The following is a 217984-nucleotide window of genomic DNA, read 5'->3' as shown; positions in this document are numbered from 1 at the left end:
CCGAACTAACCTGGTTACCTGAGAGGCCCAAGTCTAAAATGCTATTTTAAATTGTGTCATTAGACAATAATGAATTATAATTATTCAATCTGTCTAACCTAACCTCATTACAGTGTCCACTAGGAATAATTATTTCAAAATATCTCTTGCTCTTCAGAACCTAAGGGCACAATTTTTGAGTCTTCCTGAGTTTAGCTCGAATCACTTCCCTAAATTCTGAGGAACTGCTCTGGCTCCCGGCACAAATTGAACCCACCAAAGAACTAATCTTATCTGCAGCAAAGAAACACAGATGGCTACTGCTGCATTAATCCATCTGCCCGACCCCAGCAAACACCATCATGCCATAGCCCATGGCTGTGTCATTTACATTCCTTTCCATCCCAAAGGCTTCTCAAGGTGAGAAAAATCACACCTTTCAAGCCAGGGCAACACTATTGTCACCAAGCAAATATGCCAAAAATCAGGTACTTTCCTAGCCTGTGTAACCCCTTCCTGAGGAAGTGGAAGTGTCATTATTTGCAATTTACAGTTTTCTGTATGGTTTGGAGAAACACTCTTCTCCCTGAAGCCAAACCTCTAGCATACAAAGCTTTTCTAAAACAATGATTCATATGTGGCATAATACTTCATTTGCACAAAGTGGTGCATTGGCTATATTTCTTTCAACATCTTGTCTGTTTTGTGGAGATCAGAATGTACTTAATAAGAAATGTGATGCCAGATAAATAAACTACATAAAGTTCTGGCAATAACGTTAGCATAACTGCAGGAGATGATCAAATTACTGTTAAAAGGGTAACTACAGACTCAGCAATATTTCAGATTCTTTTCACAAGCGTAACGTACACTTCCAACGAAAACGTGTTCTGTGACTTCTGTCCATCAGGTCTTGACTTGCCTAAGTCTTTTTAATAGTGTCCATTAGTCGGTCCAGAGCTGACCTTTATCCTTTCAAGGGTGTTTAACGCCTTCATGAGAAGATTTAGAGAGCTGCCATCCAAAAGGAGCTGAAGTAGAAGGTGCCCTCCTCCATCTTTCATATTCAAAAGCATGGTCAGGTGAGAAAGGACTTATTTTTTTTAATAAGATAAGCGAAGATGCTATAAACAGCTTCTAATGATTGATAGAAATCAGAAATAGAAGCAAGAGTCAACTGGAAGACAGCCTCTCCATGAGGCGTGGGCTAACACTCAGCTCTCCTGCCTGAGGTGTGCTGTGGTTGACCAGTTGCCTCACCAGATAAAGGAGTTACGGGAGGAGGTTAGTAGGCGGCGTAGCATCCGAGAGGATGAGCGGGAGATTGACAGGGCGTTCTCGGAGACTGTTCAGCTCCAGGAGTCCCCACCCTCCACTGCAGCGGAGTTGTGGGAGGGCTCTGTACCGTGTGTAAAGGTGCATCATAACGCTGTTGAAGAGGGCTGGAAGCTGGTGACCTCTCATAGAAGGAGAAAGGCTCTTGCTCCTCCTCAAGACTTACCCTTGAAGAACAAGTTTAGCACCCTCCAAGCTGAGGAGGAGCTGGGCATGGCTCCAAGGGAGGCAACTGGCCTGTCAGACCCTGTGCTGTGCAGAAACGTGTATAAGTATCTGAAGGGGGGGGTGTCAAGAGGATGAGGCCAATCTCTTCTCCGTGGTGCCCAGCGACAGGACAAGAGGCAACGGGCACAAACTGAACCACAGGCAGTTCCATCTGAACCTGAGAAAAAACTTCTTTACTGTGAGGGTGACAGAGCACTGGCACAGGTTGCCCAGAGAGGTAGTGGAGTCTCCTTCCCTGGAGATATTCAAAACCCATCTGGATGTGATCCTGGGCAATATGCTCTAAAGGTCCCTGCTTGAGCAGGGAGGTTGTACTAGATGATCTCCAGAGGTCCCTTCCAACGTAAACCATTCTGTGATTCTGTGATTCTGTGATTTTTTTCTCTCCATTCTTCCAAATCGTGCTAAACTTAACTGGAGTTAGTCTACCAAGTTCTTGTATTGTTTAAGTGTGGGAAAAAGTCTTCCACACCTAAAAATCTTTAAAAGCTTCCAGAATACCACGTCTTCAGGTTAGGAAAGCTCTTTTGCATTGTTCTGATCTAAAATCATGACTGGTACAAAATAGGTATAAACAGCAGTCCTATTTCCTGTAAAGCTACTTAGTCTTGTGGAGACAATTCAGAATTGAATACCTCTCCTGGGATTATCAAGCATAAAATAATTTCATCTGCACAGATAAATATATTGTGACGCATTTTCTAATTAGCCAAAAGAGCACAGCAAGACAAGATTAAGTAAACCAGTAGACATAAAAGCAAGATATAACTTCTCATTTGAGTGAAGTGTTGAGGTACTAAACAAAATGAATGAGGAAAGAGACATTTGTAAAAATTGCACATGGTTTGTATGCATGGTTTCTGTTTTGTAAAGAAGCTGTTGTTATAGCACAAGTCACGATATTTCACTCCCTGGCATTCCAGCCAGCACCATTTGGTAGTTAAGTCTGTTATCTCAAAATTACAGTGATTTTCAACCTACACCATGAATGAATAATATAGGCCTAAACCACATCACCAATTTACAACAATATAAAACTGATAAACACAAAACTTTTCTGTTTGAGCTTTAACTAAAGTGGTCCAGAAGCTTTAGTCTGCCATTTGAAAGGTGAACTCTCATTCAAAACACAGGAGGCAAAGATTATAGGTCTGTTAATAGGGGAAATAGGGGAATAGGCTCCCTTTCGAAGACAAGCTAGCTTCTTTTAAAGAAGCTGTTTTCAGACACTCATTTAGGAAACCTTTTATTGGTATTCTGGATGCTCCTTGAGTAATTCTCCTCAGTGGTTTCCTCAAAGAACAAAGAAAAGGGTTCATGGATACTATTTTGGACACATAAATACCCTTACAGCATGTTATCAATAGCCTAGCACCTTCATTTCAATCAATGGGGAATGTAGGAGAGGGATAAAGATTGTACTAGTTTTTCAAAGGGGGGCATAGATCTGCTTTTGTTTCAGGGTTTTTTGGTTTGTTGGGTTTTGTTTGCTTGTTTGTTTGTTTTTGCAAGTTTTAGTACTGCACTGAACATCATAAAATTCTAACCTCTTCCGGTAGCACATTAAACAATTTGTTATCTCAGTTTCTCCACAGGGGGAAAATGCAAACTCATGCATTTTAAGGCATGGTCACTTCCTCCCTACTATTTTTGGTACCATAGATTTTTCATTCCTCCCTCAAGTTAGACCTGTGATAGCCTCAGTACCATAGACGCCTGTTTACAACGGTTTGTGCTAAGAAATTACCTATTTGTTGTTTTCAGAACAAGCAGTAATTTTATAGCATTTAATAAATCAAAGATTCGTGGTGGTCCTCTTAAAGGCAACTTTTGTCTCTGTGGGCATACATCATGTACAAAACTAATGGTTTAATATATTTTAAATTTACTGACTAAGCCTAAGTCAAATGATAAAATACAGTTTAAAAAAATATCAAAACACACTAGGTATACAGAAGTTATTTCTGCCCTGTTGTGACACAAAACAAAAAAAGTACATTTAATTAGAAGCAATTGCGTGTGAAACGTTTTACAGCCGCACAGCACTGCCATAGCCAGGACAATTTGCAAGGGTGAGCTCTGACAGTGCTGTACTGCCACCCTCTGTCCTTCCAAGCTTTCCTAAACATCCGCAATTAATGTTGGGATAATATTAACTTCTCTTCACTCTGAAAACCTACAAAGGTTGCAGCCTACATCATACAAGCAGCTGATGAGTTATCAGAGCATAAAAGAGAGCTTGTTTTGCTTCCCAAGCCTATTAAGACTTGCACAGCCTCCAGTGGTAGCCATAACCATGGGCTTACTCATGGGACAATTTGGGAAGCCCCAGGGGTAAGAGGTTTTGGCTGAGGGGGAGAGCCGCAGTGAAGCAGGTCTGTGCATACCTGCAGCTGCGCTTAGCGCATCGAGAAAGGAAGAAAATCTGAAGCTGACCCCACTTTCACAAGGATCACAAGGACTACTTTTGCTCTAATTATTTTTAGTTTTTAGGGTCTACCTTAGTAGTCCACATTTACTCTACGATAGTTTTTAGAAACAAATAAAGTTAAGCATTGTTACATAGGTACATTTCCATATTTCAGAAAATACACAGTGTGTTTCTTCAGAGGCAAACAGTTTAAATGTTTGAATGTTTGAAACAGTTGATGGCAAGTGCTTTCCTTTGCAGAGGGAAAGATCACTCTTTTGCAAGGCCTGTCAGGGTAAAGGGTGGCTCAGCATCTTCTCTTCCACACTGAGGAGCACTGACCGGCACAGGAAGTTTTCTGTGAAGTTGAAAACTAGAATTATTTCATCCACAGAGTCCTTTTCCAGACTGGCTTTCTGTAAGCATTTCAGCTGAATATTTGTCCCTTTATAAGACATGGAAGATCAGTTAATGTAGCCAGAAAACTAAAAGTCCACACTGACCCACAGCCATCAAGTCAGAGGGGTAATATCTTAGCAATCAACTGGAAAGCAGTGTTTAGTGAACCATCTTCAAAATTACTGGCCAGCTTGTGCCTTTCTCTAGTCCTTAAATTCAATGCCAAGTAACTGTTCCAGGCCCACATATAGATAAGTTACATCAAGAAATTAAGAGTTATGACAGAGAGACTAGATTAATGAGCTCTGAGCAGTAATTATGTCGAATACACACCATTCTACCTAGCTATGTAACAACAAGTAAAATAGCCATGTGTCTGGTGGCGTCGGAAACCTGAACAGAACACGGACAACCCCAAAACGTCTTCAGTCTGTTAGTCTCAGCTTTCCATAACAACTGTCAATATTGTTTCTGAATGCTTCTGTCTGCTGTGAAAGGAGAGTATAAACCAGAATGTGGAGCTGAAAACAAGGATAAATGCCAGTAAGACCTTCTGTTCTGTGTGCTTTTCCCATGGGAAAGAAAAAATACGGACCGTAATCTGCTAAAATGAGCTGGAGTCTGGAGAAAGCTGAGTATTTCTCAGGAGAGTGCCAAGCATTAACAGTATTCCACTGTACAGCAGCAAGCTTACATTGAAAGGATTTCACACTGTGCTAGCAACACACCAGCACATTGTTAAGCTTAGAATTAGGCACACTAGAAACACCCTTGTGAAGGTCTACAAACTAAAGAGGAAAAAAAAACTCTAGTTTTTCAGGGTGAGTCAAAGTCATTCCAGAGCATGTAGATATTTCTGGAAGATGGCTTCTAACCACTCTGCCCACCCTTTTCTGCTGCTTTTGTTCATTTTTAGATTGTCTCCCCCCCAGCACTATTTTGCCTTACGATGTTTGAAAGTCGTAAGTGCCCTTTTGCACTCATTAAGCTCTCAGCAGAAAGTTGCTGTAAGTACATAATAAGTCAGGGTGTCAAAGTGTCTGGCAAGAAAAGAAAGCACAGCATGAGTGCAAGGAAAACATGAAGGTATGTATCAGCCCCTCCTTCCCAGGGCAGGGGAGAGTTCATAAATTGGCCAGGGGTCACTACACAATTGCTAATGCCAAACCCCCTTTAGCCTGCTAAGCTCTGTTTGGGAGGGCAGGGGAAGGGAAGGACAGAGAAAAGCCAACAGTCCTCTATTTTATAGTTACAGCTCCCAGACATGCCAAGCAGAGGAATAAAAACACTGTCATCTTAAATTTAGGAGGGTCACTTCTGCTGCTGCTTGTGGCTTAATCATAAGCCGTAAGGGCCACAGCAGAGGAGTAGACTGCTCTATACATGCATGCACACACCAACATACACAGGGAAGGGAAACAGCTCCTAAAGAAAGGCGCTCTACCCGTACAGCCACTTCTGAGGGTAAAGGGACACTGCAGAAACTATAATGTATGTGACTCTACTAGGAGACTATGAAAACGTAGTCCTTAGAAACCCGCATGAAACGCAAGTAATGAATGTATTCACATGAGTTCCCACTGGAACATAGAATTTACTGCAGAAAATAATCAACAATTTTACTTACATCAGTGACAGACTTTTTCCTAGAGGAAAGAAACACCCCTGGGTAAAAATAACCTCTATTCATTGATCCCAAGAAGAGAAACATTGCTTTTATCTTCCTGTTGCTCAACAGAAATGGCAAAACAGCTTTTACAAGACAAGAACTTTCTGGCCTTCTGCCTAGTTCTGACCTACAACTTGCTCCTTCATTTTCCTCCTTGTAAACATATTCCTTTTCAAAATCAAACCAAAAAGTATATCACCGGCATGTAGATAGCCTCTTGACCTTACAGTCCTTCCCCTCTAGCTCTCAGTAGAAGCATGCTCGAGGCTTCACTATTTTCAAAAAGGTCTTATTAGAGAGTGAACCAAAAGAAATACTACCCTATTCATCTCCTGCATGCATCCACTGCCTCAACTTCATTTTCCTGTCACACTCAGTACCTAATTTTCTCCAGCTCAACTTTCACCCTTTTCAGCACCAAAATCCCTCCTGAAATTCCAGGTGTCATCTTTCTTTGTAAACTTTGTATTGTTATACTTTAGTTCATTTCACCTTGTCTCAATTTTTTATACAGTTACATCCTTATTCACAAAAAAAACCCAAAAATCAAAAAATCAAAAATCATAAACCTGTTGCTTCCCTGACAGTCTACATTCTCTTACCTGTAGGACTGATTGGGTTGTGATAGTTGAGTACATTGCTCCCGGCAATTCAAAGATCTGTCCTCAATCTCCTTCTGTCTTCCATAAAGAGCCAAAAAATATATTTATACATACACATGCAAACTTATCTGTACTTTTAGCTTCTGCAACAGCTATAGCAATAAGCCCTCTGTCTCCATCATATGCTATGTGAAAGAGTACCAGCTCCTCTGCTCTGAAGCTACTATCTGAGTTTTATGGAGTTCCCTTTACTCCTGAAGATGACAGATGCGCACATGAGTTGCTAACAGTCCACTACAGCAGATATACATACAACCCACATAAACAAAAAAGGATGTTACTCTCTCTAACAAACTTTGACATGAGATCTCTTTGATTACCTACAAGGCCAATTAAGCAATCAAGTTGCTTTAATACAGTAACATCACTGTTTCCCTTCCTCCTTTCCAATCTGCCATCCCATACTTTGCCATCGTTTGGAAGGAATCTGTCGGTGGCTGTAGTTTCTAAGTACATTTTCATAGCTTCAATTTTCTCCGAGCAGTCAGTGCTAGCCAGCAGAGGAGACGACAGCCAGACAGCCGTCTGTTAGTACTAAAGCACTGTCTAATGCACCTGCTATCAGAGGTAATTTTACGGAGAAGCCTGGAGATAATTTTTCAATTTGCTGTCTAGTGAATCAATTGCAGCTTAGTAATCAAGACAATGGCTGTAAAATGCCATGCGTGGAGGGTATAAGTGGAGTGATGGTTTCATGCTGCAAATCTGAATCAGAGTGGAGTAATTGCATTTCCCCTTAAGCCTATGGAAACCCAGACGGACCTCTGAATTTAAATGGGTAGAAGCAAATTACAGCTGCCGGTACTCTTAAAGATGCTTCTTACTTCTGATGAAACAAGCAGGGAAATTGGTGTAGGCAGACTTCAGTAAAAACCATGAGCTACGGAAAAGCATAGCTGAGATTATACCCTTGTTATAAAAGGACTGAGGGAAAATTTAGAACGGATGCAAATTGGCCAGCAGCCCCAGTTCGCAGACATAAATGCTGCTCTTCACTTAAAGGGTCTCTAATTGAAATAGTGGCATCCTAAAGGCAGCTATGGCACAGTCACGTCAGTAAGTCTCATGTGAATAGTTTCAAGAGAGAGTTCTGGATGGATTTTTGTTCTAATCTTTAATATGTGTTTGCTTGAGAGGGAGGAAAAAAAAAGAAGAAATATAACACAAAAAGAAATAAAGGCAAGGCACGTGATACTATCACCTTAGAGTGAACAAAGGATTCTTTTTTTTTTTTTTTTTTTTGCAAAGTCCTATGGGACAGGTATTTCAGTTCTCAGCAGAGGAAATATTTCCTGTTTCTTGCTCTGGTTGCCAAGAAATAGGCTTTCCTCTAAGATCCCTAAGATTGCCAAACTCCCAGCAGACACATTTTCAAGATCCCAAAGTTTGGCTGATCATTTTCATATCAAATGAAGCCAAAAGAAGGTTTCAATTTCAGGCAAAATTAGAAGGAAGTTTCCATAAACTGCACTTCTAGAGATGGGGAGATCCTCCTGTAGGCCATTATTTTTAATTCATGACCATTTACTTTTTTAAATTTATATCAAAAAAACAAAAAGGTGGAGGATGTCAGGGCAATCGCTGTAGAAATAATATATTTTGCTGTCTTTATTTTGAATTACACTATTTAGATAGGAAATCACACATTTTTCTAGAGACGAGATGAAAAAAAAAAGATGAAAAAGCAATAGAAAACCACTTAAATTCAGTACCAATTTCCATACTAACCTCAGAGCACTACTGTTTGGAAATAGTTCCCCTAGTGAGAATAACTTCTACCAGAGGAAAGACTATGTCACAACAGCAGAATGACATAATTTTCCATTATTTACATAAGTATGTTGTCCAGACTTAGGTAAAGCAACTCCCCAGTGAAAAGGGAACGGTGCCAAGCAGGGACTGGTGGGAGAAAAGGGAATGGCAGTACTCTAACAGGCTACACCATGACCATATGTTCAAAAGGTTTTACTTAAAGGAATCTTAAACTCTCAGCAGTTGCGAAAATACATGAACAGGAACAGCAGCAGAAACAGGCTAGATTGTAGCCTACCTAGAAGCTGGCATCAGTGTATTTTGTATAAGAACCCAAGAGAGATGGTCTCTATCTCAAACAAGTTATAGTTTGCATGGGAAAGACAGAAAGGAAGCAATATTACATTTATTTTTCAGATGCAGAACTGAAATTCTAACCAAAAAGTGTTTTATTTGTGTAATTTGTCCGTGGTAACATAGAAAGGCTGCAACCAAGTAAATAATTCCCAGACCAGTGCTCAACCCACAAGTGTATTCCTTTTAGCCTCTTACACTGAAGGATATTTAAATATTTTTCTTTTATGTTGCTGAAAAGAAGGTGAAGAACTACCTGGAATTTCTTGTGGGATAATGCAAAAATTAGCAAGCCAGGGTAGATTTATGTAATACTATAGTTATACATGACTTATTTTGCCCATGAGCATTTGCAAAAAAGAAACCAGATGTTTCATAGCCTTGGACAGATGCACCATTCTTAGAGGCAATAATTTAAATTTATTGTCAGAACAAGCGTACTTGCACTTTAGCCTGGTAATTTATCTGTCTGAGAAAACAGCTTTCGTATATAAAGCACTACCTACTTTGTTAACAAACACTTAATAAAATTGATGCTGCAGGCTGTTAATGTTTGGTTCATGAACAGGCAAGGCTGAGAAAGATGGTTTGCAAATTTTTAAAAATGCTGGTTTTATTAGCCAATTGATTTTTAGAACGGTTTTTAAAATTAGGTCTCTAATCTAACAAATGAATTAACAACACTCGATCTAAAGCCACAGCAAAAGTAGGTTGCCTATCAGGCTCCTGGAGCTGTCTTAGTAGATGTTCGCTCATAACAGTCTAAACATTTCAGGTAGATAAATCTGAAAGAAGCTGTGCATCCAATTTAAACATTTTCTTGGCTTTGTTAATCATTTGTAAATAAGCGTACAGGCCAGGCATCCATCTTCAAAACTGTTTGAATATGTCCCATACCTAAACCTATAACTGTGGCAGACCTCCAGCTTTGTTAAATAATGCTGCCAGCTATGCTAAACATCTTAATGTGAGGTTGGCCAGTATTTCCTGAGTTTAATTTTTTTATTTCATAAAAAGGCATAAGTTAATTTTGTCACACAGCTTTAGCTGTTACAGGATTTAGAGACATTCAAGGAAGTTATCCTGTAGTTTTCACCAGGGTCAAAGTGCTTTCCTCATAAAGTCAGTAGCTTTAGCCAACTCCACAGCACTTCTCTATCTTTAGAGGCAGGAATCACACCTGTAGACCGACTCCCAGATAAGAGACTGGAAATTAAAAGAGCACTTAGACTGCAAACTATTTATGATGAAAGGTTTTTGCAAATTAAGAGGCTTTCCAAGCCCACAAAGGTTATTTCCTGAGTCTCCCAAGACCTCCATTTTCTCGCAGTCACCATCTGCTCCACATGTCCCACTACAGGAACTTGTGTGAGGAAATATGCATGGCAAGCTCAAGCTAGGACTAATAAGTAGCACCTAAAATACCCAGAGCATGATAAGAAACGGCACGATTGTGTGGGAAAGCAATCTGGGCCCACGCATGAGAATTCACAAGTTGGGCCTGGTCTCCCAATATTGCAGTATTTGCTCTCCGGTCAAGCCTAGCTTGTATTTACTCATGTACAGTTCTGAAGACCTGGGTTCGGACCTTGTGTCTGCAGCAGAGATATAAACCTTAGTCTCTCGCATCTCAGGGGATGTCTCTCTATTGCTCCAGCACTGGTTTCTCTCAGTTTCTCCCCTAAAATTCAGCCATATGGACTGAGCCATGTAGCTTCCTCTATTGTCCAATGCTATTGTCCATATAGCTATTGTCCATGTCTTTTGACATGACAAAATAAGAGAGGGTGTCACTCACTGAAGTTATTCATACAAGCCCATAAATCGAGGACAGGTAAACATCTTATGTGCAAATTCACATTGTCTAGGAATTTTCTCTGGCAGGTTTCCTGTACCATTGGGGTACCAATGGGCTCTAACCATTGCTAAATTCTCTGCAATGAATCCCAATTGCCTCTTGCCATGTTCCGAGAGACACAAGCCAGCCTCCTCTTCAAGAAAAAGTCTACAGCTATGAGTTGCAGGTGGAATTAAGTACCCGCTTATCTTTGGCACTTCCTGATGCTTTGCTTATCCAACTCAAATGGTGTCCAACAATCCCTTTCTTAAGCATCTAACTATCATGTATTATCTGGAAGCCCAGGAACTCACCTCTCGGTTGAATATTCCTTCCCCCCTCCCGCCCCCAAGAGGTCACTAATATATTGTGACAGCAGCTTCTGAATACATTGGATTATCTAAGACAAATCCTACCAGTCTTTTAGCATAGCTCTGACAAGCTATAGTTTGCCAAGAGTTTGTTTTTATTCCTGGAAACTATTAAAACTAGGCTAGTTCAAAAATCAAGCTGGAACATCATATACAGAAAGTTCCGTTTAAAATTTATCCATCTGGAGCACAGGTGATGATCTGTACAGTACCCATACAGTGCTTCTAGACTTTTAGGTTGGTGACATTTTAGCCAGGAGGACTAATTCACACTTCATTGGAAAACGTGCTTCACTTGTGCCACGTTGTAAAGAAAAATCAAAATAAAATATTTCCTCTCTAGGAGGTCAGGAAGTACCATTGCATGTTTACTTTGGAGTTTAAACAGCACTTCAAGCTATTGTGCACTTAAAACAGCTGTTGAGATTGTTTTCCATTTTGCCTGATCCAGGCAAGAACCTCTAGAATAAGAATTTTCAAGTACTTAGCAACTTTCATGCAGCAGATTAATGGCCTTCACATTGAAGATCCAGCGCTCTTCTTTGCCAAGGCCCTTTTAGGCAATGACTTGGACCGTAAGGGCTCCAGTAGGCTATCTGGCTACTGTAGAGGGATTTCCAGGGTTTATTAAAAAGAAGACTATCTCCATCAAAGATAGAACAGCAGGAACACGTTTAACTCCTTTGTAAAGATTTGATTTTAATGCAAAAAAGATAATAAAAAATGGTGTCAAAGCACTCATAAAGATATAGACCCTAGCCAGAGAGATCTCAAAATAGAAAGATAGACTGATAAGAAAGGCACAAATTCTATGAATTTTTTGTAGCATTTTTTTTTAAAGAGATGGGAATTGAAGACTAAGCAGTCATTCAGAACTGCCCTCCTCACCCTCAAAACAATCATACGAAGAGGGCAAGAGCTTTGATCAAAATACAGCAATGAATAAGTTGGGCAAGTTCCTGGAGAGCTGCACCCACAAAACTTCCTTCAGCTGATGTCAAAGTTGTAATGATTATTTAGAAGGTAAAGTGGGAGGCAGGAGTGATGAAAAACCCCAGCAAACACCACAGCAGCTTTGTACATGAAATACTCAAGGAGGGTGTACAGAGGGAACAAAGCAAGGAAGCTTTTTCCTTCTATACTTATATTCTATGTATAAACATTGTTTTCCTTGGAGTAGTTGATGTCCGGAAAGCAGCAGCCATCAACCAATATTTCTCAACAGATAAGACCTACCTCCTTGCAGCCTTAACACAGAAGTGGGATTTGCCATTACAAATGGCATTCACAAGGTACTTTCTTATACAAATAATTCATGGGTCTCTATCCAGTTTTCTGCCCTAAGTCAAATCATAGAATGTTGAACTTTTAAACAGATTAATATGAACTTGGTTTAAGCACCCAGTAATTTCAGCCTTATCTTACCCCTCAAGGCAGTTTGTTAGGGTTAGATCCCCAAGTCTGAATAAATTACAAATCCCTGTTTCTCACCTTCCACACAAAAATCCTAATCACCAGTGTAGGGGCATGAGCATAAAGACACAGTCTAATTCCTATTCAAGTCATGTCAATGTATAATAAAGGGAAATTAAGATTAACTGAGCCAGAATAAGAGCGCAAAACAGTATGACTCTGCATTGACTGCAAGCTACAGATACAGTTTTTTGGGGATAAGGATTCATTTTCTTCATTTTCTCCACAAATCGTTTAATTTCAATACAGAACAATCCTCAAAACAAGGACCAGGGTCTGGAGCATCACCTTGCAGGTGAGTGATCTCATGACCCTGTACATTAGCCAACAGTTGAAGGAGTTACTTACTGCAGTCAGCTTGTCTCCTATTTTCTTGAAGAATGCTCTGTCCAGAGAGGATGACTACTTCTACACGAAAAATTAAATCATATCAGAGCCTGTTCTCTCACCCTGATACCAACCGCCACACACCAGCCACATACATAACATTAAACCTCTTCCCTTCTAGAATAGTTTTGCCACATTCAAACTGCCTGTCGGGAATGGAGTCTGGCCTGTGCTAACTCTTGAGCATGCTCAAGATTTATCTGGGAGAGCACTTCTTGATCTGCACAAGGAGTCAGAGACCATACTAATAATTTAACCCTATTGCCAGTCAGGTCCTAGTGCCCAGGCACTGCTCTATTTAATGGTAAAGACACAATTTAGGAATCACTTTCACTCACTTCACTATTGCTCAGATATAAAGTGGCACTGAGCAGTTCAGCTCCTTCTCCAATGTGACACACAGGTGCACACTCCTGAGCTGCTAGAAGACTAAATTTTAGAAACATGGTCACTACATGTTAGGTATTTCTACTGTTGAGTAACAACCCAAGAAACATTTTAAATGTTCCTTTTTGAACCATTTTTTGTATTTGTGTCCCTCTTTGGAGTGATAGGAGACACGCCCTTGGTTTGGCTGCTGACATCGACATAATTACTTAGATTCTCCAGGGAGCTCTTGATGCTTTTTTGTTTTGCTAGGTAGCTACTGAGATCCTACTGGATATAAGCAAAAAGTTACACTAAAACATCGTATATGAATTTTGTTGTTGGGAAACCAGCAAGGAGGACAGGACAAGCACTGAAAAGAGTATTTCCTCTTCTCCACCCAAATTCTGAAAGCCCCAAACTCAGTGAAAGCTTGCCAGAGGGAATTCAGAAGCATTTGTCAGGCTTAGAGACTACCTCAGGTGGCTCTCTCTTAACCTCGATATTCTTTGCCGTTTTGCGTCACTCCTCGTAACTGGGCTTCAACCTTAAAAGGCAAGTGTTACATAATAGATCACATCATCAGAAGACGTATTTGGTGGAATTCACCCTCAAACTAGGCATTTAATACATACACTTTCAACGGCAAATATTCCTTGGCCCAGACTTTTCTACCTGTAAGGACACAGCTAACTGAGGAACATAGGAACAAACTGCTGTATCAACATCCCGTAGAGATCATGAACTTTGCAGTAGTGATATAAACTGATTGCATGTGCTAGCAGCCATCATAAATTCTTCCTAACACCAGTAAGGACACATTTGGGGCTTCTATTGTGGTTTTCTTTGACTATAAGCTCCCCAAAAAACTAGGAAAGCAACCATAGAAAGTCCATTTTATCTTTAAAACGCTTACCTCAGAGAGACATTTTCAATTTTCTCAGGCTCCCCCCCCAAGATTAACTATCATAAATTTCACCACTAGTATTTCAGACAGAATAGTCTGATTTTGATGAAGATATAGACAGTTCTTTAAAAGTCAAGGGGCAGACAGGCTAGAAGTTACTTTGGCCTTAATCAAGAAGGTAGTAGAGCATCTTTATAAAACAAAGCAGGAGACATCCATGTCTTTATAAGCTATTTAGGCACTCCTGCCTCCTGAAGTATACCCTCTCTGCAAGGTGTCGGCTTGTTGCAGTCACTTCCCTATCGATCCGTCTGCCACATCTCTGGAAAGGTCAAGTAGGACGAGAGCCCTTTCCAGTGCTCTTTCAAAGCACTTTATTACCTTGCAGAAAGGGCGAAAGCTCTCAGGTGACAGGCGAACTAATTCAGTCTTTTCAGCTGTGCTGAACTGTGACATTTGTAATTTATTCTGAAAGGAAAATAAATATAATTTAATGCTATTGAATACATCACCACATTCCTTACCAAAATTACGTATTACACTGTTTTATTTAGATGGCACTTCAAACACCAGTGTCAGATTAACACTTTGTACATACTTGTATTCTGTGCTTTCCTCTTTCAAAGATGGCTCCCGTACTACCACCTACAAACAGCATATGTATTTTAAAAAAAACAGAAAACAAAAAACTTACAGCGTTTCACAGCAGTGGCTACAAACTTTTAAGTAGAGCTATTTTAAATTATTATTTTATGACTACTGTTACTGCAGTATTTTCCATAACCAAGGTTTTTTGGTTTCTACCCATGAGACTGCTCCTTCAAAAACAGCACAGTCCCTCATTTCAGTCAGCCGTGATACAGACATAGTTTATTTTATATCAAAATAAGAATTCTTTGTGTGTTGAGAAAGTGAATAGAGATTTTTCTTCGGGAAAAGCAAAGGTTTTCTTTGCAATCAAGAGATGCAAACAAGATCATAAGTACTGCAGAGCGTTTTCGTTAAGTTTAGAGAAATTTTCAATGCAGTGAACATTTAGGATGACTTTTGATAGATGCTCAGAGCTTAGACTAAATGAAAACAAACAGACAATTTTTTTGTCCTGTTCAAAAACCCACCATCCTAAGACTTAAAAGACATGTAGGAAAGTACTCAGATGAGATTTGCTTTGAAGGTCCAGCAGGGTGAGCCAACTGTTGTTGGTGAAGGCCTGATAGAGTGAACCAAAGTTGTGCCTTTGCTTTTCTTAAATGCAGAAACACACACACAACAGGCCTCATCTCATTAGCAGGATGGGACTCTTTTGATGACTTTAACTGGACAAGGCTGACTCAATAATTAAAACAGATTTTCTATTTCAGATGCAATCTATCCTTCAGATAAAGTGATCCTTGTAGGCAGACTTGCGTGCCGTCTGTCAAAACCAGCAACCGGCGCAAATTTTCAGCTGAAGGTTGATCCAAATAAAGAGCAAAATTTTCCTTATGCTAAGGCAGAATATAATCATTTGCCTTGCAACTCCTCATGGCAGAAAGGCATGACAACTGTATGGACTCTGGTGTAGACAGTTCCTGATTTTAAGCCTTTTTGCTACTGAATACCTTTTTACTTCTTCCAGGGGATCAAGATGTCTTAGATCCTTTGGAGAACTAACAACCCTTTAATACTAATGGCATTTAAGAATGGGAGAGATTTACTTCAGCTTCTCAGCAAACTTCTCTGCTTATATTCCTAGAGAGCGAAGGTCCTTTCCAGGCCTTGTGTTCCAAAGCCATCAACTCTTGTCCTCTGCTCTCTTAGAGTGCCATATCAAATTATCTGTTTTAACAGCAGATCAAGCGCCAGCTGAGGCCTAAATATATTATTAGCCCCACTACTCCTGCTGAGCAGTTATTTCATAACTTTGCTGCTGTGGTAGTTTGTAATTTTCTCCAGTGTGTACGAGCCTTATACCCCAACTGCTTTGGGCCTAACATCTTCCTTTATCTTAAACAAACTTTCTTCCGTCATGATGTTTGCTACCTTGATGCACTTAAAATCATTAAATATTACCTTTCAATCTCAGTCTTCCTAAGCTAAACAAGTCTTCTCAAGGAAAAAAGGTCTCCATTCCTCCATTTCCAAATGGATTTATTCTCATCTTTCCTGATATGTTGGACTACTAAACAAACAGGACTATACGTTATTCCAGATGATGTCTCGCTGCAGGCCTGTATAGCGGTGTTCATATTTTCCCTTGACTAGAAGTGACTATCAGTCATTGTAGAACTGTATCTGCCTTTCCCATGGCTGTTTCGCATTGGTGGCATGGTCATGTGGCAACCAGCTAATATGCCCTCAGTTGACTAGTTTATTCATCAATAATGCTTGTTGTCCCCCGGTGCTTATATAACATTTTGCAAAATACAAAATTGTTTCACTGCTATAACCAGTTTTACTTCTTCCTGGAGTATACATTAATCCTGGTACACATCATCAGTATTTCCCAAATTTTCTCAGCGTGTTCCAACTGAAATAAGTAAAAATATTACAAGAGTACCAAAAATCTATGCTTTCAAAAATGTACTAAAAACCTCCTTTCAACTCCAAATTTTGCCTTTGAACAGAACCTCTCACAGAATCATAGAATAATTTAGTTCAAAGGGGATCTTTGGAGATCACTTGATCCCACCTCTTACTCAAAGCAGGACGCAAGATCACATTGCTCAGGCTCATTCCAAGTGGAGCTCTCAGTGTCTTCAGGCAAGGAATTTCCATAGTGTTTCTGGACAGTTTGATCCATGGTGTCCCTGATCACCACAAAAAAAAATCTTTTCAGAACTTCTAACTAGAATTTCCCTTGTTGCAATATGCGCCCTTTACTTTTTGGTCTACCACTGTGTACCTCTGCAAGGAGTCTAGCTCCACCTTAACCTCACCTTTCAGTAGTTGCCTATTTTTCTATTAATTCCTGTCTCTTAGGTAATAAGTTACTCTATTGCACTATATCAACTGCTTTACTGAGCTGAATAAAAAACTCGTGTTAGTCTGACACAATCTACCATTAGTAAACACACATATGACATTTTATCTCATTTTCCACTGGTTTGCAAGTCTCTACATAGTCTCATTTTCAAAGCTGATTGTCAAAACTTCCATATTTTGAGGGTCAAATAGGCCTGTAGCCATCTAGATCACATTTTCTTTGTTTAGTAGCATATTTGCTATTTCCCATTATTTTAGGATAGCATCTGAGCTTTTCGTTTCAAGCTCATCTGAGGAACTTCCAAGTCAAAACATTCTCATCAAAAATTTTGATTTTAGCCTCATGTTTAACTGCATTACTTTACTAAAAGCTATGGCAAACTGTTCCCTTTGTTTAGGTGCCATACTAACACTGCCTCTAATTGCTAGTCCATCTCTAATACCTAGCTGTCACTGCATCATTTCCTCGTTCTTTTCATTTACTATTCCTTCAAAGGAAAATAGCTACAGCAATTTTTGGCCAACTCTCAGTCCACTTACTATTAGTTATTTACAGCTTACTGTAAATACCTTTTCACCTAGCTCAGCCCTGCCACTTCCTTTTACCAAGTAGGTCTCATAACTATTGTTGAAGATAAAATACTTTCAAATACCTTCAGCTGCAAAGCCTCCATCTTAACATCAATGCACAGCTCCCAAGTAATGTGCAAATTACCACTAAACCAGCAAAAAATACACTGATAAATTAATTTACCTTCTAGAAGATAGAATTCCTTCTTCAGTAAGAACAGGCTTCATCTAGACATCCTTATTTACTGCTTTCTTCTCCTCAGTAATAGCCAGCTGTTTGCTTTTCTAAAGCTTTTTCCTTAGCTGGCCCTGTCCCGTTTACCCTCAGCAGTTATACCCTCTGAGCTATAATCAAAAGTAGGTAGTCTGATAATGTCAGCTCCAAGGTTTTTAGTTTATTCATAGCACACAGCTCCCAAAAGGGCACTAAATTGCAATCAAACCTGCCATCGTACAATAAACGAGCAAATTGTCTTCACCCGGGGTAACAAAGATTGCTCTTTTCTTACCCAGTACAAGCCTCAGACAAATTCCCTGGCTTAACACTGTTTGGCTGCCAGCTTTCCTAGCCCCTGTTTGCTGGAAAAGGCAGTGAGTGCCAGGATGATAGTAAGAGGAGAGGCCTTGCAAGAGAGCTGCATGGTGACGGTGAGCCACTGCCACTACGGGAAAGGCGGCCTTGGGAGTGTCCTTGCTCCCTGGGCTGGTCATCAGCTCTCCCAGAGATGTAGCTCTGGGAAAGCCCTTCCCTCCAAATTTGGTGTCCACCTCCCTTCCAAAGGAAAACAAGGCAATGAATGATCAAACAAGCCCAACCTGCTCTGAGGTGCGCGCAGCCAGCAGGAGCTGGGGCTGCCAAGAAGCAGCTGGGGTGCTGTCAAAGCCTCGGCTAGCTGAGGGGAACATGGGAAGGTGCAGGACCTCACATGCACCACTGCCAGACATCACAGTGCGGGAAGGTGACGCGTGTTGCAGAGAGAGCAGTGACAGGTGGCTGGGCCTTGCAGGTGGCTACGCAGGAGTACCAGACTTCACAGATAACTGCGGGGGAGTATTGCAGACCTTTCAGGCAGTATGATCTTGCAAGGCCTACACTGTCAGGATTGTTATTATTGTATTACCATAAAAGCCTAAGATCACTTAGGCAATCAGAAACACCAAATGTGGGTACAGATGTAGCTAAACTTGGACTAATGTGGAAAAGTAATTTGGGTAGGCTGCTTTTACTGAGGAAGGCTGGGGTGGAGAAAGAGGTGTACAAGGGTGGTGAAAAGGGAAAGGGGGTAAATAGGGTGGGCAAATCATGTGCCTGGTGCTGTTTGAGGGTGCCTGTCGGGCAACCCTGCTCTTGGTCGCTGCAGCTGGAGCAGGACAGTTAAGCAAACCGCTTGTTCTGACCATACCATGAGGTAGGGCTTGCTCCCACAGTCAGGAGGGCAGGTGAGTGCTTTCCCACTGATGGGTGAAAGCACACCCATCACTGTTTCTCGGATTCACAGTGAGTTTGGTGCTTCCAAAAGATGTTGGACTTACTGAGCACTCGCTGAGTCTTACATTGTGTGTGTAAGACAATTGCACAGTGCATGCACAGTAGGCACACTGGGCTCTGGGAATATTAGGCTGGGTGAGCACACACTATAGAGTTGCATGCATGGGAAAAGTTTACAGATATCCCATGACATAGCCAGAGCTGCTGTTCCAAAGAGCTGCCAGATCTCAAGAAATCCTCAGCTACATGGGACTTGGATACACTTTCTAGAAATGTCCAAGGAAACAAATGTGGTGGATGTATGTCAGACCACACCCCTCCCTGCAGAAAACATGAGATCATTCACATAAAATTGTGACATTTTCTGTCTCTTGCTTTTTTAATTCCCCTTGCTCCCCAGCTCTATGACAATTTTGATGCTCCACCCAAAAGTTTCTACCATAACTTGTGTTACAGGACTTTTCATTTCTCCTTAAGCTCCAATAGTCTCTAATGCTCCTCCTAGCTCTTACTCCTGTTTACACAGGCTTACAACTTTGTTGTCAGACCTCTTAGTTTTAACACTTGCCGCTACCTTTCCTTCCTAATATTGTAAGTTAGACAACACTTAAGGAGTTTTCTCTTCCTCTCCCCTCCTCCTTCCTTTTCCCTGGTCAAGAGAAGGACCTAGGCATCCAAGCTGAAAATGAGCCAGGAATGTGCCATTGTGGCAAAGATGGCCAACAGTATCCTGGGCTGCACTGGGAAGAGCACTGCCTGGAGGTCAAGGCAGGTGATTCTTCCCCTTGGCTCAGTCCTGGTGAGGCCAAACCCAGAGTACTGTTTCTAGTACTGGGCTCCCCTGTACAAGAGAGACACGGACCTGTTGGAGCGAGTCGAGCAAAAAGCCACAAAGATTATTAAGGCACTAGAGCATCTGTCATAGGAGAAAAGGCTGAGAGAGCTGGGACTGTTCAGCCTGGGGAAGGAAAGGCTCGGGGGAGGAATCGTATCTATATGTACAAATACCTAATGGGACAGTATAAAGAAGACAGACCAAGACTCTTCTCAGTGGTGCCCAGTGACAGGTCAAGAGGCAACAGGCACAAACTGAAACACAGGAAATTCCCTTTAAACACAAATAAATGCTTTTTTACTGTAAGGGTGGCTCACCACTGGAACAGGTTGCCCAGAGAGACTGTGGAGACTCCATCCTTGGATATATTCAAAACCACAACTAGATACAGTCCCGGGAAACCTGTTCTAGCTGACCCTGCTTGAGCAGGGAGGTTGAACTAAATGATCTCCAGATGTCCCTTCCAACTGCAGCCATTCTGCAACTGATTCCGTGAAGTGTAGTAGTGTTAAAGGAGTGGCAGCAAACTCATCTACTTCACAAATAAGTGAGCTGATAAGATCTTTTACTCCCTTCCCAAAAGAAAAGCAAGTGGGGTCAAGTGGAAGCTCAGAGAGTGCCTCCCTCTAGGCCAGCCTGAGAATCTCAGGAGGAAGAGCTTCCAGTGCCAGCATGAGCCCTGTGTCAGCTCTGGGCAAAATCCTGTCACCTATCACTTGCAAAAAGTCACTTAAGCTTGCAATGCAGAAGTCTACCAAACCTGAAGTTTTTTTCTAGAGACTGTCTGTTCTAAATTGCAAGTGATGGCAGATAAATTCAGATGGGCTTTAGTTTTAAGCTGCTGTTAAACTTTCAGACTGTAATGCCTAGACCTGCAACACATTCTCATGGAATCCTGGCAGATGACTTGTGTCTTTTTAATTGATGTTAATGTGTTGGACAGAAAGACTATTTTCCTCAAAGTTTTTTTCCTGTATGAAAGAGAAGTCATTGAGCTTTTCTTAAGGGAAGGATTTTTCCTCAGTCAGAATTAGAGAATATGGCCAAAACCTGAACCTGAGATCTAAGTGAAGCTCAATTTCCAAAACTCATACACTAAGCTTATGGCTGATGTAATAAATTGAACCAAGTCACAGATTAAATCTTTCTGATGTATCAGAAAGCTCACAACTCATATTTTGTAGTACAGGAGCAGCTAAAACAAGGTCACCTTTAGTCATTAAGAAGTGTAACACAGAACATAAGCTACTTCTTTCTGTTTTTCTTTTATTGACAGGTTGTTGCAGGGCGCGCTGAAGTGTACCCGTAGTTTAAGAAACAAACAAACTAGAGTTTGTTTCAGTATTTGGTTATATTCTTTACTAATATGTTATGATGAAGATAATTTGTACCATCTTTTTTTTAAGATACAAATTGAATGCATTACAATAAAATTATTTTAATTTGCTAATGCAGTTTTAGAGAAGACAATGTTATAACTACAGTCATTAGCCAAATCACATAATAATACATAATAAGAGCTTTTAAAGGACAGCAAGCCAAAAAGTCTCATAATATTTTACAAACAGTAATCAACTAAACCTTGTAATACATTTGTCACCCAGATATTATTGTCCTTCTAATGTGAACACCTAGAATTCAACTTGCTTAAGGTTCCACAGTAGAAAAACTAAAAATAGAGTTCCCTGATTCCTTGATGCTGAACAGGAAGCCTGTGCACTTTTGCATATCTGAGGATTGTAAAGTCTCCCCATGAACAGGAAGGAGAGAAAATAAATTCTAACGAGATTATGTCCATTTCCCTAGCAAATAGAAACACTCCCAGATTCTCTGCAACGCCTTTTGACAAATACTAAACCCTAGAGACAATCTCTTGACACTGGATTGACAACGGCTAACAATTTTTGACCTCGAACCTAGCACTGAAACAGTGTCTTACTATGTAAACTTCAGGACTGCTATGCTAAGCATTCTCCGGAAAAGATGAGCTGGAAAAATTTAAGCACTCTTGTGACATCTATGCACCATCTGCCTGAATGACAATCTCCATTTGTCAGAAGAAATTATGACATTGTTTTTGTGTGACTTGCAAAAACAAGCTGGCATTTCACATAGCAATTAAACTATAATCATTTGATGCATTTCATGCTGATCAATGTTATATTGTATTTTTATTATACTTGTTGATACTTTAAGTACTCCAAATTGGGCAAAAGAGCATAAGCTATAATACGCAGAAAACAAACTGCTATTTGAATCACCATGTATGTTTCTCAGTGTGAGGGAAGTGTTTATGAAACATGCAAAATATAGGGCTGTCTATCGCCTCTGTTTCCACATATCTGTGCTGCTCCACTGGCCTCGGTGAAGAAATAGTGATTTACAGTCCTCGAGGGTCAGATTTACAATACATTTTTATTTGACTATGGTTTGCAGAGATCTGAAAATCACAAGAGATTTTCATATTAGATCATTTCAGGTACAGAGATTATTAGCTTGTAAATGTGCTGCATTAGAGTAGTTAGTGCTACTGCCTGTGAAGCAGCTCTTGCAATTCCTATTCTAGAGCACAAGAGAGACTTTTAAACATTGTGGAAACTAATATTCTGCTTTCTTTTGCACATAGTCATAAATAATTTCTTTCCATAGCACCTCAGTAAAGTTGTTTGACTAAATCTATTTGGAAAAAAAAAAGTATCTAGCCATAGCTAGAAAAAGTTCTTATCACAACAGTGTAACTATTTATATTCACTTCCCTTGAGGCCTTCTCATTCTTTTATTATTTACATATTTCTGTATATATTTACAGGATATGTCAATAACTACGGTATGAATTTCTCCCCTACTGTTTTATATGAATTATCTATACACTGGTAAAAATACATAAAAATTATAAACTGTATAGTTTTGCAAATTTTCCCAAAGATCCTTTTATGCATCTACATTTTTTTCTGAACATTTTCAGAAATGCCATTCATCCAGAATGATGGCAGCACCGTAGAAGTAAATCTTAGTAAAATTGCTTAGAGAAAACAGCTGTTATTCTGTTCTATGCCAGACTGATACATGCAGATTTTAATGCCTTCTTGATGTGTGCTAGGATCCACTGTATACCTCAATGAGAAAATCCACTACAGTAGTACTGGAAGAGGTAATTTACATCTCAGGCTGTTCTTCTACTTCCTTTTAGTGATGAAACAAGGAGATAGTCCAGTTTGGAAAATGAGGTGTTAACTCCCACTCCCAGACCACTCAAGCTGTGCATAAAGGTTGGGAAGTTTATGAAAAGTTAATGTTAAGTTTATGTTAAGTTTAACTTATGAAAAGTTTATTTAAAGAAGGTGGTTTGTGTCATGAGTATTTATACACTGGGAACGGAACAAACTGACCAAAAAGTTGACTGAACACATGACAGATAAGGTTTCCTGTCTGGATTTCCAATGGACTTTACGCAGAATAATGTTATGGAGCACTTTTGGGTCCTCCATTCTGCTAGAATAAGAACTTGGTATTCAGGATAAAATGATATTCATTAAAGCCAGCATGTCATGTTACTTGTCTGAGATTTGAATGTCCTTGAAGATACTAGGATGAAAGGATCACGCTCATAAACTGAGATTAATTTGCAAGTTGTGGTTTCAACTGCAGATGGCAGCAAACCCCCATATATATTTGTGAACTCACCCAGGCAATCTTTGACCCATATAAAAAGAAGAAAGAGCACACTTTGCCGTATTAGAAACACACCAAACTACACTAAAAAATGATGTTTGTCAAATTAGAGAGAGAGAGTCCATAGAAACACGCAGGATAGATTTTTTAGAAACATCCAAATGCCAGCGGATGATGAGAGATGACAGCTCCCCCAGTATAAGTGTCAATCACTTGCAGAAAAAGTCTCAGAAAAAATGACAGTGAGCGCTGCGTGTAAACTCTGCCTGCCTGCTGTCAGGCCCTCTAGCAGTCCCTGCAGTTCTGCAGTTAGCAGCAGGAGGAAGTAAGTTCAGGAAACAGGACACTTACATGTCCTTGCCTAATAAATTAATTCAAAATAATCAGGGGGCACCCACTAAGGACATTATTAGTGAGACAGCTAACAGTAAAAATGGACCCAGTAAAATTTCCAGCCAGAAGTTGTCCTGAGCTCCTACACGCTGACAAATGCCAAATGCAAAGGAAGGCTCAGTGAAAGGGGAAGTATGGAAACTAGAAGAGCAAAAATTAGAAAAGGTGATCCACATCTGCCTTCACAGAGGAAATAGATGATGTAACAGTGCATGAACCCTAGTAAGGCATGGGTTTATAATGAAAATGCTGAATCAGGGATGTGCTACAAGTAGCACTGGCAGGATTCTGAAAACAGGGAGGGAGGATGATGATCTGCATGAATCTGTGCCCAGTAGGTTAGTAGCTACATTAGTGTAAAGGTAAATTTGAAGAAAAGATCCACTGTAAGTAGAGCCTAAATGGTGCTTTTCTAGACTGTCTTTTAAGGAAGCCTGAAATTGTTTACTGGCCTTGGGCTATGGTGACAAGCTGGTCTCCTTGGTTAAACATCTGGCTTTTTATTCCTGTATTTTTCCGAAACAACTTACAGTAGCAAAAATCTGACATCTGACTGAAACAAGAAGCTTTTAGGCAATGGAGTTGTAGACAGTGAGCAGATCAGGTCTCATATTTTAACCTACATGAGGAGAAATTAGGGCTCATTTTTCTTATTCTATCCCCTAATTCCCTTCAGGCAGTAGGACTGCTTATAGCTCTGTGCACACCCAGTGTTCAGTGCAGCTATGCCTGGGGCTAGAGCGTGGTGAAGAGCAAGTCATAATTTTGTAAGCATATAGGCCAACAAAAGTAGAAGCCAGCAGCCAGTGTCTTAATAATTGAGGGAGAAAGAGGAAGGGAGAGAACGAAAGCAAACTCAAGATTGCGTAAAACAATATTTGCTGAAGTCAAAGTGCAGAAAAGCAGTATTTCCTTCACTGTAGAGGCTCAGAGCGTGGTTAGATAAAACAAGACCTTCTTCGCTGTTACAGATACCTATGAACCTGCAGCTATCTACTTCTGATAATAGTTTGTCTCTGAAAAGATAATAGTAGAAAATACGTAACAACCTTTGAATGGGAACAGAAAACACTATTAAGATTTTCAAAAAGTCAGCTATCACATAGGAATGAAGCCCTTGAGTGCAAGTGTAAGTATTTGCATGTCCCAGATCTAAAATAAATTTGCAAGGCAACACCTCAGCACCCTTGACATGCAGAATGCCTTGAAATCTAGGATTCTTCCTTCAGTGTAGTCTCATCGCTCCTACGAGATAGCTGTAGACGTGATAGAGAAGAGGTAATATTGTATGTGCGTTAATAATGACACATCGCTTTGCAGCTTAGAGATGTTCTGTTTTACGTTCACCTAAGTGCCTTCCTACAGAGAAAAACAAAAGAGCTGGTGCAAAACATTTACATACTAATCACAAGAAGAGAGCTAGAAATTAAATCATGCACATAGACTGTTTAATTTACCATCATTCCTCAACCTCCATTTGCAATATGTCTATTAGCTCCCAAAAAAGACCATTAGACCATAGTGGAAGTGAAGTTAGATATTGATGTCTAGTTATGTTTCTAGAATGAAATTGCAAAAAATGAGTAAAAAACTGCTACTATCCATATGAAATTTGGCCTTTAGGGAATTAAGAACTGTATGTTCTCACTGCCTTTTATCTGTACCTATAAGAACAACAACAAAAACAACAACAAAAATAATAACTTTTGCATATCCTACATTATCATTAGCATCTATGCACTCCAAATTTAAAGAAAGTTCTGCCTTCCTTTGGACGGGAAAAAAATCTCAACTCCATTTTTTTCTCACCTGAAACATTATTTAAATCCATCATCTAGGAAACAGGCCCATGGGCTGATTCTTGGCACTTCTGCATCATGTCACTGTAGGTCCCTCAGCAGCAATACACTCCAATATGTGTAAGAAGACAACGGTCAAAAAAACATTGAAATCAATGCCAAAACTTCCGCTGAATTTATTGGAGTCAGGATTTCATACTAAATCTGCAACCCAACAACTCTCTAATGGTTGGTGTGATAGCTTACACTTTTTTCTTCCCAAAATGAAAGGAAAATATGCTTGTAGAAACTCAGGAGGACTCAGGAGTTGCTGCCTCCTAAAGAAGTTTTCTGCTTTTAATCTACTTCTCATTGGTATCTTGCCACTGTGAGAGCAGTGTACCCAGCTCCTGGTGAGGATAGAGCCCAGCAGGAACCGAGACCCTTGATCTCTCTGATGAGGCTGTGAGTCAGGGCTCTCCCAACAGCAAATATAACATTTCAGCACTGCTTCTGTAACAGGAAGCCAGAGTAGCCATGTCTATTGGAAATGATTATTGGATTTAGCATTATTTTCACTAGGAGTGATGTGAAGAGCAGTTCAGGAGTTTCTTTTGGAAATATCAGGGCCCTGAGTGTGCTAACAGGCCCTACTGACCCTGATCAGCCTTCTCTGGCCCTCCCCCCACCCCCACACACGTCTCCATGGGCCCAAGACCCCATTTCAGCTCAGCCCGGGGCCATCAGCCCAGTGATGCCGTAGTGGTGGTGGTCTACAGCCATGCATCCTCGGTGGACCTCACTCTGTGCTCTAGGCAGCTGATCTCCTGTGTTGACCCCGCAGCTGGATGTTGTAGCTTATCCCCAGCCCTGTCCCTGGCCGCTTCTCCTTTTGCTCTTGCCGAGAGCCCCTGGCCCTGGTTCATCACTTGCTGCATCCAGGGCTGTTGATGGACCCTGTTACCTGCCCCAGCTCTGACCGCAGCCACACCCTGTGGGATGGCCCCCGTCAGTGAGGGCACAGCTGGTGCTGGAGTCCCCCTCAGCTCCTGGCGCATCCTCCCTTAGGGAGCAGCTGGCTTTTGCTACCCCCTGATAGGAAAAAAAAAAAAGCAGGAAAACTGTTCATATTTGATCATGAAGAGCTAGTAATGCTGCTTCCTTGTGACCTCCATGAGGAAAGGGAAGGAGAGCATACCCCCAGCCTTGGAGTGGCAAGAATGGTACAGGAAAGATTTCTAGCAAACACAAACAAGGAGGTCTGCATCCTCATTGGCATCTTCGTACATAACCCAGTCTTCATTTGTCGCTGTTTGATAACTGGCACATTCCAGGCAAAACCGAATCTGCATCCTGAGTAATATAAAGCCTCATCGAGGAAAACCTGATTTTATTTGTAATTGTATGTGTAGATTTGTACAACTTGATTGAACTAAGAAAAAGGGACAAACGAATGGAGCTGTTTATACTCACTGGATGGTACAGTGAGACTATAACTTCTTCAGGATCATTAACATTACTATCTCTACATTGAACTTGCACTATCTTATTTTACAGCCTTTATGATACTGCAAGACACAAGCTTGAGCTTATTCAGTAATGCCTAAGGCTCTTTCAGGAAAGAAAAGCACATATTATATCTATTGTCAGACTTTCACAATGAATGCTGGTAAATCTTCAGACATGTCGCTTTCCTACAATATATCCTGGCCATAAGTTTTTATCTTTACTTCTCTTCCCATGGTATGTGCGTTAGCAGCAATGACCTTTTCCACATCTCTAAATATCACCTTCAAACTGCTAAGGGCCAGTGCATAAAACAATGTGGCTTCCTGGATGTAAGACTCTTCCAGAGTGTATTTATTAGGTTGATGTGCTTTGCATTTTCAAAAGGAAATCTAAAATGTATTCTGCTTAGAATGCCTTTCCCTAAACTGAATTAGGTAAGCCAATATTAATACAAAGAATAATGCAACCCAAATGCACGTCAGAATGTTCCCTGGGAAAACTAAACAAAACCCGAATAAAGTATGTAGTAAAACTGAGCAGCGCTGATGCAAGGATTTTGCTGCCCTAGGCAGATAAAAATTGCTGTCCTCTCTCCTTATCAGTACTTGCTCTCTTTCAAATTTTTCCACCCTGCCCTGTGCAGCTGTTACCTCTTTGAGCTCTGACAGATGTCCTCTGGCAAATCTTGCAGAGAGATTTAAATCCTCAGATGCCTGTGCTGTCCCTGCGCCAGTGCTACTGCTACTGGAACAGCAGTGCTAGAAGGGAACGGGTGTCTGTCTCTACTGCCCTGACCCACACTCTAACTTACTAGCGCAAACCAAAGCAGTGACCACCCTAGCTAACTGGACTTAACATAAAAGGAAACAACTATGCCTCAAAAATAATAATATACCCGAAATACTGTTAAAAACTACAATCTTGTCTTCACTGGGTCAGTCCTTGCCTCTTTTGTCTTTCTGTGATCTCATTTACTGTCATCCCAGACATGACCATTAAAGAGTGCCAAGCCTAGAACTGATGAAAGAAAAAACTTAATGACACAAGTATGACACATACAAATGTCAGATCTATGTCACATGTTTGTCACATGTAACCAGATTCTGGATGTACAAAATAGGTCTCCAGTTACAGTTGTACAGATTCAAAATAGAATGACTTTTTTTTTTTAATTGCCTCAGACTTCTGGAAAAAGTTCCTCGAAAAAACCCAGCTGGTTCCTTCTGAAGCCTTCAGAGCCTTCATCAGGCAGAAACTCCTCATTACAGCACAAATTCATGGGTATCACAAAGGTATTACTGGCTCTGAAGAGCAACAGAAGGGCTGCTCATGCCTTCCCCAGGCAACACGCAGGGCTTTGAAAAGATCACTTTAGATATTCTCATGCTTGTAATTTCAGTATTATTTTATATTCCACATACCTAGCTTAGTCAAATGTAGATTTTATTTTACAGTATTCTCTGTAAAAATGAAACTAATGTTTTTTATTATTGCTACCACATTTGCAATTTTTTCAGAGTAATTCTATGGAAATTATTTATAAATATGAATTTATAAATAAAATAGCCTTAAGGAAAGCTGAATCTTAGCATTTGTGAGACGAAATACAAAGAATATGTTTTATCTTAAGATTCAGTATACCTTAAATGCTTTTTCAGTAAAATGCATAACTCTTGAATATACGCATACACATATCACATTTCGGCATTATTTTATACCAGAAATACACATAAAAGGGAAAAATTTTCCCTTTCCTTTTCTTTCCATTTTGTGCTTATTTACTGTTTATTTATTGTATAAGTAATTTATTTATGTATGTTTAGCATAAGCATGTTTATGCATATCTGTTGGCAGTTTTTAAAAGGAGGCTTTACAGTACCAGGAAAGCCACACTGCTTACAAGACAGATTTTCAGAAAAATCTGGCTTGCTTTCTGACTTATTTAAAGCTGTCAGCATTTGTGTATGTACAAGACTGCATCTAGTTTTTGCCTATAGATAGTGAGTCAGAAATATAGTTAGGCCTGCAGTCCACGAGCAAGGTACACAGGTCACAGAGCAGTTTTCTTCCCATAACAACACAACCTCTCCTTTTCCTGTCACATTGCTCAGTGGCTGACAGAATTAGTCTCACAAATTGGTATGATGGAGCTTGGAAAGGCAGAAGCAAGCTGTGTGAATGTTAACTCATAAACAATCAATCCTCTTTCCGCCTACTCATTTCAGGAGGGAGCAGAGGGAACCTGTTTCTCTTAGGTTATCTCTCAAGCACAGTGGATACATGTCAGAGGCCCCCGAGCACCGCCCTTGGGAAGAGGGAGAACCCAGCAGGAGGAGCAGAGCAATTCACACATTGCAGAGCCTTTGTGTCTGCTGCTTTCGCTTCGTTTTCACTCCTTCATTCAACGCAGAAGATCTTTAGTTTACTAAATCGCTTTCCACCGCTCCGAAGACACAGTTCTTTGGCAGCTTAAGCCAACCTAAACCGGGGCTCCCTCCTACACCTCCCAGTGTGCTGCAGTCCAGTTTTCTTCCAGTGCTAGGACTGGTGGCTGTGTGACTAGGCAGGGAGCTGGTTCAGAAGCTGGCACAGTTAAAAGCTAACTTACTTAACAAAAGATAGTAATTAGTTTTTGGCTGATCCCTGCACCAGCTTCCTATGCAATTTCCAGCCACGTGAGTGCCTGTAGGCAGAAGAGACAGGAACAAGCAGCCAGGAAAGAGAAAGCAGGATCACCACAGCTTGGCCTAGGTGAGTTTTGGCTGCCACAGCAGTTATAATTCCATGCTAATTAGAGCCAACATAAGTCAGCTGCTGCCATTCTGCCCACAGCTGTGCATTGTTCTCTCTTACTGTGTGCCAGGGTGTTCATATTGACCTTCTGGTAAGTCAGTCTGCAGGGAGAAAGCTAAACTAGAAAAAAAAAAAATCGTACAGTGCTCTCTGCCAGTTTTACTGCTCAGACTGGCTCACCATGGAGTAAGACAAAACCCCTTGCCAACACAAAAGAAAAGTGAGAACATGCAGCTGAAGGAAGGAAGGAAGGGGTTGCCATGGGATCATAATAGCACCAGGCTATTAAGGCTGACTTAAGTCACTGTGGAATTGCATACCAGGCTGCTGTTGAATGAGCACTTTAAACCATCAGAAATTAGCACTGTTACCATAAGCTACCATCCAGCCCCTGCCCTGTGCTGGCACAGCTACTCGTGCTGCCCTCCAGTGTGTCAGATCAGAGAACTGATCCAGGTTAAAAAAGCTGTCTTTTAGTTGCATTAGTTTCCAGTTGGATCAGTTCTCTGATCAGGCTTGCAAATTCCAAGAAAAACTATTTTGTACTCAAGATTAAGAGCAGCAGTTTTGAAGAGGATGTGCTGTATTTTTCACAAATGAGTGCAAATTCAACATTGAGCTGTGGACCTTTCCGTACCTCTCTAATTTTGCCATGTGTCTATAAATAGATGTTTTCTGGAAATGTGTACATTCTGAACGGTTTCCACAGCAAAAAGTTTGCGCTTTTGTGACTGAAGATGATAACAGCACTGGCTACAAAAGTAGTATCTTACTGTCATGTGCGAGGAAGATTCTTAAAAGATTGTTCAATATCCATTTCCTGTAATTTAACAAAAAAAATCATTTGTGCTCCCACATCGCAATGCAATATTTCAATATATGACTACATGAGATCTATCAAATAATACAAATAATACAATGCAAGTGCATATTTGCCATAACTGTAAGCACATTTGTGGCACCTTATACTGATTATTTAATCCTTTATATTTACACTAATTTCACTGTGTTAATACTCACTACATTTCTTACTACTTAGGTTATGACTGAGCTTATCTTAATTTCATTCCTCAGGAATGTGTTTAAATAATATTAACATCCTCTGTGTACCACATATTTATTTTGTCTTAGCAATACAACCATCCTTAGGTAAGAAAGCAGGAGGTTAGGCAGTGAACTGTGAAACTAACTTGCACAAATAGGTGACCTACATTTGCCAGCAAATGCTCATTGCTCTTCTTTCTCTACAGTTAATTTTAACATATTCTGTACTTTCTTTTTGCATGCCTGTCATGAACACTGTGTGGGATACACTCATACCTAGTACTACAAAATATTATACATTCTGTCTAAGACATGAGAAAAAATACGCAATATTACTAAATGGAATGTGAATAAACCAAAAGGTGCATGATTGTACACACTGACAATAGGATGTGCTTTTCTTGACATTTGCGTATGTACATAGGCATCCTCATATTTACTGAGGCAAGGAATTTTCTGAGGGAACTTTTTTTCCTGTTGCTGAGGGCAGCTCTGCAAAGGAGCTCTGTAAACTTCAAACTTTTATGCATGAACTCAGGATGGCTAGAGCATACGTGGGGCCTGCAGGAACTGAAGTCATCTCAACACACTTGAAAGATGAGCACAGTGTCGGGCACACCTGATGAGTATGACCACAAACACCTCTCAAGCAAGCCACAAGCTGGGTCTCAGGCAGTTCTGTGGATGAACAGGAGGCAGAGCATACTTTATCTTCAGCCACTTCAGAGACCGCTCTTTCTGCAGGATATATAGAAGAATACAGAACTTCACTTCACTTTGATATAGATAGATATATGCTTCTACAAATATAAAATTTTACTTTGAAGAGCTGTCTTTCAGATCCTCACATTTCCAATATACTTTGTAAAAGTTGCTAGGTGCTTCCTAAAGTCCTCTGAAAATTCTTCCAAGTCTCATATCTCCTATGATTTGTGGCTATATGTTTGCCCACAGTTTCACCAAGCATCTGAACTCCAAACATATGACTAACAACTCTTTTTTTAAGCTGTATGCTCTATTAGGTTTGAATAAGGAGTTAAACTGCATAAGCAACATGTAATTTGTGACGCCTCTTAGTGTTACCAAATGCAGATGAATGTTCTGTTTAACACAAGAAGACATTCATTAGAACTATTCCATGTCATATCTTACTTTGCAATTTGGGGACTGCATCTGTACGGGTTGATGGGCTTTTAAACATTCAATTTTAAAAAGTTGCAACATTTTTATTCTAGGAGAAGTATATTTTTTCCATTTTTCATTTTAAAATCAGTAATGTTGTCTTTTCCTAAAATTATTATCAAATGTCTTCCAAACTGGCCTCAGAAGAGAGTTTACTAGAAAACTGTAACTGATTGATATCGGACAACCTGAATGTACAGAATATGCAAATTGAGTTACTGGATGTTAGCTATCACATGCAGACTGATTCAGCAAAACATAATAGAGGCGTCCGCAGTAAAACATTAGTTCAGAATTCATTAGAAGAATTATTTAACGTATGCGGCCCCCAGCTTATATGAATTGGAAGTTCGGTAAAAAGACAGGGAATATAGTTAACCCAGATATTTCATCTTGAAATTGAAAGATCTTGGTTAAGATTATTGCATAGAATCTTAAATTCATACTTCTTTCCAGGGGTCTGTGATTAACATATTGGTATAAGGAAGAATATGTTCAAAATTAACTTATTTAAAATCAATTAGAGACGCCATTATAGACAATTTAGTGGTTTGGCCTCCCTCAGAGAAACATAGTTTTTAAAAAAATAATTAAAATATTTAAATTACATAATTTATCCGTTTAAATGACTTTCAAAGGATGAATTACACAATTAAACATATTTTCACAAGAAAGTAAGTATAGTTCAAGCTGTTTCGAACATTGCAAGGCTAGAACTTCAAAATGAAGTTTCTATATTTATGTCAATATAATCATTTCCAAAGCATAGCATGCACTCTTTAGAGTAAAAAAATCCTCTCACTTAAATCATTTGATAATAAATTAATGTGCTAAAAATGTGCTTTGTTCCTCAGCTAAACTGTTAATATCATAGTTGGTAGTTTTTACTTCAACAGTAGGTTGTAAAAAAGACGAATGTGTTCTACCTTTAATGTTACCCAAAAAATCAGGCTGTGTTTACATAACTGTAGAGTGAAAGCATTTTCTTTAGTTCATACGCAATCTTTTAAAAAAATCATTATTCAATACATTTTTCATGATCTTAATGCTTTTCAATATCTCGTTTTCTCACATAATTGATTGATATAGTTACCGTATTTTACTGCCAGTATTATATATACAGATATGTCACTTTGACCAAAAAGGAACAGAAGCAGATTTCAATTGTCTTCATTCCACAATTGTAACCTATGGAGCATATACTACACTTTATAAATCCATCGTTCATTCCCATCTCGACTGTTGTATGTACTTCCAGGATCTCTTTCTCAAAAAGTGTATTGTAGGACTGAAAAAGGTTCAGAGAAGGTCAACAAAGATATTAAAAGTACAGAACAACTGAACAACCAATTAAGCTTGGACTTTTCAGGAAAAGAGAAGATACATGCCTGACAGAAGTTTACAAAATCATGAGACGCATGGAGAAGCATGGATCGTCTCTACCTTTTGCATTACAAGAACAGGGGATCAGATGAAGCTGGAGAGCCCAGATTCAAAAAATGGGATTCTTGCCATGGCAGGAAGAGAGATAGGTAGGACAGTAATCTATGCTTTCCCTGTGTTATATATCATAATCATAACTCAGTTCTGGTCATAATGCTTATAGCAATGATTGTGATTTATGTCCACTTGACATAGTTTCAATTATTCATAAACTCAGACAATTACCGAAATATTACTGAATAGTGTGACTGAAGCTTTCTATTTATTTTTTGTTCAGGAAAAAGGTATGCACAGATAGCATAAGCCACTGCCTCTTTTCTCCAATAACATGTCAGAAATCAAGTCGAACTACTTATCCATTATTGTCTTCCCTATATATATCAGATGTACAATCATGGGAAGGCGCAAATTATGTGCGTCAGTGGAAAAGGAAATTATTTTCTATAGGAAAGAATAGCTGTAAGTGGGTAGATGCATAGCTAGAGCCATGACTGAACAAATTAATTTGTAGTGTGGTGGAGCGGTGAGCAATCGAAAAGCAAATTTGGGAAGCCTCCAATTGTCTGTGCTAAAATTGTGTGGGCTGCCTCAAACTGAGGAGAGAAATAGTCTTCAATTCATAAAAAAATCTCTTTGTATCTCTTCATTTCGTTTCTCTATTTGGCTACTTCTTTCAGATTTAAGACGGACCTGGCAGTGATGAGGTCCGACGTGAACTATTTCTAGAAACAGCACGTGTTGGAAAAGATGCATAATCACAGTCAGAATAAGCAAGCCATGACCAGTGAGGGGCTTCCTTTCAGCCTGTTCAGCCATCCCACTAAGAAGCGTTACGTGTATCGTACAGGGCGTTCTCCCTTGGCTTACAATGTCCGAACTCCAATCACGGCTGTCTGTTGGGGAGGGCGGGGAAGAGGCTCAATTTCTGATAAATATAGATGTATCAAAGTATTCCAGCAATCCCTGAATACTTCTCAGGTCTCCACAAAGGCCTTGAGTATATACTAATAACAAACTATAACCAAAAGGTACTGTCTCTAACGCAAATAAAGATGATACATTTTCCATAGAGAGCCAGTGAAAGACCCATCACTCTGAAGGCCATCCAGAAAGGACGAAACACAGGCAGCAACACGAAGGAATCCTCGAATTGGACCCGACTACCTTACCCGGGGAGGGAAAGCTCTCCCATTACTTTCATCAAGTTTTAATAACACTCAGGGAGACAGACTCCCCCACCAGCCGTGCCTGTCATGGCTCGGCTCCGGCGCGCCCGCCCGCTCTCCGGGACGAAGCTGCGCTCTTGGCGAAGGGCGACACCACCCGCCCGGCCGTTGCCCGCCAACGGCTCCGCCCGGGCCGCACAGGGGCGCCCCGCGGCGCGAGCTGGGGCGTGACCCGTCAGCGCCGCCCGGCGCCCCCCGCGCAGGCGCCCCCGCGCGCCCTGAGCCGCGGAGGAGAAGCTGACGCGCATGCTCAGCGGGGTGTAAGGGGGGGGCACAAAGGGAGCGTAGCAACCGGGGGGGGTGACCCTAGCAACGGGCCTGGCCAGGCCGAGGCAGGCTGGTCCGGCGGCGGGGAAGGTGGCGGGCGAGGAAATGGTAGCAGCCTGGCGGGTCGTGGCCCGGCGCTGCCTTAGGGCTGGCTCTGTCGCCTGCACTTTGGGTGTCCGGGACACAGCTGTGGGGGTTGTGTTATCCGGGTGCTGGTTTGAGAGAGGACCGGAGTTAGGCAGCGGTGCTATTGTGGGAGCTTGGTGTGTAGCTGAGGCAACAGGCTCTGAGGCCTGCTTACTCCCCTTGCGTTAGGAAAGCTTCTCCGTCTTTGGGAAGGTAGAGAAGTACTGTTTGAACCCTTTTGAAGAGAGGGTTGCATTAGAAAAGGATCCAGAGTAAGTGAACAGCATGGAGAACGTGAAAGCGGACAAGAAAGGGGTACTTAAAACTGTTTTAAAGTTATACTTTGTGCATTGAGACTATGATTTGAATCAGATTTGATGATAATGTGAATTTCATGTAATCAAAGCCAATAAGATTCACCTCCAGAGAGGTGTTTTGGAAGGTAATTTTTCATTTCACCAGAGTCAGGTGAAATGAGCTGTGCCTAGAGTGAAGGGTGGCAGTGTTCGTTAGAACCTTGACTCCTGTGCAGAAGCTTTTTGTTGTTAGCCTGTAAGAAGCGTGCTGGAGAGGGCACTAAGTCTTTGCCCTGATGATAGAAAGTTTCACTGAAAGTTTCATTGTAACTAAGAGTGAGAGCTGTTATTTAGCTTTCCTCATCACAAACATGTTACGAACATCTGGGCATTGTGTGCTCAAGTGTTGACCACCTTCAAAATAAGGACTGCAATCCAAAGTGTGGCTTCATAAAGGAAGCCACCATAAGGAACAAAGACGGGTTAGATTTGCTCATTATCACCACTGCTGTAGATATATGCTTCGTATTAGGCTGATTTCTAAACTAATGACTTCAGGTATGATGCAGAACTGCAGTTCTTGCAGGATGTAATAAAAATGTTTGTAGATGAAGTCAGCCCCATGTGCCAGGATGCCATGGTTTCTTCTAAAGAGAGTAAAAATTGGTGTTATTGAGTGTCAGGTGCAAAGAATTCACTATGGCTAAAAACTCATTCCATTTGCTTTCTTTTGGTCAAATTTAAGCACAGCCTTGCTGGTTTTCCATATGTGAGTTGATCTTATACAATTACTGTCCTTAGACCAGTCATACAGCTTTTGTGGTGAAGGAAGATGGACCCGAGGATTTTCTGCAACTTTGTGGTACATCTTTCTATCTGTTCACCCAAAAATAACACAAGAGTACAGACTGAACAGAACTAGAGCAGTGACTGATCTTCCTGGGGCTCTCCCAGGTAGTCTTTGTTGTGAAATGCCAACCGTATTCTGCTCGTCTCCAATCTTAGTGGACTACATATTAACATTTAACCAGCCTGAAATGGGCATGAAACTTCCTAAAATAATTCCGTCTATTGTCTGTCAAGGAAAGAAATAATTCATTCATCATGGCCCAACAATGTTCACTGAGACAGAGCAAAGACAGCCCCAGGTTACTGAAGTGACCTAGTTTCATCCTATACGTTCACTACTGAGCAGTATTAAAAATTATCTGACAAGTCAAAGAAAGACTGGAATTTGAAAGTGGTAAATAGAAAGATTTACAGTAGAAAAAGCCAGCCACATGACACAGGTTTAAAAAATTAAATTATTGTAGTATACTACCTTGAGAAAACTGGTGTAGTTCTTGTCACTGCAAATGTTTGCAGTGAACAGTTCATTGATAAATAATAGTTCCTTGACAGCCCGAAATGAATTACCTCTTGCTTGTATGGGAATCAGGAATGTGACGCTAACATGGTGCCTCAACCAATGTTATTAGAGAGATCCCAGCTAGTTTGTGTCAATATTTCTATTGTAAGCTTCTGTTGCCAAAAATGTACCAAAAAAAACCCAGAGAAAGTTTACTTTGAGCTGAAACTATTTGTATAGTGTATCACCAAGATGTTTAATAAATTTTAAAAACACAACTTGTGATATCATTTGGGGCAACCTGAAAATTATCTTTTCCTCAGGATTCTGTCTATAATGGTAACACTACTGTCCTTGTGGCTTTGAGCTAGAGATGTGCTTGGTCTGCACAAGATACTAACCTTAGTTGGCTTGCTTCATGGCTGTATAGAGGTGAGCTTCCAGACAGAAGCTCTTTTAGTTTTGCCCTATTCTATTCTGTTGCCGAGACAGAGTACAGCAAGTGACTTTCCCAGTTCTTCTGTTGTAATGGATTGTTTAAAAGGATATTTTTGGAATGAGAAAGGTTGTATACTAAAAACCTTCATTTAAAGACCTGGTTTAATCTCATAGATTCTGAGCTTTCTAGCTAATGCCATCAAGGGCTATGAGGCAAGATCTCTACGGAAAGAGATGTATTCTGCTTTCATGTTACAAGTACAAAAAGAAAGGAGTTACACTTCTCTTTTTGTTTATGGGGATCTATTGCTGTTCTTGGATGTTGATTTACTCAGTAGGTCTTTTGTAATGGATTTAAAGAGGTCCAGCTGTTATCTTAGTAGGATAATGTCAGAATGAGAGAAGAAATGATTCCTCTTGAATAAGGCACAATATGTGCCTTCTCTTTAGTATTTTATTTCTTTAGTTCAATCTCCACTGATGGCAAGTGATTTATCTGCTGTTCTGGAGACAATTTTTTACTAGGGAAAGTTAGGCTTTCTGGCTCCTCTGTTGATACTGGTCACTTCGTGACCTGTTTCTTCATCATTTGAAATATGAGCCGAGCATTTATATTCTTTATTCCAACTTTCTTGACTCTCATTTAAATTTATTACTTATATCAATAAGAGATGAGAGAGAAAATAATGCATAAGAAAGAAGTAGGACAGCCTCTGTGTAATGATTTGCAGGTTAGTTCTTTACCGTCTTAGACACACTTCATGATTTTGATGGTTTGGTAGACAGTCCAGTTCATTGGGACTGCTGATGTGAGGCTGAGCCGAATGGAAGAACTTTAACATAAACATTTTCTACTTAGAAATATTATTCTTGTTATTATTCTTGAAACACTTCTCAAACCTAACTTTAATTTTTCTTTTTTAAATGACTTTCACAAGATTTTATCTTAGCTACAAAAGCTTCATCAGAACTCTCATAAAGAAATTCAAGACTGGAACAAAAATGGAAATCGGAATCTTGCATTACGTGGAGTTTCCATCTTCAGTGTAGTTCCATATAGAGTTTGGCAATTGTTCTTTTCATGCTTACTTTGGTAGCAGGCTACTAACTGGTGCATTATCACGTATTTCTCCTGCTTTCCCTAGCCCTCCTCAAGTTCATGCATAATTTTTACTTGCTGACTTCTCTCTCTTTTTTTCTTTTTTTTTTTTTCCTGGAGAACCTAAGGGACTCTCACAGGAGTTCATGTGCAAATGGTATGAATTAACTATTAATCTGTCATCTGTCACATTGATTCCTGTATTTCTCTTATTTTGATTATATTTTGTGCCTCCTAATTCTCCATCTCTTTATAGTCCCTGATTTTGATTCATTATTTGGTGAGTATCAGTTTCGGTTTGCACCTTTCCTTACAGTGAAGGAGTCTGATAGGGGGACAGTTCAGTACAGGGACCTATTGTAGCCAGATCATTTGCTTGCTCGCACAAGACACTGATATTATTATCTCGTGGATGGTTGTTATTTTAGTTGGCCTTGTAGTATTTTGACCACCAATATTTCTTCCACTGACTTAGCAGCAGGAGTAAAGCTCAGAAGGATAACTGGAGAGTAAGAAGATCTGATTTGTGTTAGTCCAAGCGGCACTGGAAGGTGGAGGTTATTTTTTGCTTTGAATAAACTAAACTCTCAGAAGTTATACTAGGGTCTGTTTACTAGTAGATTGTGTAGTGACTTCTTGAGTGGCTAATTACATGAAAAGCTGCAACAGTGTTACAGGTGTTAGAGGATGGTTGCTGTCATGGTTTGGCAAGTTGAGCAGAGGTAAGTATCTGAGGGCAGTAATGCATACTGGTAATAGGGTAATTCTTAACTGTCACTGCATGATGTGCAGTGCATGTGCTACCTTATTTTATATGCCAATGCACAGGCACCTCAGACTTTCATAATAAGTGTGTGAGCCTATTTTCACAATAAAGAAAAAAGATTGTTTCGTACCTAGAGACCATTTCTCAAAATGTGTTGTAGAATGAAAGGGTCATTTTGGTAAATGAAAAGTAGTTGGGATAGTACTGCCTCTGTTTGCTGCTATTTACTTTAGTGGTGTCTGAGTACCACTCCATTTATCGATACAGTGATGTTGCCCATCACGCAACATTCATCGACTTTCCAAGTCCTTTCGTTTCTAAGATTTTTTTTAAATTGTTGTTGTGTTCCATATACCCATTTCATAGCATTTCTGCTGCCCTGGTCAGACTTCACCTTGCTATCATCCTACACATCTGGAAGGAAAACACTTCTGTATTTATATAAAATCTTTTAAGCTACTCTTAAAGTTACAGATCTGTGCCTGAGGAGCAACCCTTTCATCTTCCCACCTCCCACACAGATGGCCGCAGCATGAAAGGAAAAGAACTCCCCATAAATTTTGATTCATTGAAAGAAATCCATCTCTTTCCCTCTGCTTTCCTGCTCCTCTTGCTCCACAAACTCTGTCAGTGGAATTACCTCTTAAGTTGAGAGAAGAAAAGACACAGAAAAGTATCAATATATTTAGGCTTTAGATAGTTGTATTTTGTTAAATTATTGTTTTAAGAATATCATCTCTTGTTTCAGACATTGTCCTTTGCTAGGAAAATGGAATGTTTAGCACTTAGTAGGATGACTCATGTCATAAGAGATGTGTTTAAAGGTTGCAGGATAAATACCATCTATACAGCTGGTTCAGCTAATAACTACTTGCCAAAAGTGGGGTCCAACTGGTTCTGACAAAAGCAAGGAACCAGAGGGAGGGATACATGTTAGATAACACTTAAAAAAAAAAAAAACAATATTCCATAAGTAGTGCAAGCTAGAGCCTGTTGCTAATGCTTTCTTTTGAAGCCAGTCAGAATGGATTTGCCACTGCATTGTTGGAGCTTGTTCAGCCTGGAGGAGGGAAGGCATAGAGGGGATCTAATAGCAGCCTTCTGATACTGGAGGAGATTATTAAGAAGATGGAGCCAGGCTCTTGGTAGTGGAGCATGGCAGAAGGATGAGAGACAATGACACAAACTGAAAAAGAGAGGCTCATACTGGATATAAGAAAGAACTTTCTGCCCATGAGGACAGCGAGGCAGTGGAGCAAGCTGCCCAGAGACATTGCGCAGGCTCCATCCTTAAGGCTTTACTGAGCAAGGTCCGGAAAAGATCCAAGCAGCTTTGTCTGACCTCACAGCTGACTGCTTTGGGCAGGAGGTTGGGCTAGAGACCCCCGAGGTCCCTTCTAACCTCAATTATTCTATAAATACTTAAAGTTACAGACCTGTCTGGATGTGGTTACTTGGTATAGCAGAAACATACTTGAAGTAAATTGTCTTTTGGTTTAATAAAGGAATTTGTAGCTGACTTGCTGATGTGATGTGATCTATTGATTCAATGTCTAATATTAAGATTTCACAAGACATTGTGAGCTATTAGAAGAGCAGAATTCCCTTCAGCCAAAAAGGAGTTTGCTCTAATACCTGACCTTCCATGTGAAATCCAAACTTCATTTTCTTTGCCAGTGGTATGAGGAAGTAAAATCCATGAAGCAAGTCTTGCATATAATAATATGTGAAATTGCTTTGTCACTTAGACATGATTATTACCTTAACAAAAGAGTTATGGAAGAATATCTTAACCGATTTTAATATAACTTAGACATATATCAATTATTTTTATGAATGATCTATAATCCTGCTTTTTAGCAGTTATTTTACCGAGAAAGTATAATTTCTTAGTGATTCAGAATATAACTTTGAATGTCTATCTATCTGGTCTATTAATTTTAAGTTTGAATTTGTAGTACTTGTGTGAAATATTTCAATTGTCAAGTGGACACTAAAGAAGAAAAGTTGCAGAGGAGAAAAATAGCTTTCAAAGAAAATAGCGCTTAGAGAAATGTTTTTAAAAGAAAATGATGGAAAAGTGTTTGGTTACCACTGTGAAAAAATATTTTAAATACAGGTGTATCCTCTACAAGAACAAAAAAGGAAGAATGACAGTCTGCAGTACAGAGGCATTGCTCATACCTGAAGTGTTCAGAAAGTATACAAATCTCAGAGAGAATGAAAGGACCCAAGGAAAGAGAGAAATGCAGCTTCATTATGTAATAGTGAGGTAATGCTTGGTGAATAAATAATGTAAAATTATTACAGTGATTTCTCACTTGTTAAAATGTCAAACCTTGATTAAATTACTATTATGTAATTAGTCTCCTAGATCTGTTTTTCTTCCAGACACTTGTCTCAGGATCATAACATGAAACTGATAGCAGAAGGAACTTCTAGCAGTGATGTAAAAATAGTTTGCTCTAGATGATAAAGACTGTTGAACTGAAGATCTGAAATTTTCTTTAACAGACAAGGATGTTCAGACCTACCAGCTACTCTGGTTTCCTGCAGAATAAAAAATAACCTTGCTACCCTTACTCTAAAGTAGCTCTACACTATTAGAACTACTTATTCTTTGTGTTATGGGTAAGTTAGAAGGAATTTCGCAGTGCAGTTGTACCTTAGCTCTGCATCTAAAACAATGCTGATAGATTATTTGTTCTTTCTCTAGTTAGAATTGATCTTTTGGCTAGATTTGGGTCCTTGGATTTTCGGACTGGTATCTGGTGAAGCTGGCTTCACTGGTGAAGCCAGCTTCACCACTGTGCTCACGGAGGGGGAATAAAATGCAGAAGCTGCAGGAATTGAGACAGAAGTTAGTAGTAGTATTTTTCAATCACGTTAAACCCATTCCATTTTTTATACTTTGTTTTTCTCAAAAACGAAAATAATTGGAGCTGCAGAAATAATCATCTCTCCTGAGTAAACATGCATCATTTTTGCAAATGGCTTTCTCCTCTCTTTTGTCAAAATGGCTTGACATTAGAACATGTTTTCAACAGTACATTACATAAACTATTTAAAGTAATTTTTTATAAATGGAATTTTAAAATTACTCGATGTTTGCGGTAACATTCATTTCTTTAGCATGGATGTTTTATCTGATACAGAGAAAGATGTAAGTGTGCTAGACAGCACATTGCATGAATTCTAAGATAAATATAAATTCATTTTTACGCATATATGTACAAGTGCAAATACAGGATTATCTGTAAACCTTATTATTAAAAAAGAAATAAATTAAATTCAGCTCCTAACTGAAGGTGTTGATAGCCCATCGATGGTGTAATAACAGTTTTGCTAACTTTTTTCCAGCCATCATACTTCATAAGACAAGCAGCTGAAAAATAAGTATCGTAATACTCTCTGTTGTAGTATAAGTTCATTGATCCATTTCCTAGATGCTTGATCTGACATGGCTAAGCAAACTCTCTCTGTTGCAATTTGAAATTAGAACTTTCTTTCTTCTAGGGGAAGTTGAGTGTGGGAGCAAATGCCATGATGTTATCCCATTGAAATGGAATGTTCTGTTTCCATCACTAAAGGGGTGCAACTGTACGTTGTGTAACTTGGACTTTGTTAGCTATTGTGTCACTCTTTGAATTACACCAAAATATTTACAAACGACCAACAAGATATACCCAGTTTAAATGCTTATTTATAGACTGACTGAAGTAATTGAGGACTAAGAATGAAAATAGGTAGTGGTACAGTTTTGCTTCATTTTTCATATTTGAAAAGGAAAATGAATGGAAGGTAACTTGCAAAGCAAAGACAGAAAAGTGTGTAATAATTTTGTAAGGCAGACTGATAACTCTGAAAGAACTGTTCTGTGATGAAAATTGGGTTTGAATGGTGGATACCATTTCTGAATAATAAAGGTGTATACCTTTATCCCTGAATGATGAGAGTGGAGCAGCTGAATTATATATTATTTGTAAATAAATATTAATTTCTTGCATGAAGAATTAAAATACTCTCTTAATTAAGACATCTGTGTACGTGTCTTCCAGTAGTTTTCATACTCTGTGTCTACTGAATGATGATGAACTCTGTGTATTTTTTCTCCAAATATGAATTACATCCTTTACTAGACTTAGATGGTCCAGGACACTTCCAGTTTCCAAAGACAGAGTAAGGGTTATGCCACAGTCTTTTTTTAGTGCAAGAATTTGATTTGGGAATATAGGTATCTGATTCCAGTGCATGTCAAGTAGGTTATAATACAAACTAGAAATCTATGTTTACCTGTTTACTTACACTGTGTAGTTAGGAGCATAATATAAACTATTATTTTATTGAAGTGGGCCTATAGAAAAAATTGTCATGAGCCTGGGCAATCAAGAGTTAGTATTGTTCCCCCAGAGACTACATGTGGCCCTGAAGGTCTTCAGTAACACTAGGATAGAACTGACATTTATATCTTAGAAGCAAAGTGTCCTTCCCTCCCCCCGCCCCCCCATTTCTGCAGGAGTTGATCTGAGCCTATTTTCATTATAACTCCTGCCCTGGCAAATTTGACATCTCTCCTGAGTACGCATAGTATGACAGCTACATAGAGTAGAATCAGTCCCTTACTTTTCAACATCTACTCAGCCTTGCTCTCTATTTTGGGTGGATGACAAATTGAGAGTTACTTACTTCCGGGATAGACCCATTTGTGCTGCAGCAGAAGCCCTGACTGAGCAAAAAAGCTTCTAAAAAGCAAATGTTTTTGCCCTGGATTAAACCAAATGTTAGAGCTTTAAGAGCTCTTTCTAAGGGTTGGTATGATTTATAATATTAAACATGTGAAGCTACCATACATCTTCCTTTTCCCATGTAATCTCCCAGGATTCTATGTAGTATTCTATGTACTTCATTAAAGAAGTAAGTGTACTCTAGTATCAGAAAACTGGCTTCTTTAGTATATGAAAATGGAGCTTTCCACAGACATGGAGTTTATTTGTCATAGGACATCTTTAAAATAGTTAGGTGGCTCTATTTCAGTTAGTGAATGAAAGGTCCTCCTCAGTTACTATTGCAAAGGCACCATATTTTCGACTTTAAAATGTAAAGGGTCCTTACTATGAGCAGAAATCTGGCACGTGAAATTACACAGACTAACTTCCTGAAGCACTTTAAAAGAGCAAGGAGTTTTAAATATGAACTGGGCTGTTATAAACTTTAGAATTCCTGATTCTAAAGTACTTCTGAAATACTGAATTATTTTCCTCAAAGTTTGGTTTGAATATTAAGTTTGAAGGACATTTCTTTTTTTCTTTCTTTAAGCCCCCTGATTATAAATTTGGAAGTAATAATGCATAATTATGCATAATAGCTTTCTATTTTTTATTGTGTTTTTTGGATTTTCAGTCTCAAACAGTTCAACTGGTTCCAATAAGCTTGGCAAGAAAAAAAAAAGATCACCTTTAAACTAAGACTGATCCCTGTGAAAGTCACACTTGAAGGATATTAGAAAAAGCCATGGATAACTAAACTGTGGAGTAATAACGTCGATACAAAAAAAAAAAAAAAAGTTGATAAAATGGATCTCTTCTGTTTAATAAAAGCAGCTGGGAAGAAGGTTCCTCGGTACTAAGAGAATGAATTGCTTTTGCTTTCCCTGACTAATTTCCGTTATAAAATTCTCTGAATGTGATAGTAGGCTTTAAAAAGTACAGATATTAAAATACGTAGTAGAGGTGAATTTCTACAGTTGTCCGGTAGTATAAGTGGCAAGATTTTTGTTGGGTTAAAGATGAACTCAAAGAGATTACTTGAATTTTGAAAGTTAAATGCATAATCGCTGGACTGATGGTCTAATTGGCAGCCTTACCCAAACTGGGTGAAGCCTTGGAGTGAATCCTTTGTCTTGCCCTTTATGTTTCTTATTTTGAAGACTCCACATCCCTTTATCAAAATCTTTGATTTTACAAATTCTTTTTGCAGTAATTCTTGATACCCAAATATTAGGTTGTATTATTTTCCTTGATAAGTGTAGTACATATTCTATTTAGTTTTATCTAATTCTGATCTTACCAACCAGGAAACTTTAAATGTTCGAAACATAGAGATTCATGTGAAAATTGATAGTCTATTGAGAGCAACTAGCTCAGTATACAAAGAGTGGTAATAATCATTCCAAAATCATTCTCTTCATATGTAAACAAGCAAATAAACTAGATTTTACTATAGTAATTACAGGTAGTTATAAGTAAGAAGTAAAGGAAAATGAACACTGATGTAAAAATGACGATCAATTAAATGTAGTGTTTACAATCTTGCCTCAGTCTTCATACTTTTCAAAAGATGTTCGGGAGTTTTGTATGCTATGTGTTGAAAACCAGCTGTTTTTCAATTTACTTTGTCTAAAACATCTGTTACTAAGTTTTATAAGCAATAATTTATAAATCTTAGGGCTATTCTGGTCATAGTAATCATCTGCACCATTCCTCTCAGTTGCAAGACCATTTTTCAACAGGTTTGTCTGAATAACAAACTTTTTCCATAGAACTTAGTTAAAAGTACTCACATTTCTGTATTTATAAACTAGTTTGATCATGCACCAAACTGGATTCTTAGTCCTTAATAAAATTATATGTATGATATACTGAGACACAAGTTGGTACTGATTTGGGGAATAATGTATTTTGATTTTCAAGGGCTGGTCTTTCTCAGTCAATCTGTTACCTTTGTCCGGAACCAGACTTGTATAACACTAATTCTGATCCCCTCCAAATCTGTAGGTATTGCTGTAGTGAACTGGGCTCGTGTCAAGTCTCTGGCAGGAGCGTGTCTGGTTCAGCATGGAAAGGGCTAGAGAGGCTAAGAACCTACCACTGCAGCATCCTGCTGAGTGCAGGTTGTGTTGCAACTTCTTTGAGCTAAGCATAACGCCCTCAGACCTGATGCACTTTAATCCAGATAGCTGATCACTGTCAAGCTGTAGCCTTGACTATTCAAGCCAAATCTGGATGTCTGGCAAGCATGTCTTAAATACATAATCTCTGTTGATAGTAACAATATATTATGAGTGTGGTCACCAGAACTTAAAGTTATAGCAAGTTAGCCTGTTCAGGGCAAATAAAACTTTGGTCTCTGTGTCACTTCCCCCCCACCCCCCACCCCCAACATATTTTTAGTTACTGTATCAATTTTAACAGATTACATTATGTAAAAATGTAAGAAGTACAAGGGATGCCCATTGATTCTGTCAGGATAATTGAAGATATAAACTCAAAGTGCTCTTCTTAATCCCCCTTTACCACAGTTTTAATGAAACATTTGTATAAAAATGAACTTTCAGTCATCAACCTGCATATGCAAATTCGTCTTAAATACTGTAGTTTCCAATACATTTAACTTCAGAAGAATCTTAATCTGTTTGAAGGTAATCATTTTCAAAACCAAACAAAAACTTTACAAAAGCCATTTTTATTTGAATATTGACCCTTGTACAAAGCTTTTGGGGCCCTGACATAATTTTAGCAAAACCAGAAATCTACTGCTCTTAAATTTTCTGTAAAGACACCAGTCTGTCTATCTTCCTTCTTGAAGTATAAATCAAAATCCTTTCTAGTTTCCAAATCTATATGTTCAAATCCCCCTAAAATTTATAGGTAAGATACTGTGAGTTGAACTAATACATGTCAGGGAGGAGACCTGTGATAGTTACATGGACCAGAAAATCCAGAATCAATATGAGAGAATAATTATCTGCATGCGAAATAAAACCCTTCAAGCAACCAATGTCTTCATTTCCAATACCATCATAGCGAGGAATGTAGCTTGCAAATGCTGTCTATGTTGCTTTGTAGAACAGCCCTGAGGGCATGACCAAAGCTACACCAGCCATCTGTTTAAACTACTTTCCTGCTGGAGCATTTTTGTTGCTGATTCTAAGTGATTACCCTGGTACTGAGGGAAAAGGAAACCCTGAGCAGTCCTGGTGTTTATTGTGCTTTTACCTGCATGGTAGATGACATGTGCTACTCCATGCAGCTTTCAGCTATCCCATCTGACCTTGCAGTGATGACCTCAACGACAAAAATCCCTACATTTCATCCATTGTGCCTGTTGCAAGAGTGGATAGATTTTACAGGCATCCTGAAGTCAGAATGAGTACATACGTGGGACAATATGAATACCAGCTTAGAAAACAGTAAATTAAATTATCTCCCAGCTTAATTCTATTCCACTGCTCCTATAATGAACAGATATATATGATGTTAGATGCTGGAGCAGCAACAATTAAAGTGGATGCTGCTGCTTGCAGCTGCTTTTCTCTTCTGATGATCTTTCTCTTCTGTTGATCTTTTTCCTGAAGACTCAGATAGATGTGATAAATACCAGCTGGCAATAACTATACCAGAACTAACCAAACAACAGCATCCAGCTAGATTTTTCCAGGAAGATCAATGTTGGAAGTGTTTTACTCAATCATTGGTGCTTAGTACTGTTTATCGTGAATTAATGTTCTGAATAATATCTTTATCAGTCACAATTATTTTTGTATTTTAGCCTATAAAGCTGCATTTCTTCCAAAAAGAAAGCAGTTAGGTCCATTATGTTTATGTACACACAAATTCAGCATTTTTAAGTAATGTCAAGGTTCAGCTAAGCAAGTTACATTAGATTACATAGTAATAAAAGGAAAAAATAATCTTTACCAGTTGCTACTAAAAGGTCATGGCAGATTTCCTTTACATTGTCTCCTGTCCCAGTATATATGTATATTTTTTAACATTTACATTAAAATTGATCCTCTAACCCACCCACACCCCTGAGCGCTCCCTTGCATATAATTTTGTCCTTAGAGGAAGATTAAGAAACCACATTACAGAAGTCAGTAAGGTTACTCAGTGCTTCCCTGCAAGAAACTAAGAATATGGCAAAGCTCACTGTTCCTTTCACTAGGAAAATGCTTTCATCCCAATGAAGAAAAATATGAATGTATTAATTAACTGAAATATTTTTTTTGGGCTCCAAACTGTCTACTTACTGAGTTATTGTAGGGAGGGGAAGCATAAAAATGTAAAAGATCAGAAGTCAATGATAAAGACGTTAAATTCAAATGTTACTTAATACATCAGTTTTTGTCCTACCTGCCATTTTCCTCATGATTAACAACAAAAACACTTTCTAATATCCTTGGATAAAAGTGTCCTAGGCAGCTGATTAAATTTACATTCCAGTGTGGAAAGCAAGACTGGATCTCCCCTCTGCAGTAGAAAAGTCAATGTTATTAGAGTAAATTTAGCATATATTGATAAAATTGTGTTTTCCTGTGTGGAAACATGTCTACAACTTGAGTTTGAACAGAGAAATAAAATGAGTTTTCTTTGCATCCCTAAATTTACCTGTAGCATAAATCTAGAAAGATTGATTTGAAACATTAAGATCAGGATTTAGTCTGCCATTTTTCAGAGAGTGGAAGTCAGGGCTCTCATATCCTTCATACTTATACTTGCAACCATAGCGAGGCAGTTTTGGCTCCTGGTTTGTCCTTTACAGATGTGAAAGTAAATACACTCCTCTTTATATCATTATCTACAGCTAACAAAACAAGCCCGTATTACTTGTACACTTTCAGAAATAAATTATTTTGTATGATTTCTTATACAGAAAGAAATCTATGATCTCAGCACCATAGATTAACCTCAGCCTCAGCAATGAGGTCTTTATGTTAAAGTAGGACATCATGGGCTTATTCCGATATTCTATCAGGTTTGTTTGGACCAGAAAATTAAAGTAGGAATGAAAGAAACCTTTGAGCTTTGGTGTTATTTTGAGTGTTTTATGTTGTTCTTTTAAACAGTAAAGTATTATTTTATGAAAATAATTAAAATTGTACATAAACTTAAGCTATGTATGTAATGAATAGTTAGCTTAGCATTCAGGTAGAAATAAATAGAAATCTCTTTTTTTTAAGTCTCCATATTTTAGGTATTTATTACTACATGCTTGCATAATTTACACATACAATGATAAAGAAAATGAGAATTGTGATATAAACACCTTTGTCCATACACATGTGCACAGAATTTGAAAACTCACTGTTTTGAGTTGTGGCTGCTAGCTAACAAATTAAACAGCAGAAACCTGCAAATACCACTAGGTCAAATTTCTTGTTAACTGTCCTTTCAGTAAAAGCTGCTGACTTTCTGATGTCTTCGGAGTTGTCAAAAGACATTATCACAAAGCAAGCTTAGTTTTTGTAACACTTTTTGTCTATGAAGAATCGGAGAGGGAGCTTTATGCCTACGGCTTAAAAATAAGGCATGTAGTGATTGCAAACATTTATCTTATTCAAAGCTGTATTGAGATAAATAAAGGTTTTGTACACATGGAAAAAATATGCAATCCACAGTATTCCCAGCAGATTGAATGTAAATGAAATTCTTTCCCAGTCCTGCATACCTCAATATTAATATTCTATTATTTTAGAAAACATATACACATACCTAAGAACATGAAGCATGCAGATGCAGTTAAATAGATATGTGGTAGAACACAAAAAGCACAGGTATATTTTCACATAGCCAGAGTTGTTGATTTTACATTAGAAAAACTATAACTATAAAGTTGTAACACACATGCCAGTATGTTTACATAGCACATACATGAAAATGCAATCTTAAAGCATATTTTTTACGAACAGTATTTTCAGTTTTATAAAAATCTTCTGTATACATGAACTAAGAGCGTTCCTACACAGAGTCTGTACTGACTTATGGACACTGGATAGATACAAATTATATGTCACTTACATAAGCCAGTGGTAAATGGAGACGCTCAGGATTTCATTGCTGAGCTTTTGCAGCAGTGGTATGCATTAATAGAGCCCAACCTCACTGCACTGCTCTTTGCATCCTTCAGCAAACCCAGAGCACTGTCTCCACATTTGCTTTTGCACGATCTCAGCCCAAACCCTGGAAGACCTCTGGATCCACACCCCTACTATACTGATGTTCTCATGAAATCCTATCAAGGAAATAAGCGTTAGGGCCCTGGCTGTTTGGCTGCATAAAGCCTCTTTTCAGCAGTAACCTTAAAGAAAAGAGCGTCTATGCTACAAGCGTAAAGCGTGCACCTGACTGAAGAAGAGGTTCTTAGCGGTCAACATCTGAGTTCTAAGGGCATAACATGTATAAGGAGATATTTGAAAACAATTAAAGTATCAAAACTGCTATGAAAAGACACACAAAATATAAATTAAGTTTATTAAATAATCTTTTTGAATTTAAAAGGGCCTAGACAGAAGTTACTATTCAGCAACTCAAATATCAGATAAAGACAAAAATTAAACTTATCTGACTGTTTCGTCCTAGCAGAAATAAGTAATTTCAAAATGGGTCAAAACAATGATTTTGGGCCAATGTGAATCACAACAAATGTATAAACTTCTCAGAGGAAACTGAAAAATGAAACACAGTAAAGCTTACTGTTTCAGAAAAGATCTTGATCATTCCAAACCACTCTACTTTATTTGAAAAATAAATCTATCCAAAGTGTTTCAAATGTGTAGATAAAATTAAAATGATAATAGTTTCTGTAACTTTTGAGACTTCTAAGAGTTTCATAAGCTATCATAAATTAAGACAGCCATTCCCTAATACCACAGGCATGATTAGGTACACCAAGAAAAAGTGTCCTTTTGCAGGAATTAAAGAGCATGCCTACAGTCACAAAGTAAGTCAGACACAGCCATTAACTGAAACCAAGTCTTCAGAATAACAGTGTAGTCTGTGATCAGTTTGATCTTCTTCTGTGTGAAGTTTGATCTTCTTAGACATAACAAATCACAGCCACCTCTGCCACTGACTTCTTTTTTAATTTAATAAAACTAAATTAACAGTATGTGCTATTCTTGGATGTCATCTATGGACACAGATTTGATACAGATGCTCCTAATATTCTTCCTTCCCGTTATGTTTCATCTGTATGAATCACTGCCTGCGTAGATACCATCTGTCCTTTGTTCTCTGTTGCCAGAATGGGCCACTTCAGAAAGAAAAAAAGGAAATCAGTGTCAGAATTTCCTGAACAACACACATTCTCAGCCTATGGCAACACAGCTAGTTAAATATTGGAATGCAATCACTTTTTAGACTCCCCTCTATTCAAAATAGTTTGGGTTTATTAAGCCTTTTAATGTAAGACTCCTTTTCCAGAACTCCTATATTTTTCTGGCTCTTTTTGAATACCTTTTCAGTGTGTTGACACAGGGGAATTGCAGACCCTGCAACTTGATGCAAGTATTTCAACTGTTCTCTCACAAGCACTCTATACAACAGTAGCAGCATCTAACTGTATCTTCCAGTTAGGGTCCTGTTTATACATCAAAGAATCCCATCTGCCTCATGACCTCAGGTTTGCTCTGGGAGTTCCGTGTTGGGTTGGTTATTTATGACAATATTTTCAGAAACATTTATTTCTAGAAGGCCAATATATAAGCATGAATTTCTATTGGCAAGTGAGACATTGCTTTGTAAAATGGATCCATTCCTATCATTTACTATTCCAATTTCTGTCATTTTCAAATTCTAAGTGTTTTTTCTCCCTACCCTTGTTGAGAACAAAAGGTTTAGCTATGTATTTTTGTAGTTTACCTCTTTGATATTTCTGTCTGCCTACAAAGAATCCAGACAAAAAAAGGGGTTTTTAGAGCAGGAAAAAAATAAAGCAGTAACAAAGATAAACATCCACAACAGAGAATATCAAGGACTCTTGAAAGATCAGTGCAGAGGCTCTTAATCAGGAAATCATATATATGTCCAACCACATTAATATATATATTCTCAAAAGGCCAGAGCCTAGCAAAGAGACATTAAATTGTTAGAGGATGGATGCTCTCCAGAGTTGCACAGGATGGCAACAGAAAAAGAGAGCAGTCTAATCCAAGCTAGACGATGTACTAAATTAGGCTGTGAATTTCTTCTGGCAGGGACTATTGCTCTGTATTCACCCAGTCAGACCATGATATAACTATGGTTTGCAGAGGCTTATGTCTGCAGTCACAGAAATGACTGACCAGCTCCAGTGGATGCCTTCCCCTTTCACTCTGCTGGGTCACTCCATGGCCTGTGAGAACTATGTTGCTCTTTCCCCTAAAACCTGAAGAAGAAATTGCGCAGTCAAGGGCTTACCTAATTTAGTAACAAATATCTTAAGATACTTCTCCCCACCAAATACTGTTGTGAGAAAATGATAATTATTCCATCGCAGACCAGTACTTATCCAGGGGCCACCAAGGCTAGATCTACTTATGCACAGCAGGCTGCAGTATCACTGGAGCCCTCCCAGTGAGGAGAGAGGCTCTAGCCTAGCGCCCAGCTGACACCCGCTGCTTTTCCAGCGCTCTCCGCGAGGAAAGGTGCAGGCGGCTAGGGTGCGCGCCCCAAGCCTTGCCACGGCGGGGCGACCCTGCCTCAGGCCGGTCTCCCCTTCCCCTCACTGCGCCCGCCCCAGGCTGCGCGGACCCCCCCCCCCCCCGAGAAGGGACTCTCTCAGCCGTGCCCGAGGGATGTGCGCGGGAGGCCGGGGGCGGGCGGATGAAAAGTGAGCGGTCCGCTAACGGTCCGCTAACGGTCGCCCCCGAGCGGCGGGGGGGGGGGGGGGGGGCAGGGAAGGCACCGCGCGCACCTGCCGCGGGGGGGAAGGGGGCAGCGCGCGCGCAGCTCGTAGAGCGAAGCGGGAGTGGGGAGTGAGGGGAAAGCAGCGCGCGCGCGCGCGCGCCCCCGCTGCCCAGGGCAAGGGGAAGCGAGGTCTCTCGAGCCGCCGGGCGGGCGGGCGCGCGCGCGCGCGCAGAGGCTCCCGCGCGCGGCCCCGGCTGCTCCGAACGCGGGGAGGCTGCGGGCGGGGCTGGCGAGTGACGTCGGCCGCCCGGCGTAAACAGTCCGGCGAGAGCCTGGTAACGGTGGCGCGCGCCGCCAACGGCCGTCGGGCCCTCCGCGTGGGCGCCGCCCGCTCCCGCCTCCACTTCGGCTGCCCCAGGGCGGCGACGCGCTCGCCGGCCGGCCGCCTCGCTCCCCTGCTCGGTGTCGGGAGGGCGGAGAGAGGCCGGCGCCGCGGGGTTGATGCCGCAGCCCGGCGCGGCCCCCCGCCCGCGCGGCTGTTGGGGAGGGCGGCGGTAGACAGCGCCGGCGGGCCGGCCGCGCAGGCGGGGGGAGCCGCCGTGGGCAGCGGTTCGCGGCCGGGGTGCCCGCTGCTCGGCTTCCCCGTGGGGCGGCTGGCGGCGGAGCTAGAGCGGCGGGGGCCGGGCGGTGAAGATGGCGACCCCGGGGATGAGCTGGCAGCAGCAGCAACAGCAGCAGAGCTACGGCGGCAGCAGCTCCGCGCCCGGCGCGGGAAAATTCGCCTCGGCCTCTGCCCAGGCGGGACTCGGCGCCGAGCACAGCCCGGACCTGCATTTCAAAATGAGCAAGAAGATTGCCCAGCTCACGAAGGTAAGAGAGCGTCCTCCCCGCTCTGCTTCTCCGGCCTCAGGCGAGGTTGGAGGCTGGCCAGATCCTCCCTTCTTTTTCCCTTCTCGTTTGGTTGTCCTCCGCGTGAAAGAGAGAGACGCTTTTTTTCGTTTCTCCTCTTCACTTAGGCAAAACGAGTCTCGCTTAAGAAGGGTTGTCTCTGCGGTTTGATTTTTTTTTTTTAATCCAGGAGGACGTGTGCCCTTTAGCGGGCGAAGTCTGGCAGGTTTATACCCTAAAGGCCGCGTCTGGAATGGCTTCTTTGCCCCGTTTCGCAGAGCTACCCTCAGTCCCCCCGGGGGAATCACAGTGCATCTTTTATCAATCGTGTAGTAAAAAAAGCTCAGACATACTGAAAACGTGAAAACCTGGTGTACGAAGAGAGAGATGGAATGTTCGCAGGAAGTGCTGTAGTATCACTTTCTAGTTAGGGAAGTTATGCCCGGAATCAGTATTGAATGGGCAGGAATCTGGATACGTGGGAGATAGGCAATCAAGCCTATTGAAAAGGGACTATTGATTGGCTATTTATTTTAGGGAAAGTGTAGTTTTTCTTCTATAATAAGAAGTAGTTCTTCTATAATAAGTGTAGTTTTTCTTCTTTTCTTTAATAAGTAATTTTTGGAGTTTTTTTAAACAGAGAAATTCAAGTGATGCTTCCTTTTGCTGAAGAGGGGCTTATTTAAGGTGCTTGGTAATGTCTTAAATGCTTAGATGTTGAGGGTGAAGTGCAAGAATACCTGTGGCCTTGTCATGCTGATTTAAGAGTTCTCATGATGTGTTTCCAGTAGAGAAAATATATTGACTCTTTGTTAAAGACTGGGATGAAATTACAATGTATTTTGAAAGTATATCATCGAGGCTAGTAGGCCCCATGTTTCAGACTTGATAGTAGCTATTGGAATAACTAAAAAAATGCTTTGGTGCTGTAATCTTTCTTGTAGGGTGAACAAGCCATATGCGAATGGTTTTGTTTAGGAATGAAGGACAGATAACGTTTGTTAAAGAGAAAATGGAAAGAATTTCTGTCAAGGATTACATAGCTAAAACATTTTAAAGGTAATTTAAAAGCCCTAAGGGAGGAGCTGCTGGCCTTCTTCAGATGTATGCTAAAATGGATGAAGGTGACATTTCATTAGAAGTAAGAATGAAGAGAATGAAAGCTGGTGGCAGTCTCACGTTGGAGACATAGTTCATATTTATACACAACTGAAGCAGAGTTGATCAGTTAAATAACAGTATTTATCACAGAACACATTATGTTACCTCTGTTCGAAAACTGATGACTTCAGCAAAAGGAGAGGTATTTCTGTCTTGTTTTGAATTCTGAGTCTGATATCTTCATAGTCAGCTTCAGCTGAATTGAAATTTCATAAGGGGAAAATAAAGTGATTCTTCTGCTGGTTTAACTGCGGTTTAACTTCATATGCATGCAAATTGTAGATTAAAGTTTTAAAGATATTGCTACAGATTTGTGGTTCCTAAATGGTGCAGACAGCACATGTATTTCAGTTTTACCTTAGGGCCTAGTAGATATGCAAGGTAATACTGTCAAAGAATAATTATTGCTTCTGTTCCTTTGATGTATTTCCCTTTCTTTCTCCAGAATCTTTACTCAGTAGTTCATTAAATAGTAGTTGACCTCAGAAACAGTGCTCCATTTGCGTTGTGGAATCATATGTGTTTACCCTTGAGTTCCACATCATTGGATGTGCATCCTGTGTTTTTTGAGTTACTGTATATCGGATATCTTCAGGTGGATATGGGTTAAATATTGATTTAGATGCATAGTGTTGGAATTTTTTGAACTTTTGTATGGAAAGATATGAAAAGAGTTAAAGTAAATTCTGTGTTTTTCATACGTTATTTTATGCTTCATGATACTATTCTGAAATTCTGAAAAGTTACATGCATGTCTGTTCTGCCAAGGATTTCAGAACATTTTGCAAATAAAAGCTATGAGTTGTCTTCAGGCTGTGCATTTAAAATAACTGTAAGGTAGTTGTGATTGTACTAGGATTTTACACATAAATTAGACTTTTGCAGGACTGGAATCTTGCATTTGTTTCCCAGTGACTTGTAGGTTCTGGTAATATTTTACCTTGTGTGTGTTTTCTGATTTCTTTGCTCAAGCATCAAGTTTTAGGCAGAAAGCTTGGGAATTTAACTGAGCTTTGTGGTAAACAAAAGTTCTAGAGTGAAGAACAGTGCTTTTTAGAATAGAAACAGGATATATAATAAAAAATACTTCTCTTGCATCTATTGCAAACATTAATTTTATCTTAATTGTTATCTCTAATATCTTATTCTATTACATTGACTTCATTGACATAGAGGTGCAAATCTTGATATTTTTGTAGTTACAATTTTTGAGAGATGATTCAATATATAGAGAGAAAAAAGGAAACATGATATTTAGTTTCTTAGTAAGAGTTAACTTTCAAAGATGAACTAAGTAACTTCTATCACATCTAATTTGAATGACTGAGTCAAAAACACAATAGAATATTCCTGTGAACATATTTGCCCCAGATCCTGCTGACCTGGGTTTGCTGACTGTTCTACTAACTTTCATGTGTAGAATTCCTCTTGAACAATCTAGGAACTTCTTACTATGAGCGTACTTCTCAAACTGTGTAATGTCCTTTATATAAAACACTTCTCTCAAACCCTTTTGTCTTCCACCTTTTCTCTAAGGCTGTCTCATTAAGTTGAAGTTAGGTGCTTTACTGAGATCAAAACAAACCCTCCAATATAGTATACCAAAAAGAAAAATAACTATACGTGGGGCACTGCCAAAGGGACACACATAGTAAGTTATTCAGAAAGCTTATGTCTTCTAACAAAGAAGTGCAACTCAGTAGTTTGTTTTTTTTTTTCTTGTATGGTTTGTATCACAACATGAATAGCAGCAGAAGAAAATGTTTTCCTCACAGGAGATGCAGGTAACTCATGGAGTAAATGTAAATTCCAAAATTAGGATTCCTTTATCATGTTTTCAAGTTACTTCAGGAGAATGTGATTCAGTCAAAGCAATACAGGAACACAAGGGAAAAGGAGATGTTCCTTCAGTCAGGCTTGATCAGTAATTCAGAGTAAGGCAAAATAATAGGAGAGTGCCATTTCACTAAGCACAATATTTCAGAAGTGCTTAACTGTAGTTTATTTTTTTGTTACCTTGAAAAAATATGACTGACTTGATATAACTTTAAAATACTTAATTCACAGGGGCAGTATGGCAAGTCAGTAGTTAGAAATGCAGCTTTAAAAACTAAGATGATGCTCCATGTCATGTTTAAAGACTGCAGTAAATTGTAGCTGAAGCAATTTCAGGTCTTCCTCTTTAGTGTAAGCTCCTTATTTTTAGGCATTTCAAAAGATCTGCGTACCAGTTTGGGGATAAAGTAGCATCTGACATCAAGATTAAAGCCAGCAAAAAATAAACTGTGGTTATGAGATTGCATATATATGTTTGTATTACTGCATGCTGCAGTGCTAATGCAGTTTTGAATTATGCCTGCTGCAGGTGAAAATATGCATATATATTTCATTAAGGCAATTGGAATGGAAAACAAAAGCAGGTTGCTACTGTGCTTTTATTTGTAAGGGAGAATGGGATTTGCTTTTACAGTTGCCAGAAGAGTACAAGTATAAATTGTTTTTTTTTGATATACCCTCTTTACGCTATAGTCTACAGCTTGAGCATTTGCAATTGTGTGTCTTGAAGTCTGTTGTGCAGGCTTTGTGACATCAACCTAGATCTTTGACTTTTGTGGAATAAACACATGATCCACACTAGGATTGTACTCTGAGAACTTTCAGCATTGCTTTGGCTGCAGGATACTAATTGCGGAAATGCTACATTATCTGGAAGCAAAGTCTGTAAGGGCTATAGGGTAGATACGTGCTCTAAAGTGATAAATTCTATTAGATTGATGTATTATGTAAGCAGGGGGAAAATCCTCTGTAAAACTCTGGTGATGTTTTGCCCTGGTACTGTGCTTAGTGTTTTCCTTTCTGTCTTCCTGGCTTTGAGAGAAGTTCTTGGAAAACAACCTTTAATGTAGTAATTAGCACAGTGAGCTGCCTTTGCGATGTAGAGAGTAAATTTATTTCAAAAAATAAATAGCAAGTTTGATAATCTTTATGCTTGCTGCTCCTATTGTGTGGACTTTTTTGCTGGGCTGGTTAAAGCTATCACAGAATGCAGTTAGGGAAAGTAAGATCTTCAGGGTTTAATTTATGTTAATGATTCTTAACAAAACGTTATGTTTCCAGTTCAACTTTGTCAGTTTTTGTTTGGAAGTGTTCTGCCTCCAAAATGACTCACCTATCTGCAGAAGGTCCATTTTGGATTATAGGTGGACTTTAAAGAAGAGCCCTTAAAAAGAGGGAAGAAATGGAAATCTAAAGAACCATTAGAAGTGTTTCGACATAAGTTATCATCCTGTGGTATTTGATACTATTAACAGTTTTGGAAACACGTTTTTTTTTTTTTTTTTTTTTTTTTAAAGGAACCTTCTGTGATTACCCTAATGTGTAACATTGGCAGTAGGCCAGTATTACACTTCTGGGATCGCATGCAAAGGATTGAAACTTCACAGACTGTGTGATTGGAGTGCATATTGGAATGTCAACATTTCTACATATGTTTGTGATTGGTGAGATAGGAATAAGTGCTGTTTTGTAATTACATCAAAAATAGCAGTTTTGCAGAACTAGAAGACCTGAAAATACAGTATTACACTTTTTAAAAAAGAACTTTTTTAGAGACATTTAATTGTGATTTGATGTTAGTTATTCCAAAGATAGGTGAAGTAAGTCCTCTAAGAAGAGAGACACTGAAGGTAGGAATTGAAAATTTTGCAGAGAAGATGTTTCTGAAGCAGACCTCTTTAAGTTATTTCTTTTCAGTCATGCTGGTATGTTCTTTTTACCTTCCCTTTCTGACCATCTCCACAAGGTTTCGAGTTGTTTGCTGTGTGTGCTCTTACAGATTTCTTTCTTGCAACTGCTGAGTTTGATGCCGCTGAATGTGCCACCACTGTATAAAAGAGCTATAGCTCATATAGCTTGAACCTTGCATGTACGTAAGATCTCACTGAGTTCGTATTTACTGCATATACACAGAAGCAGTTCCAAAATACTTCCCTGTGTGCCAATGAATTAATTCAACAATAATAATATAATAACTATATAAGAATAAAAACTTAAGTAATTTTTAAAAGGACAAATTTATGGACTCTAATTGCTGTAGCGATAGGTAATTAGGATGTTCTCAGAGATCTTAAATTCTTTGTATTTGGGACTTACTGGATACCAGAAGAATCTCCATGGCTGAGTACCTGCTTTGATGTGTGATAACAGAAATTTTGATTCTGTCCTTTCATGTATGGAAAGGTCATGAAGGAGGTTAAACGATGTGCTTAAAGAACAAATTTGCAGCCTACTTAAAATTAATATCTACTGTTAGGATAGGTTTAAAAACGAGCACTAAGAGCAAATGATGGGCAGAGGGAAGTTTACCTTAAATGGGAGTTTCTTCCAGAAGATAGTTCTTCCATAGTCTTTTCTTGTATATAAGAATGTAAACTTTTATATTTAACTAATATAAGAGTTTTGATGCAAAAAGATAGTTTTGAATACATTCTTTAATGTTATTTTTTTATGTTGCTTATATCCTCTCAAAATGTGTCTTAGAAATTCTCAAATATATTTTGTGAATTCACAGTGAGCTTTTGCTCAGAGAGGTTTTAGAGAGAATTTGGGTCAGACTAAGTCCTTATTCTGTAGCAGTTAAGCTTAGAAAGGGATAGTCACTAAAAAAGGAGCTTTCTGTAGCCATGATGGTATAATGACAAAGGTAGGGTAAAGATGGAATGTCTTTGGTATAGTTTAAAAAATAAGTCAAGCTTGTGGGCTCACAAAGCCTTCTTCAGGCTTTAAATAAAAGTAGCAATTACTAGCTTTATCTAAGTAGTTGCTAGCTGAAGTACTTAGAATTGCTTTAAAGCAGCTGTTGCTTCTAATTTAGACCTGAAGAAGGGCTTTCTTGCCTTCTGTATTATATAAAACAAAAATTATAGGATTCTAAGTTCTGGACTGAATGTGCTTGCGCTTCTTTCACTGATTCTTAGCGTGAACGATGGAATTCATATCATCTGCCAGCAGATGAGACAGTGGAGACAGTGCAATGCAAAAGTTTTCATACTGGTGACAAGATCTATGCACAGAGTACAGATCTGGTCACCTTCCAAAAAGCTTAAATGCTATCGATCTCTGAAACAAGAGATAAGGGATGGAAACATATTTGACAGTCCTGATGTAAAGTCTGATAGCTCTTATTTAATGTTAGTTAGGAAGCTGAAAAGAAATTAATTGTTCCGATACTTTGAAGACCTCAGGACTATGTATCCCTGAAATGCTTCTTCTGCGCTTTATCATTGCGTACCTGTCTTGTAAGACTAGGTATACAGACCTGCTATGGGTGTGTTTCAGAGCTCAGTGTTGAACTAGCTCAGTGACTTTACAGCCTTTTGCAACCAGTTGTCAAGAAGGAAGAGGGAAGTAGGACAAGAATTAGAGGGGAGAAAAATAAGGCTTCAAATGAAGTTCCTTTCCTCTCTACCTTCATAATCTTAATGGTTGACCACTGAGTGAGTTCTTCTGAAATCACTGACACCTTGATATTCTAAGGATGCTCTTATATCTGCGTAACTGAACATGTGATGTTGCTGAAACACTGTCTGATCATACATTCGCATAACCTAGCAGTCTGCAATGCTTCTTTAATATATTTGGGCATTTATTAGCTTCTCCAGGACAGTAACATGTGAAAACAAAGCCATGAAAAAGAATAACCAAAATGAAGAGACAAGTAAGTTTAGGAACAGGATGAATAATATACTTTACTGGATCCTTATCTATAAGGCTATATATAAGGATAAGTCCTCATGAACTTATCTCGTTTATTGGCAAAAAGTTAGACAATGTAGAATTACAAGATGAAAAATGGTTAGATGTTACAGCTCTCGTGTACTTCAGCTGTTACGTCTAATAAATCAGTATCTTAAAGATATTTTAAAAAAACTGATAGACTAGTTATTTTAGGGTTTATAGTTTTAAAAAAAAAAATAGTGAAGTTTAAAATCTGCCAAGCTTTAGCTGCTTTTAACATATGATGACAGAAATCCTATGAACAAATTAAGAAATACCTGAAGTTTAGTTTGATCTCTTTAGAGTTTCTAGATAAGTAATGCATTATAAAGGAAGGCTTTTGCTATTATTGTCTGTTCTAGATAAAAATCAAGGAAGTTCCAGGTCACGGTGAAGAATGTAATGTTGAAACACTTTGCTCCAAATGCGAATGTTTTATATCTAAAAGAATCTCCTATTTATTTTTGACAAACAAAATTAATGAGAAAACTCTATGTAATTGCATAAGGTATTTATATATTCATCTGTTTGAACACCTATAAATTGTCACGGACAAAGAACTTTGCAAAGTTACGTCTTACAGAAATGCGTAGGCAGAAGTTGGTCTCTTTTTGCATTTTTGTGTCGCACCATGAAAGTGTAAAGAAGTTGCTTCAAAATGATGAATCTTTCATTCTCGCTTTATACCACTTCTTTAAAAAAAGTCAGATTGCAATTTAACCTTAGTCAAGGTGGTTCTGTACTTTCTTCAAACATTATAGCCATGGTTACTGAATATAGTCTTATAAGGCGTTGTTCATATTCAAATAATTCTGTGTTGTCATGCAACCTTAGTGGTGCCACATATGTTGATTTTTGTAAATGTCATAAAATACAACCCAGATATGTCCTGCATCTAATACATGCATAGCAACATTATTTACTCTGAGCCATTATATTGGAAACAGTAGCTTTCAGCCTTAAGTGACTTCTACTCATAAAAACTCTTTCAGTATCTCATTCTCCACACTGAGGATTTGGCTTTAATTGCAATAGCCAATACGGTACCGTTGCCATACCAATAGCCAATCAGTGATACCGTTGCTCCCCTCCTTCCCTGTGAAGCTACATTGAAAACTTTGCTTCCTATTAACTACGTGGCGGGGGAAGTAGACCTTACCTCGCTAACCATTTCTTATTGTTTGCGGACTTGCTACTGAATAAATCCAGCAAATCTCTACATAATGGTACGAAAGCATAAACAGATGTGTATGTTTCTTGGCCGATTCAAGTTTGGCAGTAGTAAGCCAGGTTTCTGTTTATTTTTCTAATAACTGATGTCACAACAATAACCGAAGGCATTACATTCCAAAAATAACTAGAAGAAACAAAAAACAGCCCAACACAAAAGCTGTTCACCATCTTGTCCTACTTAATGCACGTTACCCTGATTCTGTTCCCTTAGTCAAGCTTTTTTAACTGAACATAGAACGCTATGAGGAAGAGCAACCTTTTGTTACGGTTGTCACTTGATTAGGCTCAAAATGTTATCCTTTAGATGTAGGTATGGCTGAAAAGTTCATGCAGTCCTGCTTGTTAAAGATGCTCTTAAATGAAAGTTTACCTTTTTAACTAAAATAAGTATGATGTGGCTATGAGAAATATTCAGTTTATTCTTTTCATTTTTATGATACTAAAAACTTTTAGAAAAATGCTGGAAAAATAACTTTGTAGAGGGTTAAACCATAATGTGTTTAGAAAACAGGTGTGCTGTAATCCAGAGATTTTAATTGAACAATGTTTTTGCTCACAATGTGACTGAAAGCTCTTAACTTTTATCAAAGGGTATGTCTGGCAGTGCCTTCTCAGATATGGTATTTTGCAGTATGAATGTTGATATGTTGGAATAGATTGTACAAAAATGTATTTCAGTAATCTCCCAGGAGTGTCCTTGACATCTTAAAACTTCGCAAATGGAAAAGCTGATAAATTAGTTCTGTAATGAAGATTAAGGAAGAAGAATTCAAACATCTATTTATTTCTTTACTTTGTGTAATAAGAAATGTAGGTTTCACATTTTTAAAAATACAACTGATTTGTGTTGGGTAGGTAGTAAGCCATATAGAATATATCTACAAGGTAAAAATATAAAAATAAACAGAAATATACCTTGAAATTCTACTTCTGTCTTTCTCTCCAGCATTAACCTGTATTTTCAACAAATTAATGTAAATTACTTAAATCATTTACATCACTTATATTTTTAAAAAATTTTGAGCCACTGAGTGGTAAAACTTTATTTGACGTTTGTGAATGATCTTTTTGGTTAAATTGCTCTTTAGCTCTCCCATGTTGTATCTGATACTAGAGCACAGGAATGTAATGGATCTACAAGTTAATGCTATAAATAGCAGTCAGTTTTTAAAAGCATATGGCTGTTTGGTTTATGCTGTGTTAAAAGTTTTTTATTTTTAAGTGCAAGAATACTGTAATTCTAAAAGAGACTGAATTTGACAGGATGATCTGTTTACTTGTTCTTCAAACTAATCTTAGAACACTTTTTTGGCTATTCACTCTACTCCCAGGATTCTTGCCTTTATTAATTTATTTTCATGCTCTGCTTCATACCTTGTCATGTGTGCCCTTGCAATCTACAGTGCAGACAACCATTCATTATGTTGTGTACTGGTACATTCTGCCTTATCTGCGAATATTTAATACATAAGATTACTTTTTTTTCCACTTGTGTTTGGGCAGGCATTGGTATTCTTTATATCCTTGCACGTTCTATACAAGCAAAAAGCCTGAAGCAAATTTTTCTTCTATTAATTTGCTTTATTTTCAGTAGCTGTGAGTTGATACTCCAGGAAAAACTACATTTCAAAGCCCAGATTGTTTTTTTTTTTTTTGGGGGGGGGGGGAGGGGGAGAGGAAGGGATGTCTGGGTGTGCATTAAAGTTTTTTCTCTTATGGCAACTTTAAACTTCTTATTTTTCTTATGTAATTACTGACTGTTTCAGAAAACTGTCAGTATAGCAAAGTTGGAGACAGAGGGAAAAGATGCATTAAATAAGGTAACGTACAGCCTTTCACTGGAGAAACTGAAAAAGTTAAAAGCTGATCATAAGCTAGGTGTAGCTTTTTGTGTGTGCCTACATCACATTTTGGTAAATATGGTCACTTAAATTTACTAAATGCGGTGCCATGTATAGATATATTACTTATTCTTGAGCTTCTTTTGTTCTCACTGCTGATTCTTATAAAAAAAGGGAAGCATTTGTTTAAGGGTTTAGAAAGAGGTAGAGAGAACTTCTAGAAGACTTAAGAACTGGAATTTCTTTTGATGCTATGCCTGTTGCTAGTGTTGAAACTATGTTTTTTTTTTTTTTTCTCGCTATGTACATTTGAGTGTATGTTTATTTTTGTGTTTTCTCCCTGAGAGGCTTGGATAACGAGTAAGGAACACCATGTTGCTGTCCATGGTGCTGAACATAACGCAGCAGCGAGGTTCTACCTTCATTGGTACTGATGTCAAAGGCAAATCTTTTTTTTTTTTTCCCTTTTCTTTTCTTTTTATTTTCTTTAACATCCTGTTATGTAAAGCAAGATCTCTTTAGGGGCCCAACTTCTTCCTACTTATTATCAACTGAATTGCCCAAACCTTTTATGTAGTCATTGTGGCAAGCTACGACGTTAATTGCATTGAGCTCTATGAAGATATGTGCAGAGAATTATTTATCTGAAAATAAGTGCTGTGACAGTGGCTTCCCAAAAGACTGACAAAAAGACAGCAAGAAATGAAAATATAAGCAACCTCTGCTATTTTTCAGGAAGTTATTTCAGTTAGCAAATTAAGTAATGTTAGTAGATATTTTAATGAGGAGTGGCACTGACAGAACTTTAGAAGAGAGATTCAAGTTTGATTTCCTAAAGATGACTTAGGGTATATACAATATACAACATACCAATTTCCTTGAGGATTGATGCTTGGTTTAAGTCTGCCCTGGAAGAGTTGCATTCTTGCCTTTTAAGGTTTTTAACGACTTGGAAACAGAGTTTTCTTGTCATCAGATTTATTAGAGGTATGTATGCTATTTGTATGTATGCTGAATGTTGCCCTAAGTACCTTAGAATTCAGAAGCCCCTATAGTTCTCAGAAGGAAAGGAAATATTGTCTCTAGAAGATGTACTACTGAAAACAGTTATTTTGATGGTTAATCATAAACAGTGAAACAGGTCTGTAAGATAAATGTTTTCCAACCTATTTTCTCCAGTTAGATGTTACTGCTTTTTATTTTGGGAAACTTTGAACTTTATAATATCATTCTACTGAGAGCAAATTCATTAGTTTGTGTATGGAACAATTCTTGTGGAGTGAAGATCTCTGCTACGGTTTTTGTGTATGTGTTTCTTTTTTTGCAAAGGGCACTGTTTTCCTTGCAGTGATCTTAAGGTCACATCATATAGCAAATTTGTTAAGTATACTCTAGATAGATGAGAAGAGGATAAATGAGTGAGATTTTTTTGGTTGGTTAGTTGATTGGTTTTTTTCTTCCTTACCAGGAGGCAGACTGAGGAATTTGTACATCTGTCACTAAATCTTTTTTATTGCACTATGCTTCCCAAGATTTAACTGTCCTAGCAAATTACCTAAAGCTTATTGTGCCACAGATTCGTAATGGTTGCTTCTGACATAGTCTGATTGGTAGGTCTTAACATTCCAGAGCTGAAAAGGAGTTTTGATCAGGCGTTAGTGGCAATACTGCCACACCTTAGTCAGCATGAGGGCACAGAATTGCAGATGCCAGTGTATGTTAACCTGGTCTGTAACAGGAGGAAGCAGCTGATTTACGTTTCACACAGAATGGTACTTAAGCTAATCCTGTCCGTTAGAGGGTTAGGGAAAAGCTATTTCTGTGGGTCTGTTTTCATCATAATGGAATTTAAGGGATCTGTCCTTTTTAATAGACTCTTACTTCTCTGCTGTGAAAATAAGCATGCTTATCATCGCTTAATTAGTTTGACTTTTTAATTCAAGTCATTAATTTATTGCTTGACAGCTCAGGGGGGTTAACTCATAGCCAGTCTTTCTTGTGCTGTTATGTTTGCCTTTATACATGGTGGCTTACCTGCTATCTGAAAGTCCCAGCAGGCTGTAGCAGATGTTGAAACGGAAGAATTTCCTGGCATATATACCTTCACCTCAGTTTATACCTTCCTAATGCTTCTTTATAGAGAAAACTACATTACCTTTAAACAGTAACCATGTAGTACAGTAGCTTGAATAGTTTATTTTTAGTTTTTTTTTTTTTTTTGTCTGTTCTTAGGTAACTGGGCAAGGGAGGAAGCTGAAGATGCTATGCAGGTTCCACTTCTCTACATTTTATATGTAGAATATAGGCTGGATATGGCTTAGAGGGCTGTGGCGTTGGCAGCTCATTTTGCATCCTGCCTTTTGAAGTATAGTTTAGTAGTATCAGATGTGAATCTTTGGTGTAAAGGAGCTCAAGATATTCATAAGGCAGCTTTTTGTATGGCTTTTTTTTGCAGGTGTTCACAAAGCATTGGTATTTTAGTTTTCCTTTTTCACATGGCCTGAGAAACACCGAAGATCAGGTTTCTTTAGCTTATTTTGGTTCTTGATTTTGTTTTTGTTTCTTTTCTGGATTGGAGTAGAAAGTAGCACTTAATTTCTGGTAACTGCAATGGGATTTATGTTTACTTATGTATGTTGCTAATCAGTCCATTAATTGCTGTTTTTTTGCTTCTTTTTCAAATGTCTATCATAAATTGGTCTTTTTTTTAATGATATACTGCTATCACTAGTGATCCATTTCAAAGACAGTTTAATGAATTCTTTATTATCTGTAAAAGGAGATATTTCCAAAATGTAAATAGCTCAGTTAGTGTACAATGAGATCGATCATATTTAATGTTACTTATCATAAACACTTTCATTGAAGATAAATTGTTGTTTGGAAGCTGTATTGTACCTAATCTCTCTGATCCTTAAACTATGGGTGGAAAGCAATTGAAGCCTTAGAAATAGAGTAGACTAGATTTAGGGTGAGTTTAACAAAAAAAGGATAGGTATCAACATTTTTTCTCTTTGTTAGAACTTAGACTTGACTTGGTAAGGGAAGAGTACTGTACTAATTGCTGGAGGTTCCTGTGTTACAGGTATTTAAAAGAATTCTATAATATAAAACTAAAAAAAAAATGCATTAAAGCATTTTGCTAGCTGAATTTAAAATTGAGCTTTGAACAAATGTAAAAGTATATTCAGTAAAGACATTGTCTCTTGATAAATGTGTTACTCTGCAAAGTCCTGTACCCTTCTGTACTGTTTCTTAGCAAGTTAAGACATCATTTATAATTTTACAGAATAAAACTGATGTATTGGAAGCCACATTGTACATAAAGTACTTTTTGAAATTGACTGAGAATGATTTGTGTTCTATGATTATCTTCTTTGTAAATGGCTTACTCAGATCATTTTAAAATTTTCCCTTAACTAACAATGTGTTTTGCAACATGCTACCTGTTTAGAGCATTTTTGTTTCCTTTTTGTATAGAAATGGAGATTTTTACAGCAGGAGTCAAAAACAGGCAAACAAACCCTCTTGAGAGACTGAGTATATGTAAGCTGACATTTGCGTGATACGGACCTATAACTACCTTAAGGCAGAAGGCCTTAAGCTAATTACTTAATATGAAGTTGCACACAAGTACTCAGTAAAACAAACAAACACCAAAAAGAACTTGCAAGTGCACTTGTATGGGATTTTTAATCTCTATTTTAATTAGTTCCTTGATTTAAGATTTTCACTATTTTTTTCCAACTGCTGCATATTCAAAAAATTTTTTTTAATTTATGCTGAAGAAAGAAGACTTCCTGTTTTTTTTCCTTGATCATCTCTCCTCATCACATTAGCTATCAGATATTTTCTTTGCTTTTTAGGATAGCTCTTGACGCCCAAAACTTGAGGCCTTGATGAATAGCCTTATTTGGCTGACTGTTATTTGTCAGGTATGAGGATTTGTTGTTGGAGGGGAAAAATCGTGACCAGATTTACCCGCTTACCTTTGTATGATCGATTACCAGTACAAGAGGAGTTAATGTCTCCTGTTTAATGTGGAATAACGTAAGTATTTTCTTAGAGGCGAGTCCAGCAAATCGTTACAACTGAAGTACTCTTAAAAATAAATACATATGGTATTTCAGCTGAGAAAAAAGCAATAGTAGAAGCCTTTATTACAATTGTATAGGGCAGCATTTTAAAAACACTTGCTAGTGTGTAGCTCTGCAGAAGACAATATCACTGATGGAATTCAGACCCAACTGAATAACCCTAATAAGAAATACAGATGCTGGGCTGGTAACTCAGTGTTCAAGTGGAGGAGCAACACAGACTTTCATTTACTGTGTTTAACAGGGGAAAAGGAAAAAAGGCTTTAGGGCAAAGCAACAAAATTGAATGTTGTTACAAGGAAACCAGAGTTTTATATAGTTGAGGGGTACTATGTTTTTCCTGTTCAAGTGTGTAGTGTTTTTTTTTTTTTAATTGAATGCTTCAGACAACCTATAGTAGGAAAAACTGCGCAAACTAAATACTTAATAGATATTCTTTAGGTAGACTAGAAACTAGGAAAAAATGTGTATTCAGCATGGGTTTTTTTGTTTGGTTGGTTTTTTTCAGAGGTTGGGTGGGATGAGAGGGAATTGCTTCCAGGAAGTTTAAAATTAGACATTTGCTGTCTTTGCTCTTTGTCATGTGCCACTGTGTTCTCTGTAGATGTATGCTAGATAAATAGGCAATGAAGTAGAATTGAAAAGTGGCTGAGCTGTCAGATCAGAGGGTTATGATCAGCAGCACAAAGTCAATCCGCAGGCCAGTCACTAGTGTTACAGCGCAGGAGTTAATATCGGGGCCAGTCTCATCAGTAATGACCAGAGGGTGGGACAGAGTGCGCCCTCAGCAGGTTTGCAGGCAATACAAAACTGGGAGGAGTGGCTGATACACCAGAGCATTGTGCTGCCATTCAGAGGGACCTGGACAGGCTGGAGAAACGGGCGGAGAGGAACCTCTTGAAGTTCAACAAAGGCAAGTGCAGGGTCCTGCACCTGGGGAGGAATAACCCCATGCACCAGGACAGGCTGAGAGGTGCCCTGCTGGAGAGAAGCTCTGCGGAGAAGGCCCTGGATGTCCTGGTAGACTTGAGCCAGCAGTGTGCCCTTGCAGCAAAGACGACCAACAGTATCCTGGGGTGCATTGGGGAGAGTGTTGCCAGCAGGTGGAGGGAGGTGATCCTGCCCCTCTGCTCAGCCCTGGGGAGGCCTCACCTGGAGTGCTGTGTCCAGTTCTGGGCTCCCCAGTCCAAGAGACATGGACTTACTGGAGCGAAGGGCCGTAGAGATGGTTGAGGGACTGGAGCATTTCTCATAGGAGGTGAGCCTGAGAGAGCTGGGCCTGTTCCGCCTGAAGAAGAGAAGGCTCAGGGGAGAGAATGGTGTCAATGCCTATAAATATCGGAAATATTGGAAGGGAGAGCACTTCTGTGTCCTTTGTCACCAGAGCCCCTAAACATACATATGTAACGTGCCTTTTTAAAGAGGGAATTCTTCAGATTTAGCAATAACTTGGTTTTCCCATTGAAAGCTCTTTGCAGAGTTGTCTCTTGGTTACAATTTTAAAAAAATTCACATAAAAATGCCGCAGGCTGCATTCTGGAAAGTTTTCCTGAAATATTCTTTGAAGCTGCATTTAATGTCTTTTTAGTAACAGTGCATGTAAAGGAATGAAATGTTACAGTGTAATCGGCAGTCTACTCCATATACCTGTTAGAAATGCATTTGTAAGCATGCACTCAGTAGTTATGGATTACTTTTCTGACATATTATTTTAAATAACTTTGGAGAGTTTTCCCATGCTGTTTTTGTAAGGTACTAAGCAGCAGAAACTTGTCTAGTAAAAACAGGCTTTTTCTGGATTTGAAACTGGTTGATTTTATTTTTTATGTCTTAATTGACCTATTAGCAGTCAATTATTAGCGGTCAATAAATTTAAAATGCATAGATATAACAGGCTTCCCCTTGTTTGATCAACAGACAGGACACAAAGGGAAAAAAATGAATCCAATATCCATTGTAACAAAGAGTGTGGCTCTTCACTATAGTATATGATAGAGTTGTCTTTTAGCACTATATGAAATTAATTTGGAACTTTGGAAGACTTTTTTGATGTTCTTCTGTCAGTGATGTCGATGCAAACAAAATTTTAAATCCCACTGTATCTGTGAGGTGTGAATTTTCTCTAGAAAGGCCACGTTATTGTTTTCCAGTATATCTGTCTATCTACTTGCGTCTGGTAACTCAACGTTTATTTACTAGACCCGTCAATAGAAAGGGCAAGTTAGGCTTGTTGGTTTGTCTGTTCCTAGTCATTAATAGGTGCCGCATCAGCAGTTCCTTGCTTGCCCTGTAGTTTTTTCGTAGTTCATTTAATTAGGTGTGCAGCACTAATGAAATCTTGGGGTATCTCTAGAGGCTCTAGTGTTTCAAACTAGTGGACACCACACCAGTATTCACTGACATCAGCTGTCACACTGGGAACTTTGTGCTCTGATGTGGGTGTCTACATGCTGAGTCTAAAAGCTAAGGTTTACTGGAGACATAAGATTGATGTTTGGGTAGGAAATGTAATAGTGGTTGTTCTCATAGGTGTCAGTCCTGTTTTCATGTAAGTTTAAAGAGAATGAACCTCATGGATTTTTGGAGATAATTTCTGTGATATAAAATATATTTGGCACCTAATAATAGTATTAACCTGAATTATGCATTTTTAATCAGAAAGACATTCTGTCATCACAAAATTGCTAGCAGGAGCAGATGACTCAACTACGGCCAACCATGCAAGAGTATAACATCTGGTTGGGAGTCAAAAATTTTTCTTAGCCAAGTAGTGAAACAAAAGGCTTTCAGCTGAAAACAGTGTTGCACAGTGACTGTTTGTATTCCATGTGTCACAGGACACCAAACCTTATGCAGCAACAGACTTTTTTATTAACGCATACAATATAACTAAACATTCCAACACTCAATTATTGGCATTAAGAAAGTCATTATTTTTGTTACTTTTTTATTCTGTTGTAGTTTTTCAGAGCCAGACACTTGGCATTCAAGTAGATTCTTATTAATAATCTTATTTTTAATATTGTTATTACTGTTTTTTGTTGTTTTATTATTATCTTACCATTATGTGTAATGAGTATTAAGACCTTTAGCTGACAATCTCATGGTATTATTTTTGGAGAGACTATTATTGTCTCTACCTCTGGACTAATATGCTCACTGCAAATCTAATAAAGCACAATTTACTATTCTTTCTGTCATCTGATAGAACTGTAGTATGTATAATAGATTTAGAGAAGAGTCGGAGAACATGAATTGCTGAGATGAACAGTTTATGCTTGTTTGTAATATGTATTTGTACTGAAAAAGCTACTGCTATTTTAAAAGTTAAACAAGTATGCTTCAGAAATGGCTCATCCTCTGTTTGAAAAATGGAGAGTGCAAGGTGTATTTTATCTGTGCATCTCCAACTTTTGCAAACTTGCTGCCTTTGAATTTTCAGAAACTTATTTTACAAAGTCTGAAACTTTTAAAGGTATTAGTTTGCTCCAAAGTGTTTCAGTTTCTGCTCTCATTTGATGGAAATGCTGTTAGGTTGTATATGCTTCAGTTAGTACAGATTTTTCCTATGTTCATGTGCTAATCAAATTCCTATAGAAAAAAATCTGATCAAGCTATTCTGTCATTTAAAAAAATATTGAGATTTACAATATCTAATAATTTGACAGTGCTGAAATTAAGGCTACTGAGAAACTGTAATTCAGACTTCTCTTCTTTGTATACATTATGATACAGTCTTCAGTTGCATGCGTTTTATTTTACTATTGTAACATTTTTCCAAAAGATACCGCTGTCCTTCAATCAGGGAATGAATGGTGCCTATTGAATATATAGATGTTCAAGGTATTTTGTATGGATTAAGTGCATGATGAGGTTAAGATGTTATCTTCTGAATTTGGTGTTAAATATAGGCTTAACTTTCATTTGGGTTTTTCTGTGGTGATCCCATTGCCAAATCGTAATACCCTTGAAAATACTGTTATGTTTGCTGCAGATTATAATGCTGCATAACCAGAGACTGGAACACTGTATAAAGTGAGGAGGAACATTATGACACTTCTGTGCACAATAACAGGAGGCAAAAGTTCTAAATGTAAGACAACTTTGTTAAATTTGCAAGGGCCTTCAGGCAGGCACCTCAGCATTTTTTTAGTACTTTGTTTTCAGACCAGAGATCTTATTAATGTTAGCTGCAATTCTTTGTTGCTATTCTATGCATGCCTGATTGTGACTGTCTTGAGTATGGTACTGAGAAAATGAGGAATATAACAGCTAATGGGGAAACAGTCCTAGTCCTGTATCAGGACATGAAGAAAATACAGTATTCTATGGTAGCTTTATACTGTACTATAAGATCTGTAAGATCTTATACTGTACTGATCTGTAAGATCTTATACTGTACTGAACTGTAAGATCACCTATTTCGCCTTGAGCCTTCTAACTTTAGTGACGGATAAGGGAGAAATCAAGTGTCATAGGCCTGCTAAGGACATAGAGCCCAAATAAGAGTTCTGCTTTGTGCTGCAGGAATCTGAGGTCCTGTGGAGTAGTGGTGTCCTGTGGAGAAGACTGTTCTGTTCTGTGCAAGAAGGGATGAAGCATTGTGCAGAGAAATGAGGCATTTGCCAAGTTTTGAGCACTCTGCGTAACAAATATAACTCATATTTTCAGTTGTAACAGACTGATCGAGAAACCAGTTACTATTTGTCCATTTACAATGATACTAACATGTATATTCCTAATTAGATTATTAAACTGTATTATGAGAATGTTTGTATTAAATTATTTTGCATAATTTTCCTTGCATCTACCCCTTTTCTACTGTGTTATGTTCATGCTTTCAACATACCTCTGGGTCCTAAGGCCAACAGTTTCAGTTGTGCTAAAGAAAGGGGAGGGGCTATGGGACATAAGGGTCCTGAAGTTTTCAGTGGGAGGGATATGATGTTGATGACTGGGGTTTCTTTCTTCTTCGTATTGGATCTATTTCAAATTATTTTTACACGTTTTCTAACAAAACCTTCTTGCTTGTTCTCTCTTCGGTGATTCCCAGCTAAAGTTGACTAACTGTACCAATTGGGAGAGTTACTCAGTAGCCTCCCATGGCCCCAATTAATGTAAAGGGCTAATCTTTATCACTAAGTGGCTACATAGAGACTTTTATTGTGTATACTATTCACAGACCTAAGCTAGAACAAGTTAGGTAAAAGTCACCTGACCACTGGACTGTTGTTATATCGACTAGCACAGGCTAAAATCCGCTTAGGTCAAGACAGGTTATGAAACTGTGCCAATACAGTGTATTGACAGGTCAATACAATGCCTGTAGCTATTTACTAGTAATGGCAAAATCACTTACCGAGCTACTTAGTTGCCATCACATTCAAGTACTGACAAATAATTGTGACTGCAGGTCACTGGATAGTAGGAAGTCACCTTGCATGTATCAAGAAAGTGCCAGCTTCAGGAGCTGATGTGTTTTGAGACTGAATTCAGTTCTTGATTTTTCTAGTAACACTGAACATGTTTCTGGGTGACTTGAGTTGTTTTGAGATGGGTGAACTGTGAGTAGAAAATGAAAGCTGCCTTCCAGAATTGAGGTTGTCCTGAGGCTGGTCTCCTTTGCCTTATTGCTTTTGTGGGTGCATAGTTCTTCTCCTGTAAGGCAGGTCTGGTGCCTGGATCTCTGTAATTCTGTGCTTGAGATCTCGTGTCTACACTGTTTCTGAAAAGCTCTAGAAAAACAGGATGCCTGAAAGCAGATATGATTGTCTTGGCCTTCCTGGGGAAACTTTTTTGTTTCTGCCTCAGACTCTAGACCTACTTTTACAAGATTCAGATCAGCATCTGAACATGAACCTTAGTGGCCTGTATTTTGTAGATTAGATTCTATTTGGCTTTCAAATTAAAATATACCTGCTTCTCTTTAGTAAGAGTTCTTAAAATTGGTAGCAGAAGTACATATGTTAACAGAATTTACAGAGCCAAGTAGGACAGTGTTTTCTAGGAATATATGGCCAGGTTCCTTCTGTCCTGTATTATTTCCGTAATCTCAAGTATAGAGACATCTCTGCCACTCATTGAATGTTGGCTATTAGTTTTATTCCACTGTCTCCACTGTTAGAGGACGCTTGTCTTCCCAACCTTGAGATTGCTTGGGGACATGGTTAAGGTTTTTCCTGTGTTACAGGTCCTGTTCTCTAATGGGATGTTTAGAGTCTAAGGCAATATGACTGCCATTTCATCTCAAGGAGTATGATGTCATTGGTGTCTGTCATCTCTGTTGAAAAAGAGTGAAAAAAGTGAAAAAGATTCAAGGCCTTGTAAGACTGATCCACGTCACACAGTTATCCTCCAGGTCCTCCAAATTCCCTTTTAACATAGGATTGCGTTTAACCCTAAATTCAAAAATTTCACATCAAGTATACTCTGTCTTTTCTTTAGACTAAGCTAGTAGGAGGAAAATAATAACTGGAAATACAGTAGAGAATTCTAGAGGGCAGTTTGTTGTATCAGATAGTAGACTGTATCAGGACCCGCTATCAATGCGTAAGATGTAGCAAAGAGGTACTCTATGGGATCTTGGGCAAGTGATGGTGGCAATCTTGAAGAGCGCCCTAACTCCAGCTTTCAGTAGAGTAATGATCTAGAGCTGTGGTGTGGCTTTTGCAAATACCACACCATTGCAGAGGCTTCCCTGTGTTTGCAACGCTTGACAGAGCAGGCGTCCAGTCATTATGCACCTAAGATACTATTCCAGGTAATGTGTGCTGATTGAGGAGTACTTGTATGATGTCACCGGTAGTGGAAGTACAATAGTGTAAAGACAATAACTAGAAGTTGAAAAAAAAATCACTGCTATTAATAGAAGTTCTTCAAAGTATATGTGCTTAGCAACAATTTCATAAACCTGTTTCCTTCTACCTGTCTAGGATTTTACAAAGAGGCAGATTTTTCCAGTTGAAAAGAAATAATGTAGTCAGGTTCATTCTGCCCTGTGCACCTCAAGTCTGTGGTGATGATGCAGGTCCAAGGTCAAGCCAGGAACAGAAGTCAGCAAGTCAGCAATCAGTCAGCTCTGCAGCTGATAACCAGAGCCAGGCATAGACCGTAGTGATGAGACCGGTCTGAGGTCAAGCCAGGGAGTCAGTCTGTGGAGCAGGGTCTGGATCAGCAGGGCCTGTGACTAGACATAAGCATGGCTGTGATGCCAGTGTAGCTCAGGTGGGACCAAGTGCTGGAGTCTCAGTTTAAAAGCAGCTGGGAAGGGAAGGGAGGGAGCCACCCTGACTGAGGCCTTCCTGCAGGGCTGCCTGGCAGCCTCTTCCCAATGTCCTCAGTGGGAAGGGAGCAGCCTGCAACTGCTCTGCCTCCAAGTTGATTGTGAGCCCCAGCAGCCAAATCTCCAGGAGGGGAGATGCTCTTGGGACCCTTACGCATCTGGTTTTGAGTGTGTGTGCGCATATAGTACCCATTTGCTATGACTGCTTACACAAACAATATAACTTGACCTTCCAGTTTTGGATACATTCTGCTTCCTTTTTTCTTTGTTTATTTCCTTTCCTCCTCTTCTCATCTCTTACAAAACTTAATTTAGAAAGAGTAGAAGGGGACAGTTGATCAGCATTACGGAATCTGTTAACCATAGCATACCTGGTTATGGAATGGGTATCTCAAAGACCAAATACAAAGTAGTTTTTCCTATAGTGTTTCTGAAAGATGGGGCTGGAGCATTCTGCTGTGTGTTATGACGAATGTGCTGGGGTACCTGAAAATCGTACAGACCAGAAAAGAAACGGGGAGTAGAGATCTTATTTCTGTTTTTCTTTCTGTAATGGTTTATCATCTAGCCTCTCTAACCAAAATTAAGGTCTTTGCATGCAAAACACTGCATGTATATTTAAAAAAAAATAAAAAATAAAAATCTCAGTTCTCCATAGCCTTGTGCTATGAACAAAGTAGGCAGACATTGAACACCATGTAACAGAGGAACTAACCCTTTGGATACAATGTCTGAGACTTTTTTCCCTCTTTCCTTAAATAAGGTGTACGTATGTTAGAAAAAAATTTATTGAATAATGTTAATGTAACAAATTTTTTGAAAGTCATTTCCCTACCATATGAGGAAGAGTGAGGCTGTTTATTTTTTCTTTTTGCATTTGATACATTTCAGAACTCTTTTGATTTCTTTTTCTTTTTTTTTTAAAGTTTTGGGTTTTTTTGGGGGGGGGATTGCACTGATGATGGAATGGTGAGTATTTGTGATTTCAAAAAGTAATGTTCAGAATATAATGTCTGGACTCATGAAACCCAGAAAACAAAGCTTATTATATTACAAGGACAAAATCTTAGATGTACTTTTTCACTTCTGAAGACTCTGTTTTGAACTCTTGAACTGTAGACGCCTTCTCTAGTCCGGAAGGTAGAAGCTCTGTGCTTGGTGCTGGGAGAGCTATATTGAGCCAAATATTTTCTGGCCGTCTGACTAAATTGAGACAATCCTTCTCTGTTACCATGTTGAATATCAGTTGAGGACTGGTGCAGGTTCTGTCCTCACAGAAAACAAGGGTAGCTTTTTTCCCAGAATTCTCTGACTCTTCCTTGTCTTCTCCTTTGGATGATTTTAGTTCATTTTGAAGATATACAAAATATACTAATCAGAAGACTATTTTTTTTTCCTTCAGATGTATTTTGTAGCTGTGCTGGCTGTAGTATATCTGAGAAGTGTGTGGATTTGCTGGCATTCTCAGAGCACAAAATACTATATTAAACATTTAACCACTTACTGCAGCATGAATAGTTTCTTCACTGAGATAGGTACATGCACACATTTTTATCTATATATCAGTGAGAATACTTAATAATTAAAAAACAAAAGTGCAACCTACCTACCACATTCTGGTGTAATTAGAAAATCCCATAGGGTATGTCTGGTTAATTGTTGGGTAGCTTTACTGGTTTCACAGCCTTCTTGAGCTGCTTAGCTCCCTGCAGCTCTTCACATTGTTGGCTGGCCTACCAGCTACCTTCCTGTTTGGCTGACTTTCTAGCTGGAAAATTGGCAGACTTCTGTAACTAGGGACTTGAGATCTTAGGAGATCCATATACACAGACTGTCTACCAGATAAGCTATTGAAAAACTAGATTGTATCTGGGCAAACAGCAGGCTATAGACCAGGGCAACCACTGTTGGTAAGTGTTTCTAAAATGAAATATTTAAGAATAATTAGACTTTGGAAAGGAGGAATTCAAGATCTGGACTTTGTTCCAATTAGATTTCATGTCCAGCTGTAATATATACTCTATTTTATTCTCTGAAAGAAAAATTTTGTTCAGAATTCTTTTTAGTTTTTTTTAAATCTTTTGAACAGATATCAATTCTGAAAAAAAAAAACAAAGCAGAAATAATTGAATATGCTTTTCTTTTTCCAGTGGTATTAGCAACACTAGCAATTTTTATTTGCAGCAATTTATTGCATGTAAATGCAATACTTTCATTAGCAAAATTATAGGTTAAAAAGTACCATTCTACAAACTGTTTAAAAGCTATTGTAATGATTAATGCAGAATTTGTGCAGTCACATTCATAAGAATATATGGTGTCATATTTACATCATAAAAACATGTTAAATTGTCAAAGTAACTTTCAGAATGCCTATTTTTTTATTTAGCAGAAAACTAGAATGCCTTTAGTTAATTAACATTGTTTCGTATTTGTAGGTAATATATGCTTTGAACACTAAAAATGATGAGCATGAAGCTGCCATCCAAGCCCTTAAGGATGCTCATGAAGAAGAAATTCAACAAATTCTTGCAGAAACGAGAGAGAAGATCTTGCAGTATAAAAGTAAAGTAGCGGAAGAAATGGATCTTAAGAGAAAGATCCAGGTTTTAGAAGAGTCGCTGGAAGATCATAAAAAGATGAAACATCAGGCCTTGACAGAATTTGAAGCTTATAAGGATAGAGTTGAAGACATGCAGCTTTGTGCAGAAGCTCAGCATGTCCAACGTGTAGTGACCATGTCAAGAGAAGTAGAAGAGATTAGAAAGAAATTTGAGGAAAGACTACGAAGTTTCATACAGTTGCAAGTGCAGTATGAGAAGGATAAGCGTTCAGCTCTGGAAGACTTGAGAGCTGCACATAGACTTGAGATTCAGGAGCTTCTGAAGACTCAGCAGAGTCAGAATGCTACGTTAAGTAAGGGGCAAGAAAAGCTAGAGGAACTGCATAGACTGGAGCTGGAAGATTTAAACAGTAAAGTTGAAGAGTTAAGACTAGAAAGAAAAAAACTCATTGAGGACTATGAAAGCAAACTCAGCAAAGCTCAATCCTTTTATGAACATGAACTTGATTCTTTGAAAAGATCTCAGCTTTTTACAGCTGAAAGTCTGCATGCTTGCAAAGAAAAAGAAGTGGAGCTAAGAAAAGAATTTCAAAACCAGGAAAGTATTTTACGGAAGAATCTGGGAAAGCTTAAAACTGAATTGCAAATGGTCCAAGATGAAGCTGCAAGTCTACGGGAAAAATGCCAAAAACTTCAGATAGCTCTTGGTACAGCCGAAAACAACGTACAGGTGAGACTGATGATAAGTTATTCCCAAGACTCACTGTGATTTTTTTCTTTACCTTCAAAGGCTAGCTTTCTGCAAGGCTGATAGCCTAAAGTGATTTCAACATGCGAACTTTAATCTTCTGTCACTCCTACTTGGTTATCATCCACTTTTTAGTTACTTAGTTGGGCAATTCTTTGGTATGCCCAGACTGGATTCACGTGTCTTTGTATTCCATTAGAATCTAGAAGGTGCTAGTCAAGGTTTTGATCCCCTTGCTCAGGGGAGGTCTCCTTCCGTTCAGCTGAATATGAATGGAACTTGGTTGTTCCAGTCATACTACCCAATCTATAGTCAATAGAATATTCAAACCTATGTCACCAACGAGGTAACGGACAAAAAGTCCTGAGCAATGCCTTTGCATCAGGTGTCCGCATAAATTCATCTCAAAAAAGAAAAAAGATTCATGGGGAATGAGGTTGTTGGTGATTGGTACCATTTGAGATGTTATGCTCGTAAACTCAAGCAGTTGATAGAAAGTTGAGAAGCCACTTATCTAAACTGTACAGTTTATTGCAGAAATCTGTACGTGACAGGAATGTCACACAAGTGAAAATCTAAACACTTTTTTTTAAATGTTTGCCTGGCTTACCAGGCCAGTTATTGCCATCCTGTTGCGGCAGTTTTGTTTGTAGAGGTCATTAGGGGCTGCTTTGCTCATACATGCTGGATATTATTAGGAAAAGTAAATTTATGGGAGGCAAAAAAAAAAAAAAGGAGACAACCTTGTCAATATTTTAACCTTTTTTTAATACAAATTTTAAATTAAGGTTTCACAAGCAGTAACTGAGACTCTTTTCATTTTCATTGTTATGTTCAGGGTTGTTCGTAATGCTGAAGTTTCAAAGTCCTGTCCTGTCCTTAAAGAAGGATAGGACATCCCAGAAATGCAAAAACTGGATTCCCGCCCTGCCCCACCCACTTGACCAAAAAAATAGTACTGGATATGCTGGGCCTGAGGGAAATTCTGTGAAATACTGCTTTCCTTTTGGTAGCTTTGTTGAGGACTCAAGATCAGTTATTTCCGTGGAGGAGCTTAAGTATCTTTTCTTTTGCACTTGTAATAGCTCTCAAATGACAAAGCCAGAAGTACCATAATTATGATAGCTATAGAAATTTTTGAAATATCCAGTGTTTTATTGCATATTGCTGAGGTGGACCATCATCTTATCTTGTTTACAGTCTGATTCCAGCCCACCTTCTGGACTATCCTGTGTTCTTCTTGTACCTAGGTTACAGGCTATAGGGAAAGAAGACAGCCTTCTTTATGTATCAGATTTTGAATTCAGAAGCCCTTCTCCCAGTTTTCAAAGGGACCTTCCCCAACTCCATTTCCAGCTCTAATTGATTAAATAAGCAGAGCTCTTGCCTTTCAGTTGACTACATTGAGGAGGTAGGTTTCTGGGATGCTGTGGGGAAAAAGAGGAAACCCACCATATCTCAAACATTCATGCAGTAAAGGAGAGAGCTCCTTTTGGCTCTAAAAAAGAAGAAAAGCCTAGTATAGTATTCACAACAGATTATAAAGTCAGGTCCTATTCTGATCATCAGGGACAGGATGATGAAAGAGGTACTATCACCACTCTTGGTGCTCATGTTATGTTACACTTCCTTTTCAGTGTTTTCCTCAGTTCTTTTTTTCTTCTTCCCCCTCCCTCTTAGTTTCTGGAAGGACCATTTGCTCTTTCTGTAACTTGAATGATGAGAGATCTAGTTTTCCTTTTAAAAGAGAACACACGTTCCCTTTCTCTTCCTGGATGACTGGGAATACACTATCATTACATTACCACAGAGCTCCTATTGTGAATCAGTGCAGGTGACTTAAATTAAATTTTTAATATGTTTTTAACTAATTGCCTAGCTCTCATTTTATATATCTCCATGTGAAGCCTGATTGTAGTAAACACAGCTGCAGTTAAGGACAGTGAAAACCACTGTGAACATATAATATGTTTTTCAATGTATGGAATTCTGAGAAATCAGATCCTAAGTTTCTCAAATTATTCCTCAAAGTCTATGAACTGTGTTACATTTTTTTCATGTTACCTTCATATACCTTTTTATATATTGTCGCGCTTATTCACACTCTTCATGAATGCATCTTTATCATGCTATATATCCAGTATGTTGTAATGTTTCAGCAATGCTTTTGGAAAAATACGATATAGAAAATGAATATCATGGTGATGATATGAAGTTTCAGGGTCTCTTCTGTACATTTTAACTTAAAGCTTGTTTAAATTTAAACATAATTCTGTAAAATGTTAATGTGCATTATATTATGCTTCCTTAGGTTCTTCAAAAACAACTAGATGATGTGAAGGAGGAGGAGATGTCATTGTTAAGCAAACACAAAGAAGTGGAAAGTGAGCTAGCAGCTGCTAGGGAACGCTTACAGCAGCAGGCCACTGATCTTGTTCTCAAAGCCAGTATGTATGTCAGTAACTTAATCTGAAAATGAGCTGCATCTATTAATTCACAAAATTACTGGTATCTCCTTTTGCTGTTAACTTTGTGCATATTTAGAGTGCCTGAGAAGTGTTTAGTACTGTGCATAGAAGTTTCTGACAAGCTTTTTAACTCTTTTGATATTGCGTGCATGTAAGATTCTTTTGTGTGCTTATTTGTACTAGTGTTCTGCTTCAGATGCCCTGTGCTGCATATCGTGTTCTCAGTCCTGGAAATTTCATTCCTTAACTCTACTTAAATATGCAGTATGCTTCTACCCTACTCTGTTTATTCTCTACGTTATCATTATTTAGGTTGAAACATATGCTTCCTGTTCCTCTGTCCTTTTTCAGTTGCCTTTTAGCTTGAAGGAAGAGCTTTGTTTCTCTGCTTAGAATGCAAGTTTTTTTCTTTACTCTTACTTTCAAAATACTTTCAGCTTATCGGTTAGTAAATTGTTACGGTTTTCTTTATAGCTCTTTTCCTGACATCTCTATGCTTTTTGGCATGTGGAAAAGCATAGGAAATGATATAAAAATTGCTTGTAGACATGCATTTTTTTACTGACTTAGTGAGGTTCTTTTTTTTTTTAACCTCATTGGTCTTGTCTGTATAGTAAACTAAGCAGTGGTAGGACTTGGGCTATAGTAGTAGAACTCAGTAAACTATACTGTAGGTAGAACTGTAGACTATAAATAGTCCTTTGGTCCTGTTCAGCTAGACCTATCACAGAAATAGCTGATTATTTTCCAGAAAAAAGCACAAGCTGGGGACTCTTCCCAAAAGTCAGTTTGGATGAGGTCGCCTTTCTTTGAAGGCTGGAATGTTGCCAGATTGTTCCAGTTGGCCTTAGGGTCAGAAAACACTCCCTGGCATTAACTTGCTAATATTAATGTAGTTTACTGTCGTATATGGCAGCCCTCAAACTCTGTATGTGAATGTGGCCTGTCTCAAGGCTTTATTTCTGTCCCTCAAAAAATGAAGCAGTCCCTACAGATGAACTGAGTGTGTCTGCTGCCTCGAAGAACTTCATGCTTAGGAAGGGTGGAATATATGAGCTGACTAAGATAAGGATTAGAAATAGTCTATGCTGTGTGTATGGATATAGAGGGTGAGCTAGGATCCAAGACTGCAAGTCCTACTGGATGCGAATAGCTAAAAGGAATGTGCTTCCTGTAAAGACAGCTCATCAGGGATCTCAGGTATTAATCTGACCTTCCACTAAACCAACATCTGAGTTACTCATCATACAATTTTCAGCTGAGAGCCTCTGAAAAACCTGTGCTCATCCACTCCTTCACCTGTTTCTTTTCCTAGGGAGAAAATTGGGAATATATCAGCACCCAGCCCCATATTTAGGGGAAACAAACTTAAGTATCCAGTCCATTTTTCAGTATTATTAATGGCATGAAGTCAACCAAACTATCAGTCCAGCCCTGGTCTCCTCTGGCACTAAGCTCTATAGCTTTAGCAGAAATTCACTGTGTCCACACTGTTGGCTGAGCTCAGTGGCACTGTCAATGGTACATCTTTGCTTTGCTTTGCATCATTGTGCAGCAAGAGCCAAGAGCCTTGTTTTTAGTAGTGCCACGAAGCCATTATCATGTGAGATAATCAGTTACCTGCCTGTTCGTAAGCTGCTTCTGACGTCAGCTCACACCTGGGAGTCAAAAAACCTGCCCTAGAGAAGTTTGATTCTCATAGTTAACAGTCATAGAAAAAAATTACTGGAAGTTTCAAACATCGCATGCCATGCAATGCGGTAAAGAACACTCTACTATGCCTCTTATGGAAAGCTAATGTATTCCTCTTGCATTCATCCTGAGATTTCAAACTTAAGAGTTTGCTCTTTCTTGCCAAGACAAAAGCTTTAAATTAGTGTGTATCTGTGTTTACAATAAAATACACGTGTGCATACTTCCTGAGGAACTTGAAATTCTTGTATGGTTATTCTTGTTCTATACTAAAATCTGAACTTGCAAACATGTTTTTTATAAATGGCTGAGGTCTTCAGAAGTGGTCGTTTTTGAAATGTTAAGGAAGTTAGACCTATCACTTATCTAAGTTTTATCTCTTCAGTTTTTAATTTTCTCAAAGACAACAATAAAATGATTCTTTGTATTGAGCCCTGAAAAATTCAATTAGAGGTGCACTGTTTATGAAAATAAACACTAACTTTGAAATATTTTTAATGGCAAAACTCAAAACCTGTTCTGCCAGTTACATCCACCCATGATTTTTCTTATAGACTTCCATAATAAGAATTAGGTGATACCCAGCCAAATGCACTTTTCTATGAAAAGCTAATTTGTGATGAAATCTCATCTAGAAATCGTTATTTCCTCTGTGAAGCTGTTGATGATGTGCATCTGACTAGTTTGGGGGGCTTTCTAAAGGATCCGCTAATTTCCTGATTTTTCTATAACGAAGACAGAAGCCATGGGAAATGCATCCCCTTGTGTTTTCCTTTATCGCCTAGGTATAGTGGATGGACTCCATGGCTTTGGACCTGAGCGTCAAAATGGTGTCTTCTGTATCACTTCTGGAGTACTGACTGTGTTTGTTTCCTGTTAAAGTTCTCAAGTATGAGTGTCTGTCTTACTCCCATTTTTTCCAGAGCTGCTTTAATTGCTCTTTTCAGGACTGTTGCACTGGATGTGCTGGTGACACAGCTCTGTTTGAACTTTCCTCATAGCAGTCCTTGTGGAAATATTTTTGTATATCCCGCTATCCTTCACATCAAAATATCCACAGACAACAAAGGCTATGAAGGTTTCCTCTTGGACTCTTTCTTTGTTTTAACTATAGGTAGAAATGAATCAGGAACTACAGTAGTTCTGTCTTGTAAGAAACACTGACACCAAGTTCACTTCCTTAGCAAGTCTCTAAATTTAAAAGAAAAGTCCTTTTATTAAAACTCATATCATCTGTCACTTTGAAGTTTGCAGGCTGTAATAAAACAGAAATAAAAAGGTAATTCCCAGAAGCTGTGACTACAACAATAAACTTGCTCTGAATGAGTAATACTGATTCAGAGAAATCTCTTTAATTCTTATCTGACTACTCTCTCTGTTAAGGATCTCTGTACAATCCTTGAAAGTCTGTTTAACCACCACTTCATTTTTTAATATGTTAATTTGTAAAAGGCGTGTTTCAAAGACGCATATAATCAAAGGTCATACAATTTATGAAAGGGCCAGTGAGATTGTTCTGTTAAAAGAACCCATTCCAATGTGGAATGCCAGCTGAGCTAAGGCCTAGGCCGTGTCTTTCAGTCAAACCAATCTAACAGCCTTTGTATCCTCTTTTCCAAAGTAGGCTTCTATGCCTTCTTAAACCTTTCCCAAAATAGCAGAAGTGTCACTGTGCTAGTCAGTGCACTACCTACTGCCCTAGTAGGATTCTTTTCCAGAATTCATATATCAATTAAGCAAAACAGGACAAAAATTTCAGAAGTCGTGAGCCTTTTTTACATTGGAGATGATAACAGTGAAGGACATGTTACATTGTCTGGATTGGTAGATTTTTATATAAAGATACTACAGGCAAGCCTATGTCCTGGAAGGATTTATAACGTACTTTACTACAGAGAGAATGATTTCTTTTGTAACTTTTGGTCATAGCCTCATAGCAGAACAGACAAACAAATGTAATCCAATAACAGTTTTGTGGAGCTTCAGCTCTTACACCTAGCATGCTAGTTAAATTCCTAGTTTGATAAAACACATCTTTACCCTGTTAAGATTCAGTGTTCTACTTTCTGTTGCACATCTTATCCTGTGATAAAAATGCACAGTAGCTATCCAAAAAGCTTCAAAAATATTATTTTAGCAGGGATGAGTTCTTCAAAATAGACTATGCTGTTCCTGTTCTTGGCTATCTCTGCTTTCTCTTGGAGACCAATTTGCAACTGCGAGCAAGAAAAATTAAAAAAAAAAAAAAAAAAAAAGAAACTAAAGGAGCCTCAGCACCAAGCCCTCTACTATTTCTGAATGTTTTGCAGTAAAATTGAAGAAGGGGGAAGTAGAGGGGGTAAGCATTCCAGTGAGGATGATGAAGATCCATACGTAAGTTTCTGGGGACTTCTGGAAATATAGCTTTAGCAAAGTATTAATGTGTACTTTGTTTCACATCACTTCAATTATGAGAGACTAATGCTGTGAGGTTTTAAAGAGTTATGTTGTTTTTAGGTCACATTGGAATGCTTCAGGCTACTCAAATGACTCAAGAAGTTACAATCAGAGATTTGGAATCAGAAAAGTCTAGACTGAAAGAAAAACTATCCCAACTGGAAGAGGAAAGAAATTTACTGCAAAGCAAAACACAGAGCCTGGATGAGCGACAAAGGCAGCAGATTTTGGCATTGGAGAAGGTTAAACAACTTACTGGCTTTAAATGAGTAAAAACAGAAGATGTAGATTTCTAAGTAGATATTTGATTTTTTTTTTTTTTAAATCTGAATTGACTGGACTAGGAACAGTGGTAGTATATTCTGAATGTACCTCATGTAGCATCATAGAATGACTAATGTAGCCTGTGTATGGCAGGTCTGATGTTATCTGTTTTAACTAAAGTGAAGGCAGAGAGAAGACAGGTTAGGTGTTGTTCAAACTATTTGAGGCATCCTTCAAACAATTTCATTTAAATTATGACATTGTGCTTAGATGCCTAGTATCTGAAGTGTCTCAGTAAGAAGAAAAGTGAAATGGTCAAAAAAATGAAAAAGCAATATTGTGAAAACACACAACATATTTGAAAATGAGGAACTTAAATTTTTTGTAGACTTGGTAACTGTTGGCTATTTCCACAGAGAAAATAGAGCAAAAGATTGATTTTAATAATAGATGTAATATCTAATGCACGAATATACTACTTTTCTGATTGTTAAATGATTTAGTCAGATAAATTGGGCAACACTAAGCATATATTTTATATGAGGGTTAATATTTGTAGACATGTATTATCAGTAAACTTTCTGTATTTTTTCCTCTTACTGGAGTGGAGTTTGAGTCTTTTACCCTTTGTTAGAAAAAATTTGGATCTGAGATAAAAGGTTAGAAAAATTATTTTACCTGTTACTTATAGAAAGTAAATGAAGCAAGGGAGACGCAACGAGAGTATTATGAGAAGGAGCTGGTAAAATTGCAGGCGAGACTGGAAGGAGAGGCTGCACAGTTAAAGGAGGCTCATTCTAAGACCTTAGAAGAATTGGCGTGGAAACACCATACTGCAATAGAGGCTGCTCACACTAGTGCTAACAAGGATAAGAAAAAACTGCAGATGGTAGGTGTTTGTTTTTTTTTTTCCCCCCTGAATAATAGAATATATTCCAGAAAGAAAATGTTATAATTTGAACCTTGTACTGGATAGTTTTTGTTGCATAGCAAGTTTCATTTGGACCTATCGGCAACTCTGCTGAGCCTTCGTGAAGGAACTGTAAGATACACCCTGCTTGAATTCAGTAATGGCTGAGGAAAAAAAGAATGTTTGCACTCTTACTTGCCTGCAAATAAGTGAGACAGAGGAGATTCTCAAACTCAATACCACTTTCTTTGCATTGAAGACTACTACTTTTGAGCTTAGTAGGTGTATTTTACCAATCTTTGTGACCCATATTCAGAATGGTGATTTTATTGCTCAAAGTCTCAGTTCTTCTGAGGGAGCTGAAAGATTGTTACTCTAATATTTATCTAAAATTTTCATAAATGCTTCAGATGTACAGAAAGGTAGTATTTTAGTACTAGACTTTATGCATACTCAGGAGGAGGTAACTGCTGTACATAACTTGTATTGTAAAACTATGCAACTGTGTGTCAGCTATAAATTTACCTTTAAGTGGAATCTTGATACCAGTAGGCTTTCTTGTTTCATGAAGTTGACCTTTTCTTTGTTGGGATAAATGAGAAGACCAATTTTGGAATGTTATTTCCTATTCTGATTGTATATATATTATACACAAATTCTGCTGCATACAGTAGATACAGGGTAAGTACTAATTGTTTAATTTATGCTTTTATTATGCTCCTCTGGTGGATGTCCCCTTGAAAATATTAAGAAATTATTGATATAATAATATTAAGAAATGTTAAAATATAAATATAAAAATATTAAGAAATATTGAACAATATTAAGAAATGTACTCATAGCCAGTGATACACATCTTAGACTGATTTTTTTAATTTTTATTTTACTTTTATTTTATTTTATTTTGCTTTTTATTTAGAATAAATCCCAAACAGTTTTTAATGTCTTTCAGGAGTAAAAATAGCTCTTAGAGAAAACAATGGAAAAATTAGATTTTTTTGTGTGTGTGTGACTTTTAATGTACTTGCTATAATAACAGTGTCTCTTTAAGGGTTTCTGGGAATATTTTTCTTTCAACTCTCAGCCATTATGTTCTTTGGCTAAAATGGGCAATTATTTTCACAAGTAGCAGTCTGTTCTCTCTCTCTTTTTCAACTTTTGTTTTGCTAAATTAAGCTACTTTGCCAGCTATAGTATCCTTTCTTTCCTGAGTACCACATGCTCCCCACCTACTCCCAACTTGATCTGCAATTAGCCATTTCAGAGGTTTTTTTCATATCTCTCTCTGTTCTAGTAAATTGTGAATATCTCTGAACTTGCTCTGGCGTTGCAAAAAGTCTTACTTCTGGAACTGAGCATGTAGTACTTTACCCAATTTTTACAGAAAATGATACATACTTGAATTTAGATGAAACATGTATGAGATATACATGTATGAGATATACTTCAACTTTCTACCTGAAAGTTCCAAACCATTTCAGAACAATAATGTTATATTTTGCAAACAAAATATTTCATATGTGAACTTTTATATTATATACTTTATTTTTCTTTCTCCTTAGAAGAATTAAGCTAAATTTCAGTGAAATCAACACAAGTTTGCAAAACTTTTAAACTTTCTGTGGAATTACCTTTTCTTACAGAAGTGGTCTGTTGAGGTTTTAACCTCCATTTGTTCAGCTCTTCCTATAAAATCCCTTATGGTACCCAGTAGGTGAAGAATACTGATCTATGTACGCTCTTTTTAGTGATAATGTTCTGTTGATTCATTTAAGCTTCTTGATCCTATCTTTTCTTTCAATTGAGTGCATGTGCATTACTTGTTCAATAGAGCAGTGCTAGTGAGGAAGTGACTTTCCTCTCTTACTCAAAAAGACATGCATGCACTTAGCATAAGGTCTTAGCTCCTAGGAAGGAGATAAAGTTCAGTTTTGTTCTAACAAAAGAATTTATTGCAAACTCTAGGCACATTTTTCTTCCTAGACTTTGTAATTCTAGAACTACTTTGTCTCATGAATTATTTCTATTATTGTTATGCCGTGGTTGATTTATTATCTGCTGCAATCTCAGAAAAAATTCTTGCTAATGCAGGTGACAGGAGAAAAACAATAAAAAGAGCCAGCCCCACCGCTCCCCACGAAACAAACGAACAAAAAAACCAAACCTATCATACTACCCAGCACTGTCTGCACAGACCTTAGAATCTTAAAAAATGCTTCTTCAAAGTCACTGGAACCTGGATCAAGACTATGTTTTACTAATGGGATTGTGTAAATCCTGTGTAACTGGAGCCTTTTATGGTTATCAATAAACAAACACTTTATCATCCATGATATTTTGTGGTGACAGTAAATTTATCATTGTAATTATTAAAGACCAAGTAAATGCATAGTGCTTAGAGAAAACCCAGACATTTCTCTAGGTAGAAAAGCATTATATTTAGGCAACTTCCACCTTTGAGCTTTTTACTTTGATGCATGGCTGTTTTTTACTTTACTTCTTGAGCTTTCATAAAAGTAACATCAAGTTACTATAGTAACTTGATTCATATTTTAAAAATCAAATGCATGAGCAGAAGAGGAAAGAAAAGCATGGCAATTGTTCATAACTTTACTTTGTCGTTTTTGGACCGATGCCTACATGTTCTCATTCCTAGTCTTTACTTTTTTACAAAAGAAGACTTGTCCATTTCTGTTCAACATCACACAGAATCACAGAATGGTTGAGGTTGGAAGGGACCTCTGGAGATCATCTAGTCCAACCTCCCTCCTCAAGCAGGGTCCTCTAGAGCATATTGCCCAGGATCACGTCCAGATGGGTTTTGAATATCTCCAGGGAAGGAGACTCCACCACCTCTCTGGGCAACTGTGCCAGTGTTCTGTCACCTTCACAGCAAAGGAGTTTTTCCTCAGGTTCAGATGGAACTTCCTGTGTTTCAGTTTGTGCCCGTTGCCTCTTGTCCTGTTGCTGGGCACCACGGAGAAGAGGCTGGCCTCATCCTCTCGACACCCCCCCCCTTCAGATACTTGTACACATTGACGAGATCCCCCCTCAGGTCTTCTCTTCTCCAGGCTGAACAGGCCCAGCTCTCGCAGCCTTTCTTCAGAGGAGAGATGCTCCAGCCCTCTAATCATCTTGGTAGCCCTCCGCTGGACTCCCTCCAGGAGTGCCATGGAGCAGTCTTGGACTGGGGAGCCCAGAACTGGACACAGTACTCCAAGTGAGGCCTCCCCAGGGCTGAGGAGAGGGGCAGGATCACCTCCCTCCACCTGCTGGCCACACTCTGCCTAACGCAACCCAGGAGACCCTTGGCCTTCTTGGCCACAAGGGCACACTGCTGGCTCATGGTCACCTTGTTGTCCACCAGCACTACCAGGCCCTTCTCCGCAGAGCTGCTTTCCAGCAGGTCAGCCCCCAGCCTGTCCTGCTGCACGGGTTTCTTCCTCCCCAGGTGCAGGACCCTGCACTTGCCTTTGTTGAACTTCAGGAGGTTCCTCTCCGCCCACCTCTCCAGCCTGTCCAGGTCCCTCTGAATGGCAGCACAGCCTTCCGGTGTCTCAGCCACTCCCCCCATTTTCGTATCATCAGCAATCTTGCTGAGGGTGCACTCTGTCCCTTCCTCCAGGTCATGGATGAATACATTGAACAAGACTGGACCCAGGACTGACCCCTGGGGGACACCACTAGCCACAGGCCTCCAACTTGACTCTGTGCCATTCACCACAACCCTCTGAGCTCGGCCATCCAGCCAGTTCTCAATCCACCTCACTGTCCACTCGTCTAGCCCACACTTCCTGAGCTTACCTAGGAGGATGTGATGGGAGACAGTGTCCAAAGCCTTGCTGAAGTCCAGGTAGACAACATCCACTGCTCTGCCCTCATCTACCCAGCCAGCCATTCTGTCATAGAAGGCTATCAGGTTGGTCAAGCATGATTTCCCTTTGGTGAATCCATGCTGACTACTCCTGATCACCTTCTTGTCCTCCACATGCTTAGTGAGGACCTCCAGGAGGAGCTGTTCCATCACCTTTCCCGGGATTCAGGTGAGGCTGACAGGCCTGTAGTTTCCTGGCTCCTCCTCCTTGCCCTTTGGAAGACTGGTGTGACACTGGCTTTCTTCCAGTCCTCAGGCACCTCTCCTGATCTCCAGGACCTTCCCAAGGTGATGGAGAGTGGCCTAGCGATAACATCCGCCAGCTCCCTCAGCACTCGTGGGTGCATCCCATCGGGGCCCATGGATTTATGGATGTCAAGTTTGGACAAAAGATCTCTAACCCGATCCTCCTCAACCAAGGGAGGGTTTTCCTTTCTCCAGCCTTCCTCTCTTGTCCCCAGGGTCTGGAATTCCTGAGGACTGGCCTTAGCAGTGAAGACTGAATGCAGCAAAGAAGGCATTCAGTAACTCTGCGTTGTCCATATCCTTTGTTACCAGGGCACCCGCCCCATTCAGCAGCGGGCCCACGTTTTCCCTAGTCTTCCTTTTGCTCTTGATGTATTTGAAGAAGGCCTTCTTGTTGTCCTTGACATCCCTTGCCAGATTTAATTCCAACTGGGCCTTAGCCTTCCTTGTCGCATCCCTGCACACTCTGACAACGTCCCTGTATTCCTCCCGAGCGGCCTGTCCCCTTTTCCACATTCTGTGTACTTCCTTCTTCTGCTGGAGTTTTGCCAGGAGTTCCTTGCTCATCCAGGCAGGTCTCCTGCCCGCTTTGCTGGACTTCTTACTCAGAGGGATGCACTGTCTTGAGCCTGGAGGAGGTGATGCTTGAATATTAACCAGCTTTCTTGGACCCCTCTTCCTTCTAGGGCCCTACCCCATGAGATTCCCCTAAGTAGGTCCCTCAAGAGGCCAAAGTCAGCTCTTCTGAAGTCCAGGGTTGCGAACCTACTTATTGCCCTGCTCCCTCCTCGTAGGATCCTGAACTCCACCATCTCACGGTCACTGCAGCCAAGGCTGCCCCCCAACCTTCACATCTCCAACTAGACCTTCTTTGTTTGTTAGTACAAGGTCTAGCATTGCACCCCTCCTCGTTGGCGTCTCCACCACCTGAGTCAAGAAATTATCATCAATCCTCTGCAGGAACCTCCTCAACTGTTTGTGCCTAGCTGTGCTGAGAACCAGGACCTGTGATCGTGAGGCTACTTCCAGCTGTCTGTAGAAGGCCTCCTCGATGACTTCCTCCTGGTCAGGTGGCCTGTAGTAAACCCCCACAACAGTGTCACCCATGTTAGCCTGCCCTTTAATCCTTACCCATAGGCTCTCAACTTGCTCTTCATCCACCCCTAGGTAGAGCTCCATACATTCCAGTTGCTCCCTCACATAAAGAGCAACTCTACCACCTCACCTTCCTGGCCTGTCTTTCCTAAAAAGCACATAGCCATCCATGACAGCATTCCAGTTATGCCAGTTATCCCACTATGTCTCTGTCACTGCAATGAGATCACGGCCCTGCGACCGCACACAGATCTCTAGCTCTTCCTGCTTATTCCCCATGCTGCACACATTGGTGTACAGGCATTTCAGAGAGCCAGTCAAGCGTGCAAGCTTCCCAGGAGAGGTGGAAGAGGAATTAGTTATGGGTTCAGTAAACAAATATTTATCTGTAGAAAAATTAGTTTTTAACTGTATTTTAACTAGTTTTCCACTTTTTTCTTAAGAAAGGGTACAGGAATTGTTCATAATGTAATTGTTCATGTATAAGTAATTCTCTCTGCTACTCCAAGCAGTACTGATTAGTATAAATTAATCCTAAAATATGGAGAAATCAAATGGATAGATGAAAATTCTTATTTTTGTGGTCTTGAGCACTAGCTTCAACTTTTGGAATCTTATTAGTGAATCGTACAGTGAGTGCTGATAAAATATCTGAAATGAGTTAGAGAGCAAGAGAATAACTGCATTAACTACTAAAACTACCCTCACTCTGAGGAATTTCCATTTGAAGAAAAAGTCAAATGCAGAAGAAGCACAATGTCCCTCATATTTAAAGAAATCATTCAGTGGTGAATATTTTGATATGTCATGAAGTTCTGAAGTAACATGCTCTTTTTTAGGCCAACAAAAATCTGTTGCTTATTTGTAATGTCTTTTTACTGCCTGAAAGTGAGACTGTTTCCAAGTTGAAGTAGTTTGTGTTTAAAGTAGATTGAACGTGGAGGTTATACATACGTGTTAATATGATCTTGATCGTAACTGGCAGAAATCTGCTAATGTAAATTATTGACATAAGATGTAATTTTTAAGACATGAATATTAAGTGGATACAAAGGAGTAAAAAGAGGGATAAAGGCATTATGAAGGTATTATCAAAAATGATGGTTCAGATTAAAATTAAAACTATTCATTGTTGTGCATTTAGACCAATCCAATATACTTTTAATTCAAGTATTTGGGTATTACAGGAGTAACAACATTGGAATGCTAACAGATACAGTAAAACTTTGAGGCTACAGGGACAAGGCATTTTCCTTTTTACAGATGTTGTTTAATTATGGTTCTTGTTAGAGTCATGATTAGTATAGAATACTGTAGAAGACGGAGAATTTTTTCCCTGTTATGTGTCTCTCAAGTGGACTTACTCTATGTTACATTTGTATTTGGGATATACAGCAGAGGAAACTGCAATTCTGTGGACTCCAGTTCTATGCACCTGCAAAGCTTGGAATCTATCAGAAAGATCTAAGCAAGCTGAATATGTTACAACATAACCAAGAAGGCTGTAGAAGAGGCGATCACATTTGTGATACAGGGGAATTATCCATACTCCTTTGGGTTTGACGTGGGCTTGATTTCAGTCCTACTTGCCGTTACATGAGTGCTGAAAAGAAAATTTTAAGCTTAGTTTCCCAAACTGTCGTTGGGTACCAGTAGTGGTATATTTATTAAAGGTGTAAGTGGAAGTTCCCTGAACAGCTCATTATGTGGCAGGCACCCAGCAGGAGCCTGTTAAAGCTGCTACTGGTCCTGGTACTCAGACAAACTAAATTTGGGAACCCTTGTCGAAGTTCACTGAAGTTAGGAGAGTCTTTCCGGGAGCCACTGAGCCTTAGATCAGACCCTTAATACTAACCACTAGAGATGTAACGGAAGGAAATGTCCATGACAAGCTTAGCCATAGATAGTTGAACTTTGAAGTAAAGAGATTTTTCTTGTTATATAGTTCTGTTAAAGTATTTTTGCTATAGACACTGATGGCTTAGAGGGAGTAATTTACTAAGTGCCATTGTTGCCCTCTGTAATTAAGTTGTAGTGATTTTCAATACATAGTTATTATAGTCTTTCTTTTTGCCTGAGGAAAACATTTGATGGTTTTCAGGTGGATTAATGTAGCAAATGTTTGCAGCAGTGATGTTCTTATCAATTTACTTAGCTAATTGTGTTCTAGCTACCTTACAATTTTTTTTTTTAAGTGAGACATTAAAAGTAATTTAGAGAATAAAACAAAGGGGATCTTAAAATATTTGTTCTCAGGTCATTAAGTAAGTTGAAATAGGAGACATCTCTTTTAATGTGAGATAAGTGAAATTTGATTCTAGTAAGGGAAGATAACAGTTACTGAGTTCTGGATTCTGCCATTTTCTAATAATCAGTGTAGTCTGTTTCTTCTGTCACCCCCAGGACATGTTGTGGTGTTCGGGTAATTCAGGAAACAGGCTGCATCAAATGCCAAGAAGAGTTGAACCTAATATGAGGAAGAAGCATGGTACAAGGAGCTATAGGACAGAGGACATGAGAATTTATTGGAACTGGAAGACTAGGAAAGGCATCTGGGGTTTGGGAATCTTTGGAAAGACTGGGACATGTAAGAGAATTCTAAAGGATGAGAACCAGTCTCTGTGAAGAAATGGCTTTAATAGCTCTTAGCTTCAATTTTTCCATCTATAAAAATGAACTGTAAAAGTGGCATTAGTTCATAGGAGTATTATGGAAGTAGAACCGCTAATAATTTTTCATTACTGCGCAGCTGTACTGACAGTATCATAAAATTACCAATTATTCAGCTATCAGAATAGGGTTTGAATGACACCAGTGAAATTTTCTGTACTGCAGAGTTCACAGTGAGAGCAAGTAGTAATTGAGCAAGTGTTACTTAATGAGCACCGTTTGTGCCATGTGCTGAATGATCTGGGCCCGGTGAAAAAAGCATGCACTTGCTGAATTATGTTGTATGACAACGTATTATACAAATTGTAACCCTCTGTCTTTGGTCACCTTGTGGAAGCAACTTCTGCCATGCACGAAAAGATTGTGCAGGCAGGATATATGCAACTTAAAATATATATTACCTGTTGCACGCAGTGATAGAGAGCTGGAACTACTGAGCTACTATGCTTAACGTGCTTACCATTCCCAGTGAAACACCTGAGGAGTCTTTGCTGGCCAGGCAGTTGTTAATCAGATGGGGAAGCGTTAGCCTCCATCCCTTCTTGGCTGGTTTTCAGTGACACTTGAGTTTTGCTGTCCTATGGTTCCCGTTTTTCCTCTTGAATTCTTGAGCTGTTAACTCTCCCTGTCTCAGCAATCTTACCGATGTCTGCAGCTATACCTGTTGCATCTTGCATGGCTCTAGTCTACATGCTTTCTCATAGCCATTTCTGAGTCATTACTGATTTCTCAGAAATCTGAGCCAAGGACTACAGAGATGCACTGAATCAAAGCTAGGCCTTGTGTGACAGCTGAATTTCTAGGAGGGAGTTAATAAAGGAGCCTGTAGCTGCATAGAAGCTTATAAGTCTTTCATTTCCTAGCTTTGGAGCATGATACCTGCAACCTTAATTTTCTTAAAGGTGACTTTGTGGTATAACACATTTTAGGGTATATTCCACTAAAATATGTAGTAATGCTCTTAATTTTTCCATATATTTAATGTTAAGTATTTATGTAAAATTAAATTGCTCAAGTAAAAATGCTTTATATTCTGAGTATTAACAAAGTGAAACTGAGGCATAAATTTATGGTGTTCTTAAAAAAAAAAAAAAAAAAAAATCCAGCAAAGATGTATATGACGCAGACTTATGTAAGAGAAATATAATTTACCCAATAGAATTGTTTTCAGAATTTGGTTAATATTACTCCACAGAAATTGGATGAAAAGAGGTGTTATCTGATTCTTTCATCATAGCTGAACTTACAGATAGAATCCAAAGAAAGCAACAGTCTATGCAAAATATGTAAGCTTTACAATATGCAGGTTGTGATGTAGTTGTTGTTATTTCCCCCCTCCCCTTCATATTAACAGCATAAAATCCATATAGAGCGTTGGGAAAACATTTTAAGTTCTACTATTTTCTTTGGGGATTATGGCAAAATGTAGATTGATAAAGGCTGAAAGAGATGCATATTATCATTGCAGTTCTTTAAGAATTGAAGACTTTTCAGTTTGAGTTAACAGAATTCAGGAATATGAAAGTAGATATAGTTTTAATGGTTTTGCTAATTCAGTGCAAATTGAAGCTAGTAGTAGAAAAAAGTCCTATATGTCTTTATTTTGTGATTAATCAAGGATGTTAGATAACAAAATAAACTGAAAAACTAAGACCAGTGTAACATGGAGTAATTGTTATTATTATACGCTTTAAGGAAAGGACCTTTCTTTCTTGAAGTTAGGAATGTTAGTTATGTCAAAAAGAAGAATGTGTGGTACACCTGTACTATGCAATGACCTTAAGGCAGGTGTTTGATGTTTCTTCCATTCTTCTTATTTCTGAAGGAGTTGGAGCAGCAGTTTGAGAAGGAAAAACTACACCTGGAGGAGGATAAGAGTCAGCTTCGACAGCAGCTGGAAAACCTGCGGGAAGAGCTAACAACCAAACTGACTTCGGCCAATCAAGAGGCAAAAATTAACTTAATCATATCAACTAACAGTTTTGTGCCTTAGACTACATTTAGTCAATAGTGTTCTCATACTTGATTCATGTTTAGAGTCCAATACTAGGTTAGGCTTATACTATTCAGCCTGTCCGTAGCTCTTTATGTCCATTTAGAGTGAAATATCCTTCAAATACGAGAAGTTACTGGACTGCTTCTGAGCAGTGATTTTGCCTCTTAGAAAAATAATGAAGCAAAAGAGATTTAAGTAAAGAAGAATCTCTGTAAACAGTCTTGCTTATTTTAACTCTGCTTATCTTCATATTAAGTACTTGGATCTACACACAAAATATTTTGAGAGGCAGTTGGAGAAAAATTAACCTGTATTTTAAACACATATTTGTTCATTATTAATGTATTATAAATCCTGGTTAGCTTCCTTACGTGCAGATGGTCTTCAAGTGTTTCCAGTGAAAGATGATGTGTAATCCTTATTGTAATAAGAGCAAAATTATTTGCCATGGATCAGTATATTTATATATGCAGTCTGTGTTAATTCTGTTCTGTCTCAGTATAGTTTTATTTTTGAGTACGTAATTTGACAAGTTGATGAGTTCAATCTTTTGCTTGGCTGTAATGGACTTATTTTTAAACTAGTCTCAGCAAAATGACTAATGAATGAATATCCTAGAAGCATACTGTTGATATCAAAAGCAGTAACAAGAATAATGCAGCTTGAGGGTATCACTCATTTTTCAGGGCGGTTTTTTGAGTTTTTCATTTTTCAAGTAGGAATTCTCATTCAGGCAATAGTACTTTGTAGGGAATTACTAGCTGTAGTTCCATATAGTGCAGAGGAGCACTGAAAAGTGCTTAGGACTTAATCTTTCTCTGAGATACGCTTAACATAACAAAGGTAACGACGTAGACCTCTGCAGAAACTTCATTTCCTATTTGCTGTGATTTTTGGTACCTTCCCCTTGCTGTTTCCCCTCACCTTGTTATTCTGTTTTTCCAGCCTATGTACTTAAGCAGTTTTTACTTTCCTGTGGTTGGTGAACATGTTCAATCTCTAATATTATTATTATTTGAGAGATGGGGAGCTGAAGCACAAACAGGCAGAGATAAGTACATTGTTACGTAGCAGTTACGAAAATGATCACGTTGTGCTCTACAGATATTTGAGCTTTAAATGGGCTAGTTCACAGGCAGGTAGCAATGTGAAGACAAAGAAGAATGTATGCTAGGACAAGTTAATTTATCTGAACACAGGTATCTGAGCTATGTGAATATTTTTGGCAGGTTAAGAGTTTATGCATTTCAAAATGGTGGTTCTTATGATTTTAATTTGCATACAGCATGCTTCCAATGAAATTACAGGTAATTCAGAACTTTTACATAACCTCGTTCCTTGCAAAATGTTTCAAATATAGGTTGGATTTTTTTTTTGTAAAAATGCTTTAATCTGAGTCTTTATGTCTAAATGTATAATATTACAGAATTTCATTTTCTATCCCTTAATGATCATGGATTAGAAAAGGAGAAGAGGCTGTGCAATGAAAAGAAATAGTTTAGGATGGAATTAGAAATCCCTAGAAGAAAATGAAACCACAGTGGTGTTTTTGGCTGCCATTAGTAGTAAATATGTAAATAATTTTTTGTTGCTGTTGTTGTTGCATGTTGTAGGTGTGTCGTCTACAAGACCTAGTAAGAAAAAGCGAGCAAGGCCTTGGTACTGCAGAAGGACATATTTCCAGTCTTCAAGAAGCTCAGGAAATACTCCAAAAAGAGTTAGAATTAACTAGAGCAAGACTGCGAGAAACCACAGATTCGTTGTATAACGTTGAGGTAACCATAATGTTGGAGAATAAATTATGCAAACTACTGTCATAGTGATTTTTTGGTCTTGTTTTTAAAATGGCAAGAAGTGTTCTAATATACCTCTTATAAAGGGAGTTTCCTGTGGCTTCGCTAAAAGAGATGTTTTTTCCCTTTTCATTTTCAAGTAGAGGTCAAAAACCTGAAAAACCTTTTTTTAAGAGAACATATCTATTGTTAAATGATTATAGCTACAAACACATCTCTCTGGTCAATAGAAACTTTAGCTGCCACAGTATGTTCCTACAAAGTATATCCAGAATCACGTTTTTCAGAAGCTTGAGTTACAAGTTTAATGAGAATGCAGAAAGGATCTATGTTTCATGTCTTTGTGCAGAACAAATGTCCTAGAGCTGATTAGCTCTAGAATTCTCTGAAACCTTTATTTATTATTTATTTATTTATTTATTTATTTATATGTAGGCCTAACATCATACCATCTTTTCCTCAAATAATGGCCACGATCATTTTGGGCCCAAATTTAGAATTTTAGGTGATCCTTGAAAACAGTTTAAAGGTATATGATATACTTTGAAAAATGGCAGACTTTCATCCGGAAAGTTAGAACACTTTACACAATTGAAACAATTAATTTGTCTAAGCAAAGATACATATTGCCATTTTAAATACGTTACCTCTATTGAATGGCCTCCAGCTTTTGTTCTAGAAAGGTGCAGGTCCTGTTGTTTGTCAGCCCTGTGTGGTATCTTGGACGTATGAGATATGTTTAGGCATAAATATGAATTTTTCCCCATGCTTAATGTGGAAATTTAACTATGCTACTTAATATGCTACTTAATAATCATAAATTAGTTCCCCTTTCATTTGCAGTAAGAGAACAGGGAAAAATGTAATTTATTTAGTAGAATTTAAACTGTAGTATGTTGTATATATTTTCCTATGATTTAGGCACAAAGTATATACAAGGTATAAAGCTTCTATACACACAAGACGAGTCTCAGAACTGATTATTTAAAATACATCAACTTCTAAAAACGGTTTTGTTGTGAAGTGGGGAAATTTGGCATTCTGAACTCTAGAGTACTGTGGCTGCCTTCACCTACACCATACCACAGTAAAATCCTGTCAGAATGGGATATAGTATTTCATTGTATTCTTTTATTTCTATTAAATTTTTGAAAAGAAAAGCAATGACAGGAATGTAAAGTTCTGGAGCTGTCAGTTAACTTACCAATAGCTCATCAACTTTAATACTAAGTATAACCTTTCCTTTTTTTTTTTCCCCCTCAATAAACAATGCACATTTATAGGATCACATCAAATATTTGAAGTAGAGCAGCAATTATTCAAGAAAAATATCCCTAAAGTTGTTGTTGGGTTGGTATTTTCTTAATAAAATTACCTTAAAGCAGGATATTAGTATTCTTTTTTTTTTCCCAGTTTTTTTCAACAGTGATAGTAGGGTGTGCACCCTGTTATAGTTTATAGCTTCCCCTGTATTTTTTATAATTTCTCTAAACTTCCATGTGAAATGCTGGATTCCTCTCTTTTCAAATATTGTAACATCTAAATATTCATATAGAGTGGATTACTGGCAATGGCACTTATCTTAGCAGATTTTAAAATATATGTGGAAAAAAAAGCCTACAAAGACCCTTTCACTTGAAAAGCTCTAATTAAATTTAGATTCTGGTCATGTTTCTTTTTCATGAATAAAGCAAGCACTGCTGAAATATTCATGTAAGTATGAATTTTATATCGTATCTAGTACTATTTTGATATTGTAAAATTTTAACAGAAATTGATATATGAATTCTGCAGGTTTTTTTTCTCTGTTCAGACCAAAACTATGTTTCTTCGAAGCTTGTACAGTCAAGAAATTGACAGTAGATATATCAATTTTATACCTAGTCGAATAGGTCAAGCTTTGAATTTCAAGCACTGAATATTCACAGGTTAAAAAAAATAAATTCGGAAGAACTCTTGACAGGACAAGACACTGAACAACCTGCTCTAAATCTGAAGTTAGTCCTGTGTTGAACAGGTCTTCAAGATCTCTAGAGGTTCTTTCCAACCTAAATTATGTTGTGATTCAATGTAACGGTATTTGCAATGATAACTTCCAAAGTTACTTACTGTAAACGTGCTTTTTATAGGAATGCAGTTATGTTCTGGTAAGCAAGAAATATCAGCAGAAGTAAAGGCGCTAGCAGGTGTAATTATGAATTACACAGTGAAAAGTTATAGTTCAAGGCTTGTAAGTCAACTGTAACTGACATTTTATTATAAATGCGTTCATTTGAGGTTTGAAATTCTTTTTTGCTGCTGATCAGTCTCTATTGTGAAGTTTGTATTTGCAGGGAGAACTAGATCAGGAGAGACAGCAGCATGAGGCAATGATTGCTGCCATGAGAGAGGAGGAAAAGTTCAAAGTTGACAGAATGGCCCGTGACTTGGAAATAAAATGGACAGAAAATCTTCGGCAAGTGTTAATTTTTGTCTCTTATTCTTTCAATAAGAAAGAAAACGTACACAAATGTTATAGCAAGTGAAACATAAAACAAAGATTTTTGTTACTATCTAAGCTTTTCAAACTGCTGCTCACTTTTTCTTATGTATTTTTCACTTCTTATACGAGGTCAAGGTATTAAATATACAAGTTTAGATTATGTATACTTCTATATACAAGATATTTTAATTATTCGACCTTTAATTTTAGACAGGAATGTAATAAGCTTCGTGAAGAGCTGAGGCTTCAGCATGAAGAGGATAAAAAGGCAGCCATGACTCAGCTCTTGCAGCTGAAAGAACGTGAAAAAAATGCAGCCAGGGACGGATGGCAAAAAAAGGTTGAAGACCTTTTAGATCAGGTAACTGTGATGCCTCTTTGCGGATTGAAAGGCTGTTACAATTTAGCTGTTGGTGTTTTATTACTTATTAACTACATGGAATTCATTGTGACACTTGTCTTTACAATGAAATGGGTGAACGTGATACTTCTTGAGCCTAATCCCTACTAAATTTTAGAGTAATATGGTGTGAACTCTTTTATTTGGTTGTTTTGGGGGCAGTTGGGTGTGGGAGGAGTTAACAGTCTTATCTCTTCACTATAAGATTTTTTGATTCTCTATTTGCTTACATGCTTGATTACAAATGTTTACCAATGCTAGTTGTTTGGTGATGACCCTTATCTTTACAAAAAACGGTACAAAGCACGGAAAAGTCAGAACATTCCTTAGTTTCTACAATACATATACTATACCTGTGTCCTTTTTTGAGTAATTTCATACATTATTTTGGGATAGTTTTTGATAAATATTGAGTTCTTAATTGCAATTGGTATTCTTAACAGTACCAGGTAGATACAGTAATATAGTAGTACTATAATAATATTCACAGAAATTATTGGGTTTATACTTTTTCCAAACCGTAAGTGCTGTAGCACTGGTTTTGTTGACTACAGCTTGAAAGGATAGCTGAATATGAACAAATACATTTTAAAATAAGAAATGGATTTTGCAACTCATTAAATAACTAATTTCAATGTATGATTGTGGCATAGCTTAAAACTTGCTGTCTGCTTTGAGAATTTAAATAACTAAACATGTACTTGAAGTATGTTCCCATAAGAAACTTTAATTCTGTATTTTGCTGCCAAGGAGATTTAAGCTTGTAAAATTCTGTAACTTAGTCTCATAAAATCTGGAGGCTTTCAAAGTTCTTGGTCTGTTACTTTTTTATGATGTGAATGTAATAAAAGACTTGGACTTGTTCAGTTATTTTTTTAAGTTTCATTTACTGCCTTTACCCAAGCTTCATCTACTCTCTTTACTTCCATCTATAGATAGCATTTTCTCTAGTAAAGTTCGATTTGAAAGTGATACGACAACAAAAATGTTAATCTTTATGTAGTTTTAATGTACTTGTAGAATACTTTGCTTATCTCTTCCTTTTGAAACTTCCACAGTAGAACTAATCTATGATTTCAGAATGGAAAATTAGTATGATGCAAATGACCAAGTTTTTGTCTACGTATGAGTGAAGTTTTAGAATCAAAGAACTCAGGAAGCTAACAGTCGTGGGGAGAACTTACTGGAGAATTTGTGGGCATATAAAATAGTTTGCATATGCAAAATGGCTGTGGTTTTTTTTTTTCTTTGTTTCTTCTACTATACCAAACAGTTGTACCATTTCATAACAGCGTATGGATTCAGAGGACTGATAAACTAAACAAAAAGTTTTTTTTCCCATTTTGCTCTACCTGTTGCTTCTCCATTACCAGTGTTTGTATTGGATAGTTGTTTCATAATGATTAAAAAGTTGGGGGGAGTGTTAAGATTTCCCTCTTAAGAATCTACATTTTATCAAATTGTACTTCTTAGATTACACTTGGATGAGAAAGAACTCCAGACCCTAAGATGAAAGGTGGATAACTTAACTCTTAGAAAATTAGTTTTGTAATAAGTTTCTCCTGATGGCAGTACACAAAGGGTAACTTCTAAGAGCTGTGCTGAAGTGATTCATAGACTTGCATAGTTTGGAAGACACCTCAGCAATTCATCTAGTTCAACCTCCTGCTCAAAGTAGAGTTGACACCAAGATCAAACCAGATTGCTTCGGGCTTTGTCCAGTCAGGTCTTGATAGCATCAAAGGACAGAGATTCCACAGCATCTCTGAGTAATTTGTCCTGGTGCTTAATTATCCTCATGGTGGTTTTTTTTTTTTTTTTCCTCCTTATATTCAGTTAGAACCTCCTCTGTTTTGGTTTATGACTGTTGTCTTTCATTGTCCCATTGTGCACTGCTGTAAAGAATCTGGGTCTGTCTTCATGGTAACCTCCTAATAGGTAGAGCAACTGCCGAGTCAAGGGAGCTAACTGCGTTCCTCCGTGGCTACGTAAGCTTCTGTTGATACAGGCCAGTATGCTGCTGGCATTTATTGCTTCTGGAGCAAACTGTTGTCTCATGTTTAGCCCTGCTGTGAACCAGGAATGCAAGGCTCTTTTCTGTAGAGCTTCTACCCAGCCATTACAAACCCTAGTCTGTACTAGTGCTGGGGATTAGTCCATCCCAGTTGCAGGACTTTGCATTTGTCATTGTTGAATTTTGAAAGGTTCCTGTTGGCCCATTCTCCTAACCTACATAGGTCCCTGTGCATGATAGCCCTGTCCTTAAATGTATTGTCTGCTTCACCTCTCCCTACCCCAATTTAATGTCATCCACTAAATCAATGAGGGTACATTTGGTTTCCTTCTTCCGATCATTGATAATGGTATTGAAAAGGATAGATCCTGGTATAGACCCCTTAGGAGCTCTGCTTGTAATGGACCCTCAGGTAGAGCGTGAACCATTAGCTACTACCGTTTGAGCCTGATATTCCAGCCAGGTTTCACCCATCTGGTAGTCCACCCATCTAAATCATAATGTCTCAGCTTGGATACAAGGATGTTAAAAGCCTTGCTAAAGTCAAGGTGGGCTTCATCCAGTTCTCTCCCCTTTTCCAGGGGAGAAATCTTGTCGTTTCACTAGAGAAGAAAATTGGAGGTAGTATTTTCATTACTGAGCAAAGTGGGAGATTTTTGGTATGAGTGTTTCATAAAACAAAGATGACTTGACTTACAGACTTCTGATGCATTGATCTGGAATGATGATATTCCGAGTGAAAACTGCATTGGACCTGCTTTGACACTTACGGAGCTAATCTAGTAAGGCTGGCTGTGCTTGGCAATCTGTAAATGTGTAGTAAAGCTCCCTGCCCCAAAGAGTTCACAGTTTAGTTTAAACAGGCTGGAGATAGAGACAAAAATAAGATTCTTCTACTGTTATATTATTTTTTTAAAAGTATTTAGCTGTGGGAAAAATCCACAAATCCACGTTTTCAGTCTCAGTCCATTGCAAGGATGTCTGTTCATCTCTGTCTCCATCTAACTACACTTAAGTAGACTAGCCCAAGGTACTGTAGTAGGATTAAAAAGATACGAATTTCTTACATCCAGCCCCAGTGTTCATTAGTGGGAAGATGCATTTAAAACACATTTGAGAGGCAGGAAGTCTATATAAGAATTAGGAAGAGAGCAGAGATCTAACACATCTTTCTGCAGTTCAGATGTTTACGCTGGAAGCATTGTTCTGGTCTATACCGATAGTACCATACAGTGATTTGTCAGAATTACATAAGAGCATTTGCGTTTCTGCAATTTCATCTATAAACTCTTAACTTGACAGAAAATGTTGTCTACATGCTGCTTTATCTGGAGAAGATATCTGGAACTAGACCCTTTTGTTATATAAATTCTGTTCAGAAATGAACTGATCATCAGTATGTTGCAGTATAAGTATTAGATCCAGAAGGATCTAATGAGTGTGAATTATTTGAATAAACAAATATCATAAGAAATTATCGCTAGAGAAAAAGATGATGAAACATATTGGAATAATGTAACTTAAAGGACTTGAGCATGATTTTTGGCAGATTGAAAAGGTCCATGTCCAGTGCAAAATAGTGAAAATGATACACTTCATTATCATAATTAGCTTCTTTTTAATATGGAAAATATTATTCTGCTTTGTAGGTTGATCATATACTTTCACTCTTACTGATGTGTTATATTCCAATAAGTGTTAATGCATCTCTTGATTGGGAAAAAAAAATCAATTTACAGAGAAGTATAACTGACTTAAAGTATAGGAATTGTTATGTAAGCAGAGAGTTTAAATAAAGTTGGCATAGATAAGTAGAGAGGAGTAAAGTGAGACAATATAGTTATTTAGACTGAAGAAAAGTATAGTATAGTGTATTCCCGTTTGGTATCCTGCTGATTAGTACCACTGGGGATGGGGGAGAAGACTTCTAATTCCAATTAATTTATAGCCATGAAGTATTTTAAGATTTGTGCGTGTATGTGTTATGCTATATGATAAATTTTTACCTTCTCTGTGTTGTTGCACTTTTGGTAAATGGCATTTAGCTCTGATGTAAAGCAAGACGGTATTTTTCTTTCACCATTAATATTAAGTGGTTCCTCATACAATGCAGGTAGTATTATTATAATTATAATACATATTATTATTATAACAATATGTTGTGAGTAAAATAATTTCTGTGAGAAAAAGTGCTGTTTGGCTGACCAAGTGCTTAAACACATTTTTGCCAGTTTTAAAGCATCCTTTACCATGTACAGTTAATATGGTTGGTAGGTTAAGGGATCAGTATCTAGAGAGGAAGTCTTAGAAAGTGCTTTTCCTCTTGTAAATTTTACAAAATATCAATCCATATGAAAGTTTCTTCATGAAATATGCAGAGAATTCAGTTGCGTTAGCTTCTTGCTCTTTTTGTTTTAGCTATGGGAATGCACTTTTAACATTTTTCTTAAATATATCTTACTGCCGAGAAAGCTTCAGCCATGAGCAAAATAGAAAGAATTTTCTTTTTTAAAATATGATCCGTTCTCTGTTCTCCTTATTTGTGTAGTGCAGACTTCACCTTTGAGGAGAGCTTAAATGCATGGGTTAAGACATGCATCTTATCTATCCTCTCTTCTCATAAATATTTCTTTCCGTAAAATTTCAGGTGCTGTGATTGCTCATGAGTTTTCTCAATTTGAGCAAATGTTGGTGTCTTCCTTACTTATCAAACACATATTGCAGTAAAATGAAATAAATGGTTTTGTCAGCTTTTTTCCTTTACCTACCATTATATTACTAAGTAGTAGTGTGACGTTCTTCTTTTTGATTTTGTCAATTTTTCCCACACTGTAAGTACCATCTTGCATTAATGGAAATACTAGAAGTATTGCAGTGAGAATGGACAAAAGTGTACAGTATACACTTTGGTTTGGTAGTCTTTTTTGTTTTTCCTCCTCCAAAGGTCCTTTCCTATTTTGAAAAAGACGGTAGAAGAGTCCTGTTCAAAGGGTTTGGTTCTATAATGGAGTCTTCTTTTTAAAACAGCTTGAAAGTGGATATAAGAACCTTTGTTTTATATCAAAATTTAAATATTTCCTTTTGATCTAGATTATTCAAATGTGTGGTTTCCAGAAGATTTGACTTATTCATATAGCCTTAAAAATAAATGAGAAGTAATTAGTAGATAGATCTTCATTTCTTTAGAGATCATTTCTTTGGGATTCAGATAATTAATGCAATTCAGATCTAAGAAGTGAAACATTAGAGATTGAATTGGGAGGAGGATTTGAGGATGGCAGGGATCAACAAAAGCAATTCTAGAGTCACTGGCCTCCCTTGAATCTCACAGAACTTTGTTTGGTTCAAAAGTGTTACAAGATGGATAAAACCAGCTAACAGATGCTAATTTTAAGGAAATGCTGAGGAGGAATTTTTAATTCCTCTAAAATCTGCCAAGTGTTGTCTTCCACTTTATTGTGACTTAAAACATCTGTCTCCCAGCTCTAGCAAACAAGTTCTGTTCTACATGGTTTTAGAGCCTAGGTTTCCATGCTTAGCTAGTTTGAAATGCTGTATGCATATTCTGGAGGCAGCATACCTTTCCTTCCTGGTACTCTTTTCTTTACGGAGTAGGACCCAAGGTTTCTTATTTTCTTCCCCATTGCTGCAACCCAGGTCACCAGTGAACTTTCTCTTTGTGTCACGTGCAGTTTACCTTGTCCTCCTCTCCTATCCTGACTTGCAATTGCAAGTCCTGGCCACTGACTATACTCTTGCTGATCAAGTGGAGTACTGTGGAAAAGTCGTGAAGCTACAATGCATGTCTGAAAATGACTGTTGATCAGTCTTCCACCTGAGGTGCATCTGGCAGTTAACGGTCATTATTTGACTGTATGGAGGTGCTTAACACAGGACTGACCTGCCATCTGCACAAGCAGAGTCAGGCTATACTGCTTTCTCAGCCCAAGGATTAGCGACGTGTTCCACGGGTGGGTAACTCTTGGTTTAGAAGATTTGCTGCTGCATGGATGCTGGAAGTTTCTACAAGAGAAGACCTGCATATGTTCTATATCCCATTCCCAAAGGAAGGGAAAGCTTTTAGCATGCCATCATTTTACTCTATTTCCTTTCACTTGATCTTCCCATGAACACAGTAAAGGCTTTTCTAGTCAGAATCAGATAAAATATAAACTGCAAGTAACCTGCTTCTCCATGCTAGTTCCTTGTTTGGAGATTCTTCTATTCAAAAAATACTGGTAAGTGTAATATGACATCTAGTGGATGGTAAGTGCCTCCCTACAGGGATATAGGGCAAGATGTAAAAAGCACTTACAAATCTGAAACACTTATTTCTTTTTTATTCTTTTGGATTTATGTTATAAAGGAGAGAGCAAACAGAGCACCTGGGCAAGGAGTTAAAAACAAGGCTGTATGCAACTTTTTCCATATTTAGACATCTGTTCTTTTTCCAAAGGGACAGCACTTTCTACAGCTCTTGGGAACTTCTCAGAAGTGACTGCAACTCTTAATATTGTGGTCTCAATGGGACTATGCTGCAACACCTTAGGGACTTGCTGAGAACCAGAGGAGCTTTGGCAGTTTCTTCTTAGGACCTGTGATCCAGTGTCTTAAGCATCCTGCCACTCACTACTGATTTAGAGGGAGCCTAGTAAGTGCTAGTCAGTGTTCTCATATTCCGAATGGGAAACCTGTATTTTCAGTAGGTCAAGAACTATTGCGCATGAGTGCACAAATAATCATGTAATCCAGAGCCAAAGGCCAGATGAGACCATTTGATCAGATTTCAGAATACTGAGTCATTTTTGGATGCAGGGATAGACACTTTTTTTGCAAAATAGTCTAGTCATATAGAGAACTCACACAGGAAGTAGGAAACTGGAGTTTGAGTCCTCTGTTCTCAGGGGTGTCGCAACCCAGTAATGAGCTGGAGCACCTTTCCATTTTTCTAACAGAATCTGCACTGTTGTATGTAGGAAAAAAAAGGTACAGGAATTGCAAGGCTAGAGAAAGGATAAATAAGAAAAATCTTAATGACAAGGAGTCTGAGAAAATAAGAGTGGAGAGTCATGGGTTCTGATGCAACAGGTTGCTAGTACTCTTGGGTCCAGGTGATGTGGGTCAGTCTTGTCAATAGCTGTCCCCTGACTTTCACAGCTAAACTTGGTTAAGTATGTAAGCAGAATTTAGGCAACCGAAATCTCACTCTTCAGCTAATAAAATGGAGTACAACAAAGGTATTGAGTACCTTCTTTTTCAGTCAGGCAAAATTTCCATGACTTCATTGACGTCGTAGCTCTATAGGAGTCGTACTACCAGGAACCCCTCTATTAGTTCAGCAGCAGCCTTCAGAGGAACATCTGTTGAGAGTGTATCCCCTTGTCTCATGGTTGACTCGACTTCTCACTCTAGGAGCTTCTTGACTGCTTCATGATGCATGAGTCAGAAGATAACTTAGTTTGATGTTTGGAGTTCAGTTTACCCTTCCAAAACTGGTAAATGGAAATCTAAACCAAACCCAACAGTAGTGCTATTATTTATTAACAATAAACATAACATAAACAATGAACAAAATTCTCAATTTTTATAATTTATTTTAAAAATAGAATAGAACTTTGGGTGTGCGATAACAAGATAATTCAATGGAGAAAGTTTCATATTAGTTTCTGTTCTTCTTAGTGATAAAGTTAAAAACATGGGACTTGCCATCAAATCAGACTTCTATTCCATCTAGCAGAGTATCTTATCCAAAATAGTCTTTAGCACCACGTGTATCAGCTTTTACTGCAATGAACAAAAATGGGGTAATCTCCCACTCATGCAAGTTTTCCTTGCATTCTTAATATTTAGGGATTGCCCTATGCCCTGAGGTAAGTATTTTTTACATTACTTACAAAATCTGTTTTTCCTCCATCATCAGCTATTATAACTTAAGATAAGTAGTGGTTAGGAGACCATCAGCAAGGCTTTTGACACTGTCTCCCATCACATCCTCCTAGGTAAGCTCAGGAAGTGTGGGTTAGATGAGTGGACGGTGAGGTGGCTTGAGAACTGGCTGGATGGCAGAGTTCAGAGGGTTGTGGTCATGGTGCAGAGTCTACTTGGAGGCCTGTAGCTAGTGGTGTCCCCCGGGGTCAGTCCTGGGTCCAGTCTTGTTCAATGTATTCATCCATGACCTGGAGGAAGAGACAGAGTGCACCCTCAGCAAATTTGCTGATGATACGAAAATGGGGGGAGTGGCTGACACACCGGAAGGCTGTGCTGCCATTCAGAGGGACCTGGACAGGCTGGAGAGGTGGGCGGAGAGGAACCTCCTGAAGTTCAACAAAGGCAAGTGCGGGGTCCTGCACCTGGGGAGGAAGAAACCCGTGCAGCAGGACAGGCTGGGGGCTGACCTGCTGGAAAGCAGCTCTGCGGAGAAGGGCCTGGTAGTGCTGGTGGACAACAAGGTGACCATGAGCCAGCAGTGTGCCCTTGTGGCCAAGAAGGCCAAGGGTCTCCTGGGTTGTGTTAGGCAGAGCGTGGCCAGCAGGTGGAGGGAGGTGATCCTGCCCCTCTCCTCAGCCCTGGGGAGGCCTCACCTGGAGTGCTGTGTGCAGTTCTGGGCTCCCCAGTCCAAGACTGCTCCATGGCACTCCTGGAGGGAGTCCAGCGGAGGGCTACCAAGATGATGAGGGGAGTGGAGCATCTCTCCTCTGAAGAAAGGCTGCGAGAGCTGGGCCTGTTCAGCCTGGAGAAGAGAAGACCTGAGGGGGGATCTCATCAATGTGTACAAGTATCTGAAGGGGGGGGATGTCGAGAGGACGAGGCCAGTCTCTTCTCCGTGGTGCCCAGCGACAGGACAAGAGGCAACGGGCACAAACTGAAACACAGGCAGTTCCATCTGAACCTGAGAAAAAAATTCTTGATTGTGAGGGTGACAGAGCACTGGCACAGTTGCCCAGAGAGGTGGTGGAGTCTCCTTCCCTGGAGATATTCAAAACCTGCCTGGATGTGATCCTGGGCAATATGCTCTAAAGGTCCCTGCTTGAGGAGGGAGGTTGGACTAGATGATCTCCAGAGGTCCCTTCCAACCTCAACCATTCTATGATCCTAACTTTCTGTAGTAAAATTCTCTTAAAAATTTTTAAGGTATTTGGCTTCATCACCTAAATTGTGGAACTCATTGTAGGTTTTCTGGCTTGAATGTGACTCTGTAGCATCACTGATTATCTCCTTTTTGTTTTATGATACAGGAAGAAAAGCTTTCAAATTGCTTTCTTTTAAGCTATGTGTTATTTTTATACTTTCCTCATGCTGCCCTAATTGTTGCCTAAAATAATCTCAGTTTTATTTCTTGTTAGTTAATGTGTTCTTCTGCTTCTGTTATCTTTATCTGAGTCTCCTCAGATCTTCAGTAATTTTGTAAGGAAACACCAAGCATTTACTGTGTACAGTGCTCCTTATCAAAGAAATTAATTTATGCTGTCCATGTTACCATCCATTCTGTTCAGTAGGTTTCTTAGCATTTTTGCTTACTTTTTTAACCACAACTTCATATTAAAATTGTTTGAGCTTCCTACAATGACATCTACATTTATAAAGTATGGAGCTGGGTATGTTTTTCCCTCCTCCTTCCCTTCCATGGTCAATGTGTTTCTGAGCTTGAACCTCAATTTTGTCCTCAACTCTTCCACACAAAGTCATCCTGTATTTCCTCCGTGTTCTAGGATGTGTTAGGCAAGATCCTTGTATAATGCTTAAAATACTGAAAGCATTGTGACGAGTAAGTAAAAAGAAATGAAGCCATAGTACCATTCCAAAAACTTAAAATTATCACTAGATTCTAATGATCATCTCTATTCAAAACTTTTTCCCTTGACCATTGAACCTGCAGTTTGTCAGATTAATAGCAAGTAATCCAAAGTTTAACAGGAAAGAATAGGGCAAAATACCTCAGCCATTTTGCTCAGGAGTTGGCTAGAATCTTGTAATTAGAAATGAGAAGAGCTAGATCTTTTTAAGGCAACAGGATAATTATTGCTTTGAGATAGCGTGGACACAGCACCCTCACTCAGACTTGCTACAAAGAACGGAAAGAAGTCAGGACCAATTATATGTCAGAGGTATGTATAAATTTTAGAGTGCTCCATGTATACTCTGATTTTCCTCAGCAGAAGGCGGTCAGGCTTTGACAGAGAAGAAAGAGAAATGGAAGGGGCTCTAAATGCTGCTTTTTCTTATCAGTCAGTCAGGACCACCTTTGGTGCAGCTCTTCCATTCCTAGTATGTCACAAGCCTCAAGCAAATACAAAACATTGTAGTAGGAAACAGCTGCTTTCCAAATGTCTGCATAGTCATCAGCTGTGTAAGCACCAGGCAGAGAGAGTGCATCTGCTGACAAATCAGTCTTTCTCTTCAAACCAAAGAAATATCTTGAGGGTGGTTTTCTTTGTTTGCTTTTTTATTATTATTTTCAGCTGGGCAAAATGGACTTATGCCAAAAGTCCCTTCAATTTCTTCAGTAAGCATCTCAAACTGTTCTGTTTTACTAACATCTGATGGATGCACATAGGTTTTCCCCTTCAGAAAGGTTTGCAGCATCTTACTGGAGTTCCCTCTTAAAAAAAGGTGAGGGCTGTGTAGTAATAAAGATCTGCTCTTGATACAACAGATTGCTCCTCCCCACCTAGGATCTCAGGGCTTAGCACAAGAATCTCTGCTGCTGGCAGTGTTTTGAAAACTCAGTAAGCTGTATACCAAAGTCAGATATTGAAACAATATGACATTAAAATATCTGTGGGAAGCACAGTGAGAGAGTCATGTAACTGATCTTTGAATGATGTGAAGATTTATGCTGAATTTTAGTGTCAAGCCTCTTTAACGTTATTGAAGGTAACTTTTAGCCGAGAGAGAATAAATTGATAGAACTATCCATGCATCCAGTAACCTAACATCTTGCAGGAAACAACGCAGCTGAGTGAAAATGTCAGTGGTACTATTATCTCCCTTCTTAAGGAAAATACTGTAATACGGTCATGAGTATGATCCCTGTTACAGTCATTGTGATGAGTCTACCAGCAACTGTATTAAAGTAAGCAGCCCCAAAGCATGAACAGAGTTTCAAATCTCTGAATCTGTATTTTATTATGACAGAAACTAGCCCAACTGCCTTTTTTTAAGTAGAGAAAACTCTGCTCTTTTTTGGTAGAGACTTTAAAACATGAAGGAAGAATACCAGTCTTCCTCCATATCTTAATAATAATTTCAGGCAGACTAGATTATTTTGGAGTTCTCCATTTTAAATATGTCCCACATTATTTTTAATAAGGAGCAGCAGCTGTTTGTATTGCTACATATTTTGTTAAAATTAGCCCCCTCGTGCCAGTTGACTGCACTACATAATTATTGTTTACTAATCTATGATGCATATATTCTATCAAAATCTTTTATTTACTTCCTAATAATGGATGAAAATAGCAGTTGTCAGGTTTAGTACTGATCCTGCTGAATCCCTGTGATTAACCATCAGCAGTTTTTGAGATTTGTAAATAGGTTGGTTTTAATCTTTTAAAGTATATTTTACTAAAATTGTATAGGTACACATATTTAAATCAAAATCTCGTGTGATAATAAGTATGATAAAGTCTTAAGTGCTATTTCTGTACAGTAGCATTTATTGCTCAAGACCGTAGTCTTGTCGAAGCAAGAAGTCAGGTTTTCTTTAGCATGCCTCTTTCCCATTGCCATATTGACTGAAAATCATCGTATTTTCACACTTAAAGTCTTTCTTGATTGAATCCGGGATCATCTTTTCCATTCTTTTCCAAATACTAATGTTTGGCTCGCTCTCCTATAATTAAAGGCTTTTGAACAGTGGTATGATATGGGGACTTCTGAATTTGTAAACTACATATGTATTTCAAGTTTTGTTAAAAATCAATAAGCTATGTTTACTGTATGTTCAGTACTCCTGCATGTCCTTCAGAACACCTAGGAATGTTAAGTATAAAAGCTCAACTTTATTAAAAAATGACTTGGGACAGGAGGTGGTGGGGAGTGTCCATGTCAGTTGTCTTTACAGCACTATAATATTCGAGCATCTCATAGTTAATCTTTTTAAGATAATTATTAATCTCATTTCATAGTTAGGAAACGTGGGCCGCAGAGAAATTACTTGGAGTCAGGTAACATAAGAAATCTGTGACAAATCTGAAAATTGAACTTTACTGCAGAGTTGTAGTCCAGAATCTTAATCAAAAGTTCATATATCTTCGATCTGTTTTCCATATCTCTGGAAAACTTTTAAACTTGGTGGAATCATATATTAAAATGGTTAGCCCATCTTAGTTCTATCAGTCATAAGGCTGTTTTGACAGCAGCTATTGTTTGTTCCTTATTTCTATACAGTGCCTTGGTGAAAGAAACCTCCATTAGTCTGCAAGCAGCAGGGGGCAGCTCTCAGAACTCAGAATATAGCTTCCAAAAAGTATTTTTACTTGGAATTTCTTTTCATTGTAGGCTTTACTAACCTTTCTATTTGAGATTGTAAATCTAAATACCTTTGATAAATATTTGTTTGTCATAATACAGTAATGCCCAATGTCAAAATTAAGTCCTAACCATTCTGGAAAAGAAACATTTATTTAATAAGAGATCATCCATGCTCTCAGTAGCTTCCAGACTAAATAAACCAAGACGGACAGGAAAGGAATCACAGAGAAGTAGACAGATTTGCTTAGGCTAACATTGGCAAAATTGGAAGTAGAAATCAGAGCTGTTACATGCTAGTCTGTTCTCTTGTGTGCTGCAGTATGATGCCTCTTAGTGTTACTCTCATGAGTAGAAAATTGTTGCTTGTTAACACTTTTACAATTTTAATAAAATAATTTAGAATTTTCCATTATAATTTATTTTTATGTTAATCATTTCATAAATTCAGGAGGAAGAATAATATTTTCTTCTTTTAGTATTTTGACAAAGTATCATCTAAAAATTCCCAGGTGAAGTTTTCCAAGCTGATGTAAAAATATCTACTGTCTCCCTGAGAAAGCCATCTTCTTGACTGATGTATGCCAAAAGGAGAAATTGGTCATGCTGGATTTTATATTGCTCTTTCTTCATTTCTGATGACTCTGTTACGCATGCATGTGTGTGCGCGCGTGTATCTAGCTGTCCATCTATATGAATTTTACATATGGTCAGTAATATTTGATATAGACCATCTACTTGAAAATTTGTTTTTGTTTTTGCTTATTATTGTTAGCAATCAACACTAGTATAAAGTGGTACAATACCTAATTTTTTGGTAGGAAATTGCAGAAAGTCTTTCACGTTCCCATCTCATTCTGAAATCTTAGAAAAACAAAAAAGTATTTTAACGTAGATATTACTTCATTTGAGACTAAACTTCATCTCTTCCTTTTAGCAGTGACATTTGATTTTTAATATTTTAAATGTTTAATATGCTTGTGATATTTCAGAGAGACAGCTGATCATTGATTCTTTTATGTATGGCTTTTCTAACAGTAATGCAACTTGATGTTCTTAATGACTTTTCCCTCAAATTATTTTCCATAAAGGTGAAGAGAAAACAATGGGAGAATTTAAAAAATGTTCAGTTACATAATATAGAAATATATTACAATATTATATTGAAGAGATAGTGCTGTCTTGTACATTCAAAATATAACACAAGAAAATACTTCGTTCTGTTCTGTGTTCACTAGTTCATATGCTAAGTCAAAGCAAAGTATTCATTTAATGTTTTATCCAGATAGTCTTCAACTTATTTTTCCCTGGTCAAATTATAATTAATGTTCTATGTTTTACTCTTCCTTCCTTATCCCTTTTTCTTTTACTTAGTTGATTTCTGAATGTTTCCCTTTATTCCTGTGATCTTTTCTTCATAGCGGCACAGTCTCGGTGAAGCTTTGCATAAATCTATCAGCAATGTAAGTGATTTTCACTTACAGCTTGTAAAGGGCATGTTTGCACTACTAGATCTGCATATCCTGTAATACTGCTTTAAAGCTTTAGCCTATAAAATTGAATACATCATAATATTTGAGAGAACATGTTTGCTGCTATTTATCAAAAGCTTCTGTACTGCATCCATTCGTCTGTGTGAATGTGTGTATCACTGAACATCAAGCACTACATTCGTGGTCATAATATAAGCAGCATTTTTATGTCATTGTTAAAGCAAGCTTGTGGGCAGTGCAAATGTGTATTGCAGAGCATTGAATGCATTGAATGATTGAAGCTGTATTATAATTTGCAGTTTTGCAGTGTAAGTCATAATTGTAGCTGAAATACTCTTATTTTTTTAAATATTAATATTTTGAATTTGCTGAAAACCTTAGATAAGAGTACCGGAGGTTCAGAGGATAGTGTTTAGAACTAGGTGTTTTCATTTAAATCCTCTGCATAGGAGTAATGGGAAGGGAAGGTCCAAAGGCATGCAAAGGGAAGCACTAATATTTTCAAAAATGTCCTCTTAGCAATATGAATATACATATTGTATAATCAAAATAATGCTTAAAATTTTGTTTTCCCTTTAAAAATAACTTTGCAGATTTTTATGCATGATGTACTTTCAACAGAAGAAATTCTCATGATTAGAATGGGAGATTAGACATCTGACTTGGTTACTGAAGTCATATAAGCATCATCATGCCATGCTTGCTGTATAGGCCGTTGATGCAACGTAGGCATCTTGTGAGATTGACTTATTTCAGGCTGTGTTTTTTTCAGTTACTTTAACCTGGTGGAAGTCTGATCTGCTCTTGCGAAGGATATCCCTGATCTCTGTCATCTTCTAAGACGGCTGCCTGGCTAGATGTCAGACTTCTAAAAAACATTGTTAAAATGTTTTCTACGTTTCCAGGACTTATATTAAAAGAGAATTGTTTTGCCCGTGCTAAAAATGCTTGTAAATGATACAGTGAGAATTATTAGAATTTGGAACAAGAACTTAAGTGAGAGAGAGATTTAACCTGAAGCAAAAAAAAATAAAAAATACACTGAGGGACAGAGACATGGCAAGAGGGACAAGTGAGAGTGGGCAGAACATCTTTCCGCTATCTTACTGTTTCTGCCGCAGGCACTCAGTGGAGAGGAAGAAGAGGATCTGAGTGCAGATTGTGGAATTTCCTTCATATGAATTTTTTAAGCTGTAATTTGTACGTGGTCCAGCCTCGTGCAAAGAGCTGGACTAAATCTCATCAGATTATCTTAGCTATATTTTCCTATGATACTACAAGCGGTATTAGGAAGAAGAAAAGAGCAAAGGAGGAGAGTAAAGGGAGAATTGCTGCTGGAATATAGGATGAACCTAGGACAAGGAATAGAAGGGCTAGAGCCAAGTTGCAATAGTGACCTTAGGGAAACACAAGATATATTGGGAGTTTATAGATGATGGTTAAGTAGGAGCAGAGGTAATGAGGTAATCTAAAAAAGCATTAGAATTACATAAAGGCACAGAAGAAAAAGGAAAAAAAAAAAAAAAAGACCTCCAGGCAGGGTCTGTTCTTTGGTAGGTGCAGTGTGGCAGAGAAACAGGAAATCAGGGTAAGGTAAGGCTTACAGATGAAAAAGACCCATGTCGGTATGAGGTTATGAAAATAGGGGGAAAGAGACAAGGGCCTACAGTAAATGCAGGGTACGTAAGAGTAGACGGAAATAAGAGGGGATCATAGGTGAGTTTAGGTAAGATATATTTGTTCTGGAGAAAGACAATAAATAGTACATTGTAATACCAGATTGTAAAATATACACGCAAATACAGAGTTGGCTGTGCTGGCAGTGGTATGGTGCAAACTGACCTCATCAATGGATTGAAATTCCAAGGTAGAAGAGAAAGAATACAATATGTGGCTCGTCTGACCAGGATGGCAACTATAGCTACGATATGCTGGAAGGATTCAAGAAACAGTGTGGATAGGAAGTACAGGAGTAACAGAGAAATTCAGTTACTCCCACTAGAGTAGGCAAATACTAGCTACATCAAGATATATCCTAAAGACTACATTTTTGAGACTATGAATTATTTTTTGTGGAGCACCTGGCTTGAGAGCTTACAGTGCTGATTTCTCACCTTGACGAGCCTTAAGCAACCTTGATGTACTTGCCCTTGTGGTATTTTTTTTTTTTGTTACAAAAAACAAATATCCACCAAAACTGTGCTTGGCTTCTGAAAGAGGAGTTATATAACAAGAGAAATCATAAATTTCTGTTGTTGTTGTTGATGTTTTCTTTTAAGATAAAAGGGGCAGGTTAGAAAATTTATTCCTTACAGGTGGCATAGAGGCTACTTAAAGATATCAAATCCAAAGCACTGTGCTAATACATTTATTAAAAATGGGGTTGAGAAATGTCATCAGGGAATTAGCATTGCTAAGCAGCAAGGTAAGGGTTAGAAATAAGAAATAAAATGTCAGAAAACTCAAGCAGTGTGTGCTTAAAGAACATAGAAAGGGTCAGAAGCTATATTAGGTTAAACATCAAAACACAAAAGAGACTAAAAACATTTGAGGAACAGCTAGCAAAAGGTGTCAAAATTATTTAATACTTTATTCAAACACATCCAGAGCAGGGAAGCCTGACAGAGTGTCTGTAGGGCAATAAATAAACAGGATATAAAAGGAGCACTGATAGATGATAGTACCACTCCAGAGAAGCTAAATTAATATTTTTGCATTGGTATTCAGGGTAGAAAAAACTGGAGCATTTAGCACATTGGAGCCCTTCATCGTACCCGTTGCAGGACTCCTGTGAAATTAAGAGAGACTGTAAAAGATGGTATGGAACAGACTAACAAAATGAACCAAAACGAATAGTCAGTACTTGTCTATTTACCCAAGAATTTCATTCTGAAGATCCTTTTGCACACAAACCCCAGTATATAGTTACTCACTTATATCTGCAATGGTTCATAAGGATTGATGTGTGGACAAGTAGGATGACAATATTTCTAAAGTCTCCAAAGGGGATCTGAGGAATGACAGGCCTCTAAGCAAAATAAGCTTACAAGATAAGCTTGCAAGATAAACTCACGGAATCTTTAACAAAGATAGAATTTGCAGGCACCATGATCTATTTGGGAAGACTTAAAATAGATTTTGAGAAGGGAAACCCTACCTTAGAATTTACAGCAGTTTTTTTGAAGAGATCAATAAAAATCTAGGTAAGGGTGATGTGGTTGATATAATCTACTTGGTTTTCCAAAAGGCTTTTGCCAAAGTCATCCCTCTGAAGCTTTTGAGGAAATTAAAACTCCATGATATATATGAGAGGGCAATTTTTACATGGATAAGCAACTGATTGAATGATAGGAATTAAGTGCAGTGTTACCATAGTGAAGGTAGATCATCAGTGGAATTCTACTGATGTAGTTTCTTTTTGCAGGTTGTTTGTGAGTAAGTAAGTTGGGAAAGCTTGCAGTTCATACTAGGATATTCAGGGTAGGCAGGATAAAGGCTGGTTGAAGAATTGTGGAAAGCTGTAAAAAGCCAAGGGACTCGGCAGCAAAGTGGTAGATGAAATTCTGTGTAGAAAAATAAGTGGTACACAAGAAAAAGAATGTTAACTTCTTGTATAAATTATGGGCCTTGACTTGACCGTTACAACTGAAGAGATCAGATTTGGGGGTTATGGGGATAACTCCATGAAAATATAACTCAGTGCTCAGTAGCAGTCACTAAAGCAAATAGTACGCTAGGATTAAAGGGGAGGAACAGAGAACGTAACACCTGAAACCATACCACTATATAAAACCACAGTTTACGCTCATCTTGGGTACTATATGCTGTTCTGGTCTCCTAATCTTTAAAAGCAAATAGTAGAAAAAGGGAGAAAAAGTAGGAGAAGGCTGATGATGGATATGAAATGACTTCCATACAAGGAGTGACTCAGTAGGCCAAAACTGCTCAGTGTGGAAGAGTAAGGAGGGATATGATGGAGATCTACAAAAGTATGAGTAGAATGGGGTGAATGAAAAGGGAACTTCTTTTGACTCTTTGGTTAGAAGTAGTAGAGGGCATCCTACAAAATTGGCACGTGTATTGAAGCTGTGGGACTTAACACAAGGTGTTGTGGAGGCTAAAAGTTTGCATGGATTCAAATAGTGACAATATTTAATAGATTTTTCTACCATGAATTTGTCCAAAAATACCTCTTCTGGTTTAAGAAAGGTTGCTGGGTGCTAGGAGACTTTGGAGTCAGCATCCCTAGATGTATGCCTTGTCCTTGTATTTTCCCTGTTAGGACATGTTGGCCATTTCTGGAGGCAGAATGCTACATTAAACAAACCTTTGGTCTGACATTGTACAATTTGTTTGTAACGTTAATATTAAATGTACTCCGTAAAAGGTTTTCCATGTATAGTTTAGATTGTAGAATGTAGTGCAAGTCTTCACTATAATCCTTCAGTTATAGTTAAATCTCCTTCAAGGGTACTTGAAGTAAGTTGCTGTTGTTACAGTATGCTTAGAAAGTAGTGTGGATGTGTACAAACACATGAACCTGGCAAATTCTAAATGCAACTGGCCATGGTCATTTCATTCAACTTAATTTGCTTGTTTTGTCTTAGTGCAAATTTTACTTTAAATGTAGCTTCTTTCCTTTCAAAACTGCTTAAGCTGTGTCCTGAAAGAAATATGTTCAACAGTAATGTTCGTGCTGCAAGTTGTCTTTAATATGCTGCTATTGATTTTTTTGTTAAGTGGTGAGATTTAATGCTTTATAATTCAATATACTGATGTGCAATGTCTTTATTAATTTGTCATAATTAATTTTAAGATGTACTAAATCAAATGACACTATCAAACTTTTTTTATAATCCAATTGCATGTAATCTTCTGAGGCTTGAAAAATACTCTTTCTCATTCAAATCCTTTGTCTCATGGCAATTTCATTTTTCTTCCGGTGAGTCGCTGTAGCAAAATTCTTTTTTTTGGCAAAATCTTGTTTCCAGAGTTGAAGGGTACCTCATTCTTATTTGGTTCCAAAGGGAAAACATGCTTAGCATCTTCTGTCTGAAAAGATGCCTATCTAATGTGCAGAACAGAGTATAACGTTATAATAAAAAGAAAACAGGACTCTTTCAAGGAGTGCAGTGTACTCTAATATATTAAAATGTTTGTTGGACTATTATTGACATTGGTAATATCAGATATTTCTAAGAAAATGAGTATTTGTGTGCTTTGATGTTAGTTGAAAGTCAGCAGAAAAGTTGCTCCCATGAGCTAATAAAAAAGGCTCCATAATGTGCTATATTTTATTTGCAATGTAGTATGTTTTACTCTTCTTTTTAAATCGGACAGCTACCAGTAAGATAGGACCATATCATATCAACAGATAGAAAAATCCTTCAGTCTGGATGTTGCGGGCTATCTCACCTAACAAGTGCAGGATTTTCTGTACAGAATTAACATGATCTTCCCCTGAATAATGGTTTATTTTAACAAATCAAATGTTTGACCTTAGCCCTTGATAGTGTCATTTTTATTATTTTTATCCCAGACCTAGAAGTAAATTTTGATAACTTAATTTGGCCATGAAATAGCAGCAGTGTTAAAGGTAGTACTATACTATGGACTTATAGGAAAACTCTTACAAAATTATTCCAATGTAGTGATTGTATCCCTGAGATACAATATTAAAAACCAATTTGGTAGATGAACGACATTGCTTGTCCCTATTTTAGGTAATATGCTGGATTTAAAGTTTCAATTTCTTTTCTCCTTTTGAATGTTTTTTTCAGAATTGATGTTAGTGGTAATGACTAATTGATATTTATTGTTTTATGGGTTAGATCTCATTGCTGAAGCAAAATCTGGAGATGCAGCTTTCCCAGTCTCAGAGCTCTTTGCAACAGCTACAAGCCCAATTCAGTCAGGAACGACAGAGGCTGACTCAGGAGATCCAGGAATTAGAGGAAGAGCATCAGCAAAGGCATAAGTCCCTCCAAGAAGCGCACATACTTGCGTTTCAAAATATGGAAGAAACAAAAGAACAAGAGCAAAAGGCATGTTCGTATGAATATTCCAAATTAGGTAGAGAATGTCACAATTTTAGCCATTATGCACACAGTGAAAATTAGTAAAGAGAAGTATTTGCATAACTACTACATTTCCTTTTCAGATTATGTATTTTTAATAATGTTATTCAGTTAAATCTCTTTAAGTTGGCATTAATTAGCATCTTGCTTTATACTCCACTATTGTGTTGATATATGTAATGATTATCAACACACACACATACACACACGCACTTCATTACAATAGTTTGAGATTGTTATCTATAGCATCAATTCGAAGATTGATCTGAAATAAGTTTATTTGTATTTTTGATTATATGTACCTAATTTCTCATGTTTTCCGATGGTTCCTGTCAACTGACTATTTTAGTAATGTATTTTATATTTTCATTATGTTTAAAATCATATAAACTGTGTTTTGCAGCTTGCAATGTAATTTTCATGTCCAGAAGATATTTTGTTCAAACCTTGACTAAGCCTGCTTTGAAATTGAAATTCTGGCAGTGCATGATACTGCATAGGGTGTGTGTCAATAGATTTTTAGTTCAGATCAAGAGTGTACTTTCGCGATAAATTTCCCAGCTGTTCCCACTTACTGTGCTTTGGTTGCGCTTTGGTTCACATCAGAGTGGTTTTGGGGCACACAAGTTGAATTTGCTATGTTTGAAATGGAATCAGAAGATGTGCTCCAGCAGCATTAAGCTTAGTGCACTTAAATGGAGAGTAACCCTCCCCACCAAATGTGTATAGCATGCACTAGGCCCCTGCATGGATCTGCTCTTGTTGAGCTACATCGCTTGCTACTGTAGACGTAGCCATAGATTGTTCTTCTCTATTTTCCAGCTGTGAGCAGAACACAGTCCTTGTTTTTTTGTACTCAGGTTATCTTGATACCCGTCAGCCATGGAAAAGAAAAAAATATAGTAGTATGATAATCTAGTGAGTGAAGAAAATATGAGCAATAGAAATGCATTTTTAATGATTTCTAGAGTATGCCAGTGCCTAATTTTTGTTGCCGTTGATTTGTTGTTTAATATTTTATAAATTCCCTTAGCTGGTATATAATTAATCTTCTCCTTTTGGATTTCATAGGAGTTAGAAGAGCGTTTACAGCAAAAGCATTCTGAAGAACTTCAGGCACTGAAAGAAACACATAAACAAGCCATGGAAGGCTTCAAACTGGAGATGGAACAGGAACTTCAGACTCTTCGATTTGAGCTGGAAGATGAAGGAAAAGCTATGTTAGGTATACCATTTTCAAATCTGCAAATAGGTTGGAAAGCATTATTTCTACTTGTACAAATATACATGCGCACACACACATAAATATGCATATACGTGCATATAAATATACACACACGTGCACAAACTTAGTGCATTTTCCCCAGACAGCACAGAACTGTAACTGAAAAATAAATTGAAACTAAATATGGCAATATAATGTAGACAATCATTAACTGAAACAGCTAAAACACCGCAGTGCATCTCGAAAGCATTCAACGTTGACCTAGTTATTCCTGTTAAAATTAACAGAAGCTTTAACAGATAAATCAAAATCGATCATTTTTGAAAACCTTATCCTTAAGTGTTTCAGAATGAGTAAGCAACCAAATTTAATGATGGAGAATATATCAGAAAGTGACAGGAATAGAACAACTGGACAGCTGTTTAGCTTTATACATGCAGTGATTTTAGAAGTGTGAACCTTAGCACTCCATCTCTACAGCAGAGAGTCAGGTAGCACAACATTTACTAATTGTTGATATACTGAGTTGCAAATTAGTTTGAACTTTGTAGAACAGACAGATTTTGAACTGTGCTTAGAAAGGTACAGTGTTTCTCCCAGTTTAGGCAGTATGGAGTAATAAATAAGACAAAACATAGGAAAACAGTGTTTGTTACTTGGTACTTTTTTAGTAGTATAGATGAGAATGTAATTAATGTTTCATGTTCCAAGAAATGAACCAGATTTCTCACAAGCAAGTTAAATTGTGATCCTTGCCTCAGAAAACATAATCTCAATCTAACATAAGCAAGGATTATAAACTGAGGAGATAATGAAATCAGATAATGAACAAAAGGACAAGGGGACGACAATGTCGACAATGTCAATGTTACGTCACAAAACTTTAATACTTCTTGATAGTCTTGGCTTTTTGCTGGATCTAAAGTTGAAGCAGTCTTTTCCTCCCTTGTTCTACCGACAGCAGAAGTCAGTTTTGGAACGGAATTGTAGTAAGGTAACTGTGACTGCTGGTAGACAAACTTGGAAGAGCTGTAAATGTTGCAAAAAAAAAAAAAAAGGGTTTTATGGAGGAAAACAGCAACATCTATGAGAAGTAAAGATTAAGAGGAGCTGAAACTGCTATAGCTGATAAAATGGTGAGGGTGGGGTGCACATAGAAACACGCTTCAGGTAAGTAGAAAGGGTGGCCTGATATTGGGCGTCAATAGCAAAGGCAAGAAGACTCTTGTGCAAGGTAGCTACAAAGCAGAAAATGCATAAGAAAAGACAAAGAAGGCACCCACCGTAGCTTTTTGGCAGGAAATGCAGAAGAAAAGACCAGGGGACATCTGTTTTAGCTTTTTGGCAGTGTGGAATATGTAGATATGACAATGGTAGTATGAAAAGAACGTGAAGAAGAAGATTGTATCGTTCCAAGCAAGATGAATAAGTGCATAGAAGTGATTTACCTTTTTGGGACAGAAAGGAAAAGTCAACTTTTAGAAGCATCGAGCAGACAAAAGTAACAGCATAAATGGCATCAATGGCTTTTTTATTTGTTGAAGTCAGTCAAAAACCCGCAAGCCTCAAAACAGACATAAGTTTATACAGAAAGATAACATTTTGCAAGTACAGTTCATTGACGTTTTCTGTCTAACCACCGCTTTCTTCACGTATGTTGTATATCACGTGGTTATCGCTGAAACTGCTATGGGTTGTTTGTGGTTAGGATTGAACATTTCTCCTCTGATGAGAAATGCATGCACATCCTGTAAAGCGCACATCAGAATAAAATTCTCAGTCCTGTCAGGAGAGGTTGTCGCTATTGTCTTACGTCTCTTATCAGCTCATCATCTTTTCCACTTTGATTAGCTCAGTCTTTCCACCATAAAAACCAAAGGACACAGATTTCAGCTAGACATTGCAACTCATCAAACTTGAATTCCCTCATCTATTTTTGCTCTTATACCATGGTTAGTTTTGATAAGTGAGCATCATATTGCCAGCAGGAGAAGAATTCTGAAGAACTTGTGTTCAAGAGATCTCCTACCAAAATAGAAATTATTGTTTTATATAGTTTCTGCATCAGTGTTTCTACTGACATTCTTTGTAGTCATAGAAGCATAATGTTGTATACCCTGAGCCCTACCGATGCGTTTTAAAAAAGGGCTAATGGAGAGGATCCATTATGAAATACTTTAAGCCAAACTGCCAGCCCCCCCCCCCATTTTGATATATATGCTTCTGTTATAATTTCCATATGCAGGTATCATTCAGAAAGGGCAGAAGTCACAGCCAGCTCTATTCAGGGTGATGTTGCTGACACCCATCTCGTGTAATGGTTTACTGGGCAGAGCATGTTGCTTCCTGGTTAGGTCATTACTGGGTGGCTACACACCATATATCTGTTCTGTTGAACTGCACAGAATTTTCAGTGAGTAATGCAAATGAAGAGCATTCATTTCCTAGCTTAATTTTTTTTAATTCTCTCAACTGAGAGCTAGAGTTTCTAAATACACCTAGCAAGTGGAAAACTGAAAACAAAAGAATGTGATTTTTCACATAATGCGGAGTTGAATTGTAGAATTCCGTACCAGCGGATGTTGTAGATGCTAACATTTTAAGTGATTTCAGAAAGAAACTTGACAATTTATAGGAAAAAAAAAATCCTTGGAAGCTAAAACAAGCCTTTGATTCAGGAATTTCCTGAGCTGAAAATTATTGGTGTCCTGAGATGTCTGGTGGATCAGGCCCGTGCAGGAATTTAGGTGGAGTTTGGGTGCCTCCTGCATGTCTTTGAATTGTTTGCATGCTTCTGAGTTGGCAGTTGGCTTAGGTGCACAGAAAAAACTTTACAGTTCAAAAATTCAAAATGGAAATGCAAGCTAAATAAAGGCAGCTTCAGTCTAAATTGTGCCTCACTCCAACTTTAATGCTATACTGGTAACTGTTTATTGTTTTGGGGCTTTTTTCAGAGCCCACTGAAAGCGGTGCCATTGAGGTGAATGTGGTTAACAAAAGAGCAAATCTCGTAAGTCCTCACAGTGTGTGGTTAATATGGAACAAGCTGACACCAGCAAAGCTACCCTTATAGAAATTAAGTTGGGAAAGAGCCCGAGTAAGCACTAGAGAGTTAGCTGGGTCACCTGTTAAGTAAACATAGAGTCTCCAAATGTTTTAAAAATGCAGCTGACATGCATCTTAGTGGTAAAATCAATATGCGCATTGAATGAAAAGACTGAGTTGAGGATTATGTCCAGATTCTATGTAGTACACAGGAAGCTGACATAAAATGATTTTTTTCAAAACAGAACAATTCATAGAGAGGCAAGTGCTGCAGCTGAAAAGAAACATTTCATCCTTGCTCATGATTATTGGTAAAAGTTTAGCATGCATCTAGGCACGGATGTCACAACAGCTGAGGAACTGTTTCTTGAAAAATCCAGAAAAAGAAAATCTAAATTTTCTCTCTTTCATCTGCTTAACCTGTGACAGAGAAAATCCAGATCACAAGATCAAGTGAACAAGACGACTGCAGATATAAAAAGAAGTGGAGAATAATTAAGGCATATGAAAATATTCTAGAATCATGAATTATCTGAAAAATAAAAATCAATCACAATTAACATGTAGCGTGGGAGTAAATGATATAAGATGTAGGAAATTTTTAATGCAGGCGTATTTAATAATCTGGCATATTGAATGTCAGTGTCAGAGCTAAAAAAATCAAAACGGAGAAAAGCGCTTTCATATTTATAATGCTGAACTTGCTATAAAACTCAACCAACATATTGTTATTTAGTCATTAATTTTCACCCAAAATTGAAATGCTAAATATGAGGAGAAAAATATAAGTGAAATGTAGTCCAAAGGAAGAATAATAATCCGTTGAGTAAAGTGCTTCATTTGATCTCAAGAGATGCACGGGGAATCCCTCTTCTGCAACAGGCTTCTAAGGGACGTCACTACATATCTATTTTTCTTCTTTCCCTCTTTATGAAATGGGACTACTCATGAGGCATTCCCTACCTTTAGTATTTTCAGGAGAACAAACGTAGTGGAGATTATGAGATTCCATATGTACTGTAGTTGCGGAGTTTTTATTAAAATACATGGAAAAGCAAACTGTGACACACAAATAAGAATTCATTATAGATTGCATTTAGAGACTTGTTCTTTAAAGGGTCCTCACCAGTTTTCTTTTGCAGATGCTTTTTCACACTCTAATATCTGTATGTATAAATGGTTGAATATGCACATAAATAACCCATTTGCAGAAGTGAAATTGTATGTTTGTTCTGTTCCCTATGCCTAAGTAATAGAACTTGAATAATGCACTCAAATATATGCATTTGGAAAATGAGGTCCTGTTTTCAAATGTGGCCATAAGTACTTTTACATAAACAGAATATATTTTTGGAGCAGGAATGCAGAAGCCATCATTCTGCGTTTTATTCTAATATTTTCTATTTTAATATTGAACAAATCTGACTTTCTAAATAGTGTGGCTATTATAGTGGCTGCAGGCATCCAATAAGTTCCGCCTATTAAACTGAAAAGTAACTGAATTTATGGCTGCTATAAACAGTGTCAGGTGAGCAGCAATACTTGAAGGAGCTGGACTGTTACAGTTGTTTATCAGTAAACATTTGCAAAATAAACTTCTCCTTTTATTCATGATAACTAGCTTCCCTGCGCTCAGAGCTAAACCATCAACATGCAGCAGCAATTGACCAGCTAAGGCACAACCATCAGCAGGAGTTGGTAGCTGCCAAACTGGAACTTGAAAGAAGCATAGAACTCGGCAGACGACAGGTATGATGCTTTACTGGTAACGTATTGTAAAATTGCATAATCAGTATTGGTTTTCTGTTAGCTCGAGGCAGTAACTGTTACGAACATGTAGGGAGGGATTTAATCCTTCAGAGTCAGCCAGCACCAGCAGATTCTGCATGCCTATCGGTTAGGTAAACTTTCTTGCTTAGCTTTTTCTTCCTTCAGAAAACTGAATTAGAATCCTTATAAAATCTCCCGAATCAAGGCAGTTTTCTTTCAGGATTGTCCAGCCATCTTAGTGCATGCTGGCTTTCCTTGGGAGGGAAGTGCCATTTCTCACAGATTCAGTTCTCAGCTGCGAACAGGACTTAAAAGGAAAAAAACCATTTCTCTCTAAAACCTAGGTGGTGTGGTGAAGAAGTGATTGATTGCTTAAAACAGAATGATTACTTCAAATTTTAAAATCTCTTATTTTCAGGAGCCAAATTGGGAAAAATACAATTAGCTTCTAAAGAAAGCAGAGAAGACGACCTAACAGCATTCAAATATGTATATATTTTTTAATGACGTTCCAAAAACCCAAAGCCAACATGGACTACCTTTACTTCCAGGAGCAAACTGATTCTTTCACTTTTATCTTTCACTTTATACAGAATCAGTTTTTCAAGTAGTAACTAAAACGTCAAAGCTTCATCTCTGTTGAAGGGAAGCCATACTCATGGAAGTAAGAGGACCAGAAAATTATTTCTTTATTTGTATATAGAAGAGGCTTTTCAGCATTGCTTTACAGATAGTCTAGTACCAAAGAGGCATAGTGCTTTTAGAAGTATAGATTGAGGAAACAGGTATAACTGAATACAGCTTTTATACGTACGCAAACAAAGAACATAGTAAAAGGTGTTCCCTTCGTTTTCCCCTTCCCTGCCAATTAACAAGCACGAACACTAGAAGCAAAAATGTGGTTCTGTGAGCAGTGAAAGAAAACATGCAGGACTTAGTAAGATGTAGCTTCAGTTGTGTTCTGTTTAAGCCTAGAGTGAGCCACCCAAGTATGTCAGAAACAGATATTAAAGTACCACACCAAGAGTTTGATCCAGCAAAATGCCAGGTACTTTGGACTCAGTGTAGTGAGCTGCTACACATGTGTTTTAGTTGTATGCAATGTGCTTTAGTTGTGTTGCAAAGCAATTAGTTGTGTTTTCCTGTGTTAGAATGCTTCATCAGTTTACAGGATCAAAGCCGAAGTACATGCAGAGATGTCAGAAAAGGAGGATGATAATTTGCTAATTTTTGAAACACTTAAAGTACGTGGATATAACTTTTCCACTGCTTTTTCTTATAATCTTGATGTAGTTTTTGTACAGGAAAGCAGAGAGTTATTTTTCAAGTTCTATTTTTAAGGTTGTACTATAAAAACGCACATTAGGATATATTTGTATTTCCTGGATACATGAAGGCACAAAGCCACACAATTTTATATAAAACTACTTTGAAATGTATGTCTCTTGTCTATCTGTGCAAGCTATATGATGATCTATTGTTGTGCAACTGTAAGAGGTGAATGGAGGGGAACAGAGAACCCTGCAAAAAACTTGAAAAGGGTTAATTTTATTACAGACTTGTTCTTAACTGAGCAGAATCATCAAAATCATTAGGATGGGATCCAGATGGGTTCCAGAAAAGCTTCCCACGTGTGTTTAAATTAATCAAGGTGAAAAATCTCCAGATGTTAACTGCATTGAAATTTCTTATGTAAAACAAATGACTTTATTGATTTATTGTATACGTTATAAATACTATATAAATTAAAAGCATACATAAAACTAAGGACATTTGAGGTGCTATTTTGTACAAACAAAATTTAGAATAGAATGCAACCACACATAAATGCAAGTAGCTTACTTAGATAGACATGTATCCTGCATGTATATATGTCTTTATAGATATATGAGATGTAAAACTTTTGAATCACTGTGTTTGTTGGAGCAGCGCATACATTTTGTGCTATTTCATCAAGCTATGACTGCCATTTTGTTTCCCTGTATCATAAGTTGCAGAGATAGAAATCGAAAATACCACCCTGCTGGTTCCTAGCAGTATCTGGGGTTTTTTTGCAGGGGGGAGAGAAGGGGTTTGTTTGCTTTGCTTTGCTTTGTTTTTTTCACTTTTCGAATGTTGAGTCACCAAGATATGATATGATATGGACATGTCTAGATTGAAAACGTTTTGTAGAATCCCCTGTGTAGAAACTCGGTCTCTCCATTCATATACAGCTTTTCAATATGGCTGAATCAAAAGCTCTGCTTTATATTTACTGTACTAAGTCCATTGAAAGTACATACTGCAGGTACTTGTTCTGTTTAAGAGAGTTCTATAGACAGAACAGATGTCTGGACTGAGTAGATAAGAGCAAGATTCAAACGCAAGAGTTTGGATTGCATATGCAATCAAGATGTATGTGGAAAGACAAAGGGCAATTACTGGGGTATCTTTATATAGGACAAACCACCAATGAATGCTCAAAATCAATCTTTAGTTGATCTTGTTTATCTGATGCTTAGTTCCCAATAAACTGGTTTCCAGAGATGCTAGTTTTCCAGATAGCTAAAATGCTTGCACGTTATCTGCAAGGACTTATCAATCACAAGATATGCACTTGAATGTTCATTTTCTGGAGTAATCCGTGAAGATTACTTTTGACCAGCACAAGAGGAACCAACACAATGAAAGACTTGACATAAATATTGCTACTGAGGCTCCAAAGCAAAATTTACTAGTACTCAATTAGACTTATATTTTGCAATAAAGACACTACAGGGTCAATACCACTGTTACCAAAGCATTTAATGTTAAGAGAAGCTACAGCAAATACAGGAAGTGGAAACTGCAGAAGGAGCTCATATCCTTTTTTTTTCAGGCTACATCAACCAGTGACCATCACCACCTAGCAGCGCTGATAGAAAACCAAACTCAAAGGGTATAATATAGCTTAGACCCAGTTTCAGATGGAGATTCCTTCCTCTCCGTCGGCAGGGCAGACAGAGAACCTTCTCTGAAACTCTCATTTAAGGCCATAGAAAAGCCCCTCATCTCAAACAACCTTGCATTTTAGTAAGAACAGCATTGAAGTGGCAAATACTGAAGGCCTGTACCTAGCAGTGTCCCCCAGAGGTCAGTCCTGGGTCCAGTCTTGTTCAATATATTCATCCATGACCTGGAGGAAGGGACAGAGTGCACCCTCAGCAAATTTGCTGATGATACGAAAATGGGGGGAGAGGCTGACACACCGGAAGGCTGTGCTGCCATTCAGAGGGACCTGGACAGGCTGGAGAGCTGGGCGGAGAGGAACCTCCTGAAGTTCAACAAAGGCAAGTGCAGGGTCTGGCACCTGGGGAGGAAGAAACCCGTGCAGCAGGACAGGCTGGGGGCTGACCTGCTGGAAAGCAGCTCTGCGGAGAAGGGCCTGGTAGTGCTGGTGGACAACAAGGTGACCATGAGCCAGCAGTGTGCCCTTGTGGCCAAGAAGGCCAAGGGTCTCCTGGGTTGCGTTAGGCAGAGCGTGGCCAGCAGGTGGAGGGAGGTGATCCTGCCCCTCTCCTCAGCCCTGGGGAGGCCTCACCTGGAGTGCTGTGTGCAGTTCTGGGCTCCCCAGTCCAAGACTGCTCCATGGCACTCCTGGAGGGAGTCCAGCGGAGGGCTACCAAGATGATGAGGGGAGTGGAGCATCTCTCCTCTGAAGAAAGGCTGCGAGAGCTGGGCCTGTTCAGCCTGGAGAAGAGAAGATTGAGAGGTGATCTCATCAATGTGTACAAGTATCTGAAGGGGGGGGGGGGGATGTCGAGAGGATGAGGCCAGTCTCTTCTCCGTGGTGCCCAGCGACAGGACAAGAGGCAACGGGCACAAACTGAAGCACAGGCAGTTCCATCTGAACCTGAGGAGAAACCTCTTTGCTGTGAGGGTGACAGAGCACTGGCACAGGTTGCCCAGAGAGGTAGCGGAGTCTCCTTCCCTGGAGATATTCAAAACCTGCCTGGACGTGATCCTGGGCAATGTGCTCTAGAGGACCCTGCTTGAGGAGGGAGGTTGGACTAGATGATCTCCAGAGGTCCCTTCCAACCTCAACCATTCTGTGATCTGTCTTTGGCATGCTGCTTTGGACCAATTCTGATTATTAGATCCGCATTTGAGAAAGAAGGGGAATCACTTTCCTAACCTGCTTTTCTTTGACCAGATCGTTCACACCTAGAAGTAGTATAAGCCTGGGAATCAAATCATAGTGTTCTTTTTCACCATTAAAAAACATCTCAAATTCATCACTTTGTATTGGTACTAGCTGATCTAGAAGTTATTTCAAGATCTGCTTAAAAACGTTTCTGGAGCTCTGGCATTGATGACATTGCTTACATTCAAACATTTTCACAAATATTTGCTATTCTGATATTTCTCAGCCAATTAGAATCATATTTCCAAAATGAAGGATCACTTCATGCAACTGCTGAGCCAGTGACAGGTACCAGGCATAGTAAAATCCACTGGAAAGCAGATCCCTCCATGAATCCGTGTGACCAGGGTCAATCATGCAGGATTCCATGTACTTCCATAATATTCCAGCTTGGATTTATGACTTGTCTCTGCAGTGCAGCAGGAGTATAAATAAAAAATGATCAAATGACAAAGATCTGAGAAGATTCAGCTTACTTAAAAAAATAATACTCTCCTGCCTCTCTACGATATTGAATTATACATTGCTTGATACTAGTCACCTGTGACTAGGACATTACCTCAAGTATAGGCCTTTCTGTCAAAATTCCTTTACAACATGGAGCAATTTTGAGGAAAATAGCTAATGCAGCCCTTTTGAATGACAATAAATATCTGTGAAACAATAGCCAGATGAATGTGACAGACAAGCCTTGGATGTGACAACAGCAGCCATGGTTGTAACAGACAGGGACACTGAAGGCATTAGGAATCATTAGGGCTCCCGAAATCAGAAATCCATACCTTTTGAAGGAGTTATTTTATGAACAGTTAAAGGGAGAACAACATGAACTCTTTAAGGCTCAAAGACTTCTTTGCAGACTCCGGGATTTATATAACAGTCCCATATAACAAACCAAGCCTTTTGTTCCAGTTGATAAAATTGACGCAGTCCTGAAAAACTTTGTTTTCCAGCTTTTTTTTTCTTCAGCTTTATCTCTTATATTTTAACTCCATTCCATCAGTTTGCCCTGCCATGACACTGAAGATGAAAGTGCTGAAGATCTTTAGCCATGATTTGTCTATTTATATATGTTCTCTATACAGTGTTTTTGAAAAATACTTTAGGAAGTCGAATATTCTTTTTATTATCATCAACAATTAGGTTGCTGCTTCTAACATTTCAACACCAATTCCCACAGCAACACTTATTTTTCTTCAAACTGATATAACCTTTAAAGTAGGTGTCAACCTCAGCTCCTAGCAGTGGGGCTAGGCGTTGCCCTCTCCTTTTATTAAACAATCAGAATTACTACAAAAATTACAAAAATACTATCCATCTGGAAAACGGCGAGCACTCAGATTGACTGTCGACATCAAGGAAAATTTGGTCTTTCTCTTTGTAAGACATGTATCTGGTTTACTGTGCAGAGTGAAGTATATCCAGTGAACGGAACACTGTCATTTCCTGTTAAAGTTTGTGTAGTTTATTACATATTCCTTTTTGCCTCACACACAATAATACCTTTTAAATTCTCTCACAAATTGATTTGGTTTTTTACATAACTTTGATTTCTTCATTATTTGTATTTCTGCACAATAAAAAACAAAGTGTCTCAGTTTTAAGTGTAATTTGTCTCTGCATCCAAAAACTGAAAAAAAAAAATTCCATTGAATGGAAAGTTCTGCTTGGTTACTGTATTCCAAAAGCAAGTATTAGGCTTCTGAGAGACAATTTTATTAAAGTAATTTTTGCTGCTGCTGCTTATGTCATAGGAGAAAGAATTTTTGTGCCGAATATCAGATCTACAAGATGAACTGAGACACCGAGACCATCATATAGCTGAACTGGATAAAGAGATTCTGCATCTTCATGAGAATATAAGTGCACTGACCAAGGAACTGGAGTTTAAAGGGAAAGAAGTTCTTAGAATACGCAGTGAATCCAACCAACAGATCAGGTATGATTTTTTTCTACTCCAAACTTAAATGTTCTCTCGTGTATTGTTTTTCTTAAGATATTTTACCATTTGTTGCTTTTAGTTTTACCTCTTAATCGATTGGTGTTATATATCATTTAATCTTCTTTAGAAAAAGCGATGTCCACTACTAGTAAAGTTAGTGAATATTACCATACAATTAAGCTGCATTTCAGTAACATATTTTGGCTTATTTTAGTTACAATCCTCTCAAGTGTTTTTTAAAAATTCATTATATTAGTTTATTTAAAAAAGCATTAAAGGAGATGTATTTTCCATGAAATAAGCTAGAAGATTAGAAGGGATAGGAAGTAGTAGGTTTTGATGATTCAGTAATTCCTTTCTTTGTTGTCTGGTATTGCATAAAAGTCATTAAGAGCCTGGCAGAAAATCATGATGAACAAACAGTCTGATTTTAGAATAACTCTTTTCTCAACAAAAATAAATTAAACAGGATGCATGAGCAAGATTTAAGCAAGAAACATGAGAAAGAGCTGGATGTCTTGACAGCAGATCACATCAGAGAGAAACAAAGCATGCTGGCAGATTTTAATAAGACCCAAGAGCTGCTCAAGGAAATTAATTCAGCTTTACAGATTTCGTAAGTTTTATTGTATAAAAAAGTTCATACGTAGCTGCGTTTCAGTGAACAATAGTTTATTCTGGTGTCCATAAGTTACCAAAGATACTGCAGAGATAAAGATATGCAAAAACCTCAGTCAAATATGGGGCCTAATCTTGCATTCTTTGGACAATACAGTTCCTGGAAGCTTCAGGGGAATTGACCAAGATAAACTATGATGGATTTGAGAGCCAAAAAAGTCAAGTAGAAAAAATATACAATCTGTGCAATTCTTAGAAAATTGGAGAAATCATGATTTTAAATATTTTCTCTCATTTTATCTTTTGTGAGAACACAGAAGTTTCTTCAATAAGTTTATAACTAGTACAGTATTTATTATAAAAGTGTCTGATTATACCAAGTGAATTGAGTGGTACAAACATTTTCAGATTTGCTGACACAGGAAAAATTAAAAATTTCTACTAGTATTCTCGGTAAGTGAAATGAATTATATGAGCATACCAATAGCAGAATGCTTACAGTGCCTCTGAGTCAAAATGCCACCTGGGGGTAAGACCACCACTTGGGCAGAGGTGCAGTAGTGGTATGTAGTTTAGCCAGTGTTTTCCTGTCCTCTGCAGATTTCTTTCTTATCCCTATTTATGATGTTACCCACTCAGAGTTTCCTGACATAGTCTTCACAAAGGGTTTTGTATTGGCAGCATAAAACATTTATGGCAGAGAAAAGAATTGGTTCCAAGTGTATGGTACAAAACTTTTCTAAGTAAATATCAGTTATTAATGGACAATAAATCGCATACATCCTCATAGGGCATGGGATTCTTGACAGCATCTGATTTTGTCTTAAAAATGTGAGCACCCCAAAATTTATCCTTAGATAAGTTGGATATAAAATTTATAGTTCTTATTCCTTTGTGCTTATCCACATACGCACTCTTGTGCTGTGATAAATGGTGGTAACTTGCCATTCAGTAAGTTAGGTGTAAACTACCTCCTGTTTACTGCTTTTATCTAGTATGAGTAACAGGTCTATGGGCAGCCACCACAAGTAGGTGCTGGAACTGTATACCCTAACTTTTACCCAAAGCTGTTTCTTTCTCCATGTCCTGAAATGCTGAGTTTACTTCATTTCCTATACCTGGTTCTTGCTCAACATGGAGCTGCAGGGAAGCCGCTCTCATACCAATGGCATAAGGGGTAGCAAATAGATCAGTGCCCTGTGCCCTGACCGTGCTTCCAATATGTTATCTCTACTTACATTGTAGCAATTAGCTGTCAAAGGAGGAAACTATGTTGGAAAAAAGGAGTCTTTTATGCAAAGATGTCTTAACTAACGATTTCCAGTGTCTGCATTACCTGAAACACAACCTTGTGAACTTTTATGGAATGGAGCATCTAGGTCATAGTTATTTAGAGTGGGTATCATTAATTAGGTTCTCCAACTAGATTCTTTAAATTACATATTATCTCTTTGAAACAGAGAAGACAGTTCTCTGAAATATCTGAAAAGAAAATGACAGCTGTGCATAACTATGTATTTATTATACTCCGGGGATTTGTTTACAATGGCTTAACCCAGCATGAAATGTATACACAAAATTAAGCCAGCTGAGCATATTTCTTTTCTGCTGAGTCAAACACTTTTTCTGCAAATAAAAACAGTCATGTTGTTCACATTCATAATGTTTTTTATAAATACATTATATAATCTCCTCAAGTTATGCGTAGGTTATTTGAAGGTTATAAATAATTGAATATGCAGTGTTTTCTCCAGTGCAGCACAAAGTCAAAATTGCACAGCTGCTTCTGAAGGGAAAGTACTTCTTTAAAATCAGAAGTGGTGTCTGTTTCTGGAATTAAGGTTGAGCTGACTAGACACCTTAGGTTTATAGTTTTTCTCAGGGTTCATTTGTTGTTTTATTTTTCCCCCTAAGCTTTTTAAATTCTGTATTCTGAAACGTAGTATGCTAATGTACGTGAAGGCTGAATACGGTGGACAAATATTTCAGTAGTTTCCTTTTGAACAATGTTTAGCATTATGAGTGTTACGTTTTAGAGACAAATAGTCATTTGGAATTGTCATTCGTCTTCAATACTTGTCCTTTATGAAGAAAAAACAGGAAATTTATGCTGTTAGTTTTGCGTTTCCTCTCTCAGTTGGCTTATTTCAGTTCTCTCCTTTAATGCTTTCCCACCAAGCATTTCAAATATTCTCATATTATTTCAAGTGTTTCTCAATTGTTACTTTCCTCTTAATCCCGATATCCTAATATCTGAGTGTTTATTGCTTTTCTTTCACAGCTTATTCCTTTATTTCCATCTCTAATGGTACAAAGTTGCTTTTGCAGAGAGGAATTAGCTACATATTAGTCTTCACTATTCTTGGATATCCGTGTCTCACTATGCTCCTCATGAGCTGAGGAAGTTGGTGCCAGCCTTGTCTGTCTATCCTGTTTCTCCAGTATCACAAGCATGCATCTTCATTCAGTGTAGATATCTATTAAAATAAAATGATACTGCTTTGTTCACCCAGCAATTCATTGCCAGCTTTTCAAAATTTACGTTAATATTAAATACTGTACAATGTAGGCCCTGCATTACACATAAGAATCAGTGTTATCTACATATTCTGTAATTCTACTGTCCGCATTTTTTATCTTTGAGTGTCTTATTTTCAGTCTGGCTTCCAAAAGGCTTTTTCTCCAAACACCTAGTACTACATGCACGGAAAGGATGTTAAGATTTTAGAATTTTGGCCAGATGATTGTTATTTTCTGTAGTAAGGGTGCAGTTGTTACTCAATTTTTAACTAAAGTTGAATGATAATAACATTGAAATTTTACTTTGAGGTGAAACACAAGTTGTTTCTACTTTTACTCCTTGAACTGTCTTTTGTACTAATCAAAGGTGTGACTTTATTAATTCATCATTTAACACTGGACCAGACTAAAAGGAGTATTTTTCTTTCCTATAAAGTTTAGAAGAAATGGAAGAAAAATATAAAAACAGAGAATCAAGACCAGAAGATTTGCAGCTTATCTCAGAGCTGAAAGACCTAATTGCAGAGAGGGACCAGCTCATAAAGAAATTGATTGTAAGGCTTTTTATGCTCTCTTGGTTTAATATCTTGACAGACATAAATGTTAATCTAATGCAGGGTGTTTAAAATGTATTTCAAGTACCAGTTCTGCTAGCATATATTCGTATGCTTTTAGATGTTAATCCTGTAGTTTCAGTGACTCATAATAGGAAAATTAGTTAGATGCAGAGTGTTGGGGCTTTTTTTAGTTTTAAGTGTTTTTTTAGTTAAAAAAAATTGCAGTATGACCTTCATCAGAAGTATCCTATCTGCAATCCTGGAATAAGAAGTAAGCCATGCAAGTCATATAATAAATAGTCTCTTCTATGAGGTTTCTAAGAAGGTTTCAAACTTCCTGATGCACTGAGCTTCCCAAACTCAGACCTCAAGCAGCCTGACAGATTATTCTGATTATTTTTTTATGCAGAACCAAGTAGGAATGAGGAAATTCAAATGAATTAAAAATTAAAACTTAACTATACTGAATCTTTCCTAATGCATAATCCATTAGTCTATGCTCATTCTCAAGGGTAAAACAGACAGCAGAACTGCATGAATAGAAATGATATAGTATTTACATATAATAGTATATAAAACATACTAAATATGAAACGTAAGTGATAGAAATGTAGGTTTCTTTAAAATGTAAAACATCAAATTTATTTGAAATCATTTTATAGACAGATTTGGCCACTAACTAATTGAAATGCATAAAAAGAAGTTTCTATTTGTTCTTCTTTTAGGAGGACAAAAAATTCTATCAACTGGAGCTAGTTAACAGGGAGACTAACTACAACAAAATGTTTAATGCAAGCCCTAATGTTGGTGTTATTAATCCATTGGTGAAGGTATGTTCCATGGACTTCATTGCTAAAGTGAAGAAAAAGAAATCTTACTTAGGATATAATAAAAAGAAGTAATATATATATGTGTGTGTGTGTGTGTGTGTGTGTGTGTATACGTATATCACTCACTCTTTATTTAAAGAAACGTTCAAAACAAGGAACATAGTTTATCGTTTGTCTCTTTCTTTTTGTGTAGATGTGTTTGTTTCTGTTGTTGTGTAGGGATCCACTGATATTGTTGCCCTAGTCTGATAAGCACAGATGACACAAAACTGTAAAATCTGGGTAGAAATGTGAAAGAAAGGCTACAGAAGGCAGGGCTGTATCCTATAAATACAGAACAGCAATGTCTGTAAACACTATTTTTTTCATTATTTTTCTTGGTTATTTTGGAAAGTGGAAGGGCAGTTTTATTTTTCAGGTGGTGCTTAGGAGGGAAGACCATTAGAAACACTGAAGGAGAGGGGACACTAAACAAAAGGATTAAGGGTTAAAAGAGGAAGGAAAAGACTGTGAGAAGGGCATGGAATGAGACTGAATGGAAAAAGATGGAGTGATAATAGAGAACTGGAGTGACAAACCAGACATGGACTGCGAGGGTAGCAGGAGATAAAAGCAGGCCGTTAGCCTTCCCAGCAAATGTTGAGTCCTATATGAGTGACAACACTTAGTAGCAGCCTTCTCCAGTTTTCTTCACCCTGGTGAAGAGCAGCCAATGAAGGCTACTGTACGAAAAGGTACAGTACCTTCTCTGTCATTTCAAAAGCCAGCAGCATTCCTACAGGAGGAACCCAGAGAGTCATGCCGCAGGCTACCTTTATTCCATTTCTTTTCACCACCTCAGCAGTAAGAATGAGTCCTCTAACATGTAATACATGCGTTCAGTAACTCCTAGGCTGTTAGACCTGCATGGAAAAGGGAAGAGATTTTTCGCAGCAGTAGGGGTCATGTGGGAAGGTGCTGAAGCAGGGGGAAACCCAAGGGGTACAGTGTAAGCAGCTGAGATGACCTAGAGCTTCAGTGATCAAGATTAACATAGGTTATGAGGTCCACATTGACTTGGAGTTCACACAGGTCTCAGCGAACAGTTGGTCTCAAAACATCCTTTATGCATTTGGGAAGTTGGTAACACTGAAAATCCAGTCAGGATTGAGTTCGGTGCCAATATCTACGTTTAAACATCTGCCTGATGGTGTCCACATGTGCACTGTGTGTGAGCATCCATTACAGTTAAGGGATATCTAATTAGTAGTCAATGAAGCTTAGAGCGTGGTCAACTTGAGCAGCCACTAGGTGTTTAGTTTAGGATTAGCTGAATCGCTCCCAAGTTCTCTTGATTGTATTGATCATATCCCCATCAGTTATGTAGACTTTGTGCAGAAACTCAAATTGCCACAGGCGCAGACAAGTTTGGGGTGAGTTAAAAGAAATCAAGGCATACAAAAGAAAGCAATATAATCTTGCACAATTCAGGGTTCTTTAACATTGGAATAATTTTACCTAGGATCCAGTTGTTTGGTTAGCAAGTAGGCAAGTGCATCTGAACAAGTAACACGTCTCTGTATGAAAGAAGGTCTCGCTAAGTTTTTAATCGATCAGGCTATGTTATTTATCTAAGCCTTATTATGATTTCATGTCAGATCAGGCATGAATATACAAATTCTGCTGCAAATTGTCAGCACTCTTCTACACTTTCCAGGAGCCCAGCAGCTCCGACGAGCTCATCTGCTGATGCCTTATACTGCATAAAAAGCTTAGCTTGGGCCCAGCAGAGACAATATCAGGACTACCAGATACAATTTGAATGCTTTGTCTTTATGTGATATAGATTGTTTCAACATTTTGGAAGTTTGTCTGGACCGCTCATTTTTAAAACTGTGAAATTTAACCATCAAGTGGATTAGTTTGTGCTTTGTGTGAAATCTGAAGCATTTGGGAGAATTACTTCAGCATCAGATTTCCATAGTGATAATTCATTTATTTTTCTCCTATGTTTCTATCACTTAAAATTGTTAAGATTTTAATAGTGTTGTATGCCAAAACATTTTGATCTCTCATTTCATGAATTGTGGACTATGTTACTTTATTTTGTGTAAGCATGTACTATGTTATTGGAGAATGAATTACAAAGAAAGTGAAAATCTCATTCTTTTTGCTTTTTTGTAATAAGAAAAAGACAGAAATGAGTTACTACGGGCTTTGCATATTAACGCATAATTAGAACCATTGCTGCATATATTAAAGCGTTTCAAATTTATGCAATGGATCTGTCTAGTATGTTGTTAGATCTAAAATTTCATAATACTTTGCATAAATTTCATGGAAACTACACATCATTTTGTGTCTCCAGTTTTGACTTCTTTAGAAGCATATAGATTGTTTTATATAGAATAAGATATAAACTATAATATTTTTCCAAGCATTTATATGGATAATACATTCAGGAAAATTTAGAATGCTTGAGAATAACTGTCCAGAAATAAGCCACCGATGAAGTATCCAGTTTTAATTACGGTGTATATTACCTGATGTGTTTTACATACTTGGTTACTTCTACTAAACTGTTTTTCCACTGTGATGTTATTTCTTGCTTCTTCAGCTTGAGGAAGTAAAGCACATGGGACGATCCTACTTTAATCCTTTGCAGCTAATGACTTTTTTCTATTATAGCTTTGTGTTAAATTGTTCGTTTTATTTTGCCAGTAACAAATGCATGCACCACTGTGCCTATATTAGCAGCATTTGCCTCTGCCAGCCCTGGAGAGGTCAGGCACTGAAATCAAAGCTAGCCGATAGCTCAGTGGCAGAGAGTACAAACAGTGGGACTCCACGTTCATCTTCGATTGAACTGTTGCCCACCCTTGAACAGAGCAGCTCTTGTCTTTCAAATGCATTTCTGGTTGGACATTATTATATAAAAACAACATGAGATTCCACTTGTCTTTCATTTTCTTCAATTCAAATTTAAATGATTTATAAGTTCTTAGGGTTTTTTTTTCTAGCTGCTTTGTTAGGGTTTTATATGTGTAATTGAAGGCGAGCATTTATTATATACTCAGTTAATATATAATTCATGAGAATAAATGAATCAAGTTTTATTTTGGGAAATGGGGATTTTTTTTTTTTTAATAATAGTACATGGAATATTCAGTAGAAGCCAGAAAACACATATGGCTCTCCGTAATAAAGCTATTAAAGAACTAGAGAATTATTTGAATTGTCCTTCTACACTAAAATATCTATACCAGTGGACAGGATAAATACTGATTCCTTTGTATGATGTGCTATGAACAGTAAAACAGTAATATCAGAATAATTCTTCAGTATTTTTGAATTCCGTGGTATACTCTCAGCAGGAGTATGGAGAGTATTAAAAAAAGAAAAAAGTTCAGTTGTGCCATCTGGTGTCTAAAGTGTTAGCTGTAGTAGAGTTAGAAGTCTGGCCTTTTTTCTTCTGTGTGCAGGAAACTGAACTACAACATAAGATTCTTTTTTTATCTTTAACAGTATTTCTATAATGTTTGCTAACTAGGAGGGCATCATTGCTTTAAGAAAAGAAATGTAGTTGGTTTTCTCGGTTCTGTATTTCACTTATCAAAATGTGCTTAAGTAATGAGGTGAAATATATTGGAGAGATTTACTTTTTTCTTCATTGACATTTACTGTAGTTACATTTGACAGCAGAGCTGTGTCACTAATACCAAGAAAGGATTTAAGTAAAAATGAAAGGTTTAACAGACTGAATGATAATTTTGTGGAAAACTTGCTATTTCCAATATCTTAGAATACAGCAAGATTTTGTATTGGAAAATCTTTAAAAATTAATCACTCATTGATTATTAAACTAGTTCTTAATAAGTTAATCATCTTGCTCAGACATTTGATTTTTCTGTGAAAATTTATGCTGTTCAGTTCTGGTCAAAGCAAATAGTAAAAATACAAATAGAAAAATATGCCACTCTGCCACAGTTGCTCCCCTTCCAAAAAAATGAAAACAACCACCAAGAAAACTTTTAAATCTGCAAATCTCCTCATCTGTCATGGTGCAAGGAGCCTTCCTTACATTTGTTATTTTTAATGCAGCAAAAGAAGAAGAATGATAAATCGACAAACAGGTTTGTGAGTGTCCCCAATCTAAGTGCTCTGGAATCTAGCGGAGTGGGCAATGGACATCCTAACCGCCTGGACCCCATTCCTAACTCACCCATCCACGATATTGAGTTCAACAGCAGCAAACCACTACCACAGCCAATACCACCCAAAGAGCCCAAGACGTTTTTGAGGTGAGCATTGCCTCACCAATCTTTTTTTTCTTAACTCAGACAAATTTTGCATTCTTCTGAAATACAAATACTATTATGAAATTTTTAATTTTTACACTATATTTGTAACCTCTTTACAGTATTCCTTTTTGTTGAAGACCTTGTCGAAATGTGAAGTATTCTCTCACCTTTTCATAAGTCTTGACTACTCAACTTTGAAAACCTTTGTAGATACTTTAATTTAATTCATGTGCTTCCAATTGTTTGCATATATGAACAATTGTTTTAAATGTTTGTGTTATTTACTGATTGTCATTTAAGCACTGATATTAGCACAGGATTTCTTTTATTCAGTATTGTGTGATAATGGTTTTTACGTAAGAAAACTGTTTCTCTGTGTTACGTGAATGTTTTGTGTTTACCCTTTCCTCAACCTATATCAAATTGTTTCGTAAGCATCACTTTACTACAGAAAGAGGAAATGTGCATGCTTGGATGTTTAATGCTGAGCTTCCAATAATTAAAATCAGCATTAAAGTCTCAATTCTCTCAGGGATTGGTATAGTGAATTACATTATTTCCTTTTAAAAAAGGTATTTAAGAGGGAGGGAGGATTTAAATATCTTGGCTTCATGTGCCTACCTAGTGAATGCAATGAAGAAAGGCTATACTCTGTATTTCATAGGTACTGGTATCTTACCTCTAAGCTGGCAAATAAAAGTAATTGTAATGACCAGTTCCACAGTTGGTTGCTTACCCTCTCATCTGGTTGAGATGTGAAAGGCCACATACCTAGCAAATGCTAATTTAAAAGGAAAATAAGTAGTAGAATGTAAAATAGATAAGTAAAAACAGAGTATTTCAACAAAACAATCTTTTGTTAAATATACTGCGTTGCTTATTTTTTCCTGTGCATGTGCTGTGCGTGAGTATGCTCAGATACCTACAATATGCACGTGCATGAACTCATGAACTGTGATGCTGGAGTTTCTCTTCCAAATTGTTTTGTGCCTTGTATTATCCAGTAATGCAGTAGGGATTATTTTATTACTGATTTTTATTGCCAAAGGAACTTTATTGTGTCTTTAAATTTAATTTAAATTTCAGTATTTTGCTAATTTTGTGAGAACTGGAGAATGCTCAAGGGGGAGCAAATCTTGACTGCAGCGCACCAGTTTTTTTTCCTTAGTATATTAACGCGTTTTAAATGTGTGCATGAAACAATGCAAGTGATATTTCGGTGTGGTTAGTGTAAAGTATTAAAACAGTGTGTATTTTTGTTCAGTTGCCAACCAGTCCTTGTGAGCACATGTCTAATAATATGATGCTTGCATCATATTTCTGAAAATTAACTTTACCGCAGGAAAAGGATGCTAAAAGAGGGCCTTATACAGTCACACTTTTCCAAGAAAACTCTTTTTATCCTCCCCAAAAACTTACAGCTGTTGATGAGATTTCTAAATAAGGTTTCCCAAAATATTATTTGCCCACCTTGTAATGTGGCTTCCAAACGGACCTATCTGTGCTGCTGATGCTCTCCAATGGAGTGGATGATCACAGATTCTATAGGGGGACATTAAACTCTATCCTGAGGCACACTGATAATTAATCCATGATAAAATAGACCGTGTTCTTTACTGTCTTCTCTGTGATTTCTTCTCCTTAACCTTTGCACTCTTTATTTAGTTGTGGGTTAAATTTTTTTTTTCTTTCTATGAATTTAGCCCTCCTCAGACTGAAGCTTCACCAGTGGCTTCACCAGATCCCCAGCGCCAAGAGTGGTTTGCCCGTTACTTCACATTCTGAGAGATGATTTGTTTTTGTGGCACAGTGTAGTGTGGACTTCTTTTTATAAGAGCATGACCTTAAGTAAACCCTTCTGTGAACAAGCTTTCCTGTAATTTGTCAAACACTGTGAATGAGAGAGTATTTGTCTTTCTGATTTGAAAATGCACTGTATTTCACGTGATATTTGTTGGAATCACTTGACATGGTACTTATATAACGTGTGTAATTATAACTATTATTTTTATTTAAAATGGAAGAATCTTTAAACTTTGTAATTACTACACAATAAATTTTGGTAGAACAAACAATGATTTCCCCTTTTTTCCTATGAATATGTTTTCTTTGATTTCAGGTAAGGCTTTCCCCCCCCCCCCAAAATAACATAATTGCATGTTGTTATAAATATGATTTAAATTGTAAAAGGAAAAAGGAATATAGTATGCATCTTTCTCCAATTAGGGCAGGATATGTTTAATCCATCCCAACTCTACTCTGTTACTTTGTAGCACTTTAAAAACTGACCTCTTTCTAACACTTAAAAGGAAGAATGCGAAGGAAATCAAGACTAGTATAGCTGCTAGCCTTCAGAGCTGAGTGATTTTGACAAGAGCTAACAGAAAGGAAAATGTTCATTGCGAGGTTTTCACTTCCTACCTACTGCTCATCAGCCTTTGCCCTCTAGTTATAACTTAACGTTTTAACATTGAATTTAACCAGAAGCTGTTCTCACAAATTATGTATTTATTTTATGAATACCAACAAAGACAAATGCTTGGAAAATCTGGAATATCATGCTAAGTATCTCTGCATAAATCAGGACTGCAGATTTTGATCTTATTGCCCTGCTTTGGATAAAATTCATGCCTGAAATGCAAAAATAAACAAAAAAAACTTTATCCATTTATACACACTACAGGATATAGGTCTTTCATTAAAACTTACGTACAGTCCGTTATCTATATTAAAGAGTTTTTTTTTTGAAACTACTCTATGAAGTGCATGCTTTTTTCAGCTGGTGAGCATGATTCTCCAATCTACACCTTTTATGATGCCAGTGTTGCTCCAGAAATTTGAGGCAGCATGTAGAAAAATAAAGCCTAGTGTCTTTAATATTTATATTTTTTCATTCAAAGATTACCACAAAGTAACTCACACTGGTAGTCTCAGGGAGAAAATTGTCTCTTTGTTTTATGAATGTATTTTTAAGCTGAATCTCTTATCTTTCAAAAGCAGCAAAAATTATCTGAGCTATTATTTGAATAAGGTTTTAGTTGGCATATACAAAGGTACTGAGCTTTATTATTTCTTCTGAAGCCCTAACCGTATCCTTTTTCCCCCATATGCACAGAGGTAAATACCCAAATGAAGATACTTGCTAATTGCAATGAGTTTTATATGTAGCATATGTATAAAGGAAAAATTTGTATGTTTTCATATAAACAATATAAAATATTCTAAATGAAAATTTTAAAACTTATATCTTGTAATTCAGCTTGAAAACGCCACTGAAAGCTGTATTCTGGTGATGCTGTCATGGAATAAGGATGTATACAGCTGATTTTCTGTAGTTGATGGACTCAAATGTAGGTATATGCAAATTTTTAATTTTAGAAGCAAGCCATATTGGGCAAAATGACAGGTTTCTTGGCTGTTACCAAATAAAATACACTAGATCATTTTGTTATAATGTTCTGAAGTGAGTGTTGTGTATTTTTTTCTTGCATGCTTTGGAAGTTGTTTAAAGGGCTCAGCTTTTCTCCCCCTTCCTCTACTTACTTTGTTTGTACTTCTTTACATACAGAATTAATAGCTGTAAACAGCAATTAAGAGAAAGTAATATTTGCATTCCGTTTACTTGTTCATATATTTTTTACAGACTTCAGTAAGAAGTGTACACATTAGTTTTTGCTAGTAGGCATTGGTCTTCTGGAAGGGAGAAGATCAGGAAACACTCTGTTCCCATGTCTCTCAAAGTCAGCAGCTGTTGCAGTATCAATTTAGTTTCTTATAAAAACAAACAAAGAAACAAAAAACCCACAAAACTGAATAAACTGGCAAAAACTGAGTTTCTTTAAAATGGCACTGAGAACTCTGTAAAATATATTCCTAAAATATGTGACTGATGTGATCATTTTGGATTAATATAGGAACTTGCGTTATCCCATGATACCGTCACGTTTCTGTTTTTGCAGTAGCTATCTGATGCTTTAAAAAAAGCTAAAAGTGTACATAGCCATGAGTCTAGTTTTACAAAGTCTCTACTCACATATGTTGTCTTTCCTTTTGAGGTTTCCTTACATAAAACTTCTAGCAGTTTAATACACATCTCTGAGTAAGGAGGTGCAGAATTAATGTGAAATTGCTTGTACTGTTTTCAGGGGCAGGAAAATCTTTTGGCCCTCAGAAGCTATCTTTTGGTACTCTGACACATTAAAGTCAACTGTTAACTGCAGACCATCAGAACTTAACAAAACTTTTTTCCTCACACCTTTTACCATTTTATTCACAAAGAAATTAAAAAGTCAGAGAGCAAACACAGAAGAATTTAGTATTTTATTATTATACTTCCCTATGGAGAAGGAAGTAACAAGCTGTAATTGATACAGTGCAAAATACAAAGGAATCTCTTGCTTAATCAGACTATCACTGTAATAATCAGTCTTAAGTTGTGGTCCTGTCCTTCAGTCTGGATTGTTTGATTTGCTTTTGTGATAAGAGCTTGAAGGCCAGTGAATTCTCCAGATCAGTAGAAAACTTTTCTAGCTGACACCATCTTATATGATCTGCTAGCACAAGGAGGAGCTATGGCACAAGAACACAGAATCACAGAATCACAGAATCGTTTAGGTTGGAAGGGACCTCTGGAGATCATCTAGTCCAACCTCCCTCCTCAAGCAGGGTCACCTAGAGCATATTGCCCAGGATCACGTCCAGACGGCTTTTGAATATCTCCAGCGAAGGAGACTCCACCACCTCTCTGGGCAACCTGTTCCAATGCTCTGTCACCCTCACAGTGAAGAAGTTTTTTCTCAGGTTCAGATGGAACTTCCTGTGGTTCAGTTTCTGCCCGTTGCCTCTTGTCCTGTTGCTGGGCACCACGGAGAAGAGGCTGGCCTCATCCTCTTGACACTCCCCCTTCAGATACTTGTACACGTTGATGAGATCCCCTCTCAGTCTTCTCTTCTCCAGGCTGAACAGGCCCAGCTCTTGCAGTCTTTCTTCATAGGAGAGATGCTCCAGCCCTCTAATCATCTTGGTAGCCCTCCGCTGGACTCTCTCCAGGAGTGCCATGTCTCTCTTGGACTGGGGAGCCCAGAACTGCACACAGTACTCCAGGTGAGGCCTCACCAGGGCTGAATAGAGGGGCAGGATCACCTCCCTCGACCTGCTGGCAACACTCTACCTAATGCACCCCAGGAGATCATTGGCCTTCTTGGCCACAAGGGCACACTGCTGCCTCTTGTTTAACTTGTTGTCCACCAGCACTCCCAGGTCCTTCTCGGCAGAGCTACTTTCCAACAGGTCAGTCCCCAGCCTGTACTGGTGCATGGGATTATTCCTGCCTAGGTGCAGGACCTTGCACTTGCCTTTGTTGAACTTCATGAGGTTCCTCTCCGCCCAGCTCTCCAGCCTGTCCAGGTCCCTCTGAATGGCAGCACAGTCTTCTGGTGTGTTAGCCTCTCCCCCCAGTTTAGTATCATCAGCAAACTTGCTGAGGGTGCACTCTGTCCCTTCCTCCAGGTCATGGATGAATATATTGAACAAGACTGGACCCAGGACTGACCCCTGGGGGACACCACTAGCCACAGGCCTCCAACTTGACTCTGCGCCATTCACCACAACCCTCTGAGCTCGGCCATCCAGCCAGTTCTCAATCCACCTCACTGTCCACTCGTCTAGCCCACACTTCCTGAGCTTACCTAGGAGGATGTGATGGGAGACAGTGTCAAAAGCCTTGCTGAAGTCCAGAAAGACAACATCCCCTGCTCTGCCCTCATCTACCCAGCCAGTCATTCCGTCATAGAAGGCTATCAGATTGGTCAAGCATGATTTCCCTTTGGTGAAGCCATGCTGACTACTCCTGATCACCTTCTTGTCCTCCACATGCTTAGTGATGACCTTCAAGAGGAGCTGTTCCATCACCTTTCCAGGGATGGAGGTGAGGCTGACAGGCCTGTAGTTTCCTGGCTCCTCCTTCTTGCCCTTTTTGAAGACTGGCGTGACATTGGCTTTCTTCCAGTCCTCAGGCACCTCTCCTGATCTCCAGGACCTTTCAAGATGATGGAGAGTGGCCTAGCGATAACATCCGCCAGCTCCCTCAGCACTCGTGGATGCATCCCATCGGGGCCCATGGATTTGTGGATGTCAAGTTTGGACAAAAGATCTCTAACCTGATCCTCCTCCACCAAGGGAGAGTCTTCCTTTCTCCAGCCTTCCTCTCTTTTCTCCAAGGTCTGGAATTCCTCAGGACTGGCCTTAGCAGTGAAGACGGAAGCAAAGAAGGCATTCAATAACTCTGCCTTCTCTGTATCCTTTGTCACCAGGGCACCCGCCCCATTCAGCAGCGGGCCCACGTTTTCCCTAGTCTTCCTTTTGCTATTGATGTATTTGAAGAAGGCCTTCTTGTTGTCCTTGACATCCCTTGCCAGATTTAATTCCAACTGGGCCTTAGCCTTCCTTGTCGCATCCCTGCACACTCTGACAACATCCCTGTATTCCTCCCAAGTGGCCTGTCCCCTTTTCCACATTCTGTACACTTCCTTCTTCTGCTGGAGTTTTGCCAGCAGTTCCTTGCTCATCCATGCAGGTCTCCTGCCCGCTTTGCTGGACTTCTTCCTCACAGGGATGCACTGATCCTGAGCCTGGAGGAAGTGACGCTTGAATATTAACCAGCTCTCTTGGACCCCTCTTCCTTCTAGGGCCCTACCCCAGGAGATTCCCCTAAGTAGGTCCCTGAAGAGGCCAAAGTCAGCTCTCCTGAAGTCCAGGGTTGCAACCCTACTCATTGCCCTGCTCCCTCCTCGCAGGATCCTGAACTCCACCATCTCATGGTCACTGCAGCCAAGGCTGCCCCCAACCTTCACCTCTCCAACTAGACCTTCTTTGTTCGTTAGTACAAGGTCTAGCATTGCACCTCTCCTCGTTGGCGTCTCCACCACCTGGGTCAAGAAATTATCATCAATGCTTTGCAGGAACCTCTTTGACTGTTTGTGCCTAGCTGTGCTGTCTTCCCAACAGATGTCAGGGTGGTTGAAGTCTCCCATGAGAACCAGGGCCTGTGATCGTGAGGCTTCTTCCAGCTGTCTGTAGAAGGCCTCCTCGATGACTTCCTCCTGATCAGGTGGCCTGTAGTAGACCCCCACAACAGTGTCACCCATGTTAGCCTGCCCTTTAATCCTTACCCATAGGCTCTCAACTTGCTCTTCATCCACCCCTAGGCAGAGCTCCATACATTCTAGTTGCTCCCTCACATAAAGAGCAACTCCACCACCTCGCCTTCCTGGCCTGTCTTTCCTAAAAAGCACATAGCCATCCATGACAGCATCCCAGTCATGTGAACTATCCCACCATGTCTCTGTCACTGCAATGAGATCATGGCCCTGCGACCGCACACAGATCTCTAACTCTTCCTGCTTATTCCCCATGCTGCGTGCATTGGTATACAGGCATTTGAGAGAGCCAGTCAAGCACGCAGGCTTCCCAGAAGAGGTGCAAGAGGATCCTCCATAGCCATGTCCCTTGCTGTCTCCCCTGGTTGTATGCACCCGCTGCAGGCATCCTGACTTGAGCGGTGTTTTACTGACTCCCCTGCCACTATACCACTCCCCTTCCCCCATCTTGCCTAGTTTAAAGCCCTCCGTACCAGGCTGGCCAATCTGTTGGCAAAGACACGCGTGCCCCGCTTGGTAAGGTGGATCCCATCTCTCCCCATCAGCTGTTGATCTTCAAACAGGGTCCCATGGTCATAGAAACCAAAGCCCTGTTGCCAACACCAGCGGCGCAGCCAGCTGTTAACTTGGAAAATTCGTCTACTCCTCCTCCTGTCCTTTCCCCTCACAGGCAAGATTGAGGAGAAAACCACCTGGGCTCCCAGACCCTTGACCACCATTCCCAGAGCTCTGAAGTCCCGTTTGATGGTTTCCAGTTTGCCTTCCGTGTCATTAGCACCCACATGGAAGATCAGCAGAGGGTAGTAGTCTGATGCATGGACAAGCCTTGGCAGTCTTTCCACGACATCTCTTATTCGAGCCCCTGGCAGGCAGCAAACCTCTCTGGACAAGAGATCAGGTCGGCAGATAGGTGCCTCTGTCCCCTGCAGCAGGGAGTCACCCACAACAATCTCTCGCCGTTTCTTCCGGGGGTTCCTGCACGGCACAGGGTCTGCCAGGCCAGTTGCCTCCCTTGGAGCCATGCCCAGCTCCTCCTCGGCTTGGAGGGCGCTAAACTTGTTCTTCAAGGGTAACTCCTGAGGAGGAGCAAGAGCCTTTCTCCTTCTACCAGAGGTCACCAGCTTCCAGCCCTCTTCAACAGCGTTATGATGCACCTTTACACACGGTGCTGAGCCCTCTGACACATCCGCTGCAGTGGGGGCAGGGGACTCCCGGAGCTGAACAGTCTCCGAGAACACCCTGTCAATCTCCTGCTCATCCTCTCGGATGCTACGCAGCCTACTAACCTCCTCCCGTAGCTCCTTTATCTGGTGACGCAACTGGTCAACCACAGCACACCTCACACAGGAGAGCTGTCTGTCAGCCCAGGCCTCACGGAGAGGCCCCAGGCACTCCCTGCAGCCTGACACCTGCAGAGCTGCTTCTGCTGTCTGAGGGTCTGTCTGGGTTGAGGCCTCAGACACAGCCAATGCAGCACCTCCCGCAGCCACTGGGGAACGTGCTCTGCGGCGTGTCATGACCATGCCCCGGGGAAGGACACACCACTGTGCAAAATAGAGAGATGCCTTCTTTGCCTTCTGCGCGAACTGCTGCGCAAACTGCTGCCACATTGTTCTGTTTTGCAGCAGGACTTGTGTGCAGCAAGTATACTTGAAAAAAGGCCTAAACCTAACTGAAAAGCAAACTGGAATCAGTGCCAAAACAGAAATGGCGTTATCAAATTGACTCTGTCCTAACACAGCTTTTCAGCTACTTCAGTGTATACATATACTACGTTTAGCTGCGAATTCAAGGGAAGTATTACTTCAATGAGGAGTACTGACAACCAATTACATAGGTCAACATTATACAAATAAAATTTAATTTCTTCTATAATTTCTTCTATTTCTTCTACAGTCTCATGATGTTATTGTTCAACAAATAAATTGGATTATTTTTTCCTAATCTAGCATGAGTAGGTCTACATTTAATGTAATAATTTCAAATTAAATATCTTGTACTAATCTGTGATCACTTTAAACAGTAAGAAAATCTGTGTATGGTAACAGTGGAGAATATAGCACAGTTAGTCATACCAATCCTGTCTTTCTAAATGCTTTATATAATGCTGTAAAATCTTTTTTTTCCCCATTCTTAAAGCCTAACAATAATTTTTGTCACTCATGATGTAGTCTCTGGAAGTGTACCTTGCTGCCTTTTCAGACTAGAAACTCTTTCCATAAGGGACTGCTTGTGATGAACTGCACTTAAAAATCAAAAGAAGCATGCTTGGGAAGAAAGTTTCTGCTCCTGGAAGTGGATATTGTGGGATTTGGAGCTGTAGAACATGTTGCAGCATTTGTCTTTCTGCTCTGGCAGCTGAAAAAATGGGCATGTCTGTCCTTTCTTTTCCCTAAATTGTTAACAAATATATTATTCCGATAGCATACCTAGAAAATCCCAGTACTAACTTTTGACTAACAGTCATTCCCTTTTTTTCCAGTTTTAATCTTACGATGACCTCTTTAAACACTACCAGACATGAGGAATTCCTTTTGAAGATCAGTAGAATGTACTTATTAGATAGAAGCCAGACCTGCTCAGTGTGGCCCTTCACTTGTTAAAGGCTTATTTTTAAACCTACCTGCATTTTGTTGCATGATCCCCAAGTAAAGTTCACAGATTCTGCACTGAGAAAATGAGATCTCAAATTTTGATTTTCTGCTGTAATTTACTTCCCTTAGAGGGAAGCCGATTGAGCCACGTAGCTTAGAAAAATAGTGATTTTCAGCCTCCTCTGCAGTCAACGGAAAGAGGCAGCTTCAAGCATGATTCATCCCACTTATCTTTCTTGATTGGATAAAGACTGTACAGCAACAACAACTAATTTAAGTGCCTCGGATGCCTAAATTTAGGCTGGAGAAATCCTAGCCTGTCATTTTATTTATCTATTTATCTTTTTATTAATGTCTGCAAAAATGTAGCAGCTGGAAAAAAGCCAAGTGTTTTTCCATACAGGAACCATGTTTGTTTCCTGGTATGTTCAACGTAGTCCCATGCAATCCTGTTACTACTTTTCCTAGTCAAATGCTAAACCATTTTTTGCTATAACAAAGATAAATCTTTAATTTCTGGTATTGTTGTTTGGCTGCTCTTGGAAGTTGGGCACTGAACCCACTCTATTTAACTATATACCCCCTGGCAAAAATCTTCAAATGGAAATAGGATTTCATTTCCATATGCATGTATGTGTAACTGCGTAGAGGAATCAGCTTGCCGTTCTAAAGCCAATATATTTTGCAAGGTATTTTGGTCATGCAAGTACACATCCATTTCTTTGGATCTTTTACAGTAATGGGAAGTAATAATTACATAAGTGCATGTATTTGTGCATAAAACTGCCATCATTTTGAAAATCAGGTCTCTGATAGCACCTATGCTAGAACATATCCATCCTCAGTATTACATCCTTAATGCTGTTATTTCTGAATCGCCCTTCAAGTACTGGCTTGCCTAACCTCATGTGGCCGCTGAAATTTTCTTTCTGAGTGTATTTTTTTTGCTGGGCATTCTTGAAAGTTCCTGACATAACAAAATTATGGGTTTTTATCTTTGAATGCATGCAGTCTTTTCTTCAGCAGCTCTGATTGATTGTCCCTGTGCTTTGGAGCAGAAAGTGGGAATAACATTTGCTAAGTCATGAACGTTATGTTCAGGATATGCCTGAGCTGACTTCTGCCCATCTGCTGCAGGTCAGCTCATTAGCGTGATGGCCAGTTCTCTGCTCCTGAGGTGGAACAAGGCACCAACATTGAAAGGCAAAAGTTGCCTGTCTTGCATACGCCTAATGACTCCTTGACTATGAACTAGCAACATGCAGGGAGATGGTTTGATTCACTGCAGTTTGCAAAAGGGCTTCTACTTACATTCTACTATTCCCGTGTCAAAGTTTTTGGCTTCTAACCGTGTCTTTCCAAACAACTGGGATGAGACTCATAACTAGATTTGAAGATAAAGGAGAAGGCCATTTAAGTAGATATAATTACATCTGCTGTAATTGCCAGATGTCTACTGGACTAGACCATGGACTAGATTTCATTTCCTGTAGGTTTATTTACAATCCTGTGCTCTCATGACATGAGACACCTAAGTTCTGCTTAAGTAGTTGTTTAGACATGCAATTTCCTGACCTCAGCCAACTGATGCACAGATCACTTCATAACCCCAAAACAGAATAAAGAGGATATATTGAAAATACAGATGAAAGCCACTTGGAAACAGAGTCGTTAGTTGAGGTTTATAAATACCTACTTATTTAATAGAATAAGGATACATAATGATCAATTGATTTCAGTTATTTCTGCAAATTCAGCATTTAGTATAAACCTGTATGATGTTTCTTTTTCTTTTCCTTTTTTTTTTTTCCAGAAGGCACTGAGAGAGCAGTCCTACGTGATTAAAACCAAGGAACACGTACTTGACATAACAGATATAGTCTGTAGTAAAAATATATGTTGATGCCTAAAAAGACCTGGAGCACAGACATGGAAAATGAGAATGAACAAACAAGACAACGGCAGAAATGAAATTATTTTAGGAAAAACTTCCACTACAAGACAACTGAGTAAAATTTGTAAGTTATAGATTCAGTTGAGCAGTCATTGTAATGGAGTCAACTTACAGTGATGGATTCTCAAACTCCAAATATACAGCATTTGTAATTCAATTTTTGATGAGATTTTTGTTACATCTAACAGTGACGTATGTGGAAAATTTTAGTTCCATCAGGGTGATACCCTGTTGCTGATTGCTGATCTCACTTGCCCACCTGCTGTGATACACTAGCCAGACAGAACTGTTAGAGAAAGGAAGCACAACTGACCCTCAGTAGCCCAACACCGCTAGCACAGATCTCCTAAGAGCTCGCAGCTCAGTATAACTATATTCACTTTTACCTTCTATGAATTATTGTAACGCCTGAATCCCTGTCGTAATAGCAAGTGGGGGAGGAGGGGAGAAGTGAACTCTCCTGCAACTACAAGGAGGAAGAGAGGAGGCAACAGGGGAGAGAGAAGAACCTGGTAAGGATAAGAGGTGAGACTGAAGGGAGAAAGAAGAAAAATGAATAGAAACAAAGCAGATAACCCTGTTTCCAGACCCTCATGTGCAACTGCTGTATACTGGACAGGTAGAAGCAAGGGGAAATCCACAAGCTTCTCACACGGTAAGTTAATTAGCTGCAAAGCCAGACATCTGTAAGGGCAGGTATCTTGTGCTGGCCTTCTATCTACCATCAGGGAGCCAGGCAGAAACAGAACTTCCCTCTTTTACCTGACTGTTTAACTCGATTTCTCTTAAGAACAGAACTTGTTATTTGAATGGTTAGCTTTGGGCTCTTTAACTGCACAACTGTGTTAATATTATCATTTTAAAATATATACACACTTAGTCAATTCAAACTTTGTGGACTGTACAAATTGCACTGTAAGTTCCTAGGTTAACAATGAGATCTATGTAGGCAAACTATTGATCCTTTCTGGAGTCCTGTGTAGTCCTAAAGATGAGTTTATAGAGTGCCTGTCACTAAAGCAACTCATAGTTATTTTCAGTGTTAAGCATGGTATAGAAGTCTATTCACAATGAATAGCAGGCTGAACACAATTAGAAGCAGCTGCTGTCAGAAATATTGATAGCAGTGTTGCTAGGAAACGAGCAAAAGCTAAGCCTAAGAAAATAAAAGCATAATTCCATAATGATTACTGAAATCTGGCCTTAGAAATAATCAGGCCTTCCAAGTTCAATCTGACAGGCTAACAGAAAAGTTTAGAGAGCAACTAAGCCTTTAACTATATCCCCAATCATTAGCTATCATGGCTAAGCACAATGGAAAAAGTCGTCAGACTTCACGGTGTAAATATTATATGCAGCCTCAGTTGCAGCTGGCAATGAAAATGAAACTAAGCCAGAGACTTAAGCCCAAGCATCATGGTTAAACGAACACTCAGCTGCATTCCTTCTGTTAAGTCTGTATCTTTACCCAATCTGTGGGTCCAGGGAGCCCTTCTCAGCAGTTGTGCATCCTTGCTGGCTGTGTCCCAATTGTATGTTGGAATGGGTCATGTACCACTCCTACCACTGCATTAATGGGGAGTGCTTGCACCCTAAGACATCTCCAGATTGAGAACACAAACTATATTCCATGAAATTGAAAAAGAGGAGTTTTAAAGCTTTATGTTTTTCTTTACAAACATAAAAGATGGATCAGAAGTGATGTGAAAGCAAAAAATAGTAATACTGCCTTATGTGAGAGAGCCGGTTAGAGTGTAAAGTAGACGTGAACTAGGAAAGCATTCTGAACTCAGTACAAGAGAGCTTTTCAGAATGGTAACTGCCATCACTGTATCCATCCACCTGTTACGATGATTACTTTTTCTTGCTCCGTTTTGCACTGAGATTTCCAAAGGGATTTTCAAACGGGCAAGATGCACTTTTTTAAGCGCAGCTGAAATACAACTTTTTTGTTATTGAGTAGTATTTAAGGATAAGATTCTTTAGATCCACTAGTTTATTTTATAAACTGATTTGGGAAGGTTTTTGCTTTTTCTGTTTCAGATGCTCAACCGGATATCATGGTGATGGTTCTTTCAAGCAACTGCTCAAGCTGGAACAGCACATCATTCTTTCATTACTCAGCTAAGGATGTAACTATTACTAGGTTTTTTAATTATCATTATTGCATAATAATAAAATGATAAATACTTCAGGTTTTTGTTGTAGGAACCACTACGTAATTGCAGCCTTTACATAATACCAGTTACTTACTCTGTAGTTGTAATTAGCTCTGCCAGTTGCAGGCTGGTGAATCATTCTTCCTCCTGTTGCTCTAGGAGTCTAGGCTAGAAAAAGCGGAGTTTGAGGAGCAGAGAACATCACCTCCAGGAAATAACAAAGATAACAGCTCTGCCATATAAGAAAACAGATAACTGTGCTGATCTAACAAATCTGCAGAAATATCTGTGTCTCACCATTAGAAAAAAGCAACCTGGTTCTGGTACCTTGCAAGACAGCATCATAAACTGAGTAAAGTTCAGGCTGAAAAACTGCAGACGCAGGGTTAGTCTCACACTCCACTCAGTCTTTACCAGAAATAGTTCTGAATGTTTACAGGGATCAATTTATATACTGTGTTGCAGATCTCAGCAGTACTTTCGCAACGGTATCTCTTCAACTAGCTAGAATAAGACCATTTTATAAACAAAGACATTTTGTGCCTCCAGAGTTAAGGGTTATAATATTTCCTCTTTATAGGCTCCTAAAGCAGGCTTAGACTTTTATTGTAAACACCAATTCCTTCAGATTAGGATTTAGGCAACACCTACAAATACTAAGGAAGTCGGTAATTTCAAGCCATGCAAGAGAGATACTTGGAGGTCTATTCACAGATTTACTAGACATGAGTCTTATATGCAAGAATCCTCTTCTGATACCTTGTCAAGTAGCAATTCAGATAAAGCCACATAGACAAATTCTGGAAAAAGGAGTAAGTGATTAAAAGTAACTGTAATTCCACCAAGCAGCTTTTGTCCAAACATTCCAAGAGCCTTCCCTTTTCCACCAATCAAACTTTCCTGGTATAACCTCATGGGTAAATAGACATTCAAAAGAGTTAACAGAGGTGAAGTAACCACTGCACCTTTCGTATTTATTAAGATCATTGTATTATTCAGATACGTATGGGGGAAAAAACATGTTAGACATCCAAATTAATTATATTAGTATAATTAAGTAGGTAAGAACAGCTATTTTGTATATTCAAGCCACGTACGATAGCTGGCAAATAAAAGATCTAAAGGACCTTGTTTTGTTTGAAACATGTTGATCTCCCTCCCCTCACCTCTAAGTCACACTGAAGTATGAATTTTGTACATTTCTTCTGATAGTTTTTATTATAGAACTATTTGCACAGTTCTGATACTTGGCAATCGCATGGTACACTTTTTGGTTAAGACTTTATACGGGCACTAATTTTTTTTTCAATTAATTATATAACAGTAATTTATCATTAAGATAAGCAAACAATGGGAGGTCTTGATAGTAAGGAGCTCAGTAAAGAAGTTTAAGACCCTTTAAACGCTTTGAAGTTAACAGGGCATTAGATTATTCACTATGGTATCATAAGACTTGTAAACGTGTAAAAGATACATGAATGCACTATTACATGTACTGAAATGATACATGTAATAATTCAGAGGACAGTCTACTTATTCGTACCTTGGAATTGACGGGAGCAGAATTCATTCACAAGAGCATAACATTCTGCATGTCACAACAGCACATATGTTCTAGAAAGTAGATGAAGAGGTAGAAATAAGGCTTACTGCCTGACACACTGGGGCTATGTTGTACACCTTATGCCTGTAACTTAATTTTAAAACAGAAATAATATTTTAAAAAATAACATTTCAAATAGTTTAAACATGTCACTAGGGCATAATACATGCAGGGAGAAAAGAACATATAAATATTAAAAAATTTCAAATAATACACTGTAAAGGTTGGGCAAAAGTGAAAGCTTTAGCACCTCCAACAAATCTTGCTTTCTGGCTATATTAAAAATAAAATTCAAAAGCACCTCAGACTCGTTGATATGACTTGTCTTTCTTAAGAAGAGGAACTGGCTGGTTTGTTAGGCAGTGAGCTTCAAAGAGGCCAAGTTTAGACTTGATATAATTTGTACGCCTGTGGGGTAGCAGGAAGGGGCAGAAGACAACAGCCCCTCCCGTTAGCTTGGAGCTACCCCTGCTGCAGGGGACCCCGCTCCTTCCTTCAGTCCTCCCTAAGACTTGCAGCTCTCCCAAGCATGCTGAAAGCAGCTAGGAGCGGTGTCCCTTCCCAATGGGGAAACAATCGCAAAGACATCTAGGAAAAACGAAAACGTGCAAATGTGCAACACTTTATATATGGGAGGGGGGGAGGGGAGAGAGAAAAAAAGCCCTGTTGATGCATCTCTCGTTGCCGCTCATTTTCCCGGTACCGGAGGCAGCCTAACGCGCGGCAGCGAGTGAAGCCCCGGCGGCGACGCCGGTGCCGGCTCGCCCCCTCCCGCGGCCGCCGCACGGCGCCGGCACCGACCTCCCAAACCCGGCGGGGCCCCCAGGGGCCCGGCTCCCCCCGCCCCCCCCGCCCCCCGCCAGCGGCGGCTCTGCGGGCGCGGCAAGAGGCGGCTGGAGCCCGGCGGCCTCGCGGCTGCCCCCGGCGGCAGCAGGGCCCGGCCGCCCAGGGCAGGGGGCGGGACGGAGCCGCGCCTCCGCCGGCGGAGGGAGCGGCGGCGGCAGGGCGGCCGGCGGGACGGCAGGTACCGAGGGCGGCGCGCGGGGGGGCGGCCGCGGAGCGCTGTCCACCTCGGCCCGGGCCGGCGGCGCCCTGCCGGCCCCGCCTCACGCCGCCCGCCCGCCCGCCCGCCCGTCGCGCCGCGCCGCGTTGCGTTGCGTTCAAAACTTGGCGCGCTGGCGGCAGCACGCACTGCGCCGCGCCCGCAGCCGCCGCAGCTCATCGCCCTCCGAGCGGGCAGGTCGCGGAGCGGCTTCCCCCTCCCCCCGCCGCGCTTTGTGGCGTTAACTCCGAGCAACTCTTCGTCCCCCCCCGGAAACGGCAGAACCCCGTCTGCCGGCGGGGCGGGGGCTGACTGACTTACGGGGGGCGGTGACTGATGACTGACTGACTGACGGGAGCCAGGCGGTGAGTGGCTGCCCGCCCGGCAGGGGGCGGGGCGAGGGCGCGGGCGGGGCGGTGAGTGGCTGCCCGGCCAGGGGCGGGGCGGAGCGGCCGTTGGCGGGCGCCCGCCCGCCCCGCCCGCGAGAAGGGGGCGCGTGAGGGCGGGCGCGGAGCGAGGCCGGCGGCGGCCGCTGCCGCCTTTCCCGCTTCTCGAGCCGGAAAGTTAAAGCGCGTAGTAAAGAAGGGCCGTTCCTCAGCGTACAGCGGCTCTTGCACCAGGCCAGTCCTGTTTTTGACTGGCTTTGTGACACACTTTTGCAAGTGAAAACAAATTTCCCGATTCACACATAAAAAAAAAGAAACAAACCAACTCCATAATTACTCTGTCTTGCTTTTCTGGGCGTAGGTCCAATATGGTGCTAAGTGTGGACCAAGTGAACCTCATTGGGCAGGTGTTCGAATCCTACGTTTTGGAGCATCACAAAGATGACATCCTGAATATCTTAAAGGAGGACGACGACGAGGCGCATTACCCGGTCGTCGTCGACGCCTTGACCCTGTTCGAGACCAACATGGAAATCGGGGAGTATTTCAACGCGTTTCCCAGTGAGGTCCTACCCGTTTTTGATAACGCGCTGCGCCGGGCGGCCGCTTCGGCCCTGCAGGCTGCTGCTGAGGCGCCTCGTCTCGGCGTGAAGCCGAACCTGCACGCCCGGATTTCGGGTGAGTCGTGCGGGGGCCGGGTGCCGCGAGGGGCTCCCGGTTCCTCGCTCGTTTTCAGCGCTCCCAGCGTACCTTACTCTGGCGTGAGGCCGGGGATGCCCGCGACAGGGAACGGGTGCAATCCTGCAATCTCGGTGTTTCAACCCGTTGAGTTTTGCTGATGTTTATCAAATAGAAAAAAATAGATGGAGGGGAAAAAAATAAGGCAACATTAGAAACATATGGAATTCGGAAGACTGTTATGGAAAAAAAAAGGCTTGATTGTCTCTTACGGTATATGTTCCCTCAAATCAGCAGTGGGTCTCAGCTTAGTTCTCTTGCAAGGCAGAAGGTCTAACAAGAAAATAATTTGTGGAAATAACTGTTTTAGAAGGAGATATGTAATTCCTAGTTTTTCTTATTGATTGAATTCCTTATAGCATGAATTGACTTGCAATATTTGTTGATTCCAGTCAAAGTCTAAATTTTGAGATGTTTGTCTTTATACCACTTTTCTCTGAAACGATTGAAATTTCTGCTTAGCTAGGCTACTTGTCATGAAATTGGAATGAACTGACGGAAGGAATGATCATTGATAGAGGGTTTTGTCCTTTTTTCACTGTAATTTGATAAGGTAGTTATTATTCCTTAGTAATACAATATTTTTTGTAGCCCCTGAGGTTTGGCCGTGTGTGGAGTAGAGATTCAGGGGACCCCCTTGGTTAAAACATCTGGTTTGCCTGTTGTGAGAAACGGGGTTTGGTGGTGGTGTAGTTTCTTCTAGTTGTTTGTGATTGTAACTATTTGAAGGTGTCTAGCTTGCAAAGCCAAGGATTAGCAGCCTGTGTTTCCCTTCCCCGCCTCGTGTTTGAGTGGTTTACGATCATGTGGTCTTTTAGTAGCTTGAACTTGGATGAATCACAGTTGTTGAATATGCCTGTGTTTCAGCCCCGTACATTGCATTAGGAATATTGTCATTAAAATATGTACATCAGAAATATAATTACCTTGAAACTCTCAGAGTGCCATTGTGTCAAATTTTTTAGGGAAAGAAAACAAAAAGTTTACTACTTAAGTGGTGTATGCAGCTTGTATGCAACTGCAGACTGTGGTATAGAAGAATGGCCACAAACAAAATTTTATACAAAACGTTGAAATGTAGTACATCTCCCTGTACCTGTAAAAATAGGATTGAATTAAAACTTTTTCCAGTGTTCTGAAATTCATGCTTCAGCATGAGAATAGGATTGTTTTTATGGAAATGCTATCATTATTTTATAAGCTACCAGAAAGCATTAGAAGGAGTAAAGCAGAGGGCAGATGTTTGCTGCGTGAATAGCTGCATCTGTTTAGGACATTCCTGCTCCCGTTATCAGCCCACTGCCAGCGCTGACGGTTCCTCCCACAGGGATGTGTTGTCTGAATATTCCTTAAATCAACTTCAGGCAAATTAGCTGGGTTTGATGAAATCGTTTTACTGAGTGATAAAAGCAAATCTGACTAATCATTGTCCATGGAAATTGGTCAAGCAGTATCACAAATTGGTCCATCGGTAGAACTGGAGGGAAGATGAGCAGCGGAGGTTGATCATCCTTGCATGGTTCAGCTGGATCAAAAGAGCATCTATCTATGTACTTTATTTCATGTTCTGTGCTGCAGAAAGGCTGGCTACTGAAGAAACAAAAACAATGAGCTAAATGATCTAAAGGCTTTTCCCATCCAATTTGCCCATGAAACTGTTACCTTTTAAGGGGATGCTTACTTCTGATTACCTCCGGGTGTCTGGTTTTGCAGTACGCCTTCCCATTTCCACATTGAATGGGAAATTGAGAGAAGGAAATGGTGTGTTCTTCTTGGTGGGAGCTGCAGAGATGTAAATGGGATGGCTCCAAGGGGATCTGCACATCAGGCTTAGACTGAAGTGAGGAAAAGTGGTTTGGTTTATGCTGGGTATAAGAAAGCAATGATATTAGTACAAAAAGGTTATCTAGGAGTACAAAGCAGGAATAGAGAGAGAGACATGGCACTCCTGGAGAGAGTCCAGCGGAGGGCTACCAAGATGATGAGGGGACTGGAGCATCTCTCCTCTGAAGAAAGGCTGCGAGAGCTGGGCCTGTTCAGCCTGGAGAAGAGAAGACTTGAGAGGCGATCTCATCGATGTGTACAAGTATCTGAAGGGAGGGTGTCGAGAGGATGAGGCCAGCCTCTTCTCCGTGGTGCCCAGCGACAGGACAAGAGGCAACGGGCACAAACCACAGGCAGTTCCATCTGAACCTGAGGAAAAACTTCTTCACTGTGAGGGTGACAGAGCCCTGGAACAGGTTGCCCAGAGAGGTGGTGGAGTCTCCTTCCCTGGAGATATTCAAAACCCGTCTGGATGTGATCCTGGGCAATGTGCTCTAAAGGTCCCTGCTTGAGGAGGGAGGTTGGACTAGATGATCTCCAGAGGTCCCTTCCAACCTCAACCGTTCTGTGATTCTGTGAATAAGAGAATGGGATTATGCAGTGTTTAATAATGAATGATAACCCCTACTTCATAGAAGAAATTAAAAGATAAAGTTCTTTATATGAATTTTAGCACTTCAGAAACTTGAGTGCTTAACTTATCCTTTCACAACAAATCCATTGAAAGCTTTTTGCTTACTTACCATTAGCCTGAGCACCACAGTGTCACTGAATTCTTGATAGCCAAGTTGCTGCTGATAGTTCATTTTTGCACATTATTACTAACACACTAAAGCTCATTCAGAGGCACATACTCAAGTAAAGAGTCTGTCAAACAGTCTAATGTGATGAGAATGGAGGCTCTCTTCTTCCCAGTCCAGACTCTGTCTCTGATATACACAGAGACGATAATATCACATCTCCTGCCAACAGTGCTGCAGATCTCTCTAGTGTAAGATGGGTTGTGTTTTGCAAATGTCGTTGAGCCACATCGAGTACTGAATTGGGGAAAAAAAGAAGGCAAAACAGTTGGAAAATAATTGATTTTTCTTTTTTTTTGGCCTAAACTGAAGAAAAACAAAAACCTGTGGGAGAATACGATTTTTCAACAGATTTGGTAAAATATATAAATAGCTTTGTTATAGTAAACCAGAAAAAATAGTTTATAAATAGTTGATTTGCAGTTATGCATAATAGTTTATTTCCTTTTCAGATTGTTTCTTTAATACTTCAGCCTTCTTCAGCCTAAATTAGCCTTCTCCAATTAGCTCAAAATAGATATTTTCTTTAAACAAAAACAAAAGGTCAAATACTTTGCTTAAAAGCATCAAACCAGAGTGTTTTATCGTATCTGAAACAAAAAAATTAATTTTGAAAATACTGAAATAAATTTAAGATTTCTCTTCTTTTTTTTACAAGCCAAAGCTAAGCAGACTTGACCTAAATGCACAAATAGTTTTAGTTCCCTTAGAAACATGATTTTCCAGCACATTTATTATTTTCCTCTCCATATCTGAGCTCTGTTTCATAAGTGAAACTGTAAGAAAATATTTTAAGAGAAGGTAATTTCTTTTTAAATTGATAATTATTATCATTAGTTTCCTGTAGTTTATATAAACACTTCTGAAGAGGCCATTATTTTGATGTTATCTTCAGCTGTGTATTGCAAAGTCCATTTATTTGTATAAAGGTTTTGTGGGCTGTTGGGTTAGATTAACCTTCCTAAGGATTTCAGCCAGGGTGGTGCTAAGTGATGGCCATACAGACGATTGCAGGAGTGGGATCAGTACACACATCAGAACTGGCTGTTGGGATGGAATTAAAGGAAAGGAAGCACCGCGAAAATGTTGTGTCACTGTTCATTTGAACTTATAAGTGAATTTGCTTTGGTTGTGTTCATAACCCCTTTATATTCCTTTTCTGTCATCTTCCTTGCGATTGAGATTTACTGATATGGAATGTGGATTTAAGGTCAAATGCTCACAAACTGTGAATTTTAAATTTGCTTAGACTTGAGCCTTCACACAAGATTGAGTTATGCTTGTTTAACCAAGGGAATAGCATTGAAGCACAATGAAGCAGCGTGAGTAAAATTTCAGTTAAACTAGTTGTAGAATAAATGACATTTTCTAAAAGATCATTTAGATTAACAAAGAGATCTGAGAATACCAGGATCTATTTCCATGAATGGAAAAAGCAAAATACCTCACACTATTCATGACTACTCAGCCCTTGCAAGAGTAGGAGAGTAAACCTGTACTGCTATATTTTCTGTTATCAATCACTTTATGATGTTTTTCAGTATTTGTGGCCAGTGAATCAGATTTATGATGCAACAGATGAATTACTGAATTTTATTTATGAAACAGTAATAACAGATACTGCTAATATGTCTGCCATTTTTTCTAGTCTTGCTGCTTCACTGCACTGTAAATATGTTTTATATGCATCGTCTTACACTGTACATATTTTCAATTAACAGGTTTGCCTGTTTGCCCGGAGCTGACCCGAGAGCACATTCCTAAAACCAGAGATGTGGGTCACTTTTTATCTGTTACTGGGACTGTCATACGTACCAGTTTGGTGAAAGTGTTGGAGTTTGAACGGAGTTATATCTGCAATAAGTGCAAGCACGTGTTTGTCGTTAAGGCTGACTTTGAACAGTACTATGCTTTCTGTCGTCCAACAACCTGTCTTAATGAAGAAGGCTGCAACTCAAACAAGTTCACTTGCCTCTCGGGAACATCTTCTTCTCCTACCAGCTGCAGAGACTATCAAGAAATCAAAATTCAGGAACAGGTGAAAAAATAGGCAGAGAAAGGGGAGGGTATAAAGGTGCAAGTGTCTCAAATACAAAAAATAATTACTTTAGTAAAGGAGGCATTTGGGGGCTTCATTTCCTGCTGGAATAAGGTGTTTCAACTCCACTAATTTTAGTGAGACTACTTGTGCTTATGTCAGAATTAAGTTTATCCCATTTTGATTTATGTTTCACATACTAAAATAAGGGGGAAAGTTTAACAGATTCTACTGTTATTTAAAACAAATGCCTGAGCAGACTAGAAGATGCCAGAGAACTGGCCTTAACCTGTCAGTCAGAGATTTCCAGTCAAAAAGTTAAAAAGTTAGACATGTGTTGACTAGAATTTCCTTACTAGGTTATTCCATTCAGTATCGTACGAAACACTCGGGGTCAGTGCATAGATTAAATTCTAGCATTCAGCTCTTATAACCCCAACAACGTGTGTGTGTTGTTTATCTAAGCACTTATGGTACGTGATGCTGATGTTCAACATGGCTTCTAAGGTCAACAGCTAGCCTGGTGATGGCCAAGGCCAGCTGTAGGGGTGTGGTATTGTCAGTACTCTGTACCTGCTAAGGTCTGTTCTCATCAGCTGACAATCGTACCAGTGATTCAATATATTCAATGATTACTGAATAGCTACTCCTCACAGAATTCGCATTCATTTTTCTAAAGTCAGCCCTAGATGGATGGCTTCGAGTACTATTAAGCTGGAGGAGTAAGATGCAATTGGGCATCTTTTTCCAGCAGCACATAACTAAGGTAAAACTGGCAAAAGGAGATCTAAACTGAATGAAAATTGAGAACACGAAGGGTATGTTGTAGCCAGAGTTTCTGTGATTATTTGTATGTTCAGTGTCTCTTCGTAAATCCTCTTTAAGATGTCTTCAGTTGGTTGAGGGGTTCGATTTTATAAATTAAGAGGATAGTGATGCCAATCTACCCGTTAGTGCTATCAAAACAGAAATTTATGAAATTAGAGACGAAGCCTTTTGAAGCTCAGAGTAGCAAAAAAGTAAGGGAATAAAGATATTTCTAGGAGATAAGCCCTGTGCTTGCATGTTTGTGTTACGATTTTTTCTGACATACGGTTTATGCTAGATTTTTTGTTAACCGTGTGACACAAAAATCTCTATGATGGAACAGATTTTCAGCAGTATGGGCCTATTAAACACAATAATGAAATGAATTTCACCTGTATTTCTTAGTTAGTGCTGCCAGTAACTGTGTGTGCCCCACTGACAGTGATGCAAACTGCCTACAGCTTTTCAGATAATACACAAGGATAAAGTAACCTTTCTAGAAACGAGAGAGTGAATGAACCTGGATTTCTAGTGTGTATGATCCTGTGCCACAAAATGAAAAGGTAGTTCTGATTGTTGTTCTTTGTGCAGTGTATGTTTTAACACTTGAAAGCTTTTCTGTACGAGTGAAAACATTTCTAGATGGAAATAGGTTGTGACAAGTTTGCATAGGCTTTGCCCTGGAGAAAAGAAAAAGAGTTACAACAGTAACTGGCACACTTGTCAATATGCATTCTTCTTGTTGTGTGCTATTTGTTTTCTTCTGTTTTTGATTTAATCCATGACACTTAGGTGTAAATTTATTTCCCAGCCTGTCAAATTGCGGTTAAATACCAGAATAATGTGTAGAATAATCTTTCAATATATACTTCAGTGAAGAGTTGTCTAACCCATGGATACGCTTCAGTAACCAAAGTCAGCTTTGCTTATTGAAAAGTGTCTGAAGAATATCTCAAATCATAACAGAAAAGTTCAGCTCTCTCAAATGACGTCTTTCAGTGAGCTTTCTCCAGCAAGATATTGAAATCACACAACACCTCCCAGGCTTGAGCACCTCCAGCTGATTTAATGCTCAGTTCTGTTGGCACTGTTATCAGCTTTAAAGTTCCCTTATGAAGTTCATGGTGGTAGAGGCATGTTTACCGGTACGTAGCACATGTAAGTTTTGTGAGAAAAAGCAAGGATTGACCTCAGGTCCAGGAAAGGAACATAGATCCTTCAAACAGAGCAACTCTAAATGGCTTTTAAAAGGTGCTGTTCTTAAGAAGTGCTTTTCCTTTCCATCTGCTAGGTTCAAAGGCTGTCTGTTGGAAGCATCCCTCGCTGCATGGTGGTTGTTCTGGAAGATGACTTAGTGGACAGTTGCAAGTCTGGTAAGGACACAACATATATTGCATGTATTTGTACCATAAGCATTTTCATTTCTCCATTTGAGGTGACTCTTTGCCAAGTAGGCCATCAGCGGTGAGGGCTTGTCTAATCAGGTATGTTCATCTGTCATGTTGATGTTTCAGCTTGCAAGTTAGTGTGGCAGTTGAAGACTATTGTAGAAAATATCATACATCCACACGTTACATCTTGAGTGTTTGGCAGATCAGTCTCAATAAGTAATGTGCTGTGGCATACAGAAAGTATACTGGGACTTGTTAGTGTCAGAATCCCACGTATTTTGAGGAAATTGAAGCAGAGAGTGTGATGCCCCTCCTTAGGTTCAGAAAGCTATGTAACCTAACCTCCTGCCTAAGGAAGGCTGCAGATGGAAAAAGCTACGTGGCTTTCAAAAAAGAAGCTAATCAATCAGTGGGAGGATGTATGAGGAATGGACTCAAAATTCTCAGAATGTAATTGTTATATTTACCTAAAAAATAAAAATTGTTATATTCAAAAAATAAAAAAATTAAATAATAAATAAACAGTAAAATAATAAATAAATATAACAATAATAATAAACAATAAAAAATTGTTATATTTATCTAAACTCATGGTATGTCCCCGCAAGAAACTCGGTGTTCGTTGCCGACTGTTCATTGCGTTGTGGCCAGAACGTTCACAAGTGATACTGGAATTAGTCACTAAAGTTATCAGAAGTTATACAAGTGTTGGCTAAATGTGTTGGTTAGTAAATCTAATAAAGAGAAGAGCCTTTACAGTTTAATTAGAATTTCCCTTTCCTGAAAGAGGAAACAAGCATAGGTACACCTCTGTGAATTCACCTACCTTAATTAGAAGTGGAAACACACGGTAACTTTCAATCACAGACATAAGCGATCCAGCTGATGTTCGTTTTAGACTTCCAATAACTGCAGGAGGCTTCTTGTTTTTTTTTTTTTTTTTTTTTTTTGGGGGGGGGGGGGGAGTTGTGTGGGTTTTGTTTGTTTTTGTTTTTTTAAGTTAGTAACTGTAACACAGGATCTAAGCTGCACTGTTATGCATTACAGCTAACTGATACAACTGCCTATCTTAACTCAGATACTATTTATCAATTTTTGTTGCTATCCCCAGGAGATGACATCACAGTGTATGGAGTAGTAATGCAGAGATGGAAACCTTTCCACCAGGATGCACGCTGTGACTTGGAGCTTGTTCTGAAAGCCAACTACGTTAAAGTAAACAATGAGCAGCTAGCAGGGGTTATAATCGATGAAGAAGTCCGCAAGGAATTTGAAGACTTCTGGGAAAAGCATAGGAACGATCCCTTAGCAGGTTAGTAGTTGAAGGTTTAAAAATAGGACTCATATTCAGATGCAGATGAAATCAAGAGTGAAAATACTGCAGCTGAGCACATTTTTCCCCCATTATCTTATCCCACCATCTGATAAAGCAATACGTTTTTCCCAGTACAGAAATCTGAAATTCTTACTTAAAAATTACTGAAGAAACAGTACCAAACATACTGCCTTGATCGTTCTTCTTTTGAGCTTGCTATTCAAATGTTTTATGGAACATTTATTAACAAGAAATGAGAAATAATGCAAGTATCAGGGGAAAAAAGATGTTTTATAATCAAGAAAAAAAAGCTTATCACTTAGAAAAAATTGTGTGGATAATTGTTGACTCCGACACTAGATATCTGACTCTTTGTCTTTGCATCCAAAGTCAAGCTCCGAATCTTTGCCAGAGTGCTTAGCATGTTTCATCTTTAACTCTTAGATGCACAGAGATGGCAAGGGTTGTGTCTGGAACTCTGTGCCTCTCCAGCATCTGAATGCCTCCTGAACTGCAGAGAAGCTCAATGGAGTATTTAGGATTTATGTCATTGAACTGTCTCATTCCAATACTCTCTGTCTTTTCAAAACTCTGAAAAGGGTTTAGTCCTCTTAAAATATGAATGGGGAAAAAAAGCAGGTGGCAACATTGCCCATATTAGCACATAAGTTAGAGTACTTCAGTACTCTGTAAGAAGTTGGAGAGCTTCAAAAACAAAGAGATTCTTCAGAATTGTGTTTCCTAGAAAGTAGTTTAACTGCTAGCCTGCTGCTGTTTGGTTTAAGAACATTTCCCACCACTCTTGTTAGAACTGTTCAGAAAGTAATTCAAGATCCATTTTGAAGGTCCCAATTAATGCTTCGTTCTTTGGACAACTTTTGAAAGCCTGGAGTGAGCAATGTGATTTTATGCAGTATTACCCATTCGGAACAAATAAATCGATGTGAAGTGGCTGCAAGAGAATGGGCTTGAAATTGGAAGAACCCTGACTACCTGGCCTCTCCCTTCCACACTGTTTCTCTGAATTAGCAGCCCCTCAGGTGAGGGCAGAGATCAGACTTGACCGATGAGTCTAAGGTGTACCCCATATCACACCAGGATTACCACAGCAGCTCTTCGAGAGAGTTTTGTCACTTAGACAAGTGAGTTTTTTTTTTTTTTTTCTTCTGAATAACGAATGGGAAGAGGCAGAGCTGCTGAGCAGCTCAGCTCTGAAAAGGCAAATGAATGTAAAGTCAGACAGTGGCAACTGTGGAGTTAAATCTTGGGTTATGCAGCAGCGCACCAAAGTTTTGAAAATTTAAGTTTTGGACAAAAAGTTAATTCCCTCAAAAGACCTACATGAGAGACACATATGCCTCAAGTCATTTATTAGGTCTCTACATATTTTACCAGATCTATCTTACGGTTTTCATGTACTTGCATTCAAATTTAAAACATTATGTTAAGAACTCAAAATTGGTTGCTCTGTTCTGTGCCCTAGCAGTGAAGGTACTGTTTGGCATTGAAGTTGTGCTCCCTTTTATGTGCTGTTAGTATCAGAATTTCAAAGGACAGAATTAATTCTGTTATATGCCTTCCAAGCCAACAAAATTATCATAGCAGATTGAAGCATTTTGTTGCTAGAAAGAGAATATGGGAGGGAGGAGGAGATGGAGAGTACAGAAGGGTCAAAGGAGAAGGAGATTCATAGTGAGAAAATGAGCCACACCATGTGTGCACAAAAATATGGTGCACAGATTTAGGCCAAATACTAAGTTTTAGATGTGACTTAGTTTTCTTAAATGTGCAGCGCACCAGTTTTCAAGGGGATATTTTGAAATGATAGATACAAGTTAGGAAGGTGTTGAAGTTTTATTCTTCACACCCCCTGTACCTTTATCTGGAAACAAAAGAATTTGAATGAAGGCCTGTTATTAGTGCCTATTTTCATGACATCCAGACCATCCATTCCTTAAATTAGTATAGGATTTACACTGATGTTTATGACAGTGGAGGATTTAACTTCTTTATAATGAAGGAAGTTTGGATCAAGCAACTGCTTTGGGTCCCATTTAAAATCAAAAAGAATTGTTCTCCTCCCTGGCCTGTTCCTCTTGCTCAGGAAGCAGGCCCAAGTTGCTTGTCAGTGCAGGGACTTTCAGTGTACGGTTCAGTCCATCGGACAAGTTTGCTGATTTACACCATATTTTACTCTTAGAGCAATGCTGAGTGTCATTTTTTTGTTCCTGTTCTAGGGAGGAATGAAATTTTGGCGAGCTTGTGTCCTCAAGTTTTTGGATTGTACTTGGTGAAGTTAGCTGTAGCCATGGTGCTTGCTGGTGGTGTACAGAGGACTGATGCTACTGGAACTCGAATAAGAGGTTAGTATTGTTTGTAGTAGTATCACATTCTTTTCTTGTCTAGCTGCTGTTCCCATCCCTGTCTTCACCCCCGCTTGAAAATCAAACAGGTATGGATTCAGAAGCATAATCATCCCATTCTCTTGACTGAGAGCAATTTTTAATCACTGCTGACTATTCTTCCAGAATCTCAGACAAATGCATAAAGTGGATATCTAGACTTCTTCTTTTTATATTAATTTTTCCCCAAATAAAATCCACTGAAAGCATGTTTTCAGGATCCCTTTGTGTTGAGTCTTAAAGGCAGTTGTTTACATAAAACATAGCCTCACTTTTTATGGCATAAGTTACATTTTGAAATGACTTCTAGTAGAATATTCCCAGCAGTGTTTGGCATCGAAGGATGGAAAATTAATGTTTCCTTAATATGGATCACTATAGTACAATGAAGGGAAAATGAAAGGATTCATTTTAATTCCTAGTGCCAGATTTTTCCATCTGTGATTGTCAGCACATCTCACTTAGATCTGTTACTGTAAGTTATCTGCCTGCTGATTCTCCTTCTGTTGTTATTAGATGGCAAATATGCCATGTGCCAGGTGGTACGCAGGTCATAATCTATGTAGGTCATAATAATTCTAAAATAGTATGTGTGTATATACAAATACAAGATTTTCTTAATGCTCCAGCAGCTAAAGAAAGTTAGAGACTTTATATTTAAATTGAAGTTGTATTAATATTTTATGTAAAACAATGAAATAATTTTAGAGCTCTTGAGTGAGTTAGTAGTAGCTAAACTATTTACTTACGTAATTGCATTGTATCTGGAATTACTACATTATGTGACTGTTGGAAATGAAACAGTATAAATAAAGAAAAACAACCTGCTCGTTTATTCCTTTTTGCATTAATGAAAGTAACTGAATAGTGGGATCATAATTAAACCCTGGCAGCCTTTTGTTTCCTGTTCAAGAGTGAATTGAGTCTGTGAGACAAATATTCTAAAATGTAAGAAGTCATATTTTGAGAAGCATATCAAATACTTGCTGACATTTTAAAAAATATTTTATTATAAGTATTTGATGTGGATGCAACAATATGACTGGATCCTTTTATTAAATGATACCTTTATGGCACCCAATAAATAGTACAGTCTTGAACAGATTTGTCATATTGTATATGTAGTGCTAATGTTAGTTAAAAAATGAGAAGTATTGCTTAATTCAAAGTATTTTGTGCATATCTTTCTTTGTGTATGTACAACATACTCCTACGTGAAAATTTTTCCCCAAGGTGAATCACATCTTTTGTTGGTTGGAGACCCGGGTACGGGGAAATCTCAGTTTCTCAAGTATGCAGTAAAGATTACACCACGATCTGTGCTTACCGCAGGAATTGGATCTACAAGTGCAGGTATGTGCTTCTTCAGTTGAGCAGTTTAGTTTTTTCACTAGAGTATGGGGTAATATAAAGGTATTTCATATACATGACCAAGAAGTAGATTTAAGGTTGTATGAACACAGTCTAATGAAAAACTGCCGTGGAGACATATGAGGTTTGGCACTACTGTCTGTAGAAGGCAGTCCTGCACCTTCTTCTGTATCAGTGGAGAGCATGATCAGCTTCTAATAGAGGAGCTTACAAAGCATCATCCAGAGGCACCTCTCGCTGCGTTTCTAGCAGAGGATGATCTGGACCTATATTTTTAGTGTTCTTCCCAGCTATGACAAATCTGACATCTTTCCAGAGCTCACACTGTGTGATGGGGTAGAATTGTTTGGTTTCTCCTGAACAGATATTCTCCTCTCTTCCATGCTTTTGTATGTTCTGGCTAAATGACAGTTTGATTTTTGCTTACTTTCTGGAAATGCACCCATGTGTTGAGGCATTATCTCTGACTCGAAAAGATGGTTTTGGGGAGCAAAGGTGTTTCGGATAATTTTTTCTTTTTAACGTTAGCTATGTCCCAACTGGGTGAAAATGCCAGGTATTTTTTACAAACTTCTGGGGACAATACACAGGCTTAGAGCACCTCTGTGAATTACTCTACTTGAGCATATGACTGTTACTAGTACATTAAAAGTCTTGAAATAACTAGGGACAAAAAACAATGGTCTCAGCACATCTAACTTGAGTGTTTTTCAGACAGTGCTACTCTTCATTTTATGTGTGGGAATCAGCATTGTTTATACCTGGGAAAGCTAGAGAGTAAATCTTTCCCAGTTCTAGCTATGTGTACATGTGTGTATTAGGTTTTTGTAGCTGTGCAAGTGCAACAACTTATTTCAGTGATGTTGAAATGCGATATCGAACTTATAGTCTTGTGGGCAGGGAATTTGTTATGAAATACAGATGCCTCTGGTTTTCCATTCAAACTATTGACAAATATGTCTGGAGAGAAGCCAGAGAGAATATTTTAGCTCAGGATAACCTTTTTTCTGCCTTTTGTTCTGTATTAAGAACTGAGAACAGGCTAGATAATTTAAATTTTTGCCATGGGACTGGCAGTAACCTGGAGTGAAACTTTGCCATGCATTTCGATGTGACCTTGCCCACTTTTATCAGTAGTTATCCCCCTGCATCAGCTCTCTTGGATGTTGCTGTTGCCCAGTGTTGATGTTGCCTTCTTCATCGTATCTCCCACTCTGCTTTATTTTCCATATGATCTGTTTTCCAGCTCAGCCATGACAGCTAGGTTCAAAGACATTTCCCTGAAACTCAGTATTGTAGGTTACAGGTTTATCATAGTGTGTGTGCCATACAGTCAGCTCTCTTGATTGTAGAGCTGGAGTTTCATCTGTGAAAGGGTCTTCTTGAGTCTTTATATCCACTTAAATAATCTTTATATTTAAAAATATAAAGATTTATATTTTATATATATAAATCTCTCCCCCTCACTCTTAGATCTTACTGCATATGCACCAAATTTCCACCTTGAAATTCTTCAGGACTCTTACCATAAATAAAACTTGGATCCTAGCTGGAAATCTAATTAACCCTACTTTAACTTCAGGGAACCTTTCCATGGTTAGAATTGCTGGACTAAAGCTTTAGTCTCTAGCCCTGGAGTTTGAATGTAGCTTGAATCCTTTTCTTTGCTGCCCCTGTATGAGAAGTGTCCTACGCATCAATATGTTTGTAACTGATTAACACACTGATTTTATGAACTTGCTCTTCATGCAGAAGCTCCAAATGGTGAGTTTAGAGAACTATTAAATCCTTCTGCTTTCATTGTTATAATGGCATACTTTGAATTAACAGTTTCTGCTTTCCTATGAGGGGAAACTTTTAATGGGCATTTTTTCTTCCAGTGTAAAAAGACTAAATCTGTAAATTCCACTTTTGACCAGTTGCTTAAATTATATAAAATGCAGCCTGGAACGCAGTTAAATTACTAGCTCTGGTTAATTCTCTTCAGACTAATATTACTAAGAAAATAAAATGTTCTTTATCATTGCACTGAGAAATTATTATAGAGCTTGTTACCCAGTGAGCTTTTGGTTATAAACAGCAGTGCTTTTCAAAGAAGTTACAAGATATTCTGTTTCAAAGCAGAAGTCAAGTCAGACATGCAAGCTAAAAGAGCAAGCCCAGAGGCTCCACAGACTCATTTCACCCTTCCCACTGTTGCTGTCCCCTCCTAATCGCCTGCTCCTCCCAGTCACTCCAGTTGGCCCCAGTGGGAGGATGGGGGCACTTGACCTCTGAGCCAACTGCTAGCCTAACTTAGCTGAATCCCTCCAGCAAAACAAAAGCAGCTTGGACCAACAGCGAACCTCCTAGTCACATAGCCCTTTCCTTGAAGGGAACTTTTGTTTCCTTCTACAACTTCCTACGTCTTTTGGTCAGCGTTCAAGCAGTGACTTTCTTTGTACCTCACTTCAAGTCCTTACACTTGTAAGGCCAGACGCCACTGAATGATGAGTGCATCTCTGCTCTTTGTCCTACTTAAGATGCATCTGTTTGTCCTATAAATTGTTTTCTGAAAGCCTAGCTGTAATAGATCTGATGTTTTAAAGCGTCACAAGTATTTTTACATTCTTCTATCCAATTTACCTTTTCTTTTTGGACTTTTTCTGCAAGTTGGATAATGGGGCAGAATCTTAGAAAATGGAGGAATGAGATCTAAAATAATTTGACAATCCAAGGAGGGTTCTTATTTCTTTTAGGGGGCTGCCAATTGGTAGTTCCTTATCAAATCTTACTTTGGAAATCTCTTGATTCAGTTTTTCTATTGCCCTGTGAGTATGTTAATGTTTTGACCAGGAATCTAGGTCTCACTCTCCTTTTGGAAACCAATTCTAAGTGGCCTGACTAATTATTGCTCTTTAACGCCTCATCTGAGAACAGCAAGGAGTCATTCATATGCCTTTATTCCCTCAAAAATGATACGTAGCTTCCAAGAAGGAAAGATTTACTGGGATTTAACAAAATCTCTTCTTGGTTTCCAACCTTACTACTGAGTTTAAACAACTGTTCTGCAGTCATAGTTATATGCCTGTAGCCATAATGCTGCTTCTGTATCTTGGATGAGATAATCACTAATCAGAAAATATTTCATTTTCCCCTGGAGCTTGGTATCCTCAGCAATCAATTTGAGTGGTGTGTCACAGCCTGTTGGGATTGGAACCAACACATGCTCTGGGCAGGTCTGGAGCTATTGGACGTTCTGGCCGGAGTCATTCTGCCATTTCCTGCTGGATGTTTGGCCATTAAGACCTCTGCAAAGTTTTGTTCAGCGTTGTATCCTTCCGCAGATGGACTGCTTAAAGAATCTTGTGAATTATCTTCAGCAAAGCTTGTCTAAAAATCTAGGAGACTACCAACTGCTTCTCCTGCTTTCCAGTTCTGTACAATACCTCTTCCTGGAGCTGTATAAAATACAGCTTTCTGTCCTCTCTTCTCAGAGCCTCTACAGATCCTTGGGAGTATTGCCTTTTTGATGACATTTTGCAATGTCTGACATTGTCCATATCGATGCCAACAGCACTCTGATACTGTATTTTTAGTTTCCATTAAAGATAACTAACTCAAGTGGAAACAACCGTTTTTCTTTTTCTTAGTAAGCCTCTTCCTGCTGAGCAAGTTTCAGACGGTAAGAGTTCTCTCTTTTTTGAACAGGTACTCAAGACACTAAAAAGCTGGAGAAATTTTTCCGTAAACATAATTGCCTATCTGTAGTGGTCCCTGGTCTGTGCTAATCCCCAAACTACCCCTGGAAATTCCCTAGGAAAGTGCTGGTTGGTACAGGCCAAGGCAGTGCCAGGCAGCATACTAACAACTCACCGCTGTGGATGACAGCATCTGGACCATGCTCTGGCCCTGATTTATTGCAGCCTTTGCGATTGCAGAGGTGCAGCCTTTAGGTCACTCTTTCTGGAGCCTTACTTCTACCACAGGGTTCTTCACTGTCTTCATGAATATTCATAATTATAGGTGAATTTGAAGTCATTTTCTATCAGCAAATACCTCAAAAATATTTTCCTGAGAGTATGAGTTCACTGGATTTTCCTTAAACAGTTGGGCCTCAAGTTGAAGAGGCGTTAACTCTCTAGGAAAACTGCTAAACTTCTTTGAGGAATGAATTTTGAAGTTATAATCAAAGCTCTGGGGAAATATGTCACATCTGTAACAATGTCTCATCTTTTGCAGATTCTTAAATTCTCTTAACTTCCCCTCACTAATGCAGTTCTAAGATGATCTTGCCCTGAGACAGAGCTTACCCTGGCTACCTGCATGCAACAGATTATTTAGCCAAGTAGACAGCTGTCTCCAGAGGTTTTGATCTGTTCATACATCTATGCCTAAAGATCTCTAGTTAAGAGAGACAGGAAACATTGCAGGTCCAACATCTTGGTGACGTTGGCTGGAGGAAATGCACTCCTGGTCTTATGCGCTGCTGGTATAATACATTCCGATAGGCCTTCCAGAGACTCTTTCTCCTGCTATTGAAATGGTAGAATGGCATTTCAGTCAGTAGATTTTGAGTGACGTTACGGAATCACAGAATCGTTTAGGTTGGAAGGGACCTCTGGAGATCATCTAGTCCAACCTCCCTCCTCAAGCAGGGACCTTTAGAGCATATTGCCCAGGATCACATCCAGACGGGTTTTGAATATCTCCAGGGAAGGAGACTCCACCACCTCTCTGGGCAACCTGTTCCAATGCTCTGTCACCCTCACAGTGAAGAAGTTTTTTCTCAGGTTCAGATGGAACTTCCTGTGTTTCAGTTTGTGCCCGGTGCCTCTTGTCCTGTCGCTGGGCACCACGGAGAAGAGACTGGCCTCATCCTCTCGACATCCCCCCCCTTCAGATACTTGTACACATTTATGAGATCCCCTCTCAGTCTTCTCTTCTCCAGGCTGAACAGGCCCAGCTCTTGCAGCCTTTCTTCAGAGGAGAGATGCTCCACTCCCCTCATCATCTTGGTAGCCCTCCGCTGGACTCTCTCCAGGAGTGCCATGTCTCTCTTGGACTGGGGAGCCCAGAACTGGACACAGCACTCCAGGTGAGGCCTCCCCAGGGCTGAGTAGAGGGGCAGGATCACCTCCCTCCACCTGCTGGCCACACTCTGCCTAATGCACCCCAGGAGACCATTGGCCTTGTTATACATCTTCAAGATGTTATACATCTTCAAGATTTCCTTTGCCATGCCGTACAGCCTTCTGCCTCTTCTCAGTTTGTACCAGTGTAGGTATGCCACATCTTTCCAGTGAGATAAGGACAAACTGGAGGACCCTGCTACATTAAAAGGTAGCCCTCCTTATCATCACATGATCCAAGGGCGTTCTGGCAGGAAACCCAAGAACTACTTAAGTTCCTGTCATTTCAGCTAGTTCTTAACTTTGCTGTTAACACTTCACTGGTGTCTCTTCCATCTGCTCTAGCCCTTCCACAGCATAAGGACCTCACTCCTTTGATTTTCTCTATCTATCTGCAGGAAGGCTAGTCATATCTTTCATGCCAAGGTCCCTGAGTGCCCAGCCATGCCTCTGAGAGCCTTACCAAAAGATGGAAACATTGAAGTGTGTCCTCCCTCCCCTTGAAGGACCTTTGCTTTCCAGATACAAACCTGTTTTTTGCCTTTAACATAGCCTCTCTAGTGATTCCAGCTGGTTCCTCCTCCTCCTTAGATATTCTTCTTTGCTGAGAAGACCAAAAGTCAAGCAAAATTCCCCTCATCTGTATTCTGCAACCTACCTGTCATATTGCAGATTACAAGACCAGCTCTCAAGAAGCAGAACTTTAGCTGGAAACATAAATACAATTTGGAAGGCCTAATACAAACAATCCCCCACACACACAACTGCTAATGTAACTTCTATGACTCTCAATAAAAATGAAAGAATCTGACCCAGTAAGCTTGCAGGCCACTGTGTTACAGATAAGTGGCAGGGTAGATTGTTAGGAAAGTAAGTAAGTACATAAAAGACCTCCTGTAGCTGCCCAGATAGAAGCCACGAGATTCAGTAGCTTCTCCTTTTTCCTTTTCTCATAAATGAAAATTTTCCTGCAGTATGCATGCTGAGTTTTTTTCCTTCCTGCTACCATTTTTCACGTGACAGTGGGCAATCTTTGTATAGAGGAAAGTGGCTAGCCTCCTATCTGAGTTGACCTCAAGAAAATGAGGTCCTATAAAGGAAAACAATGGACTAGACGATGGTCAGAGCTGTCTGTCCTGGACTTTTGTGAAGCAGGTCTCAAGGCTACAAACTGTCTGATGGGCTATGAACTAAGTCATTGTGGTTCTTGTAGCAAAGTTCTGAGCTACTGCAAGCTTGAAGATCAGGACTAAGGTTTGGCATTTTCAGTGGAGCTTTGCAGAGCTGCTGGAGAAGTTAAATTTCACCAGTCTCCATTATGATGGAGCTGGTGTTTATCTTTTTGCTCCCTTCAAAGTTAAACAGAGCATCACAGTAAATTAGATGGAAGATGATACATGAATCACAATGACTGTAAGATGAATGGTCCTTTTTTTTTTTTCCATCCTAGACATTAAAAAAAACATGTTTTTCATCATTTGGTGTGTTTGATCCATCTACTACTTCTTACATGGATAACCTCTGATAAGCATTATGGCAATCATCTAATGGAATTGAGTCTATCTATCTAGAGTAAAAGCAGTGCAGTTCTTCACTGTAGGGTTGTCGATAGGATCTGTAGCATTTCCTTGTCTCTCTGGTGGTCGCTACAAGTAAAGGTTTGTGGGAAGATGAACTTATCTTGGACCTTGAAATTGTGATACTATGCTGTCTACACTAGCTGTCTGTATATCACAAAAACATCTGCTGTTTTGAAAGCTTCAGAGACATCAGCAGGAACAAGTCTGTATAGAGAGGACTTACATTCATTGCATCTTTTAATACCACTGAGTTTGTGCTGTGATGTTGCCTGATGATCAGCTCTGCAGTACTGGAATTTAGTTTCTCAAATTCTAAATCGCTGGAATTTGATTTTGCCAGGGAATGTGATGTTTGGAAAGCAATGTGTATGGAGTGCTAAGAACTGGACAGAATTGTTGAAGACCTGAGAGGCATCTAATCTCTGTAAGAGAAACAGTCTTGCTAGGCTCTTTGAGAGAATGTGAGGCTCTTTCATAGTGGGCATGTTTGTTCTTTTCTAGTTTTCACCAAGCACAGTAGGGTGCTTTTTTTTCCCCCCCTCCTGTAAGTGGTGGGTCAGCTACATCTAGTATGTGTTAGTGTATCAAGTAATGTGGTGCTAAACTCTATTGCAGCATAACGCCTTCTGGTCTGGCTTGAAGTTTATTCCCGCCTTGAGTTCCCCTATGCACAAATGGATTTTTTTTTTTTTCTCAAACAGAGCAATGGTTCTTTCTGGTTTCTCTAAGTTAAGTGGTTTGTGGGTGAAGTAGTGTTGCTGACTATTTTGTGGCCGATTCTGCAATAGCTGTAACGCAGTTTGTTTCCATCGCTTTGTGGCATTTGCTTCTAAGAAGCCTACATGCTACTAGTGGACGGATTCTGGTTATAGCGGGTATTTGATCATGCTTTCATTTAAATCATTAATGTTAATAGGTACAAGGGTCTGAAATACTATTATGATAGCTTAAAATCAAGTTTGTCTTCATTAGCCTGCCAGCCTTTCAGCAGATGACGAAGTTATTTACATGCTTACATTTAAGAGATATCTTAAATAGAATATATTGTATGAAAACCTGTAATGTCACTGTAGATCTTGAAGCGTTAATGTAAATGAAAGTCAAAAGGTACGTTGTCTTAGAAAGTTCACGTAATTTCAACTTTCAAGTGAAGTAATAACTTGGTTTGGGTACCAGCTGAGTTAAGTCATACAGCTATTAATGTTAATATTTTTAAATTGCTAGTCATCATTTTAACAATTACAGGGAGCTTTTCAAGAGCATACATTACACTTAGGCTTCCACATATTAATGGCTTTCTGTACCAGTTGGTTACTCAGCTACCATATACACTACTGAGTTTCCACATAAAAAACATGTTCATGTACATTTAGATCAAGTTATTCCTTTCAGCCTCTCAGTGAAAACTTGATTTTAAAATATATATGTATGTATGTATGTGTTATAAAAGAACACAATTTTGCTAATGATGTGAAAGACAGATATCCTAACTACTTAGGACATCTTCATCCCTATTAGACAATGCAGTAAAAGAAGAGAAAGTGTTCTATGTTTATTCAGAGCAATGCTGTCTGTCAGTCATCATGAAATTTTACCTTTCTTTAAAGGGCCTGGAACCTACAAAGCTTCACAGTGTCTGTGGTTACCAGTAACTAATGAACTATAGTCTTGTAATCTAGTATGACATATTACAATTTCAGGTGCACATGTAGTCACTTATAATATATGTTTATAATAAGGCTAGTGAGGATTGGAAGGAATAACTAAATTGTTAAACGTCATAAGCGTGTCTTAAGTCTTTACAATGTACTACCTAGTTCTTTTATCTTCGAGGATGCCTCAGGTACTAGGGATGCTTCACTGTAAGACCTTCAGGGCAGGCATTGTATTCTGGAGTGTGCAGTGCCTGCCACAACAGCATCTGAATCTTGATTTGTACCAGTGCATAGTGCCTTAAAGGGTAGAGAGAAAACCGAAATGTCTTAAATTCTAGAGGTTTTAGAAAACTGAAAAAGAGCAAGACATTTAAGCTCCTCATTACTAGTTAAAAAGATTGTAAGAATAAAGCATACTTTAAAAAAAAAAAAAGTACCAACCAGCAACTGTACATAATCTTGCAGAAGAACATTTTTAAGTACTTATGCCATTCCTTTTGATGTTTAAATTTTCTAATAATTGCTTGAAGCCTTCCAAACAATTGCGTGTGCTAGTAGGGTGGCTGAAAAGGGGTTCTTCGCTGGGGTACCCACCTAAATCCCAACGAAACATTGTCCTTAACAAACCACAATTTGACTCAACAGTAAGCAGCAGGAGATTTAAAAAAGAAAGTCCTAAATTCCAAGCTAGCAGATGGTAAATCTCAAATTGCATGCTTTAAGTAACAAGTATGTGCCGTGAAAGGAAAAGAAGCTTGCACCTAAAATTATACTGTGCAGTCTGCTTTCACAGTAAGAGGACATTTTTGGAATATATACATATATATATATATATATATTTTTTTTTTTTAAGAAAGCACTTTTTTCTTTGCACTTCATCTAATGACAGCTCTGTTCTTAAAACTGCTATTAAAGGGCACTTTATATTTGGCAATCTGGGTATCAGAGATGAGGACAAGTCATTATTGCTTCATTTTGCCTGAACGTTTTAACTTTCAGTCTTTTAGCTTTTAATAGTGCTTACAAAGTGAATATGTATACTTTAATCAGGTTCAGTTTAGACCAAATAGAATAACACATTAGAGAAAAAAAGCAATTACTTAAAAATAGTTGTATTTATATTCCACAATTTGCTCAAATACTGTTTTTGTTTTTTTTTTATAAACTTTCTACAGGATGTTTTAAAACAAGTTCTTCACATTGCTTGTCAACTATGTACTTATGGAATTTGAGGGAAATAGTTCTGGTTGTTTTTACAGTTTAACACATGTACAGTACCAAAATGATGGTGGTTAGTCACATGCAGTCCATATGAGATTCTAACATAACATTTAATGAATTTTCTGATGTTGACCACCCCTTTGATGCTGAAGGTAATGCATCTGTAGAAAGCAGTGACTGTAGGTTTGGGTTACTGCTCTCTGCATCTTCCAGTTTTTCAGTGTTGTCCTCCCAGTTAATGTGGAATCTTGTGACTCTGGGATTAGATGCCAAAATATTCCTTTGAAGCTGGGAGGGAAGAAAACATTCAGATTATACTCGTGTACCTCTCAAATTGGAGTTTATATGCATTTAGAAGTTGTTTTTTCCTTTTACTCCCCATAGCCTTGTATGCGTAAAACAATTCTTTTAAAAAGATAATGCATATGAAATGTGGATCTATAGATACTATATATGCATCAGAAACACACTTACGGAAACACATCACTAGTTCATTTAATCTAGTATCTTATCTGAGGAAAAAAAAACAACCTTCTTGAAGACATTTTAAACTGTTCCTCCTGAGTTCAAGACTATGTTACTGCAGTGTGCTTATCATTTTAGTCAGCCTTTAATAAAACAACCAACCACCCCCCAAAAGCTTGCTAGCTACAGTACTTTGCCTGCACCAATTTTGTGTTTGAAATAACTGTATCAATTCATCAACTGTCTATTCTCATCTAAGACTACAGCCTCTCCTTATATTAGCATACTTCAGATTGTTTTTGCTAAGTTAAATTAACTAAAGCTTTTTTATTTTTTAAAAATGAAAACATTCCTTAGATTTGGAAGATATTACTATAATGACAGTGGACACATCTAGACACTACTCATGTATTTGAGTCTCATGAATGACTCTCATTTTCCTTTAAAAAGGTGTTATATGTATGAATACAACAAAAAAGAAAATGCTAATTTTCACTGAATCTTTCACCATTTTCAAGATGATTCAGTTAAATCTGTAGGATAGCAAATTACAGCCATTGGCAACTCATTAGGAAAGTTAAGACTGGTCACAGGAAAAGTCTGTCTAGGTAGTAATACTGATTTTATTCGCCAAAGTGCTCTCTCATTAAATATTCCTCCCCTTGTGCAAACTGAGAAGATCATTTCTTTTTCAACCTAATAGGCCTATTTCCCATCGATTACAATTAAATATGTTTAATAACCATATCTTCTGCTTGTATGTTTAAGTTCTGGCCCATGGTTAAATTAAGAACCTTCTATACAAATGCATGACAGCTTTGACTGGTCTTTTCCATAGGAGTAAGCTAACTGTTTATATAAAGAAAACAGAGAATTAAGACAAATAGTTGTAGGCCTTTCCAAGTTCAAGCAAAGGAAGTCAACATTCCACCATTCAAACCAAAAATAAGTATACAAATAAGTGTATGATATCTATGGAGGAAAAAAAAAAAAACAGAAAAAAGCCAACAGAAAAAACAGATTACAAGTCTGAGAGTCCCCAAAATTAACAGTATTTTTACAAGTGTACTGAGCGTCTGATCTCTGAAAATTAAGCATAGAAGAGCATTAGTGACTTTTAAAAACATACCAAATTAGTTTAGTTACGTTTAGTCAGTTTTAGGGACTCTGTCGGTTTTTCAACTATCCAAGCATACAATTCATGCAAACTTGAGAAATAATTTTGCCAAATTTATTCTCACCATCACACAACTTCTGAACGTGAGTGTGTATATGTATACATTAGTTTTCATAAAGAGAAAACCCCCAGCCCCACAGAATGTTCCATGAGAGCCAAACAGGATGCCATGTAGTGCCTTGTTGTTTTCTGTAGGAATCTGTCTGTATAGAGTATTTCACAAGATTTTGACCGACTAATTTTTTTTGTTTCTGTGCTCTGTTTCCTCAAGGCATTAGGCTCCAAATAATTATGTTTCACACCTCATTTTAATTCTAGTCCTGGTTCAGTTTTTACCACAAAAGTTGTTTTTTGTTGTTGTTTTTGATTTTTTTTTTTAATTTTATACTTCCTTGGTCAAATTGTCCATTGATTGTCTAGTCATCCAACCTGCTCTTACCGTGTTAGCAATATTCTCTCCTCATTTTATCCAAAAGCTGTTTTTCAGTTTGTTTGTTAGCGGTATGCAGAAACTGCAGCTCTAATACTAGTACAGCTGGCTAAGGACTGTGTTAAATTAATGCTTAAAACCTAGTTTCAGGTTGACAGTCCTAGAAAAAACATAACTCTCTGTTTTTCCACAGAACAGAACCACGTTGTCAGCAATGGTGCAGGCAGAGGGAACCCAGCAGTTTATTTCACGTAGTCAGTGTAAAACAATAGTAAAGTCCAGTCAAGATTTCAAGCTAGCAGAAACTTACTGGTTTCTGAATGTCTTCCAAATTAATGGCAACTACATAGCACTTCTAATTTGTTTCTCCAAGTTTTTTTTCCCCATTATTTGATGTCCAGTTTCATGTACTTCATAGAATCATTTGGGGTTTGGTTTTGTTTAAGAAAACCTCTTTGCATAAATTACCTTTGATAGAAGGTAATACACTAGAACAGAGTATGTCTTACCTTAGAAAAATCTGGTTTTACTGGCGGATTCTCTCTCAGTTCTGTTTCAGTATATTCATTGTTTACATAGTAGCCGACTCTAATAAATTCTTGACCTCGATAGGTGCATGTAATTAACACAACTGTTACGCCTACTGCATCTGCATCCGGAATAAGCCCTGGGTTAGGTGCATCAGCCTAAACGTGAAAGGGAAAGGTTGATTAAAACAAAAACCAGTACTATATGTCTATCTAGCCGGAGACTCTGGAATTGTATGTCTTAGCAGCTAAGCAGACGATCTGCAAGCTTTAAATTTTTCTTCATGTTAGTAAGAAAATATACCTGCTTTTTCAACAACATCAGCTCTGAATGTAGGACACTATCTTCTAGAGACCGAATTACTTAAAATGCAGTAATATTGTGTGCTGAGTCTTCAAGGGTGATTAGACAGCTTTGATTTAAAACTGCTTTTAAATGTTTGATCAGCTGAACTGTTGCTTAAGCAAGTGTACTAACATCCCTCCAATTCTACAGTGCCATTGCTCTCCAGCTCATCTTGGTAACATAGTAAAAAAAAAATTTTCACACCTTCAAGGTTGGATTGGTCTGTATGCATATTCATAACAAGACTAAGCTCTTTTAAAAAAAAAAAAAAAAAAAAAGACTGCAACCTATACTTCAGCAAGAAGAGAAGGGACAGACCACAATGAGGTCTGAGACGTCCCACAGATTCCTCAGGAAAGGAATAAACTACTCTGTCTCTCACCTCCTTCCATGCGCCTAGGTTTGTTAAAATGTATGCAGTTAAATGCATCATCGCTCTGAGACATTTGACATTTTCAACCAGTATGCAATTCTAATTAATAGACAATTCTGATGATCTCCCTCATTGTCCTTACTTACCATAGCACTGCAGTTATTAATAATCACTGAAATTTGCCTCACAAAACGTGGCTTAGAGCAGTCTTTTAAGATGCTTTCTAGCTAAACGTTTATGGATAAAATATGATGCTTCATTTCAGTCTAAGATTTAAGGTAACAGCAATCAAAGCATCACTGAAACTGACTCATATTTACAATTTTGCATGAAATCTGAAGCCAACAATGAACACCTGTGTTGTGATGAGTTAGTATTAACAATGCATGTTAGAGTGGTTCAAGTGTAATGAATCCTGCCTGAGGAAAGAGGATGAATGGGATTAATTCTTGCTGTCCTTCTCATTGCTATTATTCTCTGGTATTTATGTTCTCTAGCACTGCGAAATTGGGACCTAGTGGTCATGCATCATTGGCTTCTGCTCTTTGTTACTTCAATTATGAGCCTGCAAACCAGTCTAGCTTTTTCTAAGGAGCTGCAGGTTGCGGAAGAATTAGATGAGTTGGACCCCTCAGGTACAAATCCACCTGAGGGGAAGAAACAAGGGAATCAAGTGGAACACAGCTTCTTCCAGCCCTGAAGGGAACAGAAAATGACCAAATGGCTTTACAACTTGTATAGTGAGATGGAAAAGATGACCAAGGAGTGGAAGCGTAGAGGCTCCAAGAAAACACACGAACTGCCAGTACAGATGAAATCACTATTTTAATTCAGTAGTCTTGTTCTATCAGTGCCCAGAACGACGTGACTACTTAAAATTCCACAGTGGGCAATTATAGAACAATATATTGCAAAGGGATACCGCTTCATTTAACCTCCATGAAACTTATGTCCTGGGATTTTAACTCTTCCAGGCTCCCTTTGTCATCTTATGTCTCATAATATCCCATGATACAGCTGTGAATCCACAGAAATATTCTTTCTTAATCCTGCTTAACTCTCAAGCCTTGTTTTGCTGAGTGTCAGAGAAACTGAGCGCTGTTTAAAAAATAGTTTTCACAGATTTTGAACTTTATGCTTGAATGTCAAACCTCCTCATTCCCCAGGAAACATGATCATAACCAGGTGAAAAAAATGAAGAGGCAAACAGGACACAAGTATGAGCAAGCGACAAGCAAGCAATTGCAAACAGGTATTTTGTTAGGCTAAAGGAGGCAGTACGATTCACTTCTGCATAAAAATCACTATCTTAATATGCCATTCTTATGTTATAAATTATTTAAGCAATTTGTGTAATCACTCACAGCGTATGCTGTTTTGAACTACCTTGCTTTTCCACACGATAGACGTATACAGATACCCATTAACTGCAGAGTAGCTAACTTAGTGTAAGGTCATATCTGTAGTAAATTTATAGAAGTACCCACAGCTTCAAAACGAAGTTCTTGAGAATTTATTACAAATCCTCAAGTGTGTTTGATTAGAGAGGAAGAATCAGGTTTCACTACTTATATCTTGGTATTTATATCCAAATAGGCCAGGCTGTGAGCCTTTAATATGGAAAAACTTTCTAAACGTTAAAAGAGCTGATTGTGTAAGTCTGAGAAGCACAATATTCTATATCTTGTGTAAGGCTGACTTCCAAACTGATACACAGCTTTTGTTTCACAAAGGCAGTTTTTATCATCCAAGGTATTTTATCTGAGTGGCACTCCATTTTAATAGCTGTTTCAGCCATTTTCCTATTTAGAAAAATCTACAGCAGATTATATCTGAGAATTTTTAAGTCTCTGCAAAGGTTCTTTCTCTGTGCTGTCTCTAGTGAATATAATCTCTCTTCCTTACATTATATACCTCCCGCAGTTCGACACTTTGCCCCCATTCTGGCCTTCCCTCACTAGTTCTCTTCATCTCCCAGGCAGCTTCAGTTCAGTGAGTAAAGTAGCTTCTGTCATCAGCAAATGCTTTCTACAGCACTTTTTTTTTTTTTTGGTAGTCTCCTATGCACACATTAGCAGAGTCTTACTCTCACGTATATTCTAGTGCTCTTGAAGTCTAATGTACTTAGACCACAGTTACTTCTGTAAGAAATAAAAGGGATAATTTATCATAACAGAGGGTGTACTGAATCTCTTACAGGACCTATTCCAATCTAAGCAAAATGTTTATACACCTACCCCGAATTTAACTGCAGTATCATTTATAACCAGGCTATAATCGATGAAACCATCCTACAGAAATTGCAAATTCTGTAAATTTCATTTTCAAGACTTTCTTATGTGACACAACCAAAATATGCCTTTATAAGCACCTTCTCCTACTGCTTCCCATCACCATCAAACAATGAATCTTTGTAACTTAACTAAGATTAGTGCATCTTTTAAATTAGAACTGTAAATGCCAGCTAACGTCTCTGGATAGAGCACTATAGGGTAGCCTGTACTACTAGAGGATCCCCTGCTTCTGATCAACTAACGCCATAAGCTAAAGTAGCTTGAAAATGGAAGAACTGTTAATAAAGCAGATGTTTAACAAACTCAACCTTTATTTATTGTGAGGAAAAATTAGGCCCAGCTCCAAAACCAAACAGGAATTTTTCAAGATTGATTTGCACATGTGGTTGATAAGTGTAACCTCCAGCCTCATCTTAATTGCTGTTCCTTTAGCCTGTGCTGTAAGGAAGTTTCCCTTTATTTGAAAATTTCAGATGTACCCTGAAGCTTTCAAGTAATTGGGGCTTAATCTTTAATCAAGATGCCTTACGCATTTGTCTCACAGACCTCAACAATGTTTTTGAAAACAGTTGTAATGACTGTGGGAAATAAGAAAGGTTTATTCATTAGAGTTCTTTTTGAAAAATGCTTTTACTCCAGTGTATATTTTCTCTTAAACAGTTGCATGAATTTCTAGTACTTGGGAAGGTAGCATGTTCTTATATAGCAAGCTGCTCTCTGTTTAAATCTGATTTTCCAGCGGATGGATTTTATTGCCAGTTTGCAAGATAACATAGCAGTACTGGATAAATAGAGAAATAGTGAGCTAAATCATATAGTTTGGATATAAAAGCTTGTATAAGACTTCAGTAAGTTTGCTTCAGTTTTTTAGCTCTCGCTGACCTAATACGGAAAACAGAGTAGGATATGAAGCCACCTTAGTGCTGCTCTTTCTCTGTCTTCCTTTCCTCAATTACTCCTTAGCAACTTTTGGCTTTAACAGCTGCATTTGGTAGGATTGTCACAAACTCCAGAATTAGTGGGACAATCTTGATTTTAAACACTTGCCTCCTCAATGTCTGCTATCTACCACTGAAATTTTGTCTTATTTTACAAATTGCTATATTGTGTTGCAATTTAGCCTGCTTAGCCAAATGTTGCGGTTGTACATTTATCCTGCCAAACAGAACTGAAATCATGACTGTCTTGCCCAAGTTTTACAATGAATTTGTTGGCCTGATCTTCTGAAGATGTTGTCTACACTAACATAATTCCTCAGATTGCCTGCAACTGCCACCAACTGCAGTAGAACTAAGCCTGATGATGCTAGCATAAACCAGGTAACTGATACTCACTGGTAGTGAGTGGTCTGGAGTACATTTATACACCAGACTGGTCAAAACTATCAGTAGCTAAACAAATAGTGCTTCTATTAATATCTCTAATTATTGATACCACAAGTGAAAGCGTTAGAATGGAAATATCAGGGGCAAAAAACATCAGTTTGTGAACAGACTTCAAAATAAGGTGTATTATACCTGAAGAGATAACCAAAATATTTTTCTAGCTAACTATTATTTTTTGAGTCCCACTTAGTTTTTATATAGTCATCTTTAAGCAACAAATAAAACACAACTCCTTTAAAAATGGAGGAATCAACAAACTTACCTGAAATACAAACATGTGTCTACCCGCAGGAACAGGTCCTACTAAAACCGAGTCTAACACTTGATCATACTCTTCACTTTCCGCTGAACCCACATAAATTATTTTCCATTCCAAATCTACAGTAAAAGAAACAAGAAAAAACAAATTATCGTTACAGTTCAGGGTCTTCCACTCTTTCCTCTCTACAGTTCTGCTTCACCTAAAATTGCTTCTACGGCAACTGGCCTAAAGGAATACGGATCTGTCTTCATGGAGAAATCTAGCTATGTCTGCTCCATTTCCCATGGACTGGACCATCCTGCCATCCTTCTCCATTCAGTTAGTACTATAGGTATTCCTCTATTTCCATAGTCGGGTTAATTTTCAAATTTTATAGAGAGGGCAGGGCCCACTTACTTGTTGGCAGATGTGTTCAGAATGTAATCAAGAGCTGTCTGAATGGCCCCAGCGTAACGACGAAGCCTATGTATGGCACGCCCTGAACACACACTCACTTCCTAAATAGAAATTCCACTTTTCACATATATATACACACATCTCATAGCTTATACCATGCAGATCCAGTAAGGCAGTTGACTGAATAAGAGAATCCACTGTGCAAGCACCAGATAAGCTAACCGCGTGCACCCATTCTTTCACACACAACTTGTGTGACCTGGTATATAAAATTGTGATTAGTTCACGTTCTCATTGAAGATACTGGTGTTAGGATTTTGTCCACCTCCTCAAACGGAACTACAGGCCAAAACATTAAACGTAGCATTCTGCTTCTTACCACAATGCAACAAAATCAAGCATTTCTTCCAATTCACAGGTTTTTCTAACTTACCCTTTCTGCCACAGGTGTTTGAAAAGCAAATTAGCATTCATTAGCTTTTCCTGGCCCAGCAAATTCACTTTCATCTTCTGATTTAATAACACATATATACATACATGCATATACAACTAATTCTGAAAGTTGTTTTTCTTTTCTTACATGAGAAAACAAGAAGGTCACCATTATGGAAGAATGTGACTAAAAAGTCAGTATTTTTGTAATGAAATTCTTGCTTCAAAACAGCACCTTAAAATGGACATGGTATATTTTATATTTGTATTTTACTGTATGAGTAATGCCCTGAATACGTATGCAAAAGCACTAACCTGTAGCCTATTCCATTTATTTTATTTGCATTCTCCACAAAATCCAGAAGCTTATGTTATGATTTCTTGATGCAAGACTGGAACTGAAGCAAAGCAAAAACTAGCACTTCAACAGAATTGGACTGCTTTAGGATTGCAGTCAGCTGTTTTTCTTCATTAATGCAGTCCTTTGTTTAATCACGCTTCCACGTTAATACAAGTTTTCAGTTTTTAAGTAATATGCTTAGCAGGGTTTAGGAAGTGATTTTATTCCGTTGTACACGCAACAGGCCAGGTACTGCATCAGAGGTTTTATTTACCTTGTAAGCATCTACTACTAGGTACGGCCAATACTGCGGGCTAGTAATCCAGGTGAATTAGTGACCTGTTTTCTCAAGGTCAGTGCAAGTTACTGTACATAACAAGTGAGTACTTTTAGCCTAAAATTATTTAAGATTATCCTGCCATCATGTGCTATTATTCCAGGAAGACAGTATGAAACTCCTTCTAGACTAGTAATATTTAGTACTGAAAAACATACTTTAAAAAAAAGTTAAATTACATGATTGGTTGAGCCAATGCTTTTTAGGATTCTTGATGTGGAATGATAACTTAAAAAAGACTGGGGTAAGGGAAAGGGGGCTGGACTTTATGAATTTACTTTTAGGTCAGCAGTGCACAGGACTGACTGAAAAAAAGCACAATAAATAGATATATTTGCATGTGAAAGCTAAGGTAACGACGGCAACTTTTTCATAAGCTATGGGAAGGCTACGTTTCATTTTACTTTTCTGTGTGAAAGATAACAGTGCTCCTCCTGAATTTATCCTGTAGTCTAACTCGCACTTAGATGGGGGAAGGGAACGGAGAATTTTGCGGCAGACCATCTACATAATTCTTCTCGCCCCGGTTGTCCTGGATTAACTGTGGCGTAAATGCACAAAGTGAGGGGCACGTGATGCACAGCTGTGCACAACTGGCAGGAAAGGCATGATGCCTGGCGCCTGGCCCCCTCCGGGGCGCACCGCTGCCCGCCGCCCCCGTCCAGCCCAGGGCTCCTAAGCTGCCTCTCAGATAAGCCCAGCCGGCCGAGAAAGAGACAGCCAGCCCCCTCCACACAGCCACGGAGCAAACACCGTCACAGGTGGCGGCAGCCAGCCCAAGCTAATACTTCGGCGAGTTTTAGAAGCGGCGGCACGTCGGCAGGAGCCGCGGGCCAAGGCCTGGAGGAGGGAGGGCTCGGGCACGGCACCGGCTCCCGCCACAGCCGCAGCGTCGCCGAAGGGCGGCGCCGCGCCGCGCTTCGGCGTGGGGCCGGGGGCACCCCGCCAGTCACCCGCACGGGCCCGCAGAAACTGTTACAGAAGCAGGCTGCAGGAGGCAAATTTAGAAACAGAGGAACCCTCTTCCACACCTTATCACTTATGAACTTAGTTTTTCTTGCCCCTTCCCTCGAGCCGCTGGCTGCGCGGCAGCGTTGGTCGCGGCGGCGACCGTCGCCCCGCCGGGGCGCAGCTCGCGGCTGTCCCCTCAGAGAGGGCGGCTAACGGCCGCCCTGGCGCTTTCCCGCCGGCAGCAGCCGCGACCCCCAGCGCGCACCTCCGGCCCGAGCCGAGGGAAGCCCGCGGCCCGGGGCTGCGCGGCGCCCCGCGCCCGCCGGGCGTTTCGGGGCGACTCCCCCCGCGGCGGCGGCCCGCGGGGAGGCGCTGCGGCGCGGCGGCGGCGAGGGCGGTTCGGGCCCGCCCGGCTGAGGAGAAGGCGGGAGCCCGCCCGCCCGCCTCCCGCCGGCAGCGGCGCGGCGCGCCCCTCCGCCGGGGCCCGGGGCGCACGGCCCGCAGCCCCCGGCTGAGCTGTGGGGAGGACGGGGAGAGAAGGGGGGGGGGTCCCCGCGGGGAGGCGGGCGCGGCGGAGCCGCCGCCGGGGCTGCTCCCCTCCTGGCGGCAGCCGGTAACTTTCGAGTGACTTCCAAAAATAGTGGCTGGGCGCCGGCCCCCTCCCCCACCGGCAGGGCAGTTAACGTACCGCCATCCCGCCCGCTCCCCGCACGCCGCCGCCGGCCCCTGCAAGCGGCATGAGCCAGCCCGCCCCGGCCTCCGAAAGCCACCTTTTTTTTTTTTCTCCTCCTCCTAAAGTATTAAAAAATTGAGCATGAGGCCAATGAAACGTTTGCGCCGAAATGTTTTGCCCGCATCGGGTAAACGTCCCGGCGTATCGCTACTCGCTCAGCAACAGTTCAGCTCCCCTCCGGAGCAGGGCTGGCTGCGAGCTGGGTTCGGTTAACCCTCTCCCTCTCAGGCGCACTCTCCCCCCCACACACACAAAGCTGGCAACATGGCTACCACCACTCAAACAAGTTCCTTGCAACTTAAAGCCTGCGTTACCAAATGCACAGCTCGGCCGGGCAACGCGGCCCCCCGGCTCGGCGGCGAGGGCGAAATAAGCGATCAACTTTCCCCGGCGGGCTCGGCGAGAGCGATTTTAAACCAGCGTTTCAGCTGCCTGCAAGCACATCCTTTCATCTAGGCACACCGATGCAGTGAAGGAGAAACTGTTAAATTGTCGAACCAGGCCTTCGCAAAGTTTAAACCTTAAAACCCCTGAAACTAACAGCCCTGGGTTACAAAATCGGTATTGGGAAAAAATCTACTCACCTTCCGACAGGTCCTCTATGCACTCAAATGTGATTTCGAATTGAAAAGGATTGTAGAAAGGAGAAGGATTATCCAACACCACTACATTGTTCACCTGAACCTTTGCCATATTTTGAAAAAAACACAAACAATAGGAAGAGCGTGTTAATGCAGCACAATAAAGTCCAGTGTGTTGGTTTTTTGCAACGCACAAACCCCAGTGCCACTGTCTGAGCGAGGCCGTAGAGCTGTGACTTGAAGAAACTTTTTTTTTTCCCCCCTTTTATTTACACCAGGAACACTCCACACTGTTCGCAGCTTTCCTATTTCACTAAACTACAGCCCATTCTGCCCTGCTCGCCGCCAGCGCCCGCCCGGATTGGCCGCACGCTGGGCTAGGGCCCTCCTCCCCGAGCCGAGGCGCCGAGCGGCACCAAGATGGGCCCCTGCGCTGCCGCCCGCGCCTCGCCGCTCGCCGCGGCGCCCCCGCCCGGCCGGCGCCGCGCGGAAACGGGCGGGCAACGGCGGCGGCGTCGCCGCGCGGGCAGGGGCGGGGCCGCGCGGGGCGGGGCGGGCAGCAGCGGGCGGGGCGGGCAGCAGCGGGCGGGGCGGCCCGCGGCCCCGCCGCCTTCTCCTCGCTCCCGGGCTTTCGCCATGTGCTGTCGTTTGGGGGGTTTTTTAAATTTTTTTCTTCTTCTTCCCCCTCCCCCCCCGCCCTTTCCAATTTCCGCAGAGGTGGTTTTTGTTCCTTCCCTGAGTGACGAGGCGACGCACAACGTCGCTGCCGTTAGGGCTTGGTGCTAACGCGATGAGTGCACCAGGGCGGATGGCCGCCCCGGGCAGGTGCGCCCGCCACCCCGCGGGGCCCCGACCTCCTGCCGCCAGCCGAGTGCAGGAAGAGGCCGCGCAGACGGAAACCTCGCGCACCCCCGGGGCACGCGCTGAATAAGTGGGGTTTTTCCAGTGGGGTGCCAGGTTTCCGGGCTGGTCTGCGTGGGCCCGGATTCTGTGGCGAATCCGCATAGCTAGAGAGATCAATCCAACAGCTTATTGAGGGGTCAGGAGTTATCCTTTAAACAGCAGCATTTTCAAGAATGTGCTGAATTTCTTAATGTGCTGAAGAAGGCCTTGGGTGAAATAATGCATCGGGAAGCCAAATACACCCTTGTGCAGCAGCAGGAAGTCCGCAGAGGAGGCCATCTTAGGCCTCCTTTGCACGGGGGATAGGGAGCATAAATATGTCCCCATAGCACCGCTCCTGCCTCTATGGGGGGGGGCTGGGTTGTGGGCCAGCGGGGAGCTCCTACCCGGGGCTAGGTGAATATTTTTCCTCCTAACCCCGAGTGGAGAGTCTGTGGAAGTAAATACACAGGCAGGTTGTCCTGCCTGAAGGGAGCCCTTGGATGCAGGGGAGGTCACAGGGCAGGAAGGTACGTCGGAGCCATCTTCCTCCCTGCACGGAAAGGCTGAGCTGTGCTGGCAGAAGCAGAGCGGGTCTGCAGCGGGTCGGAGCATAGCACTGAGGCACAGGGTCCTTCAGCAAAGCACCGAGCTCATGCAAAATTGTGAAAGGAGACGATGTTTTTGATTTGTAATTACAAAGAAATGTCATGGTCTGCATGCTTGCCTGATCTTGCTTGCTATACTTTTTTATAACTTTCTCCTTGTGTCTGTCTGGAGACTAGAGACTGTTTTGGTTTTTGTAATTCTGCTATGTAACTGACTGCCCAAGTTGTGTGGTTAGTACTGGGCTTACAGAATCCAGGAAACCTGGAGAGATGGGACGCAATGAAAGAGGTTCTTCTTAACAAGCTAAAATATGTGATCTCTTAACAGGAAACATATACTTCCAATAACTTTTCACTGGCTATTTGGAAGCGAACAGCTACTGTGGTCATCTGCACAGTGGTGAGAAGGCAGCAGCAGCCTCTCCTCTCTGGACCCACTGAAGTTTTAGTGGGAGGATCTTTTGGTTAGTTTTGCCCTAGCATTCCAGGAGATGCGAGGCTGGTTGCAGCTTGTCAGCTACTAGGATATTTTGAGCTGAACGCTGCAGGGTGACAAAGAAGGGCTAAAGATAGAGAAAAGGCTGGGAAATAGGGAATACAAAGTTTGAAAGGAGCTGCACCTATTTGATAATGAACAGCCATTCCCACAGGTTTAGTTACAGCCCCCAAAACAACCCCGTTTTTAAATGTTGTTTAATGCCTAGCAGTAGAATTGTCCTGAGGCTCTTAACCCACATTCAGAACTGTGTCAGTATTGCATCATAGGAAATAATTAGTAGAGGGAATGTAAAGCTGAAAGTGCAGCTCTGTAACCAGAAGACGTATGAGGAAGTTTTTCTGGCCTGTGATGCACCTGGTGTTGTCTCATGCATAGATTTACAGCGGGATTTACCTCTTGGGAACTCTTTTTTCCATTTCATCTTTGAGTATCTTGGCTTTTCATTTTAGCTTAATGCTCAAAGGAACCAAATCTCAAAAAGAGACCTTATTGTCTTAGTTCAAAATGAGAATCTGTCGCAGCTTCCTGGGGACAGAATATTTGAAATAATTTATTTTTCCAAGCTTCATTCTTCAGTTCTGGAATCTTTGTCTGTTTTAATAGCTGATGGGGAGGAAGAGCTATGTGTATCCATTCTGTAATTTTGCTATCTTTGCATTTACCCCAAATTTCAATTTGATTAACAGATTCAGTCTTTTAACCGTAATCACTTTTGTACATTTATCAATGTCATAAAACAAGTTATTACCAAACGTGGGAAGCTTAACAGACCCTGTTCAGCAGATCCGAGCTGACCTGCATAGTACTAGTGTGATTTCTTACTGGTAGGTGTAAACTGAATTACATGGTAGAGTTGTGTGGTGAAGCTAACCTGCTGTTTTGCCTTCTGTCTGTGGTACAAGCCAATGTACGGAGTCCCTTTCTTTCACTGAAGTGCGCTCCTGCGTTTTATGGAAAAGGCTGACTGAAGTAATTGATTCTTCAGGTTTGACAGTGACTGCTGTGAAGGACTTTGGGGAGTGGAACTTGGAGGCTGGAGCCCTGGTGCTTGCAGATGGAGGCCTTTGCTGTATTGATGAGTTCAACAGTATCAAAGAACATGACAGAACCAGTATCCATGAAGCAATGGAGCAACAGACCATCAGCGTAGCTAAGGCAGGGTAAGTGGCGTGTTACCGTATGTGACAAAATAGCGTAAGATGTTTCTATTGTACTCAGAAATCAAATATGTTGGAGACAGGTCTGCCATGCTGATTAAGTGTAGCTGCTTTGTTTGTTGCACTGTATAGTTTTATTCTTTATGATATTCTTAAACTAGGTGAGCCAGCATTTCAAAGGGCAGTGCAATGGACTAGTGGTTGCACGCGACCAGAATAAATACATTCCCTCTGCACTGTTTTGTTTTCAATCTACCACTGCAGGCAAAGGCACGTCCCTAAGATGACTTTGTGGTTTTTGCTTGTCTTTTAGTGAGAATTGTCATAATAGTCATAAGTGAAATGAGGAACTTTGTGAACTTTGCATTGGAACTCAGAAGTGAGGGCTTTTGTTTGCCCCAAATTCAGAAATACTGAATGGTAACAAAAAGAAGACCAAGAGATTTCCAGGCCGCTCAGTTTTATCTGCTGGGTGTGGCATGGATATCAACTCCAGCTTTCAGCTTCTTGCTTTCCTTTTCAAACCACTGTGTGTTCAAATTTGCCTCCTCCCTCCCCCCCCCCCACCCCCCGCCAGTTTTTTTTCAGCTCAAACCTTCTCGTTCTCTGCAGGTATATACAGCTCTGGTCCAAGCCCAAATCATTTGGTCGCTGGTATTCATGAAAACTGCTACTCAAAAGTATTACCTTTTCCACATTCTGCCTTGTTGTCTTCCATCCAGCTCTTGCCCAAATCGCATATTTTTGGCTCCTCTTCCTGATCATATCATTTTTTTATTTTGACTAGGTTTTATGCCATTTGGGGGATTTGGTTTTTTTGTTTGTTTGTTTTCCTAGGCCCTGCACCTCCTTCCCTCTTATCTGCCTCTTTTTCCTGCAGGATTTTATTGAACATTCTGCTACTGTCTGTAAGACAGATTTAATGTGTCTTCCTTTCCCTGTGTGTATCAATAATTCTAGCCATATTATGCTCTATGTTGAAAATGTTCTTCCTGAATTTTGCCTGAGTTGACCCACGTCACATACCCTCTGTGCAGCCTCTAAGACTTTTTTTTCCGTTCTGACGACTTCTGCAAAGTGACTGTGTACTGTCAGTGCAAAAATCTGTAGCTTCAAGAATGTGAAATTAGAGGAGAAAAATGCAGGATAAAAGCAAAATACAGTGTAATTCAGGCTTATAACGCATAAAATAAGGGCACAGAGTAAATAATTTCCATATTCTGTGTGAGCAGTTCCATCTGGGCAGTTCCGTGGAACTTCCGCAGTTGTCTTTTGGAGGACAGGCCTGCTACTGGCTTTGTGCAAGTCTTGTTGCACTTCCTTCTAGTTTAGTCTGTGAAATGTGGAAGGGTACAGAGACACGACAAGATACTCTTTGTCTTTTTCTGGGAGCAGATCAGGACAATCAGTCTAAACAATTACATTTTTCAGAATTGTTTTGATTCAGGTGCCTGTCACAAATCTTTTCAGATAAAATTTCCAATTTTGCAACTTTTTTGTTAATTTCTTTGGATGATTTGAAAGAATAGTAGTACGGTATATCTGTCTTCAGCATGCCAACTCACTGCTAATGCATCCTCTGTAAATACTCTAGGCTTGAATTGGACAAGTAATGTCCTTCTCACCTCAGGAGTTACTAACCTTTGCCAGTAATGCAGTTGTGGCCAAATACTTGGAAATTACGTAGTCCTGTCTACATTGTTAGAAAGAAACGTACTTTAGCTGGATTCCTTTTTGCAGTGGCTCAGGTTCTGTAGACCCCAAAAGCCAGGTTCGCTAACTCGCACAGATAAGCCTCAGTTGCTCACTTTTAAAGACTGCATACAGTAAGGATTTTTTAGGTTGAGTCATAACTTGACAGAGGGGTTAATTACTTTGTTAATTTAAGCTCTCATTTTACTGTATGGGAGTTAAGGTTCTTTTCCCATCGGATATACTCTAACAGAAAAACTGTGGTCCTTCCTCTCGATTACAGAAGAGCTCTGGACACGAGGTAACAGTTACTGTGAAGGTGACTGGAAATAGCTCAGTGACAAACCAAAGTTAGAATACTCTTCCTGTTGCCATGACTGGAAGGATTACATTTAAATTGCTAGAAAAAAAATATCTCCCCACATCTAAAAACACATGTCGAGATAGCATAATTATAAGAGGAAAATAACTCTTTCCCTAAAGAAACAGTCAGTATGGCTGCTGTCATTGTTGAGTTGTGCTAACGTCTGTAACGTGCTTAGACATAGGAATAAAACATACATGCCTACTGCAATTTGTTTTGTTTTCTTAAAATGTGAATTAAGCTAAAATGTTAGCTTCCATCATAAAAAAAATGCTTTTATACTATATAAATCAGCAAAATAACATTTATTTCTGAAATGCTACGTGGGTTTTGCACCAGCTGAGGACCTAGATTACACATGGGCATATTACCTGTTTTGGTACTTTTGATGTCCTGATCATGGTCTTTCTGTCTTGTTGCTATTCCCCAAATGAGAAATACTTTACATGTAACATGTATCAATATAGTAATTGCATATATTGTTTATCTCTTTATGATCTTTCAAGGTAACATGTGCTCTCTAAAACATAAAAAAGTGATAATTGTGGTTACTCTTTGAAATTGTTTCCTCTACCCAGTTTAATTCAACTATAATGTCTGCCATACTTTTCTCTAGCTTGGTATGCAAGCTTAATACAAGGACAACTATATTGGCAGCAACAAATCCGAAAGGCCATTATGACCCTAATGAATCTGTCTCCGTCAACATAGCTCTTGGCAGTCCTCTGCTCAGCAGATTTGACCTGGTCTTAGTATTGTTAGATACAAAAAATGAAGAATGGGACCGCATCATTTCTTCTTTCATCCTGGAAAATAAAGGTAAGAATGATCTTTTAAAATTATATGTGTTTTTTTTTTTCTGTTGCCCACTTTGACCTTAGTTCATTACTGTTCAGTCTTTCACATTAATCAGTATTTACATGTTTGCTGTAGTAGTTGCCTGTGATATGATTCTTTCCAGTAGGAATAAGGTAGAGGTCACTAATTAATTAGTAGGGGTGAGCTGTGAGCACTGCGCCTTTACTTTCTGATCATTTGCAAGAGGTTTCAACCCAAAGTGTTCAGTAAGTGGATGGTTTCCGTCTTATACCTTTACATTCCTTGACGTGCAAATCCTTCACAATACAGTTTTACAGACTGGTAATGGAAAGCTTAGATAGACAGAACAAATCTGAGCCGTACGTGCTGCAGGACTTGAAAAGTGCATGTTAGATCAGTGTTCCATATGTGAAGCTGTGCGCTCTGAAAGAAGGGAAAGCAGCGCAATTTGATTTTAACTAGCACTTTCTCCATGCCTTTTAGGAACGTGGCTTTGTTCGCCCTTAGAGAAGAAGCCGTTAGGGGAAACTTCTTCAGCTAGCCTCCTCCCTTTTTCAAAATGTTTCCCTGCAAAAAATGTTCAGGATATGGCGGGTAGCTTTTGGCTCCTACAATGTAGGTAAAACAGCTAGAGGAGGTATATATATATATTCATGTGATATTTTACATCTCAAAGAATACTAGAGCACTTCATTGACTGTACCATCTTGTGGGCACTAAGTTGGACAGCAATTCTGCTGCAATTACTGGAGGCTTTACTCTGTATTTTGCTGCGAGAGGGATTGGATGGTATGTAAGATTCCACACTGGAATTTGACCCAAGTCCTTGAGGACTAATGTACGGACCACCCAGTACACCCCAAAAATATAGTAAAACACCTTTTTTTTAGTCACCCATTTATTTAACAGGAATTCTTGGGAAAAAGCTTAATGTCTGTCATTGTTATAAAATTACTGACTGGGCAAGTTGTTGTGCAGGTTTTCCCAGCAAATCAGAAAAGCTCTGGAGCATGGAAAAAATGAAAACCTACTTCTGCCTTATAAAGAGTATACAGCCAAAACTGTCTGATGAGAGCAACGTGATCCTTGTACGTTATTACCAAATGCAGCGTCAGAGCGACTGCAGAAATGCCGCCCGAACTACCATTCGCTTATTAGAGAGTTTGATACGCCTTGCAGAAGGTAAGGCCTTGGCAATTCTATTTTTAGGCTAACAATTAACCTTTATAAAATGAATAGATGAAGAGTATAATTATAGCCAGTAAGCAGAGTAGCAGCTTTTCCATAGAGGTAGGGATAGATGAACCTCTAAAGAGCCGTGGGGTTGGAGATTTTGAATGTGGGAAGGGGTGTTATCTTTGGATGATCAACATCAGCTTTAATTTTGAAGTTCTCACATCCAGGGTGCAAACTAAAGCCACTGGAAGAAATTGGATTTGAGAAAAAAGTCTCATAAGTTATATGTCTTTATTAAAAACAAATCTCAGGATTTATTTTATTTCATTTCAATCCAGAATTGCCATCCTACTCAGCCTGAGGAAAGGTGTTAAGTATTTGATTCCATCCTAAAATTAATATAATTTCAAAAATAACACATTTTTGTTTCCTTTAATATCAACAGTCTGGTCCGTATGGTACAATATCTTAACATGGTTTTGTCTTCTAAAATGGCATATCAAGTATTTTCACTGTGAAGTTAAAAGAATATCCAGTATTTTTGTGTAACAAATTATAAATGGCCTTCATGCTTTTTATGCCAATCAGCAATGTAATGCTTCCTACAGCAGATGTTTATATTTTGGTCTCCATATTGAGGAGGAAGTTATTTAGAAAAAAGATCCCATACCTTTAGGGATTCACATGCTATTCGTATGTTAAAGTTTCCTGCATTCATATATGTTTACATGATAGGAGTTTTCAGTAGCATTTTATTTTTCCAAATATTATGCAGACTGTATTAATTAAACTGCTTTTCTCTTCTGGTAAGAGAACTCTGTGTGTTTCCACAGCCAAATAGGATAGCTTCATGTGGTAAATTATTAGCATGATACCCATTTACAAACATCACATTTTGTCTTGGTAACTTAAGAACGGAAAGTAAGAAAAACAATTTTTTTCTAGAGAAAAATGCATTTAAATAGTACTGAATTCGTGACCCAAAGCAATTAATGGAAATTGAATCTTTTCTGATCTATGATGAAAAATAGCCTTAATTTTTGACTTACTGTGATGACATCTACCTATATAGGTAGGTGTGTTTTATGTAACATTTTTCACTGCAGTATCCAACCCTTTACACTCTTTAACTCTTGCATTTTGAGTATCTTTATTCAAGCACTGTCAAACTGCCACTGTAACTATAATCCAGAAGTCACACTACGTACTTTATTAGTAAAACTAGGTCTTCCAATTCATGTGGAAAATTGACACTAAAATCAAGAGGATTATGTTAATGTTTAAATTAGTCCCGTACATAAGTGTTTGATGAGCTGAAGAAATCTGAAGAAATATCCTCTCCCTTCTAGTACCAAAAAAATACTTTTCAGTTTTGGTAATGCTTGCTTTCAATGCCTTTTTATTTTTGCTAGCTCATGCTCGGTTGATGTTTAGAGATACTGTGACTTTGGAAGATGCTATAACTGTGGTATCGGTGATGGAATCTTCTATGCAGGTAAGGTTTCTTGTAGAAAATCCTACAGAACCATTTTAAAGGATACAGTTCATCATGTAGGTATCTGTCAGCTCCCTTCATCTCTTTGAAGAAGATTTCATGAAATTGTAGAAAATGAGCTATGAGAGACCTCAGGAATTCATTTTAAGTCCATCTTGATTATTAAAATCCTTAAATACGGATTATACTGAGAGGTCTGGATAGATGGTAGATAAAGGACAGGCACGTGTATTTTTATAGACTTCTTGGTTGAGCTGAAGTTTTGGTGTATTCTCAGCAATCTGCATTTTAAAGACCTTTTGACCCAGAAATTGTGTCTATGTCCTAATTGTGTTTAATAGCTTCTAATGAATTTTTCTTCCATGACATTACCTTGTCACTTACTAATTAGGCACGAGAGAACCAAATAATTATTTTTTGAGAAAGTTTCAGAATAGTTGCTAAGTGTAACACTTTATTTTGCCATTAGATCATTTCAAAGTATATTGATAGTGATACGGAAACTCTCGGAACTTTTAGAAGGTTAATTTTACATTTGAAACATTAAAAGTTCAAAACGCTGGTTGCTGTACGCTGAAAATCATGCATACCAGTTGTCACACAAATTTGTGGAACGTTTCCATGTAGAAAGACATTGAAACAATGGGGAAGGATTAGGTCATCCAATTAGGTCATTTGGGTGTTAACTATAAATGAAAAAAATGAAATGAATCTGGTAGATTTTTTTTTATAGAAATATGGGAAATGATATAGACACTACTACTTTAAATACAATGTTTTTCCTGGAAATAAATCTTCATGCTTCAGAGCAGAAAAGAAATTATCACAAGCAGATTATCCAAAGTTTTCTGTAGGGGGCTTTTAGCACTGCTGAAATACTTGGTTTCAGCTCTGTCAGAGATTCTGTACTCCATTGAACATATAACTGGTCTGATCCAAAATGTCTTTCCCTATGTTTCTTTAGAAGTTGATATGAATATATTCAAATTAAAGCTATTTCATTTAGTGCCCATTAGCATGATGGACCTTAAAGACTTTGCAGGAGCAGATACTGCTCTTTTTCTGAGACGAAGCTCTTCAGGATAGACTTACAAAGTCACAAATGGCATGTAGGCACTTGTGATCTGCCTTTTTCTTTCAATAAAGTTTGTGAGAGTAATTGCAGTAAGCACCACTGATAATCTACTGCACGGTCTTATTTTCGTCCTTATTTTATTCCTCTTCTAATCCTCTCCTTTTATTCCTTTTTTCCGTTCCACGCTTTCCCCTCCTTATGCACTTTTACGCCCTCCCACACTTTCCCTGTCGTAATTTTTTTTTTTTTTAATTATCTTTGTCCTGGATCTTCTGCACTCATAGTTCCTCAGTGTGCATTTCTGGGAAGACTTTTAATTCCTCTAAGTCCACGAATGCACTATCTGATGGTGTTTTCATTTTGTTGTACCTTCTTGACTATGATGATGATTAAAAATGGTGAGCCTGTGGGTTTGTCCTGTGGCTACCTTACCTCTGCTCAAAGTGATATTTCAGAGGGGTAGATATCTCAGAGACTTAAGGACCAACACAGGAATGAAACATCACGGGTAGTTATCTTAAGTTCAGTCCTGCCCTATGAAGAATTTCAGACATGCTGCACACCGATGCACACAAAAGAACATATAAATGAAACTCATTGTGGCTGTGAAGTAAAGCACTAAACCATCAGGGAGAGCAAGACGTAATTGTACCCCTTAAGAATCTCAAGATGCCTCAAGATACATAATCATATGTTCCTTTTTTTTTTTTTTTTTGCATTGGATCCTTACCTCACAGACTGACAGTCTTCAATCCAAAAGCAACTATTCCTTGTCTGTGTTTTGCTGAATGTTTTATTTACTACCTGCTGTTCCAGTGCTCTTCTAAGGATAGAACTGTCAATGCCTTCGTATGGTTTTCTGTGGAATCTCCATTGTATCTGAGTGTATCAGAAATATTAATTTATTTATCTTCACATAGCTCTCGTGATTTGATGGGATACTGTTATTCCTGTTCTGTGATTTAAAGCTGACATATGCAAGATTAAGTCCAGAAGAAATTGTCCACTGGAGCATACCTCATGAGAGATGTTCAAGACCTCAGTTTCAGAGTAGTAGCACTTGGAGTGCTTGAGCACGTTTCATATTGACTGCAGTTACCCTTCTGTGCCCACACCACATCACGCTCCCAGTTACAAGTTTATTACCTTTGAAAACCTGTTTTTAATTGGCTTGCTCTGTAGCACAAGAACCAGAACTTAAGTGTCGGAGATAAAATGTAATTCTCCTTGGCAGCATTTAAGTATTCCAACCAAGAGGCTAAAATTTCTGGTCTCTTACTCATTAGCTATGCTCTTTCCAGTTCCTGAAACAAATAAGGCAGAGGGTCCTACAACAACCCTTTCCATTACGACAGATTAATGCTTCTGTGTGGAACAGGTCTGTCACATCCCTGAAAAACATGGTTGTGTGGAAAAAAAGCAAGTGATAATTTAAATGGGCTGCTTAAATGGTTACAGAGGCAGGCTCAATTTAGCACTAAGTAGTTTTAGAAGGCTAGGCTTAGTCACCTGAATGATATTCTTTCAATGTGAGATTTTATAAGACAAAATTTTGAAATTACAAAGTAGAAAAAGCAGAAATTTCCACATATGTCATCGCATAGGCCACACGTTGCCAACAAGGACAGACCTTGAGATTCTGTGCACCTTTGCTTTTCTCATGGCGCTTGATAGGCGTCTTGTTCATTAGTTGCATCTTGTTCATTAGTTGTATTGAGCTTTATAGATTAGACAAGAAGGATAATTGACAGCAAATCCATGACAGAATAAGGCTTTTGTTTTTTCATGAGAGCAATTAACTACAGAGCTATTGTAGAATTTTTGTTGTGGAACAAATCATGTTGTGCGGATGCTCCTTTCCAAATAAAAAATTCTGCTCCAAAATTTCTCACAAGGGGCAGAGAAACTATCAGAGATTAAAATCACTTACAGTCTTGAATTATTCATAAATAGTTAGAGTTATTCAGAAATATATTTGCTGGTCAGTTTCCCCAGCGTTGACAGCCCTGAAACTCAGATACTTCCATGTAAATAGTTAGAAAAAGCTAATGAAAAATTATAGCAGTCATGACCACTTCTGTTACAGAAGTTACTCAAATGGCAGAATTTTTACAAAGTATTTGGAAGCCTCCTTTACTCCTAATACCCAGTTTATTAAAGATGTTCTCAAGCCTTAGGTGGGCTTCCTATTTTTTGTATAAACTTAAAAAAAAAAAACCTGAAGATTTGATCACATAGTTGCTTTATTTGTATGAGCAATTTTGCCCATGTGAGCAGACCTAATGGGATTACTTAGGCAGTACAGTTACTGAATAAATATTTGCTACCTTAAGCTTTAAAATATCTAAGGATAATTTTTGTATAAACTATCTCTGCTGCTTAATTCTGAATAACAAAGTTGCTTTTTTCTCTTTCTTCTGATGGCATAGGGAGGTGCACTTCTTGGAGGCATCAATGCCCTGCACACCTCTTTTCCAGAAAATCCAATGGCACAGTACCGAACACAGTGTGAACTCATACTGGAGCGACTGGAGCTGCATAATCTTCTGCACAAAGAGCTACAAAGACTTGACAGGTTATAATATGCACAGTAACAACATAATTCAATAGGGAAAAGAATTGTTTGACAGTAATATCTGGAGAGAGTCTAAAAATAGATTCTGACATTGGGAAAGGGCTTATCCTTTAGAGGACATGAATAAGCAGGGAGATTGTTTTGAAGTAGTACTCTGAGATCATAACAAGATCATTTTTCACTCTGCGTTATAGAGTTTACAAACAGCTGAAGAACATTTTAATGAGTTCCCAACTCATGTCTCAGTTCTGTGCCCAGATAAGTTTCAGCTGAGCTTATTAGGGCCAATATGCCAGATTCTGTGGCTGAGCACATAATTTTATATAACCTTTCATTACTTGCTTGGTAAAATACAGCAGATCTGCTTCATATTTTTAAGCCTTCTTCTGCATTGGACTTGTCAAGATCCTTGCCTTTCCGTTAATGGAAAGTATAAGCCTGAATCAAAGTTCTGTTCTTTTGGGTGATTTTTCATTTTTACATGCTGGAATTTTCACTGTCTCTACTTGAGTTTCAGGTCACTCCTATAATCTTTGGAAAGTCTATTTGCTGTTATTAATAGAAAACTTTTAACTTACTGAGGCTGAGAGGAGAACACTAGGATTGGAAGGAAATAAGATGCAAAAATAACATTTGTTTCCTGAAATGAGATTAAGCTCTAAAGAAACTCATACTTTCTTATTGTTTAAGGAGGATAAAAGACTGATGTTATTGAAGCTAAAGGAATAGCTAAAGCTATTTTCCCACTGGGAAAATATATTTTTTCGTTGAAATATTTTTCAGACCTGTTTTGTAATTTATAGTAAGCACGTTCTAAATAAGCATAGAGGCAAAAAAGGCAGATGAAAGACAGATATCTCCAACAGACAGACCAAAGCTAGTTTTTAAACAGAAGTGCGTTCATAAAGGAACATAGAAAAGTAGGCTGGGAGGAAGATCAAGAGCAAAGACAAGATCAAGTCTGTCTTTGACCTTACTGGCAGGGGGGCTTGTCTTAGCTGCTCTTAAGGCCCTCTAATGAAAGGGGGTTTCCCATTGCCATTGGATAGGCCTTTCATTATTGCTCCATCCTAATACTCAGAAGGGTTTTCCCAGTATCTCCCTGTGCTCCCAGTGCAGCTCCCTGTGCTGCAAATGAAGCTGATTTCTTCTTCCACCTTCCTTAAGCGGCTTAGATAATACTTAATGAACATCCTCTTTAAAACAACCTATTCTATGTTAGACTTAGAAGTATTTTCTCTTTGAATAAACTTAGAAATAAATGCTGACAATAATGATTCTGAAAGATATATGTCAATGTAGTGTTTTCTCTCTCATACAGTAAAGAAATACGTGAGAAACATTTCACGCACACTGAAATGCAGTCGCTTCCGGGATAGAATGTGACTGCTTTTCATTCATGGTTAGAATAATTATTCAGCAAACTCAGAAGAATGCAGTCTCCTTCGGAAATGGGTGTATGTAGGTTCAGTAGGTAAAATATACCATACCAAGATTGGAGGGAACCCTTTGTTCTAGCACATTTGTTGTTTTGGAGAGGCCCGAGAATATTAATGGGTATGGACAGTGATAATTAGGTTTTGTAGGTAATCGGGGATGCTTTCCCTTTATCACATGGGGCTTTTGGAATGCTGGCTCCATAGTGATTTTGAGAGAAAACCACCAGCAATCACTATGCCACGTAATACCTGGGCTTTACCATTGTGGTAGCTCTTGTGAGGCTTGGCCTTGCTGAAGGTAAATCTATGAGGTTCCCTATTCTAGAAGATACGCTTACAGAATATGTAGTCCCTATTGGACTCTAGAAATGGCTGTCATTGATACAGTGCTGGTTTTTTAGCTTGGTTTCCCAAGGAAATGAAGTTTGTGTAGTTGCTGTCTCTGAACGTACACCCATCTTCTACTGGGGATACTGAATTCTGCCACTTAGTATAGAAGGTGCTGAAAGGTCAAAATGAGGTCAGCATTTGCTACACCAGCATTCATAGCTGTATGTGAGACTTAATAAAAATGAAAGACGCTTTCTTGATTCTTTTTTTCGTTCCATAGATTGCAGAAGGAAGATTCATGCCAGATACAGCCTGAAGAGACAAGTTTCAGTACTACTCCAAGATCCTTGAACAAGGATGCATTTGGGCAACCAAAAGAAGTGTCTCAGACAGAACCTTCAAATCAACAAGAGAGTAACTCCAAGCCACAGTCTTCTTTGGACAAAGGCAATTGCGAAGGGGATATACATCTAGAATCCTTATGCAACCTGACATCTGATAATAACAGAAGTACAAAATGCCTGATTAAACATAGTAAGAGAGGTGAGGATGGTAGCTTAGCATGGTTTGACAGCTTGGAAGAGAACAACATCGATGCTGAAGAAACTTTTCAGAAAAAGTTTCCAGTGCCCAAGATAGCTCCAGATAACTTGGCTTCAAAAACCCTGAGTAAAAAATCCTGCTCTGAAGAAAGAAATGCTTCAATACCAAGCAATGGAGATGGAGCAAAAGAATCACTAACAACTGTGAATCTTCATGCTCCTTTGGAACAGGACAAAGGTTCTAAGATGAGCAGGAAAAGGACTGAAGAACATGAATATTTTTCTTCAGAAGCAAGTATTCAAGACCCAGCATCTTCCAGGGCTAGTGTGCAGGACTCGGTTATTATGCAGCGAGTTTCTAAGAGCTGGCAGAGACTGCATACAGAGAGATCACGTGGATTCTTTACAAGCACACAGGACCCTGAGGCAAAAGCCCGCCCTTCAGTGTTGTCTGCATGTGGTCTTCTAGATCTTTCAGGTGATGTGGATCCTGTGTTAGGGGAGGAAAAGAATAGCAAATCTGTGACAGCAGAAAAGGCAGTAATTTCCATGAGAAAACGAAATACAGGCCAAGTAGTGCAGGAAGCAAAGGTAGTAAGTTCCTGTGAGCCAGAAATCATTGATAGTGAAGGACCTCCAGCAGCTAAACTAGCTAAATTTTCTTTCAGACCAAGGACAAAACTTGATCATTCCTCTGAGAAGAAAAATGCAGAGTTCTCTCTTTTACAGAGTGAAACTATTATTAAGCCTGGAGAGCAGCTCCAAGGAGAGCATCTGCTGGAAGAATATTGTCCCCCTGAGAAATGCAAGACAAAGTCGACTTGCTTAGGAAAAAATAATTCAGGAAAGGGACCCACTGATAATACTGGGAAGGGAGGGCGACAGCCTGAGGCTTTAGGAAGAAAGGGACCCACTGATAATACTGGGAAAGGAGGGCAACAGTCTGAGGCTTTAGGAAAAGAGCTCAGAGGAAGTGCAATGATACACTCAGATGTCAGTTTTAATGCTGCGTCACTTCCAACCACTGAAAAGAAAAGGGAGGAGGAGGAGCAGGTTGGTGGCCCAAGCACAGAGAAGGTGTGCTCTAGCACGTTAGCCAAACTGTCCAGGTTCTCCTTTGCATCACGTCCTGAGTCAAAATCCGAAAATCCACTTGCAGTTAAGGTTGACAGTAGCAACAAGGGAAGCCGTAGTCCATTGCTGAAGGTGCGCGTGAGCAATCCTAGCAAAAGGAAGAGTTTTGCATTTGGAAGTGCCAGTAATGCCACTGTGGTGACACGGAAATCTCTCTTCTCAATAGCAGAGCTAGATGATGCTACATTAGATTTTGATTGGGATGAAGAGATGAGGACAAATCCGAGACCATAACCTGTATTTTCTCTGAATTACATAACATGTAGTTCTTCTGAATCTCTGTCCTTCTGTCAATGGTATCAACAGCATCAGTAGTTTACAAAGCATTTTAAAATAATCATCCAGGACCTCTGTTTGTTTAAATGAACATACTTCCTTTAAAGGCTATGTACTTTACATCCACTAAGGATTGTATACACTGCAAGCCTGATGTGGCTTTCAGTTCTCTAAATTACTCCCAAGACTGCTTATGTCAGCTGACTGTTTTGATTGACCTGACCTGATGTAACCCAAAGAAGACTCATATGTTTATGTTCACATATCCAGAGTATGGTGAGGCTTGCAGAAGAGCACATCTAATTGACTATTAGCCTTGATTTCATGTAACAGTTAAAACTATAGATGATTCAGACTGGCCTTCTAAGGGATCGTGCCACTTCAGAAAAACGATATAGCTAAATCTATGTCATTATATTTTGTTTCTCTATACATGCCTTTTCTCTTAGTGCAGCAAGCAAACCTGTGATTTTTCATCATGCTGTTGTAAATATTCCCATATTGTCAATATCATGAGAATTTTGCTGCATCTCCAATTACTGTGTTCCTAATCACACTGCTGATGTTGAAGACCCATGTGTCTAGGGCTTTTTGTTTCTGTTTTCTGATTCTGATTTTGATTTTAAATACACTGGTTCAGGTGCCTGTGTCTGTATTCTGGTTGCATATCAAATCCTAACTCTATAGTAAATATGCAGTTCTTCACTGCGGAAAGAGAGAAGAAATTTCAGGTGATTGAACAGGAGTCGTCAGTAGCCAAAGTAACTTCAATGCAGGCCTTTGGCGCTGGCATTAAAGTTACCCTCAAAACTTGACAGCATGGTGAAAAGTTCATATAGTGTTGCTTGGTTCTGGCTCAGATAATGTTTACGTGACTATTTTATTTATGGTTAGTGTTTCGCTATACCTGATAGGCAATTCATTTTTGGAGGTATGCTACATCCTTTGTCATTCATTTGTCCAATGTGAAATTAATCTGCTAATGCATTACATGTTTACAGATAATGGTAAGCCTTAAATTTCCTTCAGTGACACTCGTCTGGTGTATTCCTTCTGTATCTGAATTCTCCACAGAATATTCTTGTTATTAACCTGCAAGGTAAACTGAGAATGAAGCAGTTGCTTAAGGTGCAGTGAATCCTTTGAGAGGCTTGCCACCACAGAGGAGGTCTGAATCTCTCTTAATTTGTTTGAATTTAAAAGTAGCTCCCTTGAAATCGGGTGAGTTAAAATAGTGTAAAATTTGATGGAGTGATGGAATGACCAGGCCCACTGAAGGCTCAACTTCAGTGTGAGATAATGAAATCATGAGAAACAGTTATATGTAGGTGGCTTATTGTTAGAGTTTGGGGAAAACGACAGCAAGAAGTTACTGTCCAGATGGTTTGTGTGATAGTCACGGGGACAGTGCCTCCACTGGAACCATGACTTCAATCAAAAGAAGTGAAATTTTTCCTCCTCCCTCCCACAGCCCAGAGCAGCCCCTACCTGTTCCTCCTCAGAGCCCTGCTCCAGGGTGAGGGTGGCCTCCACTCGTTGTGCTCTCACTGTCCTTGGAAGTTGGAAGTTTCCTATGGGATGCTGTATCTATATTGCAGCTGGGGAAGGGTCAAGTCAAGAATCCTGACGCTATTAACAACATTCCTAATGGTCTTCCTAGTTGAATTTTAAAAGGACAACTAAACGCACAGCTTTTTCATTATCATTGCAGCTGCATCAACCCGTTGCATGCTCGTTTCATTTACAACTGAAAATCTTCCTTGCTAGCTTCCTTGCTTTTGACAGATGTTGCTAGTTGGCCAGTGCAAACCCAAAATTGCTAGTGGGTCCCCATAGTCAAGCATCGCTTTTTTACCATGCAGAATGATGTAAAAAAAGATAAATTTCATCCTCTCATGCTTGAAGTATTGTTTCTCTCATCACTTCCCTGTGAGATCATCAGTGTCATCTGATGTAATTTGCTATGTAAACTTACGTGAGGAGCTGCTCCCAGGAACTGCAAGACCTTTTCCTAAACATAGCCCTGTGGTTGACTTTCCTCCCTCTCCTCAGTCAAAATTAGAAGTCTTGAAATCAGTAGTCACAGTGGCACAAAACTGAGGTAAAACTCAAGCTCAAAATTTCCTCCATATTCTCCATACTTACATTGCGCTTGAGAAGGTTCTGTTTTTTATATTCTGCCTATCTCAAAATTACTGCACTGTAGAGATCTGCCTGAGAGCCAGGAAAACTGCACAGGGAAGCAGGGTGACTGTATTTCCAGAAAGCTGAAATGCCATGTAATGCAGACAGCCATCTTGCTTACTAGTGAGACATGCAGAGCCTTCTGAGGTAAGGGGGTTCCCAGTCAGCAAGAACTATGAGATGAACTGGTTGAATCCAGATTCTTTTGGTGTCCTTAAAGCTGTTCACAGATCATTGCAAGTGAATAAATGGAAAATGATTACCTGAAGTGTATTTTTCGCAGATGAAAAATGTTTCCTCTGATTCAGTAACATTCAGCCTGGAGTAATGAAGTATTGTGTGTCCCAAAGCTTCTCCAGTGATACAGTGCTAATCACATTTGTGGTCCCATTCAGCAGTCTGGCTGACAAAATGTTGCTAGATGCTTTTTTTATTAATCCCTTCGGAGTTGAAATCTACAAATCAACTCTTTATGCACAACCAGCAGAGCCATGAAGAAGCTAGCAGCTTGATGGAAATGAGATGTCTTGGGACAGGCCAGTTGATGTGCCCAGAGCCTGACTGACACTACCAGTTTGGTGTACTGCCAGACCTTTTGGATACATCTATTCTTTTGCCATAAAGTAGTACACCCAAACAAGGTAGATGTTTTGACATATTTGAACTTAGAGGAGGAGTGATTTAAAATTCATAAAAATATGAGCTCTTCAGCAGGCCGAAATTCTCTGATAGCAAAACAAAAGTTGCAGCAGCTTCCATTGCAGTGTGCCTAGAAAGGGTCTCTGATATTTAGGAGAGAACAAAATCAGGAAGGGTAAAGAAATACCTTGGCATCTCAGCTTGTGCTTACCAAAGGGAGAAATTTGCCCACTTAAACCAAGGTTTTCAGCAATGAGGGCTAACTCTATGCATTCGTTTTTTATGGGTGCCAAATGTAAGACCTAATTTGCAGATGGCCTGAGTACTTACAGCTGAAGCTTAAGTCACTGAGACGTGCAAAGGGCAGTGTAATTCTAATTCTGCTCTTCTGTCTTCATCTCTCTCTTATTCTTAGTTACGAAATGGCCCCTTCAAGAGGTAGTGAGTGCTCTCACTTAAGATACCCTGTGTCCTGGGGGTAAAGAAATCAAGAAGGTGAGGAGGACATCTGAAAACCAAAGGCTTCAATATTTTAACACCTCTCTCTGCTGGATTGCAGTAGAGTTTGTGGCTCCCAAAAAAAAAAAAAACCACCGTAGAGCACATTAGGACAAATTTGAGAATGCAAATGAGGCTTTCTCAGATAAGTGAAGACATATTAATTGTCTACAGAGTTAGGCAGTCCTGCAAAGAGCGTGACTGGGTTGCTCTCCAGCATTTAGGTGTGGTTTTGATATCTAAATTCAAACACATGCTATAGAATTCAGGCAGACTGGATCCTATCATGCTTTTTAGTCCTTTAATGGTGAATCGTTTTTGATGGATAATATTTTCGATAGTACATCAGTAAATAAAGTTATCCCTTCAGATTCTCCTGATTAGAAGTAGTCAGTCCATTTGTGAAACGGAACTGTGCTTCCTCTGCCCTATAAAGAAGAGCAGAGGTTTTGATCCCTGAGGGATCTGCTTCTCTCTTGCTTATTGCAGTCTGAGAAGCTGGAAAGAAAGCAAAAGAAATCACAGAAGGATGCTGCAAACTGTGGCTGCTCTGAGGTCACTCTTCCTGGAAAGACACTTCTGCTGCTCTGTTGTCCAGTTTGAAAGAAAGATCAGGAGACAGGAGCATTCTATTCAGCTTGCAGAAGGGTCCAGCTTTTTTTAGCGGAAAAAGAATTGTTGCCCATTCAAACCTTGCCTGTAAAGAGGAGCTAGTGACCCAGCTGAAATGCTTTTATGGTAGTCTTGCCTCTGATTCATAGCATGAATTCAGAGCGTTTAAGGTAAGTGAGAAGCACATAGTAATAAGAAAATGATACCTGCTGCTGATTTACTTTCTCCCTCACCGTTGCCATTGCTACAGAACACATTTTTCAGTGCCTTGGCAGGGAACATTGCTAACTCCTTTCCTTTCCGTTTTTAAAACAACTTCCTCCACAAACAGACATATGTTTTAATGTTTTTGAGTATCACAATGGCCCAATGATGGGAAGATTTAATCCATTATGGCAGTGACACTCTGCTGGGCTAAACTGAAGATGAATTTCCCCTTCGAGTACTTTGCACAGTCAGTGGGCAGATGAGTCACTTCCTGTGAGCCTGCCTTCCTTGTGAGGCACAGAGCCATTATCTCCTTCACATTTTAACACTTGCCTCTCCGAGTTTATGATCTAAGAGTCTCTAAAAATGTGCCTAATATATCTTCTCAAAGTGATTATATACAAATATATATCAAACCAATTAGTAAGGTCAAATACACTTATTTCTTTTAAGCTGCGTTTTACCTTTATGAATCTGATTGATAAAAGTGAATATATGTTTCTGTCTTAAAACCCAGCTGAACCAAACCTTAGAAGTAACAGATACTAGCAGCCTGTTGATCAGGTCCTTATTTATGAACAGCAGTCAAATACTGTTGTTAGCTCTTCAGTGGCCAGACTCCCGTTTCCTTGGCTGAAACCAGTTTATTATGTAATGTTAGTATGGGACAGGATCAGTTTTTTACTGGCAGTTGTCCCATAATAGCGCTCTCCTGGAAGGCCTATGTAAGCATGTTGAAGAGTCAAAGGGAAGAGAAGACCGATAAGCCCAACAATTTAGTTATGTTTTTTGTGTAAAAGTGCTTCATTGTATTGAAAACCTCCTGCATGGCAGTTTTGCTGGAGGAGGCTCTGAGGCACCCAGTCACTGGTGTTCAGTGCCAGCTGAGGTAGCCTACAGTGTATGAGACATTGGCACAGCCTTGGCTGATAAGACATAGGACCTTTGTGGGACCCATGCCCCTTCGGAGGAGGAAGCCAGATAGAATATTCTAAACAATCTAAAATGTAGCTAGATAGCTACCGTTAGGAACCTGAATCATTCCTCATTTGTTAGTACTTGTGAAGGGAGAACTGCGAGTAATTGTTCTCTGCTTTTATGTACCTCAGTGGTCATTTTGTAGACCTCTGTGATGGTCTTCTCACCTCTCCTTCCTAGCTGAAAGCTCCTGTTGCAGGAGGCTTTTTAGAGAGTCTTCCTCTCTGCTCCCCATTTACAGAAAAAGATTGTTGGCCATGCCCAGGACTTATTATCCAAGTTAGATGGTATTGACAGCAGTCTTCATTAAGTAAAAAGCTGTGCTTGGTTACACACCCCCAAGTTATTTCCAGAACTCTGTTGAGGACTTTAGCAGGGTTTTTCATATCTTCAGTTTTTTCTTTTTTTGACAGTGATATCTTTAATTACACCTTCACTCAATGATGACTTCGCTTCCAGAGGAGTCTCAGCATGTCACATATCAGCAACCTAGTAGTTGCCACCTGTTCTTTGTAGGCATCACTGAAAAAGTGACATTCAAGGCAAACAGCATTGTATTCCATAGAGATTTATGTAAAACTTCTCCTACGTGTGAAGACAGTATGGGAAAAAGCAGCTGTTTTTCTATTCAATTTTTTTTCCTAATGATTTTGACCTCTTTAACTTAAAGCTAATAATCAGCTCTGATCCTTCAGGATCACCTGAAACTCTTTCTAGAGACAGGAGGAGATGTGGGTGTTTAATAGCTTTCAGCACTTAGGTACAAAGCTGTGGTCATGACCTTCTCATAGTCCATTCTCACTTGAGAAAGTTGGCAATGCTCTGCCAGATGTAGCTTCAGAGGGGTATGGCCTGTGACTGCTGCCACTTGTTCCTTACCCTCCCTTTGTCACCTTCCATTTGCGGAGATGCCTCCTTGCCTCACCTCCTCCCTGGCCCGTGATGCCTTCTTTTTCTGCAGCGTAGGACTGCTGTCACTGTCTGGTCCAGCAATGTCAGTGGAGCCCTCCCCAGTACTTCCCTGGGAAGTGTCATCCCTGTTATTTTAAGCACTTCTGGGATTGTTATCTAGTGAGTGAATACCTAGTAAATACCCAGTTGATCCCTAGCTTGTAAAACACCTATAACAGGAATCACTTGCCATGTAAACTTCTTACAAAACCAGACTTCCGTTCATACCCAGCATTACAAAAATACTAAACATGACATAAAAAATGTGGCAGAAGACAAACTGAAAAAGGGATTATGTGCCATGTGTATAAGCAGCTCTGCTAAGACGTTCCTGTGTGATTGCCAGCTAGTCTTATTCCAGTTTATATGCTGCTTTTGGTTCTAAATAACTATTAAAAGAAAACAACCCTACATGACTGTGTTTGCTTGTTGTTTATGTTACTCTCAAAACATTAGTGTGAATTTCACTATTCTTATCAAATATATACATAAATGTGCTAAGTTTCATAATATGATGTGTGCCAGCAACACAAAAAATATGTAAGCTAAAGCTAAAAGCAAGACAAAGTCAAAACAGAACTGGAACCTTTAATCAACGGATTCAGCGTGAACAGATCTCCCAAGTGAGGCCAAATAACATCACATTCTAAAGGGAATGTATTTATTGATGGGCAGATGAGGTAAACAGAGTATTAAGTGCTCAGTATTTCATGCGAATGAGACACTGGCTTCATTAATAATAAATGCTAATTATGTCATCTCTCTTAGGTATCTGATATTCCCTGGCTTACCAATACTTTCCTTCCTGTTAGGCAGAAGACAGCTAATAGTTCCAAGGAATACCATTGTTCTTTACCGTGAGACAAGCACAGGCACTTTAGAAAAGACCATGAACATGTGTTTATTGCCAAGCTTTATGTGCTGAACAAATATTTTGTGTGTACAATAATTGTATGTATAATTACAACTGTACATATAATAATTATATGTTTAATTGTATAAATGTATATCTACAATAATATATGTAACACACACATTGTATAGTACGTATACTTATTTTGTATAATAATATAAATATTGTTGTACAAGTACAATGTATTACTGCAATGTAACTTAGGAAAATAGATCCTTTGGAGCAATAACATTTCAGTCACTAACTTTTCCTAACTTCCACTCAATACCATGAGATAGTAACAGTAAGATCATGTAAGAAAGCAAGCAAAATAAAGGAATTCAGGACTTTAAATGATGGCTTTATTTTTTTAAAGACTGTAGACACTACTGTTATTCCTCTGCACATTCCAATGTTTTTGCAGCTTGCTTGACACCGATACTTAACCATTTTCAAATTATCTAAGAAATTTTATGCATCCGAACCTAGTATTGATCCTATAGGTAGTGTACCTCATACAAAAGTTGTAAATTGGTCTCATTTGGGGAGATCCCGTTTGCTCCTGTTGCTTTAGATTGCATTCACACAACTTCATGTTAGGCTTCAACTGGATGGAGCACTGATCGGAGTCATCATATTCTATGACCAGAACTCAGGGAGAGCAGATGTCCTACATCTTCATGTTATGGCCAACGTGAAGGGCGAGTGCTGGTGGGTCTCCACAGCAGCAACAGAACAAGTCGCAATGGAAGAAATGTCGGGCAATTTGAAACTAATGAGTGCATAACAAAAAGTGAACTAGGTTCCTTCATTATTGATTGGAAGTCAGTAAGAAGGATTGCCTTGCCTTCTGAAGGAGCTAGCCCAGCTAGCAGTCAACTTCTATTTTCTCGTAACTGTGTTAGGGGAACTACTCAATTTAATCATACAACTGCAGCCTGGTTTCTGGGATTCAACACCAGATGCAGACAACTAAACCTGGGTCTCTGCAGGCACAGCAGGTATCTAAGTTCCCAGTATAGTCAATGGAGAAAAGGTCAATACAGTTAAGGGAGTCTAGAGAGCACCTTCATCAGCTTGAATGTGGGTGTCATCTCCAGTGTAAGCTGAGTTGCCCGGTAGACTTCACTGACTGTATCTGCTAGCTGTCATTTTGGGGAAAATAAAATAAAGGAAAATAAAGGTTGTAGGCTAAGTCAGTCAAGGACTATTGACATGCCACTGACAACAGTCTCAGGTCACACAACGCTTTCAAGGCAGTAAAGGTGACAGGCATCTTTTGCACAAAATCCAGAGTATCCCTCACAATTTCTCCCCTTTCTTAAAGACAGGTGGATGAACTCCAGCAATTGCTAGTGATGGCCATGATTTTGGCTTTTTTGCTCTCAGTGTTCTGTCATCTCCTCCCTGTTTGCTCTCATGAATGCTGTGCAGGATGGATGGAGCAATCAAACACAGTCCTGGCAAAGGAGAGGAGGTTTGTGAAAAGCCTGACGGAGAAAGCCTTTATCTTGCTTTCAGGAGCCAAATGGCCCAGTGGCAACTGTAGAAGCCCTTGTGATAGTGAAAATTTAAAGTGAAACATCTCATCAGCCAAAGTTTCAAGGCGTATTACTGTCAAATACTAAGGACGGAATGGTGATGATGAATCTCAGCAGGCTTTGCATCATAAGTGCAAATGCTTGTGAGGCCTGCTTGTGTGGCAGAGCCCAAGAATTATGGAAAACAAATGCATCAAGCACCAACTGATAGCACCAATAAAAGGTCTGCAGCAGCCCTCAGTTTCCTGTAAAATGATATTCTGTCCACAAGGTGCCAACATGGAGCAAAGGGCAGAAGTGAAGAACATGTGTGCCATCAAAGGCCCCAGCGGAGAAGCTCATACAAGCCAACCTACATGGCTGCCATCACTCACAGGGAGTATGGCACCTTCTGAATGGCACGTATCGGGTCCCAAATCACCCTATGGCGACTGTCAACATTACAACTCCATACTTACTGGCAATTGAAAGCAGGGGTTGAGAACAGTGGGGGCTGCAAATTCCTAGATGTAGTCATCTTTCGTGTTCAAACCCTTACACCAGTCATCTTCACTGCCAAGTAGATGACCTCAGCACATCAGCATCATCAGAGAGGCTAGATTGCAATTTAGGCAGCTGCACCTGCAGTTCTGCTTCTAGCCCATCTCGGAGGTCTGGAAGCAGTGGTCAGCTTCATGGAAGCATGCAGCTTCACTACCTCTTCCCACTAGTAGTACAGCTGCCTCCACCCCATTCCTCTCTTTCGTGGAGATGTAGAGGTGTAAAAATACCCATCTGTCTTGGAGTGCTGAGGCGTAAATGGTCAAAAGACCTGATCAAAGACTGATCTCGGAAATAGAAGGCCAACTGCCAGGAGAGCGAGCTACCCACTGAAAACTCCAAAAGTTGACAAGGTGAGCATCCCACAGTGAAGGGGAGCTCAAAGCAAAATGGGATGCCAGCTGACATACATAGCCCCTCACACATCTGTATAACACTAAATGATGTGCTCCAGCTAAATCAGTGGATCTCAGTCAACACTGTGCTGCCAAGCGAGCAGATGTGCACGGACCGGTACCAAGGATCATGGAAGTACAGCTCACTGCAGCAGGCATCCTTTTTCTCAGAGTCAGAAATACTGTACTTATGCAAGCAGTCTCAGTTTTCATTCTTAGCAGTGGCTAGAGCTAATTACAACACAGGAAGAACTTGCAGATATTAAACATGAGGGCTAACAACTAGAAAGCAAATAAAAAGATTAATACAATCTTGGAAAATTGGACCAAAGGAAATTCTGAGAGTCATGCAGTCAACTTCTGTATCCAGCGGTAGGATAAACTCTGCCTAAACTATGGCATATTAATTTTTGTAAAAA

General features: G+C 39.2%; 3 protein-coding genes and 1 long non-coding RNA gene across 13 annotated transcripts; 2 read left to right on the top strand and 2 right to left on the bottom strand.

Moving 5' to 3' along the window:
- The first annotated feature begins 53544 nt into the window (after positions 1–53544).
- Positions 53545–145627, top strand: FAM184A (family with sequence similarity 184 member A). Of its 8 annotated transcripts, XM_068938149.1 has the most exons (19): positions 53545–53841; positions 77687–78541; positions 80871–81006; positions 85216–85397; positions 86111–86308; positions 96040–96162; positions 97824–97985; positions 100337–100458; positions 100696–100846; positions 114791–114832; positions 120694–120906; positions 122011–122164; positions 126831–126958; positions 132896–133080; positions 133553–133699; positions 136658–136775; positions 137504–137608; positions 141689–141888; positions 143592–145626. In XM_068938149.1, the coding sequence occupies exons 1-19, from the start codon at positions 53665–53667 to the stop codon at positions 143671–143673; spliced, it is 3480 nt and encodes a 1159-aa protein (XP_068794250.1). In that variant the 5' UTR covers positions 53545–53664; the 3' UTR covers positions 143674–145626. The 8 variants fall into 8 exon arrangements, with proteins under 8 accessions (XP_068794250.1, XP_068794253.1, XP_068794254.1 ...); XM_068938152.1 differs by lacking the exon at positions 137504–137608 and having other exon boundaries at positions 143592–145627; XM_068938153.1 differs by lacking the exon at positions 141689–141888 and having other exon boundaries at positions 53546–53841; positions 143592–145627.
- On the bottom strand, positions 122030–158481 carry LOC104148470 (uncharacterized). Of its 2 annotated transcripts, XR_011140182.1 has the most exons (4): positions 158426–158481; positions 157296–157366; positions 155847–155920; positions 122030–122136 (listed from the first exon to the last, which is right to left on the bottom strand). It is a non-coding gene; the product is annotated as an uncharacterized lncRNA (long non-coding RNA). The 2 variants fall into 2 exon arrangements; XR_695117.2 differs by lacking the exon at positions 158426–158481 and having other exon boundaries at positions 157296–157983.
- MCM9 (minichromosome maintenance 9 homologous recombination repair factor) lies at positions 158318–215088 on the top strand. 2 transcript variants are annotated; one of them, XM_068938147.1, is made up of 13 exons: positions 158318–158379; positions 159145–159461; positions 163867–164183; positions 166282–166363; positions 167493–167693; positions 169934–170059; positions 171332–171451; positions 195040–195214; positions 197884–198086; positions 199065–199268; positions 200675–200757; positions 204262–204407; positions 206457–215088. In XM_068938147.1, exons 2-13 carry the CDS (start codon positions 159152–159154, stop codon positions 208084–208086), a joined length of 3597 nt encoding a protein of 1198 aa, XP_068794248.1. In that variant the 5' UTR covers positions 158318–158379; positions 159145–159151; the 3' UTR covers positions 208087–215088. The 2 variants fall into 2 exon arrangements, with proteins under 2 accessions (XP_068794248.1, XP_068794249.1); XM_068938148.1 differs by lacking the exon at positions 158318–158379 and adding an exon at positions 158531–158762.
- ASF1A (anti-silencing function 1A histone chaperone) lies at positions 180910–192543 on the bottom strand. Its single transcript, XM_068938156.1, has 4 exons — positions 192069–192543; positions 188296–188411; positions 183618–183794; positions 180910–181324 (listed from the first exon to the last, which is right to left on the bottom strand). Exons 1-4 carry the CDS (start codon positions 192175–192177, stop codon positions 181112–181114), a joined length of 615 nt encoding a protein of 204 aa, XP_068794257.1. The 5' UTR covers positions 192178–192543; the 3' UTR covers positions 180910–181111.
- Positions 215089–217984: the final 2896 nt, after the last annotated feature.

The sequence above is a fragment of the Struthio camelus genome, chromosome 3 (genome assembly GCF_040807025.1).
Source record: "Struthio camelus isolate bStrCam1 chromosome 3, bStrCam1.hap1, whole genome shotgun sequence".
Taxonomy (NCBI): domain Eukaryota; kingdom Metazoa; phylum Chordata; class Aves; order Struthioniformes; family Struthionidae; genus Struthio; species Struthio camelus.
The sequence above is the reverse complement of the archived record's forward strand: the minus strand, read 5'-3'. Positions and strand labels throughout refer to the sequence as shown.

Excerpts from the sequence above, each read along its gene's own strand:
- ASF1A (XM_068938156.1), bottom strand. The coding sequence starts at position 192,177 with ATGGCAAAGGTTCAGGTGAACAATGTAGTGGTGTTGGATAATCCTTCT. Across the intron at positions 188,412-192,068 it reads CATAGAGGACCTGTCGGAAG|ATTTGGAATGGAAAATAATT; the intron begins GTGAGTAGATTT and ends CTTTTACTGTAG. Across the intron at positions 181,325-183,617 it reads TAAAACCAGATTTTTCTAAG|CTTCAAAGGAATATTTTGGC; the intron begins GTAAGACATACT and ends CTTCCCTCCCAG.
- MCM9 (XM_068938147.1), top strand. The coding sequence starts at position 159,152 with ATGGTGCTAAGTGTGGACCAAGTGAACCTCATTGGGCAGGTGTTCGAA. Across the intron at positions 164,184-166,281 it reads AAATCAAAATTCAGGAACAG|GTTCAAAGGCTGTCTGTTGG; the intron begins GTGAAAAAATAG and ends TCCATCTGCTAG. Across the intron at positions 170,060-171,331 it reads TACTGGAACTCGAATAAGAG|GTGAATCACATCTTTTGTTG; the intron begins GTTAGTATTGTT and ends TTTTTCCCCAAG.
- FAM184A (XM_068938149.1), top strand. The coding sequence starts at position 53,665 with ATGGCGACCCCGGGGATGAGCTGGCAGCAGCAGCAACAGCAGCAGAGC. Across the intron at positions 53,842-77,686 it reads AGATTGCCCAGCTCACGAAG|GTAATATATGCTTTGAACAC; the intron begins GTAAGAGAGCGT and ends TCGTATTTGTAG. Across the intron at positions 136,776-137,503 it reads AGCTCATAAAGAAATTGATT|GAGGACAAAAAATTCTATCA; the intron begins GTAAGGCTTTTT and ends TTCTTCTTTTAG.